This window comes from Hirundo rustica, chromosome W (genome assembly GCF_015227805.2).
Source record: "Hirundo rustica isolate bHirRus1 chromosome W, bHirRus1.pri.v3, whole genome shotgun sequence".
Taxonomy (NCBI): domain Eukaryota; kingdom Metazoa; phylum Chordata; class Aves; order Passeriformes; family Hirundinidae; genus Hirundo; species Hirundo rustica.
Genome location: NC_053487.1, coordinates 4,309,971 through 4,598,328, shown reverse-complemented (window position 1 = coordinate 4,598,328; position 288,358 = coordinate 4,309,971). Strand labels below are relative to the sequence as shown.

At 43.8% G+C, this 288,358-nt stretch overlaps 1 protein-coding gene across 2 annotated transcripts; it reads right to left on the bottom strand.

Annotated features, from left to right (window-relative positions):
- Positions 1-66,252: 66,252 nt before the first annotated feature.
- On the bottom strand, positions 66,253-206,383 carry LOC120764900 (transportin-1-like). Of its 2 annotated transcripts, none has more exons than XM_040089025.2 (25): positions 206,171-206,383; positions 205,865-205,978; positions 203,255-203,330; positions 197,301-197,450; positions 141,528-141,634; positions 140,813-140,946; positions 137,200-137,281; positions 136,358-136,480; positions 129,848-129,966; positions 115,709-115,769; positions 114,859-115,036; positions 112,031-112,183; positions 110,660-110,885; positions 108,815-108,986; positions 107,261-107,347; positions 96,407-96,514; positions 96,031-96,189; positions 95,847-95,934; positions 94,850-94,948; positions 94,541-94,636; positions 91,268-91,343; positions 90,390-90,489; positions 88,881-88,955; positions 82,186-82,328; positions 66,253-66,621 (listed from the first exon to the last, which is right to left on the bottom strand). In XM_040089025.2, the coding sequence occupies exons 2-24, from the start codon at positions 205,967-205,969 to the stop codon at positions 82,221-82,223; spliced, it is 2,682 nt and encodes an 893-aa protein (XP_039944959.1). In that variant the 5' UTR covers positions 205,970-205,978; positions 206,171-206,383; the 3' UTR covers positions 66,253-66,621; positions 82,186-82,220. The 2 variants fall into 2 exon arrangements, with proteins under 2 accessions (XP_039944959.1, XP_039944960.1); XM_040089026.1 differs by lacking the exon at positions 206,171-206,383 and adding an exon at positions 206,138-206,147.
- Positions 206,384-288,358: the final 81,975 nt, after the last annotated feature.

Below are 288,358 nucleotides of genomic sequence, written 5' to 3'. Positions count from 1 at the left end.
TTTTGTAGCCATTTCTGGATCTGTCGGCATGGCTACTACCTGCATCCCCTTGATCACATGTTGAATAAGTTGCACAAAGCAAAGGATCATGCATGGAAAAAAGATGAGAGTTGCTACAGCACATAAAAGGAAAAATAGCATTCATTTAACTCATAGTCTACCAGGTAACCACGAAAATGTTCCATTCCCATCCTTTCCACCTTTGGACGGGTACATGAGCTAAATTTCTTATTCCCTTTGTTATTTGTTTCACCACTTTTCCATTGTCATCTATTTGGAAACAGCAGTTTGAGTAATTTATTTTTCCACACACTCCCCATTCTTCTGCTAATAGATAATCTAATACCATCCAACGGTGAAATATTGCATTCCTCATCTGAATGGATTGGTCAGCAAGAAGGTCAAGAGCTGTAGCTGTCTGGTTAATTATTATTTCAAAGACAGCTCATAACCTAATTATCTGATTTAAATTATAAATAGGTTCTCTGGCACCTGATATTAATTCATTAGGATTCCAAGTGGCTGGTCCATAGTGTTGTATGATTCGCTCAGGTGGTCATTCATCTTTTCTCCACTTTTGGGTACTCTCTCCAGCCAGGGATGCATCAACTGACCGCTTTTCTCTAATTAGATCATCATATACCTTGATTCCTAACTGATTTCCCTGAACTTGTGGCAGTAAAAAGAAAAACAGTCTAATATACCCTACATAACATATCCCTGACCAGTATGGAGGTAACCTGCATAAGCATATTGGCCACAAATGCAATAATGCCCTTTCAAAGCCCAAGTTCCATTGTCAAAGGGGCTTACAAGGTAAGATGTGCCCAAAGTATGGATTCTATCACCATCTACATGAGCTGTTGGAACTAGGTTGGGCAGTGTTTCTCTTGGCCCCTGCCTCCAGACTATCTTCTGTTAATGGCCCATCAATGCCCTGCTGCATGACTCATAGATAACTCCCTCCAGGAGCTATCCCTGTTTAATGGGCAATCAAGGACCCATTACAAGACTCATAAAATGATATCAGCCCATTGTGAGATGCTCCGCCCAGGGGGAGGAGCCAAGAATTCCCACCTGGATATAATCTGGGATTTGGGACAGCACAGGCAGTCTTACCCACTGGATTCCCAGAGGACAAGAGCTACCAGACCTTTCTGCAGGAACACTGCTTCAACAAGACCACTTCATCTGGACTGCTACCACCACGGTGTCAGGTTGTATTCTGACTCTGTCGGTGATCTTTTGTACTATTGCATGTGTTTTATTTTCTTTTATTTTACCTTTTTTTTTCTCTCCTATTAAATTGTTTTTTCTGACTTGGAGTCTCTGGCTGGTTTTGCCTTCAAGCCAGCACATATATTTTGGCTCCCAACGTGGGGCAAGAGGTACTGAGAAAAGTCAGAATTACAATTTTGTAGTGAGAAAAAAAAAACAAAACAGCTGTTTGCTATGATGCTCAACATGCTTTCATATATCTTATACCTAGCTCTCTACATTTTCCCGCACATGGGGCAGTATCTTGCGGTCTTAATGCTCATGTGTAAACCAGGGTATGGTACTAAAATTGCTTTATTGGTCTATTATGTTTATTGTATGATAACCTCTGAGGCAATGAGCATCATTCAGAATATATACTCTATTTTGTTTGCTTGTCCCGGTCCAGAATGCTACATCTGGTCTCTTAACAATCGCACCCAGCCCCTGTGGAGAGGGGTAAAGAATGATTTTTTCCAGTCTTTTAGGCCTGGCACAGCAGTTTTCAAAAGTATTGAGTTCTCTCTAGGTTCCAAGGACAGCATAATATTGTTGTTAGTTCTGCTTTGTCTTCTCTGCATGGCCTGCACCATGCTTAGAAATCAAACACTACATGGGGTGGTGCAGCGTCTCCTTGAGGAAGAGGGAAAAAGAAACAAATGCAAAACAACAGCATCCGTGTCTACACAAACTGTCACAGAGAAAACAGTATCAGCATCTATGCAGACCGTCACAGAGGAGAAAGGAACCAATACCAAAGCAACAATGTCAGTGTCTACACAGGCTGTCACAGAGGAGAAAGAAACCAAAGGTGTCATCAGCATCTCCACACAAACTGTCACTGAAGCAGAACAACCTAAACCAGTAACAGTTGCCCCTGTTCAGAAGAAGAAATCAAAGAGCAAATCAGTTCGCATAGTGACTGACGAGGATGTGCCAGGACCTTCGCACCCAGCAGAAGAGACAGAGCCAGAGATCATCACCCGCACTCTATCCCTGGGTGAACTGCGTGACCTGCGGAGGGAATTCACCCGCCAGACAAACAAGTCCATCCTGACCTGGCTGTTCCTCATCTGGGATGCTGCAGCCAATGACACCATTCTGGATGGAAGTGAGGCCAGGCAACTGGGATCCCTGTCTCGAGATGTGGTCATTGACCAGGGGATCGGGAGAACCCAACAAACTCTCAGCCTCTGGCGGCGACTGCTAACAAGTGTGAGGGACAGATACCTTTGTAAAGAAGACCTCCAGGTGCACCAAGGAAAATGGAGCACAATGGAACAAGGTATCCGATGCCTGAGGGAATTGGCTGTGCTGGAGATCATTTTCTCAGAAGACGAGAGTTTTCCTAAAAGCCCAGATGATATCCAGTGCACATCGCAGATGTGGTTGAGATTTGCACGGCTTGGACCAGAGATGTACTCCCGTTACCTGGCAACGCTGCAATGGAGGGAAGGCGAGGACAAGGTGGGCATCTTGGTCAATAAACTAAGAATTTACGAAGACACTGTCACTGCCCCATTTCGTACCCATGTCTCATCTGTGGGAACAAGGCTGGCTGAGCAAGTCCGGAGTTTGATTGAAGAGGGCCATCAGAAACTGAAAAAGGAACTTAAGGAAGAAATTTACCACATCTCGCCAGAACCAACAAGAGTCTCTGCCATTAGGAGCAGGTATCCGCCAGCCAGGGAGAGAGGATACGCTCCACGGGGTAACCTCTGGTCTTTTCTTTGGGAGTATGGAGAAGACATGAGGAAGTGGGATGGAAAACCTACCTCCACCTTAGCAGCCTGGGTACGTGAACTGAAGAGAGAGACACCTACCACAAAGAGCTCATCTAGAGCCAACACTGCTCCAGTCTCTCAGGCTCAGAACTCCAGATGGTATAGGAAGGATGATATGACTGATCCTCTTGAAGGGACCTCAGGAACATATTTACAGGAAGAGAGCAACATGTACCATGACCAGGAATAGGGGGGCCCTGCCTCTAGCCAGGTAGAGGAAAGGGACAATCTATTGGACTGTGTGGATCCGATGGCCTGGCACATCTGACCCACAAAAATATACAGCTTTGGTTGACACTGGTGCCCAATGTTCCCTGATGCCATCAAGGTATGTAGGAACAGAATCCATTTCTATTTCTGGGGTGACAGGAGGGTCCCAGCAGCTGACTGTATTGGAGGCCGAAGTGAGTTTAACCGGGAATGGGTGGCAAAAACACCCCATCGTGACTGGCCCAGAGGCCCCATGAATCCTCGGCATAGACTGTCTCAGAAATGGATATTTCAAAGACCCAAAAGGATATCATTGGGCTTTTGGGATAGCTGCTGTAGAGACGGAAGACATCAGAAAACTGAATACCTTGCCTGGTCTCTCAGATGACTCCTGTGCTGTGGGACTACCCCATTGCTGGGGTGACAGGGGGTTCACAAGATTTTACTTTGGTGGAGGCTGATGTGAGCCTGACTGGAAATGAGTGGAAGAGACACCCTATTGTGACTGGCCCAGAAGCTCCATGCATTTTGGGCATAGACTTCCTCCGAAATGGGTATTTCAAAGACCCAAAGGGATTTAGGTGGGCATTCGGGATAGCAGCTGTAGAGACAGAGGGTGTTAAGCAGTTGAATACCTTGCCTGGACTATCAGAGAACCCATCTGCTGTAGGTCTTCTGAGGGTGGAAGAGCAACAAGTGCCAATTGCCACTTCAATAGTGCATCGCCGACAGTACAGAACAACTCGAGATGCTGTGATCCCCATCCACAAGATGATCCGTGAGCTGGAGAGCCAAGGGGTGGTCAGCAAAACCCACTCACCCTTCAACAGCCCCATCTGGCCTGTGCGCAAGTCTGACGGAGAATGGAGATTGACTGTGGACTACCGTGCCTTGAAGGAAGTGACTCCACCATTGAGCGCTGCTGTGCCGGACATGCTGGAACTCCACTACGAGCTGGAGTCCAAGGCAGCAAAGTGGTATGCCACAATTGACATTGCTAATGCATTTTTCTCCATTCCTCTGGCTGCAGAATGCAGGCCTCAGTTTGCTTTCACCTGGAGGGGCGTGCAGTACACCTGGAACCGACTGCCCCAGGGGTGGAAACACAGCCCCACCATCTGCCATGGACTGATCCAGGCTGCACTGGAAAAGGGTGAGGCTCCGGAACATCTACAGTACATCGATGATATCATTGTGTGGGGAAACACAGCAATGGAAGTGTTTGAGAAAGGAGAGAAGATCATCCAGATTCTCCTGAAGGCTGGCTTTGCTATCAAGAAGAGCAAAGTTAAGGGACCTGCTCGAGAGATCCAGTTTCTGGGAGTAAAGTGGCACGATGGAAGGCGTCAGATTCCCACTGAAGTCATCAACAAGATCACAGCAATGTGCCCACCAACCAACAAAAGGGAAACATAAGCTTTCCTAGGCGCCATAGGTTTCTGGAGGATGCACATTCCTGAGTACAGCCAGATTGTGAGCCCTCTCTACCTGGTCACCCGCAAGAAGAATGATTTCTACTGGGGCCCTGAACAGCAACAAGCCTTTGTCCAGATCAAGCAGGAGATCGCTCATGCAGTGGCCCTTGGCCCAGTCAGGACGGGACCAGACGTGAAGAACGTGCTCTACTCAGCAGCCGGGAACAATGGCCTGTCCTGGAGCCTTTGGCAGAAGGGGCCTGGGGAGACTCGGGGCCGACCACTGGGATTCTGGAGCCGAAGCTACAGAGGGTCCGAAGCCAACTACACTCCAACAGAGAAGGAAATCTTGGCTGCCTATGAAGGAGTTCAAGCTGCCTCAGAAGTAGTAGGGACTGAAACACAACTCCTGCTGGCACCTCGACTACCAGTGCTGGGATGGATGTTCAAAGCAGAAGTTCCCTCTACCCACCATACAACCAACTGCCAGCAGAAGAAACACGCTATGCTCTTTTCACTGACGGTTCCTGCCGCATCATTGGGATGAAACGAAAGTGGAAAGCAGCTGTATGGAGTCCCACAAGACAGGTTGCACAAGCCACTGAAGGAGAAGGTGGGTCAAGCCAACTCGCTGAGCTCAAAGCTGTTCAACTGGCTCTGGACATTGCTGAAAGAGAGAAATGGCCAAAGCTCTACCTCTACACTGATTCGTGGATGGTGGCCAATGCTCTGTGGGGATGGCTGGAGAAGTGGAAAAAGGCCAACTGGCAGCGTAGGGGAAAACCAATCTGGGCTGCAGATGAGTGGAAGGACATTGCCACTCGGGTAGAGAAGCTACCTGTCAAAGTCCGTCATGTAGATGCCCATGTCCCCAAGAGTCGGGCGATTGAGGAGCACCAAAACAACGAGCAGGTAGATCAGGCTGCCAAGATAGAGGTGTCAAAGATAGACTTAGACTGGCAACACAAGGGAGAGTTGTTTCTAGCTCGATGGGCCCATGATGCCTCAGGCCATCAGGGCAGAGATGCCACCTATAAGTGGGCCCGAGACCGAGGGGTGGATCTAACCATGGACAGTATTTCTCAGGTTATCCATGACTGTGAGACGTGTGCTGCCATCAAGCAGGCCAAGCGGGTGAAGCCGCTATGGTATGGCGGGCGATGGTCCAAGTATAAGTATGGGGAGGCCTGGCAGATTGACTACATCACCCTTCCCCAAACCCGCCAAGGCAAGCGCTACGTGCTCACAATGGTAGAGGCCACCACAGGATGGCTGGAGACCTACCCTGTGCCTCACGCTACGGCCCGTAACACCATTCTAGGCCTTGAAAAACAAGTTCTTTGGAGGCATGGTACCCCTGAGAGGATTGAGTCAGACAATGGAACTCATTTCAAGAACAGCCTCATCAACAACTGGGCTAGGGAACATGGCATTGAGTGGGTGTACCATATCCCCTATCATGCACCAGCTTCAGGGAAAATAGAAAGATACAATGGACTGCTAAAAACCACCCTGAAAGCACTGGGTGGGGGATCATTCAGAAACTGGGAGCAGCATCTAGCAAAGGCCACCTGGTTAGTTAACACCCGAGGTTCCACCAACAGAGCAGGCCCTGCCCAATCTGAGTCCCTACATACAGTAGATGGAGAGAAAGTCCCAGTAGTACATGTAAGAGGTTTGTTAGGGAAGACAGTTTGGATCAATTCTGCTTCAAGTACAGAGGATCCCATCCGTGGGATTGTCTTTGCTCAGGGACCAGGCTGCACATGGTGGGTAATGCAGAAAGATGGAACCACACGATGTGTACCCCAGGGAGATTTGATTGTTGGGTGAGAACCGTGTGTAATTATCACTGTGTGCTGAATGGTACTGCCACTGTATGTAGCTGTATATTGCATATTGTTTTTATATAGATGTATGTGTGTGTAGAGCTGGAATATATATTAGTTTTAGTAAATTGACGATATGGGGATACAAGGGGTGGAATGTCCTAGGGTAACTTTATGATGCTTGTATCCCCAATCATCTGTTCTGTTTGTGCTGTACATTGAGTCCTGTGCCTTTAAGACTGGTTCTAAGAGCAAGGAGAAGCGCGGAGTTTGTTTTGAGAAAACTGCCCGACTCCTCCACATTCTGCTGCGGACAGCGTGTTCGGCGGAGGCTTGGAGAGACTGCAGGACAGAGATCTTTTTTTTTTTTGCTTTTAGTTAGTTTCAGCTAGCTAGGGCAGAGAAGTTCCCTGGACTGTTTTTTTTTTCCTTTTTCTTGGAACTGTTTAAACCTGCTCTGGACTGAAAACCCAGGGGAGCACTGGGGGCTGCACCTGCGGCCCACCGGGGCCTGGACCTCGGCATTTTCCAGCAGCGCCGGAGGGACTGGGACTGAGGAGACACTGAGAGAGAGCCGAGCTCCACCCACGGCAAGGACTTTCTCAATTTGCCATCTCACTTCAGAAGGAGAGGTTTTATTGTTTCATACTATTCATTCTTTATACTTGTATGCACTTCATTTCTTTAGTAAAATAGTTTTTTCCACTTTTCTCCAAAGAGGGTTTTGGTTTTTTTTCCGGACTGGTTAGAGGGAGGGGCCACGTGGGTTTGCTTCCTTGGAGGGATCCTATACAGGGGTTTTCTCCCAAATTTGTCCCAAACCAGGACAAACTCTCAGTAGTCCCACAGCACAGGAGTCATCTGAGAGACCAGGCAAGGTATTCAGTTTTCTGATGTCTTCTGTCTCTACAGCAGCTATCCCAAAAGCCCAATGATATCCTTTTGGGTCTTTGAAATATCCATTTCTGAGACAGTCTATGCCGAGGATTCATGGGGCCTCTGGGCCAGTCTTGCTCTTAGAACCAGTCTTAAAGGCACAGGACTCAATGTACAGCACAAACAGAACAGATGATTGGGGATACAAGCATCATAAAGTTACCCTAGGACAGAGTTGAAAAACAACAGGTACCAATCGCCACAACAACAGTACACCGTCGGCAATACCGCACCGACAGAGACTCTGTGATTCCTATCCATGAGATGATTTGTAAACTGGAGAGCCAAGGGGTGGTCAGCAAGGCTCGTTCACCTTTCAACAGCCCTATATGGCCAGTGTGTAAGTCCAGTGGAGAATGCAGACTGATGGTGGATTACTGTGCTCTGAATGAAGTCACCCCACCACTAAGCGCTGCTGTGCCAGACATGTTGGAGCTTCAGTACGAGCTGGAGTCCAAGGCAGCAAAGTGGTATGCGACCATTGATATTGCCAATGCCTTGTTCTCCATTCCTTTGGCAGCAGAATGCAGGCCTCAGTTTGCCTTCACCTGGAAGGGCGTACAGTACACCTGGAACCGACTGCCCCAGGGGTGGAAACACAGCCCCACCATCTGCCATGGACTGATCCAGACTGCACTGGAAAAGGGTGAGGCTCCTGAACATCTACAGTACATTGATGACATCACTGTATGGGGGAACACAGCAGGGGACGTCTTCAAGAAAGGAGAGAAGATTATCCAGATTCTGCTGAAAGCTGGTTTTGCCATTAAGCGAAGAAAGGTTAAGGGACTGGCTCAAGAAATACAGTTTCAGGAAGTCAAGTGGCAAGATGGATGTCACCAGATCCCCACAGAAGTAATCAACAAGTTCACTGTAATGTCTCCACCTACCAGCAAGAAGGAAACACAAGCTTTCCTAGGTGCCATAGGCTTTTGGAGAATGCACATTCCCGAGTACAGCCAGATTGTGAGCCCTCTCTACCTGGTCACCCGCAAGAAGAATGATTTCCACTGGGGCCCTGAACAGCAACAAGCCTTTGCCCAGATCAAGCAGGAGATTGCTCATGCGGTAGCCCTTGGCCCAGTCAGGACAGGACCAGATGTGAAGAATGTGCTCTACTCTGCAGCTGGGAACAATGGCCTGTCCTGGAGTCTTTGGCAGAAGGTGCCTGGGGAGACTTGGGGCCGACCACTGGGATTCTGGAGGCGAAGCTACAGAGGATCCGAAGCCAACTACACTCCCACAGAGAAGGAAATCTTTGCTGACTATGAAGGAGTTCAAGCTGCCTCAGAAGTAATTGGCACTGAAACGCAGCTGCTTTTGGCACCCCGACTACCAGTGCTGGGGTGGATGTTCAAGGGAAATGTTCCTTCCACACATCACGCCAGCAACAGCACATGGAGCAAATGGATTGCCCTCATCACACAGCACGCCCGTATTGGAAACCCAAATCTGTAGCAGGATTTTTGGAGACAGACACAGAGAGGCCTGACAATGCTGGGAAAGTTCTGTTGTTTTAGCACCGTCAAGGACGATGAGCCTGAGAACCAGGACAGTGAGCCTGAGAACCAGCTTTTTCCCTCAACAAAGTGTAAATAGGTAACTGCAAAGGAATGCTTATGCAGATAACACTAGCCAATAGCGAGTAGTAAAATGCCGTGTGAACAGCTTGTGCACAAGAATGATATATGTATAAAAGAACCCTGTGTACCCTCAATAAATGGAGCATTCACCACTACTTCTGTGAAGGTGTTAGACTCTGGCTGTTCCCCGGGTTTTTGTTTTCGTTTTGTTTTTCTTTCTTTTCAAAAATCACCTTCAATTGGCACCCGAACTTCGGACCTTGGGGTGACGACCTGGAGGAGAAAATTAGCGGTGGGACGCTGAGCAGTTGGACGCTGAACTCGCTGACAGATGCAGCCGCATTGAGGTGAGACGCTCCGGAAAGTAGCAGACAGACGCTGATCTGCCGAGAGATGCATCAGCATTGAGGCAGAAGCTCGCTGTCCTTGCAAATAGAGTGCGAGGCTTGTTATAAATTGCATGACTCAAGATTTAGTCCCAATTAGAATTTTATTCATTACAGCAAGCGGGGCATAAGCAAATGCAGCGCTGGGCGACAGGGGGAGTCGGCACTCCGCCGACTGCCGCACGGTTACGGTCTTCTAGTTCCGTTTTATACAGTTCTTTTCTTCTGTTATCATGTCAGTGTTATCTTGTTGCTAGGAGACCGTCTTCTATCTTCCGAAAACAGCCACAGTTCCCCTTCCTGGAGCTCAAAAGCCTTGTTAAGCAATAGCATATGTGTCAAAAAAATCATGAGTCATGCTGTGTTTGCAAGTTCAAAGGTTCTCTTAAAAGTCACGAGTCATCCTGTGTTTGCAAGTTTAAAAAGTCATGAGTCATCCCATGTTTGCAAGTTTAAAGGCTCTCTTAAAAATCATGAGTCATTCTGTGTTTGCAAGTTCAATGAACAAAGCATTAACCCGTTAAAATCCCCCCTTTTTCTTTCAGCCTAAATTTGTTCATTGAATCTTTTTAATTCCTGTCTGGCCCATTCTAATTTCTCATCTTCTGAGGTAGAAGGTATGAGACTATTGATAACCTTGAAAATCAAACAGCGTAGGATCCCGAACGCTATTGTTACAAGGACAAGAATAACAAGAAATAACAAAATTGTTTTAACTATAGAAGTCCACCACCCTGTAAGTCGCCACTTCTTTGATCCAGTCCTCAGATTCTTGCTTCACTTGTCTGATCACACTGTTCATGCTTCGAAGGGCAGCATGGATGTTTGGAGCCTTCGAGGTCACGTTTAGGCAACACAGTCCTTCAAATTCCTGGCATTCATGTCCATGAAGTAACAAGAGATAATCTATAGCAGCACGGTTCTGGAGAGTGGCCTGTCTGGTAATTTCCTCATCTTCTAGGAGAGAGCTGATGGCGGTGGACGTTAAATTTGCCTGTTTGACTACCCAGCACTCTAGATGGCCCAATTCACCTAGAGCTTTGGCTGCTGCAACCCACAGAAGGAACAGGGACACAGCGACTTTTTGACTTGGCCCAATGAAAAATTTCTGAATTACAATTTGGATCCAATTGGTCAGCACTTCTCTTTTGAATTTTGTTTGCTGATTTGTTTTTTTTGTGAGTCCATTCACCAATCAAAGTTTGGTTGGGTGTCAATACGGACAACCGCCCTATGGTACATGGCCCTCCTAAAAGCCGAGACAGAATTCCTGCCTAAAAAGGAATTCTTACCAGACAGGTGGACATAGGATTCTCTGTTGATGCAGTGGACAAACATATGTTTTCCTGCGGAAGTGTCTGTGCCAGGGTCACCCAGACATTTTGATGCAGCTGAGGGATGATCTATGCAGCTGCCAGACTGTTCAGCAACAATAAGATGACAACTTGTATGGGGTTCATCACAGGGTTGAGTGTGAGATAGGCTTTCTCTAAAAAGAAAAACAAACATTTTTTTAAAACATGTTAAAAGTTTCTGTTTCTGCCAGAAGGAGTCCACATCTAGGAAGATTCTTTTTCTTCCATCCGGCGGTGTCTTCTTTTGGATGCAACAGCTACTTGCCTCTTACCCCCTTCTGCTGGAGCTGGATTTTTAGGGACAAAAGGTTTCACTCACTTCTGGGGAATCTACCGAGGGCCTGAGGCAGTGGCCATGCATGCATAGCCACGACCCCAGGTCACGTGCTCATAGGGATCTTTGGTTTCCCAAGTTTCTGGATCCCTAATCATGACCAGTGGACGCTGAGACAATTTGAACTGATTGCCACTGTTAAAATGGCGTACCACTGGTGGACTCATGTTTTCAAATGAACAGTTCAGAAAATTGATGGTAAACATGGCTTTGCAGAGTTTCTCATGTGGAGATATCCACACAGTTGTACTACTCTGTCTAGCCAGGACCTGTTTGAGCATCTGATGTGCTTGCTCAACCACAGCTTGACATGCATTTTCAACAGGTGCAGCAAGGGAATCTGCCTGATGATTCCCCTCTGCAATTTCACCTGGCAAATCAGTGTGTGATCTTACATGCATCACATAGAACGGATGTTCTCGATGAGAAATTAAATAAATTAGCTTTGAAAGCAATCTGAAGCGATGTTCATTGTCAATTTCTTTGAGCACAGCCTGTTCCGCTCTGGAGACTACCCCCGCCACATAAGCAGAGTCTGTTACCGAATTGATTGGTTCCAAGAACTTCTCAAAGGCTCTCACTGCAGCTAGTTCAGCCACTTGGGGGGATCCCTCCACAAACTCAACATCAGCTTCCCAACGCTGAGTCTGAGGATTTCTCCAAGTCATCACCAACTTGTGGGAAGCCCCGGATGCGTCCGTGAACACTGTGAAAGCCTTGAGTGGTCTCCGACTCCTCTTCTCACGAGGAATGAGGTGGAATTCCTCATTGAGCAACTTGTGAGACGGGGCATGGACTGATATTTGTCCCCTGTAGCTGTCCAGAGATAATTGGAGACTGGCATTGCTCTGGAGCAAATGCTCAAACATCTCTTTGGTCAATCTCTTGGGTGAGTTCCTTCCCTCCTTAGAAAGTTTGACTGGAAGGTGAATACATGTAAAGTCACAACCAGCCAGCTCACACAATCTCACCCTTGCTTTCTGAATCAGTTGAGCTATCAACTCTTGTGGCTCAGTGATGGTCTTGGATCTTTGGTGAGAGAGGAAGAACCACTCTGTGATCAAGAGTGAATCTCTCTGCCCTTCGATCCATTGAAAAATCAAACCATGCAAATGTGGCAGTTTTCCTAGTACAATGAATTGGAAAGGTATTTTTGGCTCACATCTATGAGCCTGCCTCTCTGATAAGGCCTTCTGTACCTTTTCGATTGCTGTCTTTGCCTCTGGGGTCAGTTCCCTGGGAGAAACCAGCTCCCTCTCCCCCTTCAATAAATTGAAGAGAGGGTCCAAATCTTCATTTGTGAGGCCTAGCCAAGGTCTTACCCAATTCAAAGACCCACACAAGGAGTGGAGATCTGCTAGGGTTTTGGGATTACACTCAATTTCCAATTTCTGCAGAACAATGGTCCTTGCAGCTATTTGTAGACTCAGGTACTTCCAAGGTGGCATCCTTTGAACCTTATCTTCCTGCAATTGAAATCCAGCAGAGGTTAAAACCTTAACCACTAGGTCAAGCGTGTGTTGGAGTATAGAGTCATTGGGGGCACACACAAGTAGATCATCTATGTAGTGAAGGATGATGGCATCCTTTCTCTTGGACCGTACTGGTGACAGTAGTGAGGCTATGTACTGCTGGCATATGAAAGGGCTGGATTTAAGGCCTTGCGGGAGTACTTTCCAGTGATATCTCTTCATTGGGGCTTCTCGATTAATGGTAGGAACCGAGAATGCAAACCGTGGGGCATCTTCTGGGTGTAGAGGAATTTGGAAGAAGCAATCTTTGATATCTAGAACAGCCAATTGCCAGTCTCGAGGGAGCATTGTTGGAGAAGGCATCCCTGGTTGGAGTGGTCCCATGTCCTCTATAATTTTGTTTATTTCTCGGAGGTCATGGAGCAACCTCCACTTGTCCTTTCCCGGTTTCTTTATTACAAAGACTGGGAAATTCCAAGGGCTTGTTGTCTCTTCTAGGTGACCTTGAGCCACCTGCTCCTCCATGAGCTCCTGCAAGCACCTTGAGCTTCTCTTTACTCAATGGACACTGTGCTACCCATCTTGGGGTATTGTCCAACCACTTTAGTTTGTGGGTAGGGAGCTCCACAGTGGCTATTTTCAAAAATCCTGGGGTGTCTTAGGAATGACCAATTGGACTCCCCACTGTGACATGGTGTCTCTCCCCCATAAGGGAGCCTTATATTCAGCAACGAATGGACAGACATTTGCCAATTTCCTGTCAGGTCCCTCAATTTGCTCTATGTTTTTTGAGATTTTTGCCATTGTGATTCCTCCTATGCCCTGAAGTTTGCCCGCTACAGGTTGCAACTCCCAATGTGATGGCCACATGCTCTCAGGTATAATGGTAACATCTGCCCCCGAGTCAAGCACCCCCTCCACATGGAGGCGGTCTGACCCACGGGCTGTTACATGCCAGAGAAGGTTTGTTCTCCCCCACCACCTCCACCCAGTAGATTTCTGGTGATTTTCCATCCACTAGGATCTCTGCCGGAACAGGAATGGCCTGGGCAAGAACTTGCCCCTCTACCAGGTAGAATGGTGGGTGCATGCAGCATGCGAACAGCATAAGGCCTGTTATCTTTCCCTTAATGGTCATGGGAGCTACCTCCACCTCCAAGGGTGTGTGTTCTGTGTCCCCAATAACAAAATACTCACTGTTCGGTTCCATGTGGTTAACCTTCCTGTCTTGTGAAATGTTTTGCAGGTCCACTGTAATTACTGTCCAATCAGTAGATCTGAAATGAAAACCTTTGGTAGTCACGAGCCTATATCGGCCTCGCGGCTGCCATACCTTGTTAGTTGAACATTTGACATTTTTATTTTTCTGTACCCCCACACCCTGCGACCTGCCCTCCCCCTTTTTTGCTAAGAGAGAGACATTTGCCAGGGTATGGACTTGTAAATTTCTTTCTTGGCACGTCAAGGAGATAAAATCTGTGAATTCAGTTTTTTTGTTTTTTGGACTTGTGTTTCTGGTTTTGTGGGCAGGCCTTGGCGAAGTGTCCTGGCCTTTTGCAGCGGTGGCAGATGATGTGCTGCAGCTGGTCTGATGGCATTGGTTGCCTCCTTGGTCCTGGTGCCGCAGCTGCCACAGGCTTTGGGTGTGTCAGTCCTGGATTCCTTTCAGGTGCACTGAAAAGTTCTGCTCTCCTGGTACAGGCTTCTATCATCTGTGCGAGACTAGGCGATGGGTCAAGGGGAAGGCTAAGAATGATTCTACGACAGGTCTCATTAGCATTCCTCTGAGCCATCTCCTTAATCAATTCTGCCTGTACCACTGGGTCTTGCACTTGTCTTTCCACTTGACTTTTCAGACGGTCCACAAACTGCAAGAAATTCTCTGAAGGAAACTGTTTAATGTTAACATAACTGCTCTTTATCTCAGTTGTTGGAATTTGATAAAACGTTTTTTCTGCAGCATTACAGATCTTACATAAAACTGACTTGGATAACAATCTAGTTTGCTCATCTGGAGAACTAAAATCACCTTCACCACACAGATGGTCATGTGTGATGTCATTGTAATCGCTGTCCTGAGCATCAGGAGTTTGCTGAATTTCCTGTAATACTGTTCTCAAAGCTTTCTTCCATAAGCCTTCCCATAGGTCATACTCTGAGGGAGTTAATAGGCATCTGCATAAATCTTTAATGTCACTGGGTACCATCTCATTTGAATTGAAGGTAGCTTTCATCATGCCCTTAAATATTTCACTGGATCTTCCAAATTGTTTCTGCATTTTACACAGCTCTTTTTTATCTTGGTAGGAAAAAGGCTGGTGTTCTCTGCGAACATGCCTTTTTCCTACATATACTACATGTGAAAAACGCCAATCACTTGTTTTAAAATTTTAAAAGTTTAATAGTAAATAAGATGGTTATAAAAATAGAATTAGAGTAAAAAAATGAACAGTTTTAGAGTTAGGACAATACGAGACAATAAAAACAAAGTTACAGACGTCTGGGTACCTCTCCCGAGCCACAAGCTCTGGAGAAGGACCCCTGTTAACAAAGGATTATTTCTTAAAAGCAATAGCCTGTTGAATATTCATACAATTCATACATAATGCATAAATTCCATTCAAACAAAGAATTGTCTCTGGTTAGTATCACTTTTTTCCTTTAATCTCTATGGCGTCCACCAGTCTGAGAGAAGCAGGAGGAGCTGGTCTCTTCTGATAAGAAAGTAGTAAATTCTTTTTTTCTTTGAAAGATTTACATTTTCCTGTGGTTGGTACATAAAAACTACATTTTAACTACAAAACTACATTTACCATACTATCAAAATATTAATACAACATTAACAATCAATACAACATAATACATATAGTAAATATCTTGCTGTCCTGGTTTGGGACAAATTTGGGAGAAAACCCCTGTATAGGATCCCTCCAAGGAAGGAAACCCACGTGGCCCCTCCCTCCAACCGGTCCGGAAAAAGAACCCAAAACCCTCTTTGGAGAAAAGTGGAAAAAACTATTTTACTAAAGAAATGAAGTGCATACAAGTATAAAGAATGAATAATATGAAACAATGAAACCTCTCCTTCTGAAGTGAGATGGCAAATTGAGAAAGTCCTTGCCGTGGGTGTAGCTCGGCTCTCTCTCTCAGCGTCTCCTCAGTCCCGGTCCCTCCGGCGCTGCTGGAAAATGCCGAGGTCCAGGCCCCGGTGGGCCGCAGGTGCAGCCCCCAGTGCTCCCCTGGGTTTTCAGTCCAGAGCAGGTTTAAACAGTTCCAAGAAAAAGGGAAAAAAAACAGTCCAGGGAACTTCTCTGCCCTAGCTAGCTGAAACTAACTAAAAGCAAAAAAAAAGATCTCTGTCCTGCCGTCTCTCCAAGCCTCCGCCGAACACACTGTCCGCAGAAGAATGTGGAGGAGTCAGGCAGTTTTCTCAAAACAAACTCCGTGCTTCTCCTTGCTCTTAGAACCAGTCTTAAAGGCACAGGACTCAATATACAGCACAAACAGAACAGACGATTGGGGATACAGGCATCATAAAGTTACCCTAGGACATTCCACCCCTTGTATCCCCATATCATCAATTTACTAAAACTAATATATATTCCAGCTCTACACACATACATCTATATAAAAACAATATGCAATATACAGCTACATACAGTGGCAGTACCATTCAGCACACAGTGATAATTACACACAGTTCTCACCCAACAATCAAATCTCCCTGGGGTACACATCGTGTGGTTCCATCTTTCTGCATTACCCACCATGTGCAGCCTGGTCCCTGAGCAAAGACAATCCCACGGATGGGATCCTCTGTACTTGAAGCAGAATTGATCCAAACTGTCTTCCCTAACAAACCTCTTACATGTACTACTGGGACTTTCTCTCCATCTACTGTATGTAGGGACTCAGATTGGGCAGGGCCTGCTCTGTTGGTGGAACCTCGGGTGTTAACTAACCAGGTGGCCTTTGCTAGATGCTGCTCCCAGTTTCTGAATGATCCCCCACCCAGTGCTTTCAGGGTGGTTTTTAGCAGTCCATTATATCTTTCTATTTTCCCTGAAGCTGGTGCATGATAGGGGATATGGTACACCCACTCAATGCCATGTTCCCTAGCCCAGTTGTTGATGAGGCTGTTCTTGAAATGAGTTCCATTGTCTGACTCAATCCTCTCAGGGGTACCATGCCTCCAAAGAACTTGTTTTTCAAGGCCTAGAATGGTGTTACGGGCCGTAGCGTGAGGCACAGGGTAGGTCTCCAGCCATCCTGTGGTGGCCTCTACCATTGTGAGCACGTAGCGCTTGCCTTGGCGGGTTTGGGGAAGGGTGATGTAGTCAACCTGCCAGGCTTCCCCGTACTTATACTTGGACCATCGCCCGCCATACCATAGGGGCTTCACCCGCTTGGCCTGCTTGATGGCAGCACACGTCTCACAGTCATGGATAACCTGAGAAATACTGTCCATGGTTAGATCCACCCCTCGGTCTTGTGCCCACTTATAGGTGGCATCTCTGCCCTGATGGCCTGAGGCATCATGGGCCCATCGAGCTAGAAACAACTCTCCTTTGTGTTGCCAGTCTAAGTCTATCTTTGACACCTCTATCTTTGCAGCTTGATCTACCTGCTCGTTGTTTTGGTGCTCCTCATTAGCCCGACTCTTGGGGACATGGGCATCTACATGACGGACTTTGACAGGTAGCTTCTCTACCCGAGTGGCAATGTCCTTCCACTCATCTGCAGCCCAGATTGGTTTTCCCCTACGCTGCCAGTTGGCCTTTTTCCACTTCTCCAGCCATCCCCACAGAGCATTGGCTACCATCCACGAATCAGTGTAGAGGTAGAGCTTTGGCCATTTCTCTCTTTCAGCAATGTCCAGAGCCAGTTGAACAGCTTTGAGCTCAGCGAGTTGGCTTGACCCACCTTCTCCTTCAGTGGCTTGTGCAACCTGTCTTGTGGGACTCCATACAGCTGCTTTCCACTTCCGGTTCATCCCTACGACGCGGCAGGAACCGTCAGTGAAAAGCGCATAGCGTGTTTCTTCTGCTGGCAGTTGGTTGTATGGTGGAGCTTCTTCAGCACGTGTCACTTGTTCCTGCTCTTCTTCATCCATGAGATCAAAGTTTTCACCTTCCGGCCAGTTTGTAATTATTTCCAAAATCCCAGGGCGATTTGGGTTTCCAATGCGGGCACGCTGAGTGATGAGGGCAATCCATTTGCTCCATGTGGCATTGGTGGCATGGTGGGTAGAGGGAACTTCTGCTTTGAACATCCATCCCAGCACTGGTAGTCGGGGTGCCAGCAGGAGTTGTGTTTCAGTGCCTACTACTTCTGAGGCAGCTTGAACTCCTTCATAGGCGGCCAAGATTTCCTTTTCTGTTGGAGTGTAGTTGGCTTCGGACCCTCTGTAGCTTCGGCTCCAGAATCCCAGTGGTCGGCCCCGAGTCTCCCCAGGCACCTTCTGCCAAAGGCTCCAGGACAGGCCATTGTTCCCGGCTGCTGAGTAGAGCACGTTCTTCACATCTGGTCCCGTCCTCACTGGGCCAAGGGCTACTGCATGAGCGATCTCCTGCTTGATCTGGGCAAAGGCTTGTTGCTGTTCAGGGCCCCAGTGGAAATCGTTCTTCTTGCGGGTGACCAGGTAGAGAGGGCTCACAATCTGGCTGTACTCAGGAATGTGCATCCTCCAGAAACCTATGGCGCCTAGGAAAGCCTGTGTTTCCCTTTTGTTGGTTGGTGGGCACATTGCTGTGATCTTGTTGATGACTTCAGTGGGAATCTGACGCCTTCCATCGTGCCACTTTACTCCCAGAAACTGGATCTCTCGAGCAGGTCCCTTAACTTTGCTCTTCTTGATAGCAAAGCCAGCCTTCAGGAGAATCTGGATGATCTTCTCTCCCTTCTCAAACACTTCCATTGCTGTGTTTCCCCACACAATGATGTCATCGATGTACTGTAAATGTTCCGGAGCCTCACCCTTTTCCAGTGCAGCCTGGAACAGTCCATGGCAGATGGTGGGGCTGTGTTTCCACCCCTGGGGCAGTCGGTTCCAGGTGTACTGCACACCCCTCCAGGTGAAAGCAAACTGAGGCCTGCATTCTGCAGCCAGAGGGATGGAGAAAAATGCATAAGCAATGTCAATTGTGGCGTACCACTTTGCTGCCTTGGACTCCAGCTCGTACTGGAGTTCCAGCATGTCCGGCACAGCAGCGCTCAATGGTGGAGTCACTTCGTTCAAGGCACGGTAGTCCACAGTCAATCTCCATTCTCCGTCAGACTTGCGCACAGGCCAGATGGGGCTATTGAAGGGTGAGTGGGTTTTGCTGACCACCCCTTGTGTCTCCAGCTCACGGATCATCTTGTGGATGGGGATCACAGCATCTCGAGTTGTTCTGTACTGTCGGCGATGCACTATTGAAGTGGCAATTGGCACTTGTTGCTCTTCCACCTTCAGAAGACCTACAGCAGATGGGTTCTCTGATAGTCCAGGCAAGGTATTCAACTGCTTAACACCCTCTGTCTCTACAGCTGCTATCCCGAATGCCCACCTAAATCCCTTTGGGTCTTTGAAATACCCATTTCGGAGGAAGTCTATGCCCAAAATGCATGGAGCTTCTGGGCCAGTCACAATAGGGTGTCTCTTCCACTCATTTCCAGTCAGGCTCACATCAGCTTCCACCAAAGTAAAATCTTGTGAACCCCCTGTCACCCCAGCAATGGAAACAGATTCTTCCCCCACATGTCTTGATGGGAGTAATGTGCACTGTGCACCAGTGTCAACTAAGGCCTCATATTTTCGTGGTTCTGACGTGCCAGGCCAACGAATCCACACAGTCCAAAAAACACGGTTTTCCCTAGCCTCTACCTGGCTAGAGGCAGGGCCCCTCTAAGCCTGTTTATCCTTATTTCCCTGGGTAACCGGAGCTGCTTCCTTCTTGCTAGAATTTCCTCTCACAGTCTTGCCATCCAACAATTCATGCAGCCGTTGCGTCATAGCATCAGTAGATTCTCCATCCCATCTTTTCATGTTTTCTCCACAATCACGCAGGAAGGACCACAGCTTAGCCCGTGGGATGCCTTTTCCCTCTCTATCTAGGGAACGTTTGCGTGTGGTGCCAGAGCCCCTAACTTGTACTGCAGAGATCTGGAGAATGTCCTGCTTGAGTTCTTTGTGATTCTCCTCTATCTTGTCTGCTAATCCCCGCACCTGTGTTTCCAGAGCTGCAATTCTTGCATGTGTTGGACCATGCACGGCATCTGCATATGTTCGGAGCTTCTTCGCCATATCAAGTACGGTCTCCTCTGTCTCATCCCGCTTCATTATTGCTAAAGCAGAGGAGTATTCTTGTGGCCCAAGTCGTACAAGTTTTCGCCACATCACAGGTGTACATGGTACCAAGTCGGGGTTCCTAGTGTTTATGTCATCTGAAAAGACAATCTCCGCCACTGCCATTTCCCTCAAGCGCTGGATCCCTTGTTCAATGGTTTTCCACTGGGTTTGCTGCATATAGAGATCGTCGGCACACAGATATCTTTGTGCCACACTTCCCAGGACCCGTTCCCAGAGACTGCAAGGACTAGCCTCCCTCATCATTTCTTGGTCAATAACTGGATCATGTGACAGGGATCCCAGATGTCTCGCTTCAGTGCCATCCAGTATTGTAGCCTCGCCTGCAGCATCCCAGAGGCGGACTAACCAACTAATTATAGATTCATCAGGTCGTCGAGTATAATCCTTTCTTAGGCCACGAAGGTCCTTCAGGGAAAAGGACTCAATAGTATCTCCTGCTCTTGCAGCAGTTGGTCGGGCTCCTGATCTTGTAGCAGTTGGTCGGGCTCCTGATGTTGTAGCAGTTGGTTGGGCTCCTGATCTTGTAGCAGCTGGTTGGGCTTCCGATTTTCTATCAGTTGGTTCGGTTTCTGACTGTGTATCATCAGTTGCTTCAGCTTCTGATTGTGTGTCAGGTGGTTTGACTCCTGACTGGGTGTCAGGAGGCATTGAGGATCCTTCACCTGAATCATCATCTACTGGTCGATCGGTTTTGTCCGTGTGCTTCTTTCCCTTCTTTACTGCAGCAACTGCTGGTGTCTTAGCCTCACTGTCTGGTTTAGCTGCAGCCTGAATGACTGATTTATCTCCCTGCTCCCTTGCCTCTGTCTGCTGCCCTACAGGGTTTAGCAGTGTGTGACTCATTCTAGAAAAGCTATAAACCATATAGAGGAAAGTCACCAGGTGAAATACCAGGGAGGTAGGGTCTTTAACGTTCAGGAGACGCTGAACCTTCTCCAAAAATGATGTAACTGACTCAAAAGAGAAGAAGGAAAGAAGAGGCTGAAGAGCCTCATCCCCTACTCCTCCTCTAACAAACTGTGTGCAATTGTTGATAAATCCCCAAAACATGCTGCTGGAACTAGGACGCAGGGTAGGACGAAAAAACCATAAACTGAACATACCCAGAACAAACTCCAGTATCTTTATAAGCTTCTTGTAAACCATAATCACCGAACCCAGCAAAATAGCTATTCTAATTTGTGCATCCCTAATGTAAAAGCTGTATGTCAGGGACAATATTGGAGCTATTTCTGGGTAAGAAAACAAACCTAGGGACCAGAAAGGTATTAAGACCTCAAAAAAGCCTAGGGAACAGAAATGCAGAAAAGACTCCATTCTAAGAGACATTAGGAATTCAAGAAGCAACATGGCTACTGATTGTTTAATCCCCACCCAAAGGACAACCAAAAAATGCAGTTAATAATAATCAATACAAGTTTTTTCCACTCTCTCGTGCCCCGCAGTGGGCGCCAGTTAGAAGTATGTCCTGGTTTGGGACAAATTTGGGAGAAAACCCCTGTATAGGATCCCTCCAAGGAAGGAAACCCACGTGGCCCCTCCCTCCAACCGGTCCGGAAAAAAAACCCAAAACCCTCTTTGGAGAAAAGTGGAAAAAACTATTTTACTAAAGAAATGAAGTGCATACAAGTATAAAGAATGAATAATATGAAACAATGAAACCTCTCCTTCTGAAGTGAGATGGCAAATTGAGAAAGTCCTTGCCGTGGGTGTAGCTCGGCTCTCTCTCTCAGCGTCTCCTCAGTCCTGGTCCCTCCGGCGCTGCTGGAAAATGCCGAGGTCCAGGCCCCGGTGGGCCGCAGGTGCAGCCCCCAGTGCTCCCCTGGGTTTTCAGTCCAGAGCAGGTTTAAACAGTTCCAAGAAAAAGGGAAAAAAAACAGTCCAGGGAACTTCTCTGCCCTAGCTAGCTGAAACTAACTAAAAGCAAAAAAAATATCTCTGTCCTGCCGTCTCTCCAAGCCTCCGCCGAACACACTGTCCGCAGAAGAATGTGGAGGAGTCAGGCAGTTTTCTCAAAACAAACTCCGCGCTTCTCCTTGCTCTTAGAACCAGTCTTAAAGGCACAGGACTCAATATACAGCACAAACAGAACAGACGATTGGGGATACAGGCATCATAAAGTTACCCTAGGACACTTGCGTAGAGCCATATAATATGCACTTTTCACAATCCTCCCTCTTTTTTTTTATAATTAATTTGGCTCGAGCAATATTCATTGTTTTCTAGCCTTCATTATTCGCTCATTTTTTTCACAAATCAATCTCGCTTCTTTGAAGGGGTCTTCTATATTATTTTGTTTCTTTAATACCATAATCCTTTGTGGTGTTTTTGTTGTAGGCAACTTTTGGTCAATGTTCACTAATTGCATGCCTTGTACCACACTGGTGATGAGCCGAATGAAACAGGGAATCAGACAAGGAAGAAATATTAAACCAGCTGTAGCGCATAAAAGGAAGAAGCCTAACTTCTTCCACCATTCTACTCCCAACACGTTATCCCAGCTAGTATTTAGCATTGATTCCCACTTTTGAACTGGTACGTGGGCGATTTTTCTGATATCATTGACTATGTCCGGGACGGCATCTCCATTGTCATCTATTTTTAAACAACAATCTGATGTATTGAACTTTCCACAAACACCCCCTTCTTCAGCTAATAGATAGTCTAAAGCCAACCTATTCTGATACACAGCCGCTCTTGTTTGGGTTTGTTGCCTTGATATTAATTCCATTGCCTGACCAGTTTTGTTCGTTATTATCTCTACAGCGGCTTGAAGTCTTATAATACGATTTAGCATATAAATTGGGGTTCGATATCCCCAACTCCCATCTTGTGCCCAGGTGGCTGGCCCATATGTTTCCAGTATGCGTTCAGGGGGCCATTCCTCATCTCCCCATTTTTGGAACCCTCCAATCAATTCTCTTTTGTTTCTCTTTAGATCTTCATAAACTGGTATCCCTAATTGATCCCCATCAGGTCCTGGTAAAAGAAAAAATCCTGGCTGTATAATTCCCAGAGTGCAGCTCCCTTTCCACTGAGAGGGGAGTTTTGGGTATGCTCTTTTTCCACATATCCAAAATAAGCCATCTGGAGCTTTCCAATAGTTTCATTTTTGTTGATCTATGTTCTCCCAAAATTCAGAAATTTCCGGGATGCCATAGTAAGGATTTTTACTTGTATCATTACATTGAAAAAGGTTTGTTTTGTTATCATACTTACAATTTCATTTTTTTGGTTTTTCTTGGGTCCAATACACAGTTGGTGCTTCTGGGACCCACTATACAGAAGTTCCATTACTAACCTTATATCTTTTACAGGGTGTTTTTCCTACTTCATAGAGGAAGCTTTTCCCAGTGCGCCAGAAACATTCTTCCCCTATCACTGTTGAGCTTAAAATCCACCCTTCTGGTCTGTTTTCTCCACTTGTACTTGCTTGGTTCCATTTAAGAAGCTCAATTGGGCCTAAGCTGCTGCCTTTCCATGGCCATTCTTCTGACATCAAAGCCCCTCCACAGACCCAACAACTGGTTATGTTAAGTTCCTTACTTATTCTTTCTCCTAATTCTACAAACTGATTTTTACCCATCCTTGAAATATCTATTTCTTTCTCTAATTGCTGTACAAGTTTGGTATACAAATTGTTGATGGAAATTGGCACAGGCTTAGGTGGTTTTACTGACTTAGCTTTTTTGCTTATCAACTGCTCTTTTACTAAATCTGGTGCTTTTTTCCCAGTAATGTAGGTAAAACAAATCCATCTCTCCTCTTTTGGGCATTGACTTCCCATCCTGCTACCACTTGTTCCTAAGTTCTCTGCAATCCAGTACTTCCTCCCTTTATGTATGCAGTTGCCTAATTTGGATGGGTTGTAACAGTGGCTGTTGACATGAGTGTGAGAAATGAAAAAAGAACCTCGGTGTCTTTCCATGTACAGCTTTTGGTAACATCTGTAACATGGCCTTGTCGATATCCCAAAAGGGAGAAGACAAAAATTGAGTGACAGAAAAAGGAGTAACAGAGGTCCACTATGGCTTATATTCCCACCTCCCATGCCTATGGGGTTGCAACCCACAGCAGGTGTATTTGATCTTCTTGGTGGCGAATACAGAGGCCAATCTGGTCTTGCCCTCTATTTCCTTGTCACTTCCTCTTAGCTAATTTCCAGACAAATCGTTTTTGACACTCTTTAACTGTCGTTTACCACTGTTCTTCAGGTATCTCCCATTCAACAGGCACTAATAATTCCCATCCACAAAACAAAGTTATTATTTCAGTTTCTTCGAATTCTACTTGGATAGGAGATCGATTTGGCCCTTGACACTTCCTGCAACAAGAGCGACACTTGTGTGAACTACAATACCAATTCTTCCCACAATTTAAACATTTACATTTAACCCAGCTAGCATGTCTGGTATTTGGGTGGATCAAACAGGGTATTTGGTCTGGCACTGATGGAAGTTGCAACTCCTCTTCCTCCTTGTATAAATCACAGGCTAAGGCGTGAATACAAGAGTTCTCTGTCCGAAACAGTCCTGATCCTCCTGTTTGGAGTGGAAGTATTCCTCCCCAAGGAGGGTATCAGAGGTGTCTCAAAGCCTGTCCAGGCAGTACTTGAAACCACTGATATAAGCTTGGCCTTATCTCCCAATTAGGTGTGATCCTGGGTATGTTTCTTGGACCATTTGGGTCTTCCCAGTTCATTACCACCCAGTCCCCGTTTAAGAGTCAGTTTTGTATCACCCGGTTCAGATGTAATCGTCCACTCCTTAGGTTCTTCCACAGGTCCTTTGATTCTGCTGGCGTGGATCCACCCTCGTTCCTTGGTCTGGATTGCAGCCTCGGTCATCAGCAATACCTGAAAAGGACCTTCCCATTGAGGAGTTAAAGATTGTTCTTTCCAGGTTTTTACTAGCACCCATTCCCCTGGATGAACATTATGGATTTTAAAGTCTAAAGGTGTGGTTTGAGGGATTATTTCTTTCAACCGTAGGTTTTCAAGAGTTTTTGCAATGGTGTTAACGTATCTTTTAACACTCATTTCCCCTACCTCATAGGTAGCATTTTCATGTTGGGTGGTTAAAAAGGGTAACCCAAACATCATTTCATAGGGTGACACTCCCAGGTCTGACCTGGGTTGTGTTCGGATCCTCAATAAGGCCAAAGGTAGGCATTGTACCCATGACATTTGGGTTTCAACCATTAATTTGGTCAAAGTTCTCTTTAAAGTCTGGTTCATCCTTTCTACATGACCAGAACTCTGTGGATGCCATTGGGTATGCAGCTCCCATTTCATCCCTAAAGATTGAATTATCTGTTGTAACACTTTTGACGTGAAATGCGTTCCTCTGTCTGAGTCTATTCTATTAACCATTCTATATCTGGGAATAATCTGTTCTAAAAGGGTCTTACTTACTATGTTGGCTGAGGCCTTAGTAGTGGGAACTGCTTCTACCCAATGGGTTAAATGGTCTGTTATTACTAATAAATACTTCCATCTTTGTACTTGAGGAAGTTCAGTAAAATCTACTTGGATACTTTGAAATGGTCGAAGAGCTAACTCACGACCTCCTAATGTTGTTTTTCTCATTACCTTTTTGTTTATCCTTTGGCAAGTTATACATTTTTCAGTTACTTGCTTTGCTACTTCAAAAATCCCAATGCATCCATAGTTCCTTAAAAAAATGATCACACAAGGCCTGAGTACCCCAATGGGTTTTCTGATGCATATCTTCTAATATTTTTCTAGCCAGTATTTTATTAAGTAATTGTCTTCCATCAGGAAGTTTCCATTTCCCTGATTTAGCCTGTTCTCCTCCTATCTTATTTAATTCCTTTTTCTCTGCTTCACTAAACTTCGGGATTTCCAATTTTTCCTCATTTGGAGTTAATATTAACATGACTCTTTCAGCTCCATTTTCTGCTGCATCCTTAGCTTCCTGATCTGCTAAATCATTTCCTCTTATTTCTGGGGTTACTCCTTTTTGGTGTCCCTTAATGTGTACTGTAGCTATTTCTTCAGGTAGTTTTAATGCCTCTAAAATCTCTAAAATGAGTCCTTCATGTACTAATCCTTTTCCTCTTGAGTTAAGTAGTCCTCTTTCTTCCCAAATTTTTTCAAAAGTATGTACTACTCCAAAAGCATACCTCGAATCAGTATATATAGTTCCTTTAGTTTCCCCTTGAATTACTACATCTTTAATGACTGGAACTGTAAAAGTTTCTCCTTTTGCACCTGTTACTTTTGCAGTATCTTTACTCACACTATAACCTTTTGGTACATTTAGCAGGCAGGTTCTTTCTGCCCCTGTATCTACTACAAATTCCAATTCTTCTTCTTGGGGACCCATTTTCAGAGTTATCACCGGCTCTAGATGGTACTTGTCCCCTAAAAAATAGAGCCTTTGACCTCCCTATTCCTCCTCTGTGCTCATTTCTTTGAAGATTTTTCAGATCTATTACCTGCTTAGGACAATTTTTCCTATAATGTCCCTCACCCCCACAGAAAAAGCAGACATTCCTGGAATGCTGCTGAGACTTGGTTTGTATTGGGATTCTATTTTTCCTCCTTTTCCTTGTCTCTATTAATTTTATATCTAGAAGTAGTGCCTGTATGTTTTTGAATTTTTTGGAAATTGTTTTCTCGCATGGTGACTGCCATAAATTTTGCTTTCAGTTTAGCTTTCTCTTCATCTCTTCGAACATATACTTTTTGAGCCTCCTTTAGTAAGTCATCTAATGATTTATTATGCCAATCCTCAATTTTTTCTAATTTTTTTCTGATATCTGGCCAGGCATTTGTAACAAAGTTAATCCTTAACAAAGCTTTTCCCACATCAGTTTCAGGGTCTATTCCAGAATATTGTTTCATATTTTTCCTAAGTCTGTCCAACCATTCAGTTGGAGATTCCTCTTTTTCTTGCTGTGCCTCAAAAGCTTTTTTAGCATTTTGCCCTCGGGGTGCCGCCTCTTTTATTCCCTTGATTATTAAATTACGATATTCATTCATGTGTTTCCTCCCTTCCTCATTATTTTGACCCCACTCAGGAGACACAGTGGGCATTTTGTCTTCTCCAGGGGGCCCCTGTGGGTTCTCTTTTTCCCAAAATTTTATTCCAGCTGCTCTGATTAGTTGCCTTTCTTCCTGAGAAAATATTATTTTCATTATAGACTGCATCTCTTCCCAAGTATAAATATTTGGACCTAAGAACTGGTCTAGTTGTTCAGCGGTGCCGATAGGATCTTCTAAAATTCCTTTGATTTCTTTTTTAAAATTTCTGACCTCAGAAGAAGTCAAAGGGGCATTTACAAAACCTGTCCCACCTCCCCCCATTGGAACTTCTCTCAGTGGAAATAGACTAATTTCTTTATCCCATTTCTGGTTTTCATCTTCTGCAGTCTTTTTCCCGTGTTTTGAGAAAGAATCCAGAGGGGGCTGTCTCTTAATAAAACTTCTGGTGATTCGGTAAGGCATTTCTAGGGAGAAATCGTTTCTTTGAGCAGTCGCTGTGGTTACTAAGGGAACGGAGCTCGGGGCTGCAAGGGGGGAAGGGAAGGGCATAGCGCCGAGGCTTGGTCCTCCAAGGGCGGAGCGTAGGCGGGGTTTGCTGCCGGGACAGGAGGAGGGGGCAGTGCCGGGGGATGCCAGAGGGGAGCGTGGCCAGCTTGCATGGGGCTGGTGGCAGTTGAGTTAACGACTCCCGGCAGAGACAAAGGAGCGGCGGCAGCGCCCAGCGCAGCCAGCTCAGGCAGGGCAGCCGGGGATCGGGCAGTGGGTGAAGCGATTGGAGATAGGACGGCTGGGACTGACGGGACCCCCGGCACGGTCGGGGCTACAGCCCTAGACCACGCGTTAGGAGGGGCCCCCGGCACGGCCCCCAAGGCGGCTGCAGACCAGGCGGCTGGGGCAGACAAGTTCACCGGCGGGGCCGGGGATGGGGTGTATGCGGGGACCGGAACAGCTGCTGGGGGCTGCGAACCGGCGCTCGGGACGGGAACCGGGGCAGGCGGGGCTGCCGGAGGCTGTGAGCCCAAGCTGGGGGCGGGCGGGGCTGAAGCGGGACCCGGGACAGGGGGCTCGGCCGCGAACGGCGGAAGTGCGAGCGGGAACGGAGGGGGCAAAGCCTGCAAAGGATCCCACTCTATTTTCTTCTTTCCTTCTTGTTCCCTTCCCTTTTCTTTCCCCTTTTTCTTTTCTTGTTTCGTCTCGGGCGTTTCTGATACATTAAAAATTTTTATTCTCCTAAAATCTCCTGTCCAACATGTGGCATATTCTCTTTCTTCAGGATTAAACGGTTCTTTTGAATTTACAAATATATTTAGAGCTTGACAGATCCAGTTCTCAAAAGAGCCATATCTTGGCCAATAAACGTGGTCAGATCTTATTTCCTTCTCTGCCCATTCTATCATGCAAAATTGTATCATCGTTACCTTTTCCTTTTTTTTTTTTACAAGGGTTTTTATCCCAGTTAGCTAACATAATGCTGAGAGGGCTATCTTGAGGTATTTCTGTTGGTAATTTTTTTACACTTTTTTTTTTTTTTTTTTTTTTTTTTGTATCCAACGTACTGTTTTTCTGTCCCATTTTTCAAGATTTTATCTATTCGTCCCCCACCTCTGTTTTCCACTTTCTCTTACAACCTAATGACCACTTTTATCTATGCACACACACAAAAATCCCTTCTATCGCACACAAATACAATACACCTCCCTCTAAGGAGATATAACAGCCAACATTACATGTGCTTTCTTCCATCTACTCTTACTTCATTCCTCCTTCACTTTTACACACTCTTTCACACTCTTAGGACATGAAGCCTGTCGCCAGAGAATCGTGGCTTTGTGTGTCCTCCCCCTATAGCTGGGCCTCTGAGGAGGGCCCAGAATCTGGTCGCCCCAGGTGCTGATCCACTTATGAGGCTAATTTGCATGTCACTTACACTTTACTGCCCTCCCACTCCACACACCCGGAGAAAAAGGGCTGAATTGCAGGTCACACACACGCTTTTCCACAGCCCCCCCACCCGCCCGGGGAAACTGAGGCCTATTTGCAGGTCACACACACTTTGCCACAGCCCCCACCCGCCCGGGGAAACTGAGGCCTATTCGCAGGTCACACACACTTTGCCACAGCCCCCACCCGCCCGGGGAAACTGAGGCAGATTTTGTGTGTGACTCACTCTCACACAACAAAACAACAACAAGGTACCTTTTACTTTTAAATCACCTATTACCATTTTAGGTGTTACTGGCCAGTCCCAGTGCTCTTGGATATCCCCTCAATCCAGCTGTGTTGTCCAACCCCAGATGCTCTCGGGCACTTTAGCCCTCAATCTAGCTGTGTTGTTCAACCCCAGATGCTCTTGGGCATAACCTCAATCCGGCAAAACCCTGGGTGCTCTTGGGATATTAATCCCTCAACCCAGCAAAATTTTTAGTCCTGGATGCTCTTGGGCACTTACCCCTCAATCCAGCAGATTTTTTGCTTAACCCTGGGTGCTCTTGGGATATTAATCCCTCAACCCAGCAAAAGTTTTAGTCCTGGATGCTCTTGGGCAATCACCCCTTAATCCAGCAGACTTTTTGCTTCCTAGGGGTCCCACCCCTTTTCTAAAATTCAGTCCCAGTTTCCCTGAGGGGGGGTTCTCTCACTCTTCTCATCACTCGCTTCGTCTCTTTACTGGCTGTCTTTCTCGCCAAAGAACGGAAACGTAGCGTCAGAAACTCCGCACTCGCTTAGCAAGTCTGGGATAACCAGCTGCCTCTCATTCACACACATTCATCCCCCCCTTAACCGCCCCTCCAAACCAATACTTACCTGTCCTTTGTCCTTGGGTCTTTGTCTTCGTGTACACTTTAGTCTTAGGGGCTAACTACCGAGGTTTTAGGGAATCTTTTCCCTTTCTTTGTTTTATTGTCTCCCCTTGTCCATTGATCGTAACCTGCATCTGCCGGTCACAGCAGGAGAACACAGAGCGAGACTGCCAAACTGGGCAGGGTGCGCCATCCTCACCCTGATTCTCCTAAGGCACCAGCAGTGAGGTGTTATAACCATCCTCTGCTACCATAATTGTGAAAAACGCCAATCACTTGTTTTAAAATTTTAAAAGTTTAATAGTAAATAAGATGGTTATAAAAATAGAATTAGAGTAAAAAATTGAACAGTTTTAGAGTTAGGACAATACAAGACAATAAAAACAAAGTTACAGACGTCTGGGTGCCTCTCCCGAGCCACAAGCTCTGGAGAAGGACCCCTGTTAACAAAGGATTATTTCTTAAAAGCAATAGCCTGTTGAATATTCATACAATTCATACATAATGCATAAATTCCATTCAAACAAAGAATTGTCTCTGGTTAGTATCACTTTTTTCCTTTAATCTCTATGGCGTCCACCAGTCTGAGAGAAGCAGGAGGAGCTGGTCTCTTCTGATAACTATCAAAATATTAATAGAACATTAACAATTAGCACAACATAACACATATAGTAAATATCTTGCGTAGAGCCATATAATATGCACTTTTCACGCTACAGGAGCTACAGATGGTATGCTTTCCTGATCTTTATTCTGAGTTGCTAAAAATCCTGCTGCTTCTCCATTGCCCAGGCAGCCAGGGGGTGTTGTCCCCACCCCTCCCTGGGGTCCTGCAACAGGCAGCTCCTCCCTCCTCTCCCGGGGACACAGGTGAAGCTGTTCCTTAGCCCTTGCTGCGAAGGAACCACTCTCCCCTCCGCGGCTGGGGGCTGGCAGCTGCCCTTCACTATCTTTCCCCCCATCCACGCTGGGACTGGTGATTGCAAGGGACCCTCCCCCTTCAAAGGGCCACTCGGAGGGAGGGGGAGGCACTGGGGGGAAGGGTGGGGTGGGGGATTGGGTAAGAGATATGGAGTCGGGGTGGGGATTGGGGGGAAGAAGGGATTGTGGGAAGGAGGAGAAAGAACATGGTGGCTGCTATTAGCATCTACCACGTGGTCTGTGTTTCTCAGGGATCTATCTACGTGATCAGAGCCCTGAGAGGAAAACACTGCATCTTTGGAGCTGTTAGAATGGTATTGCTGAGAAAAAACAGGTAGGAGAGGAGGATATAAGGAAAATGGGTGGGTTTGAGGAGCAGAATTTAGTGTGGAATTAGGGAATCCATGTTTCTCGGAAACAGGGAATTCAGGGATCTGCTGAGAGGTTTTGCATGACTGTCTGCTATTTTCTGCTTCTAATGATTTATTAAAGAAATATGGGTATTGATCTAGTATCGATACCCAACTGTGACGGACAAAAACTCTCTAACAGTTTAAAGTTAGAAAGTGTATGTTTATTACGGCCGGGCAGCACGCGGGATATTTCCCTAATTCGCACTGCGAAATTCACAGGTAATTACAAAGTCTTTTATTTACAAAAGTGTTGAATATCCAAAATACAAATGCATATTCATACCCCTGTCACCTCCCATTCCTCGCTTCGTATGCTAATTGGCAAAAAGGCTATTAAGCATGCGTACTTTGTTTCTTAAAATGAGTCGGGGGTCTATTTTGGGGAGGGGTCACCTAAAATGAGGAAGTAAGATGAGTCTTCCTCGTCCTGACCTTTCTACCTTTTCAATGCATTCGTGACAAATGATTCCTTGGTAGAACTTACAGTTTCCTGTGTTCAATGGGTCCTTTAAGCAGGAAATCTGCAGCTATCTTATGTCCTATTTACCACATTTTGTTTTTCATTACAAGGACAACTACATAAACATAAACCTGACAAGAAATGAGTTACAAGATCCGGGGTAGCTTATCTAAGATCCGGCTTCTGTTAACTGCGAACAAAGATTACCTATCTACTTCAGCTAATTCAGCAACTTATTATCTTAACTTTCCTAAAAATCCTTAGTTCCTCAAAATTAACATCTCATTCCCCACTTCTTCTTTGAAATGAGTAAATTCTTTTACTCAGTATACAGAGTCTTCCTCATCTATCCAAGCTGTACAGCTAGTGTCTCTCAAAACTTAAGCCATACACCTTTGACAGTGATGTTAAAGCTGCCACTCGTCGTAGCATCCTCCAATTCCAAACAAGTATTACAATGGATAACACTAAACTTATGCTGACCAAAATAAGCAACACAACTATAGGGTGGATTAAGGTATTCAATATTCCGGTTGCTGTTGGTGACCACCCAAAAGGCACATCCCACCAATGATGAGACAAATGTTCCTCAAGCCTTTTAAAAACCCCTTTGATGGTCTCTGTATCATGGTGTATGGTAATTAATGTCTTTTTCCCTTCATCTCTAATTTCTTTTAAGATTTCTCTCAATTCATGATGCTTCAGCAATTGAGCAACTAAAGTCAAATTCATTCCTATGGGCACAGGCAGTATCTTCTGCACAGTGGCTAGGTTGGCCTTTATATATTGATGTGATATTACGGGTACTCGATAGGAAAAATCACATCCCTTAATTCTAACAAAATTGCAAACACACAAATTGAATTGAGTCTCATTCACGATTTGGTTGTCTATCCTTATGATGGGGCATGCTGTCCTAAGACAGACACAACCTTGTCCTATATACACAAGTGAAGTTGTCTGTTTGCCTGGATGTGTTTCAAAGTGACAAATACTTTGGTCTGTGTCTAAACAAGTGTCTTTGTCACCCTCTAATGTCCCTTCACATATGTATCCTAATTGTCTCCTCACAGTACAGGGCTCTAGATTAATAGTTTGCCACTTTCCTTTAATTTCTCGTGCCCACATTCTGTGTTCAGAAGGGTACAATACAGTTCCCTCATGGTTTAATCCTAAGGGGACTATTGGGTGTATTAAGTCCACTGAGGCATCGTGTATAGTTAAAACAAAGGCTGTCACTACACTAGTCACAGGGTTATAGGTGAAATTGACCAACACCCACCAGGACTGAAGTTCCCTCTCCATATCAGAGGCATTATCCCAGACAATTTTGCGAATTTCAGCAGGGAATATTCCTTCTCCACCTTCCCTGATAACTGCGGCAGCCACTGATTGCATCCACAGTTGTGCCTGAGTACACCCTAGGGCCAACGAGATGTTTTCACTAGCTGTGCCTAGTGCGTTAATTATTACTTCATGATCTCGCTCCTCTGTGTCTTCCCATTCTGGTAATATCTTGGTCAATTTCCAGTGATTGTTACCTAGTGCTAGTAGAGAGGATTGCAAAGGTTGTTGTAGTTTGACTAAATCGCTCCCTATTGTGGTTAATTTATTCAGTAACACTTCTGAATCTATTGTGTTCAGCACTCCCAGTCCTGTTCCTAGCAATCCAGTGAGATCCCTCTTGTTCCTAAAATTGGGAGGCATACTTTTTTGAAGCCAAGTAGTCCAGTCCATAAAGGAGTTCCTGAGAAATGGGGCACATTCTGGCCGAACGTGTGAAGCATTTACCTGTACTCCCATTTCTACTCGTTTTAAAGACCACTTTGGGTTAACTATCAGCTTCTGAACTCCTGTCTTCTTAATAGCATATGGCCCAATTTTGGTAACTACAGGAGTTATTTGTTCCTCCACTTCTGGAATAGCTGGCATCTTGGTGATCACAGCCTTTCTTGGCACTGGTGGAGTGATCTTGGTCTGGTTCTTATGGTACTCAGTACATACCTGAGTGATGTTAAAGTCAATGTCATACCCTCTTATCGCACACCCTTCTATTTTGAGCCTAAACTCTAGACATGTACTCAAGCATTTATCACAGCATTCAGGACTAACCCTGATGAGTTTCATGGGTGGATGGTAAGCCTCATGGAACCCATCCTGTACGAATGCATACTTACATCCCCAAACATTTCTTCCCTCCCACAAGCTTGCATTTGTGACTTTTAGTATCTTGTTTAAAGCCTTACGAGAGTAAGGATCATAGGCTCTTCCTTGGCACTGGTATATCCCAGTCACGTTATACCTTCGTGGTATTGTGTTGACTCCTGTTATGGTTAAGGTAATTACTACAATAGTTACAACTTTCCACATAATGTCCAAAATAACTCTTAGTCCATTTATTCGTTGTTCCGAGTGAGCTTCAGCTTCAGTTCGTTATCACCTGGTGTGGCTTTCCAAATTCCTTCTGGGGCTTTCTTCACTCGGGAGTGATGGATCCAGGCCTTCTGTTCTTGGATCTTGATTGCAGTGAAGGTAGTGAGGAGCACCTGGAATGGTCCTTCCCACTGTGGTTCTAAGGTTTTTTCTGCAAAAGACTTAACATACACATAATCCCCAGGTTGTACATCATGTACTGGCCCATCTAGTTCTCTGTTTTGAGTTCCAGCCACATACTTCTCAATTTCTCTAAGTTGTTTATTTAGGGCCACCATATATCCATGTAGGGTTTCTTCCCCTACTTGAATGGATGCTGTTCCCTCTTGAACTGCATATGGCCTTCCATACAATATTTCAAAAGGGCTTAGTTTCTCTTTTGCTCTTGGTTTTGTCCGAATTCGCAACAAGGCCAATGGGAGAGCCTGAGGCCAGGGCAAATTTGCTTCTTGCCCCAATCTTACAATTTGTTGTTTAATCAAATGGTTCATCTTTTCCACCTGGCCGCTAGATTGAGGGTGGTATGGGGTGTGCAATTCCCAGTCTATTCCCAGGTGGTGACTTATTTGCTGCACAATTTTCGAAATAAAGTGTGGTCCCCTATCTGAGGATATGGTAGGCTGGAACTCCAAATCGTGGTATTATTTCTTGCAACAGTGCTTTGGTCACCTCTCGGGCCTTAGCTGTCCTGGCAGGAAAGGCTTCTGGCCATCCTGAAAAGGTATCAGTTAACACCAATAGGTAACGATACCCTCCCTTCCTGGGCAGTTCTGTAAAATCAATTTGCCATTGTTGCCCAGGTCCACAACCTTTCCCAATTTGTCCCACTTTAGGCTTTGGGGTATTTTTAGGGTTAGTTCGGAGGCAAAGACTACACTGACGAGTTACTTGTATCACTGTGCCCTGCAATTTCCTGGCCATGATTCTTTCTTTCAAATGGTTATACAGGGCATCTATTCCCCAGTGTGTTGTCTCATGTTCCCTCTGTACTAATGACCACAACAAATAGGAGGGTACTACAAGTTTCCCTTCTTCTGTTACAGCCCATCCCTCCTGATTATAACTTGCCTTTTCTACCTTGATAAGTTTCTTATCTTTCTTATTGTACACTGGCTTACCTTCAAGAGAAATTTTTCCATCTGGAATCAATGCTGCCTCAACAGCCTTATCGGGTACCTCACCTTTTGCTGCTTCTTTTGCCTCTCTGTCCGCCAGCATATTCCCTTCTTCCAATTCAGAGCTCACTTTTTGGTGTGCCTTTATGTGCATTACGGCTACTCTCTCAGGTAGTTGTATGGCATCTAATAGCCTCAGTATCTCTTGTGCGTGTTTAATTTTTTCAATTATTATTGAATTATTTCAGGCAATTATTTCAGCCTTCTGTGCAGATGTATTAGTTGGTAATGGCCCAGACTCTATTACCTCTCTGCTTGTGGTAACTGCATACCCAGCGTGCCTTCTTCCACTGACGACATAGCTGCTTCCATCAGTAAACCAGGTGTCAGCATCCTCAAGCGGGGTGTCCTTCAGCTCTGGGCGGCTCGAGTATGTGGCTTCAATGGTCTCCAGGCAGTCATGGATCACTGGTTCTCCTGTACTCCCGCTGAGGAAGGAAGCTGGGTTCACAATGTTAGTTACCACAATTTCAACATCATCTTGTTCTACCAGTATGGCTTGGTACTTCAGAAATCTCTGTGGGGAGAGCCAATGTCCCCCTTTTGCCTCAAGGACTGCAGACATTGTGTGAGATACTAGCACAGTCATCTTCTGGCCTAGGATGAATTTGCGTGCTTCTTGGATGTTTATTGCTACTGCTGCAACTGCTCTGAGGCACCCTGGCCATCCTTTAGCTGCTGTGTCCAGTTGCTTGGAAAGATAGGCCACTGCCCTCCAGTACGGGCCTAAGTTCTGTGCTAATATTCCCAAGGCAATCCCCTGCTTCTCATGAGAAAACAGGAAAAATGGTTTACTCACGTTTGGAAGTCCTAGGGCTGGAGCTGACATAAGGGCTTTCTTTAGTTGGTTGAAGGCTCGGGTTGCATCTTTTGTCCACTGAAGATCTCTGCTCCCTTCCGTGATCAAGGCATACAGAGGTTTAACAAGCAACCCATAGTTATAAATCCACAGTCTGCACCACCCTGTCATGCCTAAAAAGGTTCTTAGTTCTTTCACTGTCTGAGGTTTTGGGGTCTGGCATATTGCTTCCTTGCGATCCTGCCCCAGAGTCCTTTGTCCAGCACTTACTTCGTAACCCAGGTAAATAACTGTTTGCCTCACCATTTGGGCTTTCTTCTGGGATACTCGATACCCCTGCAGGCCTAGAAAGTTCAGGAGGCTTACCGTCCAGTCCACGCATGTCTCCTGGGTCCGGGTAGCTATTAAGAGATCATCCACATACTGGAGTAACTGTCCTTCTCCTGGTGGAGGTTCCCAGGACTCTAAATCCTTGGCAAGCTGTTCCCCAAATATAGTGGGGGAGTTCTTGTACCCCTGCGGTAACACACACCATGCGAGCTGAGTTTTTCTTCCAGTTTTAGGGCTTTCCCACTCGAATGCAAAAATTTTCTGGCTGGCTTCATGGAGAGGGAGGCAAAAGAAAGCATCCTTTAGATCTAGAACAGTAAACCAAGTTAGTTCAGGTGTTAAACGGGTTAACAAGGTGTAGGGATTGGCAACCACTGGATACAAGTCTTCAGTTACCTTGTTAACAGCCCTTAAATCTTGTACTAATCTGTATGACCCATCAGGTTTCTTTACTGGCAGAATAGGAGTATTAAAATCAGATTGACACTCTCTCAGTAGTCCTAGCTGCAGAAAGTTCTCAATAATTGGGTAACCCCTTCTATATCTTCTTTCTTTAGGGGGTATTGTTTAACCCTTACTGGCTGTCCTCCTTCTTTAAGCCTGATTTGCACTGGTAGTGCATTCTTTGCTCTTCCTGGTATATTGGAGGCCCACACTCCTGGAAATACTTGATCCATTATTTTCCTAAAATTTTCCTTTTCACTTGCCACTTCAATTTCTTTGGTTATTAGCATTAAGCTTTACAGTTCTACATATTGTTGATCCTTTACCTCCAAACTAATTTCCCCATTTTTGAATATTATTCTTGCTTCCAGCTGCTCTAGCAAATCTCTGCCCAAAAGTGCAGATGGAGCATTAGGCATGTATAAAAATCGATGGATGCCCCACTGTTTTCCCAATTTATACTTCAATGGTTTACAAAAATAAGCTCTTTCAGATTGGCCAGTTGCCCCCTTTACCATAACATAGTCATTGGTTACAGGTATTAGGGCCTTATTCAACACTGAAAATGTTGCCCCTGTATCTATCAAAAATTTCACTTCTTTTTCTTTGTTCCCCAGTTTAACTATAACCAGAGGGTCCCCTAGGGTAGGGCCCTCCGGTCCCCTTCAGTCCTCTTTTACATGAGCAACTACTTTTTCCCTTTTCTGATCACCTTTTCTATGTTCATTACCCTTTCTTAATTCTGGGCACTGGTTTTTCCAGTGACCAAATTTCTTACAAAAAGCACATTGATCTTTTCCTAGTCGGGGTGGTCCTTGTTTTGGTGGACCTTGCCCATGTTTCCCTTTTTCTCCTTCTTTTACTACTGCTGCTAGTTTCTTCATCCCTTGTTTATACCCTTCTTCCCGGTTACTAAAAACTCTCCAGGCCTCATCTAATAAAGTTTCTAAATTCCGTCTGTTTGGGCCCCGGATCTTCTGGAGTTTCCGCCTGATATCTCCTGTGGATTGTCCTAAAAATAAATTTATTAATTGCTGAGTTCCTTCATCAGATCCAGGATCCAGGGTGGTGTGTCAGCGCATTGCGTCTCGCAGGTGATCTAGAAATTCAGAAGGTGTTTGAGAGGGGCCCTGTTTGATAGCATATAAGGCTGACCAGTTTATGGTTTTGGGGATTGCTCTTTCTAGCCCTTTTACTATTAGTTCTTGGTATCTCTTTAACCGCCCTAACTCCTCATCATCATTAGGATCCCAGCCTGGGTCTTGAAGGGGAAATACATCTTTAACATCCTCCTGTGTTGTCCTACAATCATCTTCAGCCAGATCTCCAGCTACTTTCAAAACTAATTGTTTCTCAGTTTCTGTTAAGGCATCAAGTAGCAGTTGCAGATCTGCCCAATCAGGTGAATGCTGCTTAACCATAAACTTCATTTTCTTAGCAACCCCTATAGGATCACTTCGATAGCCCTTAGCAATCCTTTCCCAAATTTCTAAATCAATTGAGGAAAAGGGAACTTTAATCAGTTTTGTTTCCCCATCAGAGGTTATTGCTTGTCTTAGAGGTGCTTGTACGACAACTCTGATTTGTTTTCGGGTCCTTGATGCTATAGGTCCTCGTGAGGGAATCTTAGGACCTGGTGGGAGGGGTTCAGGTTCATCCCACTCACTGTCACTGCTAGGCAGTGATGGATCCCGGGGTTTAGGAGTGGGTGGAGAAACCCCTACCTCAGTTGCTGTCCTCCCTAAGGAAGATGACAGCTAAAGATGAAGTGGGGGGGGTTGGAGTCAATGATGGTTCTGAATTTGCGTCCCCCACCACCCTCCTCCTTTCCTGCCTCCTAGGGGCTGGCTTAAGTATGTCTTCTGTCTCTTGTTCCAAAAGCCTCTGCTTGGTATACTTTGTCAGGATGGGTGCACCTCTGATTTATCGAGCAGGTACTACAACACCGTTTGGGCTTCCCTTTAGTAGCTTTATTGTCCTTTTCAAGGGCTAATACTAAAGGATCAGATGGTGACCTCATTCCACAATCCCTTTGCCACTCGGGATGATTCCTGAGAGTGAAAAACATATCAGCATAAGCTACTTCTTGCCACTTTTGTTCACGCCGAAGGAAAAGCATCAATTGTAATAATGTCTCATAGTCCAGTGTACCGTTTACTGGCCACTTCACACCTTCATCAAGTTTATATAATGGCCACCATTGTGTACAAAGCTTAGCAAGCTCCCTCTTGGTTTCGGTACCACCACAGCCCACCAGTTCCTTCCAGTGTGTTAAGATACACCCTAAAGGGCTTCCTCTGGGAATCTCTTTGCTCTCATTTGCCCCCATGTTTAGAATCCCTTTTGGTCCAAGATGTTACAAAACACAAAGTAGACTACTTCAATTGCGCTTCTCAGCACCAAAAATTTATCGGCTATTTCTGCTAGCCCTGGGCATAAGTTCCGGGCTCTCTGCTCTCTGCACACAATCAAAGCCTTTTCTTAGAGAGACCCAACTCCAAACACCAACCGATTTAGGCTCGCAAAGAAAATAGCCAGGGGTCCCTCACGACCCCAAACACACTCCACCAGAAGTTTCAACAAGGTCTCGCCGAAAAATCCTACCGATTTCGGCCAAGACACCACATACAAATCCCTCCGTGAGAAGGAGGTGGGGGGTAACCCTGATCCCATGCTGCCTCTCCACTCTGTGGTTAAGGACTACACCACCAGGACTTTAAAATATTGCCACACACTCTAGCAACTGCAAGCCTCACAAACAAGCAAAACCTTTTTCCCTTTAACTAAAACACTCAATCGCCAAAAGAACTTCTTAGGGTTTTACAGGGAGTTTAGAGACGCGGCCCGAAGCTGCAGAGCCTGGATTCCCCCGCGGTTACCAGGGAAACAAATCACCCCCTCCCAATTCCTGGGGCTGGCTCAGGTTTCAAACCTCCTTACGCCGCTTGCTCCTTTAGTTCAAAACCAAACAATTTAAACTAACACAAATGCGCTTTTTTTTTTTTTTTTTTTTCCTCACCTAACAAAACGTCAGCAAAATCTTGTTGCCAAAAGCACTCGCTGTTCAAGCTCACACACAGTCTAATTCCCCTCCAGCACACAATCTGGATACAACACAGACACTTTAAATCCTTCCGTCCTGCAAACAGAGGTATCCCTCCACTGATCAGGCGGGGAATTCAAAAGGTTTTTACAACTTCAAGCTTGCAAAATTCCTAAAACCATTTACACAGGTTACTAACACACTCCAAAATCACACAAATCAAAACGCTTACACAAACTCCCACAGACCACGATACATACGGTGCACCAATAATTCTTCCACACCTGAAGACACAAACACACAAAACCACGAGACCACAGAACACAGATCCGTTCACACCACACACACTCCGTGCACTCCGGGCCGCAATCGGGATTTTCCGCGACCCACAACGGGACCCTTCGCGTCCCAGCACGGGCTCGCCACACGGATTACGGATTGTCAAGGTACCTTTAAACCACAAACTGTAACCGGAGCCACCGCTGCTCCTAATACACAACAACAACAACGGTTATTTTACTGCCGCCGCTGCCCCATCACGGGACACGGACTACCAAGTCATCTTTAAATTGCAAGATGACATAACAAAAAAACCAGTTACCGCTGTCCCCACTACGGGACACGGACTACCAAGGCACCTTTAAACTGCAAGATGACACAACAAAGACAGGTTGCCGCTGTCCCCACTACGGGACACGGACTACCAAACCACTGATACCAAGCTCCGCAGAGCTGTCACAACTTTTACAAACAAACCCAAGAGGCGTATGTTGTGCACGAGACGTCTCTCAGTGTCTTACCAACCGCCTATACCAAGGTACCTATTTTCAAATATAAACATACCTTTTGTCCATAGTTCCAGCAGGTTCTGGTCTTTCCCCGGGTGGTCAGCAGGACCGCAGGAGCCCTCTTCCCAGAAAATTCCGGGTGGGTGCCCAGAGGGGTCCTGGACCCCACTGGCCCCACGGCCAGAGAGAGCAGTCTCCTGGCTGGCTCGCCAAAATGACTTATTAAAGAAATATGGGTATTGATCTAGTATCGATACCCAACTGTGACGGACAAAAACTCTCTAACAGTTTAAAGTTAGAAAGTGTATGTTTATTATGGCCGGGCAGCACACGGGATATTTCCCTAATTCGCACTGCGAAATTCACAGGTAATTACAAAGTCTTTTATTCACAAAAGTGTTGAATATCCAAAATACAAATGCATATTCATACCCCTGTCACCTCCCATTCCTCGCTTCGTATGCTAATTGGCAAAAAGGCTATTAAGCATGCGTACTTTGTTTCTTAAAATGAGTCGGGGGTCTGTTTTGGGGAGGGGTCACCTAAAATGAGGAAGTAAGATGAGTCTTCCTCGTCCTGACCTTTCTACCTTTTCAATGCATTCGTGACAAATGATTCCTTGGTAGAACTTACAGTTTCCTGTGTTCAATGGGTCCTTTAAGCAGGAAATCTGCAGCTATCTTATGTCTTATTTACCACATTTTGTTTTTCATGACAAGGACAACTACATAAACATAAACCTGACAAGAAATGAGTTACAAGATCCGGGGTAGCTTATCTAAGATCCGGCTTCTGTTAACTGCGAACAAAGATTACCTATCTACTTCAGCTAATTCAGCAACTTATTATCTTAACTTTCCTAAAAAATCCTTAGTTCCTCAAAATTAACGTCTCACTAACAGCTTCTTGCGTACTTGTAAGAATATTGGAATAAATAAAGAAACTTTGTTTTCACCATTTTCAACCTTTAAAGTTATTAATTTTCCCACATTATCCCAAATTGAAACAGAATTTATATCTTGTAAAGCAGAATCTGGGACCTCAGCTGACAGCCAGCAGATAAATTTTGTTAACAGCTTATTAGAGATTCTTACATCTGTTAAAATGTTTCTAAGTTGTTCCAAAGCACCCTTTTGATTAATCGATAGATGTATGCCCATGTTTCTGATGTTTTAAAAGGCAAACTGTTTGAAAAATCTAATCCCTGACACGAAAAAATCCTAAAGACGCCACGTCCTGCTCCGTCTCGAGATAAGAGGAGGGAGGGCGGGCTGCACACGGCCCAGGGTGGACCTCTCTAGCTGCTTTTCCCGACTGCGGGGGCACGGGTGGGGGCGTCCCAGCTCTGGATCCTCTGTCCCAGGACCTTCCCGTACCTAGCTCACCCCAAAAAAGCGGTCTCCCCCAGTTCGGTGACTTATTAAAGAAATATGGGTATTGATCTAGTATCAATACCCAACTGTGACAGACAAAAACTCTCTAACAGTTTAAAGTTAGAAAGTGTATGTTTATTACGGCCGGGCAGCACGCGGGATATTTCCCTAATTCGCACTGCGAAATTCACAGGTAATTACAAAGCCTTTTATTTACAAAAGTATTGAATACCCAAAATACTAATGCATATTCATACCCCTGTCACCTCCCATTCCTCGCTTCGTATGCTAATTGGCAAAAAGGCTATTAAGCATGTCTACTTTGTTTCCTAAAATGAGTCAGGGGTCTATTTTGGGGAGGGGTCACCAAACATGAGGAAGTAAGATGAGTCTTCCTCGTCCTGACCTTTCTACCTTTTCAATGCATTCATGACAAATGATTCCTTGGTAGAACTTACAGTTTCCTGTGTTCAATGGGTCCTTTAAGCAGGAAATCTGCAGCTATCTTATGTCCTATTTACCACATTTTGTTTTTCATTACAAGCACAACTACATAAACATAAACCTGACAAGAAATGAGTTACAAGATCCGGGGTAGCTTATCTAAGATCCGGCTTCTGTTAACTGCGAACAAAGATTACCTATCTACTTCAGCTAATTCAGCAACTTATTATCTTAACTTTCCTAAAAATCCTTAGTTCCTCAAAATTAACGTCTCATCGGAACACCAGCCGTTCCGCAGAGAAAAAAAAGGAAAAAAAACCTAACCCCGTTACGCAAAACGCGTCTTCCCTGGGTCCTAGTGCCCTCTCACTGTTCCCGGGTAAACGAAAGGGATCTTACCTTTTCTAGCGGTCCCTGGGGCACCGTGCTGCTGTGTCAGGGTTTTCTGTCCCAGGTCGATTCACTTTTGGCGTGAAAGCGAGCTCCTGACCCTTCCTAACACTCCCAGCTGCACAAAAACAGCTGATAGTGACAAGGTAGTTGCACCTCCAAACAGCTTTTTAGCCCCCTGAATAGGGAGTCACGCTTCCTGCGTGGGCCTTTTAATATTTTATAAGAAACCCACGTTGAGGGCCAACTGAAATATACTCCCTCTAGCCACCCCCCGGGCTCTAGCTAGCTCAGTTGTTCAGGGATTTTAGGGAAATATATTTCATAGAGACAGAATAAAGATTTCAAAAGAGTGGCTCTCACCCCAGCTTCAGTCCAAGCTTTATTCTCAAAGTGATGTTCCAGGAGAGCGAGGCGAGAGAGAGCGAACAGGAAGAGATGGGGGTTTGTTGTAATGCATCAATTTGGTTTATATTTCATTGGATTTGTAATGTTTTTTTGTGTATCATGTGATCTGTCCTTGCCCAGCAGTGCCCATCCCCCACACTGAAATGTAACCTAACTCTGTTCCCCTCCCGCTTCTCCCTGATTGGGTGGTGCCTCTGGGCCCTGACCCCTGGGGGAAAAAGCCACAACGGGGGAGGGGCCAGGTCTCTCTGGCAATGGCGAGCCATCGGGAAAGGTCTCCAGCAAAGCAGAGCAGGACTTGAGAATAAAAGCTGTAAAACCCCACCCGGTGCCAGAGAGCAGACTCTTACTTTTGCCATCGGCGGCCGTCTAGTCTAGTGGGGAAAACTACAGGGGTTTATCTAGTTTTTAGGCCAAGGAAAGATATTGGCCCTGAGCCAATAAGGTCAGGAGTAGGTAAGATAGGGAATAAGGGTTAACTACATGGCACAGGCTTCAGGGGGGCTCTGAGGGGAAAAACCATTCCTCAGAGGAACACAACATCTCCAAACCAAGCTGCCACTTGCTCCCTATCCCTCCCCTGTGGGTTGCTGAAGAGAACTGGAAGCACAAAAGGTAAATAGCTCAGGTTGAGATAAGAACAATTTACTGGAAACACCAATGAGATAAAAAAATGAACAGTAACTGTAACAATATTAACAAAAGTATACAAAAGAGAGTGATTCACATGCAAAATACCACAGAGCCCAACCTGACCTGACCGCAGCCACACCACCAGGACCAGAAGAGACTCCCTTCCCCCAACCCTCGGCAATGATATGAGATGTTATGGAATAACCTCAGGGTCCTAGTCATGCCCCTCCTGGCTACTGAAAAAATTAATCCTGTCCTGGCTGGAACCAAGACACAAATGCAATCTACCTTACCAATATCAGGCTCCACCTATGAGTAGAACCATCTAGATTTCAAAACTGTTCAGTTATTTACAAGTTATATGATCAGGAGTACTGATGATTAACCTGATGACAATTCTATAAATTACCATATCTTCTGCTCGTGTTTGGAAACATATGTACCTATGTCAAAGTATGGCATCTCAGTGTAGAGAGCATACATTTTTCTGCCATATGGCCTATTCACAACTACATCATTTGGTAGCTAATTTCATGAAGAGTAGCTCAAACAATTTGTACACTGAGCAGCAGAGTTAAGACTCTCTAGGATAAAGACAGATGCATGCTGCAGCTAAGAGGAAAAAAGGTAATTTAAGTTACAAAAAACAAGTAATCTATAATTTACATGTACATCAGCCATCACCACTGTTTCCATTTTGGTTTTTCCTTGACACAACCCCTCCCTATACATATTGTATGAAATTCTGTACACACAAGTTTTATGTCTAGCTAACTTTTCTTCATTACTTGTTTTTATCTGCTTCTTCCTGATAGCAACAGTAATAGCTGGGGTCACAAAAAGTCCAGTACCATCCTACTTAAAAATAAATAACGTTAGGAAAAAATTCCCTAACTATTGCACCAATTAGTCGTTATAGGATGAAATTGTATGAACTTTCTTAAGATATATATAATTTACATTGTATACTGCACAGTCACAGTTAAGTAAGCACGACTAAAAGGCCTCAGCTCATTGCAAGGAGGAGGATGACAGCCCCCACCGTCAAGAAGAAAGGGTAGCCCCTGGACTACCCAGATCATGACAGCAATCCCAGCCCCTCCAACACCTCTATGAAACCCTCCCCTTATCTGGCATCAGATAAGTAACTGTAGTAGACCAACTCCAGGGATTTCAAGATCAAGAAAGAAGCAGGTGGATGATGATGCCTTTTAATTAGAGTTGCTTTGCAAAACAGTAGCATGTTAAGCAGTGATTGGTCAAATTGTAATAGTAATGTACGTAAACACTTGAAAGGTATAAGAACTCTGAATGGGACACCTCATGCGCATGAGTAATTACTCTTGTATTTCTATGCTTTCCATGCTAGCCTCTCTCCTCAGTCTGCGCAAGCCAGAAGTGAAATTTTCTTAACAAAAAATGCAGCAGATAGCAGAGATAAGACCTTCCACTCCCATCCACTGCTATGACAGACACACAGAGAAGTCACATGCAGATCCTTCTAGAAGTTGGATCTTAGAGAAAGAGGAATCTCTTTTACAATTTATAATATCAGGTTATATACAAGACATCCACATCAGTTTGAAAGACCATTCTGGATATCATTTCAGGAGGAAAATGCCATCTGTTGAGGATGATCTCATCATCACTGAACAGAAAACAACTGTAAAACTGTGTGAAAATGCAAAATGTAAGTAGTTCCTTCCCCATATAGGTTCCATATAACTACTTTGAAGTTCATTAGCAATTTTCTCCTTTTTCTCTCAAGCTAACAAAAGTCTCTTCAAAAGCTAGTGTCCCTACTGAGGTTTCCCCTTTTATACTGCTATGAGAGAGCTCTTCTGTAGAGATATCTCCTAACAGCAAATCATAAGAGGAAACTGTTTCAAATACAAGTAAACACTTCACTTGCATAAACCTACAATGAGGCATTACTGACCAACTTGGCATACAAAATAAATTGTCACGGGAAAAGGGGGCAGACAGTCCTTCCATTTTCCTTCATTCAGAACTAGCTGCAATAATCTTCTCATGGAAGTGAAAGTAACCCTGTGTCCTATGGTGACTTTATGATGCTTGTATCCCCAATCGTCTGTTTGTTCTGTATATTGAGTTCTGTGCCTTTAAGACTGATTCTGGGAGCAAAGGGGGAGCAAGAAGAAGCACAGAGTTTGTTTTGAAAAAACTGACTGACTCCTCCACATTCTTATTCAGACTGGGTTTTTGGCTGAGGCTTGGAGAGACTGCAGGACAGAGATCTTTTTGCTTTTAGTTAGTTTTAGCTAGCTAGGTGTCCTGGGGTAACTTTATGATGCTTGTATCCCCAATCGTCTGTTCTGTTTGTGCTGTCTATTGAGTTCTGTGCCTTTACGACTGGTTCTAAGAGCAAGGAGAAGGGTGGAGTTTGTTTTGAGAAAACTGCCTGACTCCTCCACATTCTTCTCCGGACAGGGTGTTTGGCGGAGGCTTGGAGAGACTGCAGGACAGAGATTTTTTTTTGCTTTTAGTTAGTTTCGGCTATCTAGGGCAGAGAAGTTCCCTGGACTGTTTTTTTTCCTTTTTCTTGGAACTGTTTAAACCTGCTCTGGACAGAAAACCCAGGGGATGACTGGGGGCTGCACCTGCGGCCCACTGGGGCCTGGACCTCAGCATTTTCCAGCAGCGCCGGAGGGACTGGGACTGAGGAGAGACTGAGAGAGAATTGAGCTACAGCCACGGCAGGAACTTTCTCAATTTGCCATCTCACTCCAGAACGAGAGGTTTTATTGTTTCATGTTATTCATTCTTTATACTTGTATGCACTTTGTTTGTTAAGTAAAATAGTTTTTTCCACTTTTCTCCAAAGAAGTTTTTTACCAGACCGGTTGTAGGGAGGGGCCACTTGGGTTTGCTTCCTGGAGGGATCCTATTCAGGGGTTTTCTCCCAGATTTGTCCCTAAACCAGGACACTAGGGCAGAGAAGTTCCCTGGACTCTTTTTTTTTCTTGGGACTGTTTAAACCTGCTCTGGACTGAAAAAACCTAAGAGAGCACTGGGGGGCCTGCACCTGCAGCCCACCAGGGCCTGGAACTTGGCATTTTCCAGCAGCACCAGAGGGACTGGGACTGATGAGAGACTGAGAGAAAGCCGAGCTACACCTATGGCAAGAACTTTCTCAATTGGCCATCTCATTCCAGAACGAGAGGTTTTATTGTTTCATATTATTCATTCTTTGCACTTGTAGGCACTTCGTTTGTTAAATAAATAGTTTTTTCCACTTTTCTCGGAGGAAGTTCTTTCCCGGACCGGTTGGAGGGAGGGGCCATTTGGGTTTTCTCCCCAGAGGGACCCCATTCAGGGGTTTTCTCCCAAATTTGCCCTAAACCAAGACACCCTGTCAGCAACTGTGAAGTCAGAGTTAAGCATTTCCACGACTTCTATATAACAGGAAATAGATTACAGAAACACTGTTTTACTAAACTATTTAAAAGATTTTGGAAAATTTTAAGAATAAGTTAGTGTTGCATATAAAAGATGATTCTAAATTTAAGACATATTTAGTAAAATAGCCAGAAATCCCTGGGGAATCTGTAACAGTATTTATTCCCCATGTTTCTAATTTAATTGTATAAGTGGAAGTTCAGTGTACTTGAGACCAAAACCAGTCAACATTAACATCTTTTAGTGTAAAAAGCTAATATTCTCTATTACAGCATCCCCTTTTTACCCAGTGTAAACAAGTGTTTCTCAACTACTAAGGTGATTCTATAAGTCCCATGCGTGGTTAGATAGATACTACTTATTGAGTTAGTGTGAGAAGCAAGAAGAGGACGGCTGCAAATACTGATTGCACAGAAAAAACAGTGTAGATGAAACAATAAAAGGAACATGTAGTAAACATCCAAATAGGGTCCCTCTGGGAAGAAAACCAAAACAGCCCTGCCCCCCCCCACCCATCCACCCACCCAATTGGTCCGGGGTCAAGGAAAAAATCTCCTTAGAGAAAACTGGAAAAAAATTATTTATTCAACAAACAAAGTGCCCACAAGCATAAAAAAAATAATAATATGAAATAATAAAACCTCTCATTGTTCTGAAGTGAGATGGCAAACTCAGAACATCCTTGCTGTGGGTTACAGTTCAGCTCACCCAGTCCCTTATCAGTCCCTCCGGCACTGGAAAATGCCATCCTGGGCCCCGGTGGGCCTCAGGTGTGAGATCCTGGTGTCTCTGTGTTTTTCAGTCCAGGACAGGTTTAAACAATCCCAAGAAAAAGAGAAAGAAACAGTCCAGGGAACTTCTCTGCCTCAGCTAGCTAAACTAACTAAAAAGCAAAGGGGATCTCAGTCCCGCTGTCTGACCGTGCTTCAGACAAACATCATCCAGGAGCCAGAATGTGTAGGAGGGAGTGCTATTTCTGAAAACAAACTCCATGCTTCTCCTTCTCCCAGCTTCGCTCTCGGAACCAGTCTTAAAGGTACAGAACATAATATCCAACATAAACAGAACAGATGATTGGGGATACAAGCATCAGCAAGTCACCCTAGGGCATTATTGTTTGTTCATTTGTATTGTCAACTTCTTTTCATTCATCTAACTCCAGGTAAATTTAAACTCATTTTAGATTCTCTGATAAATATTACTTTCATTTTGTTTAAAACTGTTGCTGCTTGCTGCAGTTTTAAATAATAAAACATTTCATACATTCCACCTAGGCAATTACTTAATTGACCCTGCATACAGTAAAATATTCCTCTGATTAATATTATGGTGTTATATTTTTGAAAGCTAGCTAACAGTAGTTTTCAATGACCAAGTGTCTGAAAGAGCTACATAAAATTGAGAGCATCAAAATTTTTTTTAAAAATAGCCACCTGATGCTTATACTGGTGACTTATTAAAGAAATATGGGTATTGATCTAGTATCGATACCCAACTGTGACAGACAAAAACTCTCTAACAGTTTAAAGTTAGAAAGTGTATGTTTATTACAGCCGGGCAGCACGCGGGATATTTCCCTAATTCACACTGCGAAAATCACAGGTAATTACAATGCCTTTTATTTACAAAAGTGTTGAATACCCAAAATACAAATGCATATTCATACCCCTGTCACCTCCCATTTCTCACTTCGTATGCTAATTGGCAAAAAAGCTATTAAGCATGTGTACTTTGTTTCCTAAAATGAGTCGGGGGTCTCTTCTGGGGAGGGGTCACCAGAAATGAGGAAGTAAGATGAGTCTTCCTTGTCCTGACCTTTCTACCTTTTCAATGCATTCATGACAAATGATTCCTTGGTAGAACTTACAGTTTCCTGTGTTCAATGGGTCCTTTAAGCAGGAAGTCTGCAGTTATCTTATATCTTATTTACCGCATCTTGTTTTTTCATTACAAGCACAGCTGCATAAACATAAAGCTGACAAGCAATGAGTTACTAAATCCGGGATAGCTTATCTAAGATCCGGCTTCTGTTAACTGCGAACAAAGCTCACCTATCTACTTCAGCTAATTCAGCAACTTATTATCTTAACTTTCCTAAAAATCCTTAGTTCCTCAAAATTAACGTCTCACTGGAAACATATCGTCAGTTCTGAAAGTTTTGAGGAGTTTGAACACAAAAGCAACCTGGCAATTTTAATTTTCTTCTTCCAGCTTCAATAATTTAAATAAAAATCATCTCCAGAGTGTGGGAGATTAGGGACAGGCGGTCGGAAGATATCGCGTTGTACGGGCAGACAGAACCCCTCCCTCAATACTTAGTTGGTTAGTGTTCTTGATAAGGTAAGCAACACCTAACTTGTAACGTAAGCAGACGGATGCGATGTAGCAAACAGAGGTTTTATAACTCCATGTAACCAGTTAATAAATGCCATTAGCTGTCCACCACACTGGTGTCTGTGAGCTGGTGGTCCGAGCAGCCTGGGTGTGGCTGCCGTGTCGTTCCTGGAACCAGGTCACTACGCCTCAGTGGAGGTAATACCAGAGGAAATCTATGCATATGAAGAACAGATATTTTATCTATATCTAGATAATTAAATATATTTCTTTTAAACAAAAAGATGAAAAGTTGCCAACTCATGCTAAATACACACACAAAGGGAAAAGACTGACCAAATATTGCACAACAGCTCTATTGAAACAGGGCATCCAACTGTATGCCAAGCAGAAGACTAGCACTTTGCAAACATGTGAATGGAACTCCAGGTGGAAACATGACAAGTTTTACTATCACTCATAAGTGCATATGAGAATGTGTCATTAGAGTGAGCATCTTCACAATAATTAACCCAGGACAGAGCCACATGTTACAAAAGAACTTGAAAAGAAAGGAATCTTCCTCACAACCATTTCTCAAAAATCTACATATAATATCAGCAATTAAAAAGATAAAATAAACAGAATTAATCAAAAACAATTTAAATACATATTTTTATATCCCAGAATTTTCAGACTTACCATGTACAGCATTACAGAGAGACCAATCTCAGCTATATATAGAACTCAAAAACCCTAAAACAATTACACTAACTGGCTTAGAAGTTGTTTATTTTGGTTGACCTGAAGCATTTTAATAGACTCACAATTTACAAGTGTGCCTGCACCAGTCAGTTTAAAAAAAAAATTCAAAATCAATTTTAGGTCAAAGCTTATGCAACACTTCCCAAGTAGTGCTAAGAAAACAGTAAGTCAAAGATCATGAATACTGTACCAGTATGAGTGTACTCAAAATGAGAAAACCTAGCTATGTATAATGGAAATTACTTACAAGAACTCTTACTTTAATGTTTCAAGCCAGCTACAGTCACAATGAAAACAAGTTTCATTTCATGCAAGGATTAATAATCCAAATCCAGATTTTAAGTTTTTCCTCCATGTATAACTATCCAAATAAAAATATAAACATTTGCACAGAAATTACTGACAAATTATGTTTCTAAAACAGACTGGAAAGTGTAGTTTCTCTAGTTGGCTGCTGTTCAGACTGTGACTTCTGTCATGCAGATAGAACTGAGTTGTCGGTACAGAAGTATAAACTTCCTAGACGCAGTTTTGCTTTGACATGAAAGAACTGTGTAAGTTGTTATGGTTAAGGCCATTCGCCCAAACAACTGCATTGTATAGGAGACAATGAAGAGATCATACTGCAGTAGAAGCCCCATCAGTGGCTGCAAGTGTTAAGACTCCCTAGCGAATGCTGTCCTGCTTGTATCTGCACATCCCTTGGATTGAATTCCAGGTCTGGATGGGCACGTGTGCAATTTATTTAATATCTTCAACAATTTTGGAAACAATCTCTCTCCATTGTCATCAATTTCCAAACTAAATTCTGATGCATTCAAGTTTTTACATATTCCTTTCTCTTCAGTCAATAAATAATTTAGGGCCAGCCTGTTCTGATACACCGCCCCCCTGGTTTGGGATAATTGCTTTGCTAGTAGCTCTAGGGCTCTTGCTGTTTTAGTAGTGATTATTTTACAACTGCTTGTAATTTAATAGTATGGTTCAGCATATATATAGGGGTTTGGTATTCCCAGCTTCCATCCTGAGCCCAGGTAGCAGGCTCGTAGTATTCAATAATACTTTTTTGTGGCCATTTTTCATCTCTCCAAGTTTGAGTTCTTCCTGTTAGATCTCGTTTCCATTTTTGGTGTATTTGCTCATATAGTGGTTTTCCCAATATCCTGTCTTGTGTTTTTGGTAACAAAAAGAACCCTGGTTGTATTATCCCAATTCTACAGGTGCCTCTCCAGTCCTTAGGTAACTTATTATAGACCTGTTTCTTACAAATCCAGAACATACCTTCTGGAGTGTCCCAGTCTATTGTGGTGCTTGGGAAGTTTTCCCAAATTTTTTTTAGATTTTCTGCTCCCTGGAAAGGATTTCTCTTGCTCCTATTGCACCAAAATAACCCTGATTCCTTTACTCTACAATTATTGTTATTAGCCAGACTCCAATATTTATTAGGTGCCTCTAGCCACTATCAATTATCTGTAGAGTTTGTGGTATATACCCTCTTACAGGGAGTCTCTCCTACTTTGGTTTTAAATGTATTCTTTTCATTTTGGGACAAACACTTGTTCCTTATCACTGAATCTGTTAGTACCCATCCTTCAGGATGGTCTTCTGGTTTGGTAATTTTACTTCAATTCCATTTTAAAATTTGCTTAACCTCTAGCCCTTCACCTCTCTATGGTTACTGTTCTGTCATATGAGAACTTCTTTAAATCTAGCAATTAAAAACATTTAATTCAGCTGTTATTCGCTGCATCAAGTCTAAAAATAAATTTTGACTCAAGGTGGGCAAATTTAATTTGGACACCTTCTTTTTTAGGTTCTCATATAAATCAGAACCCAGTTTTTCAGACTGTGTTGTTTTCTTTATAGTTTTTATTGCCTTTTGAACTAAACTTTCTTTATACTGATCCTGCACTCCCCTATTATCAGTATATCCTTACATGCCTGATTTGGTGAAACATATATTCCTCTCCCCTGGGACATACATAGCTGCTAATTGATCTTCCTTTTTCTTTGTTTTGACTTATCTAAAATTTTTGTCTACTCTCAGTACATTTTTGCAACTTCTCCTGGTCATAGTATTTTGCATTCACATGAGTGTGTGCTACTATGGAGGATATAAATCCTCATCCATATTGGACGGTTTGATAACACTGGGTGCATGACCCTGCCCAGGCCAGATTTAGGCTTAAGGTGATAATTATGAGTAGGGGTCCAGTATAATGTACCCTTCTGTTCCACCAACCTATTGGGTTGCCACCAACAGTTGGGGTCTGCATCTTCTTCATGGCAAGGGCAGGGGTTAATCTGGTCTTGCCCCCTACTGTTGCTTCTTGTTTTTCCTTACCCACTAACTCTTGACTCTCTCCCAGTTCTTTGCCTTTACCTGGTAGGTTTCCGGCATCCAGTTGTCGAGATCACAGTCCACTCCTTTAAGATCTGTTTTTGCCTGCAAATAGTTTTTAGTCCTGTTCACCCATAGCTTCCACTGTTTTTTATTATCCTGGAGTACTCAACCTGTTGTCACTAATATTTTCAGTGCTAGATCTGTTTTCTTCTGGATCTAACTTTCACAACTTAAACAAAGGCCTCTTGGAATCCTGGCTCCCAATAAGTGGGCATACCACAACTCTTTACATTCTATGTACCTAAGCCACAGGGGTTACAGTCACAATTCAGGGTGGTACATTCTACTTCTCTTGGTCTTAGGTGATTCTTTTTACAATGTCTCCTGGACATTCACTTGCCCTTCCTTTCCAAGGTTATTTGTAGATACCCGGGCTGTGAGGTGATTTTCCACTGCCACGTTGGTGGTTCTACTGGTTCTTTGACTGTTGATGTGTGAGTTCACCCTTTCTTTGCAGTTCTTACTGATGTCTCTGTTAAGAGTTAAATACAGACCTTCCCATTTTGGGGTTAAAGTGTCTTCTTTCCAGCTTTTAATTAATACTCAGTCTCCTGGTTGTATATTATGAATTTTAAACCCCAGTGGTCCCATTTGGGCTAGCATTCCTTTTTTCTTTAATTTGGTCACATGCTATCGAATTGTTTGGATATATTTTCAAATAGTCATATCTTCAATCATTATTGATGTTTAGGGTATTTCCTGGGAATATGGCATTTCGTAAAGCATTTCATATGCTTAAAGCCCCATATCTGCATTGGGAAGTGTTCTTATGTTAAGCAAGGCTAGAGGTAAACATTTTACCCATGACATCTTAGTCTCAATCATTAATTTGGTTAATTGTTGCTTTATAGTTTGGTTCATCCTTTCCACCCTCCCAGCAGAACTTTGAGGGTGCCAAGAAGTATAATATTCCCAGGAAATACCCATGGCTTGTGCTACCCCCTTAATAACACTAGAGGTAAAATGGGGGCCCTGATCAAAATCAATGACCCAAATAACTTCAAATCAAAAAAGAATTTGTTCCAATAATATTTTGACTGCAAATCTGGCAGTGGGCCTTGCAGCCAGGCAAGCTTTTACCCAGTGAGTTAGTTTGTCTACTAACACTAAAAAAATACTCCTATCTACCAACTTTTGGAAGCTCAGTATAATCCACTCGAACCCTTTCAAAGGGCCAGTATGCTATTTTTTTCTACCCCTGTCAGGGTTTGTCTCATTACCTTTTTGTTAACCTTTTAACAGGTAAAACACTTTGTGTTATTTTGTTTGGCTATTTAAAAAATTCCAATACACCTATAATACTTTTAAAAAAAACCCACACAAGGGCCTTGTTTCCCAATGAGTGTGTTGATGTAATTGGTTTAAAATTCTTTGCGCACAGGCCTTGGGCAAAATTTCTCTTCTGTCTAAGAATACCCATTTTCCCCTGTTTTTTTTTTTTTTTATAGTCTTTATTTTTTTTTTATAGCTTCCTTCTCCTGAGAGCTATAAACTTTTGGCAGCTTTTCCCAAACCTGTTATGGTATTTAGCTGAAATGTGGGGGTTTTTTTCCTTTGGTTTTTCTTCTTTTTTTTTTTTTTTTTTTTTTTTTTTAATTTAAAAGCTGCTTTCTTTGCAGCCCAATCAGCTGTGTTGTTTCTCCTTGCTAAATACCTTGTTCCCCTCTGATGGCCTTTTACATGTACTGCAGTTATCTCTTTTGGTCCATTTAGTGTGTCAAGCACTTCGCGTACCAATTCCTGATAAATCAACCCTTTCCCTTGGGTGTTAATCAAACCCTTTTTTTTTTTTTTTTTAATCTTCCCAAAGGTATGTAAAATCTACAAAACATATTTTGAATCAATATAAATAGTCCTCACTTTGTCTTTTAGGGGTTCAAAAGCCCAGTACAAAGCATATAATTGTCTTGGATTATGTAACCTAAAAATGTGTATTCTATTTCATCTGTTGAAAACTGTTTTTTGGGAGATGTTTTATCCTTCTTACTCCAGGGGGGAGGGGGGCCAATGCCTTCTGATAATGGCCCAGCCATTAAAACCAGGTGGGGCAATGTTTCTTATCTCTTTTACTACCCCTCCATCCTCCAGGGGGACATCTTCTGATAATGGGCCATTAGGGCCCACCAATGACATGACACATTCCATCATCCCCTTGTGAGATGCTCCACCCAGTGGGGGAGGAGTCAACTGCTCTTAGCTAGATAAAAACTGGGACTGAAGGATACAAGCTTTCCTTGGCAGACAACTGTCTTTCAAAACCAAGACAATAGCTTATAAGCCTGAACTGACCAGCTGGAACTTAATCTTCTCTTTTTTTTTTTTTTTTTTTTACTATTACAAGCATATTTTTCCCATCAACAACTGTATACCCTGATCTTTGCTTACCTTCTGACACTCTCGATGAACCATCAATGAAATATTTTTCCCCTTCAGATGATTCCATTTTATTTAAATCAGGTCTTATTTTAGTTTGTAATTTAATTAACTCCACACAATCATGAATCAGCTCCTCACTTGGTTTCCCATATAAAAATTGAGCAGGATTCTGGGCAGGAATAACCTTAAAGTCCAATTGGGGGGAGTATATCAAGATAGCTTCCTATTTTAAAATCCGGCTATTAGTAAGCCATTTTTCTGCTTTTTGATGTAAAATGCCCCAAACAGTATGAGGTATGTACACTATCAAGGGTACTCCTAAGGTAATTTTTTTGGTTTTTTTTTTTTTTTACTTCTTCCGCTAATAGTGCTGTAGCTACAATAGCTTGTAAACATATTGGCCATCCTCTGCTAACAGGATCCAACAATTTAAAATAATACCTCACCTGTTTCCTGTCCCCTCCCCAGTCTTGGATAAGTGCCCCATAAGCTGTTTGTTTAGTAAAATTTACAAATAACTAAGATTTTTCTAAATTTGGGAGGCTGAACACTGGGGCTTAAATTAGGGCACTCTTTAAGTGTTTCCAGTTTTCTTTATCTTCTTGGTTCCATTTTACCATTTTTGCTGTTAACTTTTCATATAAAATTTTTACCCTTTAACTATATCATTTATCCATTGTTTACAGTATCTTAATAACCCCAACAGCTGTCATACTTCCCTCTTTGTTCTAATTACTTGAGCGGTTTACATCCCCTTGGTAATTTTTGAACTGTTGACCTTTCTGCCCCTGTGTCAACTAAAAATATAATTTCTTTTTCTTGGGGACCTACTTTTAATTTTATCAAGGGCTCTTTTGATGCTATTATCCCCAAGATATAGAGCCCATGACCCCCCTATTGCTGTTCTTCAAACAATTTTTCATCCATCTCCTGCTTTTTGCAGTCTTTTTTAAAGTGGCCTTTCTTCCCGAAGTAGAAGCAGATTAATGAAGGGGGATTTTCAGGTTTCTTTAAGCTCCCATTTGTTGTTTTAATAGGGTGTTTTTTTTAATTTCCTGGGGACATATCCCCCTTCTGAGCTTCCCTCACTGCTGCCACAAAAACCTTAGCTTTTGTGATTGCCTTTTCTTCATCCCGCCATACATAAACCTTCTGTGCCTCTTTCAACAATTCCTGTAATCCCCTCTCCTGCTAATCCTTTAATTTTTCAATTTTTTTTTATATCTTCCCATCATTTTGCCACAAACTGTGTTTTTATTAATGCCTCCCCGACTGCTGTGTCAGGGTCCAACCCTGAGTACATTTGTATATATTTTTTTTCAGTCTTTTTAACCAGTCGGTCGGGGACTCATCTTTTCCCTGGTGTTCCCTAAAGGCCTTGCTGATGTTCTATCCTCTAGGGACTGCTTCCTGGATCTCTTGAATGATCATGTTCCTGAGATCCACCATGCTCTGCCTATCCTGGTCATTACTGTGGTCCCAGTTAGGGGCCACATTTGGCCATTTCACATCTCCCGGGGGTCCCAGCAGATGCCTTTTTTTTTTTTTTTTTCCTCCTCCTTAGTCTTTAAAGTGAATAATGGAGAAGGCCAAGACCCATGCCACAGGGCAGCATAATCACTCTTTTCTTGATTAAGTTTCCTTCTTATTTACATATATGCTTAAAGCTTGACAAATCCAACCCTCAAATGACCCCTACATTGGCCAAAACAAATTACCAGGTCATATCATTTCCTTAGTCCATTTTACCATACAGTTCTGTATAATTTTCTCCTTACTTTTCCCTTTTCTAGATTCCCATTCATCCCAAAATTTCAACATTAAACCCAGAGGACTGTCCTTAAGTATATTTAGTTAAGTGTTCCCTTTCTTTCCTGTACCTTGGCCCCATCCTGGCCCTTTGGTACTCCTTGCCTGAACATTGACCCATTTTACCCCGATTGGTGCTCCCTCTGATGCCTCCGGGCCCCCATTTCAATAATAAAAATCCCCTCACTTAGTGCCTCTGGTCCCCGATCTTTAGAGATCCCTTCAGTCAATGTCTCCAACCCACTGATCTTTATTAGAAATCCCTTCACTCGCTTTGTCCCTTCACCTGCTGATCCCCTCACGGGAAATCAGAACTGAGGTTAGAAGGACTCCGCTCTCACTTCATGACTAGGTCACATGTCACACACACACCAATCGTACCCCACCCAACCAAGCGATACTTACAGTCTGGTCTTCTTGGGTGATTTTATTTTACTGCAGTATTACCAGGGAGCTCAAATTCCTTGCCCGATTTTTGTAGTTTTTATTCTTTGGTTTCCTGGTGGGTTCAGACTGCTCCCAGAGCCACGTTGGGGGGTGCCCCCCTGGAATCAGCCTTTTCCCCTCAGGGAAGCAGAGTATCACGTTGGGGTCACCAGATTGTTATAAATGAGGAGATGTACTCATTTATTCCATTTTTAAATTAAGAAATTTATTAATTTTGTGTTTGGCAAAAAGCTGGCAAGCCAGCACTGGGGTATGTGGGGAGTCTGCTCTCCACCAACACGTACATCAAATGTTAATTTTGCAGGTATTTATACATGTTCATGTTAGTAATCCCCTCCCAGTTTCTAGTCTTTATTGTGATGTTTAGTTTCCATTCTTTGTGGTGATGTCTGGTTTCTATTTTTCATTGTTTCTGGTGGTCGCTGGGGGAAGGCAGGGTTCTTCTTTTATTTTTGCTGATTTTTAGATTTCCATGCAATTTTGCTTGCATAAACAGTTTACATGTTTGTTCAATTTTCCACCTATTGTTTACTATATCCTGTCCAGTTGTTTTCTCTCTAGCCTTATCTGTCAGTTTCTCAAAATTCATTTTCCCACAGTACAATCTTATCAATATATTTTTTATATAACACAAATCATAGCTTAATTTCTCACATTAAGTCTTGTGAATTCCTTTAGGTTTAACTGACAGTGCTTAGTTCTGTATTAATATGTGCAAGTGGTTATCTTAGCCCTAAAGACTGTGGGCCTGAGCAATGCTGATAAGAAGGTATATCTTGGCCAGACCAAATTGCTGGGATGCATTCAAAGAGAAGAAACATTTTTGTAGGCCTGTGACTGAAAAAGGATAATTTGAGGAATGGGATGTTCCCCAAATGACCAACAGAGACCCTCAAAAGACTTCCTACTCTAATGTAAATATGCTCTGAGAAGTGATTTAAATATGCAAATAAATTTGTGAGAATGTTTAGCATATATGTATGAGTTTCAGAAAATGTCATGAATATGCATTAGTTACATAGATATAAACTAGTCTGTTAGCTGTGGTATGTGTGATAGGAGGAAATATCCCCTCCATGTCTGGTGCCAAAAAAAAGTTATGCCGCTTTCTAATACTGAAATTAGAGTGTTAGAGTTTTATTCCTGACTTTCAGCCACAATATGATCTTTCAAGGCATTTGATGACTAATAGGCACTTTATTAACAAAATGTAGCTTACCCTCTCCAGTACCTACTCTTACAGTATTTTACCGTTTCAGTGACAGACTCCTAAAAACTATACATTTCATCTAAAGTCAGAGTCTGAAGAAACTGTTTGCTTCAAACCTTTATCTGCTTCAACGATAGTTCAGTTTTCCAGACTCTTCTTTTGCTTCACGTAGATTATTAGCCAATTTGGATCATATTGATTGCTGGAATACAGATCCACTGAATTTCTGTCTGTGGCCAGTCTGTACCTGAACTGCTGCTTTTCAGTAAGATTATCTTTAGATATTCTTCATAAGAGTCAGCACTACTGGTCTCTTTCTGGGATCCCAAAGAGTTCCTTATTCTACCTTAAGAAGATAATTCATTGTTCAAGACAGCAGTAGTTTTTCATTATTGACTAAAAATAGAGGTCCAGATCTAAAGTAATGATGTAAGGGGCTGCAGCTCACAGTCCTAGGCACACCAGTGGTTAAGTGCTTTATCAAACTTCTATTTATGGTTTTGTCAGCACAAAGCTTTATCCAAGATTAAAAAAAAAGTAAGAAGCTCATATTCTATGTTGGGTTCCTCCTCAAGGGAAATTCTATCAGTTCTGGTTTGAGAATCTCCCCTACCTCCCATCTTAACACTGATGTCCTTTGCCCTTTGTGCTGCAAGATATTAGGTAAGGCATATTAGCAGAGCATTAAAGTCATCCTGAAGGATCTGATGAATCCACAACTTATGTCAAATTTATGTTACTTAAAAACTTCCATGAAAGTCAAATGGTTAGGAAAAATGGAGTTCAAAAGTTTACCAAACTATACAAGTTCATCAGGCAAAAAAATATTAGGGTAAACTTAAGACAGCCAGATCAGTATTACTGATATGTCAGCATGACTCATTCTACATTATGAAATTTCAGCTATCTTTACCAAATATGCATTCATGAAAGATGAACAATATCATTCTTAATTGGTATAACAATCACTGGTAACTGGCTATACCTTTAGTACACCATTTCCTGTAGCTCCATGGTAACTTTAGGAGTCCCTTTCTTTCTAGGAACGTTCTCTCAAAGTTTCAGTTTATGCAAAGTTTGCTAAGTTGCTAATGCCAAGCCAGAAAAAACTGTCAATAGTCAGATGTTTTGTTCAAGTTCCCCCTTGACAGCAGCATGCTCTAAAATAAGTACCCCATGACAGAATGGGCATGAGGAGGGCTATTTGAATGAAGACAAAACCAAAACTACACCCTGCCTTACCAGTCATTGGTTTACTTGTGTCTTATAGCCAACAGGAACTGATCTCTTTTCTAATTAATTCAGTCTCTACACACCTACTGTGCTGTCAACAGCTATTCCATGGTCTTCTCTTTCTGAAGGCAAAAATCAAAGTCCTTATTTAAGCAGACTTTCAGCCAAATATGCAGCAATTAATTTCTACTATACATTATGAATTTACTTAGTAGATATATCATGATAATGTATTTTATTGAATTTGTTACAATACAGAAGGTCCCTGTGCTAGACATGTAGTTATCTAGACTATGTTATTGACCAACTGTAAATATTGGAAGCAAACATAAAACAATCAAATTGACATGGGTAAATTTTGTACAGGGAGCTACTACTGTTAGTTTCATACTTTCCTTTTAGAGACTCCTGTATCAGGAAGTTAAATAAGTTTAAGAACAGACCTTTAAACAGTTTGCATTATCACCCCATAAAAGCTAGATAAAATTAGACTAAGACCATTGCAAAATTTGGTTTAAGGTCTTGAACAATTTTCATTTAGTTTAGCTTATTCCAATTTTTACTTAATTATTGACAAACACAAATAATGAGAATGACACCACAAGGCTCCATTGAGAAATGAGAACAATATAACACTATACATCTACTGAATAAGAGAGCAGCAGAGGAAGATGGCACCATAAATTTAACAAACAAGGGGATAATGCAGGAACAAACTATTGATAAGACCAAACAAGCCTTTGGCTTGAACTTTTGTGCTAACTTTAGTCAGATTACCAGCACAGCAAAATTCACATCTATAGAAGCCCCTTACTCACATAAGCTCTTTCCCTATAGAGCATGTGTGATAAAATAAATGGGTACTGTGCCTTTAAGTGAAAGTGAAAAAATATTTTGCCAATGAATGTAGTTTTAGATTGTTGCATATACTGGAGGTTATGATCTTTCAATGTTTGAAGTTTATGGAAGCAGGTAACTAGCATACTGAAGGTGTGCCAGCTTTGTGGATTCATCACCCAGCACCCATCTCTGTGCAGACATGAATTAAACAAATACCTTGACTGTGTGAGGATTGGCTTCTTGCACACTGGGTAGAATCAATATTTGGGACAACATCCTCATTTTGTCAGATTTAGCTAGCTAGCCTCAGCTGTTTCAAGCAAAAATATAGGCAATGTAACATTTCTCAGTAGTAGAGCAGTTACCAGTATCAGCCCATGAACAATAATTTGAGTTCAGGTAAACCTCCTATGTCTACATTTATCAGCCCCCAAGCAGCATAAAACATCTAAATTGACCTCAACTTACCTAAAGATCATTTTCATTCACAAAAAAAAATTAAAATCTTCCTTATTCAAGAAACTCCGGAACTTACATGTGTGAACAAGAAGAGTACCCTACTGAGTCAGACAAAACACAAGCTGAACATGACATTTTCATCTTTCATTAAAAACTGGAATGCAACATATATATTTTAACAACTTTATTAACATAGTCAAGCAGTGATTGGCATCCACATCTATTATGTCACATCATACAAATGTAGATACAAAATTACTATAGTACAATATATATTCTCTGCATGATTCAAAATATTTGGTGGCCCCAAAATCTCTAAAATTCAGCAGCTTATCAAAAATTAAAACGATATTCTATTTAAAATGAAGTTCTGTTAGCAAATAGCCAGACTTCAAGAAATATCACTCAATTTAGTACAATTTGAAAGGTTGCGGGAGGATATGTTTGAAGGATACATTCCAACATTGTGGCAGACACAGAAACATCAGTTTTAAAGATTTCAAGCAATACTCATACAACCTAAGTTGTCAGCAGAAAGATCAGTCATCTTTAATTTTAAATTATTTTCTATACTGCATCCAATTGAAAATTTTAGAAGTGCTCAGTATTAGTAAGTCAGCCATACATAGCTACCTATTTCTTCCCGTGAAAAAAAGAAAGTATTGCACTCAATATTTCAACAGCCAAAGAAACCTGCTTATACCCACCTTTTTTTTCTAATCGCTTTCCCACAAAGACCACCTAGGTCTTCTCAGTTTTGTTGTTCACCCAAAGTACAGTAAGGGATTAGATACCTTAGGTGAAAGTAGCACAATAGAACCAGGTTATAGACAAGTGATATACTATAAGCACTGAATTCTTTGAGATGCGGACTTGACTTACTTTAAAAGTATAGTTTAACACCAGACAGGGATTCACCTTTTATAGAGACATTTTAACTGCCCTCACAAATACATTCAAGTAAGTATCCTTATTATTTTAGGAGAATATACTCTACAAGGCAAACAACAAGAGAACTCACCTCAGAGTTTTCCATTTAAACTAATTATCCAAAACTGGCTTGCTCCAACCATTACGCGCAAAGAGCAAGCAACAGTATCAGACAAAAAAAAGTAGACTGATGGTGCAAGTCATTCTGGTGAATGCATAGGTGAGTGAAATACACAGCTACTGATCAAGCTTTACTTACTCGAGGTTACTGGAAATACGTAATATATCACAAATAGGTATGCAAACCACATCAGCATCTACCTGAAGTAACTGCAGGATGTTTTGCAATTTACAGCAGTCATTTCACTGTAGAGCTTAACCTTTATCTAAGATAAAAAATTACTCTTTAGACCCTATGTAGAAGCTTTATGCATTTATGCTCATAAAAGAGAGAGCAGCAAAGCAATTCGTGTTAATTTGCAACTTCTTTCCTTGACAAAATCTGAAAGAAAAGATTTCTAACACAATGTTAAATTTAAAGCATTTTTCAATAAATATTTCAGTTGTTTGAATACGGATGCATTCTCCTCAAGGGAAGGATATTTTTGCACTTTTATCTGTTAATACATTCAATATGAATACAATAGGTGAAGCAAAAGTCATTATTGTCCAACAGTAGAAGGTTAATTTAGAGTAAGTTTAAGACAGAGGAGCTCCATAATATGAAATGCATAAACTGATATAATTAAGACATTTTTATAAGCATGTGTTCTGAACAAAAGGGGTACAAGAGTATTCACCTGAGATAAAGCTAGTATTCGAATATTTCTAGGTATCAATGAGTTTCACTTGAGTAAAACTACTTGAAGCTTTAAGATATACATTTTATTATTATACAATATATGCAGTATAAGTAATTAAAATTGATGCTTACATAAAAGTCCTAAAAAAACCCTTACCAAATCCACAGTGTATCATTAATTCTAGTTACAAAACCTATGCTGCTTCATAACTTTTAAAAATTATAATTATTGTAAATTTTAAAGTCATTCTTCCAAAATTGATCTTTTGAGTACAAGCTTTAAGAAGCAATAAACAAAAGCATAAGAATTATCTCATTACAATTTAAATATATACATATTCATCAAATTAGAAAATAATCAAACTTTGGAAAAAAGTTATAAAATTGATTATATTTTCTTGCCCTGCTTAGAATAATGCACTATTCTAATCAGTTTTTCCCAAATGAAGAGTTGTTTCCTGAATGTATAAAGAAAAAAAATTTAGTATTGAAGGTATAATTTCACAGCAATTTAGAACTGCTAAAAAGATGCATTTTATAAGGATTTTAAATACCCTTTCTGTTACCAACTTAGGTTGATCAGCAGCTTTTCTTCACTCTGAATCCTTCAAAAAGGTAAACTTAAAACAGGAAAAAGACATAAAAAACAGTAAACACTGACCTCCTGAGGCTCCTACAACAAAACTATTCAAGTAGAAAATCTACACCATTACTTAGCAGTGGCTATTTTTGTAGCTTAGCAGACAAACAGCACTTTATTCAGTGTGTAAGGAGCAAATGAAGCTGTACTTTTAGCATGCCAAGAGGCAGAAACACCGGAATGTAACAAACTCACAATTCTACCAATATAAACATTCAGTCAACATTCAAGAACTGTCAAGCCTACACTACAAGAATTGAAATGCTTTTTATTTATCCCATGATGCAATAATTGAATTATAACTGTTAATGCTGATTCAGAACTTTTCTTGCCTCAGATTAGACCCTAAATGGCTTCTGCAAATCTCTGCACTATATTATGCATTAGGAATATAGTTTATTTGCTTTAAAATATACCACAAGGGAACTTACTGATACAACAGACTATTTTGTCAGTACTGTTTATTTCTGCCTTAATTATTTTCTTTGCTTTTATACCAGATCAGTTCATATCTGTACAAATACCTATTAAAATACTATGTACAAAAGCAATATCCTAAGGTAATGTGAGGTTAAGTGGGTTTATGTTGTTAAAGGGGCTTTCTGAAATTTAAACAGTTTAGTTAAACCCAGATTCTAGTTGTAATGGTACAGTACTATTTAGGTAGGCTTTCTATTCTACAATTTGTTTTAATGTAATTTCTCTGAATTCTTCCCTAATGTTCAAATGCACTCAAAACTATAGTCAATTTGTGTCTAAAATAATATCCTACCAGGTTTTTTTTATTTCCAAAATTGATTTCAAAGTGTTTTTAGTGACTAAACTCTTACGAATTTTCTTCAGTGCTATTAGTTAAGAAAGCATTTTGTATTTGCTACCAAAGCAATGTAATTTGAAAGGAAGTTATCACATGCAAATTAGACCAAATTGAATAAATGCTATGTACTAGCATTAGTGAAGGTACTTCATAGAGTACATGTTCAAACTATTCTTCAGGCATAATCCATTCATATTTGCAAAGCCACAAAAACCAAAAAATGATGGGGTGGAGAGCAGGACACATTTAAAATGTGCATGTAAACACCCCCCCCCCCCCCCCCCCCCCCAAACTCTACTCTTAAGCAGCATAACAGCATTTATAAGTTCACAGTCATACAGCTCAAACTTCAGTGCAATGGCTAAATCATTTAGCACTCAAAAAACAGAACCATGCAAAGAGCAGCAAGTTTTTAAAAAATACCACACAACTGCAAACAAACAAACAAAAAAAACCCCACAAACAAACCACAAAACACCAAAAAGAAACTAAACCCCAAACTGTTATCCAATAACCAATTTTGCAATGCAAATTTGAGAAAAGAAAGCTATAAAAAGGCTATTATGGCTTAGTTTTGTTTTGCAGGTTAATTATGTAGCACTTGAAAAATGGAAAGGTGCGGTTTCACCTCTGACCAGCACAGTTAAGTCTCTCCATTTTCCTTTAACATCATGGGATACTCCTTAGGCAATCTAAATAGAGACTTGCCATTTTCAGATAAACACAAGATCAAGTTTACCAGTTAGGATTTCACATTCACAGTACATAAGAAAATACACATTGAAGGAAAAGTAAAGGATTACCTTAACAAAGATTTATTCACAGGAATACATGTAAGTAGAGAAAAAAAGAAAAAAAAAAACAACAGAAAAGCTAAACAAATGAAATGAAGAGGATCCAAACCAGCTTTCACTCTTTAGCTTTAAACTTGCACCCTTGTGCATTTAATTATATCACAAAGGGCCACCAACATGTGCCCATACATTATAGATACCCTGCATTACATCCACTAACTTAAACATCTCTAAGACCATGCTGTGAACAAAAATTAGGCATAAAATGTAATACACTGAGTGGGAATTAACACAAATATAGCAATTGTCATCAACTTCTACAATTGTCTTTATGTGTGAATTAACATTTATGCAGCCTTTAACGGGTCTTATCATGTAACTCATTTTTAGAGATTCTGATAAAAATCACTAGCATATAACCATGCAGAAAGCACATCACACTGACAGCACAGAGGCAAGTATTTTGCACAGTTATATCAGCTTTCCACATTGTGCAGATTACACACACTACAATATGAATCTTAATCTTAACAGATCCTTAAAGGGTATTTCAAGGCCTAATTGTTACCTACAGTACTTTATAACTATATTCTTAATTAAAATAAGATCCACAGAATCTCAGAAAAAGAATTTTAACTGCAGGGTTATATTGAATTGGTAAACTGCAACATAAGACTGGTGCCACATAGGTAAATGTATACCAATTTCACTCTATGGGATGCAAGCATGCTACCTTCCCACTAATTTAAATTACCTCTGATCACTATGAGCCAGAATGCATGCCTGAACCTTAAACTGCATGTTAAGAATAATGCCTTACTCTAGAAATTAAAGCTAATTAATTACAATAACCAAATGATGCTACTTCAACTTTTTTAAATGTAAAAATTAAGATGTGAATCTTTCCTTTGATTTGTCCCTCCCCTTACCCCAAAAATGAAAGGAGTGACTCATTTGCAGCTTGCAGGTTTCTTAATTTTGTCCAGCTTGACCTCTATTAATTTTCGATGGGATTTCTATATTGTACACTGCAAGTGCCTGCTCCTAATACTGACACAAGCTGCATTTTAAGTGTACTAACTTAATCTGAGTTCTTCATTAACATGCAAATTATCTAGGAGTCCCATTAAGCAGGATGAAATAATGTAGAAAATCCTTACTTTAAAAAAAAAAAAAAAAAGAAAAGAAAAAAAGAAAGCCTTTTACAGTCTGTGACCTCCATTTGTAGGTTTCCTTTATTGTGCGTAAAATAGTTTTCCTCTTTATGTATCCCTATGGTTCAATTATATGGTTCTTATTTTGGTACAATTCCCCACAATAATCCAGAATGTGCTTTTTTGTTAATAGACTTTTTTTCTTCTTCACATCCAGTGCAGAGTTGTAATAGGAGACTATTTCCACCGACAAAGGCTCCAGATGTTAAAACATTTCCCAACATTGACTTAATACAGCAACACCTCCCTCCCACCCCTCCCAGTAGGGTTGGGACTGTACTGTATTCCCTACTGGTTTACCCTTCCCCCCAGTAAAGGGTAACATTTTCCCTGGGTGCAGAGTCTCCCTCATAGTCTCCCAGACTGAAGGACCTGTAAAAAGAAAAGATAGAGGCATAGTTAAATCTTATCTTGAACCTTAACTGACAGATCAGTGCATAAACAAAGAGCTTTTTGCCTTCTTTAAGTGGTAGGTGCCAACCTTTAATGTAAAAAGCCTAGATTTTCCCTTTTAAGAAAAGAGCCCATTTGTACCAAATAAATTCATGAAACAACACCATCTACTTTAAAGGTAGACTGACAATTCCACTATTGTGGCTTAGATTTAAGATAAAAGCAGTCCTATATATTCTAACAAGCTTGTGCCTTTTTAGTACAAGATTATGAGGTAGTTTGAGAAAGATTATTAAAGATACCTTCTACTAACCTAACAATTTCACTTTTAGGAGGATTTAACAAGATGTTTTGTACTGAGGAGACACTATGGCTGAGACTAATTGCCAATTTTACCACTTTGGAATCCTCTCCATGAGGATGAAAAAAACCCACTTATTTCAGAACTAAAATTCCCAAATTTATAAATATGTAAATGCTTGAAAATGGTTCATTTTTAATCCATTGTTCATATAAAAATGTAATTCAGTTACTTATGTCACTGACTGACAAATCTTAGGCTGACTTTTAAATAGTTGTCCATTCAACAATAAAACAGAATTGCAAGATTCACTCATAATTTCAGCTCAAACATTCTAGAGCAAATATCAAATTTATAGAAAGACTGGATGAATAAACTTATTTTGCCTTCTTTTCCTGAGTAGTATAATAATCTCTTCACAGTATCACACTACATGTAGAAAGCTTGATTTATACATTGTGAACAAACAGCATACAAAGCAAAGTAGTATAAGAATAAAAGTATTCTAGAGTGCACAGTCACTGTTCTTTTCTGAAGTTGAATCATTCTCCAGACAGAACTATACCAATTGTGAATTGGTGCATAAAGTGGAACATGGAAAAATTAAACAGATCAGCATGCACAAAACATCAATATCTACAGTCAGGAAAGTTACAGGTTACATACAACACCAGGCCTGCTGACACCTGACAGGATGTACTTTTCTCAGAGGGGAAAAAGGGTTTTTGCACTGGAGTTAGTGGGGCTCATTGATAGAGCTTTAAGTAGACTGAAATGGGGAAAGGGACAAAACCATGCTTGCCAGAGATGATCAGTGGGATGGCACACCCAAATCTGAGGGACTGAGTGCCAGTGAGATTCTTCATTCTGTCACACAAGGTATTGTTGCAGTGCATTATTTGGGTTTATATTGTATTTCATTTTTATACTGGGTTTTGTAATGGTTTCTTCTGTACCACCATGTATCAAGAGGTTTGTCCCTGCTCCTTCTCCCCGCCCATCCTCCCACACTGGAATGTCATCCAACTCTGTTCCACTCCCACCTTATCCCTGATTGGGTAGTGGCTTGTTCCTGCCTCTAGCCCCTCTCCTTGGGTAAAAGCCAGGAGAAGCATGTGGATCTCTCTCTTGGGACGGGGACAGAGATGGGGACTGGACTGAGCTCCGGACCCTGCGGGGGCAGGACCCCAGAATAAAGCTGTGATTCCCCCCAGACCAAGGGCAGACTCTTTCCTTTTGCCATCGACGGACACCTGCTATCTCTAAAGTAAAAGGTTCCAGCCTCTCTGGGATCTTTGGGACCCTGAAGGGAAAAAGTCCTTCTGGTGTGGTTTCTCTCTCAAGCTAGCCGAGGCAAAAATGGAGCTGGGGCTCCGGGAGAGAGAGAGAGAGAGAGAGAGAGGTCAGGTGGGGCCTGAAGCCATGAGGGGCTCCCAGAAAGCTGGAAGAACCACGCGTGGAGCACGTGGCTGAGGAACCTCATGCAGGCACATGAGTCACGAAACGCAGCCCACCCATGCAAAGACACAGACCAGTCAGGCTTGGCATTCGCTGTGGAGTCTCCGAAACACAGGACTCCACAGGCCAGGGCTGTAGTTTTTTCCTTTGGACTTAAAAAACCCATTGGAGTGCTGCGAAGAAGCCCCCTGAATGGCAGGCTGCTCCCAGAGAAGGTGACCACGTGTTCATGGACAGCCGACCCTGGGAACAGAAACTGGAAGCTCTTTTTGAACCAAAAGGGTCAGTTTCAGGAAAAGGGGAGCGACTGCGAAGATCGTTCATCAGCATGCTGGATTTAGTAAGTATTCCTAACTCGGGAATCTTAGGAAAAATCTTTCAGAGGCTTAAACCTCAGGGAGGGATTTTTCCTTTGGGGGAAGGCTCTCGCTTTCAAAGCAAACCTTCAGGGTGCTTTTAAAAGAAAATCAGTTTAAGCTGTGCAGCCCCGGGGGTGGAAAAAGTAACAGTTTTTCCTCCAGTTTTTTTTTTTTTTCTCTCCAGCGAGGTTTTTTTCCTTTTGGTTTCCCAGTTGCAGTTAAAGGGGACACAGAAACTTAAAATCTGAGCCAAAAATGGGTGCGAGGCCTACTGTGTCTCAAAAAAGAGTCTATTACCAAATTTGTACTGCCTTGGATGATGAGGGGACGCATTGTTCAAAAAAACAGTTGAAAAAATTAATTCAGTGGTTGTTTTCTCATTTTCCACATGTTTCATTAGAGCAAATAAGCTTCCCAGAATTTTGGGAGTCTGTTGCAAATAAATTGGCTGAATCAGGCACTCCTAAGGGTACAGAAATTGCAAATTTTGCTCTCTGGAGCTTGCAAATTTGGCTTGCATTGCAACAGCAAAATGAAGGGAAAAAAAAGCCAGTTCCTTCTAGATTTTCCCCAGTTCCCTCAGTTTCTCCCTCTCCTGACCCCAAAATCCCTTCCCCAAACCTCCCTTCTTCCCCAGTTTGTAAACACCATGTTCAGTTTACTTTTGCAGACAGTTCAGGCGCTCAAAATCCCCATTTTAGTGATCCCCGAGCTAGTTTCAGTTCTGTGGGGGGTTCACAAGATGGTGGAGACTCCTTTGTTCCCCAAAATGGCAGAGGCCATGTGCTCCCAAGCCATGTGGAGCCTCTCTCTTTGTCTCTCCCTCCTTCCCACAATCCCTTTCGCAACCCATTCCTCTCCCCAGACCCCTCCTTCCCTTCAGTGCTGCCCCAGCACTGCCCTCTCCTCTGACTCTGCCCCCTACCCTCAAACCTCTGCCCTCCCTGACTCCGCCCCTTGTGACTCAAGCCTCCAGCCCCTCCCTGCTCCTGGTTCCCAGTTTCCCCACCCTCAATTCCAGTTCCCATGCCCCGGAGCAGGGGGGGGGGGCGGGGAGCCGGGAACCTGGAAGCAGGAACCGATCCCGGCTTTTCTGCTACCCCTGTCACATATGGACGGTCAAAAAGGGGGGGTGTTGTCCATGGTGATTGGGACCCCATCCCCCAACAAGCGACTCAGGATTTTTGCAAAGCTCAGGCCAAATTTGGACGTGAAAGTGAATACTTTTGCAGCCTTTTAAAAGCAAATTTAGCAGGGAATCCTATAGTTCCCTTTGATCTCCGGCAGCTTTTTTCTTCCCTCCTTTCATCCACACAGTTTAGGCTTTGGGACTCCACATGGAAAAAAAGATTAAGAGATTTACTCGCAGAGCTTTGGCAAAATCCTGAAACCGCTGTTGATAATAACAATTTGCCAATTCGATTAGAACATCTATGTGGTGATGGTGAATGGGTCTAAGAACTCAAGCAGGCTCAGGAAATTCCTTTAGCTGTTTTGGAGCGCATCAAAGATGCTGCTTCCAAAGCATTCTTTTCAATCTAGCCTGATGGGCTTTTCCAACCTTACAGTAAAATAAAGCAGCTTCCATCAGAACCTTTTGTAACATTTGTGGAGCGATTAACCCGAGCTATCGAGTTACAGGTAAAGAAAGAAGGAGCCCAGGAACAGGTCCTGGAGGAAATGGCGCTGACCAATGCAAATGAACAGTGCAAGGCAGCCATCCTCAGCCTGCCCATGGACCCAGCTCCAACCTTAGATGACATGCTCCAGGTGTGTGCCAGGAAGGCTCCCTTCATGACAGCTCACCAAAGCCACAGTTCCAGAGATGCATTCAGACCACCGCAAAGAGCTGCCGCAGCAGACACCATGCCTCTTGTGCCTGTGCCATGACCACCGCCCAAGAGAAGAACAACGTGTCTCCTGTGCGATCAGGCTGGACATTGGGCATCTCAATGCCCTTTAAAGAGACAATTTCTGGACTTTTGGGATAATGGGGGCAGGGGGTCTCGGGGGCCCAAAGGGAATTTTTCAAAAAACTAAAAGGTGAGCGCCAGCTTGCCCAGCATGCTGACATAAATGGGGCAAGTCCGAGGAGGGGGGAGAAAAAACTGGAAAATGCAAATGTTGAATTAACTAATCCTGCTTTAACCAGTTCTGCTTTTCAACAGAAGTCACCGGATGTAATGGTAAAGGATTCAGCAACCAGAGAAATAGAGGGTCCTCATGATCTGGTCACCTGGAGTCATGGATATGCCTGTGTGTCCACTCCCTCAGGTCTCAAGTGGGTGCCAGCTGAGTGGGTGAAACCTTTCATCCCTAAAAGTGCAAAGCCACCTGCAGAAGCCCTACAAGTGGCCAGTGCTGCCTGGAGAAGGAGAAAGCGCCAAACCCTCTCCTTCTAATTATCATCTTCCCTTAACAGTGTTTTTCTGGACAGTTTGTTTGCACTAGATGTCATTTTTATTTTTCAGCTTTAAAGGTACTCAAGATCCGAACTCTGAGCATCTCCCACGGACTGAGCCTTCCTCCTTCTCAATTTAATAAGAAAGAGGGAGATGTTGCAGTGCATTATTTGGGTTTATATTGTATTTCATTTTTATATTGGGTTTTGTAATGGTTTCTTCTGTACCACCATGTATCAAGAGGTTTGTCCCTGCTCCTTCTCCCCGCCCATCCTCCCACACTGGAATGTCATCCAACTCTGTTCCACTCCCACCTTATCCCTTATTGGGTAGTGGTTTGTCCCTGCCTCTAGCCCCTTCCCCCTGGGTAAAAGCCAGGAGAAGCACGTGTATCTCTCTCTTGGGATGGGGACAGGGACAGGGACTGGACTGAGCTCTGGACCCTGTGGGGGCAGGACCCAAGAATAAAGCTGTGGTTCCCCCCGGACCAAGGGCAGACTCTTTCCTTTTGCCATCGATGGACGTCTGCTCTCTCTAACGTAAAAGGTTCCAGCCTCTCTGGGATCTTTGTGACCCTGAAGGGAAAAAATCCTTCCGGTGTGGTTTCTCTCTCAAGCTAGCCGAGGCAAAAATGGAGCTGGGGCTCCAGGAGAGAGAGACAGACAAGTCAAGGTATTGTCTACAATGAACCACACTTGAAATGTTTCTGTACCAATGAGCACAGCATGAGGAAACAAGCAAGAGGAGCTCAAAGCCTTGGCCCAGTCCCTGAGGTATAGCATCATTGTGTCCTAGTTTTGGCCAGGATGGGTAATTATTTACAGTAGCCAGCAGGGGGACGTGGCCAGACCCTAATGTTATTTGATACCATCCCACTTCATTTGTGAAGGCCTCACTTGTGAGGGGAGTAGGGACTCGCTCTCTCCTCTCCAGTGGCAGGTGAAATGATCCAGTATTGTTTGACTTTCTATGTAAATAAGTTTTTTGTTTTATATCTTTTGTTATTAATAGTTGGTATTACTGTTTCCTTATCTCATTGCTGTTTCCAGTAAATTGTTCTTATCTTGACCTGTGATTTTCACCTTTTTGTGCCTCCAATTCTCAACTCCATCCCTGGAGAGGGAAGGGGAAGGTGAAAGGGGGGAGTGAGTGAGTGGTATCTACCTTGGAATAGTCTTGGTGGAGGCACTGAATTGGGGAGTACTATTCCTAAACCCCAACACAGTGGCATAAGCGAAACCTGGTGGGATGTGTCCTGTGACTTGAGTGCCTTGTTGGATGGTTACAGGCTCTTCAGGGGAGATAGGCAGGGCAGGCAAGGTGGAGGGTGGCGCTGTATGCAATGGACAGGCAAATGTAGGGAGCTTGCAGTTGGCAATGGCACAGTTGAGAACCTCTGGGCAAGATTAATGAACAAACAGAAAATGTGGTTGTCATCAAGGGAGTCTACTATAGACCACACAGTCAGGACACTGACACCAATCATAGCGTCACAGAATGTTAAGGGGTTGGAATGGGCCTTAAAAATAATTTAGTCTCAACCCCCCCTGCCATGGGCAAGGACACCTCCCACTAGACCAGGTTGCTCAAGGCCTTATCCAGCCTGGCTTTGAACACTGCCAAGGTTGGGGCATCCACAACTTCCCTGGGCAACCTGTTCCAGTGTCTCACCACCCTCACAGTAAAAAAATTCCTTTTATTATCTAATCTAAATTTCCCCTTTCAATTTGTACTCATTGCTCCTTGTGCAATCATTGCAATCCTTGACAAAAAGTTCCTCTTTGGCTTCCCTATAGGACTCCTTCAGATACTGGAAGGTTGCTATGAGGTCTCCACAAAACCTTCTCCAGGTTTAACAGCCCCAACTTTTTCAGCCTGTCTCCATAGGTGAGGTGCTTAAGTCCTCTTATCAACTTAGTGGCCTCTTCTGGACTTGCTCCAACAGTTCTGTGTCCTTATGTTGGGGACAACAGAACTGTACGCAAGGGGGGGGATGGTTTCGCAAGAGCAGAGTAGAAGGGGAGAGTCACCTCCTTCAACCTGCTGGTCATGCTCATTTGAATACAGCCCAGGATTCTGTTGGTTTTCCGGGCTGCGAGCACACATTGCCAGCTCATGTTGAGTTTTTTAACAAAACCATCACCCCCAAATCCTCTGCAGGGCTGCTCTCAATCACTTCGCCCAACGTGTAGATGTGTCTGGAATTGCCACAATACAGGTGTAAGACCTTGAACTCGGCCTTGTTGAACTTCATGAGGTTTGCACAGATCCACCTCTCAAGCCTGTCCAGGTCCCTCTGGATGCCATCCCTTCCCTCCAGCATGTTGACCACACCACACAGCTTGGTGTCATCAGCAAATTTGCTGAGGGTGCACTCAATCCCACTGTCCATGTCACCAACAAAGACATTGAACAGTATCAGCCCCAGTACCGACTCCTGAGGGACACCACTCATCACTGGTCTCCATGTGGACAATGAGCTATTGACCACAACTCTTTGCATGTAGCTATTCAGCCAGTTCTTTATCCACTGAGTGGTCTGTCCATCAAATCCATGTCTCTCCAATTTGGAGACAAGGATGTCATACAGGACAGTGCCAAATGCTTTGCATAAGTCCAGGTAGATTATGTCATTTGTTCTGCCCCATTCACCAATGCTGTAGTGTTACTTTGGGAGTAAATGAAAAACACCTCAAGGACAAGTCATGGGTCACAGCTAGCATGGCTTCATGAGAGGAAAGTCCTGCTTGTCAAACTTAATTTCCTCTTATGACAAGATAATCCACCTAGTTGACCAAGAGAAATCTGTTTGCAATTTCAGTAAAGCTTTCAATATTCTCTCACAGTATCTTTCTGGACAAAATGTCCAGCACACAGCTGGATAAACGCATCATGCAATGGGTGAGCAACTAGCTCATGGGTTGGGCACAAAGAGTTACAGTAAATGGGGTTACATCAGGCTGCTGACCAGTAACTAATGGGGCTCCGCAGGGCTTCATCCTAGGCTCATTTCTCTTCAACATCTTGATAAATGACGGATGCAGGATTTGAAGGGATACTAAGATTGCTGATAGCACTAAACTGGGAGGACCTATTGACTCCCTCAAGGGCAGAGAGGCTCTGCAGAGAGACCTGGACAAATGAGAGGGATGGGCAATCACCAACCATATGGAGTTCAACAAAGAAAAGTGCTGGATTCTGCACCTGGGATGGGGAAACCCTACATGTACAGACAAACAGGACAACAAGAGGCTGGAGAGCAGTGCTACAGAAAGGGACCTGGGGGTCCTTGTTGATGGGTAGTTGGAGTTCAGTCAGCAGTGCACTGGCAGCCAGGAGGGCCAACCATGTCCTGGGGTGCATCAGGCACAGCATCACCAGCCAGGCAAGGGAGGGGATTGTTCCACTATGCTCTGCACTGGTGCAGCCTCACCTCTAGTCCTGTGTGCAGTTTTGGGCACCACAATATAAGAAAGATCTAAAGCTTTTAGAGACAGTCCAAAGGATGGCAACAAAGATGGTAAAGAGTCTAGAGAAGCCATACAAGGAGTGGCTGAGGTCACTTGGCTTGTTCAGGCTGGAGGAGACTGAGGGTAGACCTTATTGCAGTCTACAGCTTCCTCGTGAGGGAAGAGGAGAGGCAGGCATTGTTCTCTTCTCACTAGTGACCAGTGACAGGATCCGAGGGAATGGCATGAAGCTGTGTCAGGGGAGGTTTAGGTTGGATATTTAGAAAAGGTTCTTCACCCAGAGAGTGGTTGGGCTGCCCAGGGAATAGGTCACAGCACCAAGCCTGCCAGAGTTCAAGAAGTGTTTGGACAATGCTCTCAGGCACATGGTATGATTCCTGGAGTGTCCCGTGCAGGGCTGGGAGTTGGACTTGGTGATCCTGATGGGTCTCTTCCAACTTAGGATATTCTATTGTTCTATGATTAACATAACATTCTTTATTCAATGCCAAGGTAATATAGTATGTGGTTATGAATGTATTCAACTTCTCATTGCTAAAGTGCTTTAACAAACTTGCTTTCCTATTCTAGGGAAATATCCCTGCCTTAGACCACATCAATCATCGACTAATTTATAAGTCATAAGGGAGCCTGTTACTTTAGTATGATGGCTTGAGGATTACAATAATCATTTTGCTTATTAAACCTAAACAGGCACATTGTTACACCTACATTTCCAACCTTATCTTGACACACTACTGTGTGTATGGAAAGGTACCTGTTCCAATGTATCTGAAAAATTTTAGTCTAGTGAATTAATTATGTTTCACATAATGTAAACAGGGAGGAAGACTTGTTATACAGCTCTGTTTAGCAAGGAAGATGTTGGGGGTTAAGTTTTCCTGTGGAATTTTTCCCCCCCATAAGTTGCTAGGAGACTAAATACTGATACTTAAAGGGTGCTTGACCCGCACAAAAGAAGTAGATCACTTAGTTTGGGGGGGGGGGGGGGGGGGAAGGCTCTGGGGCTCTGGGAGCTAAGGGTGGTGGTTTTCTGCTCTCGGTTTTCCGGAGAAGATGGTCGGACATCTGCTGGCTGTGTGAGGAGTCCACTGTTAACTGAGGGTCCAGTCCTGGAAATTCTATCATCTGCCAGAGCGTCCAGGAATTCGGAGTTCTTCGCCTGCCCTGCTGGAGCTGGGTCAGCCCCTGTCCAGCCATCACAGCTTCTTCAGCACTGCTCACTTTGCCTGCCAGGTCAGCCCCCTGCCTGCCGGGACAACCCACCATTTCCAGCCATCACCCCCCAGAGTTTTTTCCAGTTTCGGCTTAGTGCTCTCAAGGTCCCAAAGGATCAGACTGCCCGGGACTTGTGAGACAAAGCCCTCGGGGTTCTTGGTTCTGTTTATTATTATTATTACTATTATTATTATTGCTATTGCTGTTGTTGTTTGTTTGTCCTGTTATATTTACTAGTAAAGGACTGTTATTCCTTTCCCCATAGCTCTGACTGAAAAGTTTTTTTTAATCTTCCAAATTATAATAACATGGAGGGAAAAGATTGTAATTCCCCATTCCTAGAGAGGCCCTGCCTCTCCCTAGCAGATACCTGTCTTCCAAACTGAGACAGAATTTGGTGCCCAACGTGGGGCACAAGGGCATTGAGAGAAAAAGGACTAACAGTTCTTAAGTGCCTACATTGTTGTGTACTGGATATCATGTGGTCTGGCTTACCCTGGTTCGGGTGGCATGTGGTGGTGGCTGTATTTCTCCCATTTGCGGGCCCTTACCTTAACATGGGTCCTATAACTAAGGCTACTGTGGGTGTCATCCAGTTTGCTATATGGGTTAACAAGGTGAGGAATTTGTGGATTTTTAATTTCCTCTGGAAGGCGGGCACATAGATTCAGGGCTATCATACACTAACTGTGTGTTTTTGGGGTTACTTTAACAACAGTACCTGCTGTGAAGAAATGACACTGTGGGAAATTTTTTCCCAACCCTTCACCCAGCTCTTTGGGTCTACCCCACCAGTTTTTGAAGGGTTCAAATCACTGAATGTTAATGATATCATACAGTGGCTGGTGTTGCTGGTATGCCTGTTCTGTTCAGCATTTAAAGATAAGGGGAGATTGACCTAGATAACCACCCTGATACCTACCCTAGGGCATAAGGATACTGCCCCACAGCCTGACCCTGCCCCACAGCCTGCCTCAGAAATAAACCACCCAGATTGGGTGAAGGAGATCCGTGAGATGGGCCAGATGCTGAGAGAGTACCTTCCCCCTGTAGAAGCCTCATTAGCCCCAGCTGCTAAGAAACCCTCCCCCTGCCCCGACAAAGGAGAGTCTGATGGTGCAGCAGTGGAACCCACAGACATTACAACCGTCCAGGTTCTATCTGAACCACAGGGGTAGCCACAGCCAGCAGCAGTTGCCCCTGTGGAAACAAAGAAGTGTAAGGTGAAATCAGAGCACCCAGGTAACAAGGATAAGAAAGGAGGGCCCTCACAACCCACAGGGGAGTCAGAGGTTGAGATCATCACTGAGTCCCTGACATGAAAGTCACCGTAATCTGCAAAAAGATCTTGCAAGATGAGGACGTGAGGCTTATACAACCTGGTTACTTCGGGTCTGGGACCTTATAGGTATAGGCGTGCAACTAGATAGTGGTGAGGCAAGGAATTTGGGACCCTTGACCCAGGACTCAGGTGTGAATCAGGTATTCGTAAGGGAGCCAGGGCCCCTTTCCCTTTGGGAGCAGCTTTTAATGAGTGTACAAGAGAGGTTTGTCCACAGAGACAGAATGCCGGAGCACCATCATAGAATGCGCTGGAAGACCCTTGAGGAAGGGATCCAACAGCTGAGAGAAGTGGCAGTATTGGAGGTACTCTTTGGGAGGGGTGGACAGCATGATAATGACCCCGACAAAGTCAAGTGCACAGGGCAAATGCTGTGGAATCTGGCAACTCTAGGACCATCTCATTGCAACCACATTCATTGCAACCTTTAATGCCAATAACAACCGAGAGACAGTGGGTTCTGTAGTCAACAAGCTCAGAAATTACAAGAGTATGATCAGTGGCCCAATGCAGGCTCAGGTCTCTGCCCTGGCTAAGGAACTCAGAAAGGAGATAAGGGAGAAGATGGAGGAGATGAGGAGGAACAGTTCCCATGTGGCACCGGTGCGAGTTACAGGCCCCAGAGTCAGAGCTCAATGGTCCCCAGCTAGAGAGAGAGGGTACACCCCACAAGCTGACCTGTGGTTCTTTCTGCATGACCATGGGGAAGACATGGGAAGGTGGGATGGGAAACCCACTTCTGCCCTGGCAGCATGGGTGTGTGAGTGCAAGGAGAGAAACACTAACCGAGGGGGTCCCACTAAGATGAAGGTAGCCTCAGCATCCCATGACCAGGCTGCCAGGTATTATAGAAGTGAGGATGATATGTCAGACCCCTTTGAAGGAACCTCTACCATGTGTGGTCAGGAAGGGAATAATGACCAGTGCTAGAGGGGTCCTGCCACTAGCCAGGGAGAGGCACGGGAAAACCGAGTCTTTTGGACGGTGCGGATCTGATGGCCTGGCACATCAGAGCCACAGAAATATGAAGCTATAGTTGATACTGGTTCGCAGTGTACCCTGATACCATTGGAATATGTGGGGAAAAAGAACCTATTTCCATTGCCGGGGTGACGGGGGGATCACAGGAATTGACTCTGTTGGAAGCCGAGGTGAGCCTGACTGGGAAGGAGTGGCAGAAACATCCAATTGTGACTGGCCCAGGGGCCCCGCATATTTTAGGCATAGACTTCCTCCGGAATGGCTATTACAAAGACTCTAAAGGACTCAGGTGGGCTTTTGGAATAGCTGCTGTGGAGGTAGAGGGCATTAAGAAATTGAATAGCTTGCCTGGACTATCAGAGGACCCATCTGCAGTAGGACTCTTAAAGGTAGAAGAGCAACGAGTGCCAGTTGCCACCTCGACGGTGCACCGCAGACAGTATCGGACAAATCGAGATGCCGTGATCCCCATCCACAAGATGATCCGTGAGCTGGAGACCCAAGGGGTGGTCAGCAAAACCCACTCACCCTTCAACAGCCCCATTTGGCCTGTGCGCAAGTCTGATGGAGAATGGAGATTGACCGTGGACTACCATGCCTTGAATGAAGTGACTCCACCATTAAGTGCTGCTGTGCTGGACATGCTGGAACTCCAGTACGAGCTGGAGTCCAAGGCAGCAAAATGGTATGCCACAATTGACATTGCTAATGCATTTTTCTCCATTCCTCTGGCTGCAGAATGCAGGCCTCAGTTTGCTTTCACCTGGATGGAGCATGCAGTACACCTGGAACCGACTGCCCCAGGGGTGGAAACACAACCCCACAATCTGCCATGGACTGATCCAGGTTGCACTGGAAAAGGGCGAGGCTCCGGAACATCTACAGTATATCGATGACATCATTGTGTGGGGGAACACGGCAAAGGAAGTGTTTGAGAAAGGAGAGAAGATCATCCAAATTCTGGAAGCCAGTTTTGCCATCAAGCAGAGCAAGGTCAAGGGACCTGCCCGAGAGATCCAGTTCCTGGGAGTAAAGTGGAAGGATGGACGGCGTCAGATTCCCACTGAGGTCATCAACAAGATCATTGCGATGTCTCCACCAACCAGCAAGAAGGAAACACAAGCTTTCCTAGGCACCATAGGTTTTTGAAGAATGCACATTCCTGAGTACAGCCAGATTGTGAGCCCTCTCTACCTGGTTATCCGCAAGAAGAATGATTTCCACTGGGGCCCTGAGGAGCAACAAGCCTTTGCCCAGATCAAGCAGGAGATCGCTCATGCAGTAGCCCTTGGCCCAGTCAGGACAGGACCAGAGGTGAAGAACATGTTCTACTCTGCCTCCGGGAACAATGGTTTGTCCTGGAGCCTTTGGCAGAAGGTGCCTGGGGAGACTCGGGGCCGACCACTGGGATTCTGGAGCCAAAGCTACAGAAGGTCCGAAGCCAACTACACTCCAACAGAGAAGGAAATCTTGGCCACCTATGAAGGAGTTCAAGCTGCCTCAGAGGTGATTGGCACAGAAGCACAACTCCTGCTGGCACCTCGACTACCGGTGCTGGGGTGGATGTTTAAAGGAAAGGTTCCCTCCACCCATCATGCCACTGACACCACATGGAGCAAATGGATTGCCCTCATCACTCAGTGCACCCACATTGGAAACCCAAATCGCCCTGGGATTTTGGAGATAAGTACAAAATGGCCGGAAGGTGAAAACTTTGTTCTCACAGATGAAGAGCAGCAGGAACAAGTGACACGTGCTGAAGAAGCTCCACCATACAACCAACTGCCAGCAGAAGAAACACGCTATGCTCTTTTCATTGACTGTTCCAGCCGCATCCTAGGGATGAACCGGAAGTGGAAAGCAGCCATATGGAGACCCACATGACAGGCTGCACAAGCCACTGAAGGAGAAGGTGGATCGAGTCAACTTGCTGAACTCAAAGCTGTTCAACTGGCCCTGGACATTGCTGAAAGAGAGAAGTGGCCAAAGCTCTACCTCTACACTGATTTGTGGATGGTAGCCAATGCTCTGTGGGGATGGATGGAGAAGTGGAAAAAGGCCAACTGGCAATGTAGGGGAAAACCAATTTGGGTTGCTGAAGAGTGGAAAGACATTGTTACCAGGGTAGAGAAGCTACCTGTGGAAGTCTGACATGTAGATGCCCATGTCCCCGAAGGTAGAGCTAATGAGGAGTACTGAAACAATGAGCAGGTAGATCAGGCTGCAAAGATAGAGGTATCAAAGATAGACTTAGATTGGCAACACAAGGGAGAGTTGTTCCTAGCTCAATGGGCCCATGATGCCTCAGGTCATCAGGGTAGAGATGCCACCTATAAGTGGACACAAGACCGAGGGGTGGATTTAACCATAGACAGTATTTCTCAGGTTATCCATGACTGTGAGACATGTGCTGCAATCAAGCAGGCCAAGTGGGTGAAGCCCCTATGGTATGGCGGGCGATGGTCCAAGTATAAGTATGGGGAGGCCTGGCAGATTGACTACATCACCCTTCCCCAAACCTGCCAAGGCAAGTGCTATGTGCTGACCATGGTGGAAGCCACCACTGGATAGTTAGAGACCTACCCTGTGCCCCATGCTACTGCCCGGAACACCATCCTAAGCCTTGAAAAGCAAATCCTGTGGAGACATGGCACCCTTGAGAGGATTGAGTGCGACAATGGGACCCATTTCAAGAATAGCCTTATAAATACCTGGGCTAGAGAACATGGCATTGAGTGGGTGTACCATATTCCTTATCATGCTCCAGCTGCTGGGAAAGTTGAACGGTACAATGGCCTGCTTAAAACCACCTTAAAGGCACTGGGTGGGGGGACTTGCAAGAACTGGGAGATTAATTTAGCAAAGGCCACCTGGTTAGTGAACACTCAAGGTTCCACCAAACGAGCAGGTCCTGCCCAATCTTAGCCCCTGAAAACAAGAGATGGAGATAAGGTTCCAGTGGTGCACATGAGAGGTATGCTGGGAAAAACTGTTGGGATTAATTCTGCCTCCAGCAAAGACAATCCTGCTCGTGGGCTTGTTTTTGCTCAGGGACCTGGCTGCACCTGGTGGGTGATGCAAAAGGATGGAGAGACCCGCTGCATACCTCAAGGGGACCTTGTTTTTCAGTGAACACTGTGACTGTATCCATATTCATATGTATATATGTATATTATTTAAAGGTTTAAATTCAATATAATATGTTGGTATGGGGAAAAAATTCGGGGTGGATAATGTTGGGGTTAAGTTTTCCTGTGGAATTTTTCCCCCCCATAAGTTGCTAGGAGACTAAATACTGATACTTAAAGGGTGCTTGACCCGCACAAAAGAAGTAGATCACTTAGTTTGGGAGGGGAGGGGGGGAAGGCTCTGGGGCTCTGGGAGCTAAGGGTGGTGGTTTTCTGCTCTCGGTTTTCCGGAGAAGATGGTCGGACATCTGCTGGCTGTGTGAGGAGTCCACTGTTAACTGAGGGTCCAGTCCTGGAAATTCTATCATCTGCCAGAGCGCTCAGGAATTCGGAGTTCTTCGCCTGCCCTGCTGGAGCTGGGTCAGCCCCTGTCCAGCCATCACAGCTTCTTCAGCACTGCTCACTTTGCCTGCCGGGTCAGCCCCCTGCCTGCCGGGACAACCCACCGTTTCCAGCCATCACCCCCTGGAGTTTTTTCCACTGTTTCAGCTTAGTGCTCTCAAGGTCCCAAAGGATCAGACTGCCCGGGACTTGTGAGACAAAGCCCTCGGGGTTCTTGGTTCTGTTTATTATTATTATTACTATTATTATTATTATTATTATTATTGTTGTTGTTATTGCTGTTGTTGTTTGTTTGTCCTGTTATATTTACTAGTAAAGGACTGTTATTCCTTTCCCCATAGTTCTGACTGAAAAGTTTTTTTTAATCTTCCAAATTATAACACGGAGGGAAAAGATTAGAATTCCCCATTCCTAGAGAGGCCCTGCCTCTCCCTAGCAGATACCTGTCTTTTCAAACCAAGACAGAAGATTTGTGTGCTTACCTCTAATTATGGGACTGCAGCCACAGTGCATAAGGTTAAACTCCATAGTAAGCTGCAAGGCGCTCTTTTAAGGGAAGAGGAAACTGGTCAGAGAAACGCCTCCAATTCTCATCCCCAACTTGATTTTTAAATCCATGAAGAATCTGCAAATGAGAGGAGGGAGGGATATCAAGATAATCATTAAACAGTAGATACATGGTCATTATTTACTAACAGCATATGCAGAAATCCATAAACTGTTGGATTCTGTATCTGTTCATTTGAATTTCTCAATTTAATATTTAAATGGTACTAAGAGAAAAAGGAAGTCCAGGAAACTTCCTAGCCTGTTTTGGCCTTTGGACTACTATGGCAATGAAGTCACAAAGCACAGTTCGAGGGGGATCAAAAGAGACTTTAAGGCCTAGGGATGGTTGGTGAGGGAAGCAGGAGCACAGGTTTTTTCCTCTGTTCTTCTAGGTGCAGGCAGTGACATTGAAAAAACCAGATGGACCCAGTCTACTGATGCATGGCTCCATGACTGGTGTTACTGCCAAAATTTTGGTTTCTTTGATAATGGGATGGCCTACATGGCACCTGGCTTGCTGACTGCAGATGAGATTCATCTTTCTCAAAGGAGGAAGAGGGTCTTGAGTCAGGAGCTAGCAGGGCTTATTGCCAGGGCTTTAAACTAGAGGGACATCATCAGGTTTAACATTGATAAGGTGTGGGATAGCACGCCATCTCACTCATAGCAGATAGATGCTGGAGTCAGCAAGAGATGCCCAGAGCCTGAAGAAAGATCAAAGGTCAGCAGGAGAGAACCTGAAGGATAGCACAAAGGAATTCCAGCCACTCCAGACAGAAAGTCAGCTTCATCTGGTGCCCAACATAAATGCCTCTATGCCAATGCATGCAGCATGGGGAACTAACAGGAGGAGAAAGACTATGATCTTATTGGCATCACAGAGACGTGGTGGGATGATTCCTATGACTGGAGTACTGAAATGGAAGGATACAGGCTCTTTAGGAAGGATAGGCCAGGGGAGATGAGGAGGGTGTGTTGCCCTCTATGTCAATGACCATCTAGAGTGCATGGAGCTCTGCCTGGGGATGGATGAGGAATTGACTGAGAGCTTGTGAGTCAGGATTAAAGGGAGGGCAAGGACAGGTGACATTATAGGGGGGGTCTGCTACAGGCCACTCAACCAGGAAGACTGAGCTGATGAGATTTCTGCAGACAGATAGGAGTGGCCTCACGTTCACAAGCCCTGGTCCTCATGGGGGACTTCAACCACCCTGACATCTGTTGGAGGGATGACACAGACAATCCATAAGGTTCCTGGAATGTGCTGATGACAACTTCCTTCTCCAAGTGAAAGAGGAGTCCATGAGGAGAGGTGCTATGCTGGACCTTGTTCTCACCAACAAGGAGGGGCTGGTGGGGAATGTGAAGCTCAAAGGCAGCCTTGGCTGCAGTGACCATGGAATGGGGGAGTTCAAGACCCTTGAGGCAGCAAAGAGGGTGCACAAGTTCACTGCCCTGGATTTCAGGAGGTCTGACTTTGGCCTCTTCAGGGATCTGCTTGGTAGAGTGCTATGGGATAGAGCCCTGGAGGGAAGAGGGGCCCAAGAGAGCTGGATGATATTCAAGGATTATCTCCTCCAGATTCAAGAGCAATGCATTCCAACAAAGAGGAAATCAGGGAAGAACACCTGTGTGGATGAACAAGGAGCCCCTGGACAAACTTAAACACAAACAGGTAGCTTACAGAGGGTGGAAGCAGGGAAAGGTAGCCTGGGAGGAATACAGAGATTGTCCAAACAGTCAGGGATCAGGTTAGGATAGCTTAAGCCCTGATAGAATTAAACCTGTCCAAGGACATCAAGGGTAACAAAAAAAAAAGCTTCTTTAGGTACATCAGAGATAAAGGAAAAATTGGGGAAAAGGTGGGTCCTCTCAGGAAGGATACGGGAGACCTGGTTACCCAGGACATGGAGAAGGTTGAGGTACTCAACGACTTTTTTCCCTCAGTCTTCACCAACAAGCGTTCCAGATAAACTGTTCAAGTTGCAGAAGATGAAAGCAGGGGTTGAGACTGGGTTTGAAACCATTTAGGGTACCTGAAGGTGCACAAGTCCATGGGACCTGACGAGATACATCCACTGGTCCTGAGGGAACTGGCCAAGGAAGTGGCTAAGCCACTATCCATCATATTTAAGAAGTTATGGCAGTTCAGTGAAGTTTCCCCTGACTGGAAAAGGGGACACATAAATCCCTTTTTTAAAAGGGAAATAAGGAAGCCCCAGAGAACTACAGGTCAGTCAGTCTCGCCTTGATGCCAGGCAGGGTCATGGAGCAGATCCTCCTGGAAACTATGCTAAGGCACATGAAAAATAAGGTGGTGATTGCTGACAGCCAAAGGCAAAACAAGCCTTAAAAATTTGGTGGCCTTATATGATGAGGTTGCAGTAGTGGTGGATGAGGGAAGAGCAACTGATATCATCTACCTGGACTTGTGCAAAGCATTTGACACTGTCTCACATGACATCTTGGGCTCTAAACTGAAGAGACATGGATTTTATGGGTGGACCACCCAGTGGATAAGGAATTGGCTGGATGGTCATACTCAAAGTGTGGTCAACAGCTCAATGTCCAAGTGGAGACCAGTGATAAGTGGTGTCCTCAGGGGTCAGTGTTGGGACCAACACTGTTTAAAATCCGTGTCAGTGACATGCACAGTGGGATTGAGTGCACCCTCAGCAAGTTTGCCAGTGACGCCAAGATGTGTGGTGGAGTAGACACACTGGAGGGAAGGGATGGCATCCAGAGGGACCTGGACAGGCTTGAGAGGTGGGTTTGTGTGAACCTCATGAAATTCATCAAGTCCAAGTCCCATTGCCCATGGGAATCACATGAGGTTTAAAAAGACCAAGTGTTGGTGCTACACCTGGGTCAGGGCAACCCCCAGTATCAACACAGGCTGGGTGATGAACAGATTGAGAGCAGCCCTGCCAAAAAGGACCTGGGGATGCTGTTGGATGAGAGGCTGGACATGAGCTGGCAATGTGTCCTTGCAGCACAGAAAGCCAATTGTATTCTGGGCTACATCAAGAGGTGTGACCAGCAGGTCAACGGAAGGGATTCTGTCCCTCTGTTCTGGTGAGACCCCACCTGGAGTACTGCATCCAACTCTGGGGTCCCCAGCACAGGAAGCACATGGACCCGTTGGAGAGAGTCCAGAGGAGGCCATCAAGATGATTAGAGGGACAGAGCACCTCTCCTACAAAGATGTGCTGAGAGAGCTGGGGTTGTTCAGCCTGGAAAACAGAAGGCTTTGGGGTGACCGAATTGCAACCTTCTGGTACCTGAAGAAAGATGGAGAGGGAGTTTATACAAGTTGTGTTTGTGGACAAAAAGCTTGACATGACTCAGCAATATAGACTTGCAGCCCAGATACCAACTGTATCCTGGGCTGCATCCAAAGCAGCATGGCCAGCAGGTGGAGAGAGGGGATTCTCCCCTTCTACTCTGCTCTCCTGAGACCCCACTTGAGTATTGCATGCAGCTCTGGGGTCCTCAACACAAGAAAGATGTTTGCCTGTTGGAGCAAGTCCAGAGGAGGCCACCAAGCTGATCAGAGGGCTGGAGCCCCTCTTCTATGAAGACAGGCTGAGAGAGTTGGGGTTGTTCAGCCTGGAGAAGTGAAGGCCCCAAGGAGACCTTAGAGCACATTCCAGTACCTAAAGGGGGCTTGTAAGAGAGCTGGAGAGGGACTTTTCACAAGGACATGGAGTCATAGGACAAGGGAGAATGACTTCAAATTGAAAGAGGGCAGGTTTAGATTAGACGCTGTGAAGGTGATGAGACACTGGAACAGGTTGCCCAGAGAGGTTGAGGACTCCCTATCCCTGGCCAAGGTTCAAGGTCAAGTTGGATGGAACATTGAGCAACCCGGTCTAGTGAAAGGTGTTTCTGGCTGTGGCGGTAGGTTGGAACTAGATGATCTTAAAAGTCTCTTCCAACCCAAACCTTTTTGTGATTCTATAATTCTAATGTCTTTCTTAAAGGAAAAAACCCCAACATTTCAGTTAAGGGTGACATATATAATAAAGCTACACACACAGATTAGCATAAAATATATAAATATAAATATAAATATAAATATAAATATAAATATAAATATAAATATAAATATAAATACAAATACAAATACAAATGTGTGTGTGTATGTAGTTTTAGTGACTATGGTCACAACCTAGAATTAGGCTAAGCATTTTGTAAACTGACATAGTTTATATGTTAAGATTACTGAGTTCACTTTTTTTTTTTTTTAACCTGTAATATGTTCTTGAAGGAAAGCTGAGCCAGAACCACCACCAGCATTTGACAGAATGAATGCCTGTCAATTTCTTGCAAAAAACAGAACTATCCTGTGAGAGCTGTGTTTTTTCCATGGAACCTGTAGAAAACTGTTACTAAAAAGGAAGCTATTAAAATCTTTTGTGTTTTGAAAGAACAGGGATCCACAGCATAAGAGGGGAAAAAAATAAATAATCAAATCTACAGGTTTCAGTCTGGACCCTCCAATGTAATAAATTAACTGAAAGCTACAAAAATTTAATGACACTGTCAAAAAGGTCTTAGTATTTTAGCTCCTATTAATAGAAAATAATGCAGAGTCTCTAAAGCTTTGGTTTGTTTTTCTTTTTTAAACTCAAGGGTACTCAATAGTGGAAGTCCATCATGAAAACATCCTCACAAAAAAGGCAATGTCAATGTTAAAGCTCATGATACTGAGTTCACCCTCAACACAACTTTCTCAAGCAGAGCTGTTCTTAAACAGCATGTAGCAATAATATTACAGTGTCACGAGTTCAGTTACTGCTTTTCTCCCTGAAAGAGACCTTCCACAGACAGATTCACCTCTCTTTCCTAACCCAAAGAGTCTGATTTGCCACCTGCCAAGAAAATACCAAAAAAAATCTGAGAATGTTCAGGTACAACAAAAGGAGCACTTTTAAAAAATTATCTTACATGACAATTTTAGCAATTGAGCTTCAGTTACAGTATTCGGCTATCTTGCTTTTATAAAATGTGATACAATTAGGGTATATATCAGATCTCAACACTGGCAGCTCATGCACCTTTGCTCTTGGAAGGAGTATTTTCTCTCTTAGCTCTAGTGCTCCAAAACCAACCAACCAACCAACCCACTCCCCCAAAACCCAAACACTATCCACTATCAAGAGAAACACCTCGGGGACTAAAAATTTTTTTTCTCATTATTTCTAAAAGGCATAATTTTTGCTGGAAAATATGTAACTGGACTACAATAATCATGTATTCAACTAACATTAAAACTCATTCCAATGAGGAAGTAGTCTAAAAAATTTGTATGTCATCACTTGAAGAAAGCTTTGTATCTGTCCTTGCTTGGCAAAACCCACAAAAAATACACTTTAAAAAGCAAGGATGTCCTTATGCCAAGTAACCAAAAACACTGTGTCTGCTTTGAATGCATTAGATCCCACGTGAATATCCTGGAAAGAATCTGAAAAAGAGAAGCATAGCTTATTGAAGCAAGTATTGAATGGTAAAGGACCAGGACAGAAACATGCACTGAAACTGCTTTGGACAACCATCACAGACAGCATCTTGGACTTTCTTTTAAGCTTGTATTTCCTGTTTCCTTATGCTGATGCTAGAATACTCAGCCATGCATTTCCTGACCCTGATATTCCTTTGAAGCTTCTCAGATATTTGGTTTTCCAACTAGGACAGCGAGATTTTTGTCTTTGATACTCAAGACAGGATTCCAATGTTCTAGTCCATTCTGATGCGCACACTTGGCATTATTTGAAGAGGAAGTGCCAATATTGTCCCACAATCCAAGTATGTACTTACAAATATGTTCTATCTTTAAGAGGACCATTAACTTTTGACATACATACTTGCTAAAACTGGAGATTTCACTTTACAACATACAAGGAAAACCACACTGCGGAACAATAACAGCATCTGTGCATGAAACTGAAATAAGTTTATTTTGTTCTGGTTTTTAACTGAAGACACCAGTGCATAAACACAATATTACTTTCTGTCTCTGTGTGCGTTTTGTTTATTTTACACAAGGCAAACAGTCCATTTGCTTAAATTCTATTGACATTTTGTCTAGGGATGCATTCTTGGCTATCTCTGTACATAAGTTACTTGAAGACTTGCTTATCCAAGAGGAATTCTGAAGAGGGTTAAGCAGTCCCAAAAACTTATTTTCAGCTGGAGTAAGATAAACAGATCAGGATACTACTGGAAGATTTTTCCATTTTCAATTTTCTAGATATTAAAAAATATATATATATATATATATATATATATATTCTTGGGGGGGGGGGGGGGGTGGGTCTTAAACCAAACAGATCTCATTTTCTAGAAAAGAAAAAAAAATGGGGAAAAAAAAGTTTTCTATGTGGTATAAACCCCCTTGTTCTTCCAAATGCAGCCAAAACATAGTAGGCTGGACATTATAAAAATATAGGTTAAAAAAAAAAAAATCAGATTTTTATGATATTTTGATTGTAAGTTTATGACTCTGCAGGAAAGCCTTCATGACCACAAATACAGTAAGTGCTAATAATGGAAACAGAAAACAAGAAAAAAATAAAGATCCAAAAATAACCACAGTTCAGATATACTGTCATACTAGAAACATTACCTTACAGAACATGTCTCGGAGATCATCTTTTGGGTTAATCCACGATGCAACAGCATCACAAAAAAAAATAAAGTCCTATAAGATAAAACAATCACATAGGTTAGGAACCTCACATTTATAGGTCTGAAAACAATGCCCAATGTTTGTTCTATGAACTATGCAGGGTATCTGATCCTAATTCACAACTGCTTTTAGTTTTATGCCTTTATTTTCTAGTTAATTCAGCTAATAATGGTAAGCTATTGTATGTTTAAGTATATGGAAATAGAAATAGCTGAGTGTAGGAATACCTTTGTTTAATAGGATTTTTTATTAAATCAAATCACAGTTAAAAACACCCCAAATCAACAAACACCTCCCCTCCAGCACCATACTTAGCTAACTAATTCTTTCAGTACACATTACAAGTTTGAGAACCAATCATCTTAATAACAATCAACAAACTCAGGATCACACTTGCAGCTTACTCTCATGTATTTTCAGTTGGGAAAAAAGCTGTTGTATTTTTTTAAGCAGAGCCAGAAGTTGTTTATGGGATACACAGAATGTGTACATGTTCAAAACTAAAGCTACCCCAAAATCAGTATTTTGCATTACCTCCTACTATACCATTAAAACATCAGTCTTAATGATTAAGCTGATAATGCAGGTTTTTGGATAGGAACTGAGGATAACAACTACATAGGAGGAGAGCTGGGATAATGAAGAGTCCTTAATTGCTCCCTTTATTTAAGCTCTGTGAAAGGACAGTAGAAGAGGGAAATGCTAAGTACAAGATAGGGGATAAGTGAAGTGAACTGAAAAATTCAAAACAAGATAGAGGTTCAATTCTTGCATTTCAGGGAGAAGGATTCCAGGCAAAGGAGGAGGAAATTCACCTTTATTTTCCTCTTAGAAAATATTACCTTCATACAGCTTTACCTTGGAGCTGCACAGACTAAAGAGTAAATCATATCCTATTCTTGAGATGTACAATTTACTTTAAAGAAATGCATCTTCCTTGTCATATTGACTATTTAAGCAATATATCCAAAGTTGAAAGAGAATCTTCCCTGCCCAAGTTTTAAGAATGAAGGGGTGTTAATTGTTTTTGTTGCTTCTTTTTTTAAAAGCCTAGATTGTATCTGAAAAATAGGTTTCTGTATGTCAGTTTTTGCCTTGTATTTTCATATATATCAACATAAAAAAGACTGATAGAAGTATCAAAATACAGTTAATCAAAGTTCATTATTGATATATTCCTTGTAAGTAAAAGACAAAAAATGAATTTAACAATGCTGTCTTTTCCTTTCCATAGGTGATAATTACTGAAGCAGAAATCCTGAAGAATCATGACATGTATAATTTGAAATATAAACATTTTGGTCTCCTTGATGCCTAAAAAGAAGTTACAGCACATACTACTGGGAATTGTTATCAAGCTAAATTTTTTCATACTCAGTATACAGATTTCACTAAATTTGACATGAGCAAAGAAAAAAGAAGTTAAGATCTATTTATGTATCTTACTTGGACTACTCCACTAGGGTTCACTGAGATCATGGTACATATCCCACGGAACGCTGAATCCTTTTCCTCGTTGTCTCTTATGTTTCGCAGAGAAGTGCACCTAGTAAGTTGGAGAGCAAAACTTAACTAATTCTATTACTTTTTCATTCAATCAAGTCAGGATTAGATGACAGCATTTGATGGAATAAGTCACACTGATAAGATTATCTGAAACACTATTTTGAACACTTAGAAAGATACTTGTTGCACACAGTATTTATTAGTATATTCCCATTAAGTATCATCTACAGAATCTTGCTTTCCTGTTGCACTATATACAGTTAGAAAGTGTGACCTGTATTCCATTAAATACAAAAGAAACACATATAAAATAATTATAGAAACTATTATTATTAGAAGCGGAACATAGAATTGCAATATGAATTATGTCAGATATCACTTAAAGAACAATTATTTAACCTTTACAGCAGCAAACAAGCTATTTTATACATAACAAGTATAGAAATATATTCTTTACAGCAATTCAAGCCTCAGACTGGATTTGAAGTAATGCACAGTTTAAATTTGAGAGTATTTACATGCATTGTATTATCATTCTCGTGGATTTTAAAATGCTCTTTCATAGTCAAGCTTTAACACACAAGCATGTGACAATCTTATCCCATGCATAAATTAGTCATTAGCCACAACATAAAGAATACATGACAGTGCTACTAAAAACTCACAAACCTGATAGGACAAGATTAGTCACATGGTTGGCAATGATTAAGGATTGAGATTTTGTAACCAACTGAAAATATATCTAAAAGTGAGATAGAAGAAAGAAAGAAAGAAAGTGAAGAAAAATGAATTAAAAAAAAATTTTGAATAATACACACCAGGGTCTTATAAACTGCTGTAGCATGGGGGCCACCTCTTGAGGACAAACGTAACCAAGACGACCAATTGTTATTGCTAAGGTAATGCAATCACGGTTATACACCACCAAACGCCAACCAAGACATGAGCAAATGAGGGGGGAGGAGAAAAAATAAAGAAAAAACAACAAATAACTCAGAAACAGAAGCCAACAGAATCTGTATATGATAGTAAACATAAGATTTCACCAGTGCTGTTTATTACAACCCCTTGAATAAGAGGCAGCAACATATATGGTATAGTCTCCAGGGTAAAAGAAAAATTAAAGAAGTAAATGAGAGAACACCAAAAAACACAATTTGAAATACAAAGGCTTTCTGATGTAAGGCTTTCTGATGTAAGCAGTCATTCTGTTCTCTTCAGAATCACCTCTTACAGTAAATTTACCTACTATGCACTTCAATATTTTTAATAAAAAGTACTATTATGGATACCATTGATAGAAAGGAATTAACCATTTTCAGTTTTAGTATCAAGTAGTCCTAAATATTTTAATTTTTTGAGATTTAATAGGCCTACTCTCAGTAAAAATACATTTATAAACACTTTTACACGGAATACATTGTGGTCTATCTAATAAACACTAAATAGATTAAACACTCTCAGAGACCCAAATATTTGCTTTCTTCATAATCTTATAGAAAAGTTAAAGTGGTTGCTAGCTCATAGCAACTGACTGGAGAAAATTAATTTTTTTATCCAAATACTTCTGTTCAGAAAAACTTCCTCATAAAGGTTGTATAATAATCTGACTTCTGATACAAAAACATAAAGACAAAAAAAAAAGTAAAACTGCTTCTCTGAATGATAAGGTATTATGGTCTGTCACCCTGGTTTTTCTGAGTTTTTTAAAGCCTTTTGATTGTTCATAAAATGGAGTCAAACTTTTTAGCTACTGTACAATATTAGGAGCAGTTTCTGCCTTTTCTCACACATGTAACATAAACAAATCCTTTGTTTTTCATTCTCTGTCCTTTGTTTGCATATTTCTAACCTGAAAACAATTGTAACTGACAGTTGGTCTGGCCATTCGGCTGGGAGGCGATAACTCCAGAAGCCAATCGACAGCCAGACCCACAAATGTATAAAAAGTAAGAAATAAACAGGCAGAGGGGCTCTCGGCCTTGGCTCAGCCTTGGGCTCTCTCGGCGGAACATCTCTGCCCTGCAAATCTCTCGTCTCCGTGTGATTGCTTTGTGTATCCTGATCACAGTGGTCCTTTATTCTGAGGGCCAGACTGAAGATAATATCATCATGCAAGTGTGTTTTAATGGTGTTTGCTCAACTCACAAAAGATTAATCTTTAGAAAAAAGAGAAGGTGGGAAATAATGTATCAGGATTACTTGAAGCAAAATACATGAATAATACTAAAATCCAGCAGATTTATATGAAGCAGATAAAAGAAACCTATGTTCAAGGGACATACTATGCAACACTAATTAACAGGAATTTGTGAACAGTTTCATGAAACATGCAATAAAGCAGATGATGCTTTCTCCAATAAAAGTTTAGTGTAGGATACACAAGTGGTTTAAAATGTACCCATTCCATGAAAGCTACATCTCACTGGTAATGTACTACTTTGCCCAAATTACTTGATTTCAAATTTTCAGCAGATCTAACATAAAACTGCATTTGAAGTGATACTTTCAAATGAAAGTGCACTTTTAAGGTTTATCTGTAAATTCTCACAGTTAGAGTCTGTACAAGGAATAGTAATTTCTGTCAAAGCTTAACTTTTTGGCATGTACTTATTATTTTCTATGCTACTATTTTACTTAAGCTGATTTCATATGTTTCCATAACAGAAGTGTTTTCATAACTCATTACATAACAACCTACAGTAGAAAACATTAATACTTTTGTGCATAACAATGGCATATAGCACAATATCCCACAACAAACTTATAATTACACCATACTCAACATTTATCTGCAGTTATGCATCTGTATTCAAAGTAACTATTAAGATACTAAAAAAAAGTCAGTGATTGGATGCCTAAAAAAATTCTCTAGTAGTGATGGAAACAAACTTTTAGATACTGGATGTTTCTCAGATAGAGATATTACATATCCATCAATGCAGATGAAGGGGGTTGTGGGCAAGGGGTAAGAAAATTTATATTGCTATACTATTCCATGGTGCATTTCATAATAAGCAATTAGCATGAAATTAGCTTTTCAAAAAGCAGTACCTATAACATGCCAGACAACTAGGCAATTTTTCCTTCAAGTTCACTTTCCATACTAAATGAGGGGATAGGGTGTGGAGAATACTGAAGGAAAAAAATGCATAGAAAGAAATCCCAATTTATCTCATACTTAGCTCAAGCCTAAAGGTAACTAGCACTGAATTTGCATCATTTTCAATTATGTCCAGTATAATGACTAAGCTATCATTTTTCTTACAAGACAGTTTTCAAACAGAAAAAACGTAAAAATATTCTCAGTTAGTAAAATAGTAAACCTGAAACCTGTTAAATTATTAATAAAAGTTTTGCTGAAGTATGGAAGGTGCTCTTCATACCAGAACATGCCCTCTATAAATGCAATAAACCAAGCCTCAGAAATTTCAGTTCAATAAGGCATTTGGGGACTGCTTCCAATTTGGAAGGCAAAGCAGCTGGCCAGAACATAGAAACATACACGCCACCGTTAAGACTTCTTTTCAGAAATTTGTTATTAAGAGACCAGGTAATAGAAATAATACATAATTTCAGTTATGTTGTGGTAAAACTGCCATTGCAGATCTAGATTTTTGTGCATATTACTACAAATTAATGTTTAAAAATAGTGCATTATTGTAAATTCAAAGAGTTCATTATTTGTTATATATACGCCAATTACATTTGTTTCAAACACTAGACATATACATACAATACACATGAAAGGACATGCATATATTAAAATCAGTGTAAAGCCACTAAGTCTTTAAGTGTTACTGCATACATCTGTCATATTGTATACATAAATAAAATTGGAAGAATACTTAAATAGATTATAAATAAATATAAAATGCTATAAAGGTGAGAAAGCAATAAATTTAATAATTTAGATATATGATAGATGTTTTTCTGCAAGACTGAGACTCGTAAGAGTTTCTGCAAAACAATTGTTTTTACTTATAAACCCGAAATATATAGCAACAAGATAAGTTCTATTCAATTTTTTTAAATCACTGTAGAAAAAAAAATTAATTCCCTTCACCATAAATTATTCAGTTTTTGGATACCTGTGTTCTCTAACAATGTCTTTGGTGTGTTGGGTCTGTTAATTATTTCTACAAGCTGGTGCAACACCATTGGAATATAATGCTGCATCTCTATACCTGAAACAGCAAAAAGAAAAAAACATTCAGAAGAAAATGACCATTAATATACATAATCTATTAATATCTGGTACATCAAACTTACTGTCAAAGACAAGAATGTAGACCTGAATTTAAATTTTTAACATGAAAACATCACTAGAAATAAAAAACAATCCACAACCCAAACAAACCATTCTAAATATGCAAATATTCAATGAAAAAATATCTTACCCATTTGGATGGAGATTTCTCCAATTGCCCAGGTGGCATTGTTACACACAGAAATGAATTCAGGGTTTAGGTTTGTTCCCAAAATGGGCATGAAATCAGCTAGAAAAAAGAACATTTTAAAGTCTCATCACACAATACAACCATCTTGTTCTATTACTGTAAGATCACAAGCAGAGGGAGTTTTAAAAAAAAAATCATGTAAGCGTATTTAAATCCTTGTAAAGCATTACACTTGAATTAACAAGAGCTGTATTTTTGCTATATATCAGATTAATCTGGATGATACAACCTAAGCAGATCAATGCAAATCCTTTCAAACTATGATTTAAAAATATTTCTAATAGATTTTACATTTATGTAACTCTAGAAACCTTTTTTTTCCCTTTCCTGGGAGTAGGAAAAGAAAAGCACACCTGGATAGCTATGTATTCAGCTGCGCTAAAAAAAAAATTATCAAACACCTTTCCCCAAAACAAACAGCCCCTTCAGCAACAAAAACAAAAAAACACCAAACACAACACCAAGCCCCCCCAAAAAACCCCAACAGCCAACAACAATGAAGCCTAGAAAGCAAATCCCAGCCTTGATTAAAATGACAGATGTTATAATCTATCTTTGTGACTAATATTTCACTAACATTTAAATTCCAAGCCTATCCAAGCATTCATAGATTCTAGCAGAGTAAAAAACCTACAAAGCAACTGTTCTAACTGAAGTCTATGTACATCTGTTTTGCTGTATTCCAGCAAAACAGGAAGCATGTTACATTATAAAAATCAAGCAACAAAATGAACTTCTGCACTGTCTACAAAAAAAAACCACCACATCTTAAAGACAGTTTAAAGGAGAAAAGACGACAGACCCTTGCTGATAAAGGAAAACTAAAATCTACAACACCATAACAAGGTAACCCACAGAAAATGGAACTTAATGGCTAAACCAGCCTCCTATCAGTTTGTAATACAAGTTAATTATTTAATATGTAAAATAAACATACCGATGCAAGGCTTAACATGCTGAAAACACGCCTTTGTCAGATCACCTAACAGTGCAAAAGAACTCTGCCGTACCTCAGGCATTTTATCCTAAAGAGAGGAAGAAAAAAAACCTGACAATTCTAGAAGTGGTTCTGATTCTCTTTAGAAAGAAAATTCTTGGATTAAACAGATTACTCATCTCACCTGCATACATTGGTACATTAGTGTCAGGATATTGCTGCAAGCCACTAGCTGTTCAATGTTGCGTCCAAGTCCTTCAGCCAAACCACTGAGTAAATCAAGAGCTACAATCATGAAATCTTTATCTGGAGCCTCATATTGGTCTGGCTGAGCATTGTGCAACTGCAACAAATAATTATGCATTTTCAAAATAAGTATTAGATTTTCTCAGGGGCATGCATGTAAAAACAAACAAAAAATTAAGTTTCAGAACTGTAGCTTCACTTAAATATTCGATAGTTAATACTACAAATCTCCCTGGAAACCCCTAACTTTACATAGTTAATACTTTGGTTTAAGGAGATATTCTGAAAACATTGGAATAGCAATAGAAAAATACCATGGCTTGTGCAAGAGTTTTCTGCACGAGATTTACACAACGCTGGTACACAGGCTCACAGTATGGAAGAAATCCAGATTGCAAGGCAGTAGCAACTGACGACAGGCACTGGAATAAAATAAAGAAGAAGGAAAAAAAAAGCGAGAGATACTAACTTTCTTTACCTCCCCCAAGTACCCTTTACTTGTGTGAAGTAAATTAAAAGCATTTTAAGTATACCCACAAGTAACTGTTTAAGTAAAAACAACCTGCAAAGGGTAGTACTGATTAGCTGAGCCAAGGCAACTGTCAGCTAATTGTTACTCTCTCCTACATATGTCAGTTGAGAAAATTTCTCCGGAGCAGCATTTTCTTCGAGGTGCCAAGGCAGTTCATATGAAGACAATTACTATAATTCAGCTAGCATTTACACTAAACTTCACTCTGCTGGCAATGTACAAGCCATATCTTTACCCAAGAGTTATTAAACTAATTTCTCTAGAAGTGTTTTTCTGCTTCACACTTGGAAAGTACAGAGAACAGACTACATTGTCTGGTTCATACCTTCAGCCTGTCAGTAATTGTTTTAATGAAGGGAAAGCAAGGAGAAAAGACAAGAACAACAAGGATGGAACAATTTTTTAAAAACAAAGAATTCCAAAGAAAACACTCATGAATGGCAGGGGAAAAAATAATTCTAAAAGATTTCTGCTAAACTTAATAACATTTCCTCAGTTTAAAAAAATTCTCACTATTGTCATAATATTTTCTCCATAATGGGAAATACCTAATGTGATATATGTGCTAAAGTTAATTTGTGTTATCAAATTATAAAGGGTAAATGTTCACTGTATAAATATGAGTGTTAAAGATTTGTTCAAACTAATATGGGTAAAAGTAAAATGGAAAAACCAAAATAAAAGAATTTCCTCAACTCGGGAAGCACGGGAGGGACACGAGGAAAGTATGATTGGAATTACCAGAAAGGGGGCCTAGAAACTATCGCTGCCGGGAATCCCTGAAAAGATACAAAGGACAACGGAAAACGGAGATACAAGTCCGGAGACCAAGATAATCACTTCAGATGGATATCTCTACTCGTCTCCGTCAAAAATTAACATATCCACGACACACCCGGGCCCAGCCATCAGCTGCATTGTTCCACCCTACTGGTCCATTCAAACTCCCGATACCGGGACTTGCATGATTAATGAAGATGCCTCGGAGGGAAGACCGTCAGAATCCCGGACTTCACTCCACGATCCAGTGTATAAAAAGGGGCGGCTGGAGACCGAAGTTGTGAACTTGGGGGGGTAACAGACTGGCAGAGTCTGATATCCGTGTTCACCCAGCGGCGATCCCGGGCTCGACGCTGTCCTTTTAATTGTGGCTTTCTGAGACTGATATTTTGTCTCACAATAAAATTCTAAATTTCTGATAAATCGAATCTGGTCGATTTTATTTATAACAATTCTGGTGACCCCGACGTGATTGGAGTGATACCGGGACCCCCGTGGGACCCCCGTCTCTGACCAGGAGGCGCCCTGCTGAATTCAGCAGCCTGGCAGAGCTGGGGTAGCCGGGTGGAACCGATCAACCACACGACGAACAGAAACCGCAAAAGCCACACTTAAAAGGGAGATAGGCGAGGTCAGAGCTCTCGGGGAACTCGGGGAGGTTTTTCTTTGGAAGCAGAACCTCCGGAGCCGCGGCGAAGAGATCTACTCATAAAAATCTACGTGCACGAAGAATCCACGCAGGAAAAGGATCGTAAGTATTGCGTGGTTGAGTGGGGGTGACCGAGCGTGTGAGTGAGACGTGATTTTATCACGAAGCGAGTGGGACCCCAAAATCGCAGTTCCATTGTCCCGCGAGGGGCGTGGTCGGTTGCGGGGGAAGCAAAAGTTTCGGGGGTAAAATGCACCTCACACGTTAAGCCCTGAAAACTCGGGGAGTTTTCGGAAAGGGGGGATCGGTCACAGGAAGGCTGAAAGGGAAGGTTACGTCCTTACAAGAGTTCCGGGGACTAGTAAACCTTTCAGCCTTGGACCAGGAACGGTCCGGGGAGGAAGTAAGGAGAAGGGAGAGCTCACACACACCAGAGAAACCCCAGGGGGGGGAGCGATCACCCACAAATGGCAAGTATCTGGTAAACCCACACCATGGGGCAAACAAAAAGCAAAACCAGTAAAAGGAATTTAAGAAAAACAAAACGGGGAACCGGTAAAGGAATCCCCAAAATCCCAGTTGAGAGCCCGCTGGGATGGATGTTAGAACATTGGGAAGAATGTCCCATAAGGGAAAGAAAATCCAAGAAACAGATGATACACTATTGCATAGAAGTGTGGGGAGGGGTGGAAATACGGGATCACGTAACTTGGCCCGTGTTTGGAACATTTGAGGAATGGATATGTAAGGCACTGGTGCTTTATGTCAGAGAGAAGGGCAATGCGGAGGAACAGGAATATGCTGGGGTCTGGGGAAAAATAGATGCGAGGCTGTTACCCGTGAAGATAGAAAACCCTACCGCTGTCTCAGGGGATAAATGGGAACCCTTAGACAATTTGCCCCCACCTTACATCGTGCCCTCACCCCCTCCCCTCCCAGAGCAGAATAATCCGCAAAACCCTGGGAGATTAGGACCTCCTTTAGGACGAGGAATTCCTATGCCTCCGTCTCTTCCATCTGCCCCTCCACTAGAATCACAATCAGGGGCCCCGTTCCCACCGGTTGGGCTCCCTCCCCCGCTAGAACCTGTACAAGCCCCTCAGCCACTGGGAGGGAGGACACAAAGTACACACACCCCTGCACCAACACGGGATGACCTGCTGCCTGATTTAGATTTGGCGGCTTTCTTTAGTTCCCCTGCAAATACACAGCAGGGTTGGGCAGAAGCAAAACACACCCCTCCCGCTAGGAGGACCAGGAGACAGCTAAAGAGAATGAATGAGGTGGAGAGTGAAGGGGAGGGTGAAAAGGCTAATCTTCTCCCCCTAAGGGAAATACCCACCGCTCCGGGAATCATCGGGTACGTAAACGTCCCGATTAATACCAGTGATGTAAGAGCCTTCAAAAAGGAGATGGGGAAGCTTATAGATGACCCTTTAGGGGTCTCCGAAAGGCTAGACGAGTTTTTGGGAACTAGCATCTATTCATATGAGGATCTCACAGCCATTCTCAGGTCTTTGTTCAATACGGAAGAAAGAGAAATGATCAGACAAGCGGGGATAAGGGAATGGGAACGGAGAAACCCTCAGAGCACTCCCGGAGATCAGAAATGGCCAAGCCAAGATCCCCGATGGAATGCTCAGACCGAGGAGGGTAGGAGAAGTATGATTGATATGAGGAACATCATCATACAGGGAATCAGAGAGGCCATGCCCCGGGGACAAAATCTGAGTAAGGTTTTCGGGGAATGTCAGGGGAAAGATGAGACTCCCACCGAATGGTTAGAAAGATTGAGAAAAAGCCTCCAGATATATTCAGGGACAGACCCCGATTCTCCCGTGGGGGAGGTACTGTTGAAAACCCAGTTTGTAGCAAAATCGTGGGAGGACATCAGGAAAAAGCTGGAGAAGATCGAGGGATGGCGGGAGAAGGGACTACAGAAATTGCTGCGGGAAGCCCAGAAAATCTATATAAGAAGGGATGAGGAAAAACAGAAAATACAGGCTAGGGTATTAGTAGCTGCTGTAAGGGAAGCCCAGAAACAGGAACGCCCACAAGCTTCGGAGAAACCCTTAAGGAAAGCACCACCGAAGGGGTCAATACGTCCGCAGAAAGGAACCTCAGGGAATCGAATGGAGGGGTTGGAATGTTTTTATTGTAAGAAAAAAGGACACATGAAAAGGGATTGTCCAAAGAGGATAAGGGATGAAAAGATGTTTCAGGAGGACTAGGGACGTCAGGGGCTTTATCTTTTGGGGTCCATAACATCAGGGGAGCCCTTGATAACATTGAAGATAAGACCCAAAGGAACAAAAATGGATTTTTTAGTAGATTCTGGGGCTGAGAAAAGTACATTTAAACAGTTGCCCCCAGGGTGCCAAATAAGCAAAGAATCTATGGTGGTTATAGGAGCTAAAGGGGAACCGTTTAAGGTCCCCATTGTAAAGAATGTGGAAATTGAATCAGAGAATAAAATTTGCTTGGGAGACATGTTGTTAGTAGAAGAAGCTGACTACAACCTGCTGGGTAGGGACCTGATTGTTGCACTGGGTATTAACCTCATTGTAAGGAATTCACAGATAATGGTTAGCATATATAAACTAACCCGTGAAGATGAGGACAAAATTAACCCCAAGGTATGGCATACAGGGAAAGAAGCCGGGAAATTGGTTATGGAACCCATTTCAATTGAAATTGAGAGGCCTGAAGATCCCATAAGGATCAGGCAGTACCCAATCCCTTTAGAAGGGAGATGGGGACTGAAACCTATAATAGAGGATTTAATAAGGAAGGGCAAATTGGAACCGTGTATGTCCAGGCACAATACCCCAATTCTGGCTATTAAAAAGGCAGATGGGAATTATAGGTTAGTGCAGGATTTAAGAGCCATAAATGAAAGAACAAGAACCCGGTTCCCTGTAGTGGCTAACCCCTACACCCTTCTGAATAGGATATCCCCGGAGGATACTTAGTATAGTGTTATAGATCTAAAGGATGCATTCTGGACCTGCCCTTTAGCTGAAGGCAGCAGGGACTTTTTTGCATTTCAATGGGAGGATCCAGACACTAATAGGAAACAACAGTTAAGATGGGCCTCCCTTCCCCAAGGATTTGTGGACTCCCCCAATTTATTTGGACAAGCATTAGAACAATTATTAAGTCAGTTCTCCCCTAGGAAAAGGGACAAAGATCTTACAGTATGTAGATGACCTATTGGTGGCTGGTGAAACGGAGGAAGATGTAAGAGAATGTACCATTGATTTATTGAACTTTCTAGGGGAAAAGGGATTAAAGGTAGCAAAACAAAAGTTACAGTTCACCGAATCAGGGGTGAAATATCTAGGGCATTGGCTGGTAAAAGGGAAAAAGAAATTAGATCCTGCAAGAGTAGCTGGGATTATAGAATTGCCTCCCCCTAGAACCAAAAGACAAGTACGTCAGCTATTGGGGCTGTTAGGATACTGTAGACAATGGATAGAAGGGTATAGTGAAAAGGCTAAATTTTTGTATGAAAAACTAACTGCAGAAAAGATAAAATGGACTGAACAGGATGATAAAGAACTGGAACAATTAAAGGGTGCTTTGGTAACTGCCCCAGTATTAAGCCTCCCTGATATAAATAAGAAATTCCAATTATTTGTAAATGTAGGGAACCACACAGCACATGGGGTGTTGACACAGGAATGGGCTGGAGATAGAAAGCCTGTAGGTTACCTTTCCAAGCTATTGGACCCTGTAAGCAGGGGGTAGCCTACATGTTTACAGGCAATAGTAGCTGTAGCCTTATTAGTAGAAGAAGCCAAAAAGATTACTTTTGGGGCTCCCATTACAGTTTATACCCCACATAATGTAAGAACTGTTTTGCAACAAAAAGCTGAGAAATGGCTCACGGATGCAAGGCTTTTGAAATATGAGGCCATCCTTCTCCATGCTCCAGAATTAGAATTAAAAACAACACAAGCAAGTAACCCTGCTGGGTTCCTGTTTGGGGAAGCATCATCTGAGCCTATACATAATTGTACAGACCTAATAGAATTACAGACAAAGATTAGAGAGGATCTGGAGGACGAGGAACTTGAAGAAGGGGAAAAATGGTTCGTAGATGGGTCAGCCAGAGTTATAGAAGGGAAAAGAAAATCAGGATATGCTATTATAGATGGGAAAACTGGGAAAGTAGTCAAATCAGGTCCCTTGGGTACTTCTTGGTCAGCCCAGGCATGTGAATTGTATGCTGTATTACAAGCTCTCAAAGAACTTAAGGGAAAAATAGGGACTATTTTTACTGACTCAAAATATGCTTTTGGGGTAGTACATACTTTTGGAAAAATTTGGGAAGAGAGAGGACTAGTAAACACCAGAGGGAAAGGTTTAATACATGAGGATTTGATAAGACAAATCCTCAAGGCAGTAAGGGAACCCAAGGCTATTGCAGTAGTATATGTAAAAAGTCATCAAGCTGGATTACAATTCAGAATACGTGGCAATAATCTGGCTGATCAGGAGGCCAGAAAGGCAGCTCTCCTCACCCTAGACATCCCGGAGAGCAGAACAGAAAACCCCAGAGAATTTTCTCCCCATCCTACAGAAAAAGAAATTGAGGAATTCAAGAAAATAGGGGGTATTTTAGTAAATGGGAATTGGCTGACGGTCGAGAATTGATTCCAAAGGCCTATGCCAGGATCATATTGAAGAGATTACATGCACAAACCCATTGGGGAACTCAAGCCTTAGCAGAACAATTTCTAAAGTTCTTTGGATGCAAAGGTATTTTTGAGTTAGCAAAGCAGGAAGTTCAGAGTTGCTTAGTGTGCCAGAAAATTAATAAGTCAAAAGTTAGGCAAAATGCATTGGGGGGACGCCCCTTAGCATATCGTCCTTTTGGGAGAATACAAGTGGATTTCACAGAGTTACCCAAACTAGGGAGATATAGATACCTGTTAGTAATAGTAGATCAATTAACACATTGAGTAGAAGCATTCCCTAGCCCCAGGGCAACAGCTCAAACAGTAGCACGCAGGTTACTAGAGGAAATAATACCCAGATATGGGATCCCTGATTCCATAGATTCAGATCAGGGGACCCATTTTACATCCAAGGTCATAAGAAACTTGGCAGAAGCCCTGGGAATCAGATGGGAATATCATACACCTTGGCATCCTCAAAGTTCAGGTCAAGTAGAAAGAATGAATCAAACTCTGAAAGCACAGTTATCAAAACTTATGCTGGAGACTAAAATGACATGGATTAAATGTCTCCCTCTAGCCCTCCTAAATATTAGGACGCAACCTCATTCAGGTTCGGGATTACCTCCATTCGAGATGCTATATGGAATGCCCTATGAGCATGGAATGCCAATTGGACACCCCCGGGTAGAGGATTGTCAGATCCAGTCTTATATTGTCTTGATTAACAAAAATTTACAGGAACTACGGAGACGCGGACTGATAGCACAAAGCACCCCCCCGGGATTTGCTATCCACAAAATCCAGCCGGGTGATCGGGTGCTAATCAGAGCGTGGAAAGAAGCACCGCTGTCATCGCATTGGGAGGGACCTTTCCTCGTCCTCCTCACTACAGATACTGCAGTGAGAACAGCAGAAAAAGGCTGGACCCATTCCTCCCGAGTGAAAAAGGTGGAACAACACAGCAGCTCTCCGCAGTAGAAAATCACCTCAGCGCCTGGAGATTTAAAGCTGAGAATCCATCGAGACACCCAATGACCAGCGCTTATCGGATAAGTTGCACCCAGGCAGGATGCCCCTGCTATCCTTTTGTTCATTTTAAGTGCGGGTATTGTGAGCAAGTTTGAGTGACTCATTGTGTCCGGGGAGCTAGACCTTGGAGTTTGTGTGTACCTTGTTACGAGGAGGAAGTCAGGCTTACCAATCTATTCCTATACGTTGCCACAGAATCGGGATTGTTCGAATTGGATTCTCCTGAGTGGTTCCACTATTTCACTAACGGGATAAGGGGAGGATTAAATAAAAGGGCGGATCCACTCGTAATTGAGTGCAGGAGAACGTTGAAAGTACCCTGTGGAGCGGATCAAATAAAAAGAACTAGGTGGGAACAGTACAAGAGGCGATACGCTCAGAGGAGCACCGGCAGGGACCCGGAAGAATATCCCTGCTGCCAGGAAGATGGTTTACCCCGCCTTGGTGGCAACCCAACGGGCGAAGGGTTGAGCAGAGGGATAGGTCTATGGGTAACCCTGGTGATCCTGAGTCTAGCCATGTACCCCACGAATGGCCTCCACAACCCCCAAGAGAGAATGGGGGAGGGAACTAATCCCTCCAAAGTTCCTTCAAACTTTACCAAGAACGGAGTTTTGGAATCCAGGGTACGAGTAGACTGGTTTACACTAAAAAGGGGGGAGAATCACAAATGGAATGAAGGGGTTAAATTGAACAGATCCAATCACCCGATGGCAATATCTAGGAGGAGAAGGGAGGTAAGCAGTCTTCCTCTGATCCCCACCTGCAAAGAATGTAACAAGACTGTCTGGATTGGAGGAAAAAGAGAAAGTACTTTTGTAGGATATTTACAAGTTAACCCCTTATGTTATGATAAGAAGAAACTGAAAATGTGTGCCCTAAATGGGAAAACATATTGGGTGGGACAAAATGAGAAATTACAAACAGCTGCTTTAGCCAATGGACCTATATTACTCGATATGTTGGGGGAAAATGATGAAAGGGTTTGTTTAAGGATGGACAAAGTTTTCTGTTTTTCTAAAGATGAGGAAGGGTTAGACCCAGAGAACAAGATACAGAAGGTAGCCTTGGAATTTAAATGACAGGAATTAGCGGCTAAGAAAAAGAGAATGGAGCAGGAAAGAATGAGAACACTAAGTGAGCAATATGAACAATCAGAAAAACAATCTAATGATTGGAGCCTGGCTACTTCCAGCAAAAACCTTTTCCTGGATTTGGTGCAAGAAATTGCTACCGAATTAGGGCTAACTAATTGTTGGATCTGTGGAGGATTGAAATCCGCAGAAAGATGGCCCTGGAAAGGTGAGAGTTTAACCCCTGAACAATTGCTAAAATGGGATAACAAAATCTTAAACACTTTGACCCGACCAGGAGGATGGACACTAGACGAACGAGTAATAGGGACAATCTGTATAAGCAGAGAAGGAAATGTTTACAATGATGTAGTGGGATACACTCCTTGTCTATCCACTCTAGCTGTAAATTCCAGCAATAGATCCAAGATATGGCAACCAGAACCCCCTAATGGGTACTGGGGAAAGAAAAAGGAAGAGAAATGTAGTTGGGTAGAGGAAATTGAACTCTGTTGGCATGAACTAGCTAACGCTAACCCTTATTACTCCCTAACTGAGTTAGTAGAATTTTGGGAAAAGCCTGAAAATATAAATATTAAATGGAAAGCACCCAGCGGAATTTATTGGATTTGTGGGAAAAGAGCATACAGTGAGCTACCCCGGAGATGGAAGGGGTCTTGTACCCTAGGTATGATTAGACCCTCTTTCTTTACACTCTCCAGAACTGGTAGCAATTTACTAGGGGCTCCTTTGTATGAGACCCTCAGCAGGAGAAAGCGAGAGGTAAAGAAGGAACTTCCACAAGTGGGAGGGAATCAGAAATGGGGAGAGGAAGAATGGCCTGCAGAGCGCATCATAGAATACTATGGTCCAGCCACATGGGCACAGGATGGGAGCTGGGGATACAGAACCCCAGTATACTTGTTGAACCGACTCATTAGGTTACAAGCTGTAGTAGAAATAGTGTCTAACCATACCTCAGACGCCTTAGAATTGTAGGCCAGACAGCACTCACAGATGAGAGCTTTCGTATACCAAAATAGAATAGCTTTAGACTATTTATTAGCAGAAGAAGGGGGCGTTTGTGGAAAATTTAATGACTCAGAGTGTTGTATCGAAATAAATGACTATGGAGAAACTATCAGAGATTTAGCTGCAGAAATCAAAAAAGTGGCTCATGTCCCAGTGCAGAAATGGAATTCGATACTAAAAGCATCATGGTGGGATCAAATATTTGGAGCAGGAGATTGGTGGAAAAAGGTGGGATTCTTTATCCTGTGCTCTGTAGCTGGATTAGTATTCTTGCCCTGCCTAATACCCTGCCTAATAAGGCTAATTCACACAGTAGTCCAGGGAATGCAAGTAGCAGCCCTTCCTATGTACCCTGAATTAGCCTCAGGGGGATTAGCCAAAAACAAAGCTACCTCGAAAATTATGAACCTAACTGAGGAAAAGAGTACTGCTGCCCAGGTGTTAGAAAGATTTGAAGCCCAAATACAGGAGGGAAACATAGAAAGAACATATTAGAGCAAAACAACAGGGGAAAGGTTAACAGAATAATGGTTAAGAGGCTTTTTTATCTTGACAGAGAAAAAAGACTATAACCGGAACACGAATTAAATTGGTAAATTTGGAAGAGGGGGGATTGTGATATATGTGCTAAAGTTAATTTGTGTTATCAAATTATAAAGGGTAAATGTTCACTGTATAAATATGAGTGTTAAAGATTTGTTCAAACTAATATGGGTAAAAGTAAAATGGAAAAACCAAAATAAAAGAATTTCCTCAACTCGGGAAGCACGGGAGGGACACGAGGAAAGTATGATTGGAATTACCAGAAAGGGGGCCTAGAAACTATCGCTGCCGGGAATCCCTGAAAAGATACAAAGGACAACGGAAAACGGAGATACAAGTCCGGAGACCAAGATAATCACTTCAGATGGATATCTCTACTCGTCTCCGTCAAAAATTAACATATCCACGACACACCCGGGCCCAGCCATCAGCTGCATTGTTCCACCCTACCGGTCCATTCAAACTCCCGATACCGGGACTTGCATGATTAATGAAGACGCCTCGGAGGGAAGACCGTCAGAATCCCGGACTTCACTCCACGATCCAGTGTATAAAAAGGGGCGGCTGGAGACCGAAGTTGTGAACTTGGGGGGGTAACAGACTGGCAGAGTCTGATATCCGTGTTCACCCAGCGGCGATCCCGGGCTCGACGCTGTCCTTTTAATTGTGGCTTTCTGAGACTGATATTTTGTCTCACAATAAAATTCTAAATTTCTGATAAATCGAATCTGGTCAATTTTATTTATAACACCTAACATTGACAACATTTAGTCACACTTGCTAGCAGGAACATCCTTAGTAAGAGGCAATTCCCAAAAGACACATATTCAAATTTTAACATTTACCTCTAATAAAGGGAAGAGATCTTTATCTTCATCCTTCAACATGTTCCACTTCTGGATTAATGGAGGCATTAGCATCTGAATATATTCCTGTTTAAGATGAAAATGCATCAGCTACTGAAGCACTCAATTGCATACTAGTTTATTTCAAACATAGAAAATGTATATATTCTACTTTTTCAGGAGAAAAAAATATATACTGTAATTCAACCATTGTTGAAATATATAGAAGTAGTTGAATATTAGAACTTAAATTTTATGTCTTAAGATTTTTTGCTGAGGCACATAAGTACCTTTGCAAAACAAATCTTTTCCTCCAGGTTTGGCTTCAGTCTAGCAACTTTTAATAGCTGCCTGGGTTGTTACATATCTATAGGATTGACTCGGGCTACAGAAAATATTTTTACCAGCAATGCAATCTGGCTGTATATCTGCCACCTGCTTTTCTCAATCATCTTCCATTGCCCCAATGCTACAACCCTATCCCCAGAAGTTCCTGAAACCTCTTCCTCATTCAATTACTCTTCCATGAAGAAAGTAATTTTCTATCCCTCCAGAAATGCACACTTACCAGTTCTGTATAAAACATTGCATTTTCCCGACCACTGCTGTCACAGTCATAAGGACATTAAGCAAGGCATCTCTGTAGTACTGTTGCTCCCAGAAAGTATCCAAAGAGGCAACAGATGATGCCAGCTAATGCTATGTCCAAAGCTACAATATTCTAAGTGACTGAAGAAAGTCCCATTATTACCAGGAGCTCCCATTTAGCTTCCTCCTGGTGCTGTCAAAAGTCAAGCTGGCCAGGGCCAGAGAGAGATTGAAAAAGATGTCCTTTGATAGTGTGGAGTCTTGAATGGCAAGTAAAATGCCATGGCAACAACCCAAATTGTATTATTCTAGTTTGTCAATATCATGTGAAGCACTATAGAGAAATAAACCAAATTTCAACAGCCATCATAAGATGCATGTGACATGTATGTATATCCTATTAATGAACATGTACACTACAAAAACCCCACTACACTTGCCTGTGCTCTCTGTGCTTTACTCAAAGGATTCTGTGTTTTTAGATATAAAATGCACATCTATCCTGCTCTCGGATAAAGCAATTTCTAATGATGATGTGCTTCAATGCATTGGAAAGACTCAGAGCAGTTTAGCTATACTGAAAATGGTTACAAACAACAAAATAAGTCATTAGAAATTAGCACACACATTCCACCAATTTCTTTAAAGTCCCATTTCATATCTATATTGAGATATACATATATCTATATATATATCTCCTTTGAGCTGAAAAATTCTGAGAGTAAGGAAAAAAAAGTCACAATGAGAAGCACATTTTGCAAGCCACCAAACACACAATTATTTATTAAAAATGGGGAATATTTGTATAGTGTGAAAATTACATAGTCTATGTATATTACATGTAAATATTTATTATTATTGAATCCAGCATTTTTGTTTTAAAACATATAAAGCACACGACAAAAACCACTCAACCAGTTTTTCAGTATATGATGAGTGTTTCTACAGAACATAAGGTATACTCACAGGTTTATTTAGATGATGTCCTACAGAATCTGCTAGAGTTCCTATAGCATCATAAAGAATGAGCAGGTTTTTATGCTGGTATTTACTAAATGCGAAGACCAAAGTGTCAAGTATATATGCAAGATAAGGAACAAGCTCTGTACAAGCTTCCTCTTCTAGAGTAGCAAAGGCACTGAATGACAAAAAACCCCACCCCAAATAGGTCAGTCAGTATCTTGTAAAGAACAAAACAAGACCACCCCAAAATGCCCCACACTACCCATTTCTGTTTAAACGTAGAATTGTATTTAGTCTTTAAATTCATCCAAGCTATGTTTTTGCAATGGTATTATTGAGACAAACTCAGTCTATTTTGATTGAACACAAAGATTCAGCTCTTAAACTGTGATGAGCAAAATTTAAAAATATTTTGGTAAAAAACTTTTATATATACGTTACAGATCTAATCCTGCTTTATGAAGAAACTTTCTTGGCAGTCTGCTGTGTACTCCTGTCCTACACAAACTGACATGTAAAAACTTTATTTTCTGAGCTTTCTGCACAAGTGCTATACCCATTCCATTAATGGTGTGTCCATTCCTTAATTTTTTTTTAAATATTGGCAGACAAGGGACAGAAGGGGAATCTTACCTCCAAGGATCTCCTTTCAAGAGAAAGGGAATATCCCTTGAAATAGTTGTAACCCAAAATTTTTGGTAATCCTGAGCTAAATATAAACATTGCTAATGCAATGATAGGATAGTTTTCCAGTATTGACCTTGCTCATAGGCCTATAAAAGCCAGATCCCTGGTCAATGAAATTTCAAATATCGAAAATAAACAGGTGTGACATACAGATCATTTCTTTTACTGCAATAGATTGTTTAGTTTGTTTTTCATATATTCTAAAAACAAACTGGACAAGAGAAAGACAAATTATCTGGTTTTGTTTTACCACAACTCAGTTGTGATGATTTGAGATAAGCCAAACCCACCCCAATTTAAAAGGAAAAAAAATACATTAAGAGCTAGAAACTGAGTTATAAAATAATCAGTTAAGGCATTGAAATATTTTCTCATGAAAAAGCAGTGCCATGGATAGTACTTTTTGTTTAAGCTTTGGCTCACTGTCTTGGATTATATAACCTAAAAATGTGTATTCTATTTCATCTGTTGAAAGCTGTTTTTTGGGAGATGTTTTATCCTTCTCTTGTAACTCCAGGGGGGAGGGGGGTGGATGCCTTCTGATAATGGCCCAGCCATTAAAACCAGGTGGGGCAGTGTTTTTTATCTCTTTCACCACCCCTCCATCCTCCAGGGGGACATCTTCTGATAATGGGCCATTAGAGCCCACCAATGACATGACACATTCCATCATCCCATTGTGAGATGCTCCACCCAGTGGGGGGGGAGCCAGCTGTTCCCAGCTAGATAAAAACTGGGACTGAAGGACACAAGGCATCTGGTTTTTCCACTGGATTCCCCGAGGAAGACAAGACCCATCTTGCCACCATTGGACTTCCTACAGGACCATCTCTACTCCACAGAACCACATTTGTTACTCTAGGAGGACTTCTTTGGACTGCTTCCAACACCCTGATCAACAAGGTGCCAGGTTGTATCCCTGACTCTGTCAGGGTTTTCCAGAATTTTTGTTTGCTTGTTTTGTTGTACTACTACATTTGTATTTTCCTTTTTTTAATATTACTAGTAAAGAACTGTTACTCCTATTCCCATATCTCTGCCTGAAAGCCCCTAATTGCAAAATTATAATAATTTGGAGGGAAGGGGGTTTACATTCTCAATTCCAAGGGAGGCTCTAGCTTTCCTTGGCAGACAACTGTCTTTCAAAACCAAGACACTCACCTGCAGGCAGCTTCTTGTACTCTCTTGTTGGTATCCAGAATGCGCTTTAGCAACTCAGTCATTAATGGCTTCAAATATGTGTCTGGGGGTTGACTAACTACCCAGTGTGCATAGCGACTAAGAGTCCAGCAAGTGATGGAGCGCACAAGAGCCTTTTTATTAGAGAGGCACTGGATAAGGTGAGGGATCAGCTCAGGAAGATATGGAATCATACCCTGCATGCAGCCTAGAAGGAAAAATATAGCTATTACAGTATGAGAATTAGAAAACATAATAGAACTTTTTGTTATTTCCTAGAAGGAATATATTTTCTTCCTCTATCATGTAGTAATACATTTTACCACTATACAAAGCAAGTCTACCTAATTTATGTTAAGTTCTAAAAAGAAACGCCATAAACAGTAATTAAAATCCTCAATTGAATTTACATTCATTCCAACTACATTTCTACTTCAGTACTTCCCCAATCCCCATAAATTCTGCTTTATTAAAGGGAGTATAGCAAGAACATCCAAATAAAATTGGTTTACAAAACTTGGAAGCCTTATGCCAGTCTACTCAGTGTGACCAAGACAACAAGAAGAGAAAGATTAGGCCTTGAAGACTAATCATCATATCATTAAAAAATATTTCCTAAAAAATTTAATTTTCTTCTTGTTTTCTCCTAATATAACACGAATACTGACCAGCAATAAAAGCTGCACACTTCGAGTCAGCAAGGGCAATAATAGACTGAGATTTGCAAGAAGTACTAACTTTTACCTTGCTTAACTTGAAATCAAAACCAACAAAAATGCTTTCTAGCAACAAAGAAAATATACGTTCACTAGGCACTGTCAGAAAAGATAGATTATCCAGGAATGGACCCAAACATATTCCTTCGATTTGTAAAAGGGACGGAGATCATAGAAATACAGGCAAAAAGCCAAGACTGTAAGCAAATACAAAGAAATGGAAGTTAACACATTTAAATCAGAGAGCCATCCACAAAAAGCAGTTCAGGTCACTGAAGTCATGGGACTTGTCTTCTCCATTTCTGAAAACACTGAATGAAATGCAAATATTCCTGTTGTATCAAATCAAGGTAGTATTTCATGAGAGACCAATAAATATATGCTACAGAGTTACGAAAGGGAGGAATAAAAGAAATTAGATAAGTTATTTAAGCCTCAAAAAATGCAGAAATTTGAAAATGAAAAATTAAACAAATAACTGCAGTCATCAACTAGTAGATGTAGAGATTAATCACTAAAAATAACCCAGCTAAGGATGTATACTTGCTTGCACAAGTAAATTCACCTAGAAGGGATCCCAGAGCTGCTTTAGAACCAATAAAAATTCAGTAACCTGATTCAGTAACTGCTGCCTTACCTTCAGCAATTGCTCCAAGAACAAGGATACCAGATTCTTTAACTACCCATTCGGGATGGAAAAGCAATTCCTTCAAAAGCGGCAAGATGTGTGGCAGAAGTTCATCACGAAATACATTAGCCAGGACATCTAGAGCAGCAGCAGAACATTTCCCTGAGGGGAATTAACAATGTTAATATTATTATACAAGCAGTTGTAGTTACAGTATGAGTCTCATTTTAACTTTGAGCTGCCAGGGAGGAAAGATACTTTCATTTCATTACAATACAAAGGGATCCATTGTGCTCTGGTACAAAGCCATACTTTTAGAGAGCCATTTTTGCAGCATTTTTATAGCCACTAAAAGGACTTATACCCTAGGAATATTAAAACACTCACTAACAGGAACCACACCATTATATTACAACATTATATACACTACATAATTTCAGGATGGTGTAACACTACAAAAGAGGGAAGGTCTGTGATATGAATGCAACATACTGGAGAAATTAAGGAGAAATAGCAAAAAAATACTAGCAAGTGATTAAAAAGAAAATGTTCAAACATGATCTATGTCTCAAAGCAAAAAAAAAAAAAAAAACCAAAATCATCAACCTCTAGACGGAAAGAAATTTACTGACTTCTGCTCTGAGCTTACTCCTAATTCCATGATGCACCTATACAAAGAACATGACATTGAAATTTTTTTGAAAGTTTTTAAACTCATATTTTAGCACACAAAAGCTGATAAAAGAACAGCTTCAAAACATGATTCAGAAATCCTTACTCTGGTTTTCTGCTGTGGGGCTGACATGTCTAGAAAAATAATGCTAAGATTGATTTATAAAGAATGCTCGTATTACAGAATCTATACTGTATTTTTTCCAGCTTATTATGATCTCAGTTCCTTGATCCAACTGAAACAAAAGTATATACAAAACAGATAATCAGGCAAAATATACATAGCAAATGTAACATGCAAAAATCCTAAACTGGATCTAAACTGCTAGTAGGCCCAAACAAGACACAGACAATTTTTCACTTGGGAGGTAGCAACTACTAGAATAGATAATAAACACAATTTTTTTCTACTCTGCTTCTAGATGATGTCCAACAGGTTTGAATAAAACCAAACATGAACCCTCAACTCAGAGCAGATCTCCACTAAAAAACAATAATAAACACCACAGACCCACCAAGACTAGCACCTGTTGCTTCAGCTTAGACTGTTTCAGCTTTCTACTAGAGGAAAAAAAGGTGGGCTCCCATATTTAGTTACCAGGTCTCATTAGTAACCAATGCTGCTGTCAGGCTGTGCTGATGTTTCCTCTCCATTCAAATTGGAAGTCAAATATAGAACATTGGATAAGAAATTGGGCACAAAATTCTGAAATTCAGATAATCCAAATTCTCTCAAGTACAGTTGACATACATTGAAACAGATTTCTTAACTGTTCTGTTCTCTCTCTTTCCTAGACAGCTTTAGCATCCTCATCTTCTTAGCCAAAACTGTGGATCACAGAGCACTCTCTGTTATTTCAGTTGTTTTCCAAAAAATATTGATTTAATTCTGCATTTCTACACACAGCGACTACAAGAATAGCATTATGAATTTAAAACTATGAAAAAGATACTTTACAAAGGAAAATATATTGGTGCTTTTTGTCTTCTAAATAATAATAATAATAACAGTAGTTTCAGTATTAGTATTATTTTAAAATTTAGATATGTCTCAAAGTTGTTTGATCTATAAGCTTCAAGGCACATTCATCTGTACTACATCTGAACTACTGGTAATAGTGGTCAGTAGTAGCATGTAGAAGGAAGAAAAAATCAAAGACAAACCAGATTTAGAGGGAAGACTGAACTAAAAGAAAGCATTATTAAGCTAAGAACAATGTGTAAGATTGTATTGGATCTGGCTGAGCTGGAGTTCATTTCCCCATAGCAGCCCTCACAGTGCTGTGCTTTGCATTGGTAGCTGGAAAAGTGCTCATAACACACCAGTGTTTTGACTACTGCTGAGCAGCACTGGCACAGCATCAGTGCACTCTCAACATTCCACCCCCCATCAGTAGGGTAGGGATGGGCAAGATCCTGGGAGGGGACACAATCAGGCCAGCTGACCCAAACTGACCAAAGGGATATCCCATACCATATGATGTCAGCTCAGATATAAAAGCTAAGGAAGGGAGGAGGAAGGGGGGGGGGCATTCATTATTTACAATGTTTGCCTTCTGGAGCAACCCTACGAGTGCTGAAGCCCTGCTTCTGGGAAGGGGTTGAACATCACTCACTGATGGGAAGGAGAAAATAAACCTGTTTTGTTTTCCTCTTTTTTTGTGTGCACATAAACTTTCACTTTTGTTTTAGTAAACTGCCTTATCTCAACCTGCTAGTTGTTTTCCATCTTATTTTCTCTCCCCTGTCTAGCTGGGAAAGGAAGTGATAGGGTGGCTTGGTGGGCACCTGGCATCCAGCCAAGGTCAATCCACCACAGACTTTTAATAAAGTAAACAGTAATACATGTTTTGTATTACCTTGTAGAATTAAAATTCAAAATCCAAAGCTTCTGTTGAATTGCATCTAGTAGATGTTTGCAGCTCTATTGGCTATATTCAAAATAAGTTTGAAGGTGGCTAGTTTTTTCAATAGTTATCTAGCCAAAACATCACCTGAAAGACTCCCCGTCTGCCTGAAACACCAATTATATCAGCAGATAGTTCATTTTCTATTCAAAAGCAAAGCCTCAGTATTGCTATACAAAAACCTCCTCTGTTTACTACGGTTCTTGTATTATGCAAGTAGCTATATTTTAAAACATTTTACACATTACTTTGACATACTTAAATTCCAGTCAGAGATAGTATCATCATCATCATCAAGATCATTGTCGTCATCATCATCATCATCATCTTCAATACGATCTTCTTCATGTGGCTGAGCTACAGTCCGTGAACGATGAAAACGAGGTCTTATGTCCTGTTCACTATCTGGAATAGCTTCATCTTCTTCAACATCCCCCTGTCAAAAATGTTTTATCAGATAAACCAGTGCAACTATATTGCTCAAGGAACTTAAGAATGCAGTGCAAATTTTAGTTCAATATTTCATAAACATGTGAAAAATTCACATCCCACTTGTGCTGCCTAGCTAACTAAAAATGCCATTGTTCCTGCATTGTGATACAGTATTTACCAGAAAAATTTCGGGAAAACAGAAGCAACAGAGGTAATCTCACAGAAAAGCACAAAGTACTCTTCTTGTTAAGAAATTACTCCTGATGGAAAGAAATTAGAAAGAAGAAGAAATAGAGAAATTCTAGTACACAGACACATTCTAAAAATGTTGTGATGGAAAAAGCTGTGTAGTTCAAGCTAGAAGGGTGTTAAAATTAATTCTGATCATTTCTTTATAGGCTGCTTTGCCGCAGTAATTCATGGGTAAAAGTATCCCAGCTCTGCCAAAATTGGGTGGAAGGGGAGAGGAGCAAAGCAGGAAAACCCACAGATTATTTTCCAACAAACATGGCAGCAGTTGCATTCAGTTTTTGGAACAGCACACCTTGCCCCAGAAAGCTAAATCTCCATTGAACAGATGGCAGACTAGATCTGGTCTACCAGCTCAACCATTCTGATTTACAAGTCAGAAGCTAACCAGATATTCTTACTGAGTATAAAAGAAAGGAATGCTTACCTTTAACAGAATAATATCAATCTCTGAATATTTCATACCATTTACCAGCACAGGTATCAGTCTACAAAGAAATATTGATACATGTCAAGAAGGAGGACCCTGGAAACTACAGGCCTGTCAGTCTCACTTCCGCACCTGGTAAAATTATGGGGAAAGTTATTCTGGGACTTATTGAAAAACACTTGAGAGACAACGTAGTCATTGGTCACAGCCAGCACAGGTTCATGAGAGGGAAGTCCTGCTTAACCAACTTATTTTCCTTTTACAACAAGGTCACCCATCTACCTGACAAAGGGGCACCAGTAGATGTGAGGATTTTTGGATTTTTAGCAAAGCTTTCAATACTGTCTCTCACAGTATCCTTCTGGACAAAATGTCCAGCACACAGCTAGAAAGGTTTATAATAGTTTGAATGAACAACTGGCTGATGAGTCGGGCTCAAAGGGTTATAGTAAATGGGGTCACATCAGGCTGGCAACTGGTTATCCATGGATTCCCCAGGGTTCAATTTTAGGGCCAGTGCTCTTTAATGTTTTTATAAATGATCTGGAAGCAGGAATCAAATGTACATTAAGTAAGTTTGCTGATACTAAAATAGGACAAGCTGTGGACTCCCTGGAGGCAGAGGCACCCTGCAGAGAGACAGACAAATGAGAGGGCTGGGCAATCACCAACTGTATGGAGCTTAACAAAGAAAAGTGCTGGATTCTGCACCTGGGACTGGGCAACCCTGGATGTACAGACAAACAGGAGAACAAGAGGCTGGAGAGCAGTGCTACAGAAAGGGACCTGGGGGTTCTGGTCAATGGCAAGTTGAATGTGAGTCAGTAGTGCCCTGGCAGCCCGGAGGGCCAACCGTGTCCTGAGGTGCATCAGGCACAGCATCACCAGCTGGGCAAGGGAGGTGATTGTTCTGCTCTGCTCTGGTGCATCAGGCACATCACCAGCTGGGCAAGGGAGGTGATTGTTCTGCTCTTCTCTGCACTGGGGCGGCCTCACCTCGAGTGCTGTGTGCAGTATTGGGCATCACAATATAAGAAAGATATAAAGCTATTAGAGAACATCTAAAGAAGATGGTGAAGGGTCTCAAGGGCAAAAGACTTATGAGGAGTGGCTGAGGTCACTTGGTCTGTTCAGTCTGGAGAAGGCTGAGGGGTGACCTCAATGCAATCTAATCTTCAAGAGGGCCAGCAGGGGGGGAGGTGCTGATCTCCTCTCCCTGGTGACCAGCAATAGGACATGAGGAAATGGAATGAAGCCACATCAGGGCAAGTCCAAATTGGACATCAGGAAAAGGTTCTTCACTGAGAGGGTGGTTGAGTCACTGGAACAGGCTCCCTAGAGAAGTGGTCATGGCACCAAGCCTGACAAGAGTTCAAGGAGCATCTGGACAACACTCTTAGTCATATGATTTAGTGTTAGATAGTTCTGCGAGCAGCAGGGAGTTGAACTTGATGATCCTTATGGGTCCCTTCCAACTCAAGAGATTCCATAATTCTATATCAAAATAACACACAAATAAAGCAAGCTGATTTTCAGTTAGCTGGTCCATAATTTTGGCTGTAACCATACTACCCCCCCAACAACAACAACAAAAAAATCCAAACAAAAAAACCCAGACAAAAACTTAGCCTGATAACAAGTCAGTACCTTAACCATACTCCATTTCATGAGGTTCATTAATATTTTGTAATCTGAAAAAGTGTTCATTTCTAACTAGATGTAGCCAGATGGCACAACTGAGTTTTACACTTTAAAAATAGGATATTCTTCCACGTGATGAAATCTATTTTGGAGTACCTTTCAGAAATTAAGTCAAAAGCTTTTCAGTAAGAGTTCACACTTCCAAAATATGCTTGATAAACAAGTTATTACGTTGGCTCTCCTGTATACTATTTGTCACTTTACTTACCTGTGGCTGAAAACTCTACCTCGCTACTCTTAAGGATGGAAGTCTAACTACATTGAGCCTTCCTATACTTTGGTGATTACTTCAAGTATCACTCCTTAAGACAAGTCCCTGACATTGCAGAGATCTTGACATTAGTTGTCATTAGTCTATATTAGAACTTTACTTAGTTATTAAACTGGTTATGGCCATGGGTCTCCAATATATGGGAAAAAAAAAAGGACTATGGAAAAAAAGTCAAGTATTTCACATATAAACACATTAACTACAAAAATAAATCTGTAAAAATAAATATATATATTACATGCCAAATCAAGCTAATACTGAAATCACCATGGACGGACCAAGCACCAGCAAGACTCAATCTCTATATTCTGAAGCTGAGGAATATTGTTTCTGAAGGTATTCAGGCCAGTAATAATAGTCATGCATCTCAATGATGATATGAACTAAACAAAAATTTCCCTCAAATTACAACTGGAACATGGCATTAACCTGTGTATAGGCACAAAGGCAAGAGGTGACCACACCACCGCTCTGTGGAGCAAGAGAGATTGATTTTAGTCATGGGGGCATTGTGGTGGTGCATCACCCCCATCCTCGGGCCTGCCCTACGACTTCAGAAGCTCCAGACAAGTCTTGACTGAACCAGCTGAGTGGTGAAGCATCCCTTGACCATACCAGTTTGGCACTGAAGTGTCTCTGACTGCCAGGAGCTCTTCCATCATATAGGTGGGAACAACACTGAACATGACAGGAATATCATCTGCCTGACCAAAGTGAAGAAAAAGGATATGCAGTTATCCTTGCAAGCATTGGTAAATAATTTACCTGATTCATAGCCCAAGTGAAGTGGTACCATTGTTACAAAACTCGTTTAAAATTAATCACAGCCCAAATGGAATGGTACCATTGTTACTGGACTTTCTGGGAAAAAAGGCCAGTAGCTACCGACTTGGGTCAGTGAGGCCCTTTGAGCTCTCCTAGACTGCAGTGGGCTGGCAGCACCTCCCTCTGAGTGGGGCCTCGCAGAGCTCGCAAACCCTCAAGTTTGTGATATTCAAAGGACCATTGCTGAAGATGAGGCGTAGGCTGATATTTCCCCTCCTATCTCCATGCTCCTCCAGGTGCAACCCTTGCCTCTTGGGAAATGCATAGGGAATTGATGTATTTTACTGAACTGTCCTAGGTTACAATGTAAGATGTGCCCAATGTATTCTATCACCATCTACATGAGAAGTTGAAACAAGGTTGGGCAGTGTTTCCCTTGCCCCCTGCCTCCAGACTATCTTCTGTTAATGGCCAATCAATGCCCTGCTGCATGACTCATAGATAACTCCCTCCAGGACCTATCTCTGTTTAATGGGCAATCAAGGACCCATTACAAGACTCATAAAATGATATCAGCCCATTGTGAGATGCTCCGCCCAGGGGGAGGAGCCAAGCATTCCCACCTGGATATAATCTGGGATTTGGGACAGCACAGGCAGCCTTACCCACTAGATTCCCAGAGGACAAGAGCTACTAGACCTTTCTATGGGATCACTGCTTCAACAAGACCACTTCATCTGGACTGCTACCACCACGGTTTCAAGCTGTATTCCGACTCTGTCAGTGATCTTTTGTACTATTGCATGTGTTTTGTTTTATTTTATTTTATTTTACCTTTTTTTTTTCTCACCTATTAAATTGTTTTTTCTGACTTGGAGTCTCTGGCTGGTTTTGCCTTCAAGCCAGCACATATATTTTGGCTCCCAACATGGGGCAAGAGGTACTGAGAAAAGTCAGAATTACAATTTTGTAGTAAGAAAAAAAAAAAAAACAACCAGCTGTTTGCTATGATGCTCAACATGCTTTCATATATCTTATACCTAGCTCTCTACATTTTCCCACACATGGGGCAGTATTTGCCGGTCTTAATGCTCATGTGTAGACCAGGGTAGGGTACCAAAATTGCTTTATTGGTCTATTATGTTTATTGTATGATAACCTCTGAGGCAATGAGCATCATTCAGAATATATACTCTATTTTGTTTGCTTGTCCCGGTCCAGAATGCTACATCTGGTCTCTTAACAATCGCACCCAGCCCCTGTGGAGAGGGGTAAAGAATGATTTTTTTCCAGTCTTTTAGGCCTGGCACAGCAGTTTTCAAAAGTATTGAGTTCTCTCTAGGTTCCAAGGACAGCATAATATTGTTGTTAGTTCTGCTTTGTCTTCTCTGCATGGCCTGCACCATGCTTAGAAATCAAACACTACATGGGGTGGTGCAGTGTCTCCTTGAGGAAGAGGGAAAAAGAAACAAATGCAAAACAACAGCATCCGTGTCTACACAAACTGTCACAGAGAAAACAGTATCTGCATCTACTCAGACTGTCACAGAGGAGAAAGGAACCAAAAACAAAGCAACAGTGTCAGTGTGTACACAAGCTGTCACAGAGGAGAAAGAAACCAAAGGTGCCATCAGCATCTCCACACAAACCATCACTGAAGCAGAACAACCTAAACCGGTAGCAGTTGCCCCTGTTCAGAAGAAGAAATCAAAGAGCAAATCAGTCTGCATAGTGACTGACGAGGATGTGCCAGGACCTTCGCACCCAGCAGAAGAGACAGAGCCAGAGATCATCACCCGCACTCTATCCCTGGATGAACTGCGTGACCTGAGGAGGGAATTCACCCGCCAGAAAAACGAGTCCATCCTGACCTGGCTGCTCCGCATCTGGGACGCCGCAGCCAATGACACCATTCTGGATGGAAGTGAGGCCAGGCAACTGGGATCGCTGTCTCGGGATGTGGTCATTGACCAGGGGATTGGGAGAACCCAACAAACTCTCAGCCTCTGGCGGCGACTGCTAACAAGTGTGAGGGACAGATACCTTTGTAAAGAAGACCTCCAGGTGCACCAAGGAAAATGGAGCACAATGGAACAAGGTATCCGATGCCTGAGGGAATTGGCTGTGCTGGAGATCATTTTCTCAGAAGACGAGAGATTTCCTAAAAGCCCAGATGATGTCCAGTGTACATCACCAATGTAGTTGAGATTTGCACGGCTTGGACCAGAGATGTACTCCCGTTACCTGGCAACGCTGCAATGGAGGGAAGGCGAGGACAAGGTGGGCATCTTGGTCAATAAACTAAGAATTTACGAGGACGCTGTCACTGCCCCATTTCGTACCCATGTCTCATCTGTGGGAACAAGGCTGGCTGAGCAAGTCCGGAGTTTGATTGAAGAGGGCCATCAGAAACTGAAAAAGGAACTTAAGGAAGAAATTTACCACATCTCGCCAGAACCAACAAGAGTCTCTGCCATTAGGAGCAGGTACCCACCAGCCAGGGAGAGAGGATACGCTCCACGGGGTAACCTCTGGTCTTTTCTTCGGGAGCATGGAGAAGACACGAGGAAGTAGGATGGAAAACCCACCTCCTCCTTAGCAGCCTGGGTACGTGAACTGAAGAGAGAGACACCTACCACAAAGAGCTCATCTAGAGCCAACACTGCTCCAGTCTCTCAGGCACAGAACTCCAGATGGTATAGGAAGGATGATATGACTGATCCTCTTGAAGGGACCTCAGGAACATATTTACAGGAAGAGAGCAACATGTACCATGACCAGGAATAGGGGGGCGCTGCCTCTAGCCAGGTAGAGGAAAGAGACAATCAGATCTATTGGACTGTGTGGATCCAATGGCCTGGCACATCTGACCCACAAAAATATACGGCTTTGGTTGACACTGGTGCCCAATGTTCCCTGATGCCATCAAGGTATGTAGGAACAGAATCCATTTCTATTTCTGGGGTGACAGGAGGGTCCCAGCAGCTGACTGTATTGGAGGCCGAAGTGAGTTTAACCGGGAATGGGTGGCAAAAACACCCCATTGTGACTGACCCAGAGGCCCCATGCATCCTCGGCATAGACTATCTCAGAAATGAATATTTCAAAGACCCAAAAGGATATCATTGGGCTTTTGGGATAGCTGCTGTAGAGACAGAAGACATCAGACAACTGAATACTTTGCCTGGTCTCTCAGATGACTCCTCTGCTGTGGGACTACTGAGAGTTGAAGAACAACAGGTACCAATCGCCACAGCAACAGTACACCGTCAGCAATACCACACCGACAGAGACTCTGTGATTCCTATCCATGAGATGATTTGTAAACTGGAGAGCCAAGGGGTGGTCAGCAAGGCTCGTTCACCTTTCAACAGCCCTATATGGCCAGTGAGTAAGTCCAGTGGAGAATGCAGACTGATGGTGGATTACCGTGCTCTGAATGAAGTCACCCCACCACTAAGTGCTGCTGTGCCAGACATGTTGGAGCTTCAGTACGAGCTGGAGTCCAAGGCAGCAAAGTGGTATGCGACCATTGATATTGCCAATGCCTTCTTCTCCATTCCTTTGGCAGCAGAGTGCAGGCCTCAGTTTGCCTTCACCTGGAAGGGCGTACAGTACACCTGGAACCGACTGCCCCAGGGGTGGAAACACAGCCCCACCATCTGCCATGGACTGATCCAGACTGCACTAGAAAAGGGTGAGGCTCCTGAACATCTACAGTACATTGATGACATCATTGTATGGGGGAACACAGCAGGGGAAGTCTTCGAGAAAGGAGAGAAGATCATCCAGATTCTCCTGAAGGCTGGTTTTGCCATTAAGCAAAGAAAGGTTAAGGGACTGGCTCAAGAAATACAGTTTCAGGAAGTCAAGTGGCAAGATGGATGTCACCAGATCCCCACAGAAGTAATCAACAAGATCACCGCAATGTCTCCACCTACCAAAAAGAAGGAGACACAAGCTTTCCTAGGTGCCATAGGTTTTTGGAGAATGCACATTCCTGAGTACAGCCAGATTGTGAGCCCTCTCTACCTGGTCACCCGCAAGAAGAATGATTTCCACTGGGGCCCTGAACAGCAACAAGCCTTTGCCCAGATCAAGCAGGAGATTGCTCATGCGGTAGCCCTTGGCCCAGTCAGGACAGGACCAGATGTGAAGAATGTGCTCTACTCTGCAGCTGGGAACAATGGCCTGTCCTGGAGTCTTTGGCAGAAGGTGCCTGGGGAGACTTGGGGCCGACCACTGGGATTCTGGAGGCGAAGCTACAGAGGATCCGAAGCCAACTACACTCCCACAGAGAAGGAAATCTTAGCCGCCTATGAAGGACTTCAAGCTGCCTTGGAAGTAATTGGCACTGAAATGCAGCTGCTTTTAGCACCCCGACTACCGGTGCTGGGGTGGATGTTCAAGGGAAAGGTTCCTTCCACACATCACGCCACTGACACCACATGGAGCAAATGGATTGCTCTCATCACACAGCGTGCCTGTATTGGAAACCCAAATCACCCTGGGATTCTGGAAATTATAACAAACTGGCCTGAAGGTGAGACTTTTGGATTATCTGCTGAAGAAGAACCAGTGACACGTGCCGAGGAAGCCCCACCGTATAACGAGCTACCGGAGACTGAAAGACAATATGCCCTCTTCACTGATGGTTCCTGCCGAATTGTAGGCGCTAACCGGAAATGGAAAGCTGCAGTATGGAGCCCCACACGACGAGTTGCACAAGCCACCGAGGGACAAGGTGGATCAAGTCAGGTTGCAGAACTTAAAGCCATCCAGCTGGCTTTGGATATTGCCAAATGAGAGAAGTGGCCAAGACTCTACCTCTACACCGACTCGTGGATGGTAGCTAATGCTCTGTGGGGATGGCTGAATGGCTGGAAAAAGGCCAACTGGCAGCACAGAGGGAAACCCATCTGGGCTGCTGAGATTTGGCAGGACATCGCCACCCAAGTAGAGAAGCTGACTGTGAAGGTTCGACACGTGGACGCACATGTGTCCAAGAGTCAGGCTAATGAAGAGCATCACAACAACGAGCAGGTGGACGGACAAAGCTGCCAAAGTGAAAGTATCACAGGTGGATCTAGACTGGCAGCACAAGGGAGAAGTATTCCTAGCCCTTGGGCCCATGATGCATCTGGTCATCAGGGGAGAGATGCAACATACCGATGGGCCTGTGACTGAGGGGTGGACCTTACTATGGACAACATCTCACAGGTCATCCACAACTGTGAGACCTGCACTGCAATCATACAGGCCAAGCGGGTAAAGCCTCTGTGGTACGGTGGACTATGGTTGAAGCACAGGTATGGGGAAGCCTGGCAGATTGACTACATCACCCTTCCCCAAACCCGCCAAGGCAAGCGCTATGTGCTGACCATGGTGGAAACCACCACTGGATGGTTGGAGACCTACCCTGTGCCTCACGCTACTGCTCGGAATGCTATCTTGGGCCTTGAAAAGCAGGTCCTGTGGAGGCATGGCACCCCTGAGAGGATTGAGTCAGACAATGGGACCCATTTCAAGAATGGCCTTATTAACACCTGGGCTAGAGAACATGGCATTGAATGGATATATCACATCCCTTATCATGCACCAGCTGCCGGGAAAGTTGAACGGTGCAATGGGTTACTTAAGACTACCCTGAAGGCGCTTGGTGGGGGGGGACTTTCAAAAATTGGGAAGTGAACTTAGCGAAGGCAACCTGGATGGTCAACACTCAAGGGTCAATCAATGGAGCTGGTCCTGCCCAGTCTGAACCCTTGCACACAGAGGATGGAGATAAAGTCCCTGAGGTACACATGAAAGGCATTTTAAGAAAGACTGTTTGGATTAATCCCACCTCAGGCAAAGGCAGACCCATCTGTGGGACTGTTTTTGTTCAGGGACCTGGTTCCACTTGGTGGGTAATGCAGAAAGATGGGGAAACCCGTTGTGTACCACAGGGAGACTTAATTTTAAGTGAGAACTGGGTCTAAGGTTTCATTCTGTATATGTGTATGTATAAGCATGTGTATATTTATCTATCTAGCTGTAAGAATGTATTAATTTGGGTATGATGTAGATGGTCATAGAATAAGGGGTGGATTATGTCCTAGGTTACAATGTAAGATGTGCCCAAATATGTATTCTGTCACCATCTACATGAGCTGTTGAAACTAGGTTGGGCAGTGTTTCCCTTGCCCCCTCCCCCCAGACTATCTTCTGTTAATGGCCCATCAATGCCCTGCTGCATGACTCATAGATACCTCCCTCCAGGAGCTATCTCTGTTTAATGGGCAATCAAGGACCCATTGCAAGACTCATAAAATGATATCAGCCCATTGTGAGATGCTCCGCCCAGGGGGAGGAGCCAAGCATTCCCACCTGGATATAATCTGGGATTTGGGACAGCACAGGCAGCCTTACCCACTGGATTCCTAGAGGACAAGAGCTACCAGACCTTTCTGTGGGAACATTGCTTCAACAAGACCACTTCATCTGGACTGCTACCACCACGGTGTCTGGTTGTATTCTGACTCTGTCAGTGATCTTTTGTACTATTGCATGTGTTTTATTTTATTTTATTTTACCTTTTTTTTCTCTCCTATTAAATTGTTTTTTCTGACTTGGAGTCTCTCGCTGGTTTTGCCTTCAAGCCAGCACATGAACTCAAGGGGAATTTTCAATAGGTACATTTACACACATAGAAATAGGTGCACACATGGGTTTACCTGTGCATGTGTGAACTGATTATGGTATGAATATTTTTATAGTGAATCTATAATTAAGCCCTGTTATAACTGTAAAAAATCCTACTGAATAACTTTTTAAATGTTAAATTAATAAATTATTGAATGCTGCTAAAATCTTCTGCACCCTTTTTTATCCATATCCTTTGCACCCTTACCCCCTTTTGCATTCCTGGTCTCCATGCAAATCATTCTAAATTGATTCTAATCCAATTTTCCTATATATGCTTCATCTATGTAGTAATGCAGTGAGCCTTGCCATCAAACTCTGTAAAGTCACACTTTCACACATACATGTCATGGGTTGGCATAGTTTTGTTTCTAGTTATGGAGAAATGTGGAATGTTTTTCCCTGCCAGGACCTTGGAGTTGCTTTTGGCGGGGGAGGGGAGACAGGGACCTATCAGAAATCTAGCCAAGATATTGGCAGTTAGTTTAACAAATGAAGATGCCAAATGCAACTTTGGGAATTCCCCATTTAAAACCCTCATCCCTGGCAGGTCACTCTCTTCCTTCTAAGATAGCCATGAGGCAACATTGGGAGTGGCAGGGGGGCCCGGGTAAGGCCCCGCTGCCCTCTGGGTGGCCGGGCCAGGCCCGGCCAGGCCTCCGGGAGCTGCTGTCCGCATAGGGAGCAGCCCGGGCCGGCTGAGCCCTCTTTCCCCCCCAGCTGCTGGCGGGAGAGAAAAGAGAACAGCTCAGCAATGCCATGTGCCCAAGGCTGCGGCAGAGGGGGTCAAACCATAGCCCAGCTTAAGAACAGCTGGCAGCAGAGAAAGAAAGCTTGTAGCTTTGTGGCAGCTCTGAGTCGGGCTGCCCTGGATGGGGGAGGGGGAGGTTGGAAGAGAGGCCACCCACTGGCTTCCCCCATCCTTTTCCCAGTGGAACAGCTTTGCATCTCTACAGCCCTGCAGCCCAAGGCAGAGAGAGCACATGGCCACTGCAGGCCTGGGCAGATTTAACCCTTTCCTAGCAAAATGGAGCTTCTAAAGCACAACCCTTCCCTGAGAAAGAGAAGAAAGAAAACAGAGGGTATGTAGAACAGACACCGCATGAAGTCAGTGGATTAGAAGTAAAAGAACTGATAATAATATTGGAATGGGATTGAAGAAGTGGACATTTTTTAACCGGACTTCTCTGGGGTAAACTATGGAGAAATAGACTGTTCTTTGTAGCATCTTAATGTTGTCAGGGGGAATGCTAATTCTAATCAAAACTGGAAACTGATGTGATTGAGATTTAATTGAGAACTTTAAAGCCCTCGCTCCTGGGTTAAAAGGAGGTATCAGCCTTTGAGACAAAAATGATTTTAGACTAGAAGAAGTATTTGTAAATAGTACCCCAGATACACAGGGAGGCCTTGCCTTCCTCTTGGAACTCTCTCCTAGCACCCTCTGCCCATTGCCTCTCTTTCATAGGTTGGCACAATTTTGTTTTCTAGATATAGAGAAATGTAAAATGTTTTTCCCTGCCCTGACTGTAGAGTGGGTTGGGGGGGGAGAACAGGGACCTATCAAAAAGCTGGCTGAGATATTGGCAGATAAGTTGACCAACGAGAAGTGTTGATGCAACTTTGGAAGGGACATTTAAAACTAATCTGCTGGTGACCGCCCTCTCTTTCACTTTGGGTTCAGCCATGAGGTAACATCGTGGGCGGCCGGGCCATGCTCGGCCGGGCCAGGCTCGGCCGGGCCAGGCTCAGCCGGGCCTCCAGAAGCTGCTGCCTGCATGGAGAGCGGGGGGAGCCCAGGTCGGGCCCCCCGTTGCCAGCTGGGTGGCTAGGCCAGGCCCGGCCGGGCCTCTGAAAACTGCTGCCCACATGCAGCGCGGGGGAAGCTCAGGTCGGGCCCTGCTGCCCTCTGGGTGGCTGAGCCGGGCGCAGCTGAGCCTCTGAGAACTGCTACCCACATGGGAGCAGCCTGGGTGAAGCCCTTTTACAGCTTTGTGGTAGCTCTGAGCTGGACTGCCCTGGATGAGACCGAGGGGTGGAAAAAAGGACATCTACCAGCTTCCTCTATCAGCACAGCCTTGCATTTTTTCTTCAGCCCTGCAGCCTGGCGTGTGCACGTGGCCCTTGCAAGCCCAGGCGGATGTAACCCTTTCTTAGCAACACGGAACTTTTAAAGCACAATTCTTCCTTAAAAGAAAGAAGAAAGAAAACAAAGAATACTAGAACAGACACTAAATGGAGTCAGTTAGATTACAAGTGAAAGAACTAATAATATTGGAATAGGATTGAAGAAGTGGACATTTTTAACCAGACTTTTCTAAGGTAAATTATGAAGAAATGAACTGTTCTTTGCAGCATCTTAGTATTATTTGGGTAGAATGCTATTCTAATCAAAATTAAGGACTGATGTAATTGAGATTTATTTGGGAACTTTGAAACCCCCGCTCCTGGGTTAAAAGGAGGTCTCAGCCTTTGAGACGAAGATGATTTTAGACTAGAAGAAGCATTTGTAAACAGTACCCCAGATACACTGAGAGGCCCATAGGTAGCCAAGGGAAAGGCTGCTAATAGACAGAACAGCACCATCTGTAAAACCTCCGGGCGGTTGCAGGTGTGTGACATTAAGAGCTACTGGACTATTTTGTCTTGTGGCGAGTGTCTCCATGAGACTCTAGAGACTCTTCTCTCAAAGTAATAAAACATTATGTTTAAATGGTGAAACTGACTGAAAATCACAAGTTATGTCTTCCTATGTTGTTTTGTAAAAAAGTTAATAGTTTGTAGGAGGAGGGAAGAGTGTTTTGAAGTTTCATTCTGTTTTAGTTTGGGTTTTCTTTTTCCCAACTTTCTTTCTCTTTTTTCCATTCTTTTAGTGTGTGTTAATAAAACTATTTGTTCATTTTTAAGCTTAAGCCTGCTTTACTTTTTCTCCTAATCTCTCTCCCACAGGAAAAAGAATAAACACTAAATTTGGCAACCAGAATTTGGTGAACGTGAAACTACTACATTAATTGGTGTTTCTGCCCGGTTACGAAATTAAAACCATTACAACATATTAAAACTTGCTTTATGCCAATAGCTTTGATGGTGGCTGAGAAGCTGAAACCACTTGTTCACAACAATTGCCTTCTGAACTGTCAATGAAAGAACAGTAAGCATTCAGATGAACACCCATTACCTGGCATTTCTGCAGCATACTTCATGAAGTATGCAAGAGGCATATATTTTATAAAAAAACCTACAGGAGCAAAATGGAACAAGATATTAAACAAACAGGTTTCTAGAAGATCTTGTCCCACTTAATCTAATATAAAAAAATTAAGGCTATCATCAAGCATTGTAAAATTTATATAGCTCCCTAATCAAAAAGACTTACCAACAAACAAGTTGCTTTCAACAAATATGACATTGAAAAATAAGAGATTTGTAATGTCACTCTTATCTGTTTTACTAGAAATTTAAAAGCTCCTTAAAAAAAACCAAAAACCAAGGATGAAGCTGTTGTAATGTCAATATTCATGTAGGACAGAAGAGTTTTACAATTTATACTGAGAAGGTGACTAGAATTATTATGTGTGTTGGGGAAGGATGTAGGTAAAATCAAGAACTATGCTATCATTCTTTTGTATTTTAAGCTGTAAGAGTAGAATTTAAGTAAAAACATTTTAAAACTCAAAAGCGATTTCTCATAACGTTGGTTCTTCTGTTTTCAATTCCTAGTCCTGTACTGCTACAGCAGCTGCTTTAATCTCAATTCTGTTTTCTAAATGCTTATGAAAAATGAAATTTGGAAGGTCCCTCCCTTTTTTAAAAAATTGTTTTACATCTAAAATGGTCATTTTTTACTGAAAATAATGCATCTCTTCTCTCTACACTTTCTCTGGAAGAGCAGAATCACAGACAGAACTGCTTTAGTGTTTCTTCAAAACCTTCCATGCATATATCGAAAACTGAGTCTTCATTTACTGGGAACACTGAAGAATTTGTTTCCTATTGAAAAAGTCTTTAGTCTGGAAATAAGTTATCAGCACTGTTGAAGACATGCAGATGTTTAAATCTCAAGCATGGGTATTCAATTCCCGTTCAATCAAGGATCTACATTTTAAGGCTTATGATAACTTTTTGAAACTTAAAAAAAAGTTTTCGAAGCTTAAAAAACTACTGTCAGTGTGAAGAAGCATGAAAAACACACTATATATGCTTTCAAGTCTAAATTGCCCTGGCAATTGATATGAAATTGATTCCTAAATCTAAATGATCTTCTCATTTTGTTATGTCTTCATAAAGATTGGGAACCCCTGGCATGACTATGCACATAGAAGCATTGCACAGAAATGCTCATAATAGCAGTTGTCAAGAAAACACATTCATGGTACACCTAATATTATAGGTAACGTCACATGGAGATGTTTGTTTAAGCTTAAGCACATGTTGGTATATCTTTGCCTCCATCTGATACTTAACAGGATGTTATGTTTGAGATAAAGCACCAGTGACACAGTTCAGGTTGCCTCAGGAGCCATCTGAAATCCTCAAAAGTCTTTTCAGTGACCTCTGTGATACAGCCATTTTTAATACGCACAAGAACTAGCTACAAGAAACTCCTCCCAAGCTTACAAGCTAGATACAGTCTCCAAAAGAGTAACCAGGAAGAAGTTAACTCAAGTTTAAGGACAACTATTTCAAAAAAACTAGTTCTAATTCTTAATACTTACTTAGCAAGATGCCGACATAAAACATCTTTACAAATTGGCTGTTCAGCCAAAGTCAGCCAAAATTCACAAGCCTCCAAAGCAACATTTTCATCTTGGTCCTGGGTCCTTTGAAGCATATACTACACAAAAAAAAAAGCACAATCTTGTATAAGTTTTAAGTGAAGAAGCTATCAACATTGCAAAGTGTGTTTGCAAAAATAAACTATGCTCCCAGAGTAATTTTGTTTCTTTGGGGCGATGAGAAGAAACAGATATAAAAGACTACTTAAGGCTATAATGAGAATAAGCCAAGAGACTTATTTCTCAATGCTAGATGATTCAGATTCTAAGTTTTTTTCCCAGTTTAAGTGAGAACATTATTACCAAGAAACTATAGACAGACACCCAAGAAAATAAACAGTTTCCTGAGAATAGTGTGGGGATTTAAAATTATTTTACCACTCCCCCCCTTCTCCTTTTGAATAAAAGAGTACAGCTACACACTTAGTAAGGTGGAAATACTTTTTAAATCCAGTACCATAAAAAAGCCTCTCTTTCAAATATTGATTATCTGACAGGATGCAATTAAGTAGAACCCATAACAGGGGGAAAAAAGTCTCACCTTTTCCAAGTATGAATGGTAATGCAGAGATTCAATGTCAAATCTTTAAGCTTGCTGTTAAAATTTAAACCCCCTTAAACAAAAAATAATCAAATACCTCCATAAGCAGAAAAGCTAAATATACCATGGCTACATCGGTTTCTTGTACATGACTGTCAAAGCAATTTAGAGAAAGTGCTTGCAACTTCCAAAACAGTAATTTCTGCATTCTTCCATGCCAGCTCTTATTTCTGAAACAGATGGTCCTTCCACTCATTTTAGAAGCTTCATGGAAGTCCATGAAACTACCTTTCATCACATATTGATTTTACATTAAGAAAAGAATTTTTCCTTCAGAATACCATTACATTGTCAAAATTAAATAGAATGGGGCAGCCTATAATATCCTTATGCATTTCAGGGATGCAACATTTGCAACAAACATATCCCTTCCCACAGAACTGCATTCTTAAAGGGCTGTATCCAAAGCAGCATGGGCAGAAGGTTGAGAGAAGGGGATTTTCCCCTTCTACTCCACTCTCCTGACACCCCACCTGGAGAACTGTGTACGGCACTGGGGTCCAACACAAGAAAGACATGGACCTGTTAAAGCAACCCCAGGGGAGACCACAAAGATGCTCAGAGGGCTGGAGCCCCTCTTCTATAAAGACAGGCAGAGAGAGTTGGGGCTGTTCAAACTGGAGAAGAGAAGAGAAGAGAAGAGAAGAGAAGAGAAGAGAAGAGAAGAGAAGAGAAGAGAAGAGAAGAGAAGAGAAGAGAAGAGAAGAGAAGAGAAGAGAAGAGAAGAGAAGAGAAGGATGCGAGACCTTCTAGCACCTTCCAGTACTTGAAGTAGCTTAAAGAGAGCTGGAGAGGGACTTTTGTCCCAGTTTAGGGCAAATTTGGGAGAAAACCTCTGAATGGGGTCCCTCCAGAATAGCAAATTCAAGCGGCCCCTCCCCCAACTGGTTTGGGAAAAGATTTCTTTGGAGAAAAGTGGAAAAAACCTATTTATTTAAGAATCAAAGTATCCACAAGCAGAAAGAAATTAATATTATGAAACAATAAAACCTCTCACTGTCCAAAAAGATGGCAAACCCAGAAAGTCCTTGTCGTAGAGTGTAGCTTGGCTCGCTCAGTCTCTTATCAGCCCCTCTGACAACGGAAAATGCTATCCTGGGCCTTGGGGGGCTGCAGGTGTGAGCTCCCAGTGCTCTTCTGTGTTTTCAGTCCAGAGAAGGTTTAAACAGTCGCAAGAAAAAGAAAAAAAATGTCCAGGGAACTTCTCTGCCTCAGCTAGCTAAAAACTAACTAAAAGCAAAGGAGATCTCTATCCCACTGTCTGTCCATGCTTCAGACAACACAGTCCTGGAGCAGAATGTGGAGGAGTGAGTGCCGTTTCTGAAAACAAACTCGGTGCTTCTCTTTCTCCCAGCTTCGCTCTCAGAATCATTCTTAAAGGTACAGAACATAATATCCAACTAAAACAGAACAGACAATTGGGGATACAAGCATCATAAAGTCACCCTAGGACAACTTTTTACAAGGGCATAGAGTGATAGGAACAGGGGGAATAGTATTATGCTGAAGGAGGGTAGGTTTAGATTAGATATTTGGAAGAAATTCTTTACTGTGAGGGTGGTGAGGCCCTGGCAGAGGATGCCCTGAGAGATTATGGACTCTTCTCCCCATTTCTAGTAGTGTTCAAGACCAGTCTGGACGGGGCTCTGAGTTGTAGGATATGGAGTTATAATTGTTAAAGTTATTAAAGCTTTTGTTTACCAGAAAGCCCTGTAGGAAGGCACAGCTGCAGCCTGGACAGTTAGAGGTCGGTTGGGGGGTGAGAGACAGCTACATGTAGACAGAATGTGAACGGGAATCTCATTGGGTGATGGGACGTGTGGACAGCAGGCTACAGCTGGGCCAACCACTGGGTGCCCTTCTTCTGTTAAGTTTTTGTTATGTCCAGTGGAAGTTGAAGGTATAAAATGGGAGTGTTTTCTACAATAAAGTGATTTCCTTCACATGCACAAGGGGGTCTGTGTGTCTTTGTTCTCCATTGCTACACTGAGTAACCTGGTCTAGCAGGTATTCCTGGCCATGTGGGGGAGGTTGGAACTAGATGATTTTTAAGGTCCCTTCCAATCCAAATCATTCTGTGATTCTATGAAGTGCACTAAATTGCAAATGTTTCCTAAAATGTCATTATTGCGATTAAGAACTGATGGCAACAAAAATACTACTCGATTCTGAGTTATGAACAGATTACAGCTTTGAAAATTTGAAAAACATCCCATCCATTTGTCTGTAAACTGCACACTGCTTCTCCCCCCACTTCGCGCTCTCTGTCTCTCTGGGCCTAGCTTAAAGCTACAGGATCTATTTTTGAGCAAAAAGACAGACAATGGGGATACCAGCATGATAAAGTCACCCCAGGACACCATTTCAAGCGAGGTTAATTAATACAACTGAAGTGATTTGGCATTTTTCCCCAGAGGACTTGAAAATCAACACTTTTCTTCTATCCAGTTATTTGTCACAAAGAAAAAAACAGAATGACAAAAAGTAATGTCTGTTTGAAGGTTCTCCTCACACTGTCATTTCATCTTTAAGCATGTATTATAATACATGCTCCATGAAGTTAGATAGCAGTAGACTGAAAAGGCTACTTACACTCAGTGGTATAAGAGCCATATACACAGCCTGGAAATCATAGAATGGTTTGGGTTGGAAAGGACCTTTAAGATTATCCAGTTCCAATCCACTGCCATGGACAGAAACACCTTTCAATAGACCAGGTTGCTCAAAGCCCAATCTAACCTGGCATTGGACACTTCCAGGGATGGGTCAGCCACAGCATTGCTGGGCAACCTGTGCCAGGGCCTCACCACCCTCATAGGGAAGAATTTCTTCCTAATATCCAATCTAACCCTGCTCTCTAACAGTTTAAAACCGCTGCCCCTTGTCTTGTCACTACACTCACTGATAGAAACCTTCCCCATATTTCTTGTAGGCCCCCATAGTAAAAACAGTGATACTAGTATCAAAGGAAAGTATGGGAAGAGTATTTGAAGGCTTTTAGGTTTTTTTAGTACCCTTGTGCCATACTTTAATGGGTACTTTTAATGATAAGCTAAAAAAGTGACTTTAGGCAATGGAAATTGTTGCTTCCTAACAAAAAAATTACAAAATAGCATAGGAACATTATTCAGAACTGGTTTGTGTACTCTGTAACAGTGTTGTGTTAGTATTGCTATGTCAAACCATCAAGAAAAGGATGCATAAAGCATTAAGAAAAATCCTTTGAGCAGTAAAAGACGTCTATCTGAAAGCAACAGGATGCAAACAATCTTATTTCTTTAACAACAGGCTGAGTTTCTGTATTATAACTTCATACTATCAATACCATTCAAGTAATCTCATTATGCATTGTAAAATAAAAAGTCAGGACTTCTATTGAAAAAGATCTTAGGCACTATGTGCCTGGCTAAATATGCATGCTATATGAATATACAAGTGCTATCTAATAACTGAAATCTATTAGGTCAGTCTATTTCTGATATATCCTGTTGTCATATTCTCAGACAAAGGAAGGAGAAAAAAAAAAAACCCACAGAGAAATACATATCTGCTTCTGCTCACCTGGAAGTACATGCTCAAAAAACCCACTGAAATTCAAATTCAACCATCCCTGTTCCTCCAAGAACTTGGCAAAACAGTTAATATTAAACCTGTCTGCTTTAAAAGCATGATACTGGCCAAGACCTTCTGTCTTAGAATCACTACCGAATCATTAATATTCTTAACTACTTTAAAAGTAATTCTCCATAAGCATAAAAAACCCTATCATGTGGATACAAGTTTCTCTCTTTTTAAGAATTCCTTCGGTTAGAGCAGCCACCATTAGAAACATTCAGCTTGGAGGTATTCAGTATTCAAAAGGGCAAAACCAGACTCATTTGAATGAAAAATAGTTCTCAGATATTACACTGTCACATATCAATATGTATGTATACAGAACTGGGCAAATCATTAACAGCATACAGTAGTCCCAAAACTGGGGGAGAAGGGGAGGAAGCCTGAACTTCACAAAAAAATCACTTCTGCTGTCTTTTGTAGAGAAGATGCCTAGTAATAGTTTTCCCCCCCCAAAAAAGGGATGCAATGAGAATACAACCTTGGATCTTCTGGTTGCTGACATCATTTCTACCTGCAAAGTCATGAAGTTCCTTACTGATTTGTTTGCTGACAACCCCAAGTTGTGTGGTCCGGTCGACATGCTGGAGGGAAGGAATGGCATCCAGAGGGATTTGTACAGGCTTGAGAGGTGGGTTTGTATGAACCTCATGAAGTTCAACGAGGCCAAGTGCAAGGCCCTGCACCTGGGTCAGGGAAATCCCAAGCACAAGTACAGGCTGGGCAGAGCATGCATTGAAAGCAGCCCTGCCGAGAAGGACTTGGGAGAGGTAGTTAACGAGAAGCTCAACATGAGCTGGCAATCTGCGCTCACAGCCCAGAAACCAACCGTGTCCTGGGCTGCATCCAAAGCAGTGTGGCCAGCAGGTCAAGGGAGGGGATTCTCCTCTACTCCACTCTTGTGAGACCCCATCTGGAGTACTGCATACAGTTCTGGGGCCCCTAACATAAGGAGGATGTGGAGCTACTGGAGCAAGTCCAGCAGAGGCCATGAAGATGATCAGAGGGCTGAAGCACCTCTGCCATGAAGACAGACTGAGAGAGTTGGGGGTGTTCAGTCTGTTTCCAGTTCAGAAACCTGTTCAGAAAAGAAGGCAGATCGTAGAGCACCTTCCAGTAATGGAAGAGGGGTTGGAACTAGATGATCTTTAAGGTTCCTTCCAACCCAAACCATTCTAGGATTGTATGATCACAGGAGGGTGAAGAGTCAGAGAAGTTATCACTTGTTGACAATATAATCTCCAAAGCTTTATTGTCTCTCTCTCAAAAAAAAAAAAAAAACAAAACAAAACAAAAAAACCCCAAAAAACAAAAAACCCAAACCAAACAAAAGAAAAAAAAAATGTCTCAAGTACCAACAATGCCTACTTGTTCTGTGTTAGATGAGAAGATATGTGCCAGGCTTGGTGTCATGGAATTCCAGACAACACTAAACAGATGCTACAAGTCACCTCAATTTTATGCCTCTCTAATGCCATTGTCCAGAAGCAAAAAAAAACCCAAAAAACTGCTTCATATTGTCTGGACTTGGCATTTATGGAATTTGACACTGGGTTATGACCCATTTGTTCATATATGTGCATGAGAAAGATTCTGATCTTTGTTATATTTCCAGTCTAGCAAGTAGTGTATGTAAAGGCTATCTAGAAACTGCCAGTATTTCCCAGAAACATGGAAATTACAACTCAGTTGAGCAAACAAGTACCAGTTGATTGGTTCTCTGGTAGGCAAGTCTGCACTAATCTAGAATAATCAAGGAACTGTCCAAGGACACCCACCTATAAAATTGAATGCAATGGCAGGCAGATTTGTTAGTAGCTCAAAGAGCATCTCAGATATTTAAAATTACATTCCTTACCCTTGCTGTGGCAAAAGATCCAAAAAAGGTGACAGCTTCAATGTGTAAACTGTAACAGTATCAGCACCAGAATTAAGATTTTTAACATGATCTCACTTGTGGTCAGGCAATGCCTGGCTGCTCCATGGTATAGCTGATCCTGGTCATTTCAGGATCAATTAACTTAAAGAAGAATGAACAACTGCCATATGCACTGTCAAATACAGTCATGTTGGCAATTAGCTAAAAAGAAACTTTTGCAACCTCAATCTTGAAGGAAAACAAAGAGTAGGCAAGCACAAAAGTAACATACCTATTCTGATGTATGCTTTTAATTTGCTATTATTTCTGCAATTCCAAACATGTTTCATCATACAATCTGAGAAATAAGACTCACCTCAACTATACTAATCATATGAGGAAGCAGGCGATCCATTCGAACTTCTAGCAACATTACCAGAGCACGACAAACATTTTTGCGTACTTCAGGCTCCTCATCACCAGCCAGTGCAAAAAGATTCTGTTGGAAAGTAATACCAGTGGAAAAGCCTCAATTCATCTAGTTCAACTTGTATTAAAATTTACATTATTGGCAGACTAAAGTATGCAAACATGTACTTCTGTACCATCCCACCCCAAACCTCAGAAAACTGTATTATTTCCTAAAGATATATGGTTTAGCAAATGAACTCTTCAGACTTTCAATGTGTATTGTTACCCAGCGTTTTGGTCATGTGTACATTAGACACAAGAATATTATTCCCTGATTTTTTTTCCCTAAACATTAATGAAGTTCTGAAGCTAGAAAATGCCTTCAGAAAATAACAGCAGCAAATAAAATCCCCTGGTTAAGCCAAAATATCATCCTTCTAATCCACATTCAGTAGTAGTTTTCAGAGAGACCCATAATCTAAACTCAGTGACATGGTGATCCCTGTACTGAACTCTCCATCACAGGTAAGTGACAGACTGCTGCCAGTACCTCTATGCAAGAAGAGTTTCCTGTATTTATGAAAAGGACGCATTTTCAAAATACTAACTTTTTGGGCTGGGAGAGTGCTTAGACTAATTTGAGCATAGGCATGCAGAATGACCTTTCAACCCACAGGGATTGAAGCTAAGAATGGGAAGCCATCAATGTGGAGTTTAGGGGTAGTGGTGGTTATAAAACATTATTCAAAGCTCTTGATAAATTAGATATGTTATTTGGCTTACCCCTCCAACCAAAAATGCACTCACCTCAATAAAAGAATCTATGTGCAACATAAGAGCTTGAGTCCTGCTGATGATAAATTGATTGACACATGCAACAGCATGAGACCTACAAATTGAACAGTTAAAATATATGTTTTTTCATGTCTTAAACATTTTCTAAACTGTACATAGGCATCAAAAACATTAGGAAGTAAATCACACTGTCCAAGAATCTTCTAGAGGCAAGAGGGATTAAATCTGAACATCTATATTGTTACCAATAAAAATTACTAAACCACATTTTTAAGTACTACCTTATACTTCAATATATCTAATAAATAATTTTAAATTAAGTATTCAGTAAATAAGAACCATAGCAGGATGACTACCTGGCACATTTGTTCCAAACAGTATGTAAGGATGTTCTTTTTCAGTATATTATGATTATCAATTTTCTCTGATATTGTTTCTAGATGAAGAATCATTTGCACCTGGTGAGCTAACACAATACTTATTCTTCAAAGACCACTGGCCTATGGAATCACACAATGCTTTTCTATAGGAAGAAGAACTGGAAAGCAGCCAGTCCAGTTATGCCAACTTTTACCAGTTAAATGGGCAGTCAGGTATGACTTTGAGGTCGCCAACCACCAGGGACTACCAAAAAGAACCTCAGGAAAGAAGAATGCATGTGTAAAAGGGAGGGAAAATATGTTAATGACTTTGGGGAAACGATTATAATGCATATGTTTCTTCTGGGAAAGCCTATGTATATGTATGTAAAATATAGTATATAAACAGGAGCTCTTTCTGTACTCAGGATGCACGATATTTTGGAGGAGATATACCCCCATGCATCCGGCTGAATAAAGAATGCCTGTTTCTTAATGCTACATTAGTGTTAAGGAGTTTTATTTTCACAGATTTTTGGTAACAATGTTAACAATTCCATGCAAGTTAACATGGTGAAATTTTAGCATGTCCTTCTTCATTGCTAAGTATTCAACTGCCTTTGCAAGATTTTTACCATTTAATGAGACCAATATGCATCAGTAATATAGTTGTAGCTTAGAACAAATACACACTTGCATTAGGATACATAAAACACTCATGGTAGAAACAAACTAAAAGTGAAGAGCTGGTTCTTCTATTCCATTTCACGCAAAGCCATTGCTTACAAGTCTTTTTCATTCTCAGAGACACAAAAGCCAAATTATATAAGTAAAAGCACAAGATAAAGCTACTTTTAAAAGCCTCTGAAGATCCATTCAAGTATTTTTACTAATGTAACTCCAAACATCTAGTCTCTTCAGACATTTCTTGGAAGAGAGTCTCATTAAAATGTTCAAAAGTTGTCTCTTCACAGATTTAAATACTGATAATATTTAAATACTGTTAAGTACTAATAGTATTTTACTGACACAACTAATATTCTTCATATTTCAGTACTATGTACTGAAACCAGGGCACAGGTCAGCAGATGATCTGCTTTAAAGTTGAAACTGGTTTACCTATTTTAAAGCAAAAGCTTATCTTTCTACAAGTGCCAGTTCATGCTTTGTTATATATTTTTCTTAGTGTGCATCTATTTTAGGTGAGTTTCTAAATCCTATTTAAATCCTATCAAGATATATTCCTAGTTATACTCTTCCTTTTATTCTTCACCATCTATACTACTGCTGGCAATAACTGAGCCCTCCAAGTTGTAGAATCTTTCAATAAAATTTTCAAAGAGAAGTCCAAAAACACATTTCAGAGAATCATACAGAAGGATTGAGGTTGGAAGGGACCTCTGTAGATCATTTGCTCAAGTAGGGCCACCTACACCTGGTTGCACAGGACCACATCACAATGGTGTGAGAGACTGGAAGGATTGCCGGCTTGAAACATTTCAGGTGCAGGTGTGAGGGAAGGGGCAGATTGGGCTTTGCTCTGATGAGGCAATGCCCTGCTCTGCACACCCCACGCCCCTGGGCCTGTATCCCAGCCCCTGAAGGGGCCACCAATCACTGGCTCACTGGAGGCAATGCTCCATACCCTGTCCCTGGAGCCCCAATCTAGCCCCAGAGTGGTCAGATGACCAGAAGTCCCACCTGGGGGAAGGGCCCAGGAAAGCCAAAGGGTATTTAACCCAGGACATGAGGGGAGTACATGTTTTGACCCTACTTCCTCTTGGAATTTCTATCAGCTGAACACTGCTGGAACTAGGTAGCTATATTTGTTCTTTTCTATATCTTTTTTTGTCTGTGTCTCTCCTTCTTCTAATTCCCTCTTCTTGGAGTTTTGAATAATTTAAAATTGGATGGGCTTGGAGTTTGCTAAGTTGAATGGGCCAAGTTAATGCTTTGAGAAGTGTTTTATGTTGATTGAATGCTGCTCTAAACTTTTGCCAAAGTTCTCTGATTTTACAAAGTTGACAGTAAAGTTTTTTGTTGTTTTGACCCCTTGAGAATATCTTGTCAGTATTTCTCCCGTGCATCAAACTCAGAGTACATGAACAACCGTAAACCCTTTTAAGTGTCTTGTCGAGCAAGTTTTCTGGGGCCTTACAGATTGCTTTTGAATATCTCCAAGGATGGGTACTCTACCACCTCTCTGGGTGACCTGTGCCAGTGCTTGGTCACCCTCACAGTAAGAAAAGTGCTTCCCCAGTGTTCAGAGGGAACCTCCTGTGTCTCAGTCTGTGCCCATTGCCACATGTCCTGTTACTGGACACAACTGAAAAGAGCCTGACTCTGTCTTCTTTGCACCCTTCCTTCGGGTATTTATACACATGGATGATGTCATCCCTGAGCCTCCTTTTCTCCAGGCTAAACAGTCCCAGCTTTCTCAGTCTTTCCTCATAGGAGAGGTGCTCCAGTCCCTTCATCATCATTGTGGCCCTTCATTAGACTCTCTCCAGTAGCTCCATGTCTCTCTTGTATTGGGGAGCCGAGAACTGGGCACAGTACTTCAGGTGTGGCCTCATCTGGAGGGTGAGGGGAAGGGTCACCTCCCATGCTGGCAACACTCCAGCCCAGGATGACATTCACCTTCTTTGTGGCCAAGGCACATTGCTGGCCCATTTCAGGGTAAAAGCTACTGTTCTTGTTGATAAATATTAGCAATAAAAAATTAATTTTGGATTTTTTCTTCTGTACTTCTGTTACTTTGGAGATATTAATACTGTAATAAAGTAAAAGGATGTTGAACCCATTTAATTTGATCTAGATGAAAGATAAAGAGCTTTATAAGTTTTGGTGGAGTTAAAGCAGAAAAATACTTTTCTGCAAGAACTCAGAAACAATTATCAGCAAATGATTTTTTACTCTCATTGCTGTAGTCATAACAAAACAAATGCAAGATAGTTCTTTCTAATCAGAATTTGAAATTTTAACCACAGCATTGAAACTTTCATAATAATATGCAAATTCTTAAAAAATAATTTGATTTTCAAAGAGATTCTTGATTCAGAAGATGTATAAAGAGGTGAAGCTGATCTATTAACTAAACAGATAAGTGTGGAAATGACTGATGCGTGAAATTTCTGTGCCTTCTCACATTTGCATATGCAGGATCATTTTTAAAAACTAAGTGTGTTTTAAACTGATCTACAAAATATCAACCTCACTGCTCATGTAAATAATTTTTTAACAGATAACTTTAACATAACACCTACCTTATTTTTGGACTGCTGTGTTTGAAGAACTGCAAGAATTTAGGTATCATGATATTGAGTGGTCGGTCCAATACATCACTATCTAAAATTTCAGCAGAATCTTCGCATATCTTCTGAAGAGCACCAAATGCACCCTTTTTAAAAATAAAATCAAACAAACAAAAAAATTTTAAAAAAAACAAACAAACAAAAAAAAAAAACCCAAAGCAAAAGAAAATCTGTTATTTTATGTTTTGAAGAAAGCAACATTTCAGGGTTTTTACAGAACAGGTAATTTTAGCAAAAGTCCGCAGCAAATGTAGCTAATTAACAAAGTAAATGTAGCTAACTAAATATGGAGTTAAATTAAAACAGCCTTAAAGACTTTTTATTTAAGCACTTTCTATTGTCATCTGTAAGATCTCCAGGTGGATGAGTCTATAATAGGTAAGTGGTAATTTTAATTTTAACATTCAGTGCTCATTTATTTAATCATGTTTTTAAAAATGCTTAAAAGCAAGATTTTTTTAAAAATCAGACAAGATTTTTCTCCTCATAGCTTAAAACAGTTGAGCTGGTATTTATTTATTTTCCTTCATAAATACTGAAAAAAAAAAGATTATATATGTGCATATATACCCACACAAAATACTATACATATATATAGTATCTATCAAGAAAGGCAAAAAAATAATCAAATTTACATGATAATGCATTTCAAATTAAGCCTCCTTACCTCACAGGTATTGTAATCTTCAGAATCCAACAGGCTGCAAAGCTTTGGTAAGAGGTCAGGCCAATTCTGCAATTCCCCCTTTGAAGCAATGGTTGTTATCAAAATGCCTAAGTGAATCAGAGGAATAAAGGAAATGAGACCTCATATATCTTCACAGGTTTCACACCATTTTTTCTCATTTTACTCTTCTCAAAGATCTAGGGAGTTAAGAAATTTATTGTTTTATTAAGAGCTGTCAAGCATAAAAAGAAGAAGTACATTTAATTACAAATTATGTTTGAAGGGCTTTGAAATGCAAAGGCAGGTTGCCCCTTCCTGCTATCATGAAGGGCTCAGATGTGAGAAGTCAAGCACAAAGTAATTCCAGTTAAGGTAATAATCATGCCCAAACACTGCAGGGCAGGTTCTGCTCTAAGTTTACTAAAAATCGTACAAATCTTTATTATGATGCAAAGGTATGAACACTGGAAGCTGTCATTCAATAAAATGATAACCTATTGCTAAATTATATGTTCACAACTTTACTATGTTTAGACAAAACATTCAGGGCACATGCTGATGTCCAGGTGTTAGAAATAAAAATTCCTTTTTGGTAGAATTGCCCTGTTAAGGTTTAGGGCTTGCCATGCTTCAGTGATCTCAGACCTAGGGGGAGGTTACCAAAGCATGGGGAGAAGGATGTACCACTGATAGTGGACACAAAGAATGCAGAATTTACAGGCCACAAGGACATTTGCCAGAACTCGAAGAAATGGAAGAAACTAATAAAACCAACTCAGCAACTGTGTTGAAATCAGCTCTGACTGGGTAAAAGGTAATTCTGCCAGGGGGAGATCATGACCACTGACTCACAGACCACTGACCTAAAAGAAGAGGAAGACTGAGCATAATGGATTAATTAGCACGAGAAGCAAGAAAATCATTAACCAATAGAAGGTAGAATACTAATTAATAAAAGAACTGGGTAACTTGTAGGCAATGAACATTAATGCCTTTGATAAAAATTTATAAATAACATAAGGCTTTGATGACTGGGGAGCCAGCCTTTTGTGGGTTACCACCCAGCTCCCTATTTTGTGCCTTTTAGAACAAAGAAATAGAAGTACCTCATCTCAGTGTGTGAATTGGTGCTGTGCACAGGGCAGAAGGCCCACATTCAAGACAAAAATTCTAAGACAGATATCTACTAACAGCTTACACACTACAGCAGGTCATCCAGTGATCAGCTGTAGGGGTTGGCTGATTCAGATCCAGCAAAGAGGATGGCTGAGAGTCATTTCCATTTTTAAGATACAGAAATTCCAGGAAAAACTAATTAGGTGACAGAAATGGGGAAGGCTGCTTATAAACTAGGACTGACTATGAGTCCATTTTACCTCAACTAATAATCTCCCAAATGACAAGTGATGAAAAAAAACTTTCCTAAGCTTTTTCATTGAGCTAATCACCATATATCCTCTTTCTTTGAAATAAAATGTTAAAGTTGTTATTAAATATACAAGAATACAGAACACTATTACATAAAAAACCTCCTAAACAGATTCATTTATTTCCTGGTAAGTTTGTGGGTCCTAAACATATGCAACTGTATTTTTTGAACTTGAATCCATATTTCAGTGTTAGCACAAGGTTTTTTAAAACCTGTACCACACAGCACAAAGAAGTTTCACAATGTTACTCATTTCAGAGTTAAAAAAAAGAAAACCTAAGTAGGATACAACAATGTGTAGTTATCATTGCATCTCCAATCACAGTTCTAAAATAGACTCTATTACCATCTTTATCGTCCTCAGTGAGGTGACTTCTGAGAATGGGATTAATCAGTTTACTTCCATCTTGATCAAAAGGTATCAGCTTTTGTTTGGTTAACATCAGATGCTAAAGACTACAGATGCTGCATTACTTCTTCCCTGATGCTATTTTGATGTACTTGCTCATCCTCTTCACAGAACTCCAGAGATTTTATTTGTGATTGGCTCATTGAGTTGTCAGTGCTTGAACAGCAAAAATACATATGCATCTGTGGTGGTTTGACCCTGGCTGGATGCCAGGTACCCACCAAAGCCACTCTATCACTCCCCTTCTCAACTGGACAGAGGAGGGAAAATATAACAAAAGGTTCATGAGTTGAGATAAGGATGGGGAGAGATCACTCACCTCACCAATTACTGTCATGGGCAAAACAGACTTGACTTAGGGAAATGAGCTGAATGTATTAACAATCAAAACCAGAGCAGGATAATGAGAAGTAAAACAAATCCTAAAAAACACCTTCCCCCCATCCCTTCCTCCTTCCCAGGTTTAACTTTATTCCTGATTCTCTACCTTCTTCCCCCCACAGCAGGGCAGGGAGACCGAGCATGATCAGTTCATCACATGTTTCTGCCACTGTTTCCTCCTCACGTAAAGGAGTCTTTCCCCTACTCCAGCATAGGGTCCCTCCTACAGGAGGCAGTCCTCCACAAACTTCTCCAGCACGAGTTCTTCCCACAGGCTTCAGCCCTTCACAAAATGCTCCAGCATAGGTCCTTTCCATAGGGTGCTGTCCTTAAAGAACAGGCTGCTCCAGTGTGGATCCTCCATGGGATCACAAGTCCTGCCAACAAACCTGCTCCAGTGTGGGCACCCCTTCCCACAAGGCCCAGGTCCTGCCAGGAGCCTTCTCCAGCATGGGATTCCCACCGGTTAACAACCTTCTGTCAGGCATCTACATGCTCCAACTTGGGTGTCCTCCATAGGCTGTAGGCGTATCTCTGCTGCTTCATTAACCTCCATGGGCTCCAGGGGCACAGCTGCTTCACCATGGTCTGCACAATGTGTCAGAGACTGAAATAGTTCATGCCTGAAACACTGATATAAAGTTTTGCCCATTATGGCAAAACCATATGAAGAAGCCCACCCCTGCCTAAAAGATGTCTGACTGGGACTTTGGACTGAAAGTCAAACTGCTGATTAGAAACCCATTCTTCAATCATCTCAGGCTCAGGGAGAAGGAAACAAGTAAACAAGGAAAAGAATGAGAGACAAACCCAGCAGCCATGCTGAGAGTCACCTCTGACTAAATTTGGGGTGGGGGAGACCACAGCCCATAGAAGCCAGGTTTACACAGGCTCCCCCCCCCCCCCTAAAACAAGAAGGGGGGAGGTTTCAGATATGTGGCGTGACCTCTGGTCAGAGGCAGTGAATACCCACCATCCCTTACACAAACTGGCCCAGCTGTGGAACCCCCAACCGCACAGGCCACATCCACGGGACATTCACATGGGAGACAGCTGAGGGGGTGTCATAATCCATCAAAGATGTTCCAAAGCACTCCCCAGAGGCCTTGCACCACAGGATTGCACATGATGCAACAAATCCAGAATCTGATGCAAGAAACTGCCCCCTCCTCCAGGAGGAGTACCTGGACATTGCCACCTGGCCTGAGTGTATATTAACACATCGGATTCTATGATTTTTGGGGGGACCTTAACCGTCAAGAAGACCAGAAGAAGAGGATCAACAGGATGCCATCAGGATCTATGAAGTGGTGATAGTTTCTACTGAGTCTGTCTCCACCTTACTCTCTCCCCTCCACCCCCAAGCTCCTCTTTCCCTATTTTTCTCTTCCCTTTTCTTTCCCTAATATTTACTATCACATAAAATCCATACTATTGTCACTGGCATATGGTCTCATTTGCACCGTAATTTGGGCTGAGGAATACCTAATTTTAATAACCAAACCTTAACACTATGGGCTGCAGGGGAATCTCAGCTCCAGCGCCTGGAGCACTTCCTCCCCCTCCTTCTGCACTGACCTTGGTGTCTGCAGAGTTGTTTCTCTCACATATTCTCACTCCGCTCTTCTCTGGCTGCAATTACATCTGTGCCATAACTCTTTTCCTTCTTAAATGTTACTCCAGAGGCATTACTACCATCACTGATTGACTCAGCATTGGCCAGCAGCAGGTCCATCTTGGAGCCACTTGGTATGGGCTGTCGGACATGAGGGTCAAAGAAGTCATCCCTGTAACCCCACCCGCTACTAAAACATGGCCATGCAAACCCATTACAGCATCTGAAAGAGCAGCTATGCCAACTTACTTATATGCTAACATGGAAGCCTAGGCAGGTAGCAATATTTTTACACCTAGATAGTATGAAGAGACCAGTGAGTACTGGACCAACCTCACGATTAAGACACAAACATACAAGGATTCAATACTTAACTACTTCACACAGGAGGGTGCAAAAATACTAAATAGCAGATCTTATAATGTAAGCTTACAGTTCATCAGTTGGTACACATCTTCAGAGTTCACATATGCTTGAATAATCCTTGCAAGGACTACTTGAAGCTCAACTGAAATTGAGCTACTAATCCACAAATGTTTCCTCAAATCAAACAATAAAATGCTCAAAATGAAAATGCTCAAAACAAATATGCTTAAAACACAGCCCTTCCCCCAGCTGTCACCACCACCAAACAACCCTAAAGGTGCAATCTAAACACAGCTGTAATATATTCTCCTGAGGGACCTGGCTGATGTAGTTGCCAAGCGTCTCTCCATGATATTTGAAAAGTCATGGCTATCAGGTGAAGACCATGGAGACTGAAAAAGGGAAACATTGTACCCATCTTTAAAAAGGGTTGAAAGGAGGACCCTGGGAACTATCAACTTGTCAGTCTCACCTCTGTGCATAGGAAGATCCCAGAACAGATCTTCCTAGAAGCTCTGCTAAGGCACATGAAGGAGAGGGAGGCGATTTGGGACAGCCAGCATGGCTCCAAAGGGCAAAACCTCCCTCACCAACCTGTGACTGCCTGTGATGGAGTGGCTACCTCAGTGGACAAGGGAAAGGCTATGGATGTCATTTATCTGGACTTCTGTAAAGCCTTTGACACAGTCCCCCACAACATCCTTCTTGCTAAATTGGAGAGGGATGGATTCGAGGGATGGATAGGAATTGGTTAGACAGTCGCATTGAGAGGGTATTGGTCAACAGTTCAGTCCCAATGGATGGTAGTGACAAGTGGTGTCCCTCAGGGGTCCATTTTGGGACCAGGGCTATTCAACATCTCTGTCAATGACATAGACAGTGGGATCGAGTACACCCTCAGCAAGTTTGCAGATGACACCAAGCTGAGTGGTGCTCTTGACACACCTGAAGGATGGGATGCCATCCAGAGGGACCTGGACAAGTCAAGAAGTCAGCCCGTGAGAACCTTATGAGGTTTAAAAAGACCAAGTGCTGGTGCTGCACCTGGGTCAGGGCAACCCCTGGTATCAATACAAGCTGGGGAATGAACAAATTGAGAGCAGTCCTGCCAAGAAGGACTTGAGGGTGCCGGTGGATGAGAGTCTGGACATGAGCTGGCAATGTGCACCTGTACTCTACTCTGGTGAGACCCCTCCTGGAGTACTGCATCCAGCTCTGGGAGCCACAGCACAGGAAGGACATGGACCTGTTGGAGCAAATCCAGAGGAGGCCACCAAGTTGATCAGAGGGATAGCGAACCTCTCCTATGTGGAAAGGCTGAGAGAATTGGGATTGTTCAGCCTGGAGAAGACAAGGCTCCAGGGTGACCTTACAGAAGCCTTACAATACCTGAAGGGAGCCTTCAAGAGAGATGGAGAAAGACTATACAAGGACATGCAGTGACAGGACAAGGGGAAATGGCTTTAAACTGAAAGAGGGAAAGGTTAGATTGTAGATTAGGAAGAAATTCTTCCCTATAAGGGTGGTGAGGCCCTGGCATCGGTTGCCCAGAGAAGCTGTGGATGTCCCATCCCTGGAAGCATTCAAGGCCAGGCTAGATGGGGCATTGAGCAACCTGGTCTAGTGGAAGGCATTTCTGCCCATGGCAGAGGGGTTTGAACCAGATGATCTTTATGGTCTTGTCCAACCCAAACCATTCTGTAATTCTATGATATTCTTATATTCTTTAGTTATCTCCATTGTACTGCCCTGTCAACTCATTTTGATACCAAAAAGGTTATTTCAATTTCTACTGTGACTGTGAGCCTTTAGCAGAGAAACAAGGCCTGCAGAAACTGCTCTCCAAGCAAGGACGTTGGAAGATAAAGGAGGGGCATCTGGCTCAGAAATGCGGCTACAGCCAAAACAAGGACCGAGTTTGGAGACTTGGGGAACATGGGGAGGGTTTTATGGTAATGGCCAAATTATAATATGCATGTAGTGACTGTATATTAGAAATACACTTGTAGAAATCGGGGGGCACATTAGGAGGAGTTATCCCCTGTACCACTCCAGGTGCCTGAATAAATGATGCCCTCTGTAACACTAAATTGGTGTCAAGAGTCTTATTCAACCATTTTTGGTAATTTGGTGACAGTAATTGGCAGCCCAGATGGGACCTTGGCCTCTGAGCCTTGACAGATCTGCAGTCGACAGATTTCCAGCCAGCGCCGAGGAATTCTCAGGGAGACCCTCTACCGTGGACCATCAAGAAGCTCGAGGAAAGATCCCTGGAGTAAGTAAAGGCATCATTTACATCCTGGGGTTTTTGACAAGGGGGTACTAACCCTGCACTAAGTTTCTGGTAACTCTGGTAATTCTGATAACAGGGTCTGAGTCCCCTGGCAAGGTTTTAGCCCCTGTCCTGTCTGTTGGTAAGCTTACTGGGGGGGAATTAGAATCCCCCAGGCCTGCAGTTTGCATCCCAAGGATGGCTAAGGGTTTACATTGCCTCTGATAAGGGATTTGATTTCCCTCTGAAAGCCGTGTACCCAGCTGAGCGGCTGTAGCACCTTGGCCGCTTTTGGATAGGGGTTTCAATACCTCCTGGGAACTTAAAGCATTTTGCCATAGTTGCATCTACAGTAAAGAGAAAAAAGAAAAAAGAAAGGGAAAGAAAAACTCTTGTCTATGCATACTTTTCTGTGCCATGCTGCTGGATCCCCACCCCATGAGAGTTGAGTGCCTAACTCCCAGCACAGGCAAGAGTGGGTGAGCAGGCAAGCAGGCAGACAGGCACCCCCCTCCCCAGCAGCGGCTTAGCTGCGGCTCTGCTCAGACACAGTGAAACACATGGCTGCCATCATCTTGGCCCTGAGCGGTGCGGGGTGGGGGAGGAAGGAAGAAAAAAACCTGGTTTACAACACAGAAGCCCAAGCCCGGCCCCAGCTGCTGCCAACCTGTGCAGCTTTCTCTGCCCCAAGCAGCAGTTCTGATCACACGCCTGGGCAGACCCCCCCCCCACCTCAGCCTAGAAACCGCCGCAGGAATTCTCTGTGTCTGTCTGAAGTACTTGTTGAATTTGCTTTCTGATGGTTGTTACTTGTATTATCTAATATGGGGGTGGTTTCTTCTAAAACTAAAATGGGAGATGATATTCTGAATTATCTGTTGAAATGTATATTGAACCACTGAAAAAAGATGGGAGGAAACTTGCTGCTTAAATCTCAACTAATAGTAGTTTACTCAGATGCTGTGAATTCTTTTTGGGCTCTGGAAGTGGGTGTGTGGGAGTGAGTAGTGTGTGTTGATTTGAGTTTGCCAGCATGTAGGATTAATATGAGGATGCCTGTGATATAAAGTCCGCTTGCTGGGAGAGTGTGGAAACGTAGCCGAGTGTCTGTTGGGGTTTTAAAGCAATAGATATGTGCTTTGTTTTCTCTGTGTGTGTGTGCATGGTAGGTGTTTTGGTTTTTTGTGTGTGGAAAGGCACAAAGGATGGAAGAGGTTTGAAAATGCTCATGCTAAACTTGTGTACACTGTGTGTGCTTTCTGGGCATTGTGTGCTGTGTCTCTGTGCACTGTGTCTCTGTGTATGTGTGTCTCTTGGTGTGTGTGTAAACTGTATGTCCGTGTGTGCGCTGTGTGTCTGAGAAAAAAATAAGAGAGATAGTACTCGGGACAGCAGTACAAGAAACTTAATATGTAATCTAAATGAGGTTTTCAGAACAATATTGTAGTCAAGTGTTAAACATGCTCAGCTGCTCCAAGTATAAACAGCAGTTTCCTTCAAGGATATCAGAAATTGCCAGCAATTGTTTAAATGGAAACAGAAAATTAATTTTTTACAAGACACTGGGGCTACTTAATTGGTATTTAATACAAACCAGGGAGAGTTAGGCCAAGAAACTATAAATGTTGGTGCAACAGGGAGAGCACAAAATCAAACATTCTTTGACCCCATTAATTTTAAATTCAGCAAATGATGGATAACACACCAATTTTATGTATGCCAGAGTATCTGGTACCTCTTTTAGGAAGAGATCTATCAATTAAATTGGAGGCTCAAAATATTTTTAAAGATGGAGAAGTACAATTATTGGTATCTGAGACTAAGACCATTGAGGTCAGAACTTTTATGTTGAAGGGAACACCAAAACCAGACAATTCTGGAGGAATACCGGAAGCCATAGAAAATGCAGTAACACTCCTAGTTTGGGCCAGTGGGACTCCAGGACGTTCCCGATGAGCTCAGCCTGTAAGCATTACCCTAAAACCTGGATGAAAACCGGTAAGGCAGAAAAAATATCTCTTGTAATGCATTAATTTGGTTTATATTGTGTTTTATCAGATTTGTAATCTGTATCAAGTGGTTTGTCCTTATTCAGCTGTAACCTAACTCTCTTCCACTCCCACTTCTCCCTTATAGGGTCTTGTCCCTGCCTCTGGGCCCTGCCCCCTGGGGAAAAAGCCCGAGCACAGGTGGGGCCTCACTCTCTCTGGCACCAGCGAGCCATCGGGAAGGGCTCCAGCCAAGCAGGGCAGGACTTGAGAATAAAAGCTGTTATATCCCACCCGGTGATAGAGAACAGACTCTTTCCTTTTGCCATCGGCGGTCGTCTAGTCTCATAAAGAAATAGAACAACTATCCTTTAAAGTTAGAAGCTAGAAGGGGAACCAAGATGCTAATAGAGAATTTCAGAGAATTTGGATTATTGATAGAATGTGAATCAGAATATAACACTCCTATTTTGCCAGTTAAAAAGCCTGGAACAGACAGATACAGGTTAGTACAAGACCTATGAGTGATCAATCAAATAGTTCAGGTTATCCACCCTGTTGTAGCCAATCCCTACACCCCGTTAACATCTCTTACGGAATATCAGCAATGGTTTACAGTGATAAATTTGAAGGATGCCTTCTTTTGCATACCTCTCGATAAGCCAAGTCAGGGCGTTTTTGCCTTTGAATGGGAAAATCCTCAAACTGGCCAGAAGACTCAGCTTACCTGGACTGTGTTTCCATAAGGATTTAAAAAATAGTCCAACAATTTTTGGGAACCAATTGTCAAAAGAATTAGAGACCTGGAAGAAGGAGAACCCCAAAGGGTTGGTCCTGCAGTATGTTGATAACATCTTACTAGCAAATGAAAGTAATGAAAAGTGTATGGAATTGACTATCAGTCTTCTAAATTTCCTAGGTCAAGAAGACTACAAAGTACCTCAGATAAAAACTCAAATAATGAGGCAGCAAGCTATCTACCTAGGGTTATAAATAATACCAAGACAGTGCAAATTGGGAATGGACAGAAAAGAGTCTATCTGCCAAGTACCCAAACCTGCGACTGTCCGAGATTTAAGAGCATTCTTGGGCATGGCTGGGTGGTGTAGATTGTGGGTCTCAAATTATGGACTTTTAGTTAAACCAATGAATGAGCTTTTAAAGGAGGCCTCAGAAGGACCTCTGATTTGAACTCCTGAGAATGAACATTGGTTCTATGACTTAAAGATGGCCCTGATGTCTGCACCTGTCTTAGGGCTTCCAGACTTAACAAAATCCTTTGAGCTTTTTGTGCACAAAAGACAGCACCCAGCCCTTGGAGTTCTGGCTCAGAAGGTAGGAGACTTCAAGAGGCCTGTGTGGTACTTTTCAAAACAACTAGACAGTGTCAACCAGGGATGGCCCGGATGTCTGCAAGCTGTAGTGCACACTGTTCTCCTTATCCAAGAGGCCAGGAAATTGACTTTGGGACAAAAGATAGTAGTGCATACTCCGCATGCTATAGTCACTGTATTAGTCCAAAAAGGGGGGCATTGGCTTTCCCCAAGCTGTATGCTAAAATATCAGACTGTTCTAAGGGAGCAAGAAGATGTGGAGCTGAAAGTAACCACAGCAGTAAATCCAGCCCAATTCCTGTACACTCTGATCCAAGAAGAGCAGCTAACCCATGATTGCTTACAGACAATCGAACAAGTTTATGCAAGCCAACCAGACCTCCAAGACACATCCACTGAAGATCCAGAGATAGAGTTCTTTACAGACGGAAGTAGCTTTATGCAAGATGGAAGATGAAAAGCCAGCTATGCCACAATCATCTCAACCAAGGTAATAGAAGCTGCACAGCTGCCTGTGGACATCTCAGCACAAAGAGCAGAACTCATAGCGCTACAAAGAGCCTTGGAAATGGCAGCAGGAAAAAAGAGTAAACATATGAAATGACTCGAAATATGATTTTAGCATTGTTCATGCCCATGGAACCATATGGAAAGAAAGAGGTCTATTAACAGCACAGGGATCTCCGATTAAATTCTACACTGCAAAGCACACCAACATGGGGATTCCCACATTCATGTAGGAAATAAGACTTACAGATAAAGCTGCATGAGCAGTTGATCAACAAGGCATCCTAGCATCAATATCTAAGAAAGCTATTTCACTTCCAGAAGTTAGCCCTGGATATAGTCAAGCAGATTTAAAATTAGCTGCTTATCTAAAAGCCCAGAATAAAGAGAGTGGATGGCTAGTAACTCCCAATAACCAGGTCATAGTCCTACCACAACTGATTTTACAAATTGTAAAAGAGAAACACCAGCAAACCCCCTGGGGAATCGATGCTATGGTGACTAGTCTACAGACTCAGATACTCAGTGTCCGCATGACAAAAACTGGCAAGTCTGTTACAGAAAAATACCCGATATGTCTTAAAAATAATCCTATGAATTTGAAAAGACTGTCTCCAGGGATCACTGAAAGAGGAAACACCCGGAAATTATTGGCAAATTGACTTTTCTGAGCTATCACGCCAACAAGGATACAGGTATCTCCTAGTGTTAGTAGATACCTTTTCTGGGTGGACAGCAGCTTTCCCTTGACACACCAACAAGACCAGGGAAGTAACCAAGATACTCCTCAAAGAGATCATACCCAGATTTGGGGTGCCTATAGGGATGTCATCTGATAGGGGGCCCCATTTTATATCTGAAGTGTTACAGCAACTTAGTAAACAGTTGGGTATAAGTTGGGATTTACATACTTCATGGAGACTGCAATCTAGCAGAAGGGTTGCATGAATCAATCCAACTTTAAAGAGACAAATTAGCAAAATGTGCCAGGAAAGTTCCTTGAAATAGCCATAGTTGTTACCATTAGCCTTGTTACTAATTAGGGTGCAACCCTGAATTAACCTGAAGGTGAGCCCATATGAGTTGATGTTTGGGAGACCAGATTCTGTTACAACTTTCCCTGGATCTGAGGAACAAATTGGGAAACAGGAAATGGAACAATTTTAATTTCATTGGGAAAATCTTTGAATGAACTAAAAAGGTTTATCATTCTCTCATAACCTCTTGCCCTAGCTACCCCAGTTCATTCATTTCAGCTCTGGGATCACGTATACATCAAGACCTGGAAATTTGAACCACTTCAGGAGCAGTGGAAAGGACCTTATCTAGTTCTGTTGACTACAAGAACCGCAGTGAAGGTAAAAGGACAACTCCTGGATATATTGCACCCAAATTAAGAATGCTCTCAACTCAAAGTGAACAGTGGAAAACTCCGTACCTCTGCAGCTGAAAATCTTGAAGACATCTGTAAATTAGTAGTGAACTATATAGACTAATGTTTATGGGAATCTTTTTGTCTTTAGGGGGATGGGTTGAAAAAAATTTAGCATTAACTTTAATCCAAGGGTTTGGTAAAGTGCATTATCTGTCCAGCGTTACAGCTTGCCTCCCTATCCCCAGTTCAGCAGGGGAAACTATTCCTTGGGGAATTATTCCTATAGACCTGTCAATGGTAATTCAATATGATAATCTGACTAATGCAATAGCAAAGGCGGATATCACCCAGTATTTGGATGAGTAGGAGAGATGTAGGCGTTGAGGAAATGGTATTCTTGAGAATCCGATAGCTTGGAGGCCAGGAGATAATAGAACTATTTGTGGGAAAAAATGAGGTAAGGAGTGTCCAACAGGGTCCCATAGTCTCGATCAACATTTTCTGGATTTCACCTTAGCAGTCTCAGGAGGCCAAGCAGTCAGGTTCTTAGATTTATGTGTTACTAAAAATCACACCCAAAATGTTTCAGACTTGTCAGAGTGTCAAACTCTGTGAAGCAAGCCTCATACCTGGACAAAGCCCTTAGAAGAACGATGGAAATACTTGGGGAAGGTAGAGTGGTGTCTGGATTGGAGAAACACACCTGTATATAACCTAAATAAAAATCAGTGGAGGTGTAGAGAAAAATAAAACAATGAAAGTTGGTCTAGCACCATAAGATTGATGGCCAAATTAGTTTTAAATTGCAGTAACTAACCTTTGAATTGTGTTAAATCTATGGAAGTTCCTTCCCCAGGTTACACTGTCTGGGCTACTTCAGACAGCTATTGGACCACCTGACTCCTGCTTGGACCAATCACCCAGCAAATCACCTTAGGATTATTAACCTTATGCTCAGCTTGGAGAAGAAGCCCCATAAAAGCCCAGTTTTGGAGTAAGGTAAAAAGAGATACTGAGGATGAATAGACAGGGCCTTCAGTTTCCACACAGTTTGAATAGGCTTTACAGAGTTTTCTCTAATCAGGAGCCATGGCTCTAGAAAACAGTATTTTGTTAGAAAATCGAATTTGGCAAGTAAGGAAACTATCCAAAGCCACAGAAAGGGGATTTCAAATTATAAATAGGCAAACAGACAAATACTAAATTGACATTACAAAACAGGCTAGCCTTATATCAATTGCTGGCCAAAGAACAAGGGGTTTGTGGGTATTTAAAAATGGATAGAGAACATTGTTGTGTACACAGCCCAAATGTAACAGAAGATCGCCAAAAACAACAAAATACGGCAAGCTGCTGTCCTAGGTTACAATGTAAGACGTGCCCAAAGTACGTATTCTATCACCATCTACATGAGGTGTTGAAACTAAATTGGGCAGTGTTTCCCTTGCCCCCTCCCTCCAGACTATCTTCTATTAAAGGGCCATCAATGCCCTGCTGCATGACTCATAGATAACTCCCTCCAGGAGCTATCCCTGTTTAATGGGCAATCAAGGACCCATTACAAGACTCATAAAATGATATCAGCCCATTGTGAGATGCTCCGCCCAGGGGGAGGAGCCAAGCATTCCCACCTGGATATAATCTGGGATTTGGGACAGCACAGGCAGCCTTACCCACTGGATTCCTAGAGGACAAGAGCTACCAGACCTTTCTGCGGGATCACTGCATCAACAAGACCACTTCATCTGGACTGCTACCACCATGGTGTCAGGTTGTATTCTGACTCTGTCAGTGATTTTTGTACTATTGCATTTGTTTTACTTTATTTTACATTTTTTTTTTTTCTCCTATATCATGAGTTGGCACAATTTTGTTTTAGAAATGTGAAATGTTTTTTCCCTGCCCTAACCGAAGAGTGGTTGGGGGGGGGGGGGGCGAAACGACACAGGCACAGGGACCTATCAAAAAAGGTGGCCAGGATATTGGCAACTAAATTGACCAATAGGAAATGTTAATGTGACTTTGGAAGGGACATTTAAAACTAATCTGCTGCTGATCGGGCCCTCTTGCTTTGGAATCAGCCATGAGGTAACATTGTAGATGGCCGGGCCAGGCCTGGCCGGGCCTTTAAGAACTGCTGCCTGCATGCAGAGCAGGGGAAGCCCAGGTCAGGCCCCACTGCCCTCTGGGCGGCTGGGCAGGGCCCGGCTGAGCCTCTGAGAGCTGCTGCCCGCATGGGAGCAGCCCGGGTGAAGCCCTTTTACAGCTTTGTAGTAGCTCCGAGCTGGACCACCCTGGATAAGACTGAGGGGTGGAAAAACGGACATCTACCAGCTTCCTCCATCAGCACAGCTTTGCATTTTTTTTCTTCAGCCCTGCAGCCCAGCACGTGCACGTGGCCCTTGCAAACCCGGGCGGATTTAACCCTTTCTTAGCAACATAGAACTTTTAAAGCACAATTCTTCCTTGAGAGAACGAAGAAAGAAAAACAGAGGGTACATGGAACAGACACTGCATAAAGTCAGTTAGATTAGAAGTAAAAGAACTAATAATATTGGAATAGGATTGAAGAAGTGGACATTTTTAACCGGACTTTTCTAAGGTAAATTATGGAGAAATGAACTGTTCTTTGCAGCATCTTAGTATTATTTGGGTAGAATGCTATTCTAATCAAAATTAAGGACTGATGTAATTGAGATTTATTTGGGAACTTTAAAGCCCTGCTCCTGGGTTAAGAGGAGGTCTCAGCCTTTGAGACAAAGATGATTTTAGACTAGAAGAAGTATTCGTAAATAGTACCTCTGATACACTGAGAAGCTTTGCTGATAGAACATCACAGTCTGCGAAAACTCCAGGCAGCAGCAGATGTGTGACATTAAGAGCACTGGACTATTTTGTCTTGTGGCAAACGTCTTCATAAAAAGATCTTAGAAAGACTCTTCTCCTAAAGTAATGAGTGATTATGTCTAAATAGTGAAACTGACTGAAAATCCTAAGTTGTGTCTTTCTATGTTGTTCAATAAGAAAGTTAATAGTTTGTAAGAGAAGCGTGTTTTAAAGTGTCATTCTGTTTTAGGTTTTTTTTCCTCAACTTCTTTTTTCTTTCATTCTTTTAGTGTATGTTAATAAAACTATTTTTGTTCATTTTTAAGCTTAAGCCTGCTTTAGTTTTTTTCTCCTAATCTCTCCCTCCCACAAAAAGAGAATAAATACTAAACCCCCTACATTAATTGGTGTTTCTGCCTGGTTTTATTAAATTAAAACCATTACATCCTATTAAATTGTATTTCTGACTTGGAGTCTCTTGCTGGTTTTGCTTTCAAGCCAGCACAGTTGCTGAAGATAGCAATGCTATCCAAAAGGCCTCTGAAACTAATTGGTTCAATAAAATTCTTCAAGGAATAGGAGGATGGTCCCTGAGAGGATGGCTGGATGAAATACTGAAAACCATGATAATTATAGTTGTAACTGTAATAATTATTGCTTTTGCTATTGGCTGTGTTCCCAAAATGATCAATCATAATCTTGCGGGAATGTATGCAACTATAGATAGAAATCAAGTTGAAACTTATCAAATGGCCCTAAGGAATTTGAGAAATATCAAAGGGGGGAATTTATACAAAAAAGGCTATATCAATTTCTACTGTAATTGTGAGCTTTTAGCAGAGAGACACTGTGACTGTGAACTTTGAGCAGAGAAAAAACTGAACCTTTAGCAGAGAAACAAGGTCTGCAGAAACTGCTCTCCAAGCAAGGATGTTGGAAGATAAGGAAGAGACATCTGGCTCAGAAATGCGGCTACAGCCAAAACAAGGACTGAGTTTGGAAACTTGGGGAACATGGGGAGGGTTTTATGGTAATGGCCAAATTATAATATGCATATAGTGACTGTATATTAGAAATGCACTTGTAGAAATCGGGGGGCACATTAGGAGGAGTTATCCCCTGTACCACTCCAGGTGCCTGAATAAATGATGCCCTCTGTAACACTAAATTGGTGTTAAGGGGTCTTATTCAACCATTTTTGGTAATTTGGTGACACTTCTAACAATCAATTAAGCACAACCTTAAATCATTACTGTTATTAAGAAAATGGAGCACTAATATAGTTCACAGTAAAGCAAATTCACAAGGGATGAGACAGCAGGAAAAGCAAAGAGATGGACATTTTCCTCTAGTCCAAAGTCCTTAACCCAGATGTCTGGAGAAGGAATCCTAGAGAAAACAAGGGATTCTAAAGGAGCAATAACTGGTAGATTATTTGTCCTGATTCCATCTGGGATAAGAGCTCATTTTCTTCTCAGTAGCTGGTAGAATGCTGCGTTTTGGATTCAGTATGAGAATAATGCTGATAACACACTGATATTTTGGTTGCTGTTGAGCAGTCTTTACCCTGAGTCAAGGGCTTTTCAGTCTCATGCTCTGCCAGTAAGGACCTGCACAAGAAGCTGGGAGTGAGCACAGCTGGGACAGCTGACCTAAACTGGCCAAAGGGATATTCCACACCACAGAACATCATGCCCAGTATATAAACTGGAGATGGGAGGCTTGGCCAGAAGCTGCTGATTACTGCTTGGAGACAGGCTGGGCATCGGTCACTGGGTGGTGAGCAACTATATTGTGCATCACTTGTTTCTCTTGGCTTCTGTTACTCTCTCTCTCTCTCTCCCCCCCCCCCATAATTACAAATATCATTATCAGTAGTATTATTAGTTTAATAATAACAACAAAAATATATAATTTGTTTAAATTATTAAATTGTTCTTATCTCAACCCATGAGATTTACCTTTTCTTTTCAATTCTCCTCCCAACTGGGGGGAAGATGGGTGTGGAGGGGGAGTGAGTGAATGGCTGCATGGCTATAAGTTGCTAAGTAGAGTTAAACCACAACCATCCTTTTTGGCACCCAATATAGGGCATGAAGGATTAGAATAACAGATCTTAACCAGAGCCTGTTAAAACAAATTTGTTTTAAGTATTTATTCTATTAGTTTAGCAGTTGCTGGTCACAATGTTTTTTTCATTTGCTCTTAGTTTCTGGACTTTTGCTTATGGGCACATTATATAATACTGTGTCATGGTTTGACCCTGGCTAGATGCCAGGCACCCATGAAAACTGCTTGCTAACCCCCCACTGCAGCTGGACAGAGGGAAGAAAATATAATGAAGGGTTCCTGAGTTGAGATAAAGATGAGGAGAGATCGCTCACTAAATACCATCAAGGGCAAAACAGGATCACCTTAGAGATCTCAAGTAAATTTATTGCTAACAAAATCAGAGCAGAATAAGGAGAAGAAAAATAAACCCTTAAAAATACCTTCCCCCCCATCCCTCCCTCCTTCCCAGTTCTACCTCCTACCCCAGTGGCACAAGGAGGCAGGGAATGGGGGTTATGGTCAGTTCATCACCCGAAGCTTCTCCTGCTGCTCAGGGAGAGGAGTCCCCCCCTGCTGCACCATGGGGTCCCTCTCACAGGAAACAGTTCTCTGCAAACTTCTCCAACGTCTCCATCTCGCAAGCAGCAGCTCTCTGCGAACTGCTGCAACATGAGTCCCTCCAACAGACAGCAGTACCCCTCAAACTGCTGCAGCATAGGTCACTTCCACAGGGTGCAGTCCTTCAAGGACAGGCTGCTCCAGCCTGGGGGCAGGGCCTCTCTTTCCACAGGTCTCCCACAGGATCACAGCCTCCTCTAGGCATCCACCTGCTCTAGTGTGGGCTCCTCCATAGGCTACAGGTGGATCTTTGCATCCCCTGTGGATCCCAATGGGCTGAAGGGGGATAGCCTGCTTCACCATGGTCCTCACCACAGCCTGCAGAGGAATCTTGTTTCTGGTACCTGGAGCACTTCCTCCCCTTCCTTCACTGACCTTGGTGCCTGCATGTTGTTCTCATATTCTCACTCCTCCTCCTCTCTAGCTGGAATTAAAACTGCGCCCCAAACTCTGTTTTGATTTCTTCTTAAATATGTTATCACAGAGGCGTTACCACCATCTCTAATTGGCCCAGCCTTGGCCAGCAGCATGTCCATCTTCAGAGCCATCAGGGTTTGGCTCTGCCAGACGTGGTGGAAGCTTCGAGCAGCTTCTCACAGAAGCCACCTCTAGGGCCTCCCCACTACCAACAACCAGGCTGTGCAAAACCAATACATACTAGTTTTGGTGTATGTGTTCCCTGTGAAGTAGTGGTTTCTGATATGAAAGAATCACTGGTCATGAACCTAATCTGGTATGTGTAATCAGAATTGGGGTCCCCTCTGTAACTCGGGAGACACCTCGTGGGGAAGATCAATAATTACACCTTTTATCTTTTTTTCTTGGGGATCCAACATATGGGATAAATATCTTAAAACTTTTCCTTTCTTTTACCTTCAGAAGCCCTCCAGCCCTCCAGGTTGAATATACTGATTACAGTAGCATTTCATAATTTTAAAGATTTTTATCATCCTTTGAATACCCTTGAATGCAGAGTGGTCCTTTTCCTAGAAACAAGAATGAGCTTGCTTATGGCTGAGATCTTGTTTAAGGTTAAGCAACAAACTGTGGTCACCCCAACCCCCGTGACAAGCACTGCAGATTGAGGAAGAAGGAGAGAGACTGTAGCTACTCAAACCTTGGCAACAAGCATTGCAGCTACTTCAATCCCCATGACAAGCAGTGCAACCACTAAAACTCCAGTGATGGGCACTGCAGCTATTAAAATTCTGGTGATAAGCATTAGGGCCACTCAAGCTACTTTAACCCTTGCTACAAGTACTGTGACTACTCAAATCCCAGTGATGGATGCTACAGTCAGACTTCAATAATGGGAAGTGCAGCTGAACTAGAGAACCAACCTATGCTGGTATCAGTCACCCCTATACAAAAGAAGAAATGCACACAAAAATCATCTTGTTTAGTAAAGGGCAAGGATGGCAAAGCAGGGCCATCACAGGAACAGGAAGAAGAGGCAGAAAAAGACCAAGAGGCAACCACTTCATCCCTATCCCTGAGTGATCTGCAGAAGATGAGAAAAGATTTCAGCCATCATCCCAGTGAGCATATTACCACCTAGCTGCTCCGATGCTGAGATAATGGAGTTAGCAGTTTGAAATGAGGGTAAGGAAGCCAAGCAGATGGGATCACTTTCTACAGAAGCAAGCATTGACCCTTCTGCTGTGGGTTTGCTGAAGGCTGAAGAACAGGTGCTGATCGCTACCACAAAAGTGCACCAGAAGCTATATCGCACCGAGACTGTAATTCTCATCCATAAGCTGATTCGTGAACTGGAGAGCCAAAGAGTGATCAGCAGGACCCTCTCACCCTTTAACAGCCCCATATGGTCAGTGCAAAACTCTAACAGAGAATGGAGGCCAACAATAGACTACTGTGGCCTGAATGAAGTCACACTGCCTCTGAGTGCTGCTGTGCCGGACATGTTGGAACTTCAATATGAGCTGGAGTCAAAGGCAGCCCAGTGCTGCCACAACTGGTACTGCTAATGTATTTTCCTCAATCCCTCCAGCAGCAGAGTGCAGGCCACAGTTCCCTTTCACTTGGAGGGGTGTCCAGTATACCTGGAATCAACTGCACCAGGGGTGGAAACACAGCTCCACTATTTGCCATGGACTGATCCAGACTGCACAGGGTGAAGCTCTGGAACACCTGCAATACATTGATGACATTGTGTGGGGCAACACAGCAGAAGTTTTTGAGAAGGATCGCAGTGGAAGTGATTAACAAGATAACAACGTCTCCACCAACTAACAAGAAAGAAACACAAGCTTTTTTAGGTGTGGGATTTTGGAGAATGCACATTCCAAATTACAGCCTGATTGTCAGGCCTCTCTATCATGTGACCCAGAAGAATGATTTCCAATAGGGCCCTGAGCCGGGACAAGCCTTTGATCAAATCAAGCAAGAGATAGTGCATGCTGTAGCCCTCAGGCCAGTCAAAACAGGGCAAAATGTAAAAAATGTGCTTTATACTGCACCTGGGGAGAATGGCCCTACCTGGAGCCTCTGGCAGAAAGCACCAGGGGAGACTCGAGGTTGACCCCTATTGTTTTAGGGTTGGGGATACAGAGGATCTGAAGCCCATTATACTCCAACTGAAAAGGAGATGCTGGCAGCTTATGAAGGTATCCAAATCACTTTAGAGGTGATTGGCACTGAAACAGCTCCTCCTGGCACCCCGTATGCCAGTGCTGGGCTGGATGTTCAAAGGGAGGGTCTTCTCTACACATCATGCAACAGATGCTACATGGAGTAAATGGGTTGCACTGATCACACAAGCTCACATAGGAAACCCCAGTCATTGAGGAATCTTAGAAGTGATCATGGACTGGCCAGAAGGCAAAGATTTTGGAATGTCACCAGAGAAGGATATAATATGTTCTGAAGAGGCCCCACTGTATAATAAATTAACAGAGAGAGGCAATATGCCTTGTTTACTGATGGATCCTGCCATCTTGTGGAAAAGCATTAGAAATGGAAAGCAGCTGTATGGAGCCCCCTACAACAAGTCTGAAAACTGCTGAAGGAAAAGGTGAATCAAGTCACCTTGCAGAGGTGAAAGCCATCCAGGTGGCCATAGACACTGATGAATGGGAAAATCACCCAGTACTTTGTACTGACTCATGGATGGTGGCAAATGTCCTCTGGGGGTGATTGCAACAACGGAAGCAGAATAACTGGCAGTGCAGAGATAAAGCCATCTGGGCTGCTGTGCTGTGGCAAGATGCTGCTGTGCCATGGCAAGATACTGCTGCTTAGGTAGAGAGAATCTGGTTGTAAAGGTGCACCATGTAGATGCTCATGTACCCAAGAGTCCAGCCACTGAAGAACATCGGAACAACCAGCAGGTGGATCAGGCTGCTAGGACTGAAGTGGCTCAGGTGGATTTGGATTGGCAACATAAGGGTGAATTATTTCTAGCTTGGTGGGCCCATGATACCTTGGGACACCAAAGAAGAGATGCAACATATAGCTGGGCTCATGATCAAGGGGTGGACTTAACCATGGACACTATTGCACAGAGTATCCATGACTGTGAAACACACTGCAATTAAGCAGGTCAAGCAGGTAAAGTCCCTCTGGTATGGAGGATGATGGCAGACATATAAATATGGGGAGGCCTGGCAGACTGACTGTCACATTCTCCCAAACCCATACAGCAAGCACCATGTGCTTACAGTGACTGAGGTAAATCCAGGGGTGATTTTAAGACCAGGCTGAACCAGGGGGTCCAGAATTCAGGGACACTTGAGCAGCAGCCCAGAGCCCCATCAGGACCTAGAAGTGCACAACAGCCAATCAGAGGAGATGAGGACAGAGACAGGATCACCATGGGAGTTTTAAATGGGAGCAGGAGTGACCTGGAGCAGGCAAACAGGGGTGTGGCATGACAGTTTGCATGAGCAGGGCAAGCAGGTGGGGCATGCAGGAAGGGCTCCTCTCCAAACATTTGGGAGTAGCCAACAGAGGCAGCAGACTCAGTAGCTGTTGAGTAAGAGCACAAGAGATCCTTTCAGCCCCAGCCTTATTAGCATACTAGCATAAGCATAAGCTTCCTCAGTTATGGTGTTGACACACTGTAGCACTCATTCCCTAGTAGCTAATGGAGTCACTGAACCAGTCATATCAGAGGCCTCCAGACAGTCAGATCAGCTGATGGTAGATGTAGATCTCCAGGTCACAGGTTGCCAGGAGTGCCTGATGTCTTTGTGCGAGGCTGGGGCCAACAATCATTCCCTTTGCAGAAGGTATGCTGCGGTTGATGAGCTGAGTCACCAGGTAAAGGAGCTACAGGAGGAACGGAATAGGCTATGTAGTATTCGAGCAAACAAGCAGGAGACTGACCAGTTATTTTCAAAGACTACAGTCTCATGACTCTTGGGACTCTTGAACCTCCATTAAAGTGAAGAAGCAGATGGACTCAGAACCCTGCAGGGTAATTAGTCAAGGGTCAGGTGAAGGTTTGGAAGCAGGTCACTGCACATACCAGGAGGAAGGTTCCTCTTCCTTCTGAAAATTTAACAAGTAGGACTAGCACCTTCTACACAGGTATAAGGCTCTGTAACTAGAAGGCCAGTCAACTGATGAGGTAGACAAAGGTCCTTCTGGGATAGAGGGACCTCCTAAAAAACCCCCACCTGTACCCTGCATCATGACCTCTGTTAAGAGGAAAAGAAGGGTGGTTGTAATAGGAGACTCCCTTCTAAGGGGAATGGAGGGCCTGATATGCAGACTGGGATGTTGGGGAGGATGAAGCTAGAAAGCCCTATAAATATGACTGCTTAGATTCTGAGAATGTGAAACCTATAAGTGAGATAGAATTGAAAGTTTTGATTGTCTGAGATGTCCTAGCTACTGGATGTCTGGGAAAACAATGATATGGTCAGCTGAAGGTTACCTGCAGATAGATCCAAAGGTCAAATGGGATGTTCTGTCTCACCCCCCATTGTATGGTTCATCCCACACCTGTAACCCTCCCCTGAAGTATCAGGTATCTGTAACCCCATTGGCCCAAGTCTTGTTCCAGCCCATCTTGAATCCCCCTGATAAGGGGGCTGAGAAATTGGCTCTTTCTCTCTTTGTCTGGCATCCTGCCTCTAGGATCTTCCTCTTGGAATTTCCTCTCCCTACATCTCCCTTCCCCCACTCCCTAGGCCTTGCCATGAGTTGCGCCTGGCAACTCAAAGCAAGGCCTTACATCCTTTATAATAAACCTCATCTTCTAAAACCCAACTTCAGAGATCTCGCGTCCACATTTCATCCAAACCGGTCCAGCGGAGCGATATCTACAGATTGTTGCCCAACGTGGGGCTCAAACCCACGACCCTGGGATTAAGAGTCTCATGCTCTACCGACTGAGCTGGACCAAACTCACAAGGAAGTCTGGTGTCTCCCAGCGGCTTGGGTAAGGGACATTAGTGGAAAACTCTTCAGTCTAGTATGGCACTCTGATTATTATCGATTATTGGTTGTTCAACCCAGCAGCGATGAAATAAGAGAAATCCAAGGACAATCAAAAAAGACTTCAGAGGCTTGAGACAATTGGTTAAAGGATCAGGAGCACAGGTATTGATTCCCTTGATCCTTCTAGTAACATGGAATAATATTGATAGGAATAGACAGATCCATTAAGTCAATGCATGGCTCCAAGGCTGGTGTCATTGGACAAATTTGGGGTTTTTTGACCATGGGATGATCTATTCAACACCTGGTCTACTGAGACCTGACAGGATGCACCTGTCTCAGAGGGGAAAAACAGTACTAGCATAGGAGCTAGCAGGGCTCATTGAGAGAACTTTAAACTAGCTTGGAAGGAGAAAAGGGACAAAACCAGGCTTGCCAGTGATGAGCAATTGAATGGTGTGCCAAAACTTGAGGAAATGAGCACTAATAGGATCCCTCAATATTTTTCAGGAGGTGTTGGCTACAATGTACCACACCTGAAACGTTTCTCTACCAATGCATGCAGCATGAGGAACAAACAAGATGAGCTCAAAGCTTTGGCCCAGTCCCAGAGATTTGACATCATTGGTATAAGTGAAACCTGGCAGGATGAGTCCTGTGATTGGACTGCCCTGATAGATGGTTACAGACTCTTTAGGGGGGATAGGCAGGGCAGAAGATGGGGGGGTGGGGAGTGACATTGTATGTAATGGAGGGGCTGGAATGTAGGGAGCTTGCAGTTGGAAATGGCACAGTTGAGAGCTTCTGTGTAAGAATCAAGGGACAAACAAATAATGCAGATGTCATAATGGAAGTCTAATACAGACCTCCTAGCCAGGACAATGACACTGATGAATTATTCTTTGAGGAACTAAGGGAGGGATGCTTCCAAGTCAACTACCCTTGTCCTTATGGGGGACTTCAACTTGCCAGATGGTTACTGGGAACACCACACAGCTGGTACAATGCAGGCCAGAAGATTCCTAAAACACCTGGATGAAAACATTATGGAATAGGTCCTAAGGGAGACAACTCAGAAAGATGCCCTCCTTGATCTACTGCTTATCAACAGAGAGGATCTCATGAGCAAAGTGGAGATTGGCAGTCGTCTTGGCCACAGCAACCATGAAGCAACTGAGTTTAAAATCTCTGCTGACAGGAGGAAAGTCCCAACAGAATCTCAACTCTGGACATGAGGAGAGAAGACTTCAGGCTGCTCAGGGAACTAGTGAGTAAGGTCCCCTGGGAAAATGTTTTTGCAGGTGCTGGAGTCTATCAGGGCTAGTCACTTTTTAAACATCACCTCTTAAGGGCACAGGAGCAGGCAATTCCCAGGTGTCAGAAGTCAAGCACATAAGGCAGAGGGCCAGCTTGGCTGAGCAGAGACTTGGAAAAAAGGCAAAAAAGGGAGGTATATGGCCAGTTGAAGCAAGTTCAGGTGACACGGGAGGAATACAGAAATGCTGATTGCCACTGTAGGGAGAAAATTCATGTGGCTAAAGCTCAGTTGGAGTTGAAGCTTCCAGAACTGTGGGGGACAATAAAAAGAGTTTTTTAAAATATATTAATGGCAACAGGCAGTGTAAAATTATCATTGGCCATTACAGGATGAAGATGGTCACCTCACAAACAGGGACATGGACAAAGCAGAGACGTTTAATGCATTCTTTGCCTCTGTCTTCAACACTGATGATGGACCAAGGGGGTTTCAGTGCCCTGAGCTGGAAGACTATGACTGTGAGAATGATCAACTCCCAGTCAACCCTAAACTTGTGCAGGATCTGCTGCTCCAGCTGGATCTCTACAAATCTATGGGGCCTGATGGGATTCATCCAAGAATCCTGAAAGTGCTGGCTTGTGTCATTGCAAAACCTATCTCAATGATTTTTTGAGTGCTCTTAGGAATCCAGAGAGGACCCAGCTGACTGGAAGCTGGATAACGTTGTCCCAATTTTCCAGAAAAGCAAGAAGGAGGACCCTGGATACTACAGGCCTGTCAGTCTCACTTCAGTACCTGGTAAAATAATGGAAAATATTATTCTGGGAGGTATTGAAAAACAGCTGGAGGCCAACGCAGTCATTGGTCACAGCCATGAGGAAAAAGTCCTGCTTGTCAAACCTGATTTCCTTCTATGACAAAGTAACCCACCTAGTTGATCCAGTAAAGCTAGTAGATATAATCTTTTTGGACTTCAAGCAAAGCTTTTGATACGGTCTCTCATAGGATCCTTCTGCACAAAATGTCCAGCACACAGCTGAATAACCATGTTACATGATGGGTGAGCAACTGCTTCATGGGTCAGGCACAAAGGGGTAAATGGGGTAACATCAGACTGGTGGCCGGTGACTAGGGGGCTCCACAGGGCTCCATCCTTGGCCCAGGTCTCTTCAGCATCTTTATTAACAACTCAGACACAGGACTTGAAGGAATACTAAGTTTGCTAACAACTGTTAAATCCCTTGAAGACAGGAATGCCCCGCAGAAAGACCTAGACAAAATAGAGAGTGGTGCAGTCACCAAATGTATGAAATTTAACAAGAGAAAGTTCCAGATTCTGCACCTGGGAAAAGACAACCCTGGTTGTGTGTATAGACTGGGGAACGAGAGGCTGGAGAGCAGCACTGCAGAAAGGGACCTGGGGGTCCTAGTTGATGGAAAGTTGGATATGAGTCAGCAGTGTCCTGGCAGCCAGGAGGGCCAACTGTGTCCTGGGATGCATCAGGCACAGCATCACCAGCTGATCAAAGGAGGGGATTGTCCCACTCTGCTCTGCACTGGTGCAGACTCACCTTGAGTCCTGTGTGCAGTTTTGGTCACCACAATATATAAAAGATATTAAACTATTAGAGAGTGTCCAAAGGAGGGACATGAAGATGGTGAAAGGTCTAGAGAGAGAGCCTTATGAGGAGCAGCTGAGGTCACTTGATCCGTTCAGCCTGAAGGAAACTGAGGGGAGACCTCATTGCAGTCTTCAACATCCTCATGAGGGGAAGTGGAGGGGCAGGCACTGATCTCTTCTCTTTGGTTACCAGAGACAGGACTCGAGGAAACGGCATGAAGCTGTGTCAGGGGAGGTTTATGTTGGATATTACGAACAGGTTCTTCACCCAGAGGGTGGCTGGGCACTGGAACAGGCTCCTCAGGGAAGTGGTCATAGCACCAAGCCTGACAGAGTTCAAGAAGCTTTTAGATGATGCCCTCAGGCACATGGTGTGATTTTTGGGATGTCCTACACAGGGCCAGGACTTGGACTAAATGATCATGATGGGTCCCTTCCAACTTAGCATATTCTATGATTCTATGATACAGTGGTGGAAGCAACCACTAGATAGCAGGAAACATACTCTGTGCTCCATGGCACCACTTGGAACACTATCCTGGAGCTTGAAAAGCAAGTCTTACGGTGACATAGTACCCCAGAAGGAATTGAATCAGACAATGGAACTCATTTCTGAAACAACCTCATAGACACTTGGGCCAAACAACATGGCATTGAGTGGGTGTATCACATTACCTATTATGCACCAGCCTATGGAAAAATCAAATGATGTAATGAACTGTTAAAGACTACACTGAGAACAATGTGTGCTGGGACCCTCAAATGTAGTGATGTATCTGAATAACTTAGACCATTCTGTGTACCAGCCAAAATGTTTGTAGATAACAAGCCACCTGCAGTCTCGTTTTCAGAGCTCTCAGGAATTCATCAAGGCTACTGAGACAACAACAGCACTAAAAATAAGAACCAAGAGCCTGAGAAACTGTCTACAAAAAATGCAAAACCTAGATAGAGGACACAATGTAATGATGGACTCTTGACCAATTAGGTGTCCTGAAGGATGTGTTCCTGCCTCGTGAACAAGTGGCTTAGCCAATCGAGAGACACCTGTACGTGTGGACAGTAGTGCTAGAATCTATAACTGGAGTTTAATGTAAACAATAAAGGGCTTCTGCTGAAATCATACTGATTCTGCTATTCAGTTGCCCATTTTCCCTACACTCAAACATTGGGATACACATTTGGCAAAGGCCACCTGGTTAGTCAACACCAGAGGATCTGCCAATCGGGCTGGCCCTGCCAGTGCCAGTGCACATTAAAAACATGCTAGGGAAAACACTCTGGGTTATTCCTGCCTCAGGCAAAGGCAAACCCATCCGTGGGATTACTTTTGCTCAAGAACCCGGGAGCACTTGGTGGGTAATGCAGGAGGATGGGGAAGTCCTGTGAGTGCCTGTCAGGACTTAAAGAATGCAGTTAAATGGTCTCAAAAAATTTCAAAGGAGGAAGTTCCTACAAGAGAAACTATCACAACAAGAACTCAAGATAGATGGCAAACAGGAGGGTGTTAATTTCAGGCCTACATGGAGGTGAAAGGTTTGGAATTAGCTCACCAGACAAAATTCCACTGTGCAGACTGTGGGAAAAGCACAGACAGCAAAAACAGAAATATGCCAGGCCTGGTGAGGCAGATCTGGGTAACCTATTAGAACAAAAATTTCCACCATTGCAAACTGTGAGAAAGGAAGCAACTGCTTACACACATGCCATCCTAAGTTGTGGGAATGGCACATACACCTGGTGGATACCCTGGACTTGTACTGTATAAAAGTGGTACCTCCAGAAGAACACTCAGGGGAGCCTCACCTCTGAGAAGACCAGAAGGAGGGCCAGTGAGATGCTGCAGGGGCCCATGTTGTGGTGACTATCTTTCTACTTAATCTGTCTCTTTCTCCCCTCCTCTTTCTTTCTCTACCTCACAATTTACTGTTAAATAAAATCCATACTATTGACATTAGCATATGGTCTCATTTGCACCTGAAATCGGGCAGAGGCCTCTTAATAATCAGACCCTAACATTATTTCAGGAGTGGAATCATAACAGTGACTCAAAGAGGATTTGATTTTAGATGAGAATAGCCAATGAATTAAATTCTATGATGTTAATTGCTGTATAACACTATGTATTATCACCTCTGTGGCAGCTGCATGTGCATCACCACATTGGGCATGTCACAGCATAGATCTTCACCACTCTAAATTTGGGGATCTGAACCTGACTTCCCTTCAATCACCACATTAATGAAGAATGAACTTGGAGAAGACTGAATGAGCACAGCGGTGGTGGAAACAGAGCTGGCTTAAAGATACAACAATCCAACACGACACAGGATCTTTACTATCTCAAAGACTGTTAAGTCAGATAGAGCCCAAGGCCATGGACTACATCATAGAATCATAAAATCGTTAAGGTTGGAAAAGATGATATTAAAGATCATCAACTCCAACCATTAACCCAGCAGCACCACCATGTTCACCACTAAATCATGTCCTCAAGTGCCATATCTACATATTTTTTGAACACTTCCAGGGATAGTGACTCCATCACTTGTCTGGGCAGCCTGTTCCAATGCTTTACAACCATTTCTGTGAAAAAATATTTCCTAATATCCAATCTAAACCTCCCCTAGCACAACTTGAAGCCATTTCCTCTCATTCTGTCACTTGTTACCTGGGAGAAGTGACTGACCCCCACCTGGCCTACAACCTTCTTTCAAGTAGTTGTAAAGAGCAATAAGGTCCTCCCTCAGTCTCCTTTTTTTCTAGGCTAAGACCCTAAGCTTCCTCAGCTTCTCCTCATCAGACTCATGCTCCAGACCCTTCCCCAGCTCTGATGAAACAATTGTACCACTAGCTCTCAAAGTGGAAGAGGTTCCAGAATTAAAAATGAGACCTATAATTAAGACCAAAGTGTCTGAAGGACCTCAAGGTCAGGAGGATCATGGTCAGAACTATTCCCTGGGACCCCCTGCATTTGGCAAATCTACAGGAAAAATATGGACAATAACCAGGGGTGTCAGAAATTAAGTATTTATGGCGAGTGAGCTTCTCAGGGGAAGACAGAATATTGATGGATGGAAATGAAGCTGACAGATACTGGGGGCCAAGAGTCTTATTAAATCTAGGACCTGAGCCTACCAATCAACCCCATTCCATAACCAGCAGGGTTGCATGTTGGGCAGGAGGAATAGATTTTATGGAAAGAGGAGAACCAGCTTCCATACCCATACAGTCAGCTAATGAAATTGCTGCCACTGATACAAAGGCAGGTTTGCCTTCGGGAAGTGTACAGATGTGCAAATGGAGACACCAATCTCTGCAGGGGTGTATCCTAATATATTAAGACCTTTGTTGAGAGGAGCCTCAACATTGTTAAAAACTTATTTAGTGGGGCAATGAGATGAAATTAGAAGAGATGTAATGCATAAAGAAGCATTACAAGATCCCCAAGCCCTGAGATGACCTATCCTCATGTGGGCAGGACTCTTGCGTGATATAAACCACGCAAAAGAAAATGGGCTGGGAAACTCATAATGGAGAACAAACTTGGGCTATTGAGACGAGCCCGAAAACTGAAATGTGAACATATACCACCTGTGATATATGACCTAAAGTTAATTCGTGTTAGGAAATGTGATATGTAATTAATTCACGGTGAAATGTAGTGATATGCAATATAAAATTAATCTGCATTTGGTCTGATTTAAGATCTGTAAACCTAAAGTGTGTTTAGGGTTAACTGAGACTAAAACTGCACGAAAGGGACACGGGGGTTGGGGAAGGAAAGAATTTCTGCCGGGAACAGCTTCGGGACAACCGGAAAAAACTAAAAGAATGGAAAATAGGGAGAATGGTCGTACCTTCCCCGGAGATGGGCGTGCTAACGATCGAACGATTTGGAGGAGATTGGTATCTTATCTGTTCCGGCCCGATTTAACATTTCCAAACCTTCTCCGGACCCGGCAGTCATAGCATTGTTCCACTCTGAGAATCTATTCAACTGACCCAAGACCTGAACATGAATACCTAATGAAGCTACCACGAAGCAAGAGCTCTACGGTCGCCGTCCACTCTCAGCGAAAGACTGTATAAAAACCGGCAGTGCTAGGCACAAAGTGTGAACAGAGGGGGTTACAGAGCAATAGGGTCCGTTACCACGTTCACCCAGTGCCGAAACCCCGGGGTTCGACGCTGTTCCTTTTAATTGTGGCTATTGGAGACTAAATTTAAGTCTCAAAATAAAATTCTAAATTTTGATTTACCGAATTTGGCTTGTCGATTTATTACACCACCCAAGATAATAGAAAGATCAAAAACCCTTGTTCACTTCCGGGAAGAGTGAAATGAGCTGTGGAGGATGGCAGTGACTTTAGGTATTTCCCGTGCAGCTCTGAGCAGACTTAGTCAAAGTAGAACAACAAGGGGGAAACACAAATAACAAAAACCTTCCACAGGAAAACCACCCCCCACCCCTCCCAACCCAATCCTTTTGAGACAACAGAAACACAAAAGGGCAAAAACCTTTGGGCCTCATCAGTGGCCCATTATGACCTATCAATAGTCTAATAAGGATGGGCCCCATATCTACTTACCAGTAGGACCTAGAAAACAAACTTTGAATTTTCTAATTGATATATGAGCCCAAATATTTTTAATAACCTCCACAGATGCTGAAAAACTAAAGTTTTAAAAGAAAAAGGGTCCATCTAACAGGATTTAATGGACAAAGTATTATATGTTATACTGCTAAATTACGTTTATGGTTACCTGGGGAAAATGAATGACCTCACACACATTTGCAGTTGCAGACCATGAAGAAAATATTTTAGGATACGATATTCTTAAAGGAAAAGTTTGGCAATCACCCAATGTGAATGTTTGGTTATTTGGGCCTGCAAAAACTCCAAACAGTAAATTTTATAGAGAAAATAGGAAAAATAATCTATTAAAAATGTCTCCAGTTTTACCTGTTTTGACTGCAACCAATATCAAACAGTACCCTGTTTCCCCTGCAAGCCAGAGAAGGGACAAATTAAGTAATTAGGAATATAGAATACTGGGGTATTTTATTTAGGACACACTCCCCATACAATTCTCCTGTTAGGCCAGTAAGGAAATGGGAGCTGGTGCTTAACTACTGATTATTGGTGGCTGAATGCTAACACAGGACCATTTCCTGCAGGTGTCCCAAACATTGCTAGTCTCACTGATACCCTGCAAGTAGCTGCACATAAATGGATGGCAGTTTTAGATGTAAAAGACATTCTTCATGGTTCCACTTCAGGAAGAAGAAAATCCTAAATTTGCATTTACTTAGGAGGGGACATAATATACCTTTAATTGCCTACCCCAAGGCTATAAGCATTCACCCACAATAGCACACAATGCTCTAGCTGAATTCCTTCAACAAACAGAAATCCTGGGAGGAGTACAAATTTATCAATACATCGATGACGTGGTGATAGGGGGTGAAGGGTAAGAACAATAGCACAGGATATATAGAATAAATTAAATGATGAGGGGATAGAAGTGCTTTCTGCTAAATGCCAAGGCCCCTCTAAGGAGGTAAAATTCCTGGAAGCCTGGTGGATTTCTGGTCAGGCTGTAATCAATCCCAGAGAAAACCATTACAAAATTGGATGCTAAACCCATCCCGACTACTAAAAAGGAACTTCAAAAGATCATGGGTACTTTAGGATATTGGAGAAACCATGTTCCTGGATTTTCTATAATAGTGAGGCCATTGTACTCAGTAATGAGGAAAACCCAGACCACAGGAGTGGCTTGATAGTCACAAACAGGCTTTGCAAACACTGATAGAAGAGTTAAAAACATATCAATCACTTGGACCAGTTCATCCCAGTGATCCTATAATAGTTAAATGGGGTTTTGCTGAACATGGGACTTAATGTAATATGTTTCAGAAATGCCCTCACAGACCCAAATAACCAAAAGGGTTCAGTTTCACAGCATTAAAAGATACTGAAAAGAGATATGCTGACTGGGAAAAGGGATTATTGTCTCTGACCCAAGTCCTCAAAAAGGTAGAGAAAATTCAACAGCATCAACCTGTGCAAATCCAAGAACCTTTTAACCTGTTAGCCAGTATTGAAAAGGGCAGTGCTCTGCCTAATGGGATTACACAAAAAGCAACAGTACACAAATGGTATGTGTATTTTTCAGGACTCACAGATCAGATGGATATAACTAAAGGACCGACAAAACCTACAAAGTTGCAGTTACCTGTGACCCTAGATATGCTGGCTTTGCAACAGCTATATAAGCCTAGTCCTGTACAGGATGCTCCCCCATTAACTTCACACTCTGAAGTTAGATAACCGGTTCACTGACTCCTCAGCCAAATGGATTGATGGCAAATGGAAGTACAGAGCAGTTGCTCTTAACTTTCAGACAGGAATGGAAGTAGAAGAAGGAATGGGAAATGCACAGGTGGGAGAATTAAAGGCTGAACTGCTTGCAGTAAATGAGAAAGAAAGGATAACATATGTTTGGGCTAATGCCACACAGTGCTAGTGTCAATGGGAAGCATTAGGTTGGCAGGTAAATGGAAAGGAGGTTTGGCAGAAGGAAGATTGTATATGGTTCTTGTTACAGGCTCAATCCCAACCAACCCACAAAGGATAGTTCAAAGCTCATACCAATACTCAAGCCTTATAGACCAATTGAAACACCAAGGTGGATCACATGGCAAAAATTAGAAAGATAAAAATTAATCACTTGGAAGATCCACAACATTGGTATTGATTAGGTGAGTGGTTACACTGTAAACTGAGGCATACTAGAGGTTTTATGTTTTGCCTAACAAAGTAGAGGTTGGCCATTGACCAGGAAGATGTGTAAAGGCATTCTCACACAATGTCCCCAGTGCCAATTAAGACTTGCACAAAATCACCCAGACCAGGCACTGCCTTTACTTATCAAAAATAACAAGGCACTGTGGTCCACTTGGCAAATAGATTATATTGGACCTCTGAAGACATGTAATGGTTACAAGTACATCCTAAAAGGTATGGAAGTGGTATCTGGACTGTTAGTTTCTACTAAAAGCAGGCAAGCTGATACCAAAGCTACTCTTTAAGGACTCTGTAATTGGTTTTCCAGTCTCCCTATTCCAGATTCTATACAGAGTGACAATCACACTTCACCAGTGTGATGGTGCAAGACAGGCACAGAAAGAAAAGTATCAAACTGGTTTTTCATGCACCTTATTATCCCCAAGCAAACAGGATGGTGAAGCATACAAATGGTTTGCTGAAACACTACCTTAGACCACACGAATCTGGATGAAATGAAAGGTTACCCTCTGTATTATATGAGATAAATAACTGATATGAACCAATGGGTAATCCTGTTTCACAAGCTTTCTTGAGCCCCATGTCTCTTGAATCAAGTTCAAATGATAAAATTAAAGCCTTTCAGGATGTGATATATGTCCTAAAGTTAATTTGTGTTAAAAGATATAAAATGTAATACCATCCCTATAAGTATAAGTTTTGTTTTAATCCAATATGCTATGAGTTAACTCAGAAGAAAGCAGCTCAGTAAAGGTACAGGAATTTCTCTTGCCTGAAAAGACAAGGGGGGGGGATACGAGACAAAACATAATTAGAATTACCAGGAGAGAGACACAAAAATGCCTCTGCTGGGAATCATTAAAAAGGAATGTAACATATGTTCTAAAGTTAATTCACGTTAATAGAATATAAAATGTAATACCAACTGTATAAGTTCTGTATAAACTAGCATGTTGGAAGTTAAGTTTAGTTTAAAATAGCATTTTGTGAGTTAACTCGGGGGAAGGTGGCTTAATAAAATACAAGAATTTCTCTAGCCTGAAAAGGCATGGGAGGGACACGAGGAAAGCTTGATTGGAATTACCAGAAAGGAGGACAGAAGACTGTCACTGCCAGGAATCATTGAAAAGAAACAAAAGGCAACGGAAAACGGGGATGATAGCCCGGAGGACCCGATGATTGTATCAGATCCGTATCTAGATGGTCTCCGTCTGGAATGGTCTCCACACCACACCTGGACTCGACCATTAACAGCATTGTCCTCCTCCGCTGATCCATTCAGACTCTTAGAACTGAAACCTGCATGTTTAATGAAGATGCCCCAGAGGGAGAACCGTCGTCATCCCGAGCCTCTCTCCGCAATCCAGTGTATAAAAAGAGACTGCTGCAAACCAAAAATGTGAACTTGGGGATAACAGACTGGCAGAGTGTGTTATCGTTGTTCACCCAGCGGCGACCCCGGGCTCGACGCTGTCCTTTTAATTGTGGCTGTCCGAGACTGTTATTTTGTCTCTCAATAAAATTCCAAATTTTGATTTATCGAATTTGGTCCATCTCATTTATAACAATGAGAATTTAAAATTAGGCCAACCAGTCATGGTCAAATTACTCCAAACTGGAATTGTACCTATGACTCTAAGGGACACTCAAGCACCACTAGCCTGGGTGGCTACTGACTCTAATGGTCACCAACACAGAATCAGTTCCAGATGGGTATTTACCACATTTTCAACTGAGGAAACTAACCTGTCCCATCTGGTGCATCTGCTGAGATAAACATTATTTTATTTTACAGGTCAATGGCTGCTATTGGTGATCATCCTGATGGTAACATCAGGAACACTACAGTAGATACCAATATCCTCCAACACACTTGGAGGCCTGCCTAAGCATGGACTTGCGAACAAGACAAATCCCATGGGCCAGTAGGTATCTGTCTACAAGGGTCATCCTACAACTGGTAGATGGTGGTGTAATGCATTAGTAGAAGTCTTTTGAAAGTCTACTAAAGACACAGCCAAAATAGAAACACAAAACATGGAACATTACCACTTTGTCTCACCCCAAATCTAAAGGACTGCAAAGTGAAACAGAAAAACAGTTTTAATTCATTATGACAGAAGCAGAGTATATCCTGGAGTGTATAAAGGTACTTAGCATTCCTCCCACGAGTGTCACCAAAATTATCAAAAAGCCTGTAAAACTGACCCCAAACATCTCACTGGTCGGGCCCTATGTAGTCAAATTGGTAGGACAACAAATATTGTCTAATCCCTCTTGGTCTTGTCCTGGGTAACCCAAAATGATTGTATTCCATATCTATCTGTGCCAAAAATTGTTAGTGTTTCTTCAAGACCTGGCAACATGGCTGGAAATTAAACCCTGGGGCTGGGGGAGTACCGATCTTATTAAGTTAGGGGCACTCAGGCAGGAGCTCTTTTGCCTCTTGGTCCTGGCTCTTTTCCTTTCCTTCTTGCAGGGAGAGAACTGAGGCAGTGTGGGCAGAGGCTCCCCTTTGGTTTTCCTTTGTTTCTCTCTGGCCTCTGGAAGGGATTGCTTTGGGCTGGTCTCTAGACTGGCAAATGTAGCAAACTGAGAAGCTGCATTTAGCAATTAAAACTGTTTCAGAGTGAACTCCGCAACATCTGTTGGCAGCACCGAGCCAGAGCCAGTCGGGCCTGGGGGGTGCTGTTTCCGCTGCTTACAGAGACCGTTTCTTCCCCCCTTGCAAAACACCAACATCCTGGAGACAGCAGCACTGACTCTGGCTGAGTCCAGTGCGTGGCAGGAGGCAGCGAGTGGCAGCACTGACATCACATACATGCACCACCACAGCTGCCGAAAAGAAGAGGAGGAAGCAGACACTGCAGGGCCAGAGCTTCCCAGACAATGCCAGCAATTCCCATCTGCCACCAGAACTGCTTTGTAAGCTCCTACATCCCAGTTTTTTGTTCCAGGGGTAAAGTTGAGGCGAGCAAAGTTTGTCAGTAATTTTCCCTTTGTCTCTCCACACATGGTCGACATGCCACCTTGGGGGGAAGGGTTTGTCTGCCATTTTCCCTTTGTCTTTCAAGCCACAGGGTCATCAGTGGAAAGTGCCAATTTGGGGGAGGGGTTTCTCCACAATTTTGTTTCTCTTTGATCCTGGGGAGTCCATGAGATTTAGCAATTTTGTATCTAGTCATTATTTACTGTTAGTTTTTGCCTGTTGCTGTTTCATTTTTTAGTAAACTGCTATTTTTTCATTTATATCTACTTGTATTCATTTCTCCTTATTGGTGGAAAGAGATTGGTTAAAAATAAATGGGAAGTAACTCATTTTGGAGTGTTTGTCCCCTTAAATATCTCAAACCAAGACAGGTCTTTAAAAAAAGTAGAAATGTCCATGCAAACTGATGTTACAGCTATCAGACCAAAGTGTTTGCCTTTTATACATACCTCTTTTCTTGGGTGGTATGCCAGGCTGAACAAGAGGACATTAACTTGTTTTAGGAGGGATGTAACTGGTATATTTTGAACTGGGATTGGAGTATTAAACACCATTGATCTTGAAACCCTGGCTAATAAATTAAGTACAACCATTAGTGATTTGAGTACTACAGAACAATCTTTAGAGTCCTCATCCGCTTTAGGAAACACTCAGTGGTTCACTTCAACTCTCTTTTCAGAGGCAGAAAAATATCAAAGTGCTAATCATGAATTACTGGCTGATGCTTCAGGAATTACTCAGTGTAATGTGTCTGGCACTAAGCTGTATCCAAGCTCACTTATGGATACAAACTACCAGTGCTGCAATAATTAGAGAATGAGGAAATGGATTTTTACTCATTGAAATTTGAATCACAGAATCACAAAATGTGTAGGTTGGAAGAGACCTTCAAGATCATCGAGTCCAACCCATGCCCTAACACCTCAACTAGACCATGGCATGAAGTGCCACATCCAGTCTTTTTTTAAACACATCCAGGGATGGTGACTCCACCACCTCCCTGGGCAGACTATTCCAGTACTTTATCTGAAAAGTAATTTGGGACAATGTAACTAAATTTCAGAGGGAATTTCAATCCTGGTGATCTTCAATCAAATGTTTCTATGACCCAGTTGCTAATAAGACCACAGGTTTTTTTTATGGACAATAAGAAATGCTTCAGTGTATACCTAGCCTAGTTACGGCCAGGACAGGGTTAATTTTTTGCAGTAGGAGGGAAGAGGCATGGCTGGTATTGTTTATTGTCGGGGGCTTTCCATATAAATAAGTTTCTTTTTCTTACACCTTTTATTATTAATATTGTTGCTGTTACTGTTGGTTTTCTTATCTCATTGCTGTTTCAAGTAAATTGTTCATATCTCAGCCCATGATCTTTGCCTTTTGTACCTCAAATTGGTGTGTGGGGGGAAGCAGTGTGTAGTTTTAGCAGAAGTATTAAATTTGAAAATACCATTCCCAAACCACAACAATACCATATACCAAATCATTACACTGGGACTAAATCACAACAAAACCATACTCTATCCATTGCAACACTGTACATAGGCTTTCAAAATCAATCACACACACGGCAAACAACTGAGGTAGATGCTTGTATGCTGAGAGTATGACAGGGACTTATACGTTAAAGTAACACTTAAAAAGCCCAAAATACCTGTTTAGAAGCAGAACAAAGCATTTGTCACTTTGAAATGTACTCCAAATGATGCCTTAAGTTTAAGCTTTCATGTTTTTCAGATTCTGTGCTGCCATGGGGTGTAGTTCTGAGCCTCATATTAAGTGCTAGTAAGCTCTCTTCACAGAGTAGGTAGAGAAAACAAATCCTTTTCCTCCTGAAGACCAAGGACAAGTACAACTTTCAGGCCCAAAAGCATAAACAACAGTGGACTGAAGAGAGAAACAAGAAGGATGAGACCTCATGACCTGAGGCTGTGGTTGGATAATTGGGCCCCAATATGCAAATACACCAAAACTTATAAAAGTGTGAGACCTCGTGACCGGTCATGCATTTTTGTGACTATTCTAAGTCCACCTTGGGGGTAGCCCTGATCAGGTTCTTGTCCTGCCCAAAGCGTACCCTAAAGGCCTTTCAATAAATATCTACTTTATTCTCCAGCTCTGTCCAGTCTCAGTTTCAGGTCAGCCTTCCCAAGGCATCACGACGATGATCCTGAATCTGTCCAGGTATACATAGGACAAGGATGTGCAGCATATTTAAGAATCCCTTATGTTAACAGTAAATAACACAAAGATCCAGCTTTCTAACCACTCCAACCTATGTATTCATAACTTTATTAACATAGCAGGATGTGATGTCAACTATTCCCTACAAGAAACTGTGTTCTAGAACATATATGGCAACTTTGTGTTATATGACACTTTGTCTCCAACACCTAATGGAATGGACATTACCCTGGTCAAAAAGCTGTTGGAACATCCTAATCTACACAAACTGGTAAAACAACTGAAAAGTGAAAGTTGGAAAACACTAATTGTGATAAACATTAACTATTTTTTTTGTTCACTGGAGATCAAATAACTCAAGATAACAGGAAGTTACTATGTCACTATCTAAGCTTATAGGCAAACAGACCCTTGCTCATTCCTTCTCTACTTGCTTAATCAGCTTTAAGTTTCAGGAATTCCAGCTTACAACTACAGCCTTCATCTCTGCGACCACCGAGGGACAGAAAGAGACCCTCCCAGCAACACGTCACACATACATCATCGGAGGAAAGAAGCAAGATAAAAGCAAGACTGAAAAATCTACCAATTCACGGCAGTTGGTGGAGCGAGACTCCCCCTGCCGTCCAGCGCTGTATTTGCCTTTGCTTTGCCTGCTGTAATGTAATAAATTCATATTGGAACTTTTCTTCGTGTTCATAGTCTATTACAATTTGGTGCCGTGACTCGGATCCACCTGCAAGATAGGACTTTTGGTTCTGCCTGGGGGACGCCCCACCGATCAGTCGGCGGCCCTGGTAGACCCGATTCCTGTCTCGGTTGGACCAACGAACCTAAATTCAAGGCATTAGGCAAAGGAAGCCGGCAGACCCTATAAACTTTGTGCACAAAGGTCCGGACGAAGACGCAAGACGCGTGAGTATCTGTGTGGAAGATTCCGTTCGGTCTGGGTCGGGTATCCTGGAGTGCTGCGAGTGTGTGTGTGAGTGAGAGGAGAACCGGCAGCTCGGATTTTCCAAGTGATTGTGGACCCTCAGTAGTGCGGTTCTCATTGTCCGAGAGGGCGTGAGCCACGAACAAGGGGAAGCGAGTGATTTCCGCACCACGCTTGTGTGAGGGCACTCCAGAAGATGGGACAGGGGAAGAGCAGGCCCTCTACTCCCATAAAACTCCCCCCGGTGCCTAGAGATAGCCCACTGGGGTTCATATTAGACAATTGGAAACATTACCCTAACACAGGGGGTAAAGATAAAGCTAAAATGATCCATTATTGTGTAGTAGTATGGGGTGGAAAGGAGATTTCCCGGAATATTTTTTGGCCTATTTTTGGATCATCAGAAGATTGGGTGAGGCAAAAACTCAACTTGTGGGTAAACACTAAAATTCCTTTTAGTCAGGAAGAAAGTGAATATGCTAATGTATGGGTTACAAGACCTGGGGGTGAAGTGCTCCTGTTTCCCCTCAAAGAGGGAGGACGAAAGAAAGACAGGAGTAAAGAGGAAGAAGCCTTACTGATCCCACCTCCTTACATACCCCCTCAGAACCCCCAGATTCCGGATGCACCTCCAGTGGAGCCTCAGGAAGCAGGAAGTAATCCCGAGCCCCCCGAGGAAGTGCAGGGACCCATAACCCGAGGTCGGGCTAGACAGCATAACCTATATCCCCTAAGAGAAATGCCTGTGGGGGGGGGCCAGGGACCTCACCCAGCGATAGGGTTTGTTTCAGTACCTTTGAGTTCTGGGGATGTTCGGGAATTTAAGAGGGAGATGGGGAGCCTCCTGGAAGATCCTTTGGGGGTGGCCGAGAGACTGGACCAGTTTTTGGGACCCAGTATTTATACTTGGGGCAAGTTGCAAGCCATATTGAATATCCTCTTCACGGCCGAGGAAAGAAATATGATTAGACGAGCGAGGATGCAGATATGAGATTCCCAACATGCACAAGGACCTTTAGCAGACACCAAGTAGCCTTTGCAGGATCCCAATTGGAATCATCAGCAGCAGGATCACAGAATCAATATGCAGGATCTGAGGGGGATAATAGTACAGGGGATCCGGGAAGCGGTGCCTAGGGGGCAGAACATCAACAAAGCATTTAATGAGAGACAGAAAAAGGAGGAGACACCTACGGATTAGCTAGAACGCTTGATTAAAAAAAAAAAAAAAAAAAAAACCTGTAGATGTACTTGGGCTTAGATCCTGAGACACCGTTAGAGCAAGCACTACTAAAAACACAATTTGTGGCTAAATCGTGGGAAGATATCAGAAAGAAGTTAGAAAAATTAGATAATTGGCAAGATAGAGACCTAGATGAGCTATTGAAAGAAGCACAGAAGGTATGTGTGAGAAGAGATGAAGAGAGTCACAAGAGACAAGTAAGAATGATGGTGGCAGCAGTAAGAGAAACTAGGAGAATTAATGCCCCTCCCAAAACAAGTCAAGTGGCCCAGAGAAATGGGGGAGGGGTTCTCCGGGTAGAGAAAAAGGATGGAGGCGTATGTTTCTACTGTGGGAATGAAGGACACTTTCGGAGAAACTGCAGGAAGCAGCTGAGGGATGAGAGAGTCTTCAAAGAGGACTGAAGGAGTCAGGAGCTTCATTTGCTGGGGACACAGAAACATCAGGAGCCCTTGATAAAATTAAAAATAGGTCCTCAGCAGCAGGAATTTGAGTTTTTAGTAGATACTGGAGCTGAGCGATCGACAGTCCAGGTACTACCGGAGGGATGTAAGATATCAAAGGAAACTGCTCAAGTGGTAGGGGCGAAGGGGGAGCCCTTTGAAGTCCCTGTTATTAAGAATGTACTGGTGGAATCGAGGTCCAAAATGGGAATAGGGAACCTTCTGCTAGTACCAGAAGCAGATTATAATTTGTTAGGGAGAGACTTAATTATAGAAATGGGTATTAATATAGAACTAGTAAATGAGGAAATCAAAATAAAACTCTGTCCCTTGAGGGTAGAGGATGAGGAAAAAAATTAACTCAGAAGTATGGTACACTCCTGATAGTGTAGGAAGGTTGAATATACCCCCCTTCTCGGTAATCATTAAAGATCCAGAGACACCGATAAGGGTTAAACAGTACCCCATCTCCCCAGAGGGGGGTAGGTTGTTTGTAGATGGCTCATCGCGAGTAATTAATGGAAAAAAGGTCTCTGGCTATGCAATAGTTGGGGGAGAAGGACTTGCAGTTATCGAATCAGGCCCTCTAAGTGGATCTTAGTCAGCACAGGCCTGTGAACTTTATGCTGTACTGCGGGCATTGCAGTTGTTGAAGGATAAATCAGGTACCATCTATACTGACTCAAAATATGCCTATGGGATTATACACACTTTTGGGAAAATATGGGAAGAACGGGGGTTGATAAACTCCCAGGGAAAAAAACCTGGTTCACCAGGATCTAATCAGGAAACTGCTGAAGGCCTTGAGGGGACCTAGGAAAATTGCTGTTGTTCACCTGAAAGGGCATCAAAAGGGATTGGATTTTAAAAGCAGGGGAAATAATGCAGCAGATCAGGAAGCAAGAAGGGCTGCTTTGCAGATGTCACAATCTACCCCCAGGAAGATCCGAAGGCTGAAAGAAAAGAGCGTGAGACTAGCAGAGGGAATTTGCAAAAGATATATAGCTTTACTATGCAAGAAAAAGAGAAAATGAAAAGAATGGAGTTGAGAGAAGACCCAGAAGGGGAATGGCGACTTCCAGAGGATAATAGAACTGTACTGCCTAAATCCATAGCTATGGATATTATGAGGAGAATACATAGCAAAACACATTGGGGGGCACAAGCATTGGTAGATCAATTTGCCACCAAACATATGTGTATTGGGGCAGATGACTTGGCAAAGCAGGTAGTGAGGGTGTGCGTTACCTGCCTAAAGGTAAATAGGGCCAATTTAAGAAAAACCTTAATGGGGGGACGACCTACAGCATACCGGCCATTTGCTAACATCCAACTAGACTTTACTGAGTTACCAAAGACTGGGAGGTATAAATATCTATTGGTAATAGTGGATCACCTAACCCATTATGTAGAGGCATTCCCTACGGCAAGGGCAACGGCACAAACAGTGATCAAGACCCTATTAGAGCAGATTATTCCCAGATATGGGGTCACGGAAACCATTGACTCGGACAGAGGCCCTCACTTTACATCCAAAATAATTAAGGAAACCATGGCAATAATGGGAATACAATGGGATTATCACACCCCCTGGCACCCCCAAAGTTCGGGAAGAGTAGAAAGAATGAATGGGGAAATTAAAAAACAATTGACCAAACTCGTGATTGAGACCAAACTGTCATGGGTAAAATGCCTACCATTAGCATTGCTAATATCCGGACACAACCTAGATCGGATATGGGAATATCTCCATTTGAAATGTTGTATGGAATGCCCTACAATATAGAGGAACCACAAGATCATCCGAAGTTGAGGGATCAAAATATGAATGTATACATTACCAGCCTAATGAAATATAGGGAAAATCTATGGAAAAAGGGAAGGTTAGCTCAGAGACCCCCACTAGATTTGAAACTGCACCAGGTGCAACCAGGAGATTGGGTAATGATAAAGTCCTGGAAAGAAGCAACCTTGGCCCCACAATGGGAGGGCCCTTACCTTGTATTGCTTACTACAGATACTGCAGTCAGAACAGCAGAGAAGGGAGGGACCCATGCTAGCAGAATTAAAGGGCCAGTGAGCAAACCGACTCCTGAGTGGCAGGTGACAAGCAATCCCGGAGACCTGAAGTTACGGATCCAGAGGAGAGATCATCAATGAATGGACACCGTGTAGAATATGCACCAGAACCACACTACACGGAGGAAAGATTAATTTGTAACTCTGATGTTAAGATAAGGTGTAGAGACCCAGAGTGCAATTGTTATCCTTTTGTTTGTTATATTTGTAAAATCTGCGGGGACAGGTGGTGGAGTCATTGTAGGCGAGGAATCCCTCCTAGAGGAATTTGCAGCCCCTGTTGGGTACTGCAGCGGAACATAACTGATTGGATTCTAGAATATAAAGTTAAATATGAGGGATTAGTAGAAGAATCAGAAGAGTGGTGGAAGATTTTTGCATTAGGGATTGAACCAAAATATTATTGTTATCACCCTAATGAACCCATCCCCTTCATAGCTGAAATTGTTGACTGCACCTGCCACACACGCCTAAAGGGAATCCGGTGTGATACACCCCCGGTTAAGTATCAGAACTGGGATTCCTATGTCAAGAGGCAACAGAGTCGCCCCCGGGGACCTCCTGAAGAATATCCCTGCTGCCGAGAAGATGATACCCCCCGTGGCTCGAGGCAACCGAGTCGACGGGAAAGGCAGAGGGGTAAAAAGCTGTGGAGGAAAGAAACCCCAGGGTAGGACAACAAAACAATATTTGAGGAATTGCCTCAAGAATAGGAATAAGAGCAAAGACCCTGGGCAGAGAGACAGGTTGCAGTCTATGAAATGGAACAATCCTCAGATATACTCCCATTCCTATGCCCCCAATGATGCTCACCACGTGACCCAGCCGATTACTTTTCTTTTGCTGATGTTATACTTGAGAGGGATTAATGCCCTAGACAATCTACCACACCAACCCTTTAAATGGTCACTATGGCGATGGGATGACAATAAGATTTTGCAAACTGTAACTACTGTAGGAGCACCCAGTTTCAGAGTAGGATTGTGTGATCTGACCAACATAGATCATTGTGGAAAAACACTGAACCTAACGGGATTTTACATGTGCCCAAGCTCAAATCACGGTAAAGGATATTGTAATTATCCTGGGGAATATTTTTGTGGATATTGGGGCTGTGAAACAATCGCCTCTGACTGGACACCCAGGGGAGGGCATGATAAATATTTGCAAGCAGACTTTGGACCAGCAGGATGCACAAAGCCATGGAGGGGTCCTTCAGGAGAAATAACCTATATAGGGGACTGCTCGTTTGTTTATCTCAATGTCACCCAACCAGAGAAACAAGAATGGCTATTAGGTAAAAATTGGGGAGTTAGACATTAGGAACCCGGGAGAGATAGGGGGAATATCATCCAAATAAAGAAGGAACCCGCTCCCCATTCGCCAGAGATGGGGGGGGGGAGGTGTAGGACCAAACCCAGCACTAGTAGTAAGGCAGAGCAGGACAAACACTGCAAATAGCAGGGGATCGGGAGAATTAACAGTGCCTCAGGCTGATGCCCCTGAAGAAGCCTCTAAATATGGTACTCTGTGGAAAATAATGCAAGCTAGTTATGGCATTCTAAATAGAACAAACCCTGATTTAACAAGAGAATGCTGGCTTTGCTATAACATCCGACCTCCTTTTTATGAAGCCATTGGGGTAACGGCTAAAGCAAGAAGAATAAATGGGACTAATCCAAAAGAATGCCTTTGGAAAAAGACTAAAGAAAGTACTCAAGGAGTAACACTCTCTCAAGTAACCGGACAGGGACGGTGTGTGGGTACTGTTCCCCCTAATAGAGAACATTTGTGTAACATCACTGTGAAAAACCCCAAGCAAAAACAAAAAGCAGATTGGTTGCTCCCAGCTCCCAATACTCGATGGGTTTGCCAGAGTATAGGAATTACTCCGTTTATCTTTAAAAATTTTCAATCACACCCATGACTATTGTATTCAAGTAACTATTATACCGAAAATTACTTATCATCCAAAAGATTATGTCCTTGAACAGCACACAACCCCAGAACACCACCTCATGAGAAGAGAACCTTTCACCGCCTTGACTATAGCAACTCTTCTAACTGTAGGAGGAGTAGGAGCTGGAACAGGGATAACCTCATTAGTCAACCAACAGAAAGAATTTAGAGCACTAAGAATCTCTGTAGATGAAGATTTAAGTAAAATAGAAAAAGCAATTGATGGGTTAGTAAAATCAGTAAGATCACTGTCAGAAGTAGTATTACAAAATCGAAGGGGTTTAGATCTGCTGTTTTTACAACAAGGGGGCCTTTGTGTAGCGCTAAAAGAAGAATGCTGTTCGTATGCAGATCACACAGGAGTAGTAATCAATACTATGAATGAACTAAGGAAGCAGATAGAACAGCGGAAAAGAGAAAATGAAGCACATCAAAATTGGTATGAAAATTGGTTCAACCACTCCCCTTGGTTAACCACACTGCTTTCTACTATTGCGGGGCCAGTAATTCTAGTGGCACTCGGGCTTACCTTTGGACCATGTATATTTAATAAACTGATAACTATAGTGAAAAGCCGGCTGGAAGCGGCACATCTTATGCTTCTTAGGACTAAATATGATCAGATACCTCAAGAAGAAAATTTAGAAACTTTAGAGTTAGCTAGACAAGAACTGCAAAGATACAGTGAACAAAAATAAGTAAGAACAAGAGAAATGGGGGAATTGTGATAAACATTAACTATTTTTTTTGTTCACTGGAGATCAAATAACTCAAGATAACAGGAAGTTACTATGTCACTATCTAAGCTTATAGGCAAACAGACCCTTGCTCATTCCTTCTCTACTTGCTTAATCAGCTTTAAGTTTCAGGAATTCCAGCTTACAACTACAGCCTTCATCTCTGCGACCACCGAGGGACAGAAAGAGACCCTCCCAGCAACACGTCACACATACATCATCGGAGGAAAGAAGCAAGATAAAAGCAAGACTGAAAAATCTACCAATTCACGGCAGTTGGTGGAGCGAGACTCCCCTGCCGTCCAGCGCTGTATTTGCCTTTGCTTTGCCTGCTGTAATGTAATAAATTCATATTGGAACTTTTCTTCGTGTTCATAGTCTATTACACTAATCACTGTCCCAAATGATGTGGACAAAATACATCATTGTTGGGGTTTAAGTCTCCTGGAGAATTTTTTCCCCCTCCCAAGTTGCTAGGAGACTAAGTGCTGAGTGCTTAACCTGGACAAAAGAACTGATAACTTAGTTTTGGGGGAGGGAAAAAAGGCTCCCGGAGAGAGCGGAGGGTGGGGGGATCTCGCGGTTTTTTCTCTTCTTCTTCCGGGGGGGAGCACCGAGCGGGCCACGGTTGTTGGAGTCCACAGTTAACGAAGGAGTCTGGTCCTGGGAATTCTACCATCTGTTGGAGTATCCAGGAATTCGGAGTTTCTTCGCTATCCTGCTGGATTTTGGGTGAGACCGGGTCCCGCCGCTGCGGCTTCTCCGGCACTGCCACCTCTGCCTGCCGAGGACACCCCCTGCCTGCGGAGGACAATCCACCACACCCGGCTTCCAGCCATCAGCGCCGGAGCCTCCACCGCGTGCCCTCAGGGTTCTTGGTTCTGTTCTACTATTGTTATAATTACTGTTGTTTTTTGTCTGTCCTGTTATATTTACTAGTAAAGGACTGTTATTCCTTTTACCCATAGCTCTGACTGAAAAGTTTTATTTTTGATTTTCCAAATTATAATAACATGGAGGGAAGGATTTGAATTCCTCATTTCCTAGAGAGGCCTGCCTCTCCTTAGCAGACACCTGTCTTTTCAAAACCAAGACAGAATTTGGCGCCCAGATCGTGGGGCATTGAGAGAAAAAGGAATAACAGTTCTTAAGTGCCTACATTGCTGTGTACTGGATATCATGTGGTCTGGCTTAACCTGGTTTGGGTGGCATGTGGGTGTGGCCGTATTTCTCCCATTTGCAGGCCCTTTTCTAAACATGGGCCCTGTAACTAAGGTTACTGTGGCTGTCATCAATCTTGCTATATGGGTTAACGAAGTGAGGAAATCGTGGATTTTTAATTTCCTCTGGAAGGCAGGCACATGGATTCAGGGCTATCATACACTAACTGTGTGTTTCTGGAGTTACTTTAACAACGGTACCTACTGTGAAGAAATGACACCGGGGGAAATTTTTTCACAACCCTTCACCCAGCTCTTTGGGCCTACTCCACCAGTCTTTGAAGGGTTCAAATCTCTGAATGTTAATGACATCATACAGTGGCTGGTGTTGCTGGTATGCCTGTTCTGTTTAGCATTTAGAGATAAGGGGAGACTGACCTGGATAACTACCCTGATACCTACCCTAGAGAATAAGGATGCTGCCCCACAGCCTGAGCCCGTCCCACAGCCTGACCCTGCCCCACAGCCTGAGCCCGTCCCACAGCCTGACCCTGCCCCAGAGCCTGACCCCGTCCCACAGCCTGACCCTGCCCCACAGCCTGACCCTGCCCCACAGCCTGAGCCCGTCCCACAGCCTGACACTGTCCCACAGCCTGCCTCAGGAATAAACCACCCAGATTTGGTGAAGGAGATCCGTGAGATGGGTCAGATGCTGAGGGAGTACCTTTCCCCTGTAGTAGCCTCATTAGCCCCAGCTGCTGGGAAACCCTCCCCCTGCCCCGACAAAGGAGAGTCTGATGGTGCAGCAGCAGAACCCACAGACGTTACAACCGTCCAGGTTCCAGCTGAACCGCAGGGGCAGCCACAGCCAGCAGCAGTGGCCCCTGTGGAAACAAAGAAGTATAAGGTGAAATCAGAGCACCCAGGCAACAAGGATAAGAAAGGAGGGCCCTCACAACCCGCGGGGGAGTCAGAGGTTGAGATCATCACTGAGTCCCTGACATATGAAAGTCTCCGTAATCTGCAAAAAGATCTTGCACGGCGGGGACGTGAGGCTTATACAGCCTGGTTACTTCGGGTCTGGGACCTTATAGGTACAGGCGTGTAGCTAGATAGTAGTGAGGCAAGGAATTTGGGACCCTTGACCCAGGACTCAGGTGTGAATCAGGTATTCGTAAGGGAGCCAGGGCCCCTTTCCCTTTGGGAGCGGCTTTTAATGAGTGTACGGGAGAGGTTTGTCCACAGAGAAAGAATGCAGGAGCACCATCATAGAATGCACTGGAAGACCCTTGAGGAAGGGATCCAACAGTTGAGAGAAGTGGCGGTATTGGAGGTACTCTTTGGGAGGGGTGGTCAGCATGATAATGACCCCGACAAAGTCAGGTGCACAGGGCAAATGCTGTGGAATCTGGCAACTCTAGGACCATCTCAATACGCCACATACATTGCAACAATTCATCCTGATACCAACCGAGAGACAGTCGGTTCTGTAGCCAACAAGCTTAGAAATTATGAGAGTATCATCTGTGGCCCAATGCAGGCTCAGGTCTCTGCTGTGGCTAAGGAACTCAGAGAGGAGATGATGGAGATGAGGGAGGAGATGAGGACGAACAGTTCCCATGTGGCACCGGTGCGAGTTACAGGCCCCAGAGTCAGAGCTCAACAGCCCCCAGCTAGAGAGAGAGGGTACACCCCACGAGCTGACCTGTGGTACTTTCTGCGTGACGATGGGGAAGACATGGGAAGGTGGGATGGAAAACCCACTTCTGCCCTGGCAGCACGGGTGCGTGAGCTCAAGGAGAGAAACACTAACCGAGGGGGTTCCACTAAGATGAAGGTAGCCTCGACATCGCACGACCAGGCTGCCAGGTATTATAGAAGTGAGGATGATATGTCAGATCCCCGTGAAGGAACCTCTACCATGTATGCCCAGGAGGGGAATAATGACCGGTGCTAGAGGGGCCCTGCCTCTAGCCAGGGAGAGGCACGGGAAAACCGGGTCTATTGGACGGTGTGGATCCGATGGCCTGGCACATCAGAGCCACGGAAATATGAAGCTTTAGTTGATACTGGTTCTCAGTGTACCCTGATACCATCGGAATATGTGGGGACAGAACCTATTTCCATTGCTGGGGTGACGGGGGGATCACAGGAACTGACTCTGTTGGAAGCCGAGGTGAGCCTGACCGGGAAGGAGTGGCAGAAACATCCAATTGTGACTGGCTCAGGGGCCCCGTGTATTTTGGGCATAGACTTCCTCCGGAATGGTTATTACAAAGACTCTAAGGGATTCAGGTGGGCTTTTGGAATAGCAGCTGTGGAGGCAGAGGGCATTAAGAAATTGAATAGCTTGCCTGGACTGTCGGAGAACCCATCTGCAGTAGGACTTCTAAAGGTAGAAGAGCAACGAGTTCCGGTTGCCACCTCGACGGTGCACCGCCGACAGTATCGGACAAATCGAGATGCCGTGATCCCCATCCACAAGATGATTCGGGAGCTGGAGAGCCAAGGGGTGGTCAGCAAAACCCACTCACCCTTCAACAGCCCCATCTGGCCTGTGCGCAAGCCTGACGGAGAATGGAGATTGACTGTGGACTACCGTGCCTTGAACGAAGTGACTCCACCATTGAGCGCTGCTGTGCCGGACATGCTGGAACTCCAGTACGAGCTGGAGTCCAAGGCAGCAAAATGGTACGCCACAATTGACATTGCTAATGCCTTTTTCTCCATTCCTCTGGCTGTAGAATGCAGGCCTCAGTTTGCTTTCACCTGGAGGGGCGTGCAGTACACCTGGAACCGACTGCCCCAGGGGTGGAAACACAGCCCCACCATCTGCCATGGACTGATCCAGGCTGCACTGGAAAAGGGTGAGGCTCCGGAGCACCTACAGTATATCGATGACATCATTGTGTGGGGGAACACGGCAATGGAAGTGTTTGAGAAAGGAGAGAAGATCATCCACATTCTCCTGAAAGCTGGTTTTGCCATCAAGCAGAGCAAGGTCAAAGGACCTGCCCGAGAGATCCAGTTCCTGGGAGTAAAGTGGCAAGATGGACGGCGGCAGATTCCCACTGAGGTCATCAATAAGATCACTGCAATGTCCCCACCAACCAGCAAAAAGGAGACACAAGCTTTCCTAGGCGCTATAGGATTCTGGAGGATGCACATTCCTGAGTACAGCCAGATTGTGAGCCCTCTCTACCTGGTCACCCGCAAGAAGAACGATTTCCACTGGGGCCCTGAACAGCAACAAGCCTTTGCCCAGATCAAGCAGGAGATCGCTCATGCAGTGGCCCTTGGCCCAGTGAGGACGGGACCAGATGTGAAGAACGTGCTCTACTCAGCAGCCGGGAACAATGGCCTGTCCTGGAGCCTTTGGCAGAAGGTGCCTGGGGAGACTCGAGGCCGACCACTGGGATTCTGGAGCCGAAGCTACAGAGGGTCCGAAGCCAACTACACTCCAACAGAAAAGGAATTCTTGGCCGCCTATGAAGGAGTTCAAGCTGCCTCAGAGGTGATTGGCACAGAAGCACAACTCCTGCTGGCACCCCGACTACCGGTGCTGGGGTGGATGTTTAAAGGAAAGGTTCCCTCCACCCATCATGCCACCGATGCCACATGGAGCAAATGGATTGCCCTCATCACTCAGCGCGCCCGCATTGGAAACCCAAATTGCCCTGGGATTTTGGAGATAATTACAAACTGTCCGGAAGGTGAAAACTTTGGTCTCATGGATGAAGAGGAGCAGGAACAAGTGACACGTGCTGAAGAAGATCCACCATACAACCAACTGCCAGCAGAAGAAACACGCTATGCTCTTTTCACTGACGGTTCCTGCCGCGTCGTAGGGATGAACCGGAAGTGGAAAGCAGCTGTATGGAGCCCCACACGACAGGTTGCACAAGCCACTGAAGGAGAAGGTGGGTCAAGCCAACTCGCTGAGCTCAAAGCTGTTCAACTGGCCCTGGACATTGCTGAAAGAGAGAAGTGGCCAAAGCTCTACCTCTACACTGATTCGTGGATGGTGGCCAATGCTCTGTGGGGATGGCTGGAGAAGTGGAAAAAGGCCAACTGGCAGCGTAGGGGAAAACCAATCTGGGCTGCAGATGAGTGGAAGGACATTGCCACTCAGGTAGAGAAGCTACCTGTGAAAGTCCGTCATGTAGATGCCCATGTCCCCAAGAGTCGGGCTAATGAGGAGCACCGAAACAACGAGCAGGTAGATCAAGCTGCCAAGATAGAGGTGTCAAAGATAGACTTAGACTGGCAACACAAGGGAGAGTTGTTCCTAGCTCGATGGGCCCATGATGCCTCAGGTCACCAGGGTAGAGATGCCACCTATAAGTGGGCACAAGACCGAGGGGTGGATCTAACCATGGACAGTATTTCTCAGGTTATCCATGACTGTGAGACGTGTGCTGCCATCAAGCAGGCCAAGCGGGTGAAGCCCCTATGGTATGGCGGGCGATGGTCCAAGTATAAGTATGGGGAAGCCTGGCAGATTGACTACATCACCCTTCCCCAAACCCGCCAAGGCAAGCGCTATGTGCTGACCATGGTGGAAGCCACCACTGGATGGCTGGAGACCTACCCTGTGCCTCATGCTACTGCCCGGAACACCATCCTGGGCCTTGAAAAGCAAATCCTGTGGAGACATGGTACCCCTGAGAGGATTGAGTCTGACAATGGGACTCATTTCAAGAACAGCCTTATAAACACCTGGGCTAGAGAACATGGCATTGAGTGGGTGTACCATATCCCCTATCATGCGCCAGCAGCCGGGAAGGTTGAACGATGCAATGGCCTGCTTAAAACCACTTTGAAGGCACTGGGTGGGGGGACTTTTAAGAACTGGGAGAATAACTTAGCAAAGGCCACCTGGTTAGTGAACACTCGAGGTTCCACCAACCGAGCAGGCCCCGCCCAATCTGAGCCCCTGGGAACAAGAGATGGAGATAAAGTTCCTGTAGTACATATGAGAGGAATGCTGGGAAAAACTGTTTGGATTAATTCTGCCTCCACCAAAGACAATCCCGCTCCTGGGGTTGTTTTTGCTCAGGGACCTGGCTGCACATGGTGGGTGATGCAAAAGGATGGAGAGACCCGCTGCATACCTCAAGGGGACCTTGTTTTTCGGTGAACACTGTGACTGTGTCTGTATTTATATTCACATGTATATATATGTATATTATTTAAAGATTTAAATTCAATATAATATGTTGGTGTGGGAAAAAAATTCGGGGTGGATAATGTTGGGGTTTAAGTCTCCTGGAGAATTTTTTCCCCCTCCCAAGTTGCTAGGAGACTAAGTGCTGAGTGCTTAACCTGGACAAAAGAACTGATAACTTAGTTTTGGGGGAGGGAAAAAAGGCTCCCGGAGAGAGCGGAGGGTGGGGGGATCTCGCGGTTTTTTCTCTTCTTCTTCCGGGGGGGAGCACCGAGCGGGCCACGGTTGTTGGAGTCCACAGTTAACGAAGGAGTCTGGTCCTGGGAATTCTACCATCTGTTGGAGTATCCAGGAATTCGGAGTTTCTTCGCTATCCTGCTGGATTTTGGGTGAGACCGGGTCCCGCCGCTGCGGCTTCTCCGGCACTGCCACCTCTGCCTGCCGAGGACACCCCCTGCCTGCGGAGGACAATCCACCACACCCGGCTTCCAGCCATCAGCGCCGGAGCCTCCACCGCGTGCCCTCGGGGTTCTTGGTTCTGTTCTACTATTGTTATAATTACTGTTGTTTTTTGTCTGTCCTGTTATATTTACTAGTAAAGGACTGTTATTCCTTTTACCCATAGCTCTGACTGAAAAGTTTTATTTTTGATTTTCCAAATTATAATAACACGGAGGGAAGGATTTGAATTCCTCATTTCCTAGAGAGGCCTGCCTCTCCTTAGCAGACACCTGTCTTTTCAAAACCAAGACAATCATGTCCTAGAGCAAATGAAAAGGGATGGAGAACATAACTAGAGGGACAATTTAGCAGTGTACAGCTGGTCTGTAGCTGGACAAAATAAATCTGATCATAACAAATCCAATTCAGCTAACCTGGCTTGTTCTAGAAGTCCCTAGGTGAACAAAGACCTCAGCCAACCCCATCCAAGCCCTGGATGCAGACACATCACTGGCCAGAGATCTGGGCAGTACAGAGATTCTCAACCAATCAGCTGTCCAGGCCTGGGAAATTCAAACTCCCTATAAAAGGGAGCTTTGAACAATAAAATAGGCTGTTTGCTGATGACCCTCAGTGTATACTGTGTCATGCGTCTGTCTCCAACCCACGACCATCATGTAACAGGACAACTTGTTTGGATGCTGTTGGGAGGAAACAGGTAAAAGCAGAAGAATGGTGAGAAGGATGATAGATTTGCTCAAGGAATCTTGCAGCTGGGAATGCCAAGGCCTGGAGAATAACAGTGTGGCAAACTCCATGTATTATGCCTACTGCTGTTTATCCTCTGTCTGTTTTGAGAAGTAGAATCTCTGTGTAGAGATGTTTGGAGAGACTTGGAGGCCCTCTCACAGACATGCTTGAGCTCCCAGTCTTAGGAAATGGAAGATCAAAGCTCAGAGATCATAAAAAGCACAGAGGAGATCACAGCATGGTGGTAAACTATGCATGTGTAGGCTCTTGATAAATGAGTGCAAACAGCAGCCCCACCACTCACTAGGAAGGACTGAGCCTGACGGTGCTGTGTTACTGCTTGTGTGTCTCCACCCAGGTGTTGCTTTGGAATCCTCCACTTAGTGAGGTAATAAAATAAATTTATTCCTTGCATTTCAGCTATTGTTTTGTGGTTGTTCTGGCCATCTGCCTGTGTCAACTCACACAGATGGTCTCCAACTGCAATGGGCATTCTGGACTTAATGTTACATCCTGATCCTGTTGTTGTAATATTGTTATTAATCGGAATCTTTTTTTTATTAGCAATCATTGTATATATGTGTGGTACTTAATCCAACCCTAATCCAACAAATAAGGACACTAACCCTTCCAGAAGTATATGAATTGAAATAATAAGTGGGTTTTTTGCCAGAATCAATAGCTACCACTGTATTATGCAGATTAATGTTTCTGGCTAAATTCTCACTGATTTTGATAATAACTTTGTGTGTAAACATGTAATGTATAATTATAAAATAGATAATACTATCAAACCACATGAGTTAAGTTAAAATAGTAAACCTTAAGAGATTGATGTACCTCAACATATTTAAGGATAATGTACACATATGCAGTGGATGCTTTTATAGCATGAAGGCAAGAGATACCTGCATTACCATTTCATGAGATAATGATTGACTGAAGTCATATGGTAGAGTGTAGCAGGATACTCTGCCTGGAATGGGGAAAACAACTCAAACCATGTCCTATTTGCAAAGCTATCAGAGATAAATGAAAAAGGGGGAGTCCTGCTGCTTTTGGTGTTGAACAATGTTGAAACCAGTGTGACTCATCAATCCCAAAGTTAAACACCCTGACAGTGAGATGAAGATGTGGTAGACCTGGTAAAATACCCAGATAAAGGAACAAATTATACTACTGATAACTTATCTAAAGCTACTGAGCTGACACAGCTGGTCTGGAGACATATGACTGACAGTCAATCACTTTATACTATAAAAGCCCAGTCCCAAATTTTAATGTCAAGGTCTTTTAACATACCCCTTCTTGGAGTGTATCTGTGGAGATTACTCCCTTAAATTGGGACACCTCTCAAGGTTACTCCTCGAGGCTGAGCAAAAGAGATTTGCCCATGATCATTGGTACAGGTAAGTAACATCAGTCTCTACTTAATTGTTTATGATAGCTTTAATATTACTTCAAAATAGTGCACTATACTATACTAGTAGTTATAGCTCCTATACTGTGCAGTAAACAATTCTGATTAAGATATTTTTGTCTAATCATTATCATAATAAGTCATATATATTTATATAAATACATCTGGTTTGTCATCCTTAATCCTGCAGGACAAAGTTGTATAAAGGTTCAATTACACCCATAGAATCCTTTAGACGTAAGCCGTTAAACAAGTCTGGGGCTATGAGTGGATCCAGCTGCACCCAGGCTCCTCTCTCTGAGGAGTTTTAGAAAGCAAGGCAGTCCTTTCTGCACCTCGTGACTCAACCAGAGGGCTTCTCTAATTAACTTTGTCTGAAGCTGTCCCACTGCTGCAACACAGACACTCTGCCCCAAGTGTGTAGCACTGCATGGAGTTGCAGGACCTGGCACTTGGAGTGAATGAACTCAACAGACTTACACGGTCCATAGTCCACAGACTAAGGGAGTATATCTGTATGCAGATCTATCAAAAGACAGGCGATGGAGTACTGGGAACTGTGTGACCTGGCATGATCTAAATGGTATGGAATTAGGGGTGGAAAATGTTCTGGTTTCTGCTGGGAGAGTTCATTTTCTTTTCAGTAGCTGGTACAGTGCTGTGTTTTGGATTCAGTATGAGAATAATGCTGATAACACACTGATGTTTTGGTTGTTGCTGAGCAGTCCTTACCCTGAGTCAAGGGCTTTTCAGTCTCATGCTCTGCCAGTGAGGAGCTGCACAAAAAAAACCAGGAGGGAGCATAGCTGGGACAGTTAATCTGAACTGGCCAAAGGGATATTCCACACCATAGACCATCATGTCCAGTATATAAACTGGGGGGAGTTGGCTATGAGGGGCCAATTGCTGCTCAGGGATGTGTTGGGCATCAGTCAGTGGATGGTAAGCAACTGTATTGTGCATCACTTGTTACTCTTGGCTTCTGTAATTCTATGTCCTTCTCGTGACAATTATTAGTAATATTATTTGTATATTTTTATTATTGAAATTATTATTTTGTTTCAATTATTAAATTGTTCTTATCTCAACCTGATTCTCCTCCCCACTGAGGGGACAGATGGGGGAGTGAGCAGGCATCTGTGGGGTACTTAGTTACTTAGGGGGGAAACCATGACATTATTTTATAACAGAAATCAGCTGATACAAGCTGAATGCCTTTCTGAACTTGCACCCAATCCCTGGTGGGTTTTTTTTGTTTTTTTTTCTACTGTATTTAAATATACATTTATTTCACTTTTTTCCAGTTTTTGGAGTGGACAAGGAAAATTACAATTATAATAATTGGGGGGAAATCATATTCTCAAAGAGCAGACAGAAAAGCAACATTACCTAGAAATAAGTAAAAATAACAAATATTCATGTAATGGAAGAGGTGTACTAAACCATAGGATTTAGGAAATAAAAAAAAATACAACAAAAACACTTGTAGCTGATGTTCTGATCACCACCCTTTATCTACTCTTTTCTGACAGAAGCTATTTAAAAAACAAACTCATTATGTTAATGTATGTAACATCTGGTGTAATGATTCCTTGAAGAGGTGTGCATATGGGGGAGCAAAGAGGAAATCAGCTAACAGAAGTGTTTTACTAATGCAAGTGGAGTGCTGAAATAGTTCTGAAGTCAGAACCTTTACCTTACTCCTGGTTTTAGGTATAAAAATTGGCAGCAAGCTAAATTTGAGCAGATTCAAGTAAACTTCTGTTCAGTCTCATTTCAAGAGATACAAACTGAATTGCTAATTCAATTTTAAGAGAATAGGAAGGAAAAATATATTTGCATATTCACACTGAAGATTAATATCAGAATCAAATCATGGTGTAGTTGTGACAATTAACAGAAGCAAACCATTTTAGTAGTTTAATAACTCTCACTAGCACAGCTCTCATATCAGTAACATTTTCAGTGTGCAGAATACAGTAATAAGAGTTAACTTACCTACAGTAGCTCTAATTAAGGGGGAGGCATCACCAATATTGTTCAAACATTCACTTTTAATGAAGTCAGTTACCCCATTTGGAAAGTTGTGAAAATGTGCTTTTACATTATTCTTCAAGATGAGACCACTCAAGGAACGTGTCGGCTCATCTGCAACAGAAAATAATTGCGTTTATAACTTCCATCAGTTCTTCGGATAAAGTAGATTTGCAGAACAATGCAACAAGATCAAAGATTACAGTGATAAATATTAATCTCTGTTTCCTTATCCCTCCTCCCAAATACAACCATCAATTTACGTAGCAAAGTCTTTTAGTTTCAGAGTTCACTTGTGAGCAGATTCATGTTTAGTTCTTCAACCAAGGGCATAGCTAACTTGGTATTACTTCTGAAGCATGCTGAAAGTGAAATGTGGATGTTCTACATAGAAAGGATTAGTTCATAGTACAAGAAAATTTAAATTTAAAGTTTACAGCAATCCTAATCAGCTGATAAAGCTAATTTTAATCAGTATTTTAGCCTTTGGTCAGTTGTGCACCACCAGCCTACCCACTGGTGGGGTGAGAAGCAGAAAAGGCCTTGGCTCTGGTAAGCCCTGCTCAGCAGGGACAAAAACATCCCTGTGTTATCATCACTATTTCCAGCACAAATCCAAAACACAGTCCCATACCAGCCACTGTGAAGAAAATTAACTCTACCTCAGCCCAAACCAGAACAGAAGCCCCGATTTTGGCAAGAAGTAAGGATGTCTAAAATTCATTTGCACCACGAGTTACAGTTTACACACAGATCTATTCTAGGCCTTCAAAACTATTAACAACCCCAAGGAAATATAAGAAAAATAAGAGACATAACTTTCAAATATAAAATATTTTAAAACTAAAAGTTAGTGCATCATAACACGACATACCCGTGATGACTGATTGAGGGCCATTAAAAATACTTTCTAGTGCAATCAGTGCTAGTTGAACAAAAATGGCACTTTTAAAAAGAGGGGCTACTGCTAAAATTAATTTTAATCAACTGATTATGAGTTCCAAAACCAGAATGCTGTATACGAGTATTAGAACAAGATTTAAAAGTATATTTCAGTCTTCCTAAGAAAGCACCAATTTTCATTCTCTGTAACTATAAATATTGATTTAAAAACATTGCTCTTACATAGAATTCAGTAACTTCATAAACCAGGAATCTACCTGATGCAGATATATTTAAAAGAATTCTATACCTTTGCCTATAGTACAGGTTTTAAATACCTACCAACTTCTAAACAATGTAAAAATAAAAGTTCTTGCAGGGCACTGCATTTCAAGGGCCAAAAACTTTTCTAGGAGAATAGATTTACAATTTTAAATAAAAACTACCAAAAACTAGATGAGTGGACATACCTCTGTCAACTACAGAATGTGGTTATGAGATGTGACAATTATTATTATTATTATTACCATCATCATCATTATTATCATTATTAGCAGCATTATTATTATTACTTGGTGTCCTAGGGTAACTTTATGATGCTTGTATCCCCAATCGTCTGTTCTGTTTGTGCTGTATATTGAGTCCTGTGCCTTTAAGACTGGTTCTAAGAGCAAGGAGAAGCGCGGAGTTTGTTTTGAGAAAACTGCCTGACTCCTCCACATTCTTCTTCTGCTCTGGACGGGGTGTTCGGCGGAGGCTTGGAGAGACTGCAGGACAGAGATTTTTTTTGCTTTTAGTTAGTTTCAGCTAGCTAGGGCAGAGAAGTTCCCTGGACTGTTTTTTTTCCTTTTTCTTGGAACTGTTTAAACCTGCTCTGGACTGAAAACCCAGGGGAGCACTGGGGGCTGCACCTGCGGCCCACCGGGGCCTGGACCTCAGCATTTTCCAGCAGCGCCGGAGAGACTGGGATTGATGAGAGACTGAGAGAGAGCTGAGCTACACCCACGGCAAGGACTTTCTCAATTTGCCATCTCACTTCAGGAGAGGTTTTATTGTTTCATGTTATTCATTCTTTATACTTGTATGCACTTCATTTGTTTAGTAAAATAGTTTTTTCCACTTTTCTCCAAAGAGGTTTTTTTACCGGACCGGTTGGAGGGAGGGGCCACTTGGGTTTGCTTCCTTAGAGGGATCCTCTACAGGGGTTTTCTCCCAAATTTGTCCCCAAACGAGGACACTTGGCAAGTCAAATGAAGTAATTTTATCATTTTACTTACAATTTTGAATGTCAATAACAAAGGTCAGGTGGAGAACATCCTAAAGGTGGACATTCTTACTTGAACTCTTGATCAGTCTCAGGTTTACCTGAAATGCTCTCTGTATTCAAGGTAAACTCTCTCCATTAATTATTACACTAATTTATTATGTCCAATTATGATTTACTTGCATATCTATGAACCACTGATAGATATGTACATATCCAAGAAATCCAGTCCTCCATAAGTAGTTATTCAGAATTAATGTTGTATCTGGCCAGGAAGGAAGCCAAAGGAGTTTTCCTTTCATTTACACACTATTTACAGCCCTTGCAAGCCACAATGAAAGCATTAATTTTAGCAGCCACAGTTAGACAGAATCACAAAATCATTTAGGATGGAAAGCACCTTTAAAATCATCAAGTCTAACCATTAACCCAGTACTGCCAAGTCCACCACCAAACCATGTTTTCAAGTGCCACATCCACATAGCTTTCAAATCCCTCCAAGGACAGTGACTCCATTACTGTCTTGGGAAGCCTATGCCAGGGCTTGACAACCCTTTTATTGCAGAAATTTTCCCTAATACCCAACCTAAACCTCCCCTGGTGCAACTTGAGGCTATTTCCTCTCATCCAGTCACACGTTAACTGGGAGAAGAGACCTACCCCCACCTGGCTACAACCTCCTTTCAGGTAGTTATAGAGAGTGATAAGGTCTCTCCTGAGCCTCCTTTTCCCCAGGCTGAGCCCCCTGAGCTCCCCCAGCTGCTCCTCATCAGACTTGTGCTCAAGACCCTTCCCCTGCTCCATTGCCCTTCTCTAGACATGCTCCAGCACCTCAATGCATTTCTTGTTGTGAGGGGCCCAAAATTGAACGCAGTACTTGAGGTGCAGCCTCACCAGTGCCAAGTACAGGGGAACAAGCACTGCCGTGGTCCTGCTGGCCACACTATTTCTGATACAAGCAAGGATTCCATTTGCTTTCTTGGCCACCTGGGCACACTGCTGGCTCATGTTCAGCTACTGTCAACCACCACTTCCAGGTCCTTTTCCACGGGGCCACTTTCCAGCCACTCTTCCCCAAACCTGTAGTGCTGCAGGGGGTTGTTGCAATCCAATGGCAGGACCTGAAGTGTAGCCAGGATGAAAAATTATGATCAAAGCTCTCTCTTGCAACCCTATAAACAGCAGTCCAAAGTAAGACCCTTTGAACTCTCCTGGCCCACAGCAGCTGCAACCAGCAACCTCCCTGAGTGAGACCTCTGAGACGCAGCAAATTTATTAAGTTTTCTATACCCGGAGGACTGCCGAACAATGATAAATCCTGGGCTGGTACCCCCACTCCTCAAAGCTTGACCCTTCACCCATTGAGAAGATGCAAAGGCATCTGAAGTGAGTGTTTCACTACCTTTGAGAGGAATTTTTCACAGGTACCTTGTACAGACTCTTGATATCTGTGTGCATGTAAGTATGCATATGCTATAGCAAATGTGGAAAAAACACTGCTTTCTGAGATACTTAAGTACTTTAGATTTGTAAATTAGGCCTGTAAGCAAGTTACTGTTGTGCTACAGTAAATCCTACATGAATCCTTTGCTAAATTGTTTAAGTTATAAATTAAGTTAAATGCTGTTAAGGTGCTGTCAAGTTTAAGTTAGGATAAGTACTGATAAGTTTAAGAACTGTTAAGTTTAAGTGCTGTTGGGCCTTTAGGCCATATTAGTTTTTATCCTTACCCTTTCTATACTTTTGTCTTTCTCCTGCCCACACTCCCCCCCCCGATAATTTTGGGTTTATTTCAGTTTGGATTGATTGACTCTGGAATTTTTTTGTTTGCTTTTCTTCCGTGTGCCTTAACCATCTAGTTAGTAGAGTGAACCTTGCCAACAAAGGTTGTTGTGCTTTTGCTTTTATTTTAAACCTGTTTTTACTGATACCTTTACCAGCGAGTCTTTAAGCAATCTTAAAACACTCATTTATGACACAGTGGGAGAACTAAATTGTAGCATACAATTCCTAAACCATGGCAGCCTTATTTGGTGCCCAATGTGCAGCACAAAGGGTTGAGATAACAACAGATCTGACCAGAGAAGGTTGGAAACTAATTTGATCTAACCATTTGTTGTATTAGGTGCAGAGCCACTGGTCACAATGTTGCTTGGTCTGTTCATGTGGGTGTGGTGCCTAACCCTGTGTATGTTCCCAGATATGCTCCTTGTGGTGCTCTTTTTCAGAGCAGGGAGAGGGATCAGGATTGCTTTGTTGCTGTACTGTAGGATATCAGTTTATGACATGATAACATCAAGTGCAATGAGGGTCATTTGGGATGTGTATTCAGTGTTGCTCTCCTACCCTGGCCTTGGGTGCTACCTTTGGGAGTCCATTAATAATTGTACCCAGTCTCTGGAGGGAACAGGGAAGGATGATTTTCCCCAGCCTTTAACCTCCTTTTCCTCCTTCAGGCCTGTTACAACAATTTTTGGGAATTTTGAATTCCCGCTGGATGTTAAGGAAAGCATGTTCTTGTTGCTATGTTTGCCAGGTCTCCTCAGTGCAGTCCACACCATGTTTAGAGTTAAGAAAGAGGTTTTAGCAAGGTTATTAAGAGATCTGCCCTGAGGGTGGATAGTCATTACTGATCATTACCAAGGAATTGCCTGAATTTTTCCAACTGGAAGAAGCTACACTATGCCATAAACAGTTAGTACAAATGTCCATAAAAATAAGCCAACAGTAAATAACTACATTATATTAGAATTAAGGCTTCATAATGAAGATTCTACAGACATAATACTTGGACAACTCTAAGATGTGATTGTGTGGTTTCAGGTAGGGTAGAGTTAATTTCTTCTCAGTACCTGTTACAGTGCTGTGTTTTGGATTTAGAATGAGAATTATGTTGATAACACACTGATATTTTCATTTTTTGATAACTCATGTTTATCCTAAGTCAAGGAATTTTTTCTTGTCTCATGTTCTGCAAGTGAGGAGGTTCACAAAAGAAACTGGTAGGGCGCACAGCTGGGACAGGTGACCCAAACTGAGCAATGGGATATTCCACACCTTAGAAAAGCATACCCAGTATATAAACTGGTGGGAGTTACCCAGAAGGGTGGCCGATCTGGGTTCGGGAAGGGGGGATCTGGCATCAGTCAGCAGATGGTGAGCAATTGCATTGTGCATCACTTGTTTTTCCCTTTTTATTATCATTATTATTATCATTTACCATTATTACTGTATTTTACTTTATTTTCAGTTATTAAACTGTTTTTATCTCAACATACAAGTTTTACTTTTTATTCTCCTCCCCATTCTACCAGGGTGGGGGGGTGAGATGGGGGTTGAGCAAGTAGCTGCAACAGTAATCTTCTAAATATTTAATAGATTGATTACTAGGGAGATCACAATCACAACTGGATTTAGCAGCATGTTTTATAATGTATATAGTCATGATTCATCACCATGATGTGCAAAGTTATTCCACAATTTCACTCTAGTCTGATAGAAGTATGATGCTCCCACTTTTTTTTTTTAAAGATTTCATTGGACTTTTAAAATGGAATATCTTTCAAGACTGAAACTACAAGCACCATGTTATCAGATCTTTTTCCACAAAGATTCCCAAGTGGATAAAAAGAGTTCTACATGACTATGGAGGTCAACCCACCAGCACACTGAGTACAGAAATCAGTTTCGTTTTTCTTTCAAGCTAAATAAAATAAAATTCTTAAAAAGAAAAAAACAATAGAATAAACCAGTCAATATCCCAATAACTTACCTTCAGACTTCAACTTTGTAAGAACAAAAATCAGGTAGTTGTTGAAATCTGGATACTGATTGAGCTGTTCTAGTTTCTAAAGAGAAAAACTGTTAAGGAAATTATAATCTTCACACACAGCATTTATAGCTTTCTGAATACTATGATTAAGTGAACTATGTACTACTGCATCATTTAAAAATTCTATGACTATAAGCTCACAACATACAGGCTATGAATAATTTGAAAACAATTTCAGTAATTTTCATACTGAAGAAGTAGCTTTAGTTATATTGAAATCGGAGAAAAGAATCCAGGAACAAACACAGAAATTTCCACTCTCCCCAAACCCCCTACATTCCTCTGTACAATTTTAGATTTCAAAATTTACACCTAAAAACCAACAAAACCTAAGGAATCCACTGAGACACAATCACATAATACATAATTTTTTTCTCCACAATAAATAAAAGCATTTCAGCATTAAAATACAACTATGATGATTTTTATAAGCTAGTCACTTTAATATTAGTCATATACATTTTTATGATGCTAATTACCCAGTCTGAGCTTTCAACTGTGAGCTGTTTCATTGTAAATGCCCAGATATTTGTACAAAGAAGTTCATGTTGATCCATGCTCTCTTAAAAAAAAAAAAATCCTGTACACAAAACAATTTTCTAGTGACACCTCTCTGAAAAAGCATCTTACTAGCTAATACCAACCTCTTTACTGTGCTCTCTGGGGCAACTGCAAGAATTATGTTTCTGAACAGTTAGAAGGTACATAGCTGTTTTTCTAAAATTTGTTGTTACTTTTGCCTCAAATTTCTAAGTATTCTGCCACTGCTTTCCTAGAACAGCATTCTGGCATTTTCCTTGTATCTTGTTCTTACACCCTGGTATTAATTATTATTATTCTCAACAATATTTTAAGTCATAAGCATGCAGTTACCGAATATACTAGATATCATCAGTATGGCAAACAATGAAGACATTTAACAAAAAATTATTTTTAGAACTAGTAGGATTATTTCCTTCATAGGCATTTATTTTACTTGCTGTACAGCTTAAGCTCTAAATATTCAAAGTTGCTAAACCCTAGCCATACATATTTATGTTGACATTGATGGCCCTTCTGCTGATCAGTAGCCAGATGCCATTATTTGAAGCAGACCTTTAAAATGTAATTTTACATGAAAGCTACACTATAATCACTGTTGCTATAATCACTTTTGTGATTGAAATACTAAAAGAGCACTCAGCAACTTCTGTATAGTATTTTTCATAGGAAGCAATACCACCTTAAGAATCTGAAACACGGCTGCAAAAACAAGGTGAAATCTACCTTCACCTTTCAGGTAAGAACAGAAGCATTCCAAGGTTTGACCACATCTACTGGGAAAGCCAGTCAAGCAAATTTGGCTTCAAGCTTAACTTCCAACACAACATACATACATATTCTTACCTACATAAGTTTTGTTGCCTTTTGTGAAGACCTTCAAGCAAATGCCTTAAATAAAAAGGGATCAAGATGCTAAACTCATATTCTTCATAAGAGGATATCCTTTCAGGACTTCTAGATATTTTAAAGCACCTCTATAGTTAGCTCAAGGAACAGAAGACAGTAGATGAGAGCTTTATTTTTCAAGACTTATGCTTCTACTAGATTTAATGTAAAATTTTCCTTTTTCAATCTTTGTATCTTAAAACATTGTTATTTCATCACTTCTACAATCAAGAGAGACCTGAGGGGGGAACAAACGACTCGACACCCAAACAACAAACCAAGAATCCACAACACTAACACAAAATGCACTGCAAAGCTGCACAAGCCACATAGGGTAGATTCCACTCTTCTTGTGAGATGCAAAAAGTGTAACGAACAGTATTTCAGGCTCAGGATTCTAGGCAGGCAGAAACATCCTCACAACACAGCAAAACACGGTCAGAGCCAGCAGGTCACCGAGAGCGTGCAGTCGGCTCCACCAGGAACACTCCTCTCACCAGCTACGGCTTTCGCCCGTAGTTTAGGAAGCCCCTGCTCACCCCTGCTTTGCCACAGGGGCGACAGCTAACCCGCGCCGCATCATCAACTCAGCCTGGCGAGCAGAGCCCCCCCCCCCCTCCAGCCTTCTCGGTGGGATCTGCTGAGGATGAGGGCTAGGTGCTGGCAGCGATTCAGCATGGAGTAATCTGGAAAAAAAAGCAGCAGGTACCAAAGCAGCCACAAAGGAGTCAGGGCTTTAAAAATAAAATTACGAAAACAAACAAACAAACAAACAAAAATAAAAAAAAAAAAAAAAAAGAAAAAGAAAACCACGAACCTTGGCTCGGGGTCCGCAACAGGTGCCTAGGATCTCGGCGGGGGAAGGCGCGGCCCTGCGGCCCACAGGCCGCCTTAGCGGTTCAAATGCCGCGCCACGGCCACCCGCTCAAGCGGAGGCTCAGCCCAGAGTTCGTTGTGGCGGCTCCCCGGAAAGGCCTGGCTGCCACCCGCCTGCCACAGCACTGGCTTGTGGCCGCGCTGCCCCTACCCGGAGCCCCCAGCCTCCCTAGCGGTTGCTCGGACGGCCGCGGCCCCGCTCTGCCTGCTCCGCCCGCCCGCGGCGTAGGCCTCGACCAAGGATACTTGTTGAACGGCTCTCTGCGTGGTGGTGTCCGGGGACTGTGATTCCTTGAGCAGCTGCAGGATCTGTAGAAGCCCTTGTTCGTCAGGCTTCCACTCATACTCCATCTTGGCTTGCTGAAAAAAAACACCAAAGAGGCCGCGATTAGCGGCGCGGCAGGCCCGGGAAGGAAGGGAGGGAGGAAGGGATGGAGGAAGGGAGGAAAGAAGGTAGGGGGGAAGCAAGCGAGCAAGCACGCTAGCTAGCTAGCTGCATGACGCCCGGCCTGCTCTCACCCGAGCACGGCCCCACATAAGAACAGCACTAACCTGCTCCAGTACACGCAGAGTCACGGCGAATTTGCAATCTGGCTCTAAGAGCCGCCTTGCGTCCTCCTGGGTCCTAGCGCCGCGCACGCCCCGCCCGCCAGCGCCGCCGTCAGCCTTTCTTCCCCAGTGCGTTCCACACCGTCAAGAGCCTGGGGGCGACAAAAGGCGAGCCCCTCAATTCCGGGCATGGGAAAATGGGGCGCCTCTTCCACAGCCCTTCGCCACCACCACCCGAAACCAGAGAGAACGCTCCAGCAGCCCCGACAGGCAAAGGGCGAAGCAGAGCCTCAGCCTGGCCTCCTCGGGACAGCTGCGGCCACGCACCCACAGCACCCCTCAGCGACCTAGAAGACTGCAGCCCGCGACGAAGTGGGGATGCCAATGCAGACCGAAGAGTTAAGAACGTGGTACCTGCTTTGCTGTCTGCTTTACTTCTACATGATTTAGTTTAATGATGGATGGTTTACATAACTTCTCAATGTCATGTGTAAAGAGGGAATAAAACCAACTACACAAGAAGGGGGGAAAGAAACTACTTTGAATACCTAGTGTATCTTAGCGTCAAAATATATCAGAGGAAATCTCAGGTCAAAATTAGCATTTTTTTGTGTATATAGAATAGAATCGTTCAGTTGGAAGGGACCTACAATGGTTTTAGGAAAAAAATCTTGACAGAAAGTGTTGTCAAGCATTGGAACAGGCTGCCCAGGGAAGCAGTAGAGTCACCATCCCTGGAGGGATTTAAAATACATTTAAAATACATTTGCATTATATACATATTATATATATATCATACATATGCTACTGGGCAAAATAAGAACATACACTGATAAAAGACAGTCTAAAATATGAAAATCAAAACCAGTAATTACTTATCCTTTTACAATCTTATTTTTAGTCATTGTGTTTGTAATCATCCTGCTAACATTCCTGTAATAAATACGATTCACCAAATTCGATAAATAAAAATTTTGGAATTATATTGAGAGACAAAATGACAGTCTCGGACAGCCACAATTAAAAGGACAGCGTTGAGCCCGGGATCGGCGCTGGGTGAACGCGGCAACACACTTAGCTAGTATGTTACCCCCCAAGTTCACATTTCTGGCTTGGAGCAGTCTCTTTTTATACACTGGATCGCTAAGAGAAACTTGGGACTCCGAGGTTCCTCCTTCTGAAGCAGCCTCATTAGACATTCATGTTCCAGTTTGTCCTGGTTTGGGACAAATTTGGGAGAAAACCCCTGTATAGGATCCCTCTAAGGAAGCAAACCCACGTGGCCCCTCCCTCCAACCGGTCTGGAAAAAAAAACCAAAACCCTCTTTGGAGAAAAGTGGAAAAAACTATTTTACTAAACAAATGAAGTGCATACAAGTATAAAGAATGAATAGTATGAAACAATAAAACCTCTCCTTCTGAAGTGAGATGGCAAATTGAGAAAGTCCTTGCCGTGGGTGTAGCTCGGCTCTCTCTCTCAGCGTCTCCTCAGTCCCAGTCCCTCCGGCGCTGCTGGAAAATGCCGAGGTCCAGGCCCCGGTGGGCCGCAGGTGCAGCCCCCAGTGCTCCCCTGGGTTGTCAGTCCAGAGCAGGTTTAAACAGTTCCAAGAAAAAGGAAAAAAAACAGTCCAGGGAAATTCTCTGCCCTAGCTAGCTGAAACTAACTAAAAGCAAAGAAAAAAAAATCTCTGTCCTGCAGTCTCTCCAAGCCTCCGCCGAACACCCCGTCCGCAGAAGAATGTGGAGGAGTCAGGTAGTTTTCTCAAAACAAACTCCGCGCTTCTCCTTGCTCTTAGAACCAGTCTTAAAGGCACAGGACTCAATATACAGCACAAACAGAACAGACGATTGGGGATACAGGCATCATAAAGTTACCCTAGGACACAGTTCTGGGGTTCTGAATAGAGTTGCTCGAGAAGACAATGCCTTTAATCGTTGTGTCCAGGTGTGGTGTGGAGATGTTAATTTCAGGAGGAGATGGATGAGATATCGATCTGATGTAATCATCTGGTTCTCCGGGCTTCCATGTCCCTTTTCCGTTGTCTTTGTTCTCCCTTTAACGATTCCCGGCAGAGGTATCCCTGTATCCCTTTTTCGGGTAATTCCTATCATAGTTTTCTTGTGTCCCTCCTGTGTCTTTTCTGGCAAAAGAAATTCCTGCACCCTTCTCTGTGCAGCTTTCGTCTGAGTTAACTCTTGGTATACTGGATTAGAAACAAAACTTATATTTGTAGGGGTTGAATTACATCTTACATCTTTTTAACATGAATTAACTTTAGGACATATATCACAATCCCCCCCTTCTATCTTCACCTATTTAATTCGTGTTTTGGTTATAGCCTTTTTTTTCTTTCAAGATAAAAAGCCTCTTAACCACTCTATTATTCTGGCAGTATTCCTTCAGTTGCTTCATTCCAATAAGTTTTTTTCTACATTCTCTTCCTGTACTCGGGCTTCAAATTTTGCAAGCATCTCTGCAGCCCTACTCTTTTTCTCGTTTAATTTCATGATTTTCGAAACAGCACTATTTTTATTTAGTCCCCCTGAGGCCAACTCAGGGTCCATAGGAAGTGATGCAACCTGCATTCCCTGGACTACTGTGTGAATCAACCTGATGAGACAGGGTATCAGACAGGGTAGGAAGATTAACCCAGCTACCGAACATAGAATAAAAACATCCCACTTTCTTCCACCAATCGGTCCCACCAGGAAGCTTGAAGTATAGAGTTCCATTTTTGCACGGGCACATGGGCAACCTTTTTAATTTCAGTGGCTAAATCTCTAATTGTTTCCCCATAGCCGTTAATCTCTATGCAGCATTCTGAGTCATTGAATTTCCCGCACACACACCCTTCCTCTGCTAACAGATAGTCCAGGGCAATTCTATTTTGGTAAACAAAAGCCCTCATTTGTGAGTGCTGTCGGGCTAAGAGTTCTAGTGCATCTGAGGTGTGATTTGAAACTATTTCTACTACAGCTTGCAGCCGAATTAGTCGGTTTAGTAGCTATACCGGGGTTCGGTAACCCCAGCTTCCGTCTTGTGCCCAGGTGGCGAGGCCATAGTATTCTATTATGCATTCCGCAGGCCATTCTTCATCCCCCCATCTCTGGTTTCCCCCTGCCTGCGGGAGTTCCCTTTTTATCTCTCGTCTTTTTCGGCTGATAGTCTCATATAATGGGGCCCCTAGCAGGTTACTGCCGGTTCTGGGTAGCGTGAAGAAAGAAGGTCTAATCATCCCCAGGGTACAGGATCCTTTCCACTTTCGGGGTAATTCGCTGTAAGCCTTTTTCCCGCAGATCCAGTAAATTCCACTCGGGGCTTTCCATTTATGTCTATATTTTCTGGTTTTTCCCAAAATTCCTTAAGGTCTGTCAGGGAGTAGTAGGGGTTAGCATTTGCTAATCTATGCCAGCATAGTCCAATTTCCTCTATCCAGTTACATCCTTTCTCTCTTTCTTTGCCCCAATACCCATTTGGTGGTTCGGGCTGCCACATTCTAGACTTATTGTTAGAGTTCACTGTTAGTGTGGATAGACATGGGGTGTAGCCCACTGTTTCACTGTATGTGTTTCCTTCCCTGCTAATGCAAATGGTTCCTATTATTCTTTCATCTAGTGTCCATCCCTCTGGCCGAGTCATTGTTTTTAGGATTTTGCTATCCCACCTTAGGAGTTGTTCAGGAGCTAAACTTTCCCCCTTCCAGGGCCATCTTTCAGCTGATTTTAGTCCCCCACAAATCCAACAGTTAGTTAGTCCTAATTCTGTGGTAATCTCTTGTACTAAATCCAAAAAGAGGTTTTTGCTAGAGGCAGATAAACTCCAATCACTAGACTGTCTTTCTAATTGTTCATATTGTTCGCTAAGTGTCCTCATTCTCTCTTGCTCCATCTTTTTTCTTTTTGCTTCTAATACCTGCCTCTTGAGTTTTAGGGCTACCTTTTGTATCTTATTTTCTGGGTCTAACCCTTCCTCATCCTTAGAAAAACAGAATACTTTTTCTAATTTCAGGCATACCCTTTCATCGCTGTCACTTAATAAATCCAGTAGTATGGGTCCTCCGTTCAAGGAGGCTGTCTGAAGTTTCTCATTCTGTCCCACCCAATATGTTTTCCCATTTAGGGTGCACATTTCTAATTTGTTCTTATCATAACATAATTTGTTTACTTGTAAATATCCCACAAAAGTAGATTCCCTTTTACCCCCAATCCACACCGTTTTGTTACAATCTCTACACGTGGGGATTAGGGGCAAGTTACTTAGCCCTCTCCTTTTCCTGGACATTGCCATCGGGTTATTGGTTTTTTCTTTTGTTTTGTTTATCTGGAGCCCACTATCATTATATTTGCAATTTCCCCCCCTTTGCAATTTGGGACAGTCTACACGTACCCTGGGTTCTATGTCTTGGCCCCAGGCAGGCTCTAACTGAGTCTCCTGCAGGTCAGTTCCCTTCCCCATTCTCTCCTTGGGGTTGGGGAGGCCACTCGTGGGGTACACGGCTAGGCTCAGGATCACCAGGGTTACCCATAGGTGTATCTCTCTGCCCGACCCTACGCCCGTTGGGGTGCCCCCAGCGGCAGGGTAAACCATCTTCTTGGCAGCAGGGATATTCTTCCGGACCCCCATGGGTGCTCCTTTGAGCATACCGTCTTTTGTACTGTTCCCACTTGGCTACTTTTATCGTGTCAGCTATGCAGGGTACTTTCACTGTCCTCCTACACTCAATTACTAGTGGTTCCGCTCTTTTATTCAATTTTCCCCTTATCCCGTTTGTGAAGTAATGGAACCACTCAAGAGAATCCAATTCAAAAAGGCCCGACTCTGTGGCAATGTATAGAAAAAGGTTTGTGAGCCTGTTTTCCTCCTCTAAACAATTCTCACACAAACCCCAAGGCCTGGCTCCCCGGTAACAATGAGTCACCCAAATCTGTTTACAATACCCGCACTTAAAGTGAATAAATGGATTGCAGGGGCACCCTGCCTGGTTACAACTTATCCGATAAGCGCTGGTCATTGGGTTTTCCGGTGAATCCTCAGCTTCAAATCTCCCGGAGTCGAGGTGATTTTCCACTGCGGAGAGCTGTCTTGTGGTTCAATTCTTTTCACCCAAGACGAGTGGGTCCAGCCTTTTTCTGCTGTTCTCACAGCCGTGTCAGTGGTGAGGAGGACGAGGAAAGGTCCCTCCCAGTGAGGTGACAACGGGGTTTCTTTCCACGTCTTGATTAGCACCTTGTCCCCTGGTTGGATTTTGTGAATGGTGAATCCTAAGGGTGTGCTTTGTGCTATTAGTCTGCGTTTTCTGAGTTGCTGTAAATTTTTATTAATTAAAACAAGATAAGACTGGATCTGGCAATCTTCTACTCGAGGGTGTCCCACTGGCATTCCATGTTCATATGGCATTCCATATAGCATTTTGAAAGGGGACAGACCATGTAATAGACTATGAACACGAAGAAAAGTTCCAATAGGAATTTATTACATTGCAACAAGCAAAGCAAAGGCAAATACAGCGCTGGACGGCAGGGGGAGTCTCGCTCCACCAACTGCCGTGAATTGGCAGGTTTTTCAGTCTTGCTTTTATCTTGCTTCTTTCCTCCGATGATGTATGTGTGACGTGTTGCTGGGAGGGTCTCTTTCTGTCCCTTGGTGGTCGCAGAGATGAAGGCTGTAGTTGTCCTCTTCCTTATATGGTAACTAAGCTGGAATTCCTGAAACTTAAAGCTGATTAAGCAAGTAGAGAGAGAAAAGAAATTGGGCAAGGGTATGTTTGCCTATAAGCTTAGATAGTAACATAGTAACTTCCTGTTATCTTGAGTTATTTGATCTCCAGTGAACAAAAAATAGTTAATGTTTATCACAATTCCCCCCATTTCTCTTGTTCTTACTTATTTTTGTTCACTGTATCTTTGCAGTTCTTGTCTAGCTAACTCTAAAGTTTTTTAATTTTCTTCTTCAGGTATCTGATCATACTTAGTCCTAAGAAGCATAAGATGTGCCGCTTCCAGCCGGCTTTTCACTATAGTAATCAGTTTATTAAATATACATGGTCCAAAGGTAAGCCCGAGTGCCACCAGAATTACTGGCCCCGCAATAGTAGAAAGCAGTGTGGTTAACCAAGGGGAGTGGTTGAACCAATTTTCATACCAATTTTGATGTGCTTCATTTTCTCTTTTCCGCTGTTCTATCTGCTTCCTTAGTTCATTCATAGTATTGATTACTACTCCTGTGTGATCTGCATACGAACAGCATTCCTCTTTTAGCGCTACACAAAGGCCCCCTTGTTGTAAAAACAGCAGATCTAAACCCCTTCGATTTTGTAATACTACTTCTGACAGTGATCTCACTGATTTTACTGACCCATCAATTGCTTTTTCTATTTTACTTAAATCTTCATCTACAGAGATTCTTAGTGCTCTAAATTCTTTCTGTTGGTTGACTAATGAGGTTATCCCTGTTCCAGCTCCTACTCCTCCTACAGTTAGAAGAGTTGCTATAGTCAGGGCGGTGAAAGGTTCTCTTCTCATGAGGTGATGTTCTGGGGTTGTGTGCTGTTCAAGGACATAATCTTTTGGATGATAAGTAATTTTCGGTATAATAGTTACTTGAATACAATAGTCATGGGCGTGATTGAAAATTTTTAAAGATAAACAAGGAGTAATTCCTATACTCTGGCAAACCCATCGAGTATTGGGAGCTGGGAGCAACCAATCTGCTTTTTGTTTTTGCTTTGGGTTTTTAATCCCTCTTAAGTATAACATCAGCAAAAGAAAAGTAATCGGCTGGGTCACGTGGTGAGCATCATTGGGGGCATAGGAATGGGAGTATATCTGAGGATTGTTCCATTTCATAGACTGCAACCTGTCTCTCTGCCCAGGGTCTTTGCTCTTATTCCTATTCTTGAGGCAATTCCTCAAATATTGTTTTGTTGTCCTACCCTGGGGTTTCTTTCCTCCACAGCTTTTTACCCCTCTGCCTTTCCCGTCGACTCGGTTGCCTCGAGCCACGGGGGGTATCATCTTCTCGGCAGCAGGGATATTCTTCAGGAGGTCCCCGGGGGCGACTCTGTTGCCTCTTGACATAGGAATCCCAGTTCTGATACTTAACCGGGGGTGTATCACACCGGATTCCCTTTAGGCGTGTGTGGCAGGTGCAGTCAACAATTTCAGCTATGAAGGGGATGGGTTCATTAGGGTGATAACAATAATATTTTGGTTCAATCCCTAATGCAAAAATCTTCCACCACTCTTCTGATTCTTCTACTAATCCCTCATATTTAACTTTATATTCTAGAATCCAATCAGTTATGTTCCGCTGCAGTACCCAACAGGGGCTGCAAATTCCTCTAGGAGGGATTCCTCGCCTACAATGACTCCACCACCTGTCCCCGCAGATTTTACAAATATAACAAACAAAAGGATAACAATTGCACTCTGGGTCTCTACACCTTATCTTAACATCAGAGTTACAAATTAATCTTTCCTCCGTGTAGTGTGGTTCTGGTGCATATTCTACACGGTGTCCATTCATTGATGATCTCTCCTCTGGATCCGTAACTTCAGGTCTCCGGGATTGCTTGTCACCTGCCACTCAGGAGTCGGTTTGCTCACTGGCCCTTTAATTCTGCTAGCATGGGTCCCTCCCTTCTCTGCTGTTCTGACTGCAGTATCTGTAGTAAGCAATACAAGGTAAGGGCCCTCCCATTGTGGGGCCAAGGTTGCTTCTTTCCAGGACTTTATCATTACCCAATCTCCTGGTTGCACCTGGTGCAGTTTCAAATCTAGTGGGGGTCTCTGAGCTAACCTTCCCTTTTTCCATAGATTTTCCCTATATTTCATTAGGCTGGTAATGTATACATTCATATTTTGATCCCTCAACTTCGGATGATCTTGTGGTTCCTCTATATTGTAGGGCATTCCATACAACATTTCAAATGGAGATATTCCCATATCCAATCTAGGTTGTGTCCGGATATTAGCAATGCTAATGGTAGGCATTTTACCCATGACAGTTTGGTCTCAATCACGAGTTTGGTCAATTGTTTTTTAATTTCCCCATTCATTCTTTCTACTCTTCCCGAACTTTGGGGGTGCCAGGGGGTGTGATAATCCCATTGTATTCCCATTATTGCCATGGTTTCCTTAATTATTTTGGATGTAAAGTGAGGGCCTCTGTCCGAGTCAATGGTTTCCGTGACCCCATATCTGGGAATAATCTGCTCTAATAGGGTCTTGATCACTGTTTGTGCCGTTGCCCTTGCCGTAGGGAATGCCTCTACATAATGGGTTAGGTGATCCACTATTACCAATAGATATTTATACCTCCCAGTCTTTGGTAACTCAGTAAAGTCTAGTTGGATGTTAGCAAATGGCCGGTATGCTGTAGGTCGTCCCCCCATTAAGGTTTTTCTTAAATTGGCCCTATTTACCTTTAGGCAGGTAACGCACCCCCTCACTACCTGCTTTGCCAAGTCATCTGCCCCAATACACATATGTTTGGTGGCAAATTGATCTACCAATGCTTGTGCCCCCCAATGTGTTTTGCTATGTATTCTCCTCATAATATCCATAGCTATGGATTTAGGCAGTACAGTTCTATTATCCTCTGGAAGTCGCCATTCCCCTTCTGGGTCTTCTCTCAACCCCATTCTTTTCATCTTTTCTTTTTCCTGCATAGTAAAACTATATCTCCTTTGCAAATTCCCTCTGCTCTCACGCTCTTTTCTTTCAGCCTTCAGATCTTTCTGGGGGGTAGATTGTGACGTCTGCAAAGCAGCCTTTCTTGCTTCCTGATCTGCTGCATTATTTCCCCTGCTTTTAAAATCCAATCCCTTTTGATGCCCTTTCAGGTGAACAACAGCAATTTTCCTAGGTCCCCTCAAGGCCTTCAGCAGTTTCCTGATTAGATCCTGGTGAACCAGGTTTTTTCCCTGGGAGTTTATCAACCCCCGTTCTTCCCATATTTTCCCAAAAGTGTGTATAATCCCATAGGCATATTTTGAGTCAGTATAGATGGTACCTGATTTATCCTTCAACAACTGCAATGCCCGCAGTACAGCATAAAGTTCACAGGCCTGCGCCGACCAAGATCCACTTAGAGGGCCTGATTCGATAACTGCAAGTCCTTCTCCCCCAACTATTGCATAGCCAGAGACCCTTTTTCCATTAATTACTTGCGATGAGCCATCTACAAACAACCTATCCCCCTCTTCTAATTCTTCTTCATCCAAGTCTGGTCTTATTTTGGTTTGTTCTTCTATGGTAGATAAGCACTCATGGGCCAATCCATCCTCACTTGGCCTTCCATATAAGAATTGGGCCGGATTTTGTAAGGCTGTAACCTCCAGGGTTAATTTTGGGGAGTCTAATAGGATTCCCTCATACTTCAAGAGTCGGGCATCCGTTATCCATTTTTCTGCCTTTTGTTGCAAAATTCCCCGGATATTATGAGGGGATAATACTCTCAGTTCCCCGTTGAAAGTGATTTTATTAGCCTCCTCCACAAGCAGGGCGCAGGCTACTAGAGCTTGCAAACATGTAGGCCAACCCCTGCTTACAGGGTCTAACAGCTTAGATAAGTACCCAACAGGTTTCTTTTTCCCAGCCCATTCCTGGGTCAGTACTCCATAAGCCGTCCCACTATCTGTGTTTACAAATAGATAAAAGGGTCTCTTCAGATCGGGTAGGCTCAACACAGGGGCATTGACCAAATCATGCCGCAGAGCTTTCAGATGCTTGTCATCTTTCTCATCCCATTTCACTAGCCCTCCTTGGCTCAATTTCTCATATAAAAACTTAACCTTGGTGCTATAGTTCTCAATCCACTGTCAGCAATACCCCATGAGACCTAACAACTGCCTAATTTGCTTCTTGCTCTTTGGAGGCAGTATGGATAGTATCCCCTTTACTCTTTCAGGGTCTATTTTCTTCTCCCCCTTCCTTAGGTAATGCCCAAGATACTTTACTTCTTCTTCCACGAATTGTAGTTTTGCCTTAGATACTTTGAGCCCCTTAGCACTCAGGAAGTTGAGTAATCTAATGCTTTCTGCCCGTACTTTGTCCTCTGCTTCCCCAGCAATCAGGAGGTCATCTACATATTGGATAAGGGTCACTCCTTCCCCAGTCTGATATTCTTGCAAAATCTGTTCTAAAGCTTGTCCAAACAAATTAGGAGATTCCGTAAACCCCTGGGGGAGCACGGTCCACCTTAGCTGCTGTCTCCTATGAGTGACTGGGTCTTCCCATTCAAATGCAAAGTAATCCCTACTCTTTTCGTCTAGAGGACATGCCCAGAATGCATCTTTAAGGTCAATTACACTATAATATTGTTTTTCGGGACCAAGTCTGCTTAGCAGGGTGTAAGGGTTGGCTACCACCGGAAAACAAGCTACTGTCCTTTTGTTTATTTCTCTTAGGTCATGCACTAACCGGTATGATCCATCTGCCTTTTTTATTGGCAAAATGGGGGTATTAAAAGGAGACATGCAAGATTCTAAGAGTCCTTTGCTTAGTAGCCTCTCAATCTCGGGCTTCAACCCATTCTTTCCCTCTGGGGAGATGGGGTACTGTTTAACCCTTATCGGTGTCTCTGGATCTTTAATGATTACCGAGAAGGGGGGTATATTCAACCTTCCTACACTATCAGGAGTGTACCATACTTCTGAGTTAATTTTTTCCTCATCCTCTACCCTCAAGGGACAGAGTTTTATTTTGATTTCCTCATTTACTACTTCTATATTAATACCCATTTCTATAATTAAGTCTCTCCCTAACAAATTATAATCTGCTTCTGGTACCAGCAGAAAGTTCCCTATTCCCATTTTGGACCTCGATTCCACCAGTACATTCTTAATAACAGGGACTTCAAAGGGCTCCCCCTTCGCCCCTACCACTTGAGCAGTTTCCTTTGATATCTTACATCCCTCCGGTAGTACCTGGACTGTCGATCGCTCAGCTCCAGTATCTACTAAAAACTCAAATTCCTGCTGCTGAGGACCTATTTTTAATTTTATCAAGGGCTCCTGATGTTTCCGTGTCCCCAGCAAATGAAGCCCCTGACTCCTTCAGTCCTCTTTGAAGACTCTCTCATCCCTCAGCCGCTTCCTGCAGTTTCTCCGAAAGTGTCCTTTATTTCCACAGTAGAAACATACGCCTCCATCCTTTTTCTCTACCCGGGGAACCCCTCCCCCATTTCTCTGGGCCACTTGACTTGTTTTGGGAGGGGCATCAATTCTCCTAGTTTCCCTTACTGCTGCCACCATCATTCTTACTTGTCTCTTGTGACTCTCTTCATCTCTTCTTACATATACCTTCTGTGCTTCTTTCAATAGCTCATCTAGGTCTCTATCTTGCCAATTATCTAATTTTTCTAACTTCTTTCTGATATCTTCCCACGATTTAGCCACAAATTGTGTTTTTAGTAGTGCTTGCCCTAACGGTGTCTCAGGATCTAAGCCCGAGTACATCTGCAGGTTTTTTCTCAAGCGTTCTAGCCAATCCGTAGGTGTCTCCTCCTTTTTCTGTCTCTCATTAAATGCTTTGTTGATGTTCTGCCCCCTAGGCACCGCTTCCCGGATCCCCTGTACTATTATCCCCCTCAGATCCTGCATATTGATTCTGTGATCCTGCTGCTGATGATTCCAATTGGGATCCTGCAAAGGCCACTTGGTGTCTGCTAAAGGTCCTTGTGCATGTTGTGAATCCCATATCCGCATCCCCGCTCGTCTAATCATATTTCTTTCCTCGGCCGTGAAGAGAATATTCATTATGGCTTGCAACTTGCCCCAAGTATAAATACTGGGTCCCAAAAATTGGTCCAGTCTCTCGGCCACCCCCAAAGGATCTTCCAGGAGGCTCCCCATCTCCCTCTTAAATTCCCGAACATCCCCAGAACTCAAAGGTACTGAAACAAACCCTATCGCTGGGTGAGGTCCCTGGCCCCCCCCCACAGGCATTTCTCTTAGGGGATATAGGTTATGCTGTCTAGCCCGACCTCGGGTTATGGGTCCCTGCACTTCCTCGGGGGGCTCGGGATTACTTCCTGCTTCCTGAGGCTCCACTGGAGGTGCATCCGGAATCTGGGGGTTCTGAGGGGGTATGTAAGGGGGTGGGATCAGTAAGGCTTCTTCCTCTTTACTCCTGTCTTTCTTTCGTCCTCCCTCTTTGAGGGGAAACAGGAGCACTTCACCCCCAGGTCTTGTAACCCATACATTAGCATATTCACTTTCTTCCTGACTAAAAGGAATTTTAGTGTTTACCCACAAGTTGAGTTTTTGCCTCACCCAATCTTCTGATGATCCAAAAATAGGCCAAAAAATATTCCGGGAAATCTCCTTTCCACCCCATACTACTACACAATAATGGATCATTTTAGCTTTATCTTTACCCCCTGTGTTAGGGTAATGTTTCCAATTGTCTAATATGAACCCCAGTGGGCTATCTCTAGGCACCGGGGGGAGTTTTATGGGAGTAGAGGGCCTGCTCTTCCCCTGTCCCATCTTCTGGAGTGCCCTCACACAAGTGTGGTGCAGAAGTCACTCGCTTCCCCTTGTTCGTGGCTCACGCCCTCTCGGACAATGAGAACCGCACTACTGAGGGTCCACAATCACTTGGAAAATCCGAGCTGCCGGTTCTCCTCTCACACACACACACACTCGCAGCACTCCAGGATATCCGACCCAGACCGAACGGATTCTTCCACACAGATACTCACGCGTCTTGCGTCTTCGTCCGGACCTTTGTGCACAAAGTTTATAGGGTCTGCCGGCTTCCTTTGCCTAATGCCTTGAATTTAGGTTCGTTGGTCCAACCGAGACAGGAATCGGGTCTACCAGGGCCGCCGACTGATTGGTGGGGCGTCCCCCAGGCAGAACCAAAAGTCCTATCTTGCAGGTGGATCCGAGTCACGGCACCAAATTGTAATAGACTATGAACACGAAGAAAAGTTCAAATAGGAATTTATTACATTGCAGCAAGCAAAGCAAAGGCAAATACAGCGCTGGACGGCAGGGGGAGTCTCGCTCCACCAACTGCCGTGAATTGGCAGGTTTTTCAGTCTTGCTTTTATCTTGCTTCTTTCCTCCGATGATGTATGTGTGACGTGTTGCTGGGAGGGTCTCTTTCTGTCCCTCGGTGGTCGCAGAGATGAAGGCTGTAGTTGTCCTCTTCCTTATATGGTAATGTGGTGGTTTCAGGCAGATTTTGGGAGAAACCCTCCCACGGGGCCCCCCTCCCCTCCTCCAACTGGTTCGGGAAAAAAAGATTTCCTCAGAGAGAAGTGGAAAAAACCTGTTTATTAAACAGGCAAAGCACTCCCGGCACAATACCCGATGACAAGAGCTTTGTGCCGCTTACGGAGGGATAACAAACTTAAAGAAAGTCTCCTCGAGGGTCGTCACTGTGCTCCACCGCTCCGTCTCTGCTGACGCTGGGAGAAAAGGAGATGTGCAGGGCTGATCTTGGTGGGGTGAGTCCCCTGTGGAGGCCCCCAGTGCTTCCCCAGGTCCTTAGTCCGGAGAGGTTGGAACAGTTCCGAGGAGAGGACAAAAAAAAGCAAAAAGGAAGGAAAAAAGGACAAAAAAAGAAAAAGAAAAAAAAAGCAAAAAGCTTCAGCTATTCTACAGCGTCTAACTACGCTAGCACTAAACTAACTAACTGCCGGGGCAAAAAAACAACAGAGCTTCTTTTGTCTTGCCGTGTTCCAGCTCCCCCGCTTCAAGGTCACTCCGATGAGCAGAGTTTTCCTGGGGAAAAACAAACCGCGCTTGCCCTCCCCCCTGCACCCAACAGACGATTGGGGATACACAGTCACCCCATGACAGGTAACTAAGCTGGAATTCCTGAAACTTAAAGCTGATTAAGCAAGTAGAGAGAGAAAAGAAATTGGGCAAGGGTATGTTTGCCTATAAGCTTAGATAGTAACATAGTAACTTCCTGTTATCTTGAGTTATTTGATCTCCAGTGAACAAAAAATAGTTAATGTTTATCACAGACCAGATCCTGAATGGGGTTGAGTTCTAATGTTAAGGAGGGCTAAGGGTAGGCACTTTACCCATGACATCTTAGTTTCTAGCATAAGCTTTGATAACTGCGCTTTTAATGTCTGATTCATTCGTTCTACCTGTCCCAAACTCTGGGGGTGCCAGGGTGTGTGATATTCCCATCTGATCCCAAGGGCATCTGCTAAGTGTTTTGTGATTTTGGAGGTGAAGTGTGTTCCCTGATCCGAATCAATGGAGTCTGGGATTCCATATCTAGGAATTATTTCTTCTAATAACCTTCGTGCTACTGTCTGGGCTGTTGCCCTAGGGCTGGGGAATGCCTCCACCCAGTGGGTCAATTGATCTACTATTACTAATAAATACCTATGCCTTCCAATTTTTGGTAGTTCGGTGAAGTCCACCTGAATTCTCCCAAAGGGGCGGTATGCTAAGGGACGTCCCCCCGGTGTAGCTTGCCTGATCCTGGATTTATTAATCTTCTGGCATACCATGCAACCTTGGACCTCCTGTTTTGCTAATTCAAAGATACCTTTGCATCCAAAAAATTTTAGGAGTTGTTCGGCTAATGCCTGAGTTCCCCAGTGGGTTTGGGAATGCAATCTCTTTAGTATTGTCCGGGCATAAGTTTTGGGGATTAATTCTCGACCATCAGGTAGTCTCCATTTTCCTTCCTCCAATGTTCCTCCTATCTTTTTGAACTCTTCAATCTCCCTTTCCGTAGGATGAGGAGGAAATTCCTGGGGGTCACCCCTGGGGCTTTCAGGGATGCTAAGGGTAAGAAGAGCTGCCCTTCTGGCCTCCTGATCAACTAAGTTATTACCCCTAGTTCTAAACTGTAGTCCTGTCTGATGCCCCTTTACATATACAACGGCAATCGCTTTTGGTTCTCTTATAGCCTTTAAGATGTCTTATTAAATCCTCATGCACTAAACTTTTCCCTCGAGTGTTTATTAATCCCCTCTCTTCCCAAATCTTTCCAAAGGTATGTACCACCCCAAAAGCATACTTGGAATCAGTAAAAATGGTTCCTACTTTTCCTTTTAGCTCTCTTAGAGCTTGTAATACTGCAAGCAACTCGCATGCTTGAGCTGACCAAGAAGCACTTAACGGGCCTGATTTAATTACTTCCCCTGTTTTCCCATTTATGATGGCATAACCTGATTTCCTCTTTCCTTCTATGACTCTGGCTGAGCCATCCACAAACCATTTTTCTCCCTCTTCCAGTTCCTCATCCTCCAGATCTGCCCTTACCTTTGTTTGCAATTCTATTAAGTCAGAGAAATTATGGGTGGGCCTTCCTGGTGCTTCCCCAAAAAGAAACTCTGCTGGATTGCTAGCTTTTGTTGTCCTTAATTCTAATTCAGGGGCATGAATAAGAATGGCTTCGTACTTTAAGAGCCTTGCATCCGTAAGCCATTTTTCTGCTTTTTGCTGTAAAATAGTTCTCACATTATGTGTGGTGTAAATTATGAGGGGAGCCCCAAACGTGATCTTTTTGGCTTCTTCCACCAATAGGGCAACTGCCACTATAGCTTGCAAACATGTGGGCCATCCCCTGCTTACAGGGTCCAGTAGTTTAGAAAGGTAACCTACAGGTTTTCTATCTCCAGCCCAATCTTGTGTTTAGACCCCATGAGCTGTATGATTGCTTACATCCACGAATAACTGGAACTTTTTGTTCACATCAGGGAGGCTCAAGACAGGGGCTGTTATCAGAGCTTCCTTTAGTTGCTGTAATTCTCTGTCATCTTGCTCAGTCCATTTTACCTTTTCTATGGTTAATTTCTCATATAGAAATTTTGCCTTCTCACTATACCCTTCTATCCATTGTCTACAGTAACCCAAAAGCCCCAACATCTGGCGTATCTGTCTTTTATTCTTTGGGGGGGGGGGTAATTCTAGTATACCAGATACTCTTTCTGGGTCTAACTTTTTCTTTCCCTTGATAATCCAGTGCCCCAGATATTTCACCTCAGGTTCGGTGAACTGCAATTTCTGCTTAGATACTTTTAAACCTTTTTCTCCCAAAAAGTTTAATAATTGAATGGTGCATTTTCTTACTTCTTCCTCAGTTTCTCCAGCAACTAGCAAGTCATCTACATACTGCAAGATTTTTGTCCCTTTTCTGGGGGAAAACTGACTTAACAATTGCTCTAAGGCTTGTCCAAATAGGTTGGGCGAGTCCACAAATCCTTGAGGCAGGGAGGCCCATCTCAGCTGCTGCTTACGATTAGTTTCAGGGTCCTCCCATTGAAATGCAAAGAAGTCACGACTGCCTTCGGCTAAAGGGCAGGTCCAAAATGCATCTTTTAGGTCTATCACACTATACCATGTATCTTCTGGGGAGACCCTATTCAGAAGTGTGTATGGGTTTGCAACTACGGGAAATCGAGTTTTTGTTCTCTCATTTATTGCTCTCAAATCTTGCACTAGCCTATAACTCCCATCTGTCTTTTTAATGGCTAATATTGGGGTATTATGTCTGGACATACACGGTTCCAAAATGCCTTTATTTATTAGGTCATCTATTATAGGTTTCAGTCCTCATCTCCCTTCCAGGGGGATAGGATACTGCTTCACCCTTATGGGGTCTTCAGGTCTTTCTATTTCAATTGAAATCGGGTTCATGTCCAGCCTCCCCGCTTCCCTTCCCGTATGCCACACTTCGGGGTTAATTTTCTCCTCATCCTCACAGGTTAGTTTATATATACTGACCACTATCCGTGAATCCTTCACAATTAAACTAATACCTAGTGCAACCATCAAATCTCTGCCCAATAGGTTATAATCAGCTTCTTCTACCAACAACATATCCCCTAAACAGACTCTATTTTCAGATTCAATCTCTACATCTTTTACTATGGGAACCCTAAAGGGCTCTCCCTTAGCCCCTATAACTACCATAAATTCCTTGCTTACTTGGCACCCTGGAGGCAACTGTTTAAACGTGCTTTTTTCAGCCCCAGAGTCTAGTAAAAAATCCATTTCTGTCCCCTTGGGTCCAATTTTTAAGGTTATCACGGGCTCCCTCGATGTTAAGGACCCTAAAATGAAGAGCCCCCGACGTCCCTAATCTTCCTGAAATATCTTTTCACCTCTCATTCTTTTCTTGCAATCCTTTTTCATGTGCCCTTTTTTCTTACAATAAAAACATTCCGGTCCCTCTCCTTGATTAACAGGGGTCCCTTTTTGCGGACGCACTGGTCCCTTCGAGGGTCCCCTTCTCAAGGTTTTTTCCAAGGTTTGGGGATGTCCTTGCTTCTGGGCTTCCCTTACAGCTGCTACCAGTACCCTAGCTTGTATTTTCTGTTTTTCCTCGTCCCTCCTCATGTATATTTTCTGGGCTTCCCTAAGTAATTCTTGCAATCCCTTCTCCTGCTGTTGGAAATTAGCCATGTTGCTAGGAGAAGTACAAGGAAAGAATGTGCTGACAAACGAAGCATGAGGAACGGACCAAGACGTCGCGGTTAGGTGCTCACGGTGGTCAAAGAAGAATAGAATTTATGGTGGGAGCCTTTGTGTAAATAGAGATAGGGAAGCAGGTGTTGTGGGAACGGGATATAGTCTATAGAAATTAGAAGATTAATGTTAAACTGAAATGTCATGTATAGCACGTACGTTGATGATGTAATCTGTAAGAAATAGTATAAAACCTGTAAGAAAATGAGGGTCGGTGGGATTCTGATTTGGGACGCTAGTCCCCGGGTCCCCGGGCCCGAATAAAGCACCGCATAAACTACTTTGTGGTTTGTGTTTCTCTTCGTTGGGCAACAGTTTTCTGGCGACCGCGGCAGGACTCCGAAGGTTGCTGGGGCGGTTCGCGAGGTGATCTACTCCACGCCGGCACCAGGTGATTTCTGGGGAGACATCAACCCGTGCCCGACCCCGCGCCTGTCGGACAACTACGAGGTAAGCCCAAAAGGTGCTTTATTCTTAAAGGATTTTAGACGCCTGCCGATTAAGACGGACCTACGATCCGCACGGTTGGGCTTGGACGTCCCAGGTTGGTGGAAAAAAATTGACCGTAAATCTCGACGAAAGTTGAGTAGGATCAATACCTGCTAGCAGGATATAAGGTGGTAAAGGATATAAAGTGGTAAAAAAAAAAAAAAAAAAAAAAGATGCCATTTAAAGGGTTTAAAACATCCTCGGCAGGGATTGAAATCCCGGAGGACTCACCACTAGGTTGTTTAATAAGGAAATGGAAAGAAGGGAATTTTGGTCAAGAATTAGCTAAAGATAAGTTGATTGATTTTTGTAATCATGTTTGGCCGCAATATGACACCGCGGGAATGCAGTGGCCTAGGAATGGGACGCTGAATCATGATATTATTACTCCAATGATGCATTATTTACAGGATAATGGTAAATGGGAAGAAATACCATATTTGGATCTGTTTTATTACTTGGGACGGAGAACTGATTGGCAGAAGGAATGTGGAATAATGGTTCTAACTGTGGCAAATGAGAAGTGTCGGGGTTGCGAGAATCGGGATCAAAAGGCGGACTATCTAGTTAAATATAAAGACCCTGAGGAGGATGTATCCCTACTGGTCTCCCCTAGTGCTCCCCCACCTGAAACCGCTTCGGAAGAAGAGGGAGAAGAGGGTGGGGAAACAAGGGAAAAAGGGGATGGCAAGAGTAAACGGCATACCCCGATATCTAAACGAACAAGGGGTCACCTAGTCTCTAAGAAAGGGGGCCGGGAGGGGGGAACACACGTAATAGCCCCGCTGAGAGAGGCGGTGGGACCCCAGGGAGATCGAGTAATGGTGAAAGTTCCGTTTTCCCCAAATGACCTGATGATCTGGAAGCAATCTGCAGGATCTTATAGGGAGGATCCCGACCGTACTGCCAGGGTAGTAAAAATGGTAATAAAAACTCAGAACCCTGATTGGAATGATTTACAGGTTTTATTAGATACTTTGATGGACTCTACTGAAAAGGAAATGGTGTTGCGGGCTATGACGGAAAAGGCGAGAGAAATGATAAGGTTGCGGGTGGCGGATGGAACTCTGAATGAATTAGTACCAAGGGAAGACCCTGAATGGGACCCCAATACAGCACGGGGACACCAAGCATTGAAGGGATACCAGGAGTTGTTAATGGAAGGAGTTAGAACAGGCATTCCAAAGACAGTAAATTGGTCCAAACTTTATTCAGTGAAACAAGAAAAGAATGAATCCCCTTCTGCTTTCTTAGAACGATTGAAGGAAACTGCGAGACGGTATACTAGTCTGGAAGTAGAGGGGGAAGCGGGAAGGTTACAATTGGCATTAATCTTTATGGGGCAGTCCCAGGAGGATATTAGAAAGAAATTGCAGAAGCTAGAAGGTGAGGATACCCGTAATTTAGAAAAATTGTTGGAAGTTGCCTGGAAGGTCTATAACAATCGGGAAAAGGAATCAGTCAGGAAGCAACAAGCTAGCATGTTGGCAGTACTCCAGCGAGCTGTGGGGAAAGGTAATGGGAGGGGGCGTGCTCGAGGCAGAGGAGGATTCGGTAGGGGTCGTGGCGGGGGCCAGGTGAGATTGGGATATGACCAATGCGCCCTTTGTAAAAATAAAGGACATTGGAAAAATGAGTGCCCGTTGAATAGTGGGATTGGAATTCCGAGGCAGTTTGGGAATTCGTCAGCAGAGGTCGCCCAGGCGCTGGTAATGGGGGAATATCAGAATCAGAGCTGACTAGACCGAGATCTCAAGGTTATCATGGAAGTAGAGGGAGAACCGTTAGAATTTAGAATAGATACAGGTGCCACATATTCTGCAATTAATACACAGGTAGGGTCATTAAGTGACACAAAGATACAAGTAGTGGGGGTTACTGGAAAAATTGAAGAAAGGGCATTTCTTCGGCCAGTAGATATAAAGTTTGGGGGAAAGGAATTTGATCATCAATTTTTGTACATGCCAAATAGCCCTGAATCATTGATAGGACGAGACTTATTGTCGATGTTACAGGCCAGAATTATTTTTGAAGGAGGTAGGGTCAAGTTAGAAATTCCGGAAGAAAATATTGGTAAAATGTTCATTATTAAGGAGGTAGAGCCCCAACCCATTAGAGAAGAAATTGAGCAAGCTGTAGTTCCCTGGGTATGGGAAACTGGGACCCCCGGAAAGTCAAAGGCAGCACAGCCAGTAGTAGTAGAACTAAAAGAGGGGAAAGAACCAGTACGACTGAAGCAGTATGCAATCAAACCTGAAGTCAGGCGAGAAGTAGCCCCAATTATTGATCAATATCTAAATTTAGGCATTTTGCAGGAGTGTGAGTCCGAATATAATACTCCTATTTTTCCAGTTAAAAAGCCTAATGGAAAGTATAGGTTAGTGCAGGATTTAAGAGCAATAAATGAGATAACCAAAGATATTCATCCCGTAGTTGCTAATCCTTATACCTTGTTGACATCTGTATCAGAGAAATTTGAATGGTTTACCGTGATTGATTTAAAAGATGCCTTTTTCTGCATCCCACTGGCACTTGAAAGTAGGAAATATTTTGCATTCGAATGGGAAAATCCAGACACAGGACGAAGAAGGCAGCTGACTTGGAGCCGACTACCACAGGGATTCAAGAACTCCCCTACCATTTTTGGAAACCAACTAGCTCGGGAACTAGAAGAGTGGAAGACAACCCAGGTAACAGTACCAAGCATGTTCTATGTGGTTCTCCAATATGTGGATGATATTTTCCTAGCAGCTACGGAACGAGACATCTGCTCCCAATTAACCATAAGCCTTCTGAACATGCTGGGACAAGGAGGATATCAAGTTTCGCGAGACAAAGCACAGCTGGTAAGAACAGAGGTTGTCTATTTGGGTGTGAAATCTCTAAGGGGGTGCGGAAATTGGGGACTAACCGCATAGCGGCTATCTGCGCCATACCCGTCCCCCGAAACCATCAAGAACTCCGATCTTTCCTCGGAATGGTGGGGTGGTGTCGGCTGTGGATTCTGAACTTTGGACTGCTGGCACGGCCCCTATATGAGGCCCTCAAAGAAGTGCACTGGACTTGGGGACGTGCACAGGAAAAAGCCTTCCTAGAACTAAAGCAGGCCTTAAAGGAAGCCCCTGCGCTGGGATTGCCAGATTTGAGCAAAGATTTCCAGCTATATGTTACTGAAAGACACAGATTGGCATTAGGGGTACTAACACAGAAAATAGGGCCATGGAAGCGGCCTGTGGGGTATTTCTCTAAACAATTGGACACAGTTAGCTCCGGCTGGCCAGGATGCCTGCGAGCGGTAGCGGCAACGGTGCTGCTAATACAAGAAGCAAGGAAGCTGACTTTGGGAAGGAAGCTGGAAGTATATGTGCCCCATATGGTAATTGCAGTCTTAGAGCAAAAGGGAGGTCACTGGCTCTCATCCAGCCGTCTGTTGCAATATCAGGCGTTGCTGCGGGAACAAGATGATATAGAACTGAAAATAACACCCCATTTAAACCCAGCAGAATTCCTCAGGTCGGAGCGAGAGGAAGGGGAACTCGTCCATGACTGTGTGGAGATAATTGAGCAGGTCTATGCAAGCAGAGAAGATTTGAAGGATGCACCGATCGATAGCCCAGACTGGGAGTTGTTCACCGACGGGTCCAGCTTTGTCGAGAACGGCACCAGGTATGCGGGTTATGCGGTAGTCACAACTCTTCAAGTAATAGAAGCAAAGGCTCTTCCCCCTGGAACCTCGGCTCAAAAAGCAGAAATTAGAGCCTTAACTCGAGCCCTCGAATTGAGCAAAGGAAAGAGGGTCAATGTTTGGACTGATTCAAAATATGCCTTTGGGGTGGTGCATGTACATGGAGCTCTGTGGAAAGAGCGGGGATTGTTAACGTCTCAAGGGTCAACAATAAAACATAGGGACGAGATCCTACTCCTGTTAGAGGCTGTAAGAGAACCCGAGGCAGTAGCAGTAATGCATGTGCCAGGACACCGAAGAGAAGATGGAAAGATATACCAAGGTAATCGATTGGCAGATAAAACGGCTAAAAGAGTAGCGAAGGAAATAAGGATTCAATCAGCTCTTATTCCAGCTAAGGGAAATCCGGCGGATTCCTACATGAAAGATGAGCCTCCATACCTACCAGATGACGTGAAGCTGGCCCACCTGGTGAAAGCTCAGAAGAATGACAAAGGGTGGTATGTAACAGCAACTGGGCAGGTAGTAGTACCTGCGAAGATAATGCGAGCAATCTTGGAGACTGAACATTACAAGTGCCACTGGGGAGCGGAGGCCTTGGTAAAATTTTTAAAGAATGAGGTAATCTCTAATCAGATGTTAACAATGGCAAAGCGGGTTAATGCAACCTGTCCCACTTGTGTGAAAAATAATCCCCTAGTGCGAAAACAGGTTCAGATGGGAGGGTTAAAGGTAGGCCCACAGCCCGGAGACTACTGGCAAATAGACTTTTCGGAGCTGCCTAAAGCCCAAGGTAATAAATACCTTTTAGTGTATGTATGTACCTTTTCAGGATGGCCGGAGGCGTTTCCCTGTCGCACGAATCAGGCAAAGGAAGTGGTTAAAACCCTTTTGAAAGAAATAATCCCCCGGTTTGGAATCCCGTTAGGAATGTCATCAGATAGGGGACCGCATTTTGTGGCAGGAATCATTCAAGGTGTAGCCAAGGCGCTAGGGATTAGATGGGATTTACACACTCTGTGGAGACCGCAGTCTAGTGGCCAGGTAGAAAGGATGAATCAAACATTGAAAAATCAGTTGAAAAAGATTTGCCAGGAAGCCAAAGTTCAGTGGCCCCAAGCTCTGCCAATAGCATTATTGCGCACCCGAATAAAACCCAGGGAGAGGATAGGAGTCAGTCCGTATGAAGTATTGTATGGTAAAGCTTATCATGCTGCAACCTATCAGGGGGACCCCCATTTGACAGGAGACCAGGTATTATTAAATTATGTGTTATCTTTGAATAAGACTCTTGCAGCTGTACGGGGAGCCTTGCAGTGGAACCGCCCGCTACCACTAGAGAACCCAGTTCATGACATCTCGCCGGGAGACCATGTGTACGTGAAAAATTGGAGCGTGGAGCCTCTGAAGGAGTCATGGAATGGTCCCTACCAAGTGCTGATGACCACGTACACCGCCGTCAAGGTCGCTGGGATTGATAACTGGATACACTACACCAGGGTGAAGAAGGTACCGACGAGATGGGAGGTGCAGCCCATAACGGACACCCGGATGGTATTCCGAACAAAGCCCTGATCATCTTGATACTGATTGTTTGTCAGTTAGTAGCCTCAGCAGTTATAATTCATGTACCAGACCCTTTAGTCTTAGTACCGGAAAGTGGAAATGTTGAATTAACCTGTTTGTTTTCTGACAACCAGAAAGCTGGATCCCATGAAATTAATGTGAGATGGAGAAAAGGCCTTGACATCGTAAGTAAAGGAATAATAACACTTTGGGATGACCATCAGCAATCAGGAAACACTACCTTAAGGATTCCTAAAATCTCAACTTCTGGAGAAGGTAGATACACCTGTGTAGTATGGATAAAAAGTAGTTTTGATTATGGGGATTTTGAGTTGGAAATTATAAATGAAAACTATACCAGTGCAGGTTCGGTAATAGTAGCACCCTTGAAAACAAGCCAGGATATTTGGTTGGGCCCGCCATTGAGAATTAGTTGTCAATACACCTTGAAGAATAATTGCAAAAGAAGAATAAGGATTAGCTGGTGGAAAGAGAGAGAGATGGAATGGGATCAATTGAAGGAAGGAAGTAGTGAGTGGAAGAAAGAGTCTAAAGGGGTCGGGTGGTATAATATCACATCTTTTGCTTCAACAACTATGGCAGGGAATTATCTGTGTATAGGTAAGTGTGGATTAGATGGAGGATTTGGACTTCGGGAAGTGGTCGCTAGAACAAACCCGGATCAGGGAATAGGAGCAACTGAAAGAACGATCTTAGCAGTAGAAAGAGAAAATATTGCTTTAAATTGTACAATATCCCAAAATTACACTGAGTATGGGTGGTGGCATGAAACAAGGATTAGGCCAGGATCAAAGTATAAAATCACAGCAGGGAAAAAGGAAATAGCATTGCAGATTACTAATGTACAGAAAGGGGATGACGAAGGAGAATATTGGTGTTGGATAGCCCGAGATAATTGGTGGGGTCACAGTCAGGTAACGTTAAGAGTAAGGGACATACGAGTTACCAGACAGGTCCCAGAGAGAAATCAAACCCTAAAAATAAGAGAAGGACAGGAAAATTTAATAGTAGGACTAATTCGAGACTTCGGAAGAATGCAAAATACAACTTCAATAACAGCCTGCCTGCCTCTTCCTCAAGCGGCTGGAGACCCGATCCCGTGGGGAATTATACCCATAAGGGAGATGCCAAGTGCCACCGCGAATGTGACCTGGAACTGTGAAATAGTGTCTAAGGAGATTTTAGACTGGGTAGAGGTTTGTATGTTACGAAGAAAGACTAGTAAGCAAAATTGTCAGCAAATACCAGGATATTATAGATGGATAGAAGATTCAAAATTGTCAGCAGATACCAGGATATTATGGATGGATAGAGGATCCAAGCTTAAGGGAAATTGTTTGGTGATTGGAGAAGTGTCCGAGCCATGCGATAAGATCCGAGTTCGGAATAAGAGAAAGAAGATAGAAGAAGTATGTCAGAATACCACTGAGACAATGACAATGGAGGAGTGGAAAACAATCTGGGGACCTAGTCTGTTAGAAACTTATAGTTACCTAGGGAAAGTGAATTGGTGCATAGTGTGGGAAGGGAAAAAGAATCAAGATTTTGGGCAGAAGTCATTATTCAAAGAACAATATAGGAAAAAGGTGGAGATGATGGAGTTATGGAATTGTACACAGGTACTAACCTGTGACACTCCACCAGTGCAGATTGGACTTGAACCAGTGCAAGTGCTGTTGCAGTGGGGATGTGAATGTAGAGGATATAATCACACCCTTGCAAAGAAAGAAAAGGAGCCCTGGGATTGCAAGACGACCACGGTTAAGAGCCCAGGAAATTTAGTTTGGGTTATGGGACATGGATTATGGACTACGCACATGCCCATAGATGGTGCAGTTACACAAATTACATTAGGGGTTCCTACCTTATGCCCATTCTGGAAAACTTCTAAGCTGCAAGAAAAGGAATTGGTAAGCAGAAAGAAAAGGGAGATAGAAGATGATGCTTCGATTCAGGAAGATTGGCATGAACCTGATGATGGAGTAAAAGTAGGATGGATGTTAGAATCACTGTTTGCCCCTATATCATCTTACAGAAACAGGGAGATGTTGTACCGATTATTAGGACAGACGGAGAGGCTTGCAGCTACAACTAAAAAGGGTTTTAGAGACTTGAATCTTCAGCTGCAAGCGACTACTAGAATGACATTACAGAATAGAATGGCATTAGATTTGCTGCTACTTAAGGAACATAGAGTTTGTGGATACTTAAGAAACAGAGTGGACCATTGCTGCGTGCACATCCCAAACGTGACGGAGGAAATAGAAAAAGATATAGATCAATTAGAACAAATAGAGTCCAAAACAAAGGAAATACAAAAAGATGCTGAGCATAATTGGGTAGGAGCCCTGTTGAGCTCCTTAGGGATCCAGGTTTCCGGTTGGGTATCATCTATAATACAATATGTAATAATGTTTGTAATCGTGATAATTGTAGTGATCATTGTATATAGATGTCTTTTAGGAATGATTCTGAAAGAAGGGGCTCACACCAAAAGGGTAATACAAGCAGTTACCCGAAGAGAAGTGATACAACCTCGTGTAGCTGAGACTCAAACCTAAGAAATTGAGCATCCTTGCAACGGAATTGAAGAATGCTCAAGAGGGGGGACTTGTTGGAAATTAGCCATGTTGCTAGGAGAAGTACAAGGAAAGAATGTGCTGACAAACGAAGCATGAGGAACGGACCAAGACGTCGCGGTTAGGTGCTCACGGTGGTCAAAGAAGAATAGAATTTATGGTGGGAGCCTTTGTGTAAATAGAGATAGGGAAGCAGGTGTTGTGGGAACGGGATATAGTCTATAGAAATTAGAAGATTAATGTTAAACTGAAATGTCATGTATAGCACGTACGTTGATGATGTAATCTGTAAGAAATAGTATAAAACCTGTAAGAAAATGAGGGTCGGTGGGATTCTGATTTGGGACGCTAGTCCCCGGGTCCCCGGGCCCGAATAAAGCACCGCATAAACTACTTTGTGGTTTGTGTTTCTCTTCGTTGGGCAACACTGCCACCCCTTGATTTTCTCTAATTTCTTCCGTATATCCTCCCATGATTTAGCTATGAACTGGGTCTTCAACAATACCTCTCCCACAGGAGAATCAGGATCTGTCCCAGAGTATATTTGGAGACTTTTCCTTAATCTTTCTAACCACTCCGTAGGGGTCTCCTCTTTCCCTTGACATTCCCCAAATACCTTGCTCAGATTCTGTCCCCGAGGTACCGCCTCCCTAATTCCTTGGATTATTATGTTTTTCATATCAATCATATTCCTTCTACCCTCTTCAGTTTGGGCGTTCCACCGGGGATCCTGGCTTGGCCATTTTTGATCTCCAGGGGTACTCTGGGGGTTCCGGCGCTCCCACTCCCTTATTCCTGCTTGCCATATCATTTCTCTTTCCTCTGTGTTGAACAAAGACCTTAAGATCGCCGTGAGATCCTCATATGAGTATATACTTGTTCCCAAGAACTCATCCAGCCTCTCAGATACTCCTAAGGGGTCATCCATAAGCTTTCCCATTTCCTTTTTAAAAGCCCTTACGTCGCTGGTATTAATCGGGACATTTACGTACCCGATAATTCCTGGGGCAGTAGGCACTTCCCGTAAGGGAAAGAGGTTAGCTCTCTCGCCTTCCCCTTCACTTTCTGCCTCATTCAACCTCTTTAACTGTCTTCTAGTCCTCCTAGCAGGTGGGGTATGCTTAGCCTCTAATGGAACCGGCCGTGCCAGGGCTGCGGGGCTGAGGAACGCCGCCAAATCTAGTTCAAGCGGCTGGGTGTCTAGGAGTGGGATCGGGGTCTGGGGAACTTGGGTTAACCCCCCTGAGGGTCGGGGAGCTGGCATGGGTTCTAGTGGGGGAGGGAGCCCGACCGGTGGAAACGGAGCCGCTGCCTGTGACTCCGGGGGAGGGGCAGATGGAAGTGGTGAGGGGCCAGGGATCCCTTGCCCCGAGGGATACCTTGATCCTGTGGGGTCTTGGGGGTTTCCCTGATTTGGAAGGGGAGGGGGCAAGGGCACTACGTAGGGCAGAGGAAGATTATCTAAAGGTTCCCACTTATCACCCAAGGGGGACGTTGGACCCTTTAATTTTACTGGCAAAAGTCTAGCATCGATCCTTTCCCAGATCTGCGCATACTCATGTTCCTCTTTACTCCCCCCCTCCTTTGCATAATTCACTAGCGCCGTACAAATCCATTCTTCAAATGTCCCAAAGACAGGCCATATTACGTGGTCCCATACTTCCACTCCTCCCCACACCTCCATACAGTAATGTATCATTTGTTTCTTTGACCTCCTTTTTCTTATAGGGCACTCTTCCCAATGCTCTAACATCCATCCCAAAGGACTTTCAATTGGGATTTCAGGGATCCCTTTAACGGTTCCCTTCTTGGACTTCCCTGTGACCTTTTCTTTGGTTTTACTTTTCCCTTGTCCCGTGATGTGGGTCCACCAGTTACTGGCCCTTTAAGGGTGATCGCTCCCTTTCAAGGTTTTCCCTGGTGATTACGAGCTCTCTTTTCTACTACTTACTCTCTCCCCTGGACTGTTCCTGGTCCTAGGCTGAAAGGTTTACCAGTCCCAGAACTCTTTTAAGGACGTATCCTTCCCTTTCAGCCTTCCTGTGACTGATCCCCCTTCCAAAACTCCCCGAGTTTCTGGGCTTGATGTGTGAGGTGCGTGTTTACCCCCAAAACGTTCGCTTCCCCCGCAACCGACCACACCCCTCGCGGGGAAGTGGAACTGCGGTTTTGGGGTCCCACTCGCTTCGTGATAAAATCACGTCTCACTCACACGCTTGGTCACTCCCACTCAACCACACAATACTTACGATCCTTTTCCTGCGTGGGTTCTTTGTGCACGTAGATTTTTACGAGTTGATCTTCTTCGCTGTGGCTCCAGAGGTTCTGTTCCCCAGACCTCCCCAAGTTCCCCAAGAGCTCTGACCTCGCCTAACTCCCTTTTAAGTGTGGCTTTTTTGTTTTTAAGTCCATCATGTGGTTGATCGGTTCCACCCGGCCTCCCGGCTCCGCCAGGCCGCTGAATTCAGCAGGGCGCCTCCTGGTCAGAGACAGGGGTCCAGGGGTCCCGGTATCACACCAATCACATCGGGGTCACCAGATTGTAATAAATACAATTCACCAAATTCGATAAATCAAAATTTGGAATTTTATTGAGAGACAAAATGACAGTCTCGGACAGCCACAATTAAAAGGACAGCGTTGAGCCCGGGATCGGCGCTGGGTGAACGCGGCAACACACTTAGCTAGTATGTTACCCCCCAAGTTCACATTTCTGGCTTGGATCAGTCTCTTTTTATACACTGGATCGCTAAGAGAAACTCGGGACTCCGAGGTTCCTCCTTCTGAAGCAGCTTCATTAGACATTCATGTTCCAGTTCTGGGGTTCTGAATAGAGTTGCTCGAGAAGACAATGCCTTTAATCGTTGTGTCCAGGTGTGGTGTGGAGATGTTAATTTCAGGAGGAGACGGATGAGATATCGATCTGATGTAATCATCTGGTTCTCCGGGCTTCCATCTCCCTTTTCCGTTGTCTTTGTTCTCCCTTTAACGATTCCCGGCAGAGGTATCCCTGTGTCCCTTTTTCAGGTAATTCCTATCATAGTTTTCTTGTGTCCCTCCTGTGTCTTTTCAGGCAAAAGAAATTCCTGCACCCTTCTCTGTGCAGCTTTCGTCTGAGTTAACTCTTGGTATACTGGATTAGAAACAAAACTTATATTTATAGGGGTTGAATTACATCTTACATCTTTTTAACACGAATTAACTTTAGGACATGTATCACAATTCCCCTTTAAGTTAAAACTTTCTGCTTGCTCTCCTGCAGCACAGTACTCAATATGTGTCTCACACATGGTGCACATCACAGCCTTAACAACTGTTCAGAGGCACAGAGGACAGGAAAGATTAGTGGTTCCTAAGGGTGGCCCAGGTAATGTTGTGTGGTTCCTAATCTCACCTCACCAATGCTTTCAATTAAATCCATATTTAAGTTACAGTCAGTTGTCCAGTCTCATGCGATAAGAAGTGTCCCAGAGACAAGTGTCTCCAGGTGCTAAGAAGTGTCATGGAGGTGCTAGGAAGTGTCATGGGTGAGTAAAGGCTTATTACCAGTTAGTAAGAAAGGATGGGCACAAAGGTTTATATGAAATTTTTGTGCACAGTCCCTCTAGTACAGAAAAGTGTCAAGCAAAGAATCTGGGTTAACCAGACTCAGGCCATTAAAACCTATGCTTGTGTCTCACAACCATATGGGCAGGAGAGTTCTCCATAATGATGCTTGCACAGATAGAGCAGATGAAAGGTGAGGTCCAGCAAAACAAGGAAGTACTAATTTGGGTCTCATTACCCTAAAAGCTGCCTTGTCAGGTGTCTTGGTTTGAAAGACAGGTATTTGCTAGGGAGGGGCGGGGCCTCTCCAGGAATGGGGAATTACAGTCCCCTCCCTCCAAGTTATTATAATTTAGAAAATTAAAGGGGCTTTTCAGGCAGAAATATGGGGAAAGGAATAACAGTTCTTGACTAGTATGTATAACAAGGCAAGCAAGCAACAACTACAGCATTAATAATAAACAGAAGCAGGAACCTCAAGGGTCTTTGCTTCACAAATCCTGGGGCAGTCTGATCCCTTGGGACTTCGAGAGCACCAAGCTGGAGCAGTGGAAACTCCCGGGCTGGTGGCTGGAACAGCAGGATGTCCCTGGCAGGCAGGGGGTGCAGGGCTACAGCGTAGCAAAAAGAGAAGTGCTGAAGGAAACCGTGACGGCTGAACAGAGCTGGCCCAGCTCCAGCAGGGCAGGCAAAGGAGCTCAGTATTCATGAGCACACCAGCAGATGATGGTAGATTTCCCAGGACTGGACTTTCTGTTGACAGTGGACTCCTCCCGCAGCAAGCTGCAGCCTGGCCGTCCTCTCCGATGCCCAGAGCAAGAAGAGCCCCCAGCTCCACCAGCTCTGTCCTTTTCCTGCCCCAAAAACTCACGTGATCTCCCCCTCCTGACTTTTAGCCACCTCCTTTGTGTTGGTCAAGCACAATCTAAGCACCAGTACTTAGTCTCTTAGCAACTTATGGGGAAAAAATCTATAAGAAAAAAAAAAAAAGGAACAAACCTAACCCCCAACATTATCCACCCCGATTTTTTTCCCATAACAACACATTATATTGAATTTAAACCTTTAAATTATATACATATATACATGCAGATATGGATAGAGACACAGTCACAGTGTTCACCCTAAAACAAGGTCCCTTTGCGGTGTGCATTGGGTCTCTCCATCCTTTTTCATCACCCACCATGTGCAACCAGGTCCCTGAGCAAAAACAACCCCACGGGGGGGATTGTCTTTGCTGGAGGCAGAATTAATCCAAAGTTTTTCCCAGCATACCTCTCGTGTACCACTGGAACCTTATCTCCATCTCCTGTTCCCAGGGGCTCAGATTGGGCGGGGCCTGCTCAGTTGGTGGAACCTCGAGTGTTCACTGACCAGGTGGCCTTTGCTAAATTAATCTCCCAGTTCTTGAAAGTCCCCCCACCCATTGCCTTCAAGGTGGTTTTAAGCAGGCCATTGCACCATTCAACTTTCCCAGCAGCTGGTGCATGATAAGGGATGTGATATATCCATTCAATGCCATGTTCTCTAGCCCAGGTGTTTATAAGGCTATTCTTGAAATGTGTTGTAGTGCATTAATTTGGTTTATATTGTATTTCATTTTTATATCGGGTTTTGTAATGGTTTCTTCTGTACCACCCTGTTCCCCTGGAAAATGTATCATGAGGTTTGTCCCTGCTGCTTCTCCCCGCCCATCCTCCCACATTGGAATATAACCCAACTCTGTTCTACTCCCACCTTAGCCCTGATTGGGTAGTGGCTTGTCCCTGCCTCTAGCCCCTTCCCCCCTGGGTAAAAGCCCTGGGACCACGTGGGGATCTCTTGCTGGCTCTTGGGACTGGGACGGGGACCAGACTGAGCTCTGGACTCTGCAGGGGCAGGACCCCAGAATAAAGCTGTGATTCCCCCCTGGACCAAGAGCAGACTCTTTCCTTTTGCCATCGACAGACACCTGCTCTCTCTAAAGAAAAAGGTTTGCAGCCTCTGGGTAGCTTTTGGGACCCTAAACGAAAATTCCTTCTGGCGTGGTTTCTCTCTCAAGCTAGCCGAGGCAAAAATGGAGCACGGGCTCCGAGGGAGAGAGATCCACTTCAGAAATGGGTCCCATTGTTGGACTGAATCCTATCCGGGGTACCATGTCTCCACAGAATTTGCTTTTCAAGGCCCAGGATGGTGTTCCGGGCAGTAGCTTGAGGCACAGGGTAGGTCTCCAGCCATCCAGCGGAGGCTTCCACCATGGTCAGCACATAGCGCTTGCCTTGGCGGGTTTGGGGAAGGGTGATGTAGTCAATCTCCCAGGTCTCCCCATACTTATACTTGGACCATCGCCCGCCATACCATAGCGGCTTCACCCGCTTGGCCTGCTTGATTGCAGCGCATGTCTCACAGTCATGGATAACCTGAGAAATACTGTCCATGGTTAGATCCACCCCTCGGTCTTGTGCCCACTTATAGGTGGCATCTCTGCCCTGATGGCCTGAGGCATCATGGGCCCATCGAGCTAGGAACAACTCTCCTTTGTGTTGCCAATCTAAGTCTATCTTTGACACCTCTATCTTTGCAGCTTGATCTACCCGCTTGTTGTTTCAGTGCTCCTCATTAGCCTGACTCTTGGGGACTTGGGCATCTACATGATGGACTGTCACAGGTAGCTTCTCTACCCGAGTGGCAATGTCTTTCCACTCATCTGCGGCCCAGATTGGTTTTCTCCTACTCTGCCAGTTGGCCTTTTTCCACCTGTCCAGCCAACCTCACCGAGCATTTGCTACCATCCACGAATCAGTGTAGAGGTAGAGCTTTGGCCATTTCTCTTTCAGCAATGTCAAGGGCCAATTGAATGGCTTTGAGTTCAGCGAGTTGGCTTGACCCACCTTCTCCTTCAGTGGCTTGTGCAACCTGTCATGTGGGGCTCCCTATGGCTGCTTTCCACTTCCGGTTCATCCCTACGATGTGACAGGAACCGTCGTTGAAAAGAGCATAGCATGTTTCTTCTGCTGGCAGTTGGTTGTGTGGTGGATCTTCTTCAGCACATATCACTTGCTCCTGTTCCTCTTCATCTGTGAGACCAAAGTTTTCACCTTCCGGCCAGTTTGTAATCATCTCCAAAATCCCAGGGTGATTCGGGTTTCCAATATGGGCGCGCTGTGTAATGAGGTGTTGCTGTGTCTTATTTGGTTTCATATTGTATTTAATTTTTATACTGGGTTTTGTAATGGTTTCTTCTGAACCCCCTGTTCCCCTGGAAAATGTTACATCCTGAAGTTTGCCCCTGCCCTTTTTCCCCACCCATTCTCCCACATTGTTCCCTTCCTGGAATGTAGTGCAACCCTAGTCCACTCCCACCTTATCCCTGATTGGGCAGTGGCTTGTCCCCACCTTTAGCCCCTTCCCTGGATATAAGCCGAGGAGACACGTGGGAAGCCCTCTTGGCTCCGGGGGTGGGAAGGGGCTCCTGACCCAGGCTGGGGCAGGACCACAGAAGAAAGACTGAATAAAGCCCTGGTTTCACCCTCGGATCAAGTGCAGACCTTCCTTTGCCATCGACGGGGACTTGCTCTCTCCCCAAAGGAAAAGGTTCACAGCCGCTCCTGGGTTTTGGGACACAGGAAAAATCCTTCCAACTGTGGTTTGTCTCCTGAGTTATCCAGGAGAAAGAGAGACAAGCCACAATGAGGGCAATCCATTTGCTCCATGTAGCGCTGGTGGCGTGGTGGGTAGAGGGAACCTTTCCTTTAAACATCCACTGAGGCAGCTTGAACTCCTTCATAGGTGGCCAAAATTTCCTTCTCTGTTGGAGTGTAGTTGGCTTTGGACCCTCTGTAGCTTCAACTCCAGAATCCCAGTGGTCGGCCCCAAGTCTCCCCAGGCACCTTCTGCCAAAGGCTCCAGGACAGGCCATTGCTCCCGGATGCAGAGTAGAGCACATTCTTCACATCTGGTCCCATCCTGACTAGGACAAGGGCTACAGCATGAGCGATCTTCTTCTTGATCTGGGCAAAGGCTTGTTGCTGTTCAGGGCCCCAGTGGAAATCATTCTTCTTGTAGATAACCAGGTAGAGAGGGCTCACAGTCTGGCTGTACTCAGGAATGTGCATTCTCCAAAAACCTATGGTGCCTAGGAAAGCTTGTGTTTCCTTCTTGCTGGTCGGTGGAGACATCGCAGTGATCTTATTGATGACCTCAGTGGGAATCTGACGCCGTCCATCCTTCCACTTTACTCCCAGGAACTGGATCTCTCGGGCAGGTCCCTTGACCTTGCTCTTCTTGATGGCAAAACTGGCTTCCAGAATTTGGATGATCTTCTCTCCTTTCTCAAACACTTCTGTCACCCTGGTTTTTCTGAGTTTTTTAAAGCCTTTTGATTGTTCATAAAATGGAGTCAGACCTTTTATCTACTGTACAATATTAGGAGCAGTTTCTACCTTTTCCCACACATGTAATATAAACAAATCCTTTGGTTTTCATTCTCTGTCCTTTGTTTGCATATTTCTAACCTGAAAACAATTGTAACTGACAGCTGGTTTGGCCATTTGGCTGAGGGGTGAAAACTCCAGAAGCCAATCTACAGCCGGACCCACAAATGTATAAAAAAGTAAGAAATAAACAGGCTGGGGGCTCTGGGCTTGGCTCAGCCTTGGGCTCGCTCGGAGGAACCCTCTGCCCTGTGAAAATCTCTTGTCTCTGTGTGATTGCTTTGCGTATCCCGGCCACAAGTGGTGACTCCGATGTGTGGAAGAAACAGTCTGGTGAGGTTTTCCTTCCCCTCCTTCCCTGTTTTGTGCCTGCCATGCAGGACGCTCTGGTAGTGGAGCTTTGGGGGGACCTCTTGGAGCAGAAACACGCTGAGGTCTCTCGAGAGGGGCTTCAGCGTCTGTTTGCGTGGGGCAGAGAGCGTGGGTTCTTTCCCACGCCAAGCGCTGTGCTCAGTCGGGAGGTGTGGTTCCTCCTGAGGGAACGTCTGATGGATGCCCTTTGTTATAAATGAGAAGACCAAATTCGATAAATCAAAATTTGGAATTTTATTAAGAGACAAAATAACAGTCTCGGACAGCCACAATTAAAAAGGACAGCGTGGAGCCCGGGGTCGGCGCCGGGTGAACAATGATAACACACTGCCAGTCTGTTATCCCCCAAGTTCACATCTGGGGTTTGCAGCAGCCTCTTTTTATACACTGGATCGCGGAGAGAGGCCTGAGATGACGTAAGTCCTCCATCCGAGGCAGCTTCATTAAGTATGCAAGTTTCAGTTCTAAGAGTCTGAATGGATCAGTGGAGGAGGACAATGCTGTCGATGGTCGGTTCCAGGTGTGGTGTAGACATGCTAATTTTGGCCGGAGACCATCTAGATACAGATCTGAAACCATCATCGGGTTCTCCGGGCTATCATCTCTGTGTTCCGTTGCCCTTTGTTTCCTTTCAGCGATTCCTGGCAGTGACAGTCTTCTGTCCTCCTTTCTGGTAATTCCAATCAAGCTCTTTCCGTGTCCCTCCCAAACCTTTTCAGGCTAGGGATATTTTTGTATTCTGTTGAATCCCCTTCTTCCCAAGTTAACCCACAAAATGCTAAAACAAAACCTAACTTCTAACATGCTAGTTTATACAGGACTTATAATCATACATTCAGTATTACAATTTATATTCTATTAACATGAAGTAACTTCAGAGCAGATGTTACATTCCTTTTTAACGATTTGTAGCCAAAGCATGTTTGTGTCTCTCTCCTGGTAGCTAATGCATGTTTGTGTCTCCCTCCTGGTAATTCTTAATCATGTTATGTCTCGTGCTTCCCCCTCCCTTGTCCTTTCAAGCGAGAGAAATTCCTGCACCTTTTCTGAGCTGCTTTCCTCTGAGTTGACTCATAGTTTGTTGGATTAAAACAAAACTTACATTTATCTAGATGATATTACATTTTTATCTATCAACACGAATTAACTTTAGGACATATATCACACCCTTGAAATACAATATGATGAGGAGATTGCAAGTTTGTTGCTGCAGTGGAAGTTATTTGAGAGGGCTGTGTGGAGGCCGACCCCCCCCAGCTCGCAGGCTCCTTCCCCCGTTTCGAAGCAGGACAGGCAGCAGGAGGGGGGCGGGGTCATTATATCAGACCCGGAAGTATTGTCTGAGTCCGAGCTTCAGCTCCTTTGTGAGACGGACTCAACCCCTCCCTCCCCGGTCCCTGCGCCAGGTGGTTTTTTCTCCTCGGGCTCCGGCGCTGATCTCCGAGCGGGGGGGCGCGTCCCGACCCCGTCGGCGCTGCTTGGGCAGCGGGGGGGCGAGGCCCCGCCGAGCTCGGGGCCGGTCCCGCCTGTCCCCGCGCCGCGGAGCCGCCGGAGCGGGGAAGGGCCGCCTCCCTTCCATGCCTTTCCGGCATTGGTGGGGGGGGACGGCCCGGGGGTGCAGCCCCCACTGTCGTTTGACCGGGATTCGGTCACTCTGCACTGTCCGTACTGCCGCACGACCATCACTTATCCAATGGAGCCGGGTGGAGCAGAGCACCCCACTCTGCCACCCGGGCCGGGCCCGGAGGGGGGGTGTGTTGGCCACTTCGGTCCCCGCGCCGCCTGATGAGGGGGCGCGGGGCGGGGACGCTGCCGGAGGCAAGGTCCCGGTCAGTCCTTCGATGGACACCACCCCCAGGGGCGGGCTGACAGCTCTGCCCCGCTCGGGGGTGGCGGTGCCTGCAGGCCTCCACCCCCTCGCAGGGACTCTTCTCGGGGGGGTCCCGGATGCTCCGCTCCCCGCGCCAGCCCCGTGGGCTGCGGCTGGGGGCGGTGCTCGCGGGGCGGGGAGAGACTCTGTTACTGCCAGCTCTAATGGGCTGCGGGCGGGGGACGGCGCGACCCCTGGGATGGTCGAGTTGCTGTCGCCGTCTCTGCCTGAACGCAGCCCAAGCTTCCCAGCTGAACCGGGATGTGTGCCTGCCGCGGAGCCCTTTGACCGGTCTCCGGCGGCCGATGCCGTGGCGCTGCTGGCGGGCTCCAGCCCCGCTGAGGATGCGGCGGGCCCAGCACCAGTGGCTGGTCCAGCCCCGCCTCCGCTTCCCGCTGCGAACGTTACGGCTGCTGCGGGTGCCGGGGTGTTTAAGTTCAGCGCGAATGGGGACACGGCCGGAATGTGGCCGGTCTTTGACATGAGCAAGGGGCCCTGCGCCGTTGGCTCTTCATCCACAGCCTGGACTCTCCCCCCCTGTCAGGTGACCGTACGCCCGAAAGACCACGGGCGGTTCTGGGGGGAAGTGAAAGCTAAGGCTGAAGGACTGAGCGATGGTGCTGATGCTGGTGCTGGACATGCAGTGTCTGGTGTTCAGCCGGTCCCCAGCCGAGTGCCTGCCTCTGACCCTGTGGGGCCCACAGGGCAGGATATGGCAGGTGCTGCTGCTTCATCTGAGGGTCTTCAGGCCTTCCCTGTCCTTCAGGGTGCTACTCATAACACCTATCAACCCTTGGCTTGGCAGGCCTTGACAGAACTGCGTGATGCAGTCGGGAAATATGGTTTGGGCTCAGCCGAGGTGATGCAGGTTCTCTGTTATTTTAATGCCAGTCTTTTGATGCCCTTTGACATTCGGAGCTTGGCTGGGGCCCTTTTCCCACCAACTGAATATGACTTCTTTGAGCATAAATGGACTCAGCTGACAGTCAGAGCAGTGGAACGGAATAGGACACTGGGTCCAGGGGATCCTAGGCGTATGGTGAATACCGATATGCTAATGGGAACAGGCAATTATACCAGGGCCGACGGCAGGCTGGTTTGACCCCTTGGTCCAGGACCAGTGCCAGCAGACAGGCATGGCATCCCTGGTTCAGAACATACAGCTGGCTACTCCACAGCAGTCCTTTGCAACGATCGTCCAGGGAGTTGATGAGCCCTTCCTGTGCTTTGCAGGAAGGTTACCTGCTGCGGTTGAGAAGCAGGTGAGTGATCCAGCAGCAGGGAAGCTCATGCTTTAGTCCCTTGCTCGAAGCAAGTGCAATGCTGTTTGCAAGAGGATAATTGAGGCGCTTCCTGGGGAACCATCCATGTCAGAGATGGTTGAGGCCTGTGCGAGGGTAGTCCCTTCCAGCCAACAGATGGTTGCCATAGCTACGGCTGTACAGCCAGCCATGACTACAGTTGTCCAACCAATGGTGGCTACAGCTGTCCAGCCAGCCATGCCTACAGCCGTGCAACCGGCTGTGGCTGCTGCTGTGCAGCCTGCTTGGGTTGTTCCCCAGGGGGTGCACCAGCAGCAATGGGGTGCTCGGGCCAGGAAGAAACAGGACAGAAAGGCACAGAAGCCTACGGCTGTCTCGTTTTTTTGTGTAATAATGTGGAAGGCCGAATCACGCACTGCGGATGCGTGCAAAGTAACAGTGCACGTGAATGATCATTCGTTGGTCAGTTCGGGAAACGTGACACAGAGCGTGAAGGCCAGACGCGTGCCGACACAAATGTCTCTGCCTCAGCCCCAACCAATGGAGATCTGCTCAGCAGGCTTGCAGCCAGCACCCGCGGTTCAGCAGGTGTTGATGTCTGCACAGCCGAGTCTGTCGTGTTTGATTCGGACAAAATACACAAGGTTCCCCTGGATGCCTTTGGTCCCTTGGGTGATGGCATGAGTGCCTTCCTGATGGGGAGGTCCAGTGCCACCATTCAGGGTATCATGGTGCACCTGGGACTGATTGATGCGGATTTTTCAGGACAGATTCATGCAATGGTCTCCACACCCACCCCCCCTCTGACTATCCCAAAAGGCACACGAATTGCTCAACTTGTTCCTTTTAAGTCTTCTGTTTCCAGAACCGAGGACTGGTGCCAAGGTGACAGTGGCTTCGGCTCTACTGGGCCGCCTCAAGCGCGCTGGACTGCTGTCCTGACCAAAGACCATCCTGAGAGGCTGTGTACCGTGTCCATGGCTGGTGCCACGCCATCAGAGATTCACCTTTGTGGCCTCCTAGATACCGGGGCCGACGTGAGTATTCTCTCCCTGGCTGCTTGGCCCCCACAGTGGCCTTTGAGCCTGGCAAAGGCATCGATCGTGAGCTTAGGAAGAACGAAGCAATGCTACGTGAGCCAGAATCCCGTGGCCATCATGAACCTGGAGGGACAGACAGCCATAAATTGGCCTCATGTTACTGAGATTGCTCAGAACCTCTGGGGGAGGGATGTTTTGGCCACGTGGGGGGTGCGATTGGAAACGGATTTTTGATTGGGGCCACTGTGATGAAGGGCACAGAGTGTCCCACGCCTCCTTTACGGTGGCTGGCGGACAGACCCATCTGGGAGAACCAGTGGCCCCTCCCTCATGACAAGCTAATCACCCTTCGTGAACTCGTACAGGAGCAGTTGGACCAGGGGCATTTGGAACCATCTACCAGTCCCTGGAACACTCCTGTCTTTTGTATCAAAAAGAAGTCTGGGAAATGGAGGTTGCTACAAGACCTCCGAAAGATCAATGCCATGATGGAAGGCATGGGGACATTGCAGGCGGGCATGCCATCACCTACCATGCTTCCCGCAGACTGGCCGGTCCTCATTGTGGATCTGAAGGATTGTTTTTTTACGATCCCTCTGCATCCCAATGACAGACCAAAATTTGCCTTCACGGTACCAACAATAAATAATGCCGAGCCCGCAAAGCAGTATCAATGGAAATTTTTGCCTCAGGGCATGCGAAATTCCCCAGTGTTATGCCAATGGTATGTAGCCCGTGCCTTGTCTGGAGTTCGCAAGCAGTTTCCTGGTGCTCACGTCTATCATTATATGGACGAGATTTTGGTGGCTGCGCCCACCCAGGATGAGCTGCTGAGGCTACAGCCTCAGTTGTTGAATGCTCTGCATTCACATGGACTGCGGGTGGCTCCAGAAAAGGTACAACAACCTCCCTGGAAATATTTGGGGGTCAAAATTCTGGAACGGACAATCCGTCACCAGGAGGTGCAATTTGTGCAATCGGTGAAGACACTGAATGATGCTCAGAAGCTGGTAGGTGTTATCACTTGGTTACGTCCTTACTTGGGACTGACCACAGCACAACTGTCTCCCTTGTTTGAATTGTTGAAAGGGGACACTGATTTAAAGTCACCTCGTGAATTGACCCCTGAGGCACGAAAAGTGCTGGAGGAGGTTCAGCAAGCTGTTTCGGCTTGCCAGGTGTACCGCATTGAACCTTCCATTGATGTCACTGTGTTCATCACCACTCCTGATTTACATCCTACAGGTATCATCGGCCAATGGAATGATGATTGGACTGATCCTCTGCACGTCTTGGAATGGGTCTTCCTGCCTCATCAGCCGCATAAGACGGCCACGGCGCTGTTTGAATTGATTGCGTGCTTGATAATCAAGTGCCGGCAACGCTGTTTGCAATTGATGGGTGCAGATCCCTCAAAGATCATACTCCCAGTTCAGAGGGAGGAATTTGATTGGAGCTATGCGAACAATGTTTCGCTGCAAAGTGCTCTCGAGGGTTTTTTAGGGCAGATCACTTATCATCTGCCTAGTCACAAGCCATTACAAGTGGCCAAAAATACTCAATTTTCTCTACGACCCAAAAATAGCCAAGAGCCAGTGCAAGGTCCCACCATCTTCACTGACGGTTCGGGCAAGACAGGAAAAGCCATTGTTACCTGGCAGGATGGATCTGAGTGGCAGGTTTTGGAAGGCCATGAGGATGGGTCAGCCCAACTGGTTGAACTAAAGGCTGCTGTCATGGCATTTGAGAAATTTTCCCAGGAACCTTTCAATTTGATCACGGACTCCGCCTATGTTGCCGACATCGCACAGCGATTGGGTTGTTCAGTTTTGAAGGAGGTCAGTAACCCCGCCTTGTTTGATTTACTGAAGGCCCTGTGGTGTGCAATTCAGGCCAGAGTTCATCCATACTATGTTCTGCATGTACGGAGTCACACTAACTTACCAGGGTTTGTAGCGGAAGGTAACGCAAGGGCTGACAAGTTGGCTAACCCAGCGAGGGTAGCCCCTCAGCCTGATGTGCCCGTGCAGGCCAAGGCATCGCATGGGTTTTTCCACCAAAATGTGCATACGCTGCAGAAGCAGATCCAACTGACGGCCACTGAGGCTCGTGAGATTGTCGAGTCGTGTGATGACTGTCACATCCTTGGTGCGCCATTGCCGGCAGGGGTTAACCCCAGAGGCCTTAAAGCCTTGGAGCTTTGGCAGACCGATGTTACCCAGGTCATCGAGTTTGGCCGGCTCAAGTATGTGCATGTCACGGTGGACACATTCTCCTCTGCGATGTGGGCTTCTGCTCACACTGGAGAGAAAGCCCGTGATGTCATTGCCCACTGGAGGCAGGCCTTTGCTGTTCTTGACATACCTTCTGCTGTGAAAACCGACAATGGTCCTGCTTATGCCTCGCAGCAGGTACGGCAGTTCCTACAGTCATGGGGTGTGTCACATAACTTTGGCATCCCTCATTCTCCGATGGGACAGGCGATTGTAGAATGCAATCACGATACACTCAAGCGTGTTCTTCAGAAGCAGAAACGGGGAATGCAGGGTGAAACCCCACACAGTTGGTTGGCAAAGGCTTTGTACACCATCAATCACCTTACAGTGCCACAGAACTCAAATAATCCTGTCATTTTGAACCATCATCTCTCGTTGCAGGCTTCGGACGGTGAGCAACAGCCTCGAGCGAAGGTACGGGTCCGAAATTTAGTCACCAAGCAATGGGAAGGACCCTATGACCTAATCGCTATGGGGAGAGGGTATGCGTGTGTGTCCACAGACACTGGGACACGCTGGCTACCTTCAAAGTGTGTCCGTCCTGACCTGCGACCACAGAGGCACAATTCAGCTGACAGGCAAGGTGGAAGCCGTGATCAACTTGAAAACCACCAAGTGGATGAATCCTCGAGTGATCACTCTGATGATTCCTCCACAGACAGTGATTGAACTTGTATATATTCCCTTTGTAAATTTGTTCATTTTTCTTTTTCTGTTTTTTCTTTTTTTAAAGTTAAAAGGGTGAGATGTTACCCTGGTTTTTCTGAGTTTCTTTATTAGCCTTTTGATTTTCATAAATGGAGTCAGATCTTTTAGTTACTGTAGAATATAAGAGCAGTTTTCTACCTTTCCCACAGAAGTAATATAAACAAATCCTTTGTTTTTCATTCTCTGTCCTTTGTTTGCATATTTCTAACCTGAAAACAATTGTAACTGACAATTCGTCTGGCCACTGAGGCTGAGGGGTGGAAACCCCAAAAAGCCAATCTTCTGCTAGACCCACAAATGTATAAAAAGTAAAAAATAAACAAAGGGGTCTCTTCTCTCCGCTCTTTCAGCTGGGAGCTGGATCAGAAGAACCTCTGCAAAAATCTCTTGTCTGCGTGTGATTTCTTTGTGTGTCTCGGTGACACATGGTACTAAGTCAGGGTTCTTAGTGTTTAGGTTATCTGAGAAGACAATTTCTGCTACTGCTATTTCTCTTAAGCGCTGAATCCTTTGGTCTTCTACTGGGTTTGCTGCATACAGAGGTCATCTGCACACAGATATCTTTGTGCCACACTTCTTAGGACTTGTCCTTAGAGACTGCAAGAGTGAGCCTCTCATATAATTTCTTGGTTGATAACTGGATTATGTGACAGGGATCTTAAATGCTTTGCTTTAGTGCCATCTAGCATTGTAGCCTCACCTGCAGTATCTCAAAGATGGACTAACCAACTAATTATAGATTCATTAGGTCATTGAGTGTAATCCTTTCTTAGGCTACGAAGGTCCTTCAGGGAAAAGGACTTAATAGTATCTCCTGATTTTGTAGCAGTTGGTTGGGCTTCTGATTTTGTAGCAGTTGGTTGGGCTGCTGATCTTGTGCTAGTTGATTAGGCTCCTGATCGTGTGCTAGTTGGTCGGACTCTTGATTTTGTGCTAGTTGGTTGGGCTTCTGATTTTGTATCAGTTGGTTGGGCTGCTGATCTTGTGCTAGTTGATTAGGTTCCTGATCGTGTGCTAGTTGGTCGGACTCTTGATTTTGTGCTAGTTGGTTGGGCTTCTGATTTTGTATCAGTTGGTTCAGCTTTTGACTGTGTGTCAGTTGGTTTGGCTGCTGATTGGGTGTCAGGAGGCACTGAGGATTTTTTACTTGAATCATCGTCTACTAGTCGATCGGTTTTGTGCATGTGCTTCTTTCTTTTCTTTACAGCAGTAACTGCTGGTGTCTTAGCTTCACTGTTGAGTTTAGTTGCAACTTGAGTAGCTGTGGGGTTGGCTGCAGCCTAAGTGACTGATTTATCTCCCTGCTCCCTTGCCTCTATCTGCTGCCTTACAGTAATTAGCAGTGTGCGACTTATTCTAGAAAAGCTATAAACTATATAGAGGAAAGTCACTAGGTGAAATACCAAGAAGGTGGTGTCTAACATTCAGGGGACCTTGAACATTCTTTAAAAGTGATGTAACCGACTCAAAAGAGAAGAAGGAAAGGAGAGGTTAAAAAGCCTCATCCTCTACTCTTCTTCTAACAAACTGGGTGCAATTATTGATAAATCTCCAAAACATGCTGCTGGAACTAGGACGCAGGGTAAGACGAAGAAACTATAAATTAAATATACTTAGCACAAACTTCAGTACCTTTATAAGCTTTTTGTAAATTATAATCACTGAGCTAAACAAAATAGCTATTCTAATTTGTGCATCTCTAGTGTAAAAGCTATGTGTTAGAGACAACATTGGAGCTATTTCTGGATAAGAAAATAAACTTAGGGACTAGAAAGGTATTGAAACTTTTTAAAAGCCTAGGGAACATAAACACAAAAAAGACTCTATTTTAAGAGACATTAGGAATTTAAGGAGCAACATGGCTACTGACTCTTATCTTTACACAAAGGACAACTAAAATGCAATTAATAATTAATACAAGATTCTTCCACTCTTTTAAGCCCCACATTGGGTGCCAATAAAAATGTATTGTCCTAATTTAAGGACAAATTTAAGAGAAAACCCCTGAATGAGATCCCTCCAAGAAGCAAACCCAAATGGCCCCTCCCTCCAACTGGTCCAGTAAAAAACTTCTTCAGAGAAAAGTGGAAAAAACTATTTTACTTAACAAAGTGCATACAAGTATAAATAAGATAAAACAATAAAACCTCTCGTTCTAGAGTGAAATAGCAAAATGAGAAAGTTCTTGCCGTAGACGTAGCTCGGCTCTCTTTCAGTCTCTCATCAGTCCCAGTCCCTCTGGCGCTGCTGGAAAATGCCGAGGTCCAGGCCCCGGTGGGCTGCAGGTGCAAGCCCCCAGTGCTCCCCTGGGTTTTCCAGTCCAGAGCAGGTTTAAACAGTTCCAAGAAAAAAGGAAAAAAAAAAAAAAAACAACAATCCAGGGAACTTCTCTGCCCTAGCTAGCTGAAACTAACTAAAAGCAAAAAGATCTCTGTCCTGCAGTCTCTCCAAGCCTCCACCGAACACCCCATCTGGAGAAGAATGTGTAGGAGACAGGCAGTTTTCTCAAAAACAAACTCCACGCTCCTCCTTGCTCTTAGAACCAGTCTTAAAGGCACAGAACTCAATATACAGCACAAAGAGAACAGACAATTAGGGATACAAGCATGACAAAGACACCCTAGGACATATATCCAGTACACAAGAAATTAGGTCACTCAAGAACTGTTATTTCTTTTTCTCTCAATGCCTCACATTGGGCACCAAAATCTGTCTTGGTTTGAAAGACAGGTATCTCCTAGGGAGGGGCAGGGCCTCTCCATGAATGGGGAATTCCTGTCCTCTCCCTCCAAGTTATTATAATTTAGAAAATTAAAGGGGCTTTTCAGGCAGAGGTATGGGGAAAGGAATAACAGTTCTTTACTAGTAAGTATAACAAGGCAAACAAACAACAAGAACTACAGCATTAATAATAAACAGAACCAGGAATCTTGAGGGGCTTTGTTTCAAAAAGCCTGTGGCAATTTGATCTCTTGGGACTTCAAGAGCACTAAGCTAGAACAGTGGAAACTCCCGGGCTGGTGGCTGGAACGGCAGGATGTCCCTGGCAGGGAGGGGGGTGTCCCAGCAGGCAGGGGGGTGCGGAGCTACAGCGTAGCAAAAAGAGCAGTGCTGGAGAAACCGCGACAGCCGGACAGAGCTGGCCCAGCTCCAGCAGGGCAGGCAAAGGAGCTCAGAATTCCTGGACACACGAGCAAATGATGGTAGATTTTCCCAGGACCGGACTTGCTGTTGACAGTGGACTTCTGCAGCAAGCAGCAGCTTGGTCATTCTCTCTGATGCCCAGAGCAAGAAGAGCCCCAAGCTCCCCCAGCTCTGTCCTTTTCCTGCCCCAAAAACTCATGTGATCTCCCCTCTCCCTGTTGTATTTCCCCATGAGACTAGATGACCGCCGATGGCAAAAGTAAAAGAGTCTGCTCTCTTTCATCGGGTGGGATATTACAGCTTTTATTCTCGAGTCCTGCCCTGCTTGGCTGGAGCCCGTCCCGATGGCTCACCGGTGCCAAAGAGAGCTCGCCACTCCCCTGTCGGGGCTTTTTCCCCAGGGGGCAGGGCCCAGAGGCAGGGACAAGACACTACCCAATCAGGGAGAAGTGGGAGGGGAACAGGGTTGGGTTACATTTCAGTGTGGGGGATGGGCACTGCTGGGAAAGGACAGATCACGTGATACATAGAAAAAACATTACAAATCCGATGAAATATAAACCCAATTAATGCATTACAACATTTCCCCTTTTCTTATTAAATTAAGAAGGAGGAAGGCTCAGTTTGTGGGAGATGCTCAGAGTTCGGACCTTGAGTACCTTTAAAGTTGCAAAAGAAAAATGACCTTTAGTGCAAACAAACTGTCTAGAAAAATACTGTTAAGGAATAATGATAATTAGAAGAAGAAGGTTTGGCGCTTTCTCCTCCTCCAGGCAGCACTGGCCACTTGTGGAGCCTCTGCAGGTGGCTTTGCAGTTTTAGGGATGAAAGGTTTCACCCACTCAGCTGGCACCCACTTGAGACCTGGGGGAGTGCACACATAGGCATACCCATGACCCCAGGCGCCCTGATCATGAGGACTTTTTGTTCCTCTGGTCACTGGATCCTTTACTATCATATCTGGTGACTTTTGCTGAAAGGAAGAACTGGTTAAAGCAGGATTATTTAGTTTAACATTTACATTTTCTATTTTTTTTTTTTTTTTTAATTCCCTTTGGACCTTTGAGACCCCCCACCCCCATTGTCCCGAAAGTCCAGAAATTGCTTCTTTAAAGGGCATTGAGACGCCCAATGTCTAGCCTGATCGCACAGGAGACACGTTGTTCCTCTCGGGCGGTGGCCGTGGCACAGGTACAGGAGGCACGGGGTCTGCAGCAGCAGCTTTTTGTGGCGGCTTGACTCTGAAACTGTGGTTTTGATGAGCTTTTATGAAGGGAATCTTCCTGGCACACACTTGGAGCATGTCATGTAAAGTTGAAGCCAGTTCTATAGACAGGCTGAGGACAGCTGCCTTGCACTGTTCGTCTGCATCAGCCAGAGCCATCTCCTCCAGGACCTGTTCTTGGGCTCCTTCATTTTTAACCTGTAACTCGATAGCTCGGGTTAACCACACCACAAATGTTACTAAAGGTTCTGATGGAAGCTCCTTTATTTTACTCTAAGGTTGGAAAGACCTATCGGGCTGGGTTGCTAATTGAATTGGCAGATTCTTATTATCAGCATCCGTTTCAGGATTTTGCCAAAGCTCCGGAAGTAAATCTTTTTGAAGGTCAAAGGGAACTGTAGTATTCCTTGCTAAATTTGCTTTTAAACGGTTGCAAAAGTATTGTCTTTCATATCCAAAATTGGCCTGAGCTTTGCATAAACCCTGAATCACTTGTTGGGGGAAGGGGTCCCAATTACTGTGGAGAGCACCCCCTCTTTTTGACTGTTGATATGTGAAAGGGGTAGCAGAAAAGCTGGGATCACTTCCTGCTTCCGTGTTCCCGGCTCCTCACCCCCCCTCCTCCGGGGCATGGGAACTGGGTGACTGTTGGTATGTGACAGGGGTGGCAGAAAAGCTGGGAACGCTTCCCACTTCTGGGTTCCCGGCTCCCCCCCCTCCCTCTGGGGCGTGGGAACCGGGACTGTGGGTGGGGAAACTGTGGGAACCAGGGGCAGGGAGGGGCTGGAGGCTTGAGTCACATGGGGAGGAGTCGGAAGGTGGAGGTTTGGGGGTAGGGGGCAGAGTCAGAGGAGAGGGCAGTGCTGGGGGTGGCACCGAAGAGAAGGAGGGGTCTGGGGAGAAGAAGGGATTGCGGGAAGGAAGGACAAAGGGAGAGACTCCTCGTGGCTCGGGAGCACATGGCTTTGGCCATTTTGGACAAAGGAATCCCCTCCATCTTGTGACCCCCCCACCTGGGGACCACTAAGATGGGAGGTTTGAGCACTCGGACTGCCTGCAAAGGTACAAGCTGGGGAAAATTCACAAAGAACTGGCTTTTTTTCCTTTTTATTTTGCTTTTGCAATGCAAACTGAATTTTTAAGCTATAAAAAGCAAAATTTGCATCTTCTTTATTATTAGAGAAGCCAGATTCAACTATTTTTTTTGTTATAGCCTCCCAAAATTCTGGGAAGTTTATTTGCTCTAATGATAAATGTGGAAACTGAGAAAACAACCACAGAGTTAATTTTTTCAGCTGTTTCTTTGAACAATGGGTCCCCCCATCATCCAAGGCACTTAAAATGTGGTAATAGACTCTTTTTTGAGACACAGACAGCCTAGCACCCATTTTTGGCTCAGATTTTGAGTTTCTGTGTCTCCTTTAACTGTGACTGAGAAACCGAAAGGTAAAAACAACCTCGCTGGAGAGAAAAAAAAGCCAAAAGGGGAAACAGTTTCCTTTTCCACCCCCCCCCCAGGCTGCTGAAAGCACTTTGAAGGTTTACTCTGAAAGCAAAAACCTTCCCTGAAAGAGAAAAAACCATTTTCTCTGAGGTTTAATGCCTCTTAAAAAGATTTTCCCTTAAAAAACAGAAAGTGGTACTCACCAAAAATCCAGCGTTCCTTTCCTTTCTTTCCCAATCACTCCTTTTGCCTGAGACTGACCCTTCTGGTGCAAAAAGAGCTTCCAGTCTCGGTTCCCAGGGTCATCTTTCCACAAACATGTGGTCACTTTCCCTGGGAGCAGCTTGCCGTTCGGGGGTCTTCATTGCGGCACTCCAATGGGTTCTTTAAGTCCAAAGGAGAAAACTGCAGCCCTGGCCTGTAGAATCCTGTGTTTCAGAGACTCCACAGCAAACTCCAAGCCTGAGGGGTCTGTGTCTCTGCGTGGGTGGGCTACATTTCGTGACTCATGTACCTGCGTGAGATTCCTCGGCCACGTGCTCCCCAAGTGGTTCTTCCAGGTTTTGGGAACCTTTTGTGGCTTCGAGCCGCACGTAAGGCACCAGTTGTTGTTTTTCCCCACGAGACTAGATGACCGCCGATGGCAAAAGTGAAAGAGTCTGCTCTCTTTCACCGGGTGGGATATTACAGCTTTTATTCTCGAGTCCTGCCCTGCTTGGCTGGAGCCCTTCCCGATGGCTCGCCGGTGCCAGAGAGAGCTCACCACTCCCCTGTCGGGGCTTTTTCCCCAGGGGGCAGGGCCCAGAGGCAGGGACAAGACACTACCCAATCAGGGAGAAGTGGGAGGGGAACAGGGTTGGGTTACATTTCAGTGTGGGGGATGGGCACTGCTGGGCAAGGACAGATCACGTGATACATAGAAAAAACATTACAAATCCGATGAAATATAAACCCAATTAATGCATTACAACACCTCCCGACTTTCAGCCACCTCCTTTGTGTTGGTCAAGCACCATCTAAGCACCGGTACTTAGTCTCTTAGCAACTTATGGGGAAAAAAATCTATAAGAAAGAAAAAAAAAACGGTACAAACCTACCCCCCAACACCAGGCAGGCTTTAGAAATTCAATGATCTTTGAGACTTTTTGACCACTATCAAATTTAGCTGAAATTAAGTATAGGTTCAAAAGTTACTATTCAGAAATTATGACACAATGATTACATCTGTCAAATATTATCAGGAAACCAAGTGCACTCGAGAAAAAGAAAATTAAATATGGAAAACAGGAACCCGAAAGGAAGGTTGAGAGAGAATAGGAAAAAGCAGGAAGAGATGTAGGCCATGGATCCATACCTAAGAAAAACTAACATAGGTTTTCTTTCCATTAACATGACCAGAATTAAATCTCAATAAGATCTTTCTGCAGTGGAAGAGAAAAAAGCCTACAAATCAGAGTATGAATGTGAGCCTCTACTATTAGTGGGGACATCAAAAAGCTTTAGACAATCATCCTCTAAGGTAGGTTCTGCCTTAGGCTATGTGATAGGCATTTTGAGATAAATTCGTGTTCTATATGTTATAAACTATAAACTGTATTACAAGCAGAGGGTTTCCACCAAACTGTGGAAACTTTCCTGCTTGCCAAGACTGATTTGCAACTGTAGAGACTCCAGACAATAGCAGGGCGAAGCCCAAATTAGCAACCAAAAGGAATGGCCAAACAGGAGATGCCCTATCCATCAAGGAAGAGCCACCTGCCTTCTCTGGTGATTAACACATGATACCAATCTAGAAGACGAAGACCCAGAGATGTTGCTATCAGCATCCCAATGCCAACTTCTTGGAACTCCATTCAGGCGTCTGATTCTGCCGGGAAGGAGCATTCAGAAAAACTGTATAAAACCTGCCCACTGGATCTAGGCAATCGTGAACGGGGGAGAATTGGTTCATTTGTGACCGTCTCTACATTCACCCAACTTTGATAACCCGGGATCAGAGTTGTCTCTTTTATTGTGGCTATTTCAGGTTGTTATTATTTTTTAAAATGGCAAAATAAAATTACTTTATATTAAATTGGCTATTGATTGTCCATAACAGGCTACATACAGGATCCTTTACCACTGGGAACTACTCAGCATATATAGAAATCAAAGCAGGTACCTGTCCTGGTTCCGGCCAAGATCAGCAGGAGGGGGCGAGAACAAGACGTGATATTACCACCTTACATCATCGCTAGAGGTAGACAAAAGGGACTCTCTCAACTTCTGAGAAGGGATCCCTTTCAAATGGAACAAAGCATGGTGGGGTGGGGAACCCATCACCCACTGTTCATTGCCTCAGGGTCTATGGTGAACATTTTTGCATGTGAATAATTCCCTTTTTGCATACTTTTATTATTAATATTGTTACTGTTACTTTTCAGTTTTTTATCTCATTGTTTTTTCCAGTAAATTATTCCTATCTCAACTTGTGACCTTTGCCTTTTGTGCTTCTAATTCCCCTCTCCAGCCACCTGCAGGGGGAAGGGGGAAGAAGGGGAGGAAGAGGGGAGAGGAAGCGAGCAGCAGTGTGGTATGGAAAGTCTCTGTGTGAGAACTAAATTGTAGCATACAATTCCTAAACCATGGCAGCCTTATTTGGTGCCCAATGTGCAGCACAAAGGGTTGAGATAACAACAGATCTGACCAGAGAAGGTTGGAAACTAATTTGATCTAACCATTTGTTGTATTAGGTGCAGAGCCACTGGTCACAATGTTGCTTGGTCTGTTCATGTGGGTGTGGTGCCTAACCCTGTGTATGTTCCCAGATATGCTCCTTGTGGTGCTCTTTTTCAGAGCAGGGAGAGGGATCAGGATTGCTTTGTTGCTGTACTGTAGGATATCAGTTTATGACATGATAACATCAAGCGCAATGAGGGTCATTTGGGATGTGTATTCAGTGTTGCTCTCCTACCCTGGCCTTGGGTGCTACCTTTGGGAGTCCATTAATAATTGTACCCAGTCTCTGGAGGGAACAGGGAAGGATGATTTTCCCCAGCCTTTAACCTCCTTTTCCTCCTTCAGGCCTGTTACAACAATTTTTGGGAATTTTGAATTCCCACTGGATGTTAAGGAAAGCATGTTCTTGTTGCTATGTTTGCCAGGTCTCCTCAGTGCAGTCCACACCATGTTTAGAGTTAAGAAAGAGGTTTTAGCAAGGTTATTAAGAGATCTGCCCTGAGGGTGGATAGTCATTACTGATCATTACCAAGGAATTGCCTGAATTTTTCCAACTGGAAGAAGCTACACTATGCCATAAACAGTTAGTACAAATGTCCATAAAAATAAGCCAACAGTAAATAACTACATTATATTAGAATTAAGGCTTCATAATGAAGATTCTACAGACATAATACTTGGACAACTCTAAGATGTGATTGTGTGGTTTCAGGTAGGGTAGAGTTAATTTCTTCTCAGTACCTGTTACAGTGCTGTGTTTTGGATTTAGAATGAGAATTATGTTGATAACACACTGATATTTTCATTTTTTGATAACTCATGTTTATCCTAAGTCAAGGAATTTTTTCTTGTCTCATGTTCTGCAAGTGAGGAGGTTCACAAAAGAAACTGGTGGGGCGCACAGCTGGGACAGGTGACCCAAACTGAGCAATGGGATATTCCACACCTTAGAAAAGCATACCCAGTATATAAAGCATGTTCTTGTTGCTATGTTTGCCAGGTCTCCTCAGTGCAGTCCACACCATGTTTAGAGTTAAGAAAGAGGTTTTAGCAAGGTTGTTAAGAGATCTGCCCTGAGGGCAGATTTTTTTGGGGAAATTCTCTGTTTCAATGGTTTGGAAGTTCAGCCCTGAACAACTACAGGATCCTGATAAAGTGACAGAATATTTTGCAAAGAGAATGCTGAGACAACTCTAGAGAGAAGCAGCTTATTGCAATGTACTGGGCCCTGGCTACTATTTATCAGGCACTGCTTGTCACTAGACAGCACCCTCAGAGAGAGGAGGAGGAAAGCAAGCCAACAGGCACTGTGGCCACTCAAACTGTAGCTGAACCAGAGGAACAACCCGTATTGGTGGAAACTGCCCCAATACAGAAGAAGAAATCCAAGACTAAATCAGTTTGGATAGTGAGGGATGAAGAGGAAGCAAGGCCCTCAGAAAAGAAGGAAGAGGTAGGGCCAGAAATAATCACCTGATCCCTATCCCCAGGTGAGCTGTAAGATATGAGAAAAGATTTCAGCCTCCAGTTGGGTAAGCCCCTACTGACCTGGCTGCTCCAATGCTGGGATATTGTGGCCCACTATATGAAACTAGATGGTAGTGAAGCCAAGCAACTGGGATCCCTGTCCCAGGATGTGGGCATCGACAAGGGGATTGAGAAGAGGACAAAAGCTCTCATCCTCTAGAGGTGACTCCTTTCAAGTGTGAAAGTTATTCTCTCAAGGACGATCTAATAGTGTGCCCAAGCAGGTGGAAAGTCCTGCAGAAAAGTATCCAGTAACTGAGAGGATTAGCTGTGCTGGAGGTAATTTTTAGGGATTTGAATAATGAACAGTCCCCTGTAGATCCAGACGAGGTCCAGTGTATACAATCCATGTGGCAGAAGTTTGTACGAAGCTCACCATCATCATATGCCAATTCATTGGCATTGGTGTCAATGGAAGAAGGAAAAGTAACAGTGCTTGGGGTGACTACCTGACTCCAGCAATATGAAGATCATAATTTTCCTCCCTACCAACCAGAACCTTGCCTGTGGAAAGACTGTCCAAGACTGTGGACAAAATTGAAAGACTCAAGAAAGTTAAAGAAGAAATGTCTCATGACGCACCAGTACAGAGCAGAGTCTCTGCTACTGGGGGCAAGCGCCCCGCTGTGTGAGAGTCAGTCCACACCACAAGGTAACCTGTGGTTTAACCTCTGTGACCACAGAGAGGACATGAGGAAGTAGGATGGAAAACCCACCTCTGCCCTAGAAGCACAGGTACATCAGTTGAGAAGAAGAACAGCCATCACAGGAAAATCTTGCAGGATAAATGCAGTTCTAGTTTCCAGTGGGCAAGTCCTCAGACAGAACAAAGGGCTGATGTCACTTCTGATCTGCTTGAAGGGACCTCCAGGTCATATCTACAAAAAGTGAGCAACAAGTACCATGACCAAAACTAGAGGGGCCCTGCCTCCAGCCAGGTGAAGGAAAGGGAAAATCAGATCTACTGGACTGTGTGGATCCAATGGCCTAGCACATCAGACTCACAAGGATATAAGGCTTTAGCTGACACCAGTGCACAATGACAATTTGGTGGAGAATGCGGGCAATTGATAAAACTGTGAGATAAGATTGACTGGGAGAATCTAAAAGCAAAGCAAGTATTAGTTAAGTAGAATTATAGTAAAATGTCTAGGAGTGAAATAGTTTTATTGCTTTAAATAGATAAAACTGTATATTGTATGTAACCTTAATAATGGGTTTATATGTATATTCCCAAAGTCGAGGGGTGGATTGTCATGGGTTAGTACAGTTTGGTTTTTTAGTTACAGAAAAATGTAGAATAATTCTCCAGGTCAAGACCTGGGAATTGCTTTGGAAGAGACAGGGACCTATCAGAGAGTTAGTTGAAATACTGGCATCTGTTTTAACCACTGAGAATTACTAGCTGCAACTTTGGGAAGTACCATATAAAACCCCTTGATTTCCTGTAGGTGGGTCCTTTTTCTTCTTTCCTTTGGCCAGAGAGAGACAGGTAACATCGAGTTGGGCCTGCTGCTCCCCCCTTTTAGCGGGGGAGCTGGCCTGAGGCCTGGCCGGATTCCATCGGCTCCCGGGTGAAAGCGGGGGGAAAGGAGAAGTTGCTGTTTTATAACAGCTACTTTCTTCAGACTTCCCTGGAGCAGGGAGAGACCTCTGCTAGGCCCTGATAAGAGCTATGGGCACCATTTGGGCCGAGGCCACCCCGATTTACACCGAGGGGTGGGCTGAGAAGGCATTTATGATCCTGCCTGGTTTTTTTTTTGAGATTACGGACTGCCTGAGTGCTCCAATCTCTGATGTTTCTGTGAGTTCTTCCTCCCTCATCAGCTCGGCCTTGAACATCTAACACCACGAGCTACAGAGAGACAGACAAAGACTCCGAGCAGATTTAACTCGTTCTTAGCAACATGAAGCTTCCAGAGCTTAGCCCTCCTCTGAGAGAGTAAGGAAAGACAGAGTGAACATAAAGAACAACAGGATGAATTCAGTAAAGCAAGAGTGAAAAGACTATTGGGACAGAGAGTTGAAGAGTTGGTTGTTCTATTCTTACTTGAGCCATGGAAATGAACTCTATATTTAGGTCATTCCTTTAAATCATGGGAAAGATATGCATTTGGGGAGATGATTGTTTTAATTTGTGTGTAGATTTAAGCAAAGGTGTTTGTGATGAACTAAGTAATATCCTATAAGATTCCTAAACAGAGATAAAGATGAGAAGCCCACTGCGCCAGTGAAGAAGTGAGAAGATATCTCTGTACCTTGAGGTGAAGAATCCTTTGCTTTGGAGTTATTCATCTTTAAAAAGTGACACCTCAGTATGCAAAAGTCTAAGACCCATGACCCATAAGCAGCTTGGGAAACTGCTCCTGAGAGGGTCACAAAGGCAGGTTTCTCTGGGCAGCTGTTTTTGTGACAGTTTAAAACCCACAAGAGAACTGTTCTAAGTTGTCAGTGGGATCCATGATTCTAGAAGATACTCTTCCCCTAATGAACTGAAGAAAGATTATTGTCAGATAGTGAAACTGACTGAAAATTACAAGTTTTGTCTCTTTATGTTGTTTTGTAAGAAAGTGAACAGTTTGTAAGGGGAGGGAAGAGTGTTTTTGAAGTTTCATTCTGTTTTAGTTTTTTTTCCAACTTTATTTTTTTCTATTCTTGTAGTGTATGTTAATAAACTATTTGTTAATTTTAAGGTTGAGCCTGCTTTGTTTTTCTCCAAGTCTCTCTCCCACAAAAAGAGTAAGTACCAAGACCAAAATTTAGTGAATGTGAAACCACTACATTAATTGGTGTTTCTGCCCGGTTTGAAATTAAAACTATGACACTAGTCTATAACTCCCATCAGGCTTCTTTACTGGGAGAATAGAGGTATTATGGGGAGACATGAAAGGTTCTAATGTCCCGTCCTTTATTAGTCCTTCTATTACTGGCTTCAAACCTTCCCGTCCTTCTAAAGATATGGGGTATTGATGTACATGTATGGGACAATCTTCTCTCTCTATTGTAACACTTATAGGGTCAATATTTAATCCTCCCCTATTTCCTTCCCCAGCCCAGACTTCCTTGTTAATTTTTTCTTCATCCTCTTGGCCTAATTTTAAAACTTTAGCTGTCATTTTCCCATCTTCTGGTATAACCTCTATTCCTAATTTCACTTCCAAGTCTCTTCCTAGGAAGTTGCTACCTGCTTTTGGGACCAATAAGACATCTCCCATCCAAATTTTAGTTTCCGCTTCAATTACTACATCTTTAATGACTGGAACTGTAAAAGTTTCTCCTTTTGCCCCTGTTACTTTTGCAGTATCTTTACTCACACTATAACTTTTTGGTACATTTAGCAGGCAGGTTCTTTCTGCCCCTGTATCTACCACAAATTCCAATTCTTCTCCTTGGGGACCCATTTTTAGAGTCATCACGGGCTCTAGATGGTATTTGTCCCCTAAAAAATAGAGCCTTTGACCTCCCTGTTCCTCCTCTGTGCTCATCTCTTTGAAGATTTTCCGATATATTACCTGCTTAGGACAATTTTTCCTATAATGTCCCTCACCCCCACAGTAAAAGCAGACATTCCTGGAATGCTGCTGAGACTTGGTTTGTATTGGGATTCTTTTCTTTTCCTTTCCCCTGTCTCTACTAATTTTATATCTAGAAGTAGTGCCTGTGTGTTTTTGATTTTTTGGAAATTGTTTTCTCGCATGGTGACTGCCATAAGTTTTGCTTTCAGTTTAACTTTCTCTTCATCTCTTCGGACATAAACTTTCTGAGCCTCCTTTAATAAGTCATCTAATGATTTATTATGCCAATCCTCAATTTTTTCCAATTTTTTTCTAATATCTGGCCAGGCATTTGTAACAAAGTTAATCCTTAACAAAGCTTTTCCCACATCAGTTTCAGGGTCTATTCCAGAATATTGTTTCATATTTTTCCTAAGTCTGTCTAACCATTCAGTTGGAGATTCTTCTTTTTCTTGCTGTGCCTCAAAAGCTTTTTTAGCGTTTTGCCCTCCGGGTGCGGCCTCTTTTATTCCCTTGATTATTAAATTATGATATTCATTCATGTGTTTCCTCCCTTTGATTTATTAAAGAAATATGGGTATTGATCTAGTATCGATACCCAACTGTGACGGACAAAAACTCTCTAACAGTTTAAAGTTAGAAAGTGTATGTTTATTACGGCCGGGCAGCACGCGGGATAGTTCCCTAATTCGCACTGCGAAATTCACAGGTAATTACAAAGTCTTTTATTTACAAAAGTGTTGAATATCCAAAATACAAATGCATATTCATACCCCTGTCACCTCCCATTCCTCGCTTCGTATGCTAATTGGCAAAAAGGCTATTAAGCATGCGTACTTTGTTTCTTAAAATGAGTCGGGGGTCTATTTTGGGGAGGGGTCACCTAAAATGAGGAAGTAAGATGAGTCTTCCTCGTCCTGACCTTTCTACCTTTTCAATGCATTCGTGACAAATGATTCCTTGGTAGAACTTACAGTTTCCTGTGTTCAATGGGTCCTTTAAGCAGGAAATCTGCAGCTATCTTATGTCTTATTTACCACATTCTGTTTTTCATGACAAGCACAACTACATAAACATAAACCTGACAAGAAATGAGTTACAAGATCCGGGGTAGCTTATCTAAGATCCGGCTTCTGTTAACTGCGAACAAAGATTACCTATCTACTTCAGCTAGTTCAGCAACTTATTATCTTAACTTTCCTAAAAAAAATCCTTAGTCCCTCAAAATTAACGTCTCATTCCCCACTTCTTCTTTGAAATGAGTAAATTCTTTTACTCAGTATACAGAGTCTTCCTCATCTATCCAAGCTGTACAGCTAGTGTCTCTCAAGACCAAGCCATACGCCTTTGACAGTGATGTTAAAGCTGCCACTCGTCGTAGCATCCTCCAGTTCCAAACAAGTATTACAATGGATAACACTAAACTTATGCTGACCAAAATAAGCAACACAACTATAGGGTGGATTAAGGTATTCAATATTCCGGTTGCTGTTGGTGACCACCCAAAAAGCACATCCCACCAATGATGAGACAAATGTTCCTCAAGCCTTTTAAAAACCCCTTTGATGGTCTCTGTGTCATGGTGTATAGTAATTAATGTCTTTTTCCCTTCATCTCTAATTTCTTTTAAGATTTCTCTCAATTCATGATGTTTCAACAATTGAGCAACTAAAGTCAAATTCATTCCTATGGGCACAGGCAGTATCTTCTGCACAGTGGCTAGGTTGGCCTTTATATATTGATGTGATATTACGGGTACTCGATAGGAAAAATCACATCCCTTAATTCTAACAAAATTGCAAACACACAAATTGAATTGAGTCTCATTCACAATTTGGTTGTCTATCCTTATGATGGGGCATGCTGTCCTAAGACAGACACAACCTTGTCCTATATACACAAGTGAAGTTGTCTGTTTGCCTGGATGTGTTTCAAAGTGACAAATACTTTGGTCTGTGTCTAAACAAGTGTCTTTGTCACCCTCTAATGTCCCTTCACATATGTATCCTAATTGTCTCCTCACAGTACAGGGCTCTAGATTAATAGTTTGCCACTTTCCTTTAATTTCTCGTGCCCACATTCTGTGTTCAGAAGGGTACAATACAGTTCCCTCGTGGTTTAATCCTAAGGGGACTATTGGGTGTATTAAGTCCACTGAGGCATCGTGTATAGTTAAAACAAAGGCTGTCACTACACTAGTCACAGGGTTATAGGTGAAATTGACCAACACCCACCAGGACTGAAGTTCCCTCTCCATATCAGAGGCATTATCCCAGACAATTTTGCGAATTTCAGCAGGGAATATTCCTTCTCCACCTTCCCTGATAACTGCGGCAGCCACTGATTGCATCCACAGTTGTGCCTGAGTACACCCTAGGGCCAACGAGATGTTTTCACTAGCTGTGCCTAGTGCGTTAATTATTACTTCATGATCTCGCTCCTCTGTGTCTTCCCACTCTGGTAATATCTTGGTCAATTTCCAGTGATTGTTACCTAGTGCTAGTAGAGAGGATTGCAAAGGTTGTTGTAGTTTGACTAAATCGCTCCCTATTGTGGTTAATTTATTCAGTAACACTTCTGAATCTATTGTGTTCAGCACTCCCAGTCCTGTTCCTAGCAATCCAGTGAGATCCCTCTTGTTCCTAAAATTGGGAGGCATACTTTTTTGAAGCCAAGTAGTCCAGTCCATAAAGGAGTTCCTGAGAAATGGGGCACATTCTGGCCGAACGTGTGAAGCATTTACCTGTACTCCCATTTCTACTCGTTTTAAAGACCACTTTGGGTTAACTATCAGCTTCTGAACTCCTGTCTTCTTAATAGCATATGGCCCAATTTTGGTAACTACAGGAGTTATTTGTTCCTCCACTTCTGGAATAGCTGGCATCTTGGTGATCACAGCCTTTCTTGGCACTGGTGGAGTGATCTTGGTCTGGTTCTTATGGTACTCAGTACATACCTGAGTGATGTTAAAGTCAATATCATACCCTCTTATCGCACACCCTTCTATTTTGAGCCTAAACTCTAGACATGTACTCAAGCATTTATCACAGCATTCAGGACTAACCCTGATGAGTTTCATGGGTGGATGGTAAGCCTCGTGGAACCCATCCTGTACAAATGCATACTTACATCCCCAAACATTTCTTCCCTCCCACAAGCTTGCATTTGTGACTTTTAGTATCTTGTTTAAAGCCCTATGAGAGTAAGGATCATAGGCTCTTCCTTGGCACTGGTATATCCCAGTCACATTATACCTTCGTGGTATTGCATTGACTCCTGTTATGGTTAAGGTAATTACTACAATAGTTACAACTTTCCACATAATGTCCAAAATAACTCTTAGTCCATTTATTCGTTGTTCCGAGTGAGCTTCAGCTTCAGTTCGTTATCGCCTGGTGTGGCTTTCCAAATTCCTTCTGGGGCTTTCTTCACTCGAGAGTGATGGATCCAGGCCTTCTGTTCTTGGATCTTGATTGCAGTGAAGGTAGTGAGGAGCACCTGGAATGGTCCTTCCCACTGTGGTTCTAAGGTTTTTTCTGCAAAAGACTTAACATACACATAATCCCCAGGTTGTACATCATGTACTGCCCCATCTAGTTCTCTGTTTTGAGTTCCAGCCACATACTTCTCAATTTCTCTAAGTTGTTTATTTAGGGCCACCATATATCCATGTAGGGTTTCTTCCCCTACTTGAATGGATGCTGTTCCCTCTTGAACTGCATATGGCCTTCCATACAATATTTCAAAAGAGCTTAGTTTCTCTTTTGCTCTTGGTTTTGTCCGAATTCACAACAAGGCCACTGGGAGAGCCTGAGGCCAGGGCAAATTTGCTTCTTGCCCCAATCTTACAATTTGTTGTTTAATCAAATGGTTCATCTTTTCCACCTGGCCGCTAGATTGAGGGTGGTATGGGGTGTGCAATTCCCAGTCTATTCCCAGGTGGTGACTTATTTGCTGCACAATTTTCGAAATAAAGTGTGGTCCCCTATCTGAGGATATGGTGGCTGGAACTCCAAATCGTAGTATTATTTCTTGCAACAGCGCTTTGGTCACCTCTCGGGCCTTAGCTGTCCTGGCAGGAAAGGCTTCTGGCCATCCTGAAAAGGTATCAGTTAACACCAATAGGTAACGATACCCTCCCTTCCTGGGCAGTTCTGTAAAATCAATTTGCCATTGTTGCCCAGGTCCACAACCTTTCCCAATTTGTCTCACTTTAGGCTTTGGGGTATTTTTAGGGTTAGTTCGGAGGCAAAGACTACACTGACGAGTTACTTGTATCACTGTGCCCTGCAATTCTTGGCTATGATTCTTTCTTTTAAATGGTTATACAGGGCATCTATTCCCCAGTGTGTTTTCTCATGTTCCCTCTGTACTAATGACCACAACAAATAGGAGGGTACTACAAGTTTCCCTTCTTCTGTTACAGCCCATCCTTCCTGATTATAACTTGCCTTTTCTACCTTGATAAGTTTCTTATCTTTCTTATTGTACACTGGCTTACCTTCAATAGAAACTTTTCCATCTGGAATCAATGCTGCCTCAACAGCCTTATCGGGTACCTCACCTTTTGCCTCTCTGTCCGCCAGCATATTCCCTTCTTCCAATTTAGAGCTCACTTTTTGGTGTGCCTTTATGTGCATTACAGCTACTCTCTCAGGTAGTTGTACGGCATCTAATAGCCTCAGTATCTCTTGTGCGTGTTTAATACTCTTGCCTTGTGAATTCAGCAGTCCTCTTTCCTTCCAGATGGCTCCGTGAGCATGAACCACTCCGAATGCATACCTTGAGTCCGTGTAGATGTTGATCTCTTTTCCTTTTGCCAGCTCTAGGGCTCGGATTAAGGCAATTATTTCAGCCTTCTGTGCAGATGTATTAGTTGGTAATGGCCCAGACTCTATTACCTCTCTGCTTGTGGTAACTGCATACCCAGCGTGCCTTCTTCCACTGACGACATAGCTGCTTCCATCAGTAAACCAGGTCTCAGCATCCTCAAGCGGGGTGTCCTTCAGATCTGGGCGGCTTGAGTATGTGGCTTCAATGGTCTCCAGGCAGTCATGGATCACTGGTTCTCCTGTACTCCCGCTGAGGAAGGAAGCTGGGTTCACAATGTTAGTTACCACAATTTCAACATCATCTTGTTCTACCAGTATGGCTTGGTACTTCAGAAATCTCTGTGGGGAGAGCCAATGTCACCCTTTTGCCTCAAGGACTGCAGACATTGTGTGAGATACTAGCACAGTCATCTTCTGGCCTAGGGTGAATTTGCGTGCCTCTTGGATGTCTATTGCTACTGCTGCAACTGCTCTGAGGCACCCTGGCCATCCTTTAGCTGCTGTGTCCAGTTGCTTGGAAAGATAGGCCACTGCCCTCCGGTACAGGCCTAAGTTCTGTGCTAATATTCCCAAGGCAATCCCCTGCTTCTCATGAGAAAACAGGAAAAATGGTTTACTCACGTTTGGAAGTCCTAGGGCTGGAGCTGACATAAGGGCTTTCTTTAGTTGGTTGAAGGCTCGGGTTGCATCTTTTGTCCACTGAAGATCTCTGCTCCCTTCCGTGATCAGGGCATACAGAGGTTTAACAAGCAATCCATAGTTATAAATCCACAGTCTGCACCACCCTGTCATGCCTAAAAAGGTCCTTAGTTCTTTCACTGTCTGAGGTTTTGGGGTCTGGCATATTGCTTCCTTGCGATCCTGCCCCAGAGTCCTTTGTCCAGCACTTACTTCGTAACCCAGGTAAATAACTGTTTGCCTCACCATTTGGGCTTTCTTCTGGGATACTCGATACCCCTGCAGGCCTAGAAAGTTTAGGAGGCTTACCGTGCAGTCCACGCATGTCTCCTGGGTCCGGGTAGCTATTAAGAGATCATCCACATACTGGAGTAACTGTCCTTCTCCTGGTGGAGGTTCCCAGGACTCTAAATCCTTGGCAAGCTGTTCCCCAAATATAGTGGGGGAGTTCTTGTACCCCTGCGGTAACACACACCATGCGAGCTGAGTTTTTCTTCCAGTTTTAGGGCTTTCCCACTCGAATGCAAAAATTTTCTGGCTGGCTTCATGGAGAGGGAGGCAAAAGAAAGCATCCTTTAGATCTAGAACAGTAAACCAAGTTAGTTCAGGTGTTAAATGGGTTAACAAGGTGTAGGGATTGGCAACCACTGGATACAAGTCTTCAGTTACCTTGTTAACAGCCCTTAAATCTTGTACTAATCTGTATGACCCATCAGGTTTCTTTACTGGCAGAATAGGAGTATTAAAATCAGATTGACACTCTCTCAGTAGTCCTAGCTGCAGAAAGTTCTCAATAATTGGGCTAACCCCTTCTATATCTTCTTTCTTTAGGGGGTATTGTTTAACCCTTACTGGCTGTCCTCCTTCTTTAAGCCTGATTTGCACTGGTAGTGCATTCTTTGCTCTTCCTGGTATATTGGAGGCCCACACTCCTGGAAATACTTGATCCATTATTTTCCTAAAATTTTCCTTTTCACTTGCCACTTCAATTTCTTTGGTTATTAGCATTAAGCTTAACAGTTCTACATATTGTTGATCCTTTACCTCCAAACTAATTTCCCCATTTTTGAATATTATTCTTGCTTCCAGCTGCTCTAGCAATCTCTGCCCAAAAGTGCAGATGGAGCATTAGGCATGTATAAAAATCGATGGATGCCCCACTGTTTTCCCAATTTATACTTCAATGGTTTACAAAAATAAGCTCTTTCAGATTGGCCAGTTGCCCCCTTTACCATAACATAGTCATTGGTTACAGGTATTAGGGCCTTATTCAACACTGAAAATGTTGCCCTTGTATCTATCAAAAATTTCATTTCTTTTTCTTTGTTCCCCAGTTTAACTATAACCAGAGGGTCCCCTAGGGTAGGGCCCTCCGGTCCCCTTCAGTCCTCTTTTACATGAGCAACTACTTTTTCCCTTTTCTGATCACCTTTTCTATGTTCATTACCCTTTCTTAATTCTGGGCACTGGTTTTTCCAGTGACCAAATTTCTTACAAAATGCACATTGATCTTTTCCTAGTCGGGGTGGTCCTTGTTTTGGTGGACCTTGCCCATGTTTCCCTTTTTCTCCTTCTTTTACTACTGCTGCTAGTTTCTTCATCCCTTGTTTATACCCTTCTTCCCGGTTACTAAAAACTCTCCAGGCCTCATCTAATAAAGTTTCTAAATTCCGGCTGTTTGGGCCCCGGATCTTCTGGAGTTTCCGCCTGATATCTCCTGTGGATTGTCCTAAAAATAAATTTATTAATTGCTGTGTTCCTTCATCAGATCCAGGATCCAGGGTGGTGTGTCGGCGCATTGCGTCTCGCAGGTGATCTAGAAATTCAGAAGGTGTTTGAGAGGGGCCCTGTTTGATAGCATATAAGGCTGACCAGTTTATGGTTTTGGGGATTGCTCTTTCTAGCCCTTTTACTATTAGTTCTTGGTATCTCTTTAACTGTCCTAACTCCTCATCATCATTAGGATCCCAGCCTGGGTCTTGAAGGGGAAATACATCTTTAACATCCTCCTGTGTTGTCCTACAATCATCCTCAGCCAGATCCCCAGCTACTTTCAAAACTAATTGTTTCTCAGTTTCTGTTAAGGCATCAAGTAGCAGTTGCAGATCTGCCCAATCAGGTGAATGCTGCTTAACCATAAACTTCATTTTCTTAGCAACCCCTATAGGATCACTTTGATAGCCCTTAGCAATCCTTTCCCAAATTTCTAAATCAATTGAGGAAAAGGGAACTTTAATCAGTTTTGTTTCCCCATCAGAGGTTATTGCTTGTCTTAGAGGTGCTTGTACGACAACTCTGGTTTGTTTTCGGGTCCTTGATGCTATAGGTCCTCGTGAGGGAATCTTAGGACCTGGTGGGAGGGGTTCAGGTTCATCCCACTCACTGTCACTGCTAGGCAGTGGTGGATCCCGGGGTTTAGGAGTGGGTGGAGAAACCCCTCCCTCAGTTGCTGTCCTCCCTAAGGAAGATGAAGCTAAAGATGAAGTAAGGGGGGTTGGAGTCAATGATGGTTCTGAATTTGCGTCCCCCACCACCCTCCTCCTTTCCTGCCTCCTAGGGGCTGGCTTAAGTATGTCTTCTGTCTCTTGTTCCAAAGCCTCTGCTTGGTATACTTTGTCAGGATGGGTGCACCTCTGATTTATCGAGCAGGTACTACAACACCGTTTGGGCTTCCCTTTAGTAGCTTTATTATCCTTTTCAAGGGCTAATACTAAAGGATCAGATGGTGACCTCATTCCACAATCCCTTTGCCACTCGGGATGATTCCTGAGAGTGAAAAACATATCAGCATAAGCTACTTCTTGCCACTTTTGTTCACGCCGAAGGAAAAGCATCAATTGTAATAGTGTCTCATAGTCCAGTGTACCGTTTTACTGGCCACTTCACACCTTCATCAAGTTTATATAATGGCCACCATTGTGTACAAAGCTTAGCAAGCTCCCTCTTAGTTTCGGTACCACCACAGCCCACCAGTTCTTTCCAGTGTGTTAAGATACACCCTAAAGGGCTTCCTCTGGGAATCTCTTTGCTCTCATTTGCCCCCATGGTTAGAATCCCTTTTGGTCCAAGATGTTACAAAACACAAAGTAGACTACTTCAATTGCGCTTCTCAGCACCAAAAATTTCTCGGCTATTTCTGCTAACTCTGGGCATAAGTTCTGGGCTCTCTGCTTTCTGCACACAATCAAAGCCTTTTCTTAGAGAGACCCAACTCCAAACACCAACCGATTTAGGCTCGCAAAGAAAATAGCCAGGGGTCCCTCACGACCCCAAACACACTCCACCAGAAGTTTCAACAAGGTCCCGCCGAAAAGTCCTACGGATTTCGGCCGGGACACCACACACAAATCCCTCCGTGAGAAGGAGGTGGGGGGGGTAACCCTGATCCCACGCTGCCTCTCCACTCTGTGGTTAGGGACTACACCACCAGGACTTTAGAATATTGCCACACACTCTAGCAACTGCAAGCCTCACAAACAAGCAAAACCTTTTTCCCTTTAACTAAAACACTCACTCGCCAAAAGAACTTCTTAGGGTTTTACAGGGAGTTTAGAGACACGGCCCGAGGCTGCAGAGCCTGGATTCCCCCGCGGTTACCGGGGAAACAAATCACCCCCTCCCAATTCCTGGGGCTGGCTCAGGTTTCAAACCTCCTTACGCCGCTTGCTCCTTTTAGTTCAAAAACAAACAATTTAAACTTACACAAATGCTTTTTTCACCTAACAAAACGTAAGCAAAATTTTGTTGCCAAAAGCACACGCTGTTCAAGCTCACACACAGTCTAATTCCCCTCCAGCACACAATCTGGATACAATACAAACACTTTAAATCCTTCCGCTCTTGGAAACAGAGGTATCCCTCCACTGATCAGGCGGGGAATTCAAAAGGTTTTTACAACTTCAAGCTTGCAAAACTCCTAAAAACATTTACACAGGTTACTAACACACCCCAAAATCACACAAATCAAAACGCTTACACAAATTCCCACAGACCACGATACATACGGTGCACCAATAATTCTTCCACACCTGAAGACACAAACACACAAAACCACGAGACCACAGAACACGGATCCGTTCACACCACACACACTCCGTGCACTCCGGGCCGCAATCGGGATTTTCCGCGACCCACAACGGGACCCTTCGCGTCCCAGCACGGGCTCGCCACGCGGATTACGGATTGTCAAGGTACCTTTGAACCACAAACTGTAACCGGAGCCACCACTGCTCCTAATACACAACAACACCGGTTATTTTACTGCCGCCGCTGCCCCATCACGGGACACGGACTACCAAGTCATCTTTAAATTGCAAGATGACATAACAAAAAACCGGTTACCGCTGTCCCCACTACGGGACACGGACTACCAAGGCACCTTTAAACTGCAAGATGACACAACAAAGACAGGTTGCCGCTGTCCCCACTACGGGACACGGACTACCAAGGCACCTTTAAACTGCAAGATGACACAACAAAGACAGGTTGCCGCTGTCCCCACTACGGGACACGGACTACCAAACCACTGATACCAAGCTCCGCAGAGCTGACACAACTTTTACAAACAAACCCAAGAGGCGTATGTTGTGCACGAGACGTCTCTCAGTGTCTTACCAACCGCCTATACCAAGGTACCTATTTTCAAATATAAACATACCTTTTGTCCGTAGTTCCAGCAGGTTCTGGTCTTTCCCCGGGTGGTCAGCGGGACCGCAGGAGCCCTCTTCCCAGAAAATTCCGGGTGGGCGCCCAGAGGGGTCCTGGACCCCGCTGGCCCCACGGCCAGAGAGAGCAGTCTCCTACCTGGATTGCCAAAATGATTTATTAAAGAAATATGGGTATTGATCTAGTATCGATACCCAACTGTGACGGACAAAAACTCTCTAACAGTTTAAAGTTAGAAAGTGTATGTTTATTACGGCCGGGCAGCACGCGGGATAGTTCCCTAATTCGCACTGCGAAATTCACAGGTAATTACAAAGTCTTTTATTTACAAAAGTGTTGAATATCCAAAATACAAATGCATATTCATACCCCTGTCACCTCCCATTCCTCGCTTCGTATGCTAATTGGCAAAAAGGCTATTAAGCATGCGTACTTTGTTTCTTAAAATGAGTCGGGGGTCTATTTTGGGGAGGGGTCACCTAAAATGAGGAAGTAAGATGAGTCTTCCTCGTCCTGACCTTTCTACCTTTTCAATGCATTCGTGACAAATGATTCCTTGGTAGAACTTACAGTTTCCTGTGTTCAATGGGTCCTTTAAGCAGGAAATCTGCAGCTATCTTATGTCTTATTTACCACATTCTGTTTTTCATGACAAGGACAACTACATAAACATAAACCTGACAAGAAATGAGTTACAAGATCCGGGGTAGCTTATCTAAGATCCGGCTTCTGTTAACTGCGAACAAAGATTACCTATCTACTTCAGCTAGTTCAGCAACTTATTATTGAGAAAGACAAAGATTTTAACGCACTAATTTCATAAGTTACTAAGGGTCCAGGCCATTAGTTATTAGCAGTTAGTAGTTAGTTGTGGGTATCCTCTGTTCTATGTATCAATGTTATCTGTTAGTTATCTGTTTAATGTACTGTTGTACCCTAAAACCCAATCGTAAATGCACTGATTCTGTGGTTCGAATGTTACATTCATCCCGTCCCGTACTTTCCCTGCACCCCTACCTTAGTCTGTAAGCCCTGCTGCTCTCCGAGACACCGCCCACATACCAGCCTGCCCATCAACTTGGGGGCCTCGCCCACTCCTCGCCTGCTCTGAGACTGTCACCGCCTCTATGCAAATCAAGTATAGCCGGAAGTGAGTTTAGAACCAAGAACCGCTCAGAACAGCGAGCCCGATCAAGACCCGGAGAGACGGAATGCAGCACTGAGTGGGGAAAGAGCCAAGGTAGCTGCCAGTATCATCTATAAACACCGAGAGGAGTCGCCATAACCTCTGAAGTCCCTGCTAAGAGTCACCCCCCTAGACATTCGAGCCATCAGCGAGCCTAGGGACTCCCGTGAGGCGTGGCTTCCGGCTCTGCGACGACAGCGACGCAGATCCGACGAGACCTCCTCCTCGGCGGTGTCCGGCTGGTGCAGCGTGGGCAAGGGCATCCCTACCCCGAGCCGTCCCTCTGCTGAAATCACTAATAAAGGCATTAAAAGGAGATAACATCGACTCCTGCCTATTTATAACAATTTTGGGGACTCGTCCGGGATCGCCACGCCCAGAAGAGGACGAAGAAGGGAAGGCGCCGCCCATCTTCGAACTCCTGGGACAGCTGGCGAACATCGGACCCCAGCAACGAGGGACGCAGCATCGAGGAAGACAGCGCCGAGGAGCGCCGGCTGGTAAGTATAGCCGGTGGCGGGAGTGGAGGCGAGCGAGTGTGGTGTGAATGAGACGGGGGCCGGCAGCTCGGACCTCCAAAGCGAGTGTGGACCCCTTAGTACCGCGGTTCCGGGACTCCCGCGAGGGGGCCGGCCGGGAACAGGGGGAAGCGAGTGGAGCTTGAGCGAGTGAGGCGCCTCCAGGGGCATAGTGGGCCCCCCTCCGAACGGGCGGAGGAAACCTAGGGTGTGAGTGGCCCGTGTGAGGTTGATAGGTAACTGGTAGGAGGCCCCACTAGGGATCCCCCCCCACAAGGGTAGTGGCTGGGCCCTGAGGGCGGGTCAACAGGCTACCCGGGGTAGTGGCTGAGGCCCTGAGGGCGGGTCGGCAGGCTACCCAGCGAGCAAGGGCGGTAGGAAGCCCGTAGCGCGGCGGCTGGGGTCCTAAGGGCGGACCTACGGGCCGGCAACGAGGGGGTGCGCCGCTAATCCGGCGTAGTACGGTGGGACCAAGAGTGCGAGCCTTACACTGGGCGGGGGTAGCTCAAAGGGGAGTTATGCTACCGGGTGTAAGGGACCTGCCCTGGCGGGGGTAGACGTGCAAACCGGACGGGAGTGTTGGGCGGGGGTACCACTAGGGTACGCTACCGGACACGTTGGGACCGTTGGGCGGAGGCGTCTACGCTATCCGGGGGCAGCCCACCGGCGGGCGGACAGGACGCTGTCCCGGGTGGGGGTGTGTGTGGTTAGGGAATTACTGAGGTGCGAGTAGTTCAAAGCTAGGGACAGAGTGAGTGTCGCACTGCGACGCACTAATCCTGGCTGCAGGCGGTGCCTGATACCTTGGGCCCCGGTCCACCGGCCGTCTGCGGGGATTAGTTTAGTGTAGCGTCGTGAGTAAGAGAGGGACAGTGGCTGGGCCCTGAGGGCGGGCCAACAGGCTGTCTGAGAGAGTGAAAGAGGGATAGTGGCCAGGACCTAAGGGCGTGCCAGTAAGCTATCCAGAGTGAATGAAATTTTAGATTTTAGTTGCCCGTCTTTAAAATTTCCGTTTGAGTAGGGGCACCTTATAAGATTTTAGTTCAAGAAAGGTCGCTTTTCTAGTTTGCGTTGTCCTGTCGTACAGTAGAGTATTTTCATTTGACTAAGTAAGAATGGGTGTGTGTGGAAGTAAGATCAGGAAGGAGAGAAAAGCGGGAAAAGGGAAGGTAGCTAACATCCCTTTTGATAGCCCACTAGGGAGAATGTTAGACCAGTGGGAGAACAATGAGAAAACTAAGAATTTAAACAAAGTGAAAATGATTCACTATTGCGTGGAAGTATGGCCAACCCTTAATCTACCCGGGGAATGGCCATGGTACGGTACCACCGACTCTTGGATGAGCTCACAGTTAAACCAATATTTGAGAGCCCAAGAGGAAGTAGACACAGAGCAGCTAAGGTATGCTGCTTGCTGGATGCATGTAAGATCAGGTACCGAGACAGTAAAAATTTGCAAGATGCAGGAAAAGGAAGGGAAAAATAAAGATAAGAAAGAAGAGAAGGGTCCTGTATGGGACCCCCTTGAGCACTTACCCCCTCCTCCTATTTACCCTGATCTACCCCAAGTCAGTCCTCAGACCCCTTCCTCACCAGTTTCCTCCCCTGTACCTAATTCCCCTTCCCCTAATTTTTCGGTAGATACGTCCCCGATGGGGACTAATTTTTCTATGAATGCCCCTCTAGTAGGTGCTGTGAATTTTTCTGGGAATACACCCCTAACAGTAACATCTCATAGCTTTAGTAAAAACCCCTTTTATAGCTTTGTAGCTTCTCCTACTCCTCCTTCAGTCTCGCAGCCAGTCTCTCCAAACTCCATACATTCTCCATCGCCATCTAAACTTCCTGTTCCACCTCGTAGCTGGGAGCTAGACCTTAACACCCCGAATACGGACCCCTCTCACAGTACCAACCTCATAGGGGCAACTGAAGTCCCAGAGGGACATAACTATAACACCCGGTCCAGAACTAAACTTTTCCCCTTAAGGGAAGTCCCGATGGGTGGAGTTGCAGGAGGGGTCGGTTTTGTAAATGCTCCACTAACAGCTTCAGAGGTGAGGAATTTCAAGAAAGAATTGGGAAACCTAGTAGAGGACCCTGTAGGAATATCAAATCAAGTTGATCAATTTCTGGGCCCCAATACTTACACGTGGGGAGAGATGAATTCGATTCTGAAGATTTTATTTAGCCCAGAAGAGATTAGAATGATTAGGACCGCCGGGATGAAAACTTGGGAGAAAGAAAACAGAACGGGTCCGCCAGGGGATTACAAATTACCAGTCGTAGATCCGAGGTGGGATCCGAACAGGGAGGAAGACCGGAGAAGTATGGACGACTATCGGAGTCTAATAGTTAAAGGTATAAAGGAATCAGTACCCCGAAGCAATAATACCAGATTAGCATTTGATAATATGCAGGGGAAAGACGAGACTCCCGCAACCTGGTTAAACAGGTTAAAGAGGAATTTTCAACTTTATTCAAGTATAGACCCCGATAGTCCCGAAGGTCAGGTGTTGTTAAAGACACAGTTCGTCACCAAGTCCTGGCCCGATATTAGGAGGAAATTAGAAAAAATAGAAGACTGGCAAGAAAAAGATGTAAATGAGTTGTTAAGAGAGGCTTTAAGGGTCTATCTAAGGAGGGAGGAGGAGAAAACCAAGACGAAAGCAAAGATAATGGTGGCTGTAGCAAGAGAAGCGATACAAGATCAAAACCCTCCCAATCGGAGAAGTACCAAGTCAGGGGGAGGAAGGGCCTTACCACCTTGGAAGACTCCTGGGAGGCCAGGAGAGGACAGAAAATGCTTCTATTGTGGGGAGGTTGGACACATAAGAAGAGAGTGTCAGAAATTATCCTTTGATGAAGCCATCACAAAAGAACAGGATGCCTTAGAGAAGCTATTAAAGGGCGAAAACAACGAGGATTAGGGGTGTCATGGGCTCTATGCACTAGGGGACCCGATGTACCACCGAGGTGAGCCCATAGTAAATTTTGAAGTGGGTCCCCAACACGAGGAATATGAATTTTTAGTAGATACTGGAGCAGACCGATCCAGTATTAGGAGGCTTCCAGTGGGAGTTAATGTCGGAACTAGAACATGTGAGGTCGTAGGGGCGGAGGGGAAACCATTCACAGCCCCAATTATAGAAGGAATAGAGGTCAAAGGGAATTCCAAACAAATAAGAGCGGATTTTATTTATTTACCAGAACTAGAGAGCAACCTATTGGGACGCGATTTGCAAGTACTATTAGGAATAGGAGTTATCCCCGAAGGCGGCAAAATAAAAGTAAAAATTATGAAATTAACCGCCGAAGACTTAGAGGAAATAAACCCAGAGGTATGGGCAGAAGGAGGGAAGAGCGGCCTCCTGAATATACCACCTATAGAAGTTAAAATGCAACCAGGAACTCCTCCCATCAGGATAAAACAGTATCCAATGTCTTTGGAAGGGAAGAAAGGGTTGATCCCCATTATTGAACAACTGTTAAAAGAAGGCATCCTGGAACCATGCATGTCCCCTCATAACACACCCATCTTAGCTGTGAAGAAAGCGGAAGGGAAATATCGATTAGTTCAGGATTTACGGGAGATTAATAAGAGGACTATCACCAAACACCCTGTAGTCCCTAATCCATACAATCTCCTGAGCCAGATTCCCCAAGAGCATGCCTGGTTCACCATCATAGATTTGAAAGATGCATTTTGGGCATGTCCACTAGCAGAGGGGAGCAGAGACTGGTTTGCGTTCGAATGGGACCATCCTGAAACAAAGAGGAGACAGCAGCTAAGATGGACACGCCTACCCCAAGGGTTCACTGAGTCACCAAATCTATTTGGGCAAGCTTTGGAAAGGCTGCTAGAGCAATTCACCCCAGAAGGACAGGTGCAAATCCTCCAGTATGTAGATGATTTACTGATTTCAGGAGAAAACCAACTTGAAGTGAGAACCACCAGCATTAAACTCCTGAATTTTCTGGGGGAAAAAGGGCTGAAAGTATCAAAAAGGAAATTACAATTCGTGAAACCAGAAGTGACCTATTTGGGGCATTTGATTGGCAAAGGATACAAGAAATTAAGCCCTGAAAGGATTGCTGGAATAATAGCAATACCTGCTCCAAAAACCAAAAGAGACATAAGAAAATTATTAGGCCTTTTCGGGTATTGCAGACATTGGATTGATGAGTACACCCAAAATGTGAGATTCCTTTATGATAAATTGGTAAGTCCAGAGCCCATAGAGTGGACACAAGAGGATGAAAAACAATTGGAAAAACTAAAAAACAAGTTGTCCACCGCACCTGTCCTGAGCCTGCCCGATCTGAAGAAAGAATTCGATCTATTTGTGAACACCGAAGGAGGAGTGGCCTATGGTGTGTTAGCTCAGGAGTGGGGAGGGTGCAAAAAGCCAATTGCTTTCCTTTCCAAAATATTAGATCCTGTAGCCCGAGGGTGGCCAGCCTGTCTGCAAGCTGTAGCCGCCACCGCAGTGTTGGTTGAGGAGTCCCAAAAGCTCACATTAAATGGAAAAATTCAAATTCATACACCTCATGATATCAAAACAGTTTTGAGCCAAAAAGCCCCGGGGTGGGTAACCGATTCCCGGATCCTGAAATATGAGATCACTTTAATAAACTCGGAGAACTTGAGGTTAACAGTTTCCAAAAACCTGAACCCTGCACAGTTCCTCTCTGGGGAACCACCTCCAGACTTGGAGCATGATTGTCTGGAACTTATGAGTCTCCAGACGAAGGTAAGGGAAGATTTTGGAAAGTACTCCCTTACCTTATGGAAAAAGGTTATTCACTGATGGATCATCACGAGTTCTAGAGGGGAAAAGGGTTTCAGGGTATGCAGTGGTAGAAGGATCCACCATAGAAGACATTCAAGTTCGAGAAACGGGAAAGTTACCCTCGAGTTGGTCTGCCCAACTCTGCGAAATTTATGCTGTAAAAAGGGGACTAGACCTATTAGGAGGAGACCGGGGAACTATTTACACCGATTCGAAGTACGCTTTTGGGATAGTCCATACCTTCGGAAAGATCTGGGAGGAACGGGGATATCTCAATTCAAAAGGGAAAGACCTAGTGCATAAGGAAATGATAAGATCAGTTTTAACGTCCTTGTTAAAACCCATTGAGATTGCTGTGGTACATGTAAAAGGACATCAAAAAGAAACCACATTTGAAGGGAAAGGGAACCAACTAGCAGACAAAGAAGCAAAAAGAGCAGCTCAAGACCCCAAAGGATCAATTAGAATATTAGCCTTAAATGAAACATCAGAGGAAGAGGGAGGGGAAGAGAAACCGAAGTATGATAGAACAGAATTAAAAGCGATCAAGGACCTAGGAATGAGGAAGGGAGAGCATGGGGAATGGTTAACTCCGGATGGCAGGAAGTTTTTGAATAAACCCCTAGCCAGAAGGATTTTAACCGAAATTCACGAACTAACCCACTGGGGAACCCAGGGATTATGTGATCATTTCTTAAAAGAAAACTTTTGCATAGGAATATACAGCATAGCAAAAGCCATAACGCAAGGGTGTACGATCTGCCAAAAAGTCAACCAACGGATAGCGAGGAAAGCCATACCTGGAGGGAGGGAACTAGCTCTGAGACCATTCCAGAGTATTCAGATTGACTTCACTGAGATGCCTCAAATCCAAGGGTACAAACATCTATTGGTCATGGTCGACCACCTTACTCATTGGATAGAGGCGTTCCCGACCAAAAAGGAAACAGCGGAAGTAGTGGTAAAAATACTCCTAGAGCACATAATCCCTCGGTATGGGTTAGTAAATAACATTGATTCGGACAGGGGAACTCATTTTACTGCTAAAATTCTGCGCCAAATTGTTAAAGAATTAGGCATAAATTGGAGATTGCACACCCCCTGGCACCCCCAGAGCTCAGGGAGGGTGGAAAGAATGAACCAGACCCTTAAAAACGTATTAACAAAATTAATCGAAGAAACACAGTTAAATTGGTTAAAGTGTTTACCCCTAGCTCTCCTGAGAATCAGAACTAGGCCAAGATCGGATATAGGGGCTTCCCCCTATGAGATGATGTTCGGGCTCCCCTTTCTTTTAACAACATACAGCACCGGGGAATATATAGAAGGTGATACAGCCGCCCGAAAGTATCTGCAGACCATCAGTAAAACACTAGAAAACCTCAGAATAAAAGGGTATATTCCTCAAACTTCCCCTCTCGACGCTAACATACATCAAATAACTCCTGGGGATTGGGTTTTAATTAAATCTTGGAGCACTACCCCATTGACCCCAAAATTTGAAGGTCCTTTCCAGGTACTCCTAACCACTCATACCGCGGTACGCACTAAAGAAAGAGGCTGGACCCACATCACTAGAGTAAAAGGACCTGTGTCACCCCCAAGTGAACCCCCAGACCTAAACCAACCAGCTGACTCCTCCGATTGGACGGTAACCCCGCAACTGGACCCGCTAAGACTGATGTTTAAAAGGAAAACAAAAACTCAGTAGAAGACTGGAGCAACCCAGTTGAGCCCCCGAGACTGTTAAAGAACTGTGATTAAGAAATTAATGCAAGCGAAAGAAAGTTATTATAAATCACTTGCTGTTGTATTAAGTTTGAAAATTGTTAACATTGTTGTAATAAAGTTCAGTTAATGTTAAAAGCAGTTAAGCAAATAGATAAGTAAATTAGAACATATATTCAAATTTCTCTCCTAGAGCAATCTTTAGAAGGGCGAAATAACCAAATTAACCTCCGAGTGGAAGGAAAGATAACTACAGAACCCTAAGGACTAAACGCGGAGAGCCCCTAAGTCCCAAGAGGCAAGCCCAGGTGAGACCAAAACAATCATGGTTCATACTGGACTCTTGGGGAAGCTGATAGGACTGATACTAGTCCTAGCGATGAATAAACATACAGAAGGGGCCGCTTGCACAAAGTGCTATTCACCCATCTATGATGGGGAGGATTTACAGCAGTTGATAAGGGTTCATACGAATGTAAACCCCACTTGTTTTGAGGCTGAACAACTTACCTCCTGCCAAGAGGAAGGTAAGAAATATTGGGTTGCTAAGAATATAGCCAATTATAGGCAGCGTCTGACTGGAGAATGCCCTATGAGAGAATGGTTCTGCTTAGAAAAGATAGACAATCAGGAAGGGGCCTCAGACCTAGTAAAAGAAAAACCCTTAACCATCAGAGAAGATGAATTAAGTGAACTCCCCAACAAAAATTTATTCATTGATCTAATTGAGAGGATTAGCCACGAATTGAACTTAACTAACTGCTGGATATGTGGGAGCACTCAAGTAGCAGACGTATGGCCTTGGGAAGGGATCAGTTTGCAAGCAAGTCTCCAAGTATCCCAAGGTAATACACAAAAGCTCCCACATATGTTGAGTTTAACATCAGAAATAAAGGAACTAAGTACAGCAGAAGAAATTTACAATCAATACCAAGAACTCAAAAGAATTGATGCGAGTTAAACTCGATCAAAGAAAAAGAGGGGGGATTGAGAAAGACAAAGATTTTAACGCACTAATTTCATAAGTTACTAAGGGTCCAGGCCATTAGTTATTAGCAGTTAGTAGTTAGTTGTGGGTATCCTCTGTTCTATGTATCAATGTTATCTGTTAGTTATCTGTTTAATGTACTGTTGTACCCTAAAACCCAATCGTAAATGCACTGATTCTGTGGTTCGAATGTTACATTCATCCCGTCCCGTACTTTCCCTGCACCCCTACCTTAGTCTGTAAGCCCTGCTGCTCTCCGAGACACCGCCCACATACCAGCCTGCCCATCAACTTGGGGGCCTCGCCCACTCCTCGCCTGCTCTGAGACTGTCACCGCCTCTATGCAAATCAAGTATAGCCGGAAGTGAGTTTAGAACCAAGAACCGCTCAGAACAGCGAGCCCGATCAAGACCCGGAGAGACGGAATGCAGCACTGAGTGGGGAAAGAGCCAAGGTAGCTGCCAGTATCATCTATAAACACCGAGAGGAGTCGCCATAACCTCTGAAGTCCCTGCTAAGAGTCACCCCCCCTAGACATTCGAGCCATCAGCGAGCCTAGGGACTCCCGTGAGGCGTGGCTTCCGGCTCTGCGACGACAGCGGCGCAGATCCGACGAGACCTCCTCCTCGGCGGTGTCCGGCTGGTGCAGCGTGGGCAAGGGCATCCCTACCCCGAGCCGTCCCTCTGCTGAAATCACTAATAAAGGCATTAAAAGGAGATAACATCGACTCCTGCCTATTTATAACATTATCTTAACTTTCCTAAAAAAAATCCTTAGTTCCTCAAAATTAACGTCTCACCTTCCTCATTATTTTGACCCCACTCAGGAGGTGCAGTTGGCATTTTTTCTTCTCTAGGGGGCCCCTGTGGGTTCTCTTTTTCCCAAACTTTTATTCCAGCTGCTCTGATTAATTGCCTTTCTTCCTGAGAAAATATTATTTTCATTATAGACTGCATCTCTTCCCAAGTATAAATATTTGGACCTAAAAATTGGTCTAATTGTTCAGCTGGGCCTAGGGGATCTTCTAAAATTCCTTTGATTTCTTTTGAAAAATTTCTGACCTCAGAAGAAGTCAAAGGGGCATTTACAAACCCTGTTCCACCCCCTCCCATTGGGACTTCTCTCAGTGGGAATAGACTAATTTCTTTATTCCATTTTTTGGTTTTTATCCTCTATAGTCTTTTTCCCGTGTTTTGAGAAAGAATCCAGAGAGGGCTGTCTTTTAAGTGAACTTCTAGTGTTTCGATAAGGCATTTCTAGGGAGAAATCGTTTCTCTGAGCAGTCGCTGTGGTTACCGAGGGAACGGAGCACAGGGCAGGAAGGGCGGCGAGGGGAGGGCATAGCGCCGAGGCTTGGTCCTCCAAGGGCGGAGCGTAGGCGGGGTTTGCTGCCGGGACCGGCAGAGGAGGGGGCAGTTCTGGGGGATACCAGACGGGAGCGCGGGCAGCCTGCATGGGGCTAATGGCGGCTGAGTCAGCAGCTCCCGGCAGAGACAAAGCAGCAGCGGCAGCGCCCAGTGCAGCCGGCACGGCCAGGACATCCGGGGATCAGGCAGTGGGGGAAGCGATTGGAGATAGGACGGCTGGGACCGACGGGACCCCTGGCACGGTCGGGGCGGTGGTCTTACACCACGCGTCAGGAGGGACCCCCGGCATGGCTGTTAGGACGGGTGCAGACCAGGCGGCCGGGGCAGACAAATTCACCGGCGGGGCCGGGGATAGGGTGTATGCGGGGACTGGCGCAGCTGCCGCGGGCTGTGGGCCCGCGCTCGGGACGGGAACCGGAGCAGGCGGGGCTGAAGCGGGACCCGGGACAGGGGGCTCGGCTGCGAACGGCGGGAGTGCAAGGGGGAACGGAGCGGGCAAAGCCTGCAAAGGATCCCACTCTTTTTCCGTCTTTTCTTCTTGTTCCCCTCCCTTTTCTTTCCCCTTTTTCTTTTCTTTTTTCATCTCGGGGGGTTCTGATACATTAAAGATTTTTATTTTCCTAAAATCTCCTGTCCAACATGTGGCATATTCTCTTTTTTCAGGATTAAACGGTTCCTTTGAATTTACAAATACATTTAGAGTCTGACAAATCTAATTTTCCAAAGACCCGTATCTGGGCCAATAAACGTGGTCAGATCTTGTTTCCTTCTCTGCCCATTCTATCACGCAAAATTGTATCATCTTTATCTTTTCCTTTCTTCTTGTACAAGGGTTTTTATCCCAGTTAGCTAACATAATGCCGAGAGGGCTATCTTGAGGTATTTCTGTTGGTAATTTTTTACACCCTTTTTTCTTCCCTGTATCCAACTTACTGTTTTTCTGTCCCATTTTTCAAGATCTTATCTATTCGTCTCCCACCTCTGTTTTTCACTTTCTCTTACAACCTAAAGACCACTTACTTCTATCTATGCACACACACAAAAAATCCCCTCTTTCTCACACAACTATTCAATACAATACACCCCCCCCCAAGGAGATATAGTGAATTTTAAAATTAACAATCAACATTACATGTGCTTTCATCCATCTACTCTTACTTCATTTCTCCTTCACTTTTACACATTCTTTCACACCCTTAGGACATGAAGCCGATCCTTGTCGCCAGAGAATCGCGGCTCTGTGTAGCCCCCCCTCACCTTGGGTTTGGCCTCTGGGTTCCAGTATAGCTGGGCCTCTGAGGAGGGCCCAGAATCTGGTCGCCTCTGGTGCCTGTCCACCTGTGAGGCTATTTTGCATGTCACTTACACTTTTACCACGGCCCCTCCTCCACACGCCCGGAGGGAAAAGGGCTGATTTGCAGGTCACACACACATTTTGCCATAGCCCCCACCCGCCCGGGGGAACAATGGCCTGTTTGCGGGTCACTTACACCTCTTGCCACAGTCCCACCCGGCCGGGAAGCTGAGGCAGATTTTGTGTGTGACTCTCTCACACAACAAAACAACAATAAGGTACCTTTTACTTTCAAATCACCTATTACAATTTTAGGTGTTACTGGGCAGTCCCAGTGCTCTTGGATATCCCCTCAATCCAGCTGTGTTGTCCAGCCCTAGATGCTGTTGGGCATAACCTCAATCCGGAAGAACCCTGGGTAGTCTTGGGATATTAATCCCTCAACCCAGCAGGTTTCAATCCTGGATGCTCTTGGGCACTCTCATCCCTCAATCCAGCAAAATTTTTAGGGGCCCTTTCCTTTTTGTTTTTTTTTTTTTTTTTTTTTTTTTTTTTTTCTTTTAAATGGTTTTATACTAGGAAAACCCTTGGCTTTGTCTCTCTTAGGGGTCCCACCCCTTCTTTAAGACTCAGTCCCAGTTTCCCTGGGGGGGATTCTCTCGCTCTTCTTATCACTCGCTTCGTCTCTTTACTGGCCGTTTTTCTCACGAAAGAACGGAAACGCAGCATAGGAGACTCCGCACTCACTTAGCAGGTCTGGGGTAACCAGCTGCCTCTCATTCACACACATTCATCCCCCCCCTTAACCGCTCTGTCCAAACCAGTACTTACCTATCCTTTGTCCTTGAGTCTTTGTCTTCATGTACACTTTAGTCTTAGGGGCTAATTACCGCGGTTTTAGGGAATCTTTTCCCTTTTCTTTGTTTTATTGCCTCCTCTTGTCCATTGATCATAACCTGCATCTGTCGGTCACACCAGGGGAACACAGAGCGAGGCTGCCAACTGGGCAGGGCGCGCCATCCTCACCCTGGTTCCACGGAGGCACCAGCAGTGAGGTGTTCTAACCATCCTCTGCTACCATAATTGTGAAAAACGCCAATCACTTGTTTTTAAAATTTTGAAATTTTAATAGTAAATAAGATGGTTATAAAAATAGAATTAGAGTTAAAAAATTGAACAATTAGGGTTAGGACAATACGAGACAATAAAAACAAAGCTACAGACGTCTGGGTGCCTCCCCGAGCAAAAAAGCTCCGGAGAAGGACCCCTGTTAACAAAGGATTATCTCTTAAAAGCAATAGCCTGTTGAATATTCATACATTTCATACATGATGCATAAATTCCATTCAAGCAAAGAATTCTCTTTGGTTAGTGTGAAAAGTGCATATTATATGGCTCTACGCAAGATATTTACTATATGTGTTATGTTGTGCTAATTGTTAATGTGGTATTAATATTTTGATAGTATGGTAAATGTAGTTTTGTAGTTAAAATGTAGTTTTTATGTACCAACCACATGAAAATGTAAATCTTTCAAAGAAGAAAGAATTTACTACTTTCTTATCAGAAGAGACCAGCTCCTCCTGCTTCTCTCAGCCTAGTGGACGCCATAGAGATTAAAGGAAAAAAGTGATACTAACCAGAGACAATTCTTAGTTAGAATGGAATTTATGTATTATGTATAAATTATATGAATATTCAACAGGCTATTGCTTTTAAGAGATAATTCTTTGTTAACAGGTGTCCTTCTCCAGAGCTTGTGGCTTGGGAGAGGCACCCAGACGTCTGTAACTTTGTTTTTATTGTCTTGTATTGTCCTAACTCTAAAACTGTTCAATTTTTTTACTCTAATTCTATTTTTATAACCATCTTATTTACTATTAAACTTTTAAAATTTTAAAACAAGTGATTGGCGTTTATCACAATTATGGTAGCAGAAGATGGTTATAACACCTCACTGCTGGTGCCTTAGGGGAATCAGGGTGAGGACGGCGCGCCCTGCCCAGTTTAGCAGCCTCGCTCTGTGTTCCCCTGCTGTGACCGGCAGATGCAGGTTACGGTCAATGGACAAAAGGAGGCAATAAAACAAAGAAAGGGAAAAGATTCCCTAAAACCGCGGTAGTTAGCCCCTAAGACTAAAGTGTACACGAAGACAAAGACCCAAGGACAAAGGACAGGTAAGTATTAGTTTGGAGGGGCGGTTAAAGGGGGGGATGAATGTGTGTGAATGAGAGGCAGCTGGTTATCCCAGACTTGCTAAGCGAGTGCGGAGTTTCTGACGCTGCGTTTCCGTTCTTTCGCGAGAAAGACGGCCAGTAAAGAGACGAAGCGAGTGATGAGAAGAGTGAGAGAACCCCCCCAGGGAAACTGGGACTGAATTTTAGAAAAGGGGTGGGACCCCTAGGAAGCAAAAAGTCTGCCGGATTAAGGGGTGATTGCCCAAGAGCATCCAGGACCAAAACTTTTGCTGGGTTGAGGGATTAATATCCCAAGAGCACCCAGGGTGAAGCAAAAAGTCTGCTGGATTGAGGGGTAGGTGCCCAAGAGCATCCAGGACTAAAACTTTTGCTGGGTTGAGGGATTAATATCCCAAGAGCACCCAGGGTGAAGCAAAAAGTCTGCTGGATTGAGGGGTAAATGCCCAAGAGCATCCAGGACTAAAACTTTTGCTGGGTTGAGGGATTAATATCCCAAGAGCACCCAGAGTTAAGCAAAAAGTCTGCTGGATTGAGGGGTAAGTGCCCAAGAGCATCCAGGACTGAAACCTGCTGGGTTGAGGGATTGTGCCAAGAGCACCCAGGGTTTTGCCGGATTGAGGTTATGCCCAAGAACATCTGGGGTTGGACAACACAGCTGGATTGAGGGGATATCCAAGAGCACTGGGACTGGCCAGTAACACCTAAAATGGTAATAGGTGATTTAAAAGTAAAAGGTACCTTGTTTTTGTTTTGTTGTGTGAGAGTGAGTCACACACAAAACCGGCCATAGTTTCCCCGGGCGGGTGGGGGCTATGGCAAAGTGTGTGTGACCTGCGAATAGGCCTCAGTTTCCCCGGGCAGGTGGGGTCTGTGGCAAAGTGTGTGTGACCTGCAAAACCGGCCATAGTTTCCCCGGGCGGGTAGGGGGGGCTGTGGAAAAGCGTGTGTGTGACCTGCAATTCAGCCCTTTTTCTCCTAGCGTGTGGAGTAGGGGGGCAGTAAAGTGTAAGTGACACGCAAATTAGCCTCATAAGTGGATCGGCACCTGGGGCGACCAGATTCTGAGCCCTCCTCAGAGGCCCAGCTATAGGGGGAGGACACACAGAGCCACGATTCTCTGGCGACAAGCTTCATGTCCTAAGAGTGTGAAAGAGTGTATAAAAGTAAAGGAGGAATGAAGTAAGAGTAGATGGAAGAAAGCACATGTAATGTTGGCTGTTATATCTCCTTAGAGGGAAGTGTATTGTATTTGTGTGTGATAGAAGGGATTTTTGTGTGTGTGCATAGATAGAAGTGGTCTTTAGGTTGTAAGAGAAAGTGAAAAACAGAGGTGGGGGACGAATAGATAAAATCTTGAAAAATGGGACAGAAAAACAGTAAGTTGGATACAAGCAAGAAAAAAGAGTGTAAAAAATTACCAACAGAAATACCTCAAAATAGCCCTCTTGGCATTATGTTAGCTAACTGGGATAAAAACCCTTGTAAAAAAAAAAAAAAAAAATAAGGAAAAGGTAAAGATGATACAATTTTGCATAATAGAATAGGCAGAGAAGGAAATAAGATCTGACCACGTTTATTAGCCAAGATATGGCTCTTTTGAGAACTGGATCTGTCAGGCTCTAAATATATTTGTAAATTCAAAAGAACCGTTTAATCCTGAAGAAAGAGAATATGCCACATGTTGGACAGGAGATTTTAGGAGAATAAAAATTTTTAACGTATCAGAAACGTCCGAGACGAAACAAGAAAAGAAAAAGGGAAAAGAAAAGGGAAGGGAACAAAAAGAAAAGAAGGGAATAGAGTGGGATCCTTTGCAAGCTTTGCCCCCTCCGTTCCCGCTCGCGCTTCGCCGTTCGCAGCCGAACCCCCTGTCCCAGGTGCCGCTTCAGCCCCGCCCGCCCCCAGCGCGGGCTCGCAGCCTCCGGCAGCCCCGCCTGCCCCAGTTCCCGTCCCGAGCGCCGGTTCGCAGCCCCCAGCAGCTGCGCCGGTCCCCGCATACACCCCAGCCCTGGCCCCGCCGGTGAATTTGTCTGCCCCAGCCGCCTGGTCTGCAGCCGCCTTGGGGGCCGTGCCGGGGGCCCCTCCTAACGCGTAGTCTAGGGCTGCAGCCCCAACCGTGCCGGGGGTCCCGTCAGTCCCAGCCATCCTATCTCCAATCGCCTCCCCCACTGCCCGATCCCCGGCTGCCCTGCCTAAGCCGGCTGCGCTGGGCGCTGCCGCCGCTCCTTTGTCTCTGCCGGGAGTCGTTAACTCAACTGCCACCAGCCCCATGCAAGCTGGCCACGCTCCCCTCTGGCATCCCCCGGCACTGCCCCCTCCTCCTGTCCCAGCAGCAAACCCCGCCTACGCTCTGCCCTTGGAGGATCAAGCCTCGGCGCTATGCCCTTCCCTTCCCCCCTTGCAGCCCCGAGCTCCGTTCCCTTAGTAACCACAGCGACTGCTCAGGTAGACGAAATTACCGCAGGAGTTCACGGAATCTCCAAACTTATTTGAGCAAGCTTTAGAAAAAAAAAAAAAAATACTGCAAGCCTTCTCCACTCCTCCTAGAATACAAATTATCCAATATGTGGATGATCTTCTACTATCTGGGGAAGATGAAGTTGAAGTTAGAGAAGCTACAATAAAGCTTTTAAATTCTCTGGGAGAAAAAAGATTAAGAGTATCAAAAGAGAAACTGCAATTTGTAGAACTAGAAGTAAAATATCTTGAACACTTGATAAGTAAGGGTAGTCGAAAGCTCAGTCCAGAGAGAATTGCAGGAATTCTATCCCTTCCACCTCCCTCTTCAAAGAGGGAAATCAGAAAACTACTTAGATTGTTGGGATATTGTAGATTATAGATTGAGGGATACACACAGGCAGTAAAATTTTTGTATGAAAAATTGACAGAGGGGGATAATATAAAATGGACCAAAGAAGATGCTGATAAATTAGAAAAATTGAAGTTAAAATTAGCCTCAATACCAGCTTTAAGCTTACCTTCACTAGAAAAAACCCTTTCATCTGTATGTGAATGTAGAACAGGGGGTAGCTCATGGAGTTCTGGTCGTGTAGAAAGGATGAACCAGACTTTAAAGAGAACTTTGACCAAATTA

Excerpts from the sequence above, each read along its gene's own strand:
- LOC120764900 (XM_040089025.2), bottom strand. The coding sequence starts at position 205,969 with ATGGAGTATGAGTGGAAGCCTGACGAACAAGGGCTTCTACAGATCCTG. Across the intron at positions 110,886-112,030 it reads TCTTGGAGCAATTGCTGAAG|GCTGCATGCAGGGTATGATT; the intron begins GTAAGGCAGCAG and ends TTTTCCTTCTAG. Across the intron at positions 107,348-108,814 it reads GACATCATCTAAATAAACCT|GAATATATTCAGATGCTAAT; the intron begins GTGAGTATACCT and ends CATCTTAAACAG.